The sequence below is a fragment of the Notechis scutatus genome, chromosome 5 (assembly GCF_049901735.1).
Source record: "Notechis scutatus isolate UNSWTSFEM ecotype Mainland chromosome 5, rNotScu1.2, whole genome shotgun sequence".
Taxonomy (NCBI): Eukaryota; Metazoa; Chordata; class Lepidosauria; order Squamata; family Elapidae; genus Notechis; species Notechis scutatus.
Window position 1 is genome coordinate 116388336 of NC_142013.1, and position 268818 is coordinate 116657153.

Genomic DNA, 268818 nt, shown 5'->3' on the forward strand with positions numbered 1-268818 from the left:
GTTACGCTCTTGCTCCAAGGAGAAGATACTTCATCAGTGGCCCCTGGGGCAAGGAGTCTCAGCCCCATCTCCTTTGCTGCCTCCCGGACAGTGGCCACGGTCACCATGAGGATCCACTAGGTTTCTGGGGGATTTTTATAGTTTCCTTCGTATACCCTCTCACCTGCTTCGGCTGTGACAGCCGCCTTCTGCAGCAGTTTCTAGTGATTTCAACTGCTTGGAGAGAGCAACACAGCAAAAGGGGTTGGTTTGTTCCCAACAGAAAGCCAAACCCGTTTTCCTTCCAGGGATGGGACTGTGTTCACTTCTGAGCCTCCAGGTTATACCCTAAATAATTGTAATTCCCTCCTCCTAAGTAGCTAGTGCTGTTCATTTAATAGCAGCATAACAAATACAAGATTTTGTTATATTTGAAGGGTGCAGTGACAAATATAGTGACAGAATACAGCAGTATTCTGTAAAAAAAAAAAAAAAAGTTGGGATGAAGCTGGAGCCTGAAGAACATGAACCAACATGAGTTTGAAATGCTTAAGTTGCTCCTGCTATGTAGCAGCTGTTGCTGCTAGAATTCAGGGAAGAAGCTCCTTGGCTTTCCTCCTGTTTTCCACCCGTCCTTATTTTTGCAGCCGTCAACTCCCACCACGAGCCCAAAGACAGGGATTGCATCCATCTTAGGCAGGAGGGGCGTTTCTCTAAATCTGTTTTGTTGTTCCTCAAAAAATGCCACTAGATGGAGATGTTTCTCACTTGAAGACAAAAGGATTCCTGGGGAAAGCCGGAAGGGCTGCTGGAGGATTGGATTTCTGCTTCCCAGAGCCGCTAATCAGATTCCCTTTCTTGCCACAAGGGTGCCTAGTTGTGAGCTTAGCCTCGGTCAGCCACCAGCTGGCTCTCCATGAGGCCCTAGCTGGGGTCTTGAGGCCCACCAGTCCCCATTCAGCCAACCTCTTTCCAGCTTAGAATGCTCTGTGAACTATAAATCCTGGAGTCCAGTTAACCACAGTTTGCTCAATCACAGTTTAGCAGGTTGTGCAAACAACCCTCATGGGGAGGGCAGTCCTTGTTCTGCCCCCTTGGCCTTACCGACTTCCTTTGAAAAGGAGGCCATCTCCTCCTCGGTGAAGTTCACAGACCGCGTCCTGTTCCTGGGCAGGACCCTTCTCTTGTGGTTTGGCAGCACAGCTTCCTCAGCTCCCATCCTGCTCTCCTCAAAGGTGCTTCTGGCCCAGACGCCACCCTGCTCTCCCTACCCCCACCCCCAGCCAGGTTGGATTTGAACTCGGCCACACAGCCTGTTGCAATAAGGACCAGAAGCTGATCCTTCTCCTTTTGCTAGAAACCCAGCAACGGCTTCTGCAGATCCAGGCCCTCTGGAGTCTGTTGCTGAGAAAGCCTGTGAGGGGGAGGGGGGCATTTGGGCCAAAGGAAGCCAGTGCTTCTCTGCAGAAAGGGCTCGGCTGCCTTTCTCTTCCTCTCCGGAAGGGAGGTGCTGGATGCCATCCTCTGCTCCCAGGCGGCAGTGCTGGGCGATCTGCTACGCCGGCTGGCTTTGCTTCCTCTTTGCTGGGCAAGGAGAACGAGGACCCCACAGGGATGGTCTCTGAGTTAGGAAAGGTCTGCAACCAAGGTCTGCAAAAGACTCCATAGTCTTCATACCATGTGCTTAACTATGTCGGGGCTGGGGCAGCATGTATGAACTGTGCCAATACGGGAGCGGATTTCACCCAAACTGCTATCAGGAAAATGGTAGGTCCACCTCATGTAAACTACATAACCTCAGTAAACTGCAGGGCAGCGTCTTGCTCCCCCCCGCACACGTAGACACTCGCCCTGGACTATTGCTCCCAGGAGAAAAGATGGCAGTGTAGCGCTCCTCCTGCTGCCTGCCCCCATCCCAGCCTTACTAGCCCTGTCCTTGTGGGATGCGGGGCAGGGCTGGAGTAAGAGGCAGAGACTGGTATTCTACCCCAATGACACCCCCACCCCCCCCCCAAAAAAAATCTGGCTAGGCAGGCTGATGCACCTGTGTTTGAGACCTGGAGAAACCCTCCGGGAACCCATAGGGTGGCTGCTGCCTGGGATCTTCCCTTACATACCCTGATCTAACACTATGCCAAGGCAACATGGAGCGATGCCCAAGGATTGTCCTCCAAGCATAATAGACTGCAGCAAGACATTCAACAAAGTAGACACAACCTACTTCTTGGTAAGCTATAAAAAAGTGGGATAGATAGCACCACCACCAGGTGGATTTGTAACTGGCTGACAAACTACTCAACGAGTAGTCCTTAATGGTACTATACGGAGGCAAGTAAGCAATGGGGTACCACAAGGTCCAGTATTCTTCAATATCTTCATAAATGACTAAGATGATGAAATAAAAGGGGAACATCACATTTGCGGATGATATTAAGCTGGCAGGAATAGCTAACTCCCTAGATGATAAGCTCAAGATCCAGATGGATCTTGACAGATTTGAACACTGGGCCCTATCTACAAAAAATAAAATTCAACGTAGAGAAAAGTAAAGACACTTAAGCAAGAAAAAAAAAGTACGCATATAGACTGGGTGAAACCAGTCTTAACTATGAGAGGGATCTTGGAGCCTTTTAGAATTCATTCTTTATAGGCCGTATGATTGGATACACAAGGAATTTGTCTTGGTGCAAATGCTTTCAGTGTAGATAAAAGATATATTCATCAAGAATCACCAGGTACAACACTTAATAATATTAATATATATAATATGTCTTAGTGGACAATCAGCTAAATATGAGCCAGCAGAGTGCAGGGGCAGCCAAAAAAGCCAATGCAACCCTAAGCTGCATTAACAGAGGGGTACCATCAAGTTTAAGTGTGGTATAATACCACCCTATAAAGCCCTAGTAAGACCACACCTAGAATATTGCATCCAGTTTTGGTCACCACACTATTAAAAAGATGTTGAAACTCTAGAAAGAGTGCAGAGAAGAGCAACCAGGATGATTAAGGGAACTGGAGACTAAAACAATGGTTACAGGAGCTGGGCCTGTCTAGTCCAAGGAAGTAAAGGACCAGGGGAGACATCATAGCAGTGATCCAAAATTTGAGAGGCTGCCACATAGAGGAGGGGAGTCGAGCTATTTTCCAAGGCACCCGAAGGCCAGACAAAGAATAATGGATGGAAATTGATTAAGGAGAGATTCAACCTACAAGTAAGGAGAAATTTTCTGACAGAATAATCAACCAATGGAACACCTTGGCTTTGGAAGGTGTGGGAGCTTCATCACTGGAGGCTTTCAAGAGGAGATTGGACTGCCATTTGTCAGCAATGGTGTAGGGTCTTCTGCTTGGGCAGGGTGTTGGACTAGATGTCCTACACAGGCTCTTCCAACTCTGTTAAGCAGTCTATAGATCCCAGGCCCTGTTGGCCTGGGAAGGGACCAGGCGATGCATGCATGCCATGGTATCAATTTCTTGGAGGGAGATAGTGGTGTGCCTGCTCCTTAAGAGGCCATTGCTGGGCCCCTTCATCCTGGATAACTATTAGCTGGTTTCCAACCTTCCCTTTTGGGGAAAAAGTGTGGAGCAGGTGGTTGAACGGCAGTTGCAGGGGATCTTGGAGGAAACAGGATATCTCGACTCGCTTCAGTCAGGCACCAGACTGGAGACCGGTATGGAGATAAAGTTGATCATACCTGTGGATGCCCTGGACAGAGCTGGGACAAGGCCGGTGCACCCATCCTTGTGCTCCTTGATCTCTCACAGTTTTTTATACCTTTGACCACAGTATTCTGCTATGGGGTTGGGAGAGTGAGGTGGTCAGATCCTTACTCGGTGGTCTGTCTCAGTCAGTGTGGACAGGAGGGGAAGAGATCATGCCTGTGGACCCTTACTTGTGGCACCCCTCAGAGTTCAATGCTGTCTCCCCTTCTGTCTACATGAATTCGCTGGATGGGCTCATCAGTTTGAGGTTTGGCTTCATACTTTTTATTCCCCAACTGTCTTGTAGGCAAGCTTAACCACTGAGTCCTGCCTGGTGCAGCCAGTGAATGAAAAGGCCTTCCTGAGCTGCAGAGGTGCCATTGCTACTGATGCCTGCAGTGCCTCATTTGCCATGCTGGAGGCATTGGTGCTCCTGGCTGTTGCTGTCTTGCAAAAGGGAGTCATTGCTTTCAGAAGGACATGTAACGACCAAGAAGTTGACATACCAGTTTGGTATTAGATGAAGGTGAACTGCAGGATCTCCAATTATTTTTACATTGCACATCTTATCTATTTATACCATGATTGCTAATGGAGATATTGGTTTGGCTTGACATCTGTTTTGTGTAGAGTCATCTATTTTAGGTTTTTCAGCATCTGCTTTCATTTGGAATCCATGACGCAAACTAAAACTCTCTTCAGAGCTGCTATGAGTGTCACGAACTTCTCTGAAACCCTGACACCCCTTTTCCTCTTTCCGAAAGCGCTGTGTTGCTGCAAAAAAGCAGATGTTATGCTTGGTAAAAGGCTTTGGTCCAGATACTATGAAGGTGAGGAAGGGGAGGCCCGCAATCTCCCCCAAAGAGAATTAGACAATGGAGGGGGAGCTGGCCAAAACCTACCCCTAAATTCTTCCCTGCAAATCGCATCCCTCTGGATTCCCTCTTCTGCCTCTCTCACCTGCTCAGCTGACTTTCTGCTTTAAAACCTGATACTGTAGCCATTATATTTATCTCCCACCTTTATTATTTTTATGAATAACTCATGGCAGCAGATATCTCCAACACACATCCCTCCTATTTCCCCCCAACAATAACAAACCTGTGAGGAGACTTGAAGGCCAATCTCACTGTACACATGTTGTATTCTGACAATAAAGGTAATAATAACTTTCAACGGCTGAGAGAGCGACTGACCCCAGTCAGTCACCCATCTGGCTTTCATGGCTAAGATGGGACTAGAACTCATCGTCTCCCAATCTTTAGCCTGTGTCTTAACCACTAGACCAAAGTGATTCTCATGAGGAGAAAAATGGTAATTTTAAAACAAAAGCTTGTTGCTTCCCTTCTATCCCTTTCTCCAATTTTGTCAATTTGAATGCACTTTAGAAAAATAATTTGCAGAAAGAATTACCAAGAAGTTAACTCTGCCCTAGAATTCCATGAATTGGAAAGGGCTGCGAGCAGCCAGTGCCACGAGGCCGCCAGCGCTGCCCTTGCAGGAGACTCTTCTCAACACTGCCAAGCTGCTTAAAGGCAGCAGCGGCCTTCAGTTGCAACTGAGTACACAGCCTTCTATGTGATACAATTTGGGGGGTGGGGAGGGAAGGCCCAACTCTCTGTCGGGGGGGTGGGGGCAGCCAGTGGTGGGATTCAAATAATTTAACAACCGGTTCTCTGCCCTAATGATTTCTTCCAACAACCAGTTCACCAAACTGCTCAGAAAGTTAACAACTGGTTCTCCCAAAGTGGTGCGAACTGGCTTAATCCCACCACTGGGGGCAGCCCTAGCGACTAAATTAATGAATGGATGAAAGGGTTGGGCTTTTGAGTGGGACAGGGGGGACCGACCATAACACTCCCTTTCAGAGACTAAGCGTTTTCTACTTTATGAAATAACTGTTTGAAAAACTCTTGTTTATTAGATGCAATATAATAAACGTGCAACAGTTATTTATTTACTTATTACATTCATATAGTTGCCCATCTCACAAAATAGTACTTCTAGACGGTGTATAAAAATCATTGAAACAGCAAAAATACAAAAAAATGATCACTATAAAATCATTATTAAAAATAAATCATAAATATAAAATTATTAAAGTAATTAAATATTACCATATTATTAAATATTTACATTACACAAACCACAATGCATAGAGAGATTGAATGTATCAACCATTGTGGAGCAATCTGATTTCTCAGAACTTTCCACCCATCCAGCCCTCCCTCAAAGCCTGGAGATGTCACTGGGCTTGGGGATTTCTGAAATACAGTATTAATAGGGATGGTGGAGCCAACCTGACTGGGGGAGGAAGGAGACATTCCATTGGGCGGGTGTCATGGCAGAGAGGACCCACTTCCTGGGGCCCATCAAATGCAGGTTCCTGGCAGTCGGAACCCACATTGCGCCTCCTCTACCAGCTCTAAAAGGAAGACAAGGGCATGTGCAGTTGCCAAGCACAAAGGTTGCAGACAGTGTTGCAGGAGGCTGGAGCACTTCCAGCAGATTTACGTGTAAGAGGCGCCAATCTGAACAGCCCGTTTGGTAATGCCTCACCCCCACTGCCCCTCTCCTCTGCCTCTGGTCCCCTGGATGGCATCCCTTCCCTTCTCAATGCAGCAGCCACCTTCATCCTCAACCAGTATCCACTGGCACTGCTGTTGGAAATGAAGGCCTTGATTCATTTTGCTGGTTCTGTAGGGCAGCAAAATCTTAAGGTGGAAAGCAGAAATAATCATAAACTGAATTGAAGCCATGGGCAGGCGGCCTCCCCCCACCCTCTCCCTAGCAGTTGCCTTGGCCCATTTGGGATCAACATTCAAGCCAACTGAGGCACGGTTCAGGGTCTCCTAAGGAGGGAGGTGATCCAAAAAGCTCTCCCTTTCCATCCAACTGAAGGAGGGTTTGCATTTTAAAACTAAAGATACATACTAGGAACCAATCTTGTTCCACCCCCATCCCCCAAACAGCCTCCACATTCATTGCCTGGCATCCCAGAGAGAATAAGGGTTTTCATGGAATAATTGAGAAAGAGGGAAGACATACTTTTTTCAAACTGTAACCGGAAGCCAACACAGGTGTGTTAAAACCAGATCATGCCAAACAAATCTTATTAAATTTTTTGAGAAAGTGACTAGATTAGTGGACCAGCAAAATGCAGGGGACAAAATAATACTTGGATTTCAATATGACATTTGTCAAAATAGACCACAGCCTTCTTCTTGGTAAGCTAAAAAAAAAAAAAAAGTGAGATTGATAGCGTCACCATCTGATGGATTTGTAACTGGCTAACAAATGGAGCTACATCTACATGGAAGAAAGTAAGCCGTCGGGTAGCAGCTTCCGTCTTAGGCCCAGTATTCTTCAACATCTTCATACACAATTCAGATGTGTATAGGAATAAAAGGGAAAGTCATCTGATTTGCAGATGACCCGAACCTGGCAGAAATAGCCAATACTCCAGAAAATAGGCTCAAGATACAGCTGGATCTCGACAGACTTGAACACTGGACTCTATCTAACAAAATGAAATTCAGTGTAGAGAAAAATAAGGCTTTACACTTAGACAAGAAAAATCAAATATACATGTGCAGATTAGGTGAAACCTGGCTTAATACAGATAGCAGTAATTCTGAGAGGGATCTTGGATAATCAGTTAAATAGGAGCCAGCAGGGTGCAGCAGCAACCAAAAAAGCCAACATAATAGAACAGAATTCTTTATTGGCAAAGTATGATTGGACACACGAGGAATTTGTCTTCGGTGCATAATCTCTCAATGTACATAAAAGATAGAACTGATGAATCATGATCATAGTCACATATCCAGAGGTGGTATTCAGCAGGTTCTGACCAGTTCTGGAGAAACGGTAGCAGAAATTTTGAGTAGTTTGGAGAACTGGCAAATACCGCTGCTGACTGGAGATTTTACAGTATCCTTCCCCTGCCATGCCCACAGAACCAGAAGTGAAAAAATTTGAATCCCACCACTGCATATATCATAAATACATTCATCATGAATCATAAGATACAATACTTCTTGATAGTCATAGGATATTAAATAAGCAATCAAAATCATACTAGGAAACTAAATAAAACAATATAAATCATAAGATACAAGCAACAAGGTTATAGTCATAAGTAGAAAAGGAGATAGGTGATAGGAAGAATGAGAAGAAGAATAGTAATACAGTCTTAGTAAATAGTTTGAGAGTGTTGTGGGAATTAGTTGTTTAGCAGAGTGATGGCATGCAGGAAAGAACTGTCCTTGTGTCTACCGTGTTTCTCAAAAAATAAGGCCAGGACTTTTTTTTTTTTTGACCCCCGAAAAATGGCTAGGCTGTCTTTTCGGGGGTGACTTAATTCCCCCCCTTGCATTCTCGGGTGGGCAGGCGGCGATGGCTTGGATGTTGACCTCGGCAATGGTGGGGCACTTCGTATCGGGAGACCTTCCACCACCATTGCTTTCCCTTCCCCCCAGGCTGCCGTGGTGTTTAGAGCAACGCCGCGGCTTTTGGTGCAGCCACGCGCAGCCAGCCAGGGCTCCTCCCTGCAAACGGAGCCCCGCGGGGACATTCAGCTTCAGGCGCTCCTGTCATCGCCTTCCCTTCGCCTTTGAAGACAAAGCCAATTCCTTTAAAAGCGATTCCCTACTACCGGTACGACAAAGCCTTCCCTGCCCGAGAGGGCAGCCCAATCCCACATGGGGAGGCAAATCTCCCGGGGCCGCAGCGCAGGATTGGCCCACCCCGGGAGAAGCGGCCAGCCGCCATCCCTGCCTGGCGCCGGGCAGAGCACGAAGAGCTTCGCCTGGGGCGCCCAGTGTAGCTGACAGGAGGGCCCTCCTGCCTGGCCGGGCCCTGCGCAAATCCCGCTAGGGCCACGCCAGAGCTGTGCAGGCTGGGCAGAGCCGGGAAACTGACCCATGGGTGCGCGCCCGCCTGCCAAGCAAAAGAGCCAGGCTGACCTGAGCTTGGCTTCCTTCCCAAGTCCCTCCAGCCTAAACCAGAAGGGGCCACCAGGAGAGGCTGCCTGAGGCAGTGATAGCACCCAGCCGTCCGCGGACAGGGAGGTGAGGCGACGGCAGTGCTGCTTCCCTGGCCGGTGGGTCCGGCGGAGAGAGGCCGAAGCCGTCCATCCTTTCCACCCTTCGCCCAGCCTGTCCCCATCCCCACGCATCTCCAAATGCACCGGCAGCTCCAAATGCTGCAGCAGCATGGGCATCGGGCAGAGGCGCTGACTCGGCAGGGCTCAGCTCGGAGGAGGACATGGCGCAGGCCGTTGCCTTTCCTCCCTGTCCATGGATAGGTGGGCGCTATCACTGCCTTGGGCAGCCTCTTCCGGTGGCCCCTTCGGGTTCGGGATGGAGGGACTTTGGAAGGAAGCCAAGCTCAGGTCGGCCCGGCTCTTTTGCTTGACAGGCGGGCACGCACCTGCGGCTCACTTTCCTGGCTCTGCCCAGCCCGCACGGCTCTAGCGCGGCCCTGGCAGGATGACCGGAGGGCCTGGTGGGGAGACGCTCACTGCCTAGTGAGATCTCTGCCACCGGGCAGGAGGGCCCGCCTGTCAGCTGCGCTGGGCGCCCCAGGTGAAGCTCTTCGTGTTCTGCCCAGCACCAAGCAGGAATGGTGGCTGGGTGCTTCTCCCAGGGTGGGCCGATCCTGTGCTGCGGTCCTGGGAGATTCGCCTCCCCACGTGGGGTTGGGCTGCCCTCTCGGGCAGGCAGGCTTTGTCATACTGGTACTAGGGCGTCGTTTTTAAAAGAATTGGCTTTGCCTTCGAAGGCGAAGGGAAGGCGGCAACAGGAGCGCCTGAAGCCGAGTGTCTCCACTGGGCTCCGGTTGCAGGGAGGAGCCCTGGCTGGCCGCGCGTGGCTGCGCCAAATGCCACAGTGTTGCTCTAAATGCCACGGCAGCATGAGGGGAAGGGAAAGCAATGGTGGTGGAAGGTCTCCTGATATGAAGTGCCCCACCAATGCCGAGGTCAATGCAGGCAGCACCATATCCGGGTATGCAAAAAAAGTACTTCCTAACGGCCAGCCCACCACCACCATTCCCCCCCATTTTGCATGTTTAATATAGGCCTTAATTTGGGGGGGAGGGGCTTAATTTGATTTTATGCCCATAAACCATGCTGGGACTTCCTATTGGGGGAGGCCGTATTGTTGGAGAAACACGGTAGTTGTACTGGTGTGCAATTCTCTATAATGTTTTGAGGGTAGAAGTTGAAACAATTTATGCCCAGGATGTGAGGAGTCTGTAGATATTTTCACAGCCTTTTGTTTTTACTCATGCAGTTTACAGGTCCTCAGTGGAAGGCAGGTTGGTAGCAATTGTTTTTTCTGCAGTTCTAATCAGGTGAAGTCTGTGTCTGTTTGGTTTGGTTGCAGAGCCAAACCAGACAGTTATAGAGGTGCAGATGACAGACTCAATGATTCCTCTGTAGAACTGGATCAGCAGCTCCTTGGACAGTCTGAGCTTTCTGAGCTGACACAGAAAGAACATTATTTGTTGTGCTTTTTTGATGATGTTTTTGATGTTAGGTGTCCATTTTAGGTCTTGAGATATGATAGAACCTAGAAACTTGAAGGTCTCTACTGTTGATACTGTGTTGTCTAGTATTGTAAGAGGTGGTAGTATGGGAGGGTTTCTCCTAAAATCTACCATCATAGAATAAAATTCTTTATTGACCAAGTGTGATTGGACACACAAGGAATTTGTCTTGGTGCAAATGTTCTCAGTGTACATAAAAGAAAAGATACATTCATCAAGAATCATAAGGCACAACACTTAATAATAGTCATAGAGTACAATAAGCAATCTAAACATACTAGGAAACAGTCCATATAAATCATAAGGATACAAGCCACAAAGTTACAGTCCTACAGTCACAAGTGGGAGGGGATGGGTGATAAGGAGTGATGAGAAGATTAATAGTAATAGTATAGTGTAGACTTTGTAAATAGTTTGGACAGTGTTGAGGGAATTATTTGTTTAGCAGAGTGATGGCATTCAGGAAAAAACTCTCCTTGTGTCTAGTTATGATATGCAGTGCTCTATAGCACCGTTTTGAGGGTAGGAATTTAAACAGTTTATGTCTGGGATGTGAGGGGTCTGTAAATATTTTCACAGCCCTCTTTTTGACTTGTGCAGTATACAGGTCCTCCATGGAAGGCAGGTTGGTAGCAATTGTTTTTTCTGCAGTCCTAATTACTCTCTGAAGTCTGTGTCTGTCCTGTTGGGTTGCAGAGCCAAACCAGATAGTTATAGAGGTGCAGATGATAGACTCAATAATTCCTCTGTAGAACTGTATCAGCAGCTCTTTGGGCAGTTTGAGCTTTCTGAGTTGGCGCAGAAAGAACATTCTTTGTTGTGCTTTTTTATGACGTTTTTATGTTAGGTGTCTGTTAGGGATATACACCCTAGCACTGGTTATGGGCCCAGGTGCACAGTCAGACTAACCAGGATATAACAGGCTTATATAAAGTGAGAGTTTGTGTAGTTACACAATACTGTAAACAGACAGCTGTGTTTTATTAATTATAGTTTAATATCCAGAAAAAGATGGCACAAGTCAATTTACAAAGTTTGTCTCTAATATCCAAACTGGATGGAACAAACTATGTTTCATGGTCTATGAAATGCAGCCTACTTCTACGAAGAGAAGGTTTGTGGAGTATAATTCAAAACCCACCAGAAGTAGATGCATGGGATCCGGAGGATGAGGATGATGCCCAGAAAATACAAGAATATCAACTGAAGAATGAGCAAGCTCTCTGTATAATAGGACTGACACTTTCTGACCAACAGCTTGTCCATATTCGTGGAGAAGAAACAGCTGCGAAATGTTGGGAGAATTTAAAGAAGATTTATGTTCGAGACAGTGTAGGAGCACATATAAATCTTACACGAAAGCTGTTTAGAACACATCTTCAAAAGAATGGAGACATGCTGAATCATATTAACTCAATGAAGAGAATTTTTCAAGAACTGCATGAAAAAGAACTTATCTTCACTGAATTACATCAAGTTTATATAATTTTGTCTTCTTTGGATGAGAGCTACGATGACTACGTAACTTCACTTGAAGTTCTGCCAAAAGATAACCTTACATTAACTGACATTACTGGCAGATTAATTGAAGAAGCCAGGAGAAGGCTTGAAAGGGATCAACTCAGAAGGGAAAAACAACAACCACCAGAAGAAGATAAAGAATCTACGACAGCCTATACAATTAGAAAATGTTTTAATTGTGGAGGAAAAGGACATTTGGCTAGATTCTGCAAGAAAGCAAAAAGCCAAAAAGCCAGCCAGAATGCTAAAATGCATCAAAAGGATAAGGAATGCATAGAGTTAGCCATGTATAGCAACGAAACTGTGAATAGTAATTTATGGGTGGTAGATAGTGGAGCATCACATTGCATAACAAAAGATAAGAAAAGATTTGTTAAGATGTCCACGAGTTCACAGCAGATATCGTTAGCTAATGGCTGGAAACTTAAGGCTAAAGGTGAAGGTATAGCATATTGTTCTTGCATAAAAGAAAATGTAAAAATGTTATATGTACCACAGCTTAAGTTTAATTTGCTTTTGGTTAGAGTTTTGGTTAAACTAGGTTATGTAATTACCTTTAGGGGAGACAATTGCATAATTGAAAAAGAAGGTAAAAAAGTGACTGCAACTTTAAAAGGTGAATTGTATGTGTTAAATGATAATTCATTAGAGGTAGCTAACACAGTTTATAATAATGTTAAACCTCATGATGAGTGCATACATTTGTTACACAGACGTTTAGGGCATATAAATTTTAAAATGCTTAAACAAACGGTAGAACTATCTAAGGGTATAAAACTGAAACCTTGCAGTAAGTATTTGCACTGCAATTCTTGTAGTCAAGAAAAAAGCAAGGTAATGCCAGCAAATAGACTTAATGGATTTAAAACAAAAGAGCCTCTAGAGGTAGTATTTGTTGATATTATAGGTCCTAAGAAACCAAGTGTGGGAGGTGCTCGTTACATACTAAATATAATGGACCATTATTCCAGATATGGTTTCTGTTATCTAATGAAAAGCAAAATGGAAACATATCAAAATTTCTTTAATTGGATTAAATTCGCTGAAAGAAAAACTAAAAGGAAATTAGTAACTCTTATCACTGATAATGGTACGGAATTTATAAACAATAAATTCCAAAATAAACTGAAGATGGCAGGTGTTGAACATAAAAAGTCTGCACCATATAGGCCACAACATAATGCCTTTATAGAAAGATGAGGCCAAACATTACAAGCAATGGCTCGTACTATGCTGTCAGATTCAGGATTACCTGAAACTTTGTGGGGAGAAGCAATAATGTGTGGTAATCATATATTGAATAATGTTGTTAACTCAACAACTGGTGAATTACCATTCACACGGTGGCATGGCAGAAAACCTGACCAAAGCTACATGCACACATTTGGAGCACCAGCATGGGTGCATATACCTACACAACTGAGAAAGAAAGGGCAACATAGGGCTAAAAGGTTATTTTTTGTAGGTTATGAATCTAATCACAAATCATACAGATCCTGGGAAAAAGGTACATCTAGAGTTTACTGTAGTGCTAGTGCACAATTCCTAGAACATGTAGGATGGGAAAAACTGGAGCAAGATTCAAGTAAGGAAGTAATTATAGAACCCTACAAAAGACAAAAAGAAAAAATCAGTAATAAGAAGAGTACAATTAAAGAGAAAGTTCAGGAAGAGCACATAGGACCAGAACAGGAAGAAATACCAGAACAGGAAGAAATAGATAATCAGGAACAGGTAGAACATGAAAGTCCACCTGTAAGCCCTGTAATACCTAGATGTTCTACACGTGTAACCAGACCACCTGATAGGTATCAAGCAAGTATAGTTTGCCAAGTTAGTAAAGTTCCAACTACTGTTGAAGAACTTAGAATGTATCCTGCAAAGGATCAGGAAAATTGGCATAAGGCAATGGAAAAGGAGTTAAATTCATTAAAGGAAATGAAAGTTTATGAAGATGCCAAATTACCTCCAGGTGAAAAGTCCATTGGTTGCAAATGGATATTTAAGTTAAAAACTGGTAAAAATGGGACTGTTACTCATAAGGCTAGGTTGGTAGCTCAAGGATTTAATCAAACTGCATGTGATTATGATGAAGTATTTGCACCAAATTTAAAGGCAATAACCTTGAGAGCAGCTTTAGTGTGGGCAGCTAAGAAAAACTATATCATAAATCATTTAGATATCTGCATGCACCATTGCAGCACACTATATATTTAAGAAAACCAGTAGGTATTAAAGATGATAAAAATAATAATGACTGTTGGAAACTGAAAAAGAGTCTCTATGGATTGAAACAATCTGGTTATGAATGGAACCAATATATTGTTAAGGAGTTAAACAATATAGGATTTAAAGCAGGTTTAGCTGATCCATGTTTATTCAAAAGAGAGACAAATGGAATAGTATCATTATTATTGTTGTTTACAGATGATATTGCTTTAATAACGAAGACTAATAATGAAGCTACTGAGATAATATCATTATTAAGTAAGAGGATAAAATTAAAGCATTTAGGAGAAATAAGACAGTATTTAGGATTGACAATAAACAAAACCAATAGTGGCTTTAAGATATCACAAGAAGATAAAATATACCAATTGCTAAAAATGTATAAAATGGAACTTTGTAAACCGGCAAAAACTCCAATGAGTCAGGAATTTTGTCGTACTGATGCTCAAAGTTCAAAATTCGATAAGACTATTTATCAGTCATTAATAGGTAGTTTATCATATATAAGTAATTGGTCAAGGCCAGATATTGCTTATGGCATTAATCAATTGGCGAGATTTAATGCTGAACCAAATGAACGTCACTGGCAAGCGCTAAAGCGTATATTAAGGTATCTTAAAAGGACAGTGCACTATGCATTGTATTTAGAGCCAAAAGATGATTTGATTTTAAGTGCATATGCTGATGCAAGTTTTGCAACAGACATAAATACTAGAAAATCAACTTCAGGTATGGCTATACTATTAGGTAAAACACTGATTGATTGGAGGTCAATTAGACAGCAACATATAAGTATGTCCACAATGGAAGCAGAATTTTCATGTTTATCATTATTATGTACTGATTTAATTCTGTATAAACAGTTGTTGTTAGATATGGGAGTAACTGTTAAAGATGCCATTGTAGTGTATGAGGACAATCAAGCAGCCATACGGTTGGCTACAGATATTGCTGCAAAAACTAGATCTAAGCACACTGACCTTAGATATTTGAATGTTAGACAATCTGTGAAAAATGGTCTGATAAGATTGGTCTATTGCATGACTGAAGAAAATTTTGCAGATGGATTTACAAAAGCCCAAGGTGCAGTAAAGCACAAAGAAAATTGTGAAAACTATGGGTTGAAATTGTAAATAGATATATATATTATTATATTACCCAAAAGGGGAGAATGTTAGGGATAACATTGGTTACCTAACTTAGTTTGGGTAAAATAATATATATAAACTATGTTAGTGAGTTTAAGTGTATGTATCACTTTAAATTGTAAACCAAGTATTTTGGGTGCGGTTGTAAAATCACCATAAGAAGGAGCAAGAGAGCTCACTGTTTGCCGGCTTTTACTGGATAGCTGACAATGATGGATTGATGGTGATAACTGCGTGTTTGCTGAGAGAAGAAAAGGGGTTTGATTTTTCTTCATATCTCTGACTGCAAAAGAGATATATCATTGGACTGATTGATTGTAAGTTTAATGAACTCTTTTTCGACACTGGACTTTGCAAACTGAATAACTCCCGGACTGACTGAACTTAGTGTATGACATATGGACTGTTTGACTATGCTATAACTCTTGCTGGAATAAAAACTATTTAACTTGCACAGTGTATCTGTCTTACTGAGTGTAAGCTACTACAACGTTTTGTCTCACATATCTGCCTGCCTGCTAGACTGCTAGTCCATTTTAGGTCTTGTGATATGATAGAACTTAGAAACTTGAAGGTCTCTACTGTTGATACTGTGTTGTCTAGTATTGTAAGAGGTGGTAGTATGGGAGGGTTTCTCCTAAAAGTCTACCGCCATTTCTATGGTTTTGAGTGTGTTTAGTTCAAGATTGTTCTGGTTGCACCACAAGGCTAGTTGTTCAACCTCCCGTCTGTATGCGGATTCATTGTTGTCTCAAATGAGACCAATCACTGTTGTACCATCTGCAAACTTCAGTACTTTAACAGAGGGTTCTTTTGAGATGCAGTCATTGATACATAGAGAGAAGAGGAGAGAGCACACAGCCTGGGAGTGGGGGGTGGGCTGTGCTAATTGTACAGATATCTGATGTGGTTTTGTCTACCTTTACCTGCTGCTTCCTGTCTGTTAGGAAACTTATGATCTACATACAAGTGCAGTCAGGAACAGCTAACTGATTTAGTTTAGTTAAAAGAATATCTGGAATGATGATACTGAATTCTGAGTTGAAGTCTACAAAGAAGACCCCTGCATGGGTCTTTGTAATCCTAGGTTGCAAACCATAATCCTAGGTTGCATTAACAAAGGGTTAGAATCAAGTTCACATGAAGTGTTAACACTGCTTTATAAGGCCTTAGTAAAACCAAACTTGGACTATTGCATCCATTTTTGGTTACCATATTATAAAAAAGATGTAGAGACTCTGAAAAGAGTGCAGAAAAGACCAACAAAGATGATTAGATGGCTGGAGTCTAAAACATAAGAAGAACAGTTGCAGGAATTGGGTTTGTCTAGCCTAGTGAAAAGAAAGACTTGGGGTGATATGATAGCAGTCTTCCAATATCTGAGGGGCTGCCGGAAGAGGGGAGTCAAGCTATTTTCCAAAGCACCAGAAGGCAAGACAAGAAACAACAGATGGAAATGAATCAAGGAGAGAACCAGCCTAGAACTAAGGAGAAATTTCCTAACAGTGAGAACAATTGCCCCCACAAGTTGTGGATCCTCCATCACTGGAGGCTTTTAAGAAGAGACTGGACAGCCACTTGTCTAGAATGATATAGGATCCCTTGCTTGTCCAAGAGGGTTGGACTAAAAGACCTCCAAGGACCCGTCCAACTCTGTTATTCTGTACTGGTTCCTGCCAAGCAATGCATTCTGTTTTAAATGATCACAAGCCTATTATGTAATAATCTGTTCTATGGTTTGTGTTATATTAACATCAAACTGATTGGTCTACAATTACACAGATCTTCTAATTTAATAGTTTTTCTTGTGTAATTCGGTGTCATTATATCTATCCTTTATGACTTCTCAACAATGATATTTACAATTTCTTTCCAGATTCTCAGGTTAATTTTTCTGGAGGCTTAATCTCATCATGGTAGCCATGTGCTTCCTAAGAACCAATATTGTGAACATAACATGCTTGAACAAAGAAGTATGCAAAATAGTTAGTTTTGAATGATCAGCTGGGTTCAAGTGCATCCACAACCCTCGGTGGGCCTGTTTTGAGTTGTCGTAGCTGAAGGAGGCACCGCAAAGGCTTTCTATGTGAGGCTGGTCCAGAATGCAGTGGCCCAAGCAGTGATGGGCACAGGTTGCCTGTGCTGTCCAGACAGTTTAGAGTTAATGGAATTTGGGATAGTTAGTTAGGAATTGAGAGCTGTCCCCTTAAGGGAATGCATAATGGTAAATGTAGTTAAGGTATCCTGGGAAATGTAGTTCATGTCATGTGGCCACATCTGTAACCCTGATTGGTCACTGAATTGACCCTTGATGGGTTGGGGGAGGTTTCTTCACTCTTGCCTGAACACAGCCTCATGGTAGCATCTCTACCCCACTGCTTCTACAATATGGGATGAAAGGGATAAGAGATAATCATCTTTTTACCCAGAAAGACAGATATGCAAAGGATTGGACATTAAGAAGAATCTCATCATAACTCTGAGTTATTGAGGATGCCTAGTGAACCAATAAAAAATACTTTGTATGGATGCTTTGTGGAGTTTATCTATCTTTGTACAGGACAGAATATTGCCAGTTTTTTTTCTAGGTGGGATTCAGGATGCTGGTCACCATTTATCAAACCCTACACAGTGCAAGGCCTGGTTCTTCAAGGGACACTCTCTCCCGCAGTATCTGCCCAGCTGGTTTGATCTGGCAGGGTGTCAGATGTGATCCGGGCTTTGTGGAAAGAAGGAGCCTGGAAGTGCACTTTCTTTGGCGCCTGCCCCCTGTTACGAGCACCCCCCCAGGCTCACATGACTCCCACTGGCTGGTATTTTCAAGGGCCCTGAAGACCTGACTCTTCACTCAGGCCCCTGGCAAGCGTGACTGATGGCTCTTTATTCCTTTTCCTTCCTCTCTTCCTTTGCCATTGTTGTCCCCTTGTCTTGTGCTGCTTTTGTGTTTTAGTTTTGTTCTTTGTTTTTAAACATTTTTAACAATTATAAACCATCCAGAGTCATTGGAGTCAGGTGGCCTATAAATGTATTAAGTCCATACCCTGGGCTTTCGATCCTTTGGCTAATTGTGCCCCTTTCTGGAACAATGGAAGACACCTTTGCCTTGAGTCTTCTATCACCCCTCCCCCCACCTTCCTTCTATCCCAGGGGTTCCTCCAAGGCTCATCCGATGATATAATCTACTCCTCCTGCCCATCACAGAAGACCTTGATCCCATCTCCCCAAAAGGCTTGCTACAGCCATGCCCCAGTTGCATCCTGCAAGTGCTGCACCGGCCCCTGAAACAGAGCGGCCCCCCAGCCGCTAAGGGATGCCCGGTGGCACAAAGGTCAGCCTGGGGCAGAGGAGGTGCCACTAAGAACAAACAGGCATGGTGGGCCCAGATGGGTGCACCAAAAGCATCAAAGGAGATCCCTCAAATGAGGCCAAGGGGCCTTCAGGGAAGAGTGGGGAGCCCCCCCCCCCCAGTCAGCTGGGAACTGTCACTGAAGTGGAGGCAGCTCCCTCTCAGTGCTGACATCATGTATCAGCACAATGTTTTAATTAAAATATTAGCATGAGGATATCTCCGTCAAGCACACTATCTGGCAGCCGCCCAGCCGTCAGGGTGAGCCAGTCGGTGATTCCCAGTGAACAGCAAGCTTGTAAAAGGCTTTTGTGCAGAATGTCAAGGAGATAAACTGTGTGTGTGAACCTTTTTAATGAAACCAGGCAGCTTTGTTTTAGTGTGCGGGGCTGCCGCTGTCAGTCGCCATAGCTACAGGGTCAGCCTGGAAAACCAGCAAGAGGGCACTTGGGAGACGAGGCCCCCTCCCCAAACTTGGCCGCTGTGCTGGCCATCTCTTAGAACTTCCTGGGCCTCCATTTCTTGCAACCATGCCAGCCACAAATTATAGCCTGCTTCTCTTTGCCCTTCTGAATGTAAAAGAAGAAGCCATGCTGGGGTCCTTGAGCTGCATTCAGAAGTTGCAGACATTCCAGAGTGAGCAGTGGAGGGTGCTTTGGGCTCCGGTAGCGCTGCTGCCCTGCAAGTTGCACTGGCTCCCAGGGGGCATTAAGAAGGTGCTAGTTCCCCCCCGCCTTTGTTTATTAATTTTGGTTACTTCAAGTCAGCCTGGACTAATTTTCTTGGTAAGATTTTGGGAGAGGTTTCCCATTGCCTTTTCTTTCTAGGGCTGAGGGAGCGGGGCGAAAGTCAACTGGCTGGCTTCTTGCCCAAGGCGGAAGTCGAACTCGCTGTCTCCCGGTTTCTAACCCAGGATGTTATCCCCTGTAGGGTTAGGCTATTCATAGAAAAATCAGTCTCTACTCACCCCGCCAGCTCTGGCAAGGAGACCCTACTCTGAGTTCCCCTTCATTAAGCAATTCCATTTTGCCAGATTCGGGAGTTGCAACTTCTCCATTGCAGCACCTGCCCTGTACTCCCCCGCCCCCAAAAAAATTAAATAGCCCCACCAGCTAGTCTTCCTTAAGGGGCTGAAGACACGGTAGCTCCCCCAGGCTTTCAGGCTGGGATGTTAATAAGCTCCGCCTTTTATTTTGTAGTAAATTGGGATTGTTTGCTGACCCTGGACTTTGATTTATGTGGATGATTAGTTGATTAGTTTATTGTTCTTTGGATTTAACCTTTTATATGCCACCAGAATAATTGCTGTGGGATGGTGGCCATTTAAATTGTTTAAATAAATATATGTTGAAAACATGCCACCTGTCAGGTCATCAGATACTGTTTTTGAAACATTGAACTTGGGCCATTCCCTGTGGCCTCTTCCCTTGCCTCAGTGTATAAATCCTCTTCCCAGGAACTCTGCCTTGGGCTGGTGCAAATGGATACAGCAGAGGACAACAACAGTGGAAGAACTTGCCAATCAAATGAGTTCTGAAGGAGTGAAATAAACTGAAAATGAATTAAAGTATGTCCTGGCAGTTCCTCTTTAAAGGAGACATTTAAAGGCTTAAGGTAGGAAAGAACCGGATTACGTCTGAAAATACAAGCCTGAAGTAGTAACTCTTGACAGAGGATCAGACTGCTTAGAGACCTTTGATCCTGGGTTTTGTTTTCTCCACTTTTTCTATAGTTTCTGAAAATAAGTGTGATTTGTCTCTTTTTGCTACATGAGTAGCATCACATTTTTGCTATTGTTTTCTCTGTAGGGTGCCAATGCCACGGTGCACACTGGGCCTGTGGTCAAGGCATGGACATCTCTGTCACCTCTTTCAGGGGTCTTCTGGATCTCAGCAATGGCTAATCTTGCTCCCCTCGCTTGTCTTCCTCCTACAACTTCAGCCCAGGAGAGAGACTCTATGGGGAGCCATGCTTGGGTGTAATGCTTAGTCATGGATGATAGGAGAGAGAGAGAGAGAGAGAGAGAGAGAGAGAGAGAGAGAGAGAGAGAGAGAGAGATGTCATCAGGAGGAGCAAAACAACTCAAACATTTCTGCCCAATGCTGTGCTGTGCTGAGAAGGAGAAGAGAATAGTTCTGCTTGTTAGAAAACACAGCTCGCAGGAGACAGAGAGCAGCAGCAAGGGAGGACATCTTCTGATCAGGGAGGGTTTGGCCAAGTCAGGGACTTGCTGGCTGGCAACCCCTGTGGCTGTAGAGGCTGTCAGAACTCTGCCATAGTGAGAGTAAGGTTGGCTGGTTAAACCAGAAATGGACTGACTGGCTCATCCTAGTTAGGGTTTACAGCATGCTGAATGAGACTCTGAATTGTCTGAGGACATACCCTGGAAGGAGGGAAAGAAGAGAGCCAGCTGGATCTAGTGGTTCAGGTACTGGTCTAGAAATCAGGAAGTGATGAGTTTTAGTCCTGCCTTAGCCATGATAGCCGTCTGGGTGACTTTGGGCCAATCCCTCTCACTCAGCCCAGCCTGTTTTTGTGGGGAAAATAGGAGGCAGGAGAATTAGGTATGTATGCCACCTTGAGTTACTTATAAATAATAAAGCTGGGAAGGGAAGAAGTATAGCCAGATGATCCTGATTGGGATTGAAGATAATGGAAAAGAAAGAGCACAAAGATTTCCTGGCCAGAAAACAAACTGCTGTTAAGCTATTGTGTCTTCAGGAGCCTATGCTAACTAATTAAATAAGCCCTTTCCTTGGACCTGGCAACTATTGTGGGTTGCATCATATGTGCATATCTGTTTGGAAAACACCTATGTTAAATATAGGTCCCATTTGGTTAAAGTTGGCTTCTTTGGAAATACTTTTGAGAACAAACACAGGTCTAGAGAAAAAGAAAAAATGCTTGTCTGGTCCTTTTATTTTAGACTGGGTCAAGTAATTATTTGACAACTGCGAAACTTTTTATAATGAATGTGATTGGTAAAACTGAGGCTGAAAAATTAAAGTTTACACTCTGATATTGATGGATTGATTGGTTATATGGCATCTAGTTGTTGTTGATCCATAGCAACCACAGATAAAGTCCTTGTTTAGTGACCACAATAGGGACTGACAACCAAGTCGTTAAGCAAAGAGATTGCGAAGTGAAACCACAACTGTGTTTACAATCTTATTTAGCTTTCCTTTTTTTTACAGTTCTGTGAAAATTGTAAACATGAGGATTGATTGTAAAGTTACTTTGTCATCACTATCATAACTTCAAACAATTTCTTAGCAAGGCAGTTGTTAAATGAAAATGACCTGTAGATAGATTTTCTCCATGGTGATCTGTCCCTAACCATATTCCTCAGGTCTTCCATGGTGACCCCATGGCTGCTGTAACTGAGTGCAAGCTCCAACCCCTGCTCCCCGCTACTGGCCATCATCCTCTTCTCTCTCTTTCCTTCCTTCCTTCCACTCCCTTCCCTTCCCTCCACCTTACCCAGCATCAGTGCCTTCTCAGCTGGGACTTCATGTCCTGTGTCCAAAGTTACGTAATTTCTGAGCTTGGCCATTGGTGCCCAGAGTGAGAATTCTGTGCCCATTTGTTTGTTGTGCTCCCGTCTGTCCAGGGGGGACGAGCGGTCTGCCACCTCCAAGTGGTGTCCCCTGGATGCGCGAAGCCATTAAACGCTGACCGTAACTGAGAGCAGACCCTCCGACGACAGGCCCACGCGACAGGCCAGCTGGAGTACTCAAATGCCGCATCAACATGGTGGAAACGTCCACTACTGAACACACGCCCAATGCTACCGCGTTCGGGGGAACCGACGGGCACAGGAGACCATTGGCCTGCGTCAAAAATCAACGAAATGGTCCACGCGGAAAGCACAGCGCACTTGCACCGTGTGAGAAAGCTATGACGGCCGCGTCCGGGTCTGACGCGCACGGAGACTACCCGATCCGTGTGAGAAATCGCAAGCGGGAACAGAGGATTGCCAGACGCTCAAGGTGGCCACCTGAACGTGGATTCGCTGACTGGATGCTCGACCGAGATCGTCAGGGCCATGCGGGACAGGAAGCTGGACATCTGCTGCCTCCAGGAAACTCGCTGGAAGGGCAACAAGGCTACGACTATAGACGGCTATAAGATCATATACACCAGCTGTAAGGAAAACCGCGGCGGTGTAGCTGTGGTTGTCAGTCCCAGCTGGCAAAGCTCCGTTGCAGAAGTTAAGCGCCTCACAGAACGACTGATGATAATCGTCGTAGCGACCGAGAGGCAGCGCCTACACATCTTGTCCGCCACGCCCCTCAGACCGGATGTCACGAGGAGGAGAAGGATACCTTCTGGGAACTGCTCGACATCCAACTCAGGCAGATCCCATATGAAGACGACATCATCATCTCTGGCGACCTGAATGGTCATGTAGGGCGGGACAAAAACGGACACCAGTGCCACGGTGGGCACGGCACAGGCGATATGAACGAGAATGGCCAGAGGATCCTGGACTTTGCCGACTCCCATGATATGACCATCACGAACACCTGCTTCATTAGGCAAGAACCCCAACTCCTCACCTACCATAGCAGAAATGGGAACCACCACACACAGATCGACTACATCATCGCATCGACGAAGAGCCGCTAAAAACGTGCTCAACGCCAAGGTGTACCCGTGCGAATCGAGCAGTCAGCACAGGCCGCTGATGGCGAAGATCAGGATCAGCAAGCCCAAGACCAAGATTGACAAAAAGAATGCAGACCAGCCACGAATCAAGTGGTGGAACCAGAAGAAGATGGCGGGACCCCTCATCAAACCGGAGCAGTTCCTGCGGATGGTCGACGGGCCACAGGAAGCGTGGTCCATGCTGAAGAGCACTGTTCACACTGCCGGCTGCCAACAGCTTGGTTGTACCAAGCCAGGACGGAGACGCATCGAACGAGATACATGGCTCTGGACACCGGAAGTACAAGATGCCGTGCACCTGAAGAAACGGCTCTACAAGGCCTTTCTTCAGGACAAGACCAGTGAGAAGCTCTGCGAGTACAAGGCGGCCAAAAAGGCAGCCAAGAAAGCAGTAGCGACAGCCAGAAGCTCCCATTACGACGACATCTACGAGAAGCTGAACACGCGAGAAGGCGAGAATGAGATCTACCGCCTAGCCAAAAGCAGACACAGGAAGACCCTGGACATTGACCAGTTTCATGGGATCAACGACGAAAGGGGAAATTTGATTGTCAACCCCAGAGACGCTGCCGAGAGGTGGCGGCAATACTTCGAGAAGATCTCCACCGAGGAGTTCCCACACCCACGAACCCCGCGAGGTGACCCCGTCGAAGGCCCAGTCTCAGGCATTCACGCCAGCGAGGTCACCGACGCCATCAAGGCCATGAAAAACGGTAAGGCAACAGGACCAGACGACATCCCTGCCGACTTCTGGAAAAAGGCACTACCGGGCTCGGCATTGTGGCTGTGCGAGCTGTTCAACAACATCGTCTCCACGGGAATAGTGCCACACGACTGGTACCGCAGCACCACTGTTCCGATCTGGAAGGGAAAGGGCAGCCCAGCGGACTGCTCCAACTACAGACCGGTCAGGTTACTGTCACACACTATGAAGATCTTCGAACGCGTCCTCGATAAGCGCATTCGGGACATCGTCGACATCAGCGTCAACCAGGCCGGATTCATCAAGAACTGCGGCACCACCGATGCCATCTTCGGTGTGCGGATGCTGATGGAGGCTCACAGAGAGAAGAAAATCCCACTCCACACCGCCTTCTTGGACTTGGAAAAGGCCTTCGACCGAGTCCCGCACGATCTCATCTGGTACGCACTGCGAGATCACGGCGTGCCCGAGCTACTCGTACAATGGGTCCAACTCCTATACAGATGTCACAAAAGCCGTGTAAAAGAGGCAGCTGGGATATCAGAGGAGTTCAATATCACCGTCGGCGTACACCAGGGCTCTGCTCTCTCACCACTGCTGTTCATTCTGGTGATGGACACAATTACACACGACCTGCACACGCCCGCCCCATGGACGCTGCTCTACGCCGATGATGTGTTCCTGGCCAACCTGCGCAAGGCTGAACTCGAGCACCTAGTCCAACAGTGGCACGACCGCCTCGAACAGTTCGGGCCCGGTTGAACCTAAAGAAGTCCGAATACCTGACCACTGACAATGAAACGACAGGCTCCATCCACGTGAACGGGCAGGAGCTACCGCGCGCCTCCACCTTCAAGTACCTGGGAACTACTCTTGGGGAAGAAGGCCTACTACAAACTGAGGTGGCAGCCAGGATCAACGCAGCGTGGGGCAAATGGAAGTCCGTCACGGGCGTCCTCTGTGACAAGAAGATGCCGATGCGCCTGAAGGCGAAAATCTATAACTCTGTGGTGTGCCCCGTGGCCATATACGGCGCAGAGTGCTGGCCGACGACCAAAGAAGTCGAAAGCAGACTCCAGACAATGGAGATGCGAATGTCCGATGGTCGGTAGGCCTCACCCTACTCGATCGCGGCCAGGAATGAAGAAGTGCGCAGACGGTTCAACGTCGTGCCCATCCCCACGGTCATGAGGCAGTCCCGGCTACGATGGTTCGGCCATGTGAGTCGCGCCAAGGAAGAATCCATCATCAAATCTGCGATGAAGGTGATTGTCGGAGGAGCGAGACCGCGTGGTAGACCTAAGCAACGCTGGATGGACACGATCAAGGCCGATCTAGAGATCGCGAAGGCAGACCCGACATACGTGGCAGACAGAGAGGCGTGGAAGCAGTACTCAAGGACATTAGCGGACCTCGCCAGAGCGTGAGACAAACGCTGAAGAAAAAGAAGAAGAAGAAGAAGCTCCCGTCTGTCCAGATCCTTCTCAGAGGTCTTCCCCAACAGCAACACTCAAGAGTCAATATGCTTCCTGTCCTGCTTCTTCAACGTCTGACTTTCGCTTCCATAGAGGATTGCAGGGAATGTCTGGTCAAGAGACACAGCCGGGCACCTCTTCCAAGCCCTTCATGGCTACTCTACCAAGCATCAAGTATCTTGAGCCCTGGTTCCTGGACTGTTGATGGCTGATCCTCAAAGGCAAAGCCTCTCCATTTTTTCAGTATCTCCACTGTCAGTTCTAAGGCTGGTTGTGGTAGTTGCTGTTGTTAGTTTGGTCTTATTTATCTTTAATTGTAATCCCATTTTTTCCACTGTGCTTCTTGCCATTACAAGATCTCTTGCATTTTTGGTTATCAGAGTAGTAGCCTTAGCCTAATGCAGGTTGATGTTTTTTCTTCTGATTTTGAAATCACACCCATCTTCTTTTAGTCCAGCTCCCCTTAAGCAAGGCCCCCCAACTTCTGGGACGTGGCCCTGAGGGATTTGCAACCAGGCCGCGGAAACAGCCGGTGAGTGCACACGTGCATCTTCACTTGTGCGAGCAATGAGCGAGCGTGCACACATACCACTTGTGAGCAGCAAGCATGCGTGCATGTTGCTCACGCAAATGGAGCTGCGCACGCACACTTGCCTGCCACTTGCATGGAACCATCCCCTCTTTAACACCCCCCCCTCCGCTGATCTGCAAAGCCTGAAAGGTTGGGGAGCTCTGCCTTAAGGTATGTCCCCCATATAGGTTGACTAAATAAAGGGGAAAGTATGCAGCCTTGTCTCACTCCTTTGTCGGTGTTGCCATGTTCTGTTCCTATTGCAACTTCCTGACAGGCAATGAAGCTTTTGGGACTCCCAATTTCCCAAAGCGTATTTTCTAGCTTGACAGGTCAGCCCGATGGAAGGTTTTGTGTTTCTATATTCAATGAAGGTCATATTGACTCCTTTTTGGTCTTGTTTTTCTCCCTTATCCAGTGTATCAGAAATAATGTGTTCCTTGGTCTTTTAAAGCCAGTTTCATTTGGCATCTCCTTTTTTATATTGGGCTGTAATCCTCATTAACAGAATAGCAGAGTTGGAAGTCCTCCAACAGGAGACCTTCCATCATTCTGGACAAATGGCTACCTGGCAATTTCTTCTTGAAAGCCACCAGGGTTGGACCATGCACAACTTGAGTGGGGTTAGTCAGCCAGTTATAAATGCCATCTTACCAAGAAGTAGGTTGTGGTCTTCTTTGTCAAATGCTTTAGACTAGAGAAATACTACAGGGAGTCCTCAACTTACAAAAGTTCATTTAGTTACAATGGCATTGAAAAAAGTGACTTATGACCATTTTTCACACCCATGACCACTGCAGCATCTCCATGGTAATGTGATCAAAATTCAGGCACTTGGCCACTAACTCATATTTATGACGGTTGCAGTGTCCTGTGTCATGTGGCTCTGTTTTGTGAACCTTCTAACAAGTAAAGTCAATGGGGAAGCCAGATTCATTTAACAACCAGGTTACTAACTTAACAACTATAGTGATTCATCTAACAGCTAGGACAAGAAAGTAAAATTTGGGCAAAATCTCGATGAAGATTCTCAGCCATCCAGGTCATGCATCAGTCAATGCAGCGTGCCAGGTGCCGAATGGCTTTGGGAAACAAAGCAACCAGTTCTTAAACGCATGGCATAACATAGAAGACAAGACAAGATTCAGCACAAGATTCAGCAATCCATTTGCATTTAAAAGACAAAGGCCGCTCCTTTGAAGACAGCCAGGTTGCACATGGAGATCATATGCCAGTGGGGGTGCTCTAATGGTTGTTGGTGTGAACCAGTTGCCAAGCACCCAGATTGTGATCACACGATTGTGGGGACGGTGCAATGGCTGGAACTCTGAGGACCAGTCATAAGTACCGCTCAGCCAGCAGCATCGTGATTTCAAATGATTGTTGAAGAAATAGTGAGTACAATTCATATTTGTACTGCACGGATCATCACTACAACTGACCCCAATCAGTTTTCTATTGTACTTTTCTATTCAGATAAAAGCCCATGTAGTATGTAATACTTGGATTCTGCCCACACATAAAATATGTTGTAGGAATGAATGGATCCCAATGGGCCATTTGATTAATGTGTGGTTCAAACTATTGATCTCCCTCTTTTCTATAGTTGGCATTCAAGAAATAGAAATGCTGTCATCTCCCTCCCTCTCCCCCTTTCCCTCAAATACAGGAATACTCAGTGAGGATTCTCCTTTCTGAATAATCCCAGGTTGGCATTCCAGTCCCCATACATAAATAGCATGTCTTGTTCACAGGTTTTCTCGGTTTCAGATTGAACCTAACCATAAAACCCATCAATCTCTTATTCCGCATCACTGGCCAAAGCATACACTTGGATAATTGTCATGTTGAAGGGTTCCTTACAAAAAATAATACTCCCAATCTTCCCCACAACCAACCCCACCCACTCCCACCCTGAGAGGTGTGCTGGACTGGGAGGGATTGGGGAAAGGTCACTCAGCCGGTTCTCTGGGGGACCCATGAGGCTCAAGAACTGGCGGTCAGGCCTTACGCAAGCATCACAAGTATGCACCAGGAAGCACCTCCCGCACAGGCCTGGGGGGGGGGGGCAGAGAATAAAACGGGGGGGGGGTCTTAAATCCAGCTTATTTCCTGGTGAGGCATGGGCACCAGCTCCCCTCTCTGCCCCCTGGAGATGCCTTAGCCCATTTAACCCCTGCCCCCAACCTAGGAGTTCCTGGTTGTCTCCTTGCTAAGCACCAATCAAGGTTGCGGGTTTCCCTGAGCCGTTGGACAGAGTGCCAACACTCTGCCGGTGGACAAGAAGTGGAGAAGGGCAAGCGGCAACCCATCCCTTGAGAGGCTGCCCAAGCGGTGGGACTGGAAGGGCAGAAGAGCCTTCAGAGCGCTGCAGGAGAGGGCAGCAGTAGGGAGCCTCTGAGGGGCGCCAGGGTCAAAGGACGGCCCTGGCAGAAGTGACCCAGAAGGGCTGGCAGCAGCAGCCAGACTCGCAGGAAGCCTCCTGGCAAGCTAAGCTTTGCTGCAGGGGAAGCTCTGTAGGGAGGCTGCTCCTTGTTCTTCCGGAGCTAGGAGAGAGCAGGACATCTCCCCACCACCAGTCCTCCCTGAGGAGAAAGGGCCAGGCTTTCTGAGGCTCAGCGAGGGGGCTGACTAGCAGCCTCCAACTCTGTGTCTCTCCCCCCCCCCCCCCCCATGCTTTGAATTCTGGGCTGAAGCACAAGATGTGGTTGTGTGATGGCTGGGGAGAGGGCGGGAGGGACGGAATGGGTGTTGGGGTTTGTTGTTCGAACTGATGGGTGGCTGCAAACATCCAGCGCCATGAAAAAGAAGGAAATAAGTAACATCTGGAGGCGAAATCGTCCCCTTTAAACAGGCAGGAGGAATTGCCAGTACTCGAGACCCACAACTACACACTACTGGCAAAAACGCGGCCCGGGCGGCCTCGAGTCTCCTTCCCCCACCGGACATTCGGCTGCCCAACCTCCTTTCCAACAACCAGCGGGCAACTTCTCCATTCAAACGCCGCCAACCGAAGCGAGGCGAGGAGTCACCGGACGGAAGGAGATGTCCGAACATGTGATGATGTGTGGCTTTTTCACCCCCCACCCCGCACCTCCGAGGGGAGCAGGCGGCGGTGGACACGAGTTTCGGGCTCGAGATGGGCCCCATAGCAGCTCTCTGGCTCCGAGGACGCAGACCTCCCGCCCGCTCCGCCTCGATTCTCCGCCGAGGAGTTGAGGGGTGGGAACTGGCTGGCGGAGGGGGGATGAAGAGGAGGGGGCGCGGCGCCACGGCGAAAGAAGGGCCGGGCAGGAGCGGGGCGGGCGAGGCAGCGCGGCTCGAGTTTCACTGGAGCCCCGCTCGTTCGTTCTCTCGCCGCTGGCTCCACGGTTCTCCCACCCAGTCCGACTTCAGCTTCTGCCCAGCCGAGCAGGCATCAGGCGGCGGCAGCCTCTCCTCGCCGCGGGACTGCGTCGCCGACTAGAGGAGCGCAAGGCGGATGGCCAGCAAAGACGATGGACGTAGGTGACCGGGATGCCCGGACGCGTCCCCAGCAATCCGCCGCTCACTCGCTCGCTGCAGCCGGGCGGGGAAGGGAAGCAGCGGCTGCGCCCTCCTGGGGACGGGCGGCGGAGGGGTCGCGAGAGGAACAGTATCACCCTTGGGCTCAGCGCTCTTCTTCCCGCCCCGGGTGCCGCTTCGGCTCCTTCGGCCTCGGCCGTCCCGGCAGCCTACTTCTTCCCTGCCGTCGGGTCCTGTCATCGGAAGAGCAGCGCTACTCGCAGGGGCTCCGGCAGGGATGGACGGGCGGGGGCTCACGTTTCACAGGCCCGCCTGGAACCGCCTCCCCCCACCCCGCGATCGGCGCTGGGCAAATTGGAAGCAGCTGTGGCGCTGGGCACCTCCACGCCTGCTGTAGCTGAGGTCACGCCTGACCTCTCCCTCGGGCCGGCGGCGGCAGCAGGGAGGGCGGCGGGGCTCCCGGGCGCAGAGACCAGCCCGGGGTTGCGGAGTCGAAGCCGCCATTTGCCCACCCGACGGAGAGGAGAAGCGCGCGCCGACGCCCGGTCGGGTACCAAAGCTGTGGCCAGAGCTTCTTCACCCTGAAGGGAGGCGGCGCTCTTTGCGTCCCGCCGGATGTTCTCCTCGGTTGCCACGGGTCTGGCCAAGGAGGATTCGGGGTTCCGCGGGCGGCGGCTTCGCGGGTCTCCCTGAGCAAGAAGGACTCTCTGCTCCGGCTGGACAGGGACGAGTGCGGGCGCGCGAAGGCTCGCGGCCGGGGAGGGGAGTGAGGACCGAGACGCGCCTCCCTATCTGGCCTGGGTGCCCGCCGGCGACAGGCACGAGCTCCCGGCGAGACTGCCGCCGGGCGCCGGCTCATCTCTTGCTTGCGGCGGCCGCGCGTGCCTGCTCTGCCGTGCGCCCTTCCCAGCCGGGCCGCCAAGCCAGGAGGGGCGCGCCTCCATCGGGCCGGAGCCTCCGCCTGCCCGGGCAGGCGGGGGCGCTTTCAAGCCCGGCCAAGTATGAGCTCAGGCGCGCGGCTGTCGGCGCGCAGACCGCTAAGCCAGCTTTGCCCGGACTGCGAGCCGCGGCGGGGCCTCCGCGAGGGAGGGGGCGGGGGCAGCTCCTGCTCCTGGGGCCGCAGCCAGCTCCGCTCCTTCGCCCCCCCTCGCAGCCCTGCAGTGAGAGGGAGCGACGGCAGGGGGAGCGAGCGGTGGGCCGGAGCCAGGGAGCCGCAGACAAAGGGAGAGAGGGCGCGCGCGCGCGCGAGCGCAAAGGAAGCCGAAACAAAGGGGATCGTGGCCAGGGCTCCCCCGCCCGCCCACCGAGTGGCTTTGCGCGGTCGCCGGAGTCCGAGCTGCCGACGGGGGCCGGTGGGCGTTCGCAGCTGCGAGAACTCCTGCTCTGTGGCTTCTCGCAGCGTGGCAGGCGGCAGCTCGGGGACGACTGGGTCTCCCTCTTCACGTTCGCTGGCCGGGACGAGCCGCCCCAAGGACCCGCTGTCCTGCGGCTGGAGCGCAAGGCGGGCGGTGTAGCTGGAGTACAGGCAGTCCGTCCCCAATGCTCAGCGCCCACCTTTGGGACATCCGGAAGGGGAGGGGAACCGTGTGCTACCTGAAACACGGCCTGGCTCTACCTGACGCAACAAGGCTCTTCGGGGTAATTAACTCCCTGCCAAGCAGCCCCTCCCCCAGATCTTCCCTAAATAGGTGCCAGTCCTTGAAGATTAGTTGCCTCGATCAGAGTGGAGCTATCAAGAAGGGATTTGGGGAGACAGGAGTGATGAATGGGGAGGATGCTTCCCCCATGTCCCAGTAGCCCATCAGCCCTTGGCTCATTTGCTGTGCCCCTCCAAGTCCCATCAATCTCTTGGTTCGCGTTGCCCCCCCCCCCCAACTCTGGTCCTGACCAGCTTTCTTTGCATCCCCTGCAGGATTAAGGTGCCTGCCCTGCCAAGTGGGACCTGCAGTTCTTCCCAGGCACCCTCCAAAGGAGCTACAGGGGGCAGCTGAGGATGGGGCCCCTTGCCCTTGTTTTGCTGCTGCTGCTGCTGCCACTGCTTGGGGGCCGTTGCACGACAGTGCCAGGCACTCTGGACCTGCAGGTTGATGAGGAGATGCCTGCAGGCACCATCATCGGAGACATAAGTGCAGGCCTGCCCGCAGGCACCACCAGCTATATGTACTTCATTTCTGCCCAGGAGGGCAGCGGTGTTGCCACAGATCTTGAGATTGATGAGAACACAGGCATCATCAAGACAGCAGGGGTGCTGGACCACGAAAGCCGCGACCACTACAGTTTTATTGCTGTCACCCCAGATGGTGCCACAGTGGAAGTCAACATCCAGGTCAATGACATCAATGACCACGCCCCCACCTTTCCTAAGCAGCGGGCTGCCCTCTTCATCCCGGAACACACGCACCCTGGCAGCCACTTCCCTCTGGATCCTGCCTTTGATGCAGACAGCAACCTGCTCACTACCCAGGGCTATGCAATCAAGGCGGGAAACGTGGGCCAGGCTTTCCAGCTGGAGACGCGCCGCGGACCCAACGGAGTGTTGCACCCAGAACTGGTAGTGAGCAGCATTCTAGACCGAGAGGCTCGGTCTGCCTTCACCTTGCTTCTTGAGGCCTATGATGGCGGATCCCCCCCAAGGAGCTCCCAAATGACTTTGGAAGTGTCTGTCCAAGACATTAATGACAATGCGCCAGCCTTCAACCAGAGCCGCTACCATACGCTGATCCCGGAAAACTTGCTCCCTGGCAGCAGCATCCTCCAGGTCTTTGCCTGGGACGCTGATGAGGGAGATAATGGTGCAGTGGTGTACGAGATTAACCGCCGGCAGAGTGACCCGGAGCAGTTTTTCACCATCGATGCATCCACAGGAGTAATCAAGCTCAACAAGGGGCTGGACTACGAACTCCGGAAAGTGCATGAGCTGGTCGTGCAGGCCCGGGACAAGGCCATCCACCCAGAAGTTTCCACCGCCTTTGTTACAATCCAGGTCCGGGATTACAATGACAACCAGCCCACCATGACAATTATCTTCCTCAGTGAGGATGGCTCCCCACGTATCTCTGAAGGGGCTCAGCCCGGCCAGTTTGTGGCCCGCATTTCTGTCTCTGATCCTGACTATGGAGAATACGCCAATGTCAACGTCTCCTTGGAGGGGGGCGAGGGGAAATTTGCTCTCACAACCAAAGACAATATCATCTACTTGATCTGTGTGGATCAAATGCTGGACCGCGAGGAACGGGATTCTTACGAGCTGCGAGTCACAGCCACGGATGCTGGAACTCCCCCTCTGCGGGCTGAGTCGGCTTTTGTGTTGCAGGTGACGGATATCAATGACAATCCTCCTCTCTTCGATGCCCAGGAGTACGAGCAGAGCGTCCCTGAGGTGGTTTACCCAGGCAGCTTTGTCCTGCAAGTGACCGCCCGTGACAAAGACCAAGGCCCCAATGGGGAGATCCACTACAGCATCCTGCACAGCCACCAGTCCCACTCCCACTGGTTTGCCATTGACCCAGCCACTGGCATTGTCACCACTGCTTCCGCCTTGGATTATGAGACCGACCCACACCCTCGGCTGACTGTGCTGGCCACTGACCGTGGCAAGCCCCCCCTCTCCTCTACCACAGTGGTCCTTGTCACCCTGCAGGACGTCAACGATAACGAGCCTGTCTTTGAAAGTAACTTCTACAATATTTCCTTGAAGGAGAACGTGTCCCCTGGCACCTGCTTCCTCCAGGTGAGCAAAGATCGGGATGCAGTTAGGAGCGATCCTGGGGTCTTGGGGAAAAGCATGGCTTCCTCGGGGCAGGAGGGATGTTCTTGGGTAGTAAAGGCAGCTTCTCACCATGTGGCTCCTGCCTTTGCTGGCACGTGCGGAGGTGAACTCTGGATGCTGTTTCTGAAATTCATTCTCATGCAGCCTCTGCTCAGAACCGCTGGATTGCTTTGGGCTGCTGGTTCTCATTGGTGGAGATTCCCTGGCCATTCCTCAACTTCCTAGGAGCCACCGCTTGCAAACGTTGGCTGTATAAACCTTGCTTTAGGCCATAGAAAAATACTGTGCTTTGGGAGCAGTGGAAAAGTTGCAATATTAAATTTATTGCCAGCAGATGTGGCCACCACATGGTTGGTACACAACGGAGGCCAGACCCAGTGGGAGTGAGGGCTTGTAGCATTGAGGCAGCAGATGTAAAGGCTGCGGGTGGGGACATGACAGTGGAGAAAGATTCCCTGCCCTCTGCCTCTGGGCCCATCAGGTCAGCCCAAGGAGCCCAGACAGTCCTTGCTGGTGGAACGGGCCACAGTAAGGAAACCATGCTCTTGCAGAGTCTGCAGCCCATCAATGTGGTATCCTCCAGCCTTTGGGGCACTGTTGATGCATGCGTAGTCATTACTTCATCTTGGATCACAATTATTTCAGGAGTTTTTGAGATTCGGTTGGCTGCTTGGCCATAGAATTTAATTTTAACCTTCTTTGGACTTCCTCCATTTTTATCTTTGTGTTTTTCCAATGGCAGAGTGTACCATGTGCTTCTTTTGATTCCTTTGCTTTGTACCCAAGAAGAATGTAAGCCTGGCCCCAATCCTGCACTTTTCACAGTCAAATCTCTCGAACAGCTCTCTTCTCTTCCTCCCTCTTCCTCTTCTCCTCTATCCTCCTCTCTCTTTCCCCTACTCTCCTCTCCTCTTCCCTTCCCTTCCCCTCCCCTCTCTCCTCTCCTCTCCCAGTCTGCAGCACTCCCTCTCTCTCTCTTATACTCACTCCTGCTTCTTGAGGGATTCCTTCTGCCTCTGGAGCATAGTTTGTGTTACAGGAAGGAACTTTTGGCTTTCCTGTGAAAATCCCTCTCCACTCTCTTGTTAGACAGAGACCCAACTGCAACTAATGTGGAACTACAAGTGGTATGGCATAAACACCAGACATGAGTGTTGTTGAGCCCGTTTATCTTGGCTTAAATACCACAGTGGGGTATTTGCTACTCCCAGTGCAGAGCCTGCACTGATCTTTCCCAGCCAACTTTCCTGCAGTGAGCACCCTGGTGGGGGGGGGGGGCATCTTTGCCCCTTTGCAGTGCTTAGAAGTATCAAAACCAAGATGGGGCTATAAAAGGAATTTAGATTTCTCAAAATTGCAGTAGGAAGTAGCCACATTTGCCAATTCTCCCTAAAAAAGTTTACAGACTCCCAGTAAGTCAAACTGTGCCATGCTATGGATGCTCAAGCTGTAAGAGTGGCGTGCACATTGCGCCTGCCTGCTTCTGCTTAAGGAAGTAGCCATACCTCCTCAGAAAACACACCCTTGTGTCAAAGAGGCACCATAACAGCATGCCTGTGCCCACTCTGAAGCCCCTTGCCAGGCCCTCCTGGTGCCTCCTGAATGGAAGTGCAATGGCACGACTCCTGGGCCAGGCCACTGGGCCAGGCCAAGGAAGGGCCAGCCTTTCTTGAAGGAAGCATGAGCAGTAGGCCCCGGAGCGGCCCCGGGGACCCATAAAATCCCCGAAACCAGCCAGACAACCAAACGCAGGACTACAAAAGAGGACAGTCCAAAGAGCATCCAAAATTCTCGTACCCTCCACCCCCTGTTCCCATATTTGAACCATTTCTTTGTGCTCCCTGATTTGGTCTCTTTATCCATTTATATTTATTTAGTTATCCCATTTATATAGCCAGCCTTCACAGTGAGTGACTCTGGGTGGCCCACAGAATTAAAATAGAGTAAAAACAATAACGAACTTTATACAACTTAAACACAGGCAGCTGAAACACAACCCAAAAATCTGTCCCAAAGGTGCTTTTTCAAGAGGCAGCTGGACTTTCTGGTTTTTCTTTGAAGACGTTTCACTTCTCATCCAAGTGGTCACCAGTGGTCACCAGCTGCCTGCAAGGAGTATCAATCGTTCCCTTCCCCACCATCCAGTCAGAGCTGAAGAAGCTCCTTGGATGAGAAGCACAACGTTCAAAAGAAAAACCAGAAAGTCCAGATGCCCCTTGAAAAAGCCCCTTTGGGACAACCAGGACCTGGAGGACGGAGACTCTCCACAGACAATCCAAATAACTAACACAACCAGGAAGCACTTTAGAAAAAGGGAAGAAGACCCCAATTGATCTCCCTGCGGTGGCTTCTGGTTGCTTTGATGAGAGTGCTGTTGCTGTGGTGCCAAGGTACAGGGGTCATGGTGCCAGGGTACGGGGGTCGTGGTACCTGGATAGGAGAGGGATGCTGTGCCAGGGTACAGGGTTTGTGGCCAGCCCAGGAGGGGGTTGCATTAAGAGTTGTTGCTGCTAAGCCATCCTCTCTTTGCTGAATGAAATGGGCTCCCCTGCGGAGAGTTTGGAGCCGGTCAGATCAGGGCCTCCTCCTCTTCCTTCTTATCCTGCCTCTTTAGTGTTGCTTCTGCTCTGGAGGCCTTCAGGCGCAGGGCTGGTTGCTGCAAGGGAGGTGCAGCCCCAACTCCGCTGCTGCTGCTGCTGCTGCTGCTGCTGCTGCTGCTTTCATTTCTCTCGGGGCAGCTTCCTTTCCTGACCCAGCCATGCTGGCCATCCGCTTCCTGGCTGACCTCAGAGGCCAACAGTCTGAAGCTGGAAGCCAGCCCTTCCTGAAATAGCCCAGCTGTTTTTAGCCACTCGGCATCTCTGCCAGGCCCAGGGAGGGCAGCTGAGCAGGGAGAGGCTGAGCAGGGAGCCTGCGTGGGTTTGCTGACCACACTGGCGCCAGTGCTCCCACCGCTCTCGAGCCTGAACCAAAGCCAGATGTGGAGCTGTGGCTTTTGCACATCTGTAGATGGGGCCTCTTGGGCAGCCTGCCACTTGGTGCCTCGGAGATGGGGTGGGCCAGGCCAGCAGGCAAGGTAGGAATCCCTGCTGGAGTAAAAGCTGCACCAACTCTTGGTGAAAGGAGTCCGTCTTGGGCTGGTTATGGCAGAAAGTAGTTGGGGGCCTGTTGCTCTTGTCCAACTGGGAGAAGTGGCAGGAAATCCGGGGAGGGGATGTGCTGAGCTTGGAAAGGAAGGGCTCCCCTCAGAGCAATCCATTCAAATGGCTTCCGTAGGTTTTACGGCCATTAAAACATGGAAAGACCCAGCAGCTTCTTCCGACAGAGGCTGCCTTAGAAGCTGAAAAACATCCTGTTGCCCTCCTGCCCCCCACCAGGACCACAAAAGTTGATGGGATGGGAACTATTTACCAGCATGCAGAAAAATTTGGGGAGTTGTAAAATTTATGTGCCCCATGAAAATGGAAAAAGAAAAATAATGTTTGGCTCGGCTCTTCCAGTCACACAGGCCCATTAGGTCAACTTTTATCTGGCTCCCAAGTCTCTCTTTGCAGGGAACATAACTGCCCTCCCCTCCCTGTGCAGGACAGCCTTGGGGTGGGGGTGGGGGGGTTGTTCTAATGCAAGGGCAGCTCCAAGTCCTTCCAGTCGGAGGGAGCGCCCTAAGAGCTGAAGCTGAAGTCACCCTGGAGGCCACCCTTCCTGGGGTCTCTGGCATAAGGGGCCCAGCCTGGGACCAGAGGGTGACCAAGGCGATGGGCTGCCCTGGAAGCCCTCCTCTTGGCTAGGGCAGCTCTGCAGGAGAACGGGGAGGCCCTGGGCAATGTGGCCCTATCCTGATGAAGTCAGGTGAGCAGGGCCCAGAGGGGCTGGCCCAGCTTTCTTGCTCCTTTCCTCCCTTCTCCCCCTGCCCCAAGCAGCTCCCCTTACCCTCTTCGGCCTAGCAGTTGTGAGTGGACTTTTCCCCTCCAATCAGGCCTTGAAAACCTAGAAAGGCCCCTTTTCCCAAGAGAGCCCTAACCAGTGGCCCTTGGGGGGGGGGCATTACCGAGAGGGATGGGGAGTCCAGTCTGGGCCCTCCAAGGCGTATGAACAAAACATCGTGTGGCAAAAGTGGGGTGAGCTCGGGTTCCACAGACAGGAGGGCCTCCATCCCAAACCTCCCGCCGTGTGTGTGTGTGTGTGTGTGTGTGTGTGTGTGTGTGTGTCTGTCCTCCAGCCCCTTTCTTTTACCAAACAGGTCTGTCCTGCTTTGCCCTCAGAAGGAGCCCCATTGCAACTCCCTCTCCCCCCTCCTGCCCCCCCGAGCAGAGCCCCGTGCTTCTACAGGCTGCGTGCTTCCTCCTTTTAAGCAGACAGGAATTGCCTTTTTGGGGAGGGGATCTCTTCTTGGGGATCAACTTCTCTAGGGTTCTTCGGTGGTCTCCCATTCCAGAACTAGCCGCATCCGGTCCATCTTCCTTCTTTAGGACAAAAGTCAGCAGGGGGGGCTGTCCCCTGCAAACTCCCCATCCCATTTGTGTCTGGTACCCCTTCCCGTAGCCTCCTTCCTGTCCGCTGGCCACAGCTTGGGGCTCTCCTCCTCTTCCTGATGGGCAGAAACCCCCTCCCAGCCCGCCCAGTGGAACCAATGTGGGTAGAAGATGAGGGGAAGGCTGGAGTGCGGGGGGATGAGGGGCCAGAGCAGGATCAGCAGCCTCCGCCCGGAGTGTGTGAGCAGACTGGTTGAGCCCCTCCCTCCTCGGATGCTGGATGCCTCCCAGAGTTCCTGGCACCCGGTCGCTTCCAGATGATCTGAACCCTGTGGGGAAGGGTGTGCGTGTGTCCCTGTTAGCAAAGTCCCTTGCAATCCTCTGCCTGGCTGAAGAAGCCCTTCCTCTTCCAGTTGTCTCAACATTGGAGCTGAGAGGGAAACTCCCCCACCCGCCCCCATGCCCCCACCCCATTGCAAGGGTGTGTCTGTGTGTTTGTCTGTGTGTGTGTACGGAGGCTGACCTGGCTTGGGAGAAATCCTCCAGCCCTCTGATTGTTGTCCCAGCAGAACCCAGGGAGCGGGTGGGCGGGGGCTAGCAAGGGTCGCTGAGCAAGGTGGAGCTGACTCTTGGCACCCTAGCATCTTCCCATCCGGTGGGTCAGCATGGTACTTCTGCGTTTGCCACAGATCACAGCCACCGATGCAGACAGTGGTTCCTTCGGAAGCATCTCTTATACCCTGGGCACGGGGCTCAGCAGCCTGGTTCCTTCTGCATTCCTTCTTGGGGAAGAGACCGGTCAGCTATGCACTGCACAAGGCCTGGACCGGGATGAGGGGCCTTCTGCCTACGACTTCACAGTCACAGCCGTTGATGGGGTGAGCAGCCACAAGGACTCGAGCAGCCTCAGAAAGGCATCTTGGACTCAGAGGAGACCCTCCCAGCAAAAGGCTTTGCTGGGTGTTGGAAGCGGGGTGTACAGTGGGTCCCTCAGAAGCCCCCAAAGCTGCCAGCCCCTTCAGCCCTTTCTCAGAGCCAAGGCAGAGGCATGAGCCTGGGCCCCATCAGAGCCTCTGGAGAACGGCTGCTCCTTGGGTGGGCAGCCACTAGTGCGGCCAAGAGCGTTGCTTCCCTTGGCAGCTCTTCCAGAGGGTCTTTCCTTTCTCCCAGGGGGGTCTCAGCTCCACAGCCTACGTGAAAGTCTTTTTGGAAGACATCAATGACAACGCACCGGCATTCTACCCGCTTGAGTATGCTGCCAGCATCAGTACCCAAAGCCAGCTGGGTTCTGCCGTTCTGCGAGTCACTGCCCATGATAAGGACGAGGGCCTGCATGGGCGAGTGACCTACCGCATTGCCAATGGCAACATGCTGACTGTTTTTGCCATCAACCCTGATACTGGTACTGCATGGCAGGGAGGGGGACCTCTTGCTGGCGCACTGGCACGAGGACTGCAAATCCTTCTCGCCAGGGACATGTCTCTGGTCCCCTCCTTACGGCTTGTCTTCCTCCATTGCAGGTGTCATTTCGTTGCGGAGGCCGCTCACTGGCAAGGTCAACCTGTTGGTGCAGCTGGAGGTAGAGGCTGAAGACGGAGGAGGGCTGGCAGCCCAGCCGACTGCTCATGTCAACATCAGCATCGTGGCAGGCACTGTCTCCCCCCCGAGCTTTGAGCGGGTCCAGTATTATTTTACAGTCCCAGAGGATACCCGGCCAGGCAGCAGTGTGGGATCTATCCATGCATACAATGCCCAAGGTACCACTTCCACACCTTGTTTAGTGACCCTGTGTATGTCGCCCCCTCTTTCCCAGTATGGGGGGGGTCCATTGAGGAATTGGGAAGCCCCCATTCCATTTACTAAATCTCCTAGTAGTGCGATGCACCTGGCAGACAGGGGCTCCTGGCTGCTGCTCCCTTGCCCTGCTTCCAGGCTCATAAGAGCCATGTCCGACCTATGGGAAGCATCTCTCTCTGTGCCAGAGTCCTGCCTGGCCCAGGCTTCCAAAGGCAAGTGCACCTGAGCTGCTCCTTGTGTTTAATGTATGCGCTCAGTGCCATGTCTGTTCAGATGCGGTCCAGGTCAGCTCCCAAAGTCACCCCAAAGGAGAGGAAGAAGCACTGTGAACTGTGAGACCTCTCAGGGATGGAGGGATGGAGGAAGGGAGATCAAGAATCGGATGCAGAGAGTTTGGGCACTGCAACCTTAGTCCAGTGGTGACCCTGTTTCATCTCTCCAGGCCAAACGGACAGTGTGTTTTACTCCATTTCTGCGGGGGACCCACACGGCCACTTCTCCATTGATCCCAGCTCAGGACAGCTGCACACCAACCTGGCCCTGGACCATGAAGCACAGTCCATTCTGACCCTGGAGGTCCAGGCCCGCAGCGGTTCCCCACCTGCGTACAGCAGTGCCCGGGTGCAGATCACTGTCTCTGACGTCAATGACAATCCGCCCCGCTTCCCCTCATCCTCTGACTCCGTCTCGCTGCCAGAGGGGGCGGCTCTGGGCACCATTGTCTACACTGTGCAGGCCGAAGACCCTGACAGTGGAGCCAATGGGCAAGTGCACTTTGAGCTGGCCTCCCGCGGAATGACTGCCTTTGGCGTGGAACGTCTGTCGGGGAAGGTGCGATTGATGGGAGCCCTTCATCAGGAGAGTCTCAGCCCTTACAAGCTGCTCGTTCTGGCACAGGATGGAGGGACCCCGCGGCTCAGTGCCACATTCACCCTCCTAGTCCATGTGCAGGCTGAAGACCAGCTGGGACCCCTTTTTGATACTCTCACCTACCGAGTGGAAGTGCGGGAGGGAGTGCCAGTGGGAACCCATTTTTTGCAAGTGAGGGCCCTGGCCCGGGAGCACAATGCCTTCCTTGCCTACCATCTGCATGCAGATGGCGATGCCACCAGCTTTGGGATCGCGCCTGATACAGGGTGGCTGCATGTGCGCCGGACTCTTGACCGGGAAGTGCAGGAACTGTATGTGCTGACTGTCTTGGCTGTAGCTGGAGAGGGCGAAGGGCGCCAGACAGGGACCAGCACAGTCCGGGTCACCATCACAGATGAGAATGACAACAGTCCTCGTCTGAGCGAGGAGCGTTACTTCTTCACGGTGCTGGAGAACCGGCCCGCTGGCAGCAGTGTGGGCCGTGTGATAGCCACTGACTGGGATGCCGGGTCCAACAGCCGCCTGACCTTCCGCCTGGTGCCACATGAGGGCCATTTCCTCATCCACACCCAGACTGGTGAGAGGAGGTTTTTTTGGGGTGGGGGTGGGGAGCAAGGCCTGCATGTTCCCACTGAGGAGCATCTTTGTGTGCAAGTGAGGCTTTCCTGCACAAGCATCACCAGCCTGAAGAATTCTGTCCGCCTGCTTTGTTTGCAGGTGAGTTGAGCATCCGGAAGAGTCTTGACCGGGAGCAACAAAGCAGCTATCAACTGCAAGTCCTGGTACAAGATGGGGGGACGCCACCCCGTAGCACCACAGGCACAATCTACGTCAGTGTGCTGGATGAGAATGACAATGCGCCGGCCTTTCTGCATGTGGCCGAGGGGCGTGAGCTTCTTCTTCAGGTCAGAGGGCTGAATGGGTCATTCTGAGCAGGGGGCCCAGGCTCTCTCGGGGATAGAGAGGGAGCCCTGGCAGTCGGTCTGGGTGCAGGTGAGCTTCCTTGCACACCAGATCTCTGAGCACGCAGAGCTGGAAAGCTGCCTTAGTGGGCAGGAGGGCAAGAAGAGGAGTCAGCGGTCCGTTCCAGCTCCCCACTTCCTGGTTTTGTGTCCATCAGGTTCTGGAAGATAAGCCAGTTGGGCTGCTGGTGGCCGTATTGCAGGCCAAGGACCCAGATAAGGGTGAGAATGGAACCGTCTTCTACACGCTGTCAGGTAAGGAGCCCCAGTGAGCCTCCCATCTCAAGCAGTCTTCCCAGCCACTGCCAGCCCCCAGGCATTGGGCTGGCCTCTGGGTGATGGAACCAATTCCTGCTCCCTTCTCTTGGCCTCTTCTGCTTCGCCCTTGGTGAAGATGGCCGCTTGGGTGGGCGAGAAGCAAGGGGACCAATCTCAATCTGCAAGTGGGGATGAGGGAAGGCCTGCAGATGGCCCTGGGGGTGGAAAGCTGCCCATTGGCTGCCTGGAGAGTTGGTCCAAGTGATGGGCAGGGAGGGTGAGATGAGATATGGCCTCTTCTTCCAGGGCCAGGAGGCGAGCTGCCCCCAGCCAGTCCCCTCACTCCCTTCCCTTCAGTCCCCTTCTCAGAAAGATTGGCGGGGCGGAGTTTTGGAATTGCAGCTTTAGCAATTGAGAAGCCAACAGACCTGATCCTGGTGGTCAGGAGTGAAGGCGCTGGGCATCGTGGAAGAGGCTTTTAATGAAAGGTCCCCTTTTAAAATCAAGTTTAAATCAAAGCTCCCCAAATAAAATGTATCTGATCAGAAGGGAAATACAGGAAAACGAGGAGGACAGCAACTGCACACCCGAAAGGCAGCCAGCATGTCTCTCTGCTCTCATTGCTTCCTCACTTCTTGGCCTGATCCTGAGTGGGGGGAACCTGTGGAGGACCAGGCAGAAACCCCTCTGGCTCTTGCTTTGCCCACCAGGCCAATTGGCTGGCTGGATCCAGGGCTCAGAGGCCACTTTGTGCCCTCGTACCCAAAGATACAGGTAGGGGTGGGGTGAGCAGGGGGATACAAAAGGCACATCCCTCCTGTTCAAACCCCACTCTCCATGTGGTCCCAGTTCCTACAGGGTGCTTGGCTGAGCTCTCCTGTTCCCCCCTTCCTCCAAGGATGGAACTGGTTCCTCAGAACTGGGTGTGGTGTGTGCAGTCCACAGGCGAAAAGGTGTGTGAGGCCCTTTCACAGGGCAGGCCATGCTGACCACCAGGTGAGGTCAGTTGGAGCTCTTGCTGCAAACGTTGTATGGAAGAGGGAGAGCTGTAAGAGGAAAGTATGGTGAGCTAAAGCTTAGGACTGAAGCCCTGTAAAATACTATAAAATCCCCGTTGCCTCTATTGCAACCTCAGGAACAAGCCCTTCATAAGACAGCAGGGCTGGCCCCAGTCTCTTCCTCTCCTCAGAGGAGCTCTTCCTGAGTAGGCATCCCAGGAAAAATGGCCCTTCCATGTCCTGCCCCTAAAAGGCACAGAGGGCACATTGGCAGCCAGCATGCAAGGTGGCCTTGTAGTTGAACTGCTCTTTTGGCTCTTCCGGAGCCTCCATGAAATGCAGGTGATGACCACCTTTGCCCTGGCCAGGAGCCTGGGCCAGAAAAGGGAAAGACTTTCATCCTTTCAGACGGAAGCGGCCCTTCTTGTGGGTCGGCATGGAGCTGGGTCTCGCCCTCCTGAGGGAGAGGCCAGGGCCAGCCCCTTCTTCCCCTGCTTGGCTTCTCCAGGTGGCCACATTTCCTTCCTTCCCTGGCAGGTGCCTGGGCAGAACACTTCTCCCTGCATGTGTCTACGGGGGAGCTGCGCACGGCCAGCCCCTTGCGGCAAGCTGACCAGGGAGAATATCTGTTCACTGTCACTGCAAGTGACCGAGGTGTCATTCGCAGGAGTACGGCTGCCACGCTGCGCATTCAGGTACATGCAGAGCTTCTGGGGAACCTGCTAGCCCTCAACCCCTTGCTTGGAAGCTTCTCCCCCTCCTCCCCTAATGCTCTTCCTCCCCCTCCCTCCCTCCGTAGGTGGTATCTTCTAGCCATGCTCTCCCCCGTCCCGAAACAACCGTGCTGACTTTCTATGCCATGGAGGGCCTGCCACCGGGCTCCAGCATTGGCTCGGTGGCTCCCTTGGAACCACACCCCCGTGGGCAAGTAACTTACATGCTGGTGGGGGGCAGCAATGGAGATGGTTTCTTTGTCGTGGATGCCAGCACGGGGGAGATCTACTTGGCACAAGAGCTGGACTATGAAGTGGAGAGGCGGCATACTCTGCATGTGAGCGTGGAGGACTCATGGCATGGTTACCCCAGCCAGCACCTGCTCCTGGTCGAGATCCACGTCCAGGACAGCAATGACCACAGCCCCACCTGGCCCCAGGACCCCATCACTGTGGTGGTGTCGGAGAGTGCTACGCTGGGTCTTGCCCTCTTCACTTTCCAGGCTCTGGATGGCGACGGTCCCGGTCCCAACAGCCAGCTGCACTATAGCCTCCTGCGGCAGGACATCCTGCACCCTGTCTTTCAGCTGGATGCCCTCACGGGGGAGCTGAGTCTTCAGGCCCCTCTGGACCGGGAGAGCCAGTCTGCCTTCCTGCTGGCAGTCATGGCCACAGACCAAGCCCACAATGTCAGCCAGCGCCACTCGGCTGCCGTGACCGTTCACATCTTCATCGTGGACGAGAATGACAACGCGCCCGAGTTCCTATCTCCACCAAGAGTCCGTGTTCCTGAGGATCAGCCCACAGGCTTTCTGGTGCTGCAGGTGGTGGCCAGAGACCGGGATATGGGCGAGAATGGGCGAGTCAGTTACTTGTTGCGAGCAGGGAACCCTGACGGCCAATTCCACCTCAATCCCAGCACAGGTAGGCAGCAGAAGTGGGCAGAGAAGGTGGAGTGCGTATTCCCCAGGGCCAGTCTCAGGGAGCAGCCTTTAGGCAAATGGAGTTCTCACCTTTGAGGACAGCCTGCCAGCTGTGAGAGCTCTTGGGAAACCAACTTCTCCAAGGTTACCTCAGTGCACCCAGAATATAATGATGCCCTCACCCGGTGAAGCGTCCTTCCCCATCAGGCTGGCCAGTTCTGTGCTTACAGTCTGAGCTCATTGCCAGGTGCTGGCAAGGGCTACCAAGGGATATGCCAGCCGAGGCCCTTTCTGCTGCCAGTCCCCCTCCACCTGCCTGCCTCCTGGGGCACAACTTTGCCCAGATGTGCAGAACAAGCTGCCCTGCTTTGTTCCCTCTTGCTCTTTCCCTAGGGGCATTGTCCATTGTACGGGCTCTGGACCGGGAAGAAGTATCTCAGCATAACTTGACCGTGGTGGCCACAGACCACGGATCCCCACGGCACACCACCACACAGCTCCTGTTAGTGCAGGTGCTGGATGTGAATGATGAAACGCCAACCTTTGAGAAGAGCGTCTATGAAGGCCAGGTGGCTGAAAACCTTCCTGCTGGCGTTCCAGTGCTGCAACTCCATGCCACTGACCAGGACCTTGGTAAGAGTCCCATCTGCCCCAGGGGACGGGAAAGACTCAAAGACCGTGGCCAGGCAGCAGAGCCACCTTCCTTGCCCAGCTGGGCCCTTCCTTGGCCCTGAACCCCCGATATGCCCCTGGGGGAAGCTGCAGGGACACCTGCTCCCAGGGGATGTTCTTCGGCCGGATAGCCACAACATCCAAAGCAAAATGTCGGGTTTGGTCTTGAGCCCGTCAGCATCTGCAGCAGGGTCTCCTTTGCTTCCCCCATGGGGAGACCAAGCAATTCGGCAAGGAGATCCGCCCTCCAGTGACTGGTGAGGCTTTCCTGCTCCCTCCCCACCGGACTTCCTGCGAGGCCTAGGTCCAGCTGCAGAGAGACAGAGGGACAGAAGTCTCCTTTCGGCCCTACGGTCTTGAATGGTCTCGGCTTAAATGGGAAATACAAAAGGCCAAGCCATGAATCTTGGCAAAGCCCCTTCCCTTCTGAAGAGGGTTGGTGGTCCTCCTGGCCTTGCAGTCTACTGATCCGTGTAGTGGTGGATTGCTGTGATTAGGAGGGTTCCCACAAGCCTGGAAAAAGGAGACCCTGTCCCCTTTCCTGCACAGGGTCCAATGGCCAGGTGACTTACGGCGGCATCACTGGGGATGACTTCACGATTGACCCCCACACAGGCCTGATCAGCACTCTGGGCCCCTTGGATCACGAGGAGCGAGCTGAGCACCTCCTGACAGGTAACGGACCCCTGGAAGGAAGGCCTGCAGGGAGCTGGGCGGAGGAGTTAGGTATCCTCTTCCCTGGGCCCTCCTTCATTAGCAGGCTGCCCCCTCTCTTGGCAACGTCATTCTTGACTGTGAAAGTCAGAGCAAGCCAGACTCTGCCCTTTTGTTATTAATAGGTGACTGCGGAGGGTCACACCTGGCTCTGGGTGTCCTTGTGCACAAAGCCTCAACTTTAAACTCCCCAGGGCTAGAGGGGAAACTAGCAGTTCCTCAGCAACTGCTCCAGTCGGCATTTTCAGTGCTGCTTTTCCCCAGCGCAGGACTCGCTTTCCACCATGTGCGTCTCCTTTGCATATAAGCAGATGCCCAGAGTGCATCATCCACGAAGGGGTAACTCGATGCAGTGCCTGAGCGGACATAAACCATTCTCCTCCCTCCTGGTGGCTGCCAGTTGCAGGGCTCAGCAGGACACCAAAGTAATGCCTAAAATGACCTTTTCCGTGTTATTTTGGAGTCTTGGGTGCTCTCTGAGCTTGGTGGTTTGCTTGCAAACATACAGTGTCATTAGCTGACTGGACCACTCCTTCAGTCCAAAGGAGTACCGGGGGCGGGGTTGGTTTCCCACTTGTACACTGCAGGGTTTTTTAAAAATTTTAATTTTATTTTATACAAACTACAAATCTTCCATTTAAACAATGTGTCACCTGGGTATAAATATCTTGTGCAATAGCATTTACAGTTTATGCATATTCATTGTTTAGTTTTAATACTAACCTACATCATATATCTAGTTCTTATAACATTCTCCATCTTAACATTTTTAATTCTTTCTATGTATTTACTATTTTGCGGTAGTCTTTAATTTCTAACCGATATTTATTCTCCAGCCATAGATATCATGTAATAATCCGTTTGATTGCTAGTGTTAGCCTATTCATTTCTGCACATTCTAATATTTTCCTTATCACCTTCTCTTCAGTCGGAATCTCTTCACTTTTCCAATTTTGTGCAAATACAATTCTAGCTGCAATTAATATATGAATAATTAAATATATAATCTCTTTATTATAATTTTCAGGTATAATCCCCAACAGAAATATTTCAGGTTTTAAATCAATATGTTGCTGTATCATCTTTTCCAACCACATATGTATTTTTGTCCGATATCTTTTGGCTTCTACACATGTCCACCACATATGACAGTATGTTCCAGGTGTCTGGTGACATTTCCAGCATTTAGCTGATTTATCTTTAAACATCCTTGCCAGTCTTGGCACAAGATGCCATCTGTAAAACATCTTATACAAGTTTTCTTTATATGCAGTTGGCATTGTTAATTTATAGTTTCTACCCACAGTTTCTGCCATTTATCTAATTCTATAGTATAATCAAAAATTTTGCCCATGCTATCATTGTTTCCTTCACTTGTTCTTCTTCCAATTTAACACCCAATAGGTAGCTGTACAGGTTTTTTAGATCAATTTTTCTTCTATTCCTGTTAGAATTTTATCCAATTCTGTTGGTTCTTTATAGAAACCATTCAATTTAACATCTTTTTCATATCTAGACTGTATTTGCATTTATGAGTACCAAACCATGTCGATCCCTTGTTCATTTAATTATTGCTTAGTTTTGAGCTCACCCTTTTCATTCAAGATATCTTTGTATCTAACAATATTTCCCATATTAATAATATTTGGGTAATAAGTGCTTCCATAGCCGAAAGCCAAACTGGAATCTTGAAATAGTGCTGTTCTTTGATTTTCTCCCATATTAACCATAAAGCATTTGTTATATAATGCATTTGAAAGTAACCATCACTTGTACACTGCAGCTTGCCCTGCCAGTGTTGCTGGGTTGCAGTTTTCTGATGGGTAGTTCCTAGAGGGGACACTGTTTTCAGCTTGATAGATTGATTGGTGTTAGTCCTTGTTTAACTGGGTGTTGGTTGCTGCAGTGATGAGTTCTGCTTTGTTTGTTTTCTTCATAGCAGTATGTGAATGTGGCTTATTTGTCTATAGATGGCTGATTTGTCTGAATGCCAGCCTTCTAGAAATTCCCTAGCATTTTGGGATTTGGCTGGGTCGAGGCTGGTCAGAGTGTCCCAGTTGAAACTCTGGTTGAGTCTGTCTCTGTGTTGTGAGATTAAGGAGTATTCACTGTGTCTTCTGACTGGGGAATTTCTGGAAACCTAACTAATGGTGTTGTTACCTAGTTTGGTTAACGAAAGAACTGCAAGGAAACCACCAAGCTCAGAGCACACCAAGGACTCCACAGCTCAACACTGAGCTTCAGATATTCTCTCCTTTTGGAGATTCTTCTTCTTCTTCTTCTTCTTCTTCTTCTTCTTCTTCTTCTTCTTCTTCTTCTTCTTCTTCTTCTTCTTCTTCTTCTTCTTCTTCTTCTTCTTCTTCTTCTTCTTTCTTCTTTCTTCTTTCTTCTTTCTTCTTTCTTCTTTCTTCTTTCTTCTTCTTTCTTCTTCTTCTTCTTCTTCTTCTTCTTCTTTTTTTTGGAAAAAGTAAGCTTCTAGGCCTCAGCACAGCAGAGGTATGCTTAGAAATACTTGGGATTCTGGGGACTGAATGCTCTTTCCCAGGGCTGATAGAATCATTAGAAAGGCCTATTTGCACATATTAACTATTGTGCCCAATAGGTTAATGGATGCAACTGGGCCTTATTTGCATAATTTTTAGAGGGTTGCAGAAACGAACATCTTTTGATGCAGCATCAGAGTTACTCAGCATAGAATTCTGGGGAAGAGAAAGTTGGGGCCAATACGCACCATGCTGAGCCCTTCTGTTTCTTCCTGCAGTGTATGCCCAGGATGGGGGCCTGCCCCCCCGCCAGGCCAAGGCCACTGTGCATGTCCTCGTGGTGGATGAGAATGACCATGCTCCCGTCTTCCAGAATGATGCTTATTCTCTGGCTGTGCCAGAGAACCAGAGTCACCAGCAGCTGCTCACCCTGCGTGCCACAGACCACGATGCAGGAGACAATGGACGCATCTCTTACTCACTGGAAGGTAAGTGATGGATGGGAGCTCCATGGCAGGCAGCATCCCACAAGAAACCCCAGGGGCCTTTGGACTGGAAGTTACGACATTCTCACTATTCTTAGTTTTGTTGATGGTTTTATTTGGACGTCATTCTCAAGGTGGTGCAATATACAGATACCCTAAAATAAGTAAATAATAGATTTTTGGAAACTGGACCTTCATGCTTGCCTTGCAATTGAGTCATGTTTTGGGAAGGTGGCCCTTAAAGGCCTTAGTTTGGCCCAGGAAGAGCTCTAATTACCCCCATCCTTCTCCCTGCAGCTGGGGACCCTGAAGAGGACTTTGCTCTAGACCCCTTAACCGGCCAGCTGTCCACTGTGCAAGGGCTGGACCGGGAACGCAAAGCCACCTACGTGCTAACCACCCAAGCATGCGACAACGGCTCTCCTGCCCGGTGTGCCAGCACAGCAATTGAAGTGCAGGTGCTGGATCTGAACGACAACACTCCCCGCTTCGTGCAAGAGGCCTACAGCGCAGAGGTGCCTGAGGACCTGCCTGTGGGAACTCCTGTGCTGCAACTCAAGGCACGAGATCCGGACGAAGGCAACAATGGACGGATTTCCTATTTTCTGGCAAACGAGTCGCTGGGAGCCTTCCAGGTGGAGCCTCAAACAGGCCACCTGTATAGCACCCAGCCGCTTGACCGGGAACGCCGGGCCACCTACCGCTTCCAGGGCTTGGCCGTCGATTCTTCTCCTTCAGCCCCCAGGAGCGCCTCCGCAGCCATCACGGTCACTGTCCAGGACGTGAACGACCATGTCCCGTCCTTCCCCCTCAGCCCGCTCACCGTCACCCTGCCCCGCCACACCCCGCCCAAGAGAGTGGTGGCCACTTTGCGTGCAGAGGACCATGATGCTGGGGCCAACGCCTCCATCCTGTATCGCTTCGCTGTACCTGCCCCGGCCTTCGCCATCAATACGTACACTGGGGGCATCCAGCTACTGCAGCCCCTGGGGAGCCTCAGTCAGCGCCAGCGGACCCTGTTTGTGCTGGCCAGCGACCTGGGGCAGCCCCCTCTCTCCTCCATTGGCGTGGTGGTCATTCATCTGCAGGACGAGGGCCACCGGGGAGTGCACTTCCCACGCAGCACCAGCGACGTGGTACTTCCTGAGAATGCTGCCCCAGGTACTGCCGAGGCCTGCACAGGCCTTGTCTGTGAGTGGGGGGCTTCAGGGACACATGTCCCAAGGGGCAGACCGAGACAGAAGCCCAGCACCAAACTCAGCTGGGATCTGGCCCGGCAGAATGGCTGCTGCCTCCCGTATGTCTTGAGGCCTCTGCCCTGATGCGGAAGGGAGAGCAAATGTGCATGCTGTGGAGTGGGGAGAAGGATGGAAGGGGGGGCTGGTCCTCCTCACCCCAAGAGTCTCTATAGAGGCATTCCTGCAAGATAGGTACAGTGTGGAAAGGAAAGAAGTGGGGAAGAAACCCCAAGTTAAAATCCCAAAAGGCGGTGGGTGATTCTTGACTTATTACCGTTTGTTCAGGGAAAGTTTGAAATTATGGCAGTGCTGAATGAAGGGACTTACCCCCCCACACACACACCCAAAGATACTGCTGCTGCAGCCTCTCCCCCCCTCCAATGTCATCTGACCAAAATTCAGTGGCTTGGCAATCCCTTCGCTTTTAGGACCAACCCCAGGAATGCTGCATCACCACCACCCCCGACCTGTCTTCATCCCCACCCACCCCACTGGACCCCGCAGTCCTTGGCCCTCCTTAGCACCCCACTTGGTCCCATACACTCCTCCACACCCCCGCCACAGCTTGGTCACTGACCTTTTCTGTAGCTCTCTGTCGGGAATCAGCCGGCCCTCCAGGCAGCCTTTCCACACAAAGATTGTGTGGTACCATCCCAGAAGTGGGTTCCCTTTGGGAAGTGGCCACAATTCAATTTTCCTGATTTACTTTTGGTGGTTGCTTCTTAGACAGGTTCAGATGGCGGTTGGGACTTTTAGATCCACAGATGTTACTACTGATTGATTGATTGATTGATTGATTGTTTGGATGCCTCTCCCCTCTGCCCCTAAGGCGGCAGGAGCCGCAGCTCCCTTCTCAAATCTCCTAGGCTGAGGGAGTGTAGAATCTGAGTCTGCCCCTGGCAGTCCAGCCCCTTCCCCTCCATGCCCCCTGCTCTTGGGGGAGGGGGGATCTGGCCCGAAGCTCCTGTAGCGGGGGAGGGGCTTGAACTGGGATGCCCCACCCCACTCATAGCTCAGCTCCTCCCCCATCACTTCGAGTGGGGAGGGGGTCCTGGATCTCTGCCCACTTTCCCACTGCCAACTCCATAGGGGGAGAGCTCTGGAGCAAACCTCTCTTGCTGCGCGTTCATTTCACCTTGCTGAACCAAGGAACCGATGGAGGGCTTCTCTTTCCTGGGCGATGGGAGCCAACGCAGGTGATAGCGGCATCCTTTCAGCAAGCTGTATGGCCCGTATGGCCCTTTTTTCTGGCTTAAGCCTTTTCTTCTGCCCCCTGGAGTCCAGGTCACTATCCCCCCACCGGTGGGGCTTTTTGCACCCCCATCCCACCCTGTTCCTGACTGTGATGCTGACTGTCCTTCCAGGCACACTGGTGCTGAGCATCCCGGCCAGGCACTCCACAGGATCATCCAGCCAGATCGCCTACAGCATCGTGAGTGGCAACGAGAATGGCGCCTTCCGGATCCAGCCTGACTCGGGTACTGACAGGGCTGGGCTGGGCTGGGCTGGGCTGGGGGGGAGAGTGCTGACAAAGAATTGCTCGCTCCAGAGAGTAAGGGCGGGGGAGTCCTCCCCCCAGGTCCTTTTCCCAACCAGGCAACACTGAGGTCCCAGCTGAGAAGGAGCCACGCTGCCCACTAGGGGCCCTTATAGGCTCTGGGCCCCAAACAGGGCAAGCCTCCGACCTGCCTCCCCAGAGGTTTATGCCTCCAATGACACGCTACGAAAACCGTTGCCGGCAGGACTTACCCATTTATCCCTGCATCCATTGAGACATCAGGAGGCCTTCGCATATCCTTGTCCTGTGCTCTCTCTCTGCTCACAGGTTCACCATTCACTAAGAACGTTCATTATTACTCCAATATTTTCACAAGGGTTTTACTTCGGTCTTATGCTACTCTGGTCACGTTCAGCAACAAATGTTCAGCTCCATATTAAATCAGCATGCATAGAAGTTGTCCTCTACTTACGACCACACGGTTGTTAAGCGAATCTGGCTTCCCCCATTGACATATCCCCAGAAGTGCTTCAGTAAGAAAGGAAGCCTTCAGGCTCATCTTGCTCGCCCCAGCAAGGACAAGTCACCCTCGGGGAAGGTGGGGGGGTGGGGTGCTGGAGCAGCTAACATTGTCCCCGGCCAAGGAGGCTCTGGGGAAGGCAGCCACCAGGAGCTGCCCAAGTGGCGTCTTTTCCTACACAAAAGCTCCCCCGTCGGCTGGCTGGCCAGCACTCGGGCGAGCTGATGGCCAGGCCCCGCTCTCTGCCCTGGCATCCATTGTGAAAGGAGGGCTGCACTGCCATGCCATGTTTTACTGAGAGCAGAGCCGCCAAATGCCAGCTTCCTCCCTTGCTCCGCCTTCACCCAGGGAAATTAGGAGCTGGCAGAATCAGGGCAGAGAAAAAGAAATAAGGTGTTGCATGATGCTTAATTCAGCTTTGGAATTCTTTAGTACAAGATCTGGTGCTCAAAGTAGCTTGATGGGCTTCTAAAAACTGTTTTTGATCAATTCATGGACATGATGGGGATCAGAAACTGTCTGCCTGGATGTCCATGAAGGGCCCCTGCCGGGAGGGCAGTGAGCTTCCTTGGGCAGTCAGAGGGTCACTGGAGAAGAAGCTTCTGCTGGCCGGGATGGGCCAGGGGTCTCATCCAGTGGGGCCCGGCTTCTAGGTCGTCTTCTTCCCAGTCTCCCCTTCTAGCTAGCTCAGGTGAGAAGCAGAAACACAAAATAGTCCCCTTTTCCGCAGTTCTCCAAAGATTAGAGTGGGAAGTGGTTGGTGCCAGCTTTCCTGGCATGGCGGGGATGGAGGTAAGAAGCAGGAGGAGGCACGACTGAGGCCAAAATGGAGGACGCCCTTGGAATTCAGAAACGGGTTTCCTTTCCACCCTGGGATCCCAGCAGCTGAAGGTGGAAAAGCTCTTCAGTCCCATGCTGTCCCTCCAGATGTTTTGCAAGAACCCATCAGGTCGGTTTCACCCCAAGCGAGTGTGGGGCCTGGCTGTGTGCAGCAGAGGTGGGATTCAGCCGGTTCGGACCAGTTCTGGAGAACCGGTAGTGGAAATTTTGAGTAGTTCAAAGAACCGGCAAATCCCACCTCTGGCTGGAGATTTTACAGTATCCTTCCCCTGCCACACCCACCAAGCCACGCCCACAGAACCGGTAGTACATTTTTTTCAATCCCACCACTGGTGTGCAGGCCGGGATTCTTGACCAAGGCTCCTTTGCCGGGCAGCCTGAGCCCCTGGCCTCTGTTTGGGACACGTTGCCCACGCAGCTGCCTCTTGGCGTAAACACTCTGGACGCGGCATGGAGAAGATGGGGGCTGAATGAATTCATGGCTTCCTTGTGATCTTCCTGGACTGCTTGGCTGACGAGAGCAGGAGCAGCTCCCTCCAGCCCTTCTTTCCCCCCAGAGTTACGGTCTCTTTTTCTGCTTCTTCTCTGCTGGAACTACATCAGAAGGGGCTTCATGCGACCCAAGAGAAAAGGCTGAGAAGACAGTTCTCTTCTGTGCCTTGTGTGTGTGTGTGCGTGTGTGTGTGCGTGCACGCGCACCCATGTGTGCTAGTGACCATGAATGGTTATGTGTCTGACTGTGTAATCAGAAAACGGGCTTAGCTGTGGGAATACTTAGCCCACTAAGTGGCCGGCAACTGAAGTTCCTCTCAGACTGTGCAAGCCACAGAATTGGCAAGTGCTGGAAAAGCCTTGAAATTGTGTCATTCAATTTTGAGGCAAGTTTATTTGCTGCCTCTGCACCTTCCGAGAGTCCAAGGGATGCCCTTCCAAGTGCCCCCCACCCCCGGACTGGCGGACTTGCCCCCCCAAGTTGCTAGAGAGAGACCTGGCGGGGCAGTGGGCCTTTGAGGCCACAGAGAGAGAGAGAGAGAGACCCAGCGGAGTCCCACCCTGGCCTGGAATTCTACCCAGGGCCCCTCCCTTTGAACCCTGGACCAACTGTTTTATTTGGCGTTTGTTGCTCTTGATGCAAGACAGACAGGAGTTTCCTGGTTAGATGAACCGCATTGTTTTCACTGGTCCCCTGGTGTTTTTCTAAACTCAGCAACCTCAGGGTCACCCCTCTACTGTGCTGCTTCAAGAACCATCCCCTGTGGTGAGGGAGGGGATTCTTCCCTGGGCACACGTGGGTGCAAATGAGCCTGAGAGCCAGAGAAGAGGCAGTCAAAGAGAGAGGAAGAGGGCAGAGGAGACCTGAAGCCTAAGAGGCAGCAGCTTTGAGGGCCATGAACCCCTTTGGATCGTGCTGTTAAATGTGTGGGTGCCCCTTTACCCCCCTCCTGCGTCCACACATGCCTCTTAAGCTGCTCGGCCTGTCCAGAGGCAGAGGGAGTCTGGTGAGTGCCAGGCTCAGGAGCAGGCAGGGCCTTTGCTTCAACTCCCCTCCCTCCCCACTGGGAAGCCCTTTCCCCAACTCCCCTTGGCCCCACTTCTGTGCAGTTACGGTCAGTTGTCCTGTTTGCCCAGACGGCTGCCAACCCCACTCGGCTCCTGGAAGGGTTGGGTGTGCATGATCAGGGCTGCCCAGCCGCCCATCGGGAGCTTCAGCCAGGGCGGCCTTTTTGCTGGTCCCCCAAGCAGGCCAGCAGCTTTCGCCTTGCCTCCCTCCAGGAGCAATTTCCGTCTCCAACGCTGAAGGGCTGGACTTTGAGCTGCAGCCCCGCTTGCGCCTGGTGCTGCAGGCGGAGACCCCCGCCTCCTTTGGCTTCATGGCCGTCACCATCAACCTGCAGGACGTGAATGACAACCAGCCACGCTTCCAGCTGCAGAACTACGTGGCCTTCGTCGGGGAGGCCCAGGGCTACGACTTGCCGGTCATCCAGGTACTCTGGAAAAGGCAGGCACCTGTCCTGGGGGCTTGGGGCTGGAGGAGGGGCAGGAGGGGGAGGGGTGTGGAAATCCTTTCAGGGTCAGCGGTGCTTATGCTTCTCTGGCTGCAGGTTGTGGCCAACGATTTGGATCAGGGCCCCAATGGCCAGGTGGTTTACAGGATCAACCAGACGCAGCCAATGGACGGGCTCTACCAAATCAACGCCCAGACAGGAACCATCACCACAGCAGCCATTCTGGACAGGGAGATCTGGGCCCAAACCCGGTGAGTCAGCCGCCTGTTTCCAGCCAGCCCAGCAATTCTGCAGAAGATCAGTGGGGTCTTCTGCCTGGGAGCCAGTGGGTAAGGCTTGAGATAGAGGGCAGCTGAACCTTGTGCAGTCCACTAACGTAGTTAGTATTTGGGTCAGGGAGGGTCTGGGGTGAGTCACCCTCCGCTCAAACAAGCTGTGCTGCAAGCATAGGTCCAGGCAACTAAGCACTGCTGGGGTTCAGACCCCCAGCCCGCCTCCATGAAAAGGAGCCGGGGATGTAAAAGATGCTCCATTGCAAAAGTCTTTGTCATGTTCAGGTTGCCTGGCATATGCTAACGAAGTACATGTTTCTCACAACCTTTGCTGCCTGCAGCCCACTGGGGAAGGGACTTCACGCAACCTTGGAAGCACTCTGCTGGCACAAAGCTTGTAGCGTGCTAGCCAGGGCTGGAGGGCATGGCAGAGAGTCAGTCTGTTTCCAAGTAGCAGCTCTAGTGGCCCAGATCCCAGAGAAATTGAGTTGGTACCCAACTTGATCAATGCTGCAGGTGAACACAACATTGGACACCTAATTGAAAGAACCGTGGAGGTGGTGGTGCCACACAAGCTCTGGAATGGTCTCCCAGGGCAGATCTGAACTGGGCCTCCCAGCCCACAAAACCTCTGAGAGAGCCCTGTTCCCCACAGGCTGGTGCTGACTGCAACGGACAGAGGACACCCTCCCCTTGTGGGCTCAGCCACACTCACGGTGGTGGTGATGGATCTCAATGACAATAGTCCCACCATCCCTGCACCCTGGGAGGTGCGGGTAGCAGAGAGTAAGTGGGGAAGGGAAGAGGGCCTTTCAAGGGCCCCTCTGTGGTGATTGGACGTGTCCCGTTCCACTGGAAACTCACTGCAAACCCCGGGCTTCCTTTTGGGCCCACTTTGGGCTTACTGAGTCCCCTGGCAAAGCCTAAGTCCCTCCGTTGAATTCCTCCATTGCTCCTGCAGATACCTTGCTAGGCACCAAGATCACCATGGTGACTGGGAACGATGTGGACTGTGGACCGCAGCTCGTCTATGCACTCTTCCTAGACAGCGACAACAGCAGGACCTTCAGCATCCTACCCTACGGGGGCCACATTGTGCTAACGGAGCCCCTGGACTACGAGCAGCGCAGCCATTACACCCTCACGGTGCGTGCTTCTGATTCCCAGCATGAGACGGAGGCCAACCTCACGGTGCTGGTGGAGGACATGAACGACAATGCTCCCGCCTTTGGCCAGGCGCTCTACCAGGTACCTGCCTTCCCATCCCTCTAGGTTCAGGCTTCTCTTGTCCAGGATGTCTCTGGACAGGCAGTGGCCTGCTGTCCCTCCAGCAGAGGCCCTTTCTGGAGTGGCCCTCCTCCCCTCCAAAGAGGGGAATGACTAGAAGAAAGAGAGGAAAAGAGCGGCAGATAATCTCCTCTCCTCCCAAAGTGAGAGCAGGAATGGAAATGGTTCTCCTCTCCTTGGGGTGGAAGAAAGTTTTCCTGTACTCTCTAAGGCTTCTTGCTCCACTAATGGAAGCCTTAAAAGCAAAGTAGCCCAGGCGATAGAAGAAATGGTGGACAAATAGGGTTAATAAGAGAAATGGGGTGGGGGCTTTGCAGTGTCCAGCTTGGTCTTGGGAGCATGCTACCCTGCCCAAGGTGCCTCAGATCTCTTTCTGCCCCCATTTTACAAGGAGAGCCATAGAGAGCCCTGGGTGGGGAAGGGGTGCCCCGGCTGTTCCAGGAGCCACGCCTGATGCCCAGGAAATGCCAGGAAGTGGCAGCCATGTTTTGCACTGGCCCTTGCAGGTGCTTGTCCCAGAACAAACCCCTGCTGGCACTCCCATCCTGACTCTCAGCGCCACGGACCTGGACTCGGGCACCAACGGGGAAGTCACCTATCAGCTACTCACAGCAAGCGATCTTGTGGCCATCCATGCAAGCAATGGTATGTGCTCAGGGAGTCCCCGTGCTGGTTTGGGAGTAAGGAACTGGTTTTCTACCAGGGAGGACAGTCCTAGCTTCCCTCGTGTTCTACTAGGTTATCCCTGGGTTGGGTGCACACAGCTGCATGCCTCCTTAGCAGCCTTTGACCCCAGCCCCTTCTTGCACCAAGGTCTTCTCTCCAAATCCCGACTGTTCCTTCTGCTGCCTCACAGGAACCTTGTTCACCACCCAACGTCTGATGCTGGAGCGGGAACATCCCACGCTGGATTTAGTGGTGGAAGCTTGTGATAAGGGTCTCCCCAGCCTCTCGGCCTGGGCCTCTGTGCAGATTCAGGTCCTGGATGTGAATGACCACAGGCCTCAGTTCTTGAAGCCTCAGTACAATGCCTCTGTGACAGAGGACCTGCGCCCGGGAACGATCCTGCTGACCCTGGAAGCCACAGATGCGGACGTGACTCGGGACAATGCTGCTCTGGATTACACTATTGTGAGTGGGAACAGAGGCCATGCTTTCCAGCTGGAAGGCCACGTGGGTGAAGCCAGTGCCTTGGTCCTGATCGAACCCCTTGACTTTGAGGGTGTGGCCCTCTACAACCTCACTGTGGCAGTGGCTGATCGAGGAGTGCCACAGCACAGTGCCCTAGTGCCTGTGGTTCTCACCGTGTTGGACGTCAATGACAACCCACCTGTCTTTGGGCGGTCTGCTTATCATATGGTGGTGAGTGAGAGCACCATGCCTGGCACAGAGCTGCTGCGGGTGGCAGCCCACGACCCTGACTTGGGCCCACATGGGCAAGTGCACTACAGCATCAGCTCCGGTGACCCCAGTGGACTCTTCCAGCTGCATCCATCCTCTGGAGCACTTCGCCTGGTCAAGGCTCTGGACTGTGAGAAACGGACCCAGCACAGCCTGGTGATTCAGGCCTCAGACGGAGCAGGTGGGCATTTTGCCCTGGCATCCGTGGCTGTGGAAGTGAAGGACGTGAATGATAACCTTCCCTACTTTCCAATAAACATGCTGAGCACCAGCCTCAGGGAAAACCTACCTCCGGGAAGCCTGGTTACCACTGTCCGTGCAGTGGACCCTGATGTTGGGATCTTTGGGGAGCTGCATTATGCCCTCCTGCAGGCAGAGGACTGGGGTGCCTTTGACATCAACAGCAGCTCTGGGGAGCTACATTCACGCCTGCCCTTCGACTACGAGCGCAGCAAGGCTTTCCAGCTGCTTGTCCAGGCCACGGATCCCGGCAATGGCTCTGCAACAGTCACGGTGCGTGTCTTGGTCACTGGGGAAGATGAGTATGACCCCGTCTTCCTCAGTTCAAGCTTCCACTTTGATGTCCCAGAGGGGGCGCGTCGGGGCCAAAGTATAGGGCATGTGACTGCCACGGACGAGGATGAGGGCCCGGATGGAGTAGTCCTCTATGCTCTGACCAAGCCATCCCCATTCTTTGAGATCAACAAAACGAGCGGGATCCTGTATCTGCGAATGGACAGCCAGGCACCCTCAGGGGGCCCCACCAGGCCAGAACCACGGCAAATGGTCCTGGAGGTACAAGCCCACAGCCCCCTGCGTGCCTCTCGGTCAGCCTCCACTCAGGTCACCATCGATGTGACACACACAGCCTTTGGTCTGATGCCCGATCTCAACTTGCTGCTGGTGATAGCGGTGGCTGCCTCGCTTAGCGTGGTGGTGGTGCTGGCCGCCGTGGCCATTGTGCTCGCTCTCCTCCGTTCACAGCAGGGCTGTGGCCGTAAGGAGGCTGATTTGGCACATATGCAGAGTGGTTCCCTGCAGAAATTGGGCCACGCAGACCCAGCCCTGCCTGGGGGGGACTGTTTGTACCATGAGGCACTGCCTGGCTATAGCACAGATTCGGGGGGGGGCTACACCACAAGAGGGGGATCACTGGATCCATCCCATTCGAGTGGGCGAGGGTCAGCCGAAGCTGCCGAAGATGACGAGATCCGTATGATCAATGAATGCCCCCGCATGTCCAGCATCACCTCTTCACTGCAGGAGCATCTGGTGGCACGCGGGCCTGATTCTGGCATTCAGACAGATGCTGACCGGCTTTCTGACATCTCCTGTGAGCCGGCCACGCTCGATGCCACCCACTGGTTCAAGAACAGGAAGGGACCAAGCCTGCTGCTTCCTGGGCAGCCCCCACAGCTCTATCGGGACGAAGGTGGCAGCAGCAGCGGGGCCTACCTGGGCTCTGGCTGTGGCCTCAGCGTCCCCTCTGCCAAGGACTACTCTTTTCCTGAGGATGGGAAGCCCTGCGTGGATGGCTCCCTGACTGCCATTGTGGCGAGTGACGAGGAGCTGCGTGGCAGTTACAACTGGGACTATCTCCTGAATTGGTGTCCTCAGTTCCAGCCGCTGGCCAGCGTGTTCACGGAGATCGCCCGCCTCAAGGATGAGAGCTCCCTTCGCAAGCCCTTTCCTGCCAAGCCCAAGCCCCGCATCGACCCTCCTCCCCTCATCACTTCCGTGGCTCACCCCGGTGCCAAGTCGGTGCCCCCCAAGCCAGCAGTCGGCCGGGCTTTCCCCCACCTGTCCTCCCTCCGACGGTCCCCCATCAGTCACGAGGGCTCCCTCTCCTCGGCAGCCATGTCTCCCAGCTTCTCCCCCTCCCTCTCCCCTCTGGCCGCCCGATCTCCCATGGTGTCCCCCTTTGGGATCTCCCAGGGGCCCACCGCCTCCTCTACCCTAAGCATCGAGCAATCCTTGGAGGCCCCCGAAGAGGCGGAACTTCGCATCTAGGGCTAGCCCAGGAGTTGCCCTTGGCAACAGCCGGGCACAGGGGCCTGAGCAGCAGCCACATTGCGGGATGCCAGCCCTGCCCTGCGTGGGGTCCCGCTGCTCCCTGGCCTCGAGGGAGGGGAGACTTTTTGCGTGGGGCGTGCCTGTCAGTGGGGTCTGCTTGCAAGAGCACACGTAGACTAGATGGCACACTCTCCCCATGGCACATGGGCTGGGCTGGCTCTGCCGGATGTCCAGCAGAGGGAAGGCCAGTCACGCCAACCCTGCACTTTGGGATTTTGGGCCTCCCCCTTGCAGGCAGCAGAGGCAGAAAGATACGGCCCCCTCTCATGGCTGCCCTGACTCTCCCTTCCTATCCAGGAAGTTTGTATGGTGCTGTGGAGGGCAACACAATGCCCTGCCTCTCTAGCCCTGCCAGCAGCATGCAATAACTCTTTCCCAAACTGGGTGGGGGAGATGGTACTGATCGACCTACAGCAATAATAAGGCCCTCCGGCTCTCTGCCCCCTCCCCCGATAGCAGTGGGAGTGGGTGCAGGGTTCCTGGGAAGGCAGAAGCCGCTTCAGATGTAGACCCAGGACGTCCCTGGCCTCACAGAGAACGGGATTCCTTTGGGTCCCCCCCCCCAGGCTCTTCTCTGGGCTCCTGCTGGCCTCCCCACGCCTGGGGGCTCCAGGGTGGGAGAGCCAAGGGGATGGGATGGGAGTGCTGAGTCCTTCCGGTCCCCTCCCTGCTGCCTCCAGAGGGCGCTCCACACTGAGCTCTTCCTTCAGGGGATGGGGGTGGAGTGGGATGGGAAATCCCAGAAGGGCTGATGGGGAGGGGGCAAACGCTGTCGCCTTTCAACCCAAAGGACCCTTTTTCTGCACCTTCGCTCCTGTCACACAGGCACAACCTGAACTTTGCAAGCTCATTTCAGCTTGCCACTCCGGTGGGGGGAGGGGAGGCCCCCCCCTCTTATTTATTGTCCTGTTTTCTCTCTGTATCCTTTTGCGTGTGGCTGGACAGCCCAAGTGGTGGGCACTGCCCATCCTGGTCCTCCTGTTGGTGGGCCAGAACCCAAGTGCCAAGTTCTTGACATAATTAATGCCTTAATAATAAACCACACCGTGTAACCAGACCTCTCTTGTCTGCTGTGCCCGAGCAGAGAAGCGGCTGGAGAGGCAGTCCAGCCGGGCTCCCATGTCCTCGGGTGCCAGGCGGGCCCACTTGCCCTGGGGAAGAGGGCGCCAAGAGGCAGAAGGACAACCTGGGTGGCGCTGCTGCTGCTGTGGGCCCTCTTCCACCAGGAGCTCCCCTGCCCCACACTTCTCACAGCAGCAGGCACAGCTAGAAACCAACTTATTTCGAGGGGGGGGGGGCATCTGGAACAGTTTATTTTAAAAAAAGAAGACATCGGGCCGGGGCTGGAAAGCCAATGCATATTGAATAAGGGGAGTTAAAAAGAAATCAATTTGTTGAACACATGCAACCTTAGCAATTTTCCACATAGTCATTTGGTGAAGGTAAAATATCAATTTAGTGGTAACAGCTGGTCAAGAGGCGACTTGGAAATCTGGGTGCTGCAAGAGAGATCTGAATCAGGATGTTCTGACCACCAAGGGGAGTCAAATTTTAGGGGACTCATATTTTAGGGGTCTCAAAATTGAAAAGGCTGAAAACAATAAAAAAGCAGTAATGGCACACTCTGGGAGTTTGTGCTCACTTGAGAGCTAATATAATTTTGCAGAATTTTTGCAATATAGCAACAATGGGTGCTGCTGCTACTTACCATGTAAATATTTAATTTATATGCCTCATTCTGCAAAGTAATTTAGCTGAGAAACGGAAAAAATGTCCATCGCTGAAAATACAACCATAAAGCTCAAAAATCCTGGAACAGAAAATGAAGCCAGAGTACCTTTTTGAAATTCCTAATAAAAATGGAGATGCCAGAATATGATTGCCCAGACAGGACATCAAATGGTCTAGAGAGCCAGCCAAACTGACCCCCCCCCCCCACAGGTGCCAATCAATGCGGCTGCACAACACCCCCTTCTTGTGAGAGCTGCAAGAGTCACTATTTGGCTTCAGAGTTAGTAGCGGTTCCTCTATGAGTCCCTGTGAGGAACATGCTAAACCTCTGACGCCACGGTTGTCTGGGAGGGCTTCTGACAGCTATCAGTTTGGCCACCTCAGTGATAGATACACGCCCCTCCTGACAGGAACTGGGTATAGCTAGTCTTCACTAGACCAGGGGAGACAGGAGAGCAGCCTTCCAATATTTGGGGGGCTACCCAAGAGAGGAGGAGGGGGTTAAAGGCACCCGAAGGCCAGACAAGGAATAATGGATGGAAACTGACCAAGGAGAGATTCAACCTGGAAATAAGGAGGAGAAATTTCCTGACAGGGAGAACAATCAACCCGTGGAACAGAAGTTGCCTTCGGAAGTTGTGGGAGCGTCATCTCTGGAGGCTTCCAAGAAGAGGTTGGACTCCCACCTGTCAGGAAGGGTGTAGGGCCGTGATGGTGAACCTATATGCAGGAAGTGGCATGCAGAGCCATCTCTGCCAGCACTTGAGCTGTAGCCCCAGCTCAGTTCCACTGTGCAGGTCTGCGCACCTTCCGCCAGCCGGTTGATTTTGGGGTATCTGCTGTGCACGTGCAGGGGGTGGGGTGCATGCAGGAGACGTGCATGCAGAGGGGGCGGGGTTCGTGCGTGCATTGCATTATGGGTGCAGGCATGCATGCGCATGCATGCACGCACTTTCAGCACATGACAAAAAGGTTAGCCGTCACATGTACGGTCTCTCTCGGGTGGGGTTGGACTAGATGACCTACAAGGTCCCTTCCAACTGATGGATCTGTTAAATCTGACAGGTCAAAGCTGCCTAGGAAAGTGGGGGGGAGAATGTGCTCTTCCATGAGGGAGGGGATGGTCCTGACAAGTATTCTTTTTTTTAATAAAGTTTTATTTGGGTTTTCACACACACAAAATACAAGTAAAACATCTTTTTTGAAAATAGCATGGTCCCGGGTTGAACTTCTTTATACAGACACAAACTTAATTTCATGCTCATTTTTGTGTTCTATTCCATATCTTTTTTCCCCTCTTTTAATTTTCTCAATTTTATTTTGATTATCTCATCTCAATTCAAATCATTATATTTATACTTTTGTCTGTTCTGTTTCAATTTCATATTATCTTTTCTCATTAAACAAATTTTCTCCTGTAGTAACTAATTGGAGTATGACACCTTTATATCTTTTAATTACATCCATTCAACTCTTATTTAAACTTCAATATATACCTTAAGGTTATGACCCTCAATATAATACATAATACATAACTTCCAATTGAATTCTGCTTGGTACATTCTTATAATACACACTATATTCTTTTTTTAAAAAAGGATTATCAATATATGTAATTATAAACCCTCATTCCATTCCAATTCCGTTCTATCATTAATAATCAATAATCAAAGATGTCTTAACATCTTTAACATTTCTTTTCAATTAAATATCATACTTCCTTAAAGACACATATAATCTCCATAATTAATTTTTCCCTTATTTCTCTTCACGTTTTGTAAATCATTAAATATTCATCTTGTTACATTTATTTATTGACAAGCATTCCACTAAGTTATGATAACTATTTTATCAAACATTTTAATCATACATTGTTTCATATTTTCTGAAATTATTTCTATTTCTAACAATACTATCTTATGTACCTTTGCAGAATCCCTTTTTCCATTAGATTTTCACCCATTATCTCTAAATAGGCCATTTCTCTATATTTTGTTTCTGTCCTTTATAACTTCTTTTCCTTTCTTTCTTCCCTCTCTTCTTCTCCCTCCCCTTTTTACCCCCTTGTCTCTCTACTTCTAATTCTCTCTTCTGCATTTCCCTTTTCTGTTGCTTTCTGATTTTATACTTATTTTTCACTCTATTCTTTTTTTGGGTTGTTTTTCCCAATCTTAAAATTTCCATTCTCTTTCCCCCCTTTCCTTTCCCCCCCCCCACCTAAGATTACTTGTTCATTAAAGATGGCTCCTTCTTTGTTCCAATCTTCTTGTTCTGCAGGCATTTCTTCTTGTTTCTCATAGTTCCAAATCTCCATTTCTAAGAACTGAAATACGAAGCCAAAAGAACCTCTCTCTTCTTGTGCATCTTCTTTCTACTTTTTAAGTTCCGTTTTCAGTTCTTCTAAAAGTGGAGCCATTTTAAACAGTTTTAAACAACCACCCGATTGATTTTAGTCATTCAAATGCAATAACCAAGAATCCAGAGATCACCAAGTAATCCAAATAGTCCCACGCTGTTTCTTCTTATTTCTTTTTTCACTTTCTCTTCCTGGAGTTTTACCAAAACTTTCTCTTATCTTCCTCCTGCACATTCTTTTCCAGTCGAGTTCTTCTTAGTGGTGGCCATTTCTGACCGCTACAACCGCCTTCAGGAAAGGGAGTAATGGCCAGCTGGGGAGGAGAGATGCGGCTCTCCTCAACCCTACAGGCAGTCTCCCCCTTCTTCACCACCTCTACGGGGTGGCTTAGCCCCGAAAGCAGCTGGCTCGGGGCGCTCCAGCGGCGAGCACGGATCGAAACCAAGCAGAGACGCAGTTTCGGTCTGTCACCGAAGAAGCTCAAACCGGAGTCTGGTCCGGTGCCAAGTATTAAGGAGGCAGCCCACTTCTCCAGGGGCCATCACTTGATCCAGCCCACTGGACAGTTGTTATCCAGTCTTCCAGGGCTGGAAAAACTGGTGGCTTCGGGGGACTCTGGATGAAGCGTGTCAGTGCATTTACGGCATGACTACCATTATGCGACAACCCAGGAGCAAAACACAGCACATAGAGCCGTAGACATTTAACAGTAGTTTATACACAAGTTATATACAGACATATATGTGGTAGGCAAAATACCTTACAAGCAATCTTTCCTCTTCTCTACATGAACTCTGCAATGAATACCGGACACAAGGAGAGAGGACATGCCCTCTAATGGCTGCCTTTGTATAAAACCCATAGAACCCATCCCCCGTCTTAAAGGGAAATACCCATGCTATGCTGATTCGTTCTTATTGCATCATCCCATATTGCATCGGCTTCACTGCTGGTCGGCTCTTAAATCCCAAGACCTTAACAAAGCGGATTATCTGGACTCAAACGAAGGCAGGAGACCAAGATGGCGTTGAATGTACTCTCGGATAGCCTCTGCTAGGAGTGAGAAGGGCTAGTACTTGCATATTTGCTCTTGACCACTGAGCGGCCTTAGGTACTAGCAACCATGGCCTTTTTTCTGGACTGATTTGGCAGTGGGAAGCACTGTGTTGTGCTGGCTCACGTTCCTCTGGGGCTGGTTCTAGTCTCTGTTGATAAGAGGAGAAAGGCCCAGCCCCCAGTCCCTCTTTTGTGGGGTCACAGGGCCCCCCTCCTAATTAAGATCCGTATGAGGCGCTGGGGGAGCTGCTCTGATGGTTTGGGATAAAATTTCGCTAAGTATGTGGAGGATTCCCGGTTCTACGTGACTTGAAATCGCGGCCTGCCGCTTTCTAACCTGGTGCCTCTTTGGGGAGACCAAAGGGTTTCTCCCTTTTTATCATAGGTTCTCACTGGTATCAATGGCGTCCTCCGTCAGGGCCAAAAAAGGGCCAGGTGGAAGAGGGCCAAGGCCACCCCCCACCCTACCCCTGGCCACCTCTTCAGGGAAAGAGGCCCCCACAGATCCAGTCCACTAGAGGGGGACAGCTGGGGGCCCCCTCCTGACAGGGTTCAAGGAGGTGGGCCAGAGCCAGCTCCTCCCTGCTTCTAGCCCCATTGCATGAGAATTTGTCCTCTGCCCAAAAGCACAAAGAATTGAGGAGGAATTTCCTGTGAGTGAGAACAATTAACCAGTGGAACTTCTTGTCTCCAGAAGTTGAGGGTTGTTGCTCCAACACTGGAGGTTTCCTAGAAGAGATTTGTCCAGAATGGTAGAGGATCTCCTGCTTGAGCAGGGGGGGTTGGACTAGATGACCTCCAAGGGGTTCTGTATTTTGCAGCTGGGCTGCGGATGGAAGTGAAGCCTGCCTGGGAATAAATGAAACGCCTGCTTTGTGGAGAAGCTCAAGGCGTGCGAGGTCCAGTTGCTCTCAAGCATGGGGCCCGCCCGAGTCCTCCGGCGAGCCAGGCCGCCCCACCATCCCAGCCCTACGCGGGAGCCGCCGAGGGAGGCACCGATCCTCCCAGGACGACCCTACCCACCTTCTCCAGCCCCCGCGGCTCCCGGAGCGCTGCAGCGGAGCTTCGGGCTCGCGCTTCCCTAGAATGGATGTGCACCCCAGGCCCTCCCGCCGGCCAGCAGTGTGAGGTAACGAAGGGGGCGCGGGGGCCCCGTCGCCGCTGCTGGGCGAAGCGGGGGGGCGCAACTGCGGAAGGAGAAGGGCTGCTCCGTGCAGCGAGGCGGAGGGAGCCTCCCCGACGGCTCTCCAAAGACACGCGCCTCCCCGCAAGCTCCGGTCGACGGGAGGAGTCGGAGCCTCGGCGCGGCCTCCGAGCACGCGCAAAGGGCCTCCTCTCTCCGCCCCCTCCGTCACGTGACAGCTGGCGCCTGACTCCGGGCAGCGCTGGTGGGGATGGCGCTGCTGGAGCTCCGGCGCGAGGCGAGGGGCCGTCCTGTCGTCCTCGCCCGCGGCGCCTGCCTGAATCCCCCTCCGCCGCATCGTCCCGGCCCGACCGGGCGCTTCCGCTTGCCGCCGCCGCCGCTGCTGCTGCTGCTTTCGGCAGCCTTCCTCCGCTCCGGCGCAGCAGCCGCCCGGGCTCCGGAGCCGGACCAGCCCTTCCGGTGAGCGAGAAGCTCAGGGGTGAAGCCGGTGGGGCTGCGGGCGTCAGGAGACTCGGCCGGGCCGGTCGCACCGGGGTTGGATCCTTTCCGCCCCTGCAGAGGTGCCGGGGCTCTCGGGCCGTGACCCTCTCCGTCTCCTCCCAGGATCCCCGACGGGTGGACCTCTCTGGGCCGCGTGGCCCCCGCCGAGCAGCTGAGCCTGACTTTTGCGCTTCGGCAGCGGAACGTAGAGCGGCTGAGCGAGCTGGTGCGCCGCGTCTCCTCGCCCGACTCGCCCGACTACGGTATCGGCTGGGGACCCCCGGCCCCCGGTGGGAGAGGCTTTAGGGGCCCAGTTCCGACTTCCAGCCTGGTAGCCGGGGACCCTAGAAGCGGGAGGGGCGTCTAGTTGAGGCGGCTCGACCACCCATCCGCCGTCTACGTCTGAGGAGGCCGGCCTCTACCCGCAACTTTCTCCCAAGGAGGGCAACCCAGGATTTCGCTCGTCCAGCGGGCAGCCGCCTCTTTCCTGGGGATATGGGGTCGTTTCTGCAGGGGGTGGGAGGGACGGTGGTTCCAGGAAGCTTTGCCTCCAAGGGTGGGAATTTCAGAGGCCAGACCAGCCTTGGATGGGGGCATTGCTGCCCTATACCCTTCCACAAAGGGCATTGCTGCCCTACACTGACTGGTGCCCTGGAAGAGCCCTGGAGGGGGGGGGGGATGAGGAACAGAGGAGCGCAGCACAACCAGCCCCCTCCCAAACCTCCTGTGGGGACGTGGGCCAGGAGGACCACCCCCTGAAGACGTGTCTCTTCTCCCGACCCCTTGCCCAGGGCACTTCCTCTCCCTGGCCGAAGTGCGCTCCTTCATCTCCCCCTCTCCTCTGACGCTGGGCAGCGTGGACAAGTGGCTGGCCGCTCATGGGGTCCGCGACTGCCAGAGGGTCAGCACCCTGGACTTCCTGCAGTGCTCGGTGCCAGCCGGGTGAGTTGGGCCATGTTTAGGAGGCCAACTGGCCAGCCGGCAAAAAGGTGGGGGGAAAGGGGGCTTTGGCTGAGCTCTGGATTTCTGTCTGCAGCACTGCTGAGCGCCTGCTCCCGGGAGCTCAGTTCCACCGCTATGGTAAGGATGCTCGCAGGGTCGTAAGGTCCCCTCTGCCTTACCTGCTTCATCAGGACCTAGTGGACCACGTGGACTTTGGTAGGGGGGCTTTGGTGAGGAGGGGCTGGGTGGGCCTCGTCTGCCGTACGTGACAATGACCTCCCTTTTCTTTCTCCCCCCTTCTAAGTGGGGGGGCTGCACCGTTTCCCAGCCGAACGGAAGGTGGTGAGCCAGGCCTGGGCTGTGGAAAAGCCACCACTGGGAGAGGACAGGCGGTCCAGTTTCCATCTGGGTGTGACACCGTCTGTGCTCCGCCAGCGATACAACCTGACCCACTTGGATGTGGGCAGTTTCTCGCGCAACAGCCAGGCCTGTGCCCAGGTAGGGTCCCAGCCTTTCCGCTCGGCATTTGGAGGGCAGGGGGCTGGCAGGCTTGGCTGTCTCCATGCCCGGTGTGCAACTCTCTGGGCTCTGCTGGAGGGCAGCCTCTCAGCCCTACGGCTTCTTCCCTGCCAGTTCCTAGAGCAGTACTTCCACCAGGCCGACCTGGCTGAATTTATGCAGCTCTTTGGCAGCACGTTCCCCCACCGCTCCCGGGTTGACCAAGTCATTGGGCCCCAGGGCTCTGGCTTGGCTGGCTTGGAGGCCAGTCTGGACGTGGAGTACCTCATGAGCACAGGTGCCAACATTTCCACCTGGGTCTTCAGCAATGCAGGTATTCTCCTCAGCCAGGCCCAGCTGGGAACACCGGTGAGCACAGGCCAGCTGAGGTTGGCCATGTCTCCTGACCTCTGCCATTGCTGCTGGGGCACCGCTGGAGCAGTGGGGCTCTGGCCTGTTTGGGCTCACCTGTGCAGCGGCCCAGGAGGGGCCAGAGGCTGTGTGGGAGGGGCTTTGTGGAGGTGGGGAGGGTTGACTGGCCGAAGGGCTCCTCCTCCTCCTCCTAGGTCGCCACGAGAGCCAGGAGCCCTTCCTACAGTGGTTGCTCCTGCTCAGCAACACCAGTGGGCTGCCGTGGGTCCACTCAGTCAGCTACGGGGACGATGAGGACAGCCTCTCTCAGGCCTACATGAAGCGGGTAAACACAGAGTTCATGAAGGCTGCTGCCCGCGGCATCAGCATCCTCTTTGCCTCAGGTGCGTGCAGCCCCCCTCCCCCCAGGCTGGGAGCAAAGGGTGGCTACCCCATGCCTAGATGCCACTGCAGGGCAGCAAGCAGGGCAGCCTTGCCAAGGCGAGCAGTGGGTGGCAAGCCCTGACCCGAGGAGAGCTTCTGGCAGGGCCTCTTCTCCCCCACTTCCTTGATCCTGGTTTGTCCTCCCTAAAAAGCCATCATTCAATCCCACCTGCCTGGACAACCTTCGCCCAGTCCCCCATCTTTCTGAGGAAGGTGGTGGAAAAGTGGCTTCTCGGCAGCCACTCCGGGGGTCCTGGAGGAAAGAGATGCCCTGGAGCCCTTTCAGCCGGGGTTCAGGCCCAGCGGTGGGACGGAGACCGCCTTGGTGGGGGTGGGATCGGGCCGTGACCTTGACATCTCAGTGGCCTTCGGTACCGTTGACCATGGTAGCTTTTTCCATGGTATCTTTTTGGGCCAGCTATGTGGGATGGGGCTGGCCTCAGAGTTTTGCGCTGGTTCAGCTGCTTCATCCAGGGTCAATCCCAAGGGGTGTTGATAGGAAGAGCGAGGCCCAGCCCTCTGACCATGCACTTGCAGTGTCCCGGGGGCCCTGAAACTCTCTCCTGTCCCACTCAACATCTGTATGAGGCTGTTGGGAGAGTCCCTCCGTCACCCGGGGTGACCCCGCTCCACACCTCTGAACATTGGGGACCCGTGGGATGTGGATTCTGCCCTCTCACAATGCCTGGAGTCCGTGTGAACCTGCCTGGAAGGCAACAGACTTCAACACAACCCTGGCAAAACGGAGTGGTTTGGGGTCTCAGGATCTGTTCGTCATCCTTAACCATGGACAGGGTTGCACTAACCCATCCAGACCCGGTTGGCAACTCGGGGTTCTCCTGGATTTGCGTCTCCTGCTTGAAGAGCAAGCGGTGGTCATGACCAGGAGAGCTTTTGCACGGCTCTGGTTTGGGCCTTAGCTGCGGCCTTTTCTGGATCAGGACTTCTCGAGCTCTGGATTTCTACAATGCGCTATTCACGGGGCTACCCTTGAAATCCATTTGCAAGCTTCAGCTGGCACAAAGTGCACCAGTGAGAACAATCTTTGGGGCTCCTAGGACGGCCCGTGTGACCCACTCTCTGCTCCCCGAACTGCACTGGCTCCCAGTCTGCTTCTTGAGTGCACTGCAAGGTGTTGCTTATGACCTTTGAACCCCTCAGTGGCACATCGGTACCCGATGAACCGCCTCGTCCTGCTAGGCAAGCCCTCCTACTCATGCCAGCAGAGAAGGGCTACTTCAGATCCCATTGGTCAAAGAACTCCTAAATATGGGGACCCAGAAGAAGAGCCTTCTGCCCTTTGGCACGGCCTGCCCTCCTGGGTGAGGTCTACCCCAACCTCCTTTCCTTCTGTAAGAGCCTGAAGAACTGGCCCTGCCACTTGGCCTGTGGTCCAGACCGGGGAGGGGGAGGGGGCTTCCACACTGGCGGGGGCTGTTGGATTGATGGCAGATTCCACTCCCCCACCCCCTTTGCTTTCCACCTGCCCATTGTTTTGGTAATCATATCTAGAGGGATAAGATAACTTTTATTGCCATTTTTTTTACTGCGAGCACACTGGGACACATTAAAAATGAAATTCTGTTGCTTGCTCTCAAAAGAAAGTGTATATCTGCCCGTACCTATACATACACACATACGCATGCTATATACACACATATTGTGTTCTTTTTCATTCTTTATTTTACTGTCCTGTTATTTCAGTTTACACTCTTGTTGTTGTTTTCCTTTGTATTGTTGTAAGCCACCTAGAGTAGTTCCACAGTAAGGAGGCAAATAAACTTAACAATCAAATAAAACATTAAGTGGCTGGAAATGGAGGAGGAAAGTGACCAGTCTTACTTTGACCCCCTCCCTTAGGTGACTCTGGGGCCGGCTGCCGGGCGATCTCGGGGGGCAAGCATGTCTTCCGCCCCAGCTTCCCAGCCTCCAGGTGAGGAGAAGGGCCCTGGGGTTCTTTGGGCACCCAGCCCGTTTCCTCTGAAGCGACGGGGTGGGCAGAATGCGAAGGGGTTGGGGGTTGCAGCCAAGACCAGCAGAATTTGATCTGCCTGGCTCCCAGGACCCTCAAGCACCTATCGTGCAGGCACCCACCTCTGGGTGGGCGTCTGTCCCCTGCCTGCCTCAGGTGAGGTGGGTAGCTGGAGGCCACCCAATGGTTCTCCTGCTTTGCAGCCCTTACGTGACAACTGTTGGAGGCACGGCCTTCCAGCAGCCCTTCCTGGTAGGCGCTGAGGTGGCGGACTACATCAGTGGAGGCGGGTTCAGCAACGTCTTCCCCATGCCCGACTACCAGGTGAGCCAAGGGGCTGTGCCACTCCCCACCCTGAGGGCCCTTTGGTGGCAAAGCATAATGGCTGTGGGGGGAAGTGGCCCACAGAGAGGATGGGGCCGGTGTGATTGTGCTTGCGGGGCAGGAGGGTGGCAGCGTGCTGGAGCAGCAGTGGACAGACCGCCCCCTTTCCTGCCCACAGGTAACGGCTGTGAAGCGTTTCCTGAGCACGTCGCGTCGGCTGCCCCCCGCCAGCTACTACAACAGCACAGGCAGAGCTTATCCGGATTTGGCAGCCCTCTCGGACAACTACTGGGTGGTGACCAACCACCTCCCCATGCCCTGGGTCTCGGGCACCTCTGTGCGTATGCAGCCCTCGCTCCCTGCTGGCCTTCTCCCGGAGCCTCGGTTGCCTTTTGGCTGGGCTGAGGAGCCCGCCGGCCCCCGGTGACCTTCCTGCTTCCTCCCCCATTGCAGGCCTCCACTCCCGTGGTGGGGGGCATCATTGCCCTGATCAATGACCGGCGCCTCCAGAGAGGGCTGCCTGCCTTGGGGTTCCTCAACCCTGCCCTGTACCGGCTCCAGGAAGGAGGGAACAGCACTGCCCTCTATGACGTGAGTGCCGGGAAAGGGGGAGGGCAGCTTGGGAGGCCGATCCCTGGCGGGAGGGGCAGCCTGTGAACTTGAGGTCAGGCACGGCAACTACAAAGAGGGGCGGGCTTGGCTGAGCGGGATCCTGGATATTGGGCATGTGGTCAAAGCCCCCCTTCCTCTGCCTCCCCCTAGGTGATCCATGGATGCCATCTGTCCTGTCTGGATGCTGCTGTGCAAGGCCAGGGCTTCTGTGCTGCCCCTGCCTGGGACCCTGTCACAGGCTGGGGGACCCCCAACTTCCCTCTGCTGCTGCGTGGCCTCCTGGGCTAGCCTGCCACAGCGTGGGCCTTGCTGGTGGCTGGTTTTGCAATCAGGATGAGGGAGGGAACAGACAGGGTGGGTGGGTGGGTGTGACTGGGAGGCTTGCGACAGAGCCCCACCCTCTTTCTGAGCACAAGTGTTCCCGTTACCAGCTTCCCACTGGCGCTGCCAGGTCACTGCCGACAGTCTCTGGCCCATCTAGAAGCCTCGGCACTGAGTAGTATGGACGCTTCAGCAATATTTGGCGCAAGGGTTAGGGTCCACCATAGAGAAATTGTCCCAAATCCCAGGCCAGGTGGGGCTGTGGCAGGAATTCGGATACCAGCCTCAGACTCTGCTTGACCACATCAATCCCCCCCACAGGCCCCCCGAAAGCAAGTTCCAATGTCCAGTCATCTGCCTGGAATAAAAAGGACATCCTGAAACTCTGAAGTGCCTGGAAGAGGGTGATCGGGGGGTCTCTTCTCTCCTGCTGACTCTCTTCAGGCTAAACCTTTCCACAGGCGAAGACACTCCCGCCAGCACTGACAGGGCAAGCCGCTAGTATATAACATGAGAGCAACCCCCCCCCCTTCCTTCCAGTACTGATGCGATTACCTACTTTGATCAGGAAATGTCTGCAAGGAAACCACCAAGCTCGGAGCACCAAGCCCCTCTCATTTCCACTCTCTAGTCTGTCTGGGTTCCCAGGCCCTTATCTGTGATGACCCAGGGTGGGATACAAAATAAACACAGTCACAAAAACAGGTGAAGACCCTTTTATTCCTTCACTTTGCTTCAAAGCTCCAAATATCCTTGACTGGAGACAAAAAAACCTCCCCCACAAGCAGTTACCAGAGGAAATGCCTATAAATTATAAAGAGTAAAAACAACACAAACCCCATTGAAGCAGTTAAGGGAACCAGGCAAGATAAGGGCTTGAAGATGTCCAGAGATATCGGAACACACACTGGGAAGGACGCCAAACTCAGAGGAACGACAGACGAGATATTTCCATGCTTTGTTTCCAGCACGGGCCCATACTCATGTCCATCCTTTTAACCAGTTCTCCCAGCTGCAGCCCATGAAGATGACCAAGGCCCTTTCCTCCCCCGTAGACCATGCCATTCACATCTCTCCCTTATCCTCCTCCCTGCATGCCCTAGGATGGAGAGGGGATGGGCCTGGGTCTTCCTCTGACTGCCCAGCCGGCCTCTGCCCTTCCCCAGCTTCCTCCACAACCTTCAGAGCCACACTTCACTCCTTGTCTGCTGTTCCTCCTCTCCCTCAGAGTCAGTCTCCAACAGGGGCATGACACTTATCCTTTATCTTTCCAAGTTCTCTGAATCCTAAAATGTATTATCCAGAGCTAAGTGCATTACACAAAAGAGAAGAAACTGAAGTTCCCAACCCCAAGTCTTGAGAAGCTGCAGATTGTAGAAACTGCACCGATTCACCCTAAAATTGCATTTTTACCTCTTCACACAGCTGCCTCCGGTTCCAAAGGTAAAAAGACTGAGTCGAAGGTGGGTGTTAGTTATCCCACCCAATTTTGTATTATGTATAGATTTGAATTGTATTTTCTCCATCAACACAATAATCAAGATCTATTTAGTGGATGGCAGACGGGCCGGAGCAGGGGATGAGGGTCCCAAATGGGAGACCCGGCAGAAGAGACGTTGCAAGCCTGAGACGGGATGGGGGAAGGTTCAAACTGACAGGTTTTTCTTTGGCGAGATTCTGCTCATCGGGCCGGCAAAGAAAGGCTGGGACTCTCTGGACCTCGATTGTCCCGTCTCTGGCCTTGAGAGAACCAGCCACGTAAGACTCGTTTCTGGCCCGGCAAACCTGCCTTGAAGAAATGGCTGCAATTATTGTTTCGGGACACTTCGAGGTGCGGCTTGGGTCAGAGCGCCAGTCCGGCTGAAGCACCGGCCTGGCCCTAAAGGGGGAGCTCCGCATGGCCGACTTTGTCTTCAAAGATGAAGGGCCGTTTCCAGGCGCATCTCGCCAGGCGACTCCCCGGGAGCGAAGGGGGCCCGGGAGACCCTCCCTCCCGTCCGCCCGCCGGATCTCCGGCCCTCCCGTGGAGGTCGCCGCAGGAACCAGCCCCGCCCCTTGAGCGGCGCGCCGGAGGGGAGGAGCCGCGTCCGCCCTGCTTCCGGGGGAGGGAGACAGGCGCGCCTGCGCAGAAGCCGCCGCCGGAGCTTGCCGCATCCATGAGCGCCAGCGGGGCGGGCGGTAACAGTAGCAGCGGCGGCGCCGGCACGGGAGGGGGCGTCGCGGAGCCCGACCCCAGCCCCGCGGCGCCCGCGGCGCTCCCCCGCCGCCGCCTCTCGCCGCCTCCGCCGGGGACGCGGGCGCCAAGGGCAGCCCGGGCGGGGCGGGGGCCGCCAGCGGGGCGGCCGGTGAGTGGCGGGGCGGGCCGGGGCGAGGTCCCCCGACGCCGTCCGGCCGCTCTCACGCGTCCCCCGCAGGGCTCGCCGCCGCCGCCTCCCTGGCGCAGCCCATCGAGGGCCGCCGCCGCCGCTGCCCAACGGAGTCTTCGCGCCGCCCGCGGGCGCCGCCAACGGGGACGCCAAGGCCGCCGCCGCCGCCCCTCCGCCCGGCTCGGCTTCGTCCGGAGCGCCGCTGGTAGACTTCCTGCTGCAGCTGGAGGACTACACGCCCACGGTGGGTGCCGGGCGAGCGGGGCGGGCGGGGCGGCTGCGGGCGGCGGCCCGTGCGCGCCTGACTTTAGCCCCGCTCTTGCAGATCCCGGACGCCGTGACCGGCTACTACCTGAACCGTGCCGGCTTCGAGGCGTCGGACCCGCGCATGTGAGTGTGGCGGGGCTCCCGGGGCTCCCGGGCGAGCCCGGCTGAACCGAGCCAACCCTCCCTCCCTCCCTCCCCGCAGCATCCGGCTTGTCTCGCTGGCGGCCCAGAAGTTCATCTCGGACGTGGCCAACGACGCCCTGCAGCACTGCAAGATGAAGGGCACGGCCTCCTGCAGCTCGCGCAACAAGAGCAAGGTGGGTGGGGAGGGGGCAGCGGGCGCTTTGGGGAGGGGGCGCTGACCCCTCGACTGCTGCTGCCTCTCCTCCTCGCAGGACAAGAAGCACACACTGACCATGGAGGACCTGGCCCCTGCGCTGGCCGAGTACGGCATCAACGTTAAGAAGCCCCACTATTTCACCTAAGAACCCCTCCCTCCCCCACCCCGTTCCTCATTAAAGTCCCTTCCTCGCTCCCCCTCTTTTGCTCTGGTTACTGGCAGGACCTCCTGCTGCCCTGCGAGGAGGCTCTGGCGTTGGAGGCTCTGCTGCTGGTGGGCAGAGGATGCCTACCGAATGGGAGGGGGGGGGCACACCTGGCTGGAGCTTTCGCTCAGCACCAGCCCATTCCCTCCCTCCCTGGGCTTTGCACCTGCCTGCCTCCTTCCTTACAAAGCCCAAAGCCCCCACCGCACTGTTGCTCTGTCCTCCCACCTCAGGCAGTGACAACCCTCCCTTCCCCTCCCCCAACTCAGCCTTTTGTTCTGGCCCAGAGGGCAGGAGGTGCCTCTTCCCAGCTACCTATTGGTGGGGGGAAGGTGCACCTCTCTGTGGCAAAAGGATTTCTTGCAAATGCGGTTCCCATCTCAGCTCAAATGCGGTTCCCAGAGGCTGCTGAGACCCCCCCCCCCCCCATTCCCTCCCCATGGAAGCAGCACAAAAGGCTCTCCTCCTTCAGTGACAGCGGTTTATTTGGGCCACAGGGGGCTTTGTCCTGGGCCTGTGTAGAAAAGATAAAAACTGTAGCACAGCCAGGTGGGAGTGCAGGGTGGTCTTGGCACGAGAGGTGGCCAGAGATACAGGGTGGGGGCGTGAACGTAGCAGGGAGAGTGCAAGGCCGAGCAGTCCCCTTCTGGAGCTCGCCCTCCCAATCCGTACCATGTGCAGGGAGTCCTCGCTCCAGCCCTTGGCTCTTCCTGAAGGCACTTGGGGCCGGCTAGTGGCTGTCGGAGGGGCCCCCTCACTTCTCCTGCATCTTTTCAAGAATAGGGACAATCATGTCAAATTTGGGGCGCTTGGCAGGGTCTTCGTTCATGCAGATCTTCATCAGCTTGCAAATATGAGGGGAGATGCCGGGCGGGATGGTGGGTCGCAGCCCCTCCAGAGCGACCTACAAAGAGACACCAGAACCTCACTGGCACCTGCCGGACAGCCGAGCAGAACCCTTTCGTCCTCCCGCCAAAGCTCACCTTCATGCCAATCTCCATGTTGGAGAGGTCAGCGAACGGCACTTCCCGGGTCACCAGTTCCCACAGGAGCACTGCAAAACTCCACATGTCTGCCGAACGCCGGTTAATCTCCTCGGCCTTCTTCTGTAGAGCTGTGAGGAGGAAGAGGGAGGAGCTGCCTGGCAGAAGCTGCAGATGTGCTTGGCAGGGGAAGCAGAGAATCACTTGCCGCCCCCCCCTCACCTTCTGGTGCCACCCAAGCTGGGGCGTACATCCTGCCTGGGCACTGGAAGGAAAACTTCACATCCGCCATGCCAATCCTCGCCGTCATGTCCTCGTCTATCTGTTCCGGGGAAGAGACCGGGTGAGGTTGTGCCTTGGGGGTCCACTCTGCCCAGCGCGCCAACCTCCCTGCCTGCCCCCAACTGACCATGATGCCACGGCTGTTGAGATAGTGACGCGGGAGGAGCGGTTCCAAGGTGTGCAGGAAGGCCATTCCCGAGATACGTCCAGGGCAAATTTCACTGCCTGCATTTGGTCCACCACGAAGTCTGGAGAAACGAGGTGGGGGGGGGCAGGGAACACCAGGGACGGAGGGGCAGTCAGTTTCAGCTAACCGGAGATTATGAGATGGAACTTGGGAGGTGCCTTTGGGGCCATCCTGCCCCAGCCCCAGGGCGTTAAGCCACTCTTCACCACACCACGTTTCTTCTAAGGCTTTATCAGAATCCGCCTCCTGCCTCTAATTCAGTGAGTCCGTGGCCTGCTCTGGGTGGAAAGAGAACAGGCGTGCCCAAGCCCCTCTCCCGCACTGGCACAAAACCCCACAGGCAGATCCATGGGGCCTGCGTCCCACAGAAAGGCAGAGGGACTGGGGAAAAGAGCCTCAAGGGGAACGGATGACCCAAAGCCCACTCGGGGCAAGACTTGGAGCCAGCTCAGAGCCTTGGAGCAGCCCAACCGCCTGGATGCCCACTTCGGCTGCCAGGCACTCCTCTCACACCATGTTCCCAGACGGCTCTTGGGAAGATCTTGGACCTCTCCTTGGACAGTGAGTGAAGCCCACCCTTATGGGTGGAGAGGAGCCCTTCCTCCCAGTTGCTCAGCCCCTGCAGCAGGCATCTGGGATGGCAACTCCCTCCACCAAAGGCACCTCCAGCCCTTGGGTCCTCTAACCCAGAGAAAGTGGCTTGGTTGAAGGGCACAAAGCCATGCCCAAAATTAGAAGGAAAAGCAGGCCCTGTGGGCAAGAGGTGGTGTCCGTTCAGGTCTTGGCAGAGATGCCCTGGCTGTTCAGGTGATTAGTGATTTGTTCTGAACTTTCCCTCCCTCCCTCCCTCCTTTTTTTCCACTTTCTATAGAGAAGTTGAGCCAGTTGCTCTCCCACAGCTCCTCTCTCGAAGGAATTCCAGCCAAAAGAGGCATAAAAAAATTCACACTTTTTACTGGCAGGGGTGGAAATGCTTTCTAGTAAGGCAGCAAGGCCACTGCACCCAGAGAGGTCGGGGCTCCCAGTGCAGTGGGGTTATACCCCAGGACTGCAGAGGAGGAAGGAAAAAGGCTGCAAGGGACCCGGGCCCACATCCAGCCTCCAGGGGAAGCAGGCAGGGATGTTGCAGCCCCACAGAAGGGCTGCCTACAGGCCCTCCGAAGACCAGTGCCTCACCAAAGACCTGCAGGGGATGACCAAGCAGAGTCCGAGGGCCGGGTCACCCAGCCTGTCACTTTGGATGATGAGGCGCTAGACTCTCAAAAGGAACCCAAATGGCTGCCCCTCCCCCCCCCCAGTGAATGGACTTTTATCTGGTGCCAGTTTGCCTTGGCCATCAGGAGACCAGACTCTTGGGCAAAGATAGCGTGGAGTAAACTCTTCCGGGTTATTTCCACCTGACATACTGCAAGGGAGGTGCTGGATTTCTCCTCTTCCCCCCCAATGGATGTGGTCCAACGGATACTTTAGGTTGCCCTGGGGCAAGTGATTTTAATCTGGGGGAGGTTGCATGGCGTATTTTCACCTGGCCAGGCCTCAGTTTCCATAAAATATGGCTCAGTGTCAACTCTGGGCTGCTTCTGTTGTGGGAACAGCCTGGTGCAAAGTGGCCAGAGTGGTGGTTCCATGCAGCCAGTCAGTGACTGGGGTCCTTGCTGACCCCCATCCCCCCCCTTGCTGGGCTGTAAGGAGCCCCCACCCCAGCTAGGGGCAAGACTCACTGGTGCCTTCGTGCAGCACGTTGTAAAGGGAGCCGTAGGGCATCCAGTGGGTGATGATGATGGGGTGCGGAGCAGGGGGGGACTGGCAGGCACCCAGCACTGGCAGCACGTTGGGGTGGGAGAAAATCCTGTGGGGAAGAGGTGGCTCAGGTCAGCTTCAGCACTTCCAAAGGCAGGCCCGGGCGCTGCTCAAGGGGCAGAGCAAAGCCTGCCCCCCCCCTCCCCCGCCACTGCCCCGGAGTTCACCTGAGCTTGGGGTACTCCTCGTTGAAGTCCCGGCTCTTCCGGGTTGTCCAGTCGCGGATCTTAAGGACCTTGATGACAATGTCGTTCCCCTGCCAGCGCCCCTTCCAGAGCTGCAGGGAAGCGGAGGGGTCAGGGCACCTGGCAGAGCCAGGAATGGGGAGCCCCCTCCCCACCTGTGCCAGGGCAGGGCAGGGGAGCTGGGAGCAGCACCTCTCCAGACTGGTTCTCATTGAGTTTGTGGCCCAGGCTCAGCTGCCGGAAGTCAATCCCCACCAGCTTGTTCAGGGTGCCGTTGCCTAGGAAAGGAGAAAGGCCCGAGGAGAGGGTTGGGGCCCCCACCTCCGCTCTGGCCCAGGAGCCCCCCTGCCTCCCCATCTCTTACGTGGCCGAGTCCGTGTGGTGCCTTTCCAAAACGTGTCCTTGTAGGGGAGGCGCGTCAGGCTTTGGCCGGACTTCTCTGCACGCTCTGGAGGGAGAGCAGAGGGAATGGTCAGGGAGGCTGGAGAGCAGCGTCCCAGGAAAGGAGGCTTGACCGCCATTCCTTCCCCCAGTCACCCCTCCCCAAATTTACCCAAGGAAACTGGCGGGAGGAGGGAGGGGAGCCAACGCATAGATGGACTGAAAAAGCTCTGGAGTTTTTGGGGAACCCAGTTTTTGCCTTGGGGCCTCGTGGAATGAATGTGGAAGACAGACTGCTAGGGCCGGAAGAGACCTCAGAAGTCTCCCAGTCCAACCCCCTGGTCAAGGCAGGAGACCTTATACAATCCTGGTCGAACCTCCAGCGATGGAGCACCCACAGTCCTGGGAGGGAAGCTGTTCCATTGAACCATTGAATTTTCCCAGCCAGAAAATCTGTCTCTTTCACAAGCGTCTCTACGTGTCGCTTCTTGTCCTGCCTTCAGGTGCTTTGGAGCAGCGTTCGCCAGCCGTGAAAATTTTTTGGTGGGCCGCAGAGAAATCTCAACTCCAGAGCACCCCCAAAGCAATCCAGGCTGCGCAGGAACACAAGGCTGCACCACCCACATGCCCCCCACCCGCCCACTCACTCCTTACCCAGCAAACTTGCTTGCTAAATTGCTATTTTTCCTTTTTCCGACCATCATCTGTTCTGATGTGCCGGGAGATTTAGATTAGCTAGGAAGCAAGAAATGGTTGGATTTCTTGCTTTCTAGCTAACCTTTAGAACTTCAGCTCTGCTTTTAAATACAGCTGAACCTCCCTTAGGACTGAAGGTTTACTTGCAAGCAAATTTTATGTGACACTGAGCTAGCCGATGGCAGATAGATCGATCTCTGAATGGTGATTCTTTGAGCAACTCAATCTGCCTGCCTGCTTTGCCTGATTTTGGGTAAAAGTTGATCTTTTTTTATAAAAAGTTCGATATTTATATAAATATTTGTAATAGTTACATACGAGCCAAGCACAGCCAGTCACATGACCAAGTCACACCCACAAATTAGGCCACGCCCACAGAACCAGTTAGTAGTCCCTGGGATCTAAAATTATGAGTTTGGTGGTCACTGAACTCCAAAAGGTTGGTGACCCCTGCTTTGGAGAACAAGTCAGTCTCCTCCTCTCTGGGGTGGCCCCTCAAGTCCTGGAAGAGAGTCATCCTGTCCCCCCTAATCCTTCTCTTCAGTAGGCCAGGCACAACCAGTTTCCTTTGTCATTCGTTTCCTTATTTTCTATGTCGCCCGTCTCCCCTACAACGTTCTTCATACCTCCAGACTCCTCATTGCTGCTATTCTGTGCATGTTTTTTAGGCCACAGGATTTTTTGGTATTGGGAAGACCAGAACTAGACATAGCATTCCTCGCTAGTGCAGTATAAAGCGGTACTAGCATTTCTCTTGACATTATCCCAGGATTGTGTTGGCTATTTTGGCAGCTACAACACATTGCTGGCTCAGTGATGGTCCACTAGGACAGTGATCCCCAACCTTTTTGACGCCGCGGCCCGGTGCCGGCATCAGCTGGGCGCTGCGGCCCTGTACCGGCATCAGCTGGGCGCCGCCATCTTTTTTTGATGAAAACGTGCTTCCGGTGAGCTTTCTACCCGGAAAAGCTCACCGGAAGCACTTTTTCATGAAAAAAAGATGGCGGCGCCCAGCAAGCCGCGGCCCGGTAGTTGTTCCGCGGACCGGTACCGGTCCGCGGACCGGTGGTTGGGGACCCCTGCACTAGGACACCAAGATCTCTGTTACTCCTCCTTAATAAATGATTATTTAGCACAAATTACTTGTCTATGGAAATTCTTTGTCATGCACGTCATGTCTGTCCTGAAGGTGCTTTTTCAAGAGGCACCAGGATTTTCTGTTTTTTTCTTTGAAGATGTTTTACTTCTCAGTCAAGAAGCTTCTTCGCTTCTGAAGCTCTTAAAGAACTGCAGAAGCTTCTTGGATGAGAAGTGAAACGTCTTGAAAGAAAAGCCAGAAAGTCCAGCTGCCTCTTGGAAAAGCTCCTTGGCGACAGCCACAACCTGGATGGTTGAGAATCTCCCTGGAGTAGACGTTTCCTGGGCTTGCCTAAGCTCTGCTCTCGGTGCCCTTGGATCGAGGGGGGGGGGAGGCAGCTGTTCCTCCTCAGAGGGGCTATGCTGCGTATCAGCACCACTGCCTGCCAGCAGCTGATCCTCCCCTGTGCCTGTGAGGGCAGGCAGCTCCCTGTCCTCTCCCCCAATGCACGAGGGGCCTGAGATGGCATCGTCCTCAGCCCTGGCCTCTCCAGACATGCCAAGGGAGACGTGCCATCCCCGCCAGAAGGTCCTGGTTCTAACTCCAAGCTCCATACCGAATTTGGGTTGCCTGAGTTTCGAGGCGACAGCCTGGTGACTTGCTTCACACAAGGAAAAGAATCACTCATGGCACCAGCCTGCGGGGTTAATGGAGAGGCAGGTCCTTGGGCTAACTCTGCCCCTCCCACCAAAGAGCAGCAGAAGGAAGAGGTCAGAGGTCAACTAGAAGAGGGGCGCACCTCTCAGTGTATCCCGCAGGGGCTCTTTTGCCTTGTCCAGGGGCGTCTCTCCGTACTTGTTGCAGATGCTAACCAGCGCCCCACTGGCCACCAGGTCCTGGCAGCAACAGGGAGGGAAGGTGAGGCAGGGAGACAGCCCTTACTCATAGCCCAACCGACCCGATCACTGCAGCCCCCCTGGAAGCCCCCACACACCTCGGCCACCTGCTCTTGGGCCCAGAAGCAGGCGTAATGGAGAGGGGTGTTGCCATGCTCGTTGGCAGCATTGATGTCTGCCTTGAACTGGATCAGCTGCACCGCGAGAGAAGGGAGAGTCAGGGCATCAGAACCGCAGCAACCCCCCACCCCCACCCCACCCGCCCCTGCCCCGCCCCCCACCTTCTGCACGATGTCCCGGTGCCCGTGGCTGGCAGCCAGGTGCAAGGGGGTGTCGTCTCCCCGGTTCATGACGTTGATGCGGGCGCCTCGCATGACCAACATGTCCACCACGCTGGAGCGCCCTTCGCGGCAAGCCCAGTGCAGGGGGCTGAAGCCATGGTCGTCCCTGCCAGGAAAGGAGGAAGCGAGGGAGGGAAGCGGTGGCGGGAGGCAGCGCCCAGCCTCTCCCTCCTCCGCCGCCTGGGCGGGCAGCGCCAGCGGGCGGCCCTTAAAAGGAGATCGGAGTGGGACGGGGAGGCGCTCCGGTCGGCCACGGCTTCCGCTGGGACGGGGGTCGCGCGGGCAGCCCTCGGGGCCAGTGCCCACCGACCAGAGGCCCGGCCCGGCGCAGGGGCCAAGCTCCCAACGAACGGCCGGAGTTGCTCCGCCGCCGACCAGCTCCCCCCTACCCAGGCCCGCCGGCCGCTCAGCAACGGCGCTCCCGGAAAAACCGCGAGCGGGGAAAGGCCGCCGGCCCCGGCTCCTTCCTGAGCTGCCCCCGCCCGCCGCTCACCCCTGGTTGAGGTCGTTCTCGGTGTTGTCCAGCCAGAGGCGCACGGCCACCGCGTTGCCCTCGCGGCACTGCGTGAAGATATCGTCCATCGCCCCGCGCCCTCCGCCGCCGCCGTCTTCCCCGCGCGCTCCGGGTGTGGCCGCTCCGCGCCGTTCGCCCCGCCCACCCCGCCCCGCCCGTCCAGGCCAGCTGGAGACAGCGGCCGACCGGGCGCGGCGCCGCCCTCCCGCCGCCAGGGGAGCTCGCGCGGGCCTCTCCGCGGCGCTAGGCGTTGCGCATGTTCCGGCGCGCGGTTTCCGGCGGCCGCGGAGACGATGCCGGCGCGGAGGAGCCTGGCCGCGGGATTATTCGCGGGGCGGGCATGGCTCCTTTCCCGGCAGCGCCTCCGGGCCGCCCTGCGCCGGCGACCACGGCCTGAGGGAACGCGCGGCCTTGCGGGCTCGGAGGCGGACAAGAGAGTTCCGGGCGGCCGGCTGCGCGGAGACGAGGCGGCCGAGAGCGCGGGCGGGCACCGTTGTGCCACGGCGGCCGGTGAGAAGCGGGGAGGCCGGCGGGCGCCAGGTACCGAGGGAGTGGATCGCCTCCTCCCAGCGCGCTGCCTACGGCCCGAGGGAGAGCCGAGCCGCCTCGACCACCTGCGAGAATAGGTCTGCCGTCCGGAATCGCGCGGCTATCGGAGGAGCCTCTTCGGGGACTGGGCGCCGTGATCCGCTCGGAGGAGCCAGGCTGCGTGGCCGGGGATCCGGCGGTAACAAGCGAGCGGGCTGAGAGGGCACGAGGCCGCTCTGCTCTTTCGTCTCACCCCCGCCTGGATGCGAAGAGCGTTCGCTCCCGCCACTTAAAACGAATCAATGGGCGGAGATCTCGGCTGCGTGGCCTGGCAGGGGTGGCTGTCGTAGACCAGCCTCTCGGGCCTGATGCGAAGGAGGACAGCCCGGCGTCCAGCACGGGAGACGGCAATGCTGGCCGAGCAGCCCAGGAACTGAGGCAGCAGCTGACCAGGAAACAGTGGAGAAACCGGCAGAAGAACAAGCGGCGGCAGAAGAACAAATTCAAGGCCTCCGATGGCCGGGCGTCTTCTGGGGCAGATGACCCTCTTGATGAACAGGGAGGCCCGACCCCAGATAGCGAGGTGCCTGGCAGGCAGACATCGTCCCTGCGGCACCGCCTAGAGAGCCGCCTAGAGGCCGCTCGTTTCCGCTACATCAACCAGCTGCTCTACACACGCTCCAGCCAAGAGGCAGCCCAGCTTTTCCAGGAGGACCCTGAGGCATTAGGTGTCTACCACCGAGGTTTTGCCCTGCAGGCAGCCCACTGGCCCGAGCGACCCGTGGAGCGCTTTGTGCACTATCTTCACCGTAGGTCAGAGTGAGCTCAGTCCAGTGGGGTGGATTGGGGTGGGGGCTCCCTGGACTGCGGGAGAGGCCTGTCTGAGGATCTGAGGTTGTGGCTGTTGCGATCTATGAGCTCTGAGCCCTGCTGTGGCTTGAGATGTGGGCTTTGGCCCAGTTCTCATCTTCCAAAAGGGCCCCCCCCCCCCCCCCCCCCCCCCCCACGGCCCAAAAAAAAACCCTCCCCCCCCCCCCCCCCGGCCCTCCTCCCCCCCCCACCCCTGTTTTATTATCCCCCCCACCATCTCCCCCCCAAAACCCCCCCCCCCCTCATCCTCCCCCCCCCCCCCCCCCCCCCCCCACCCACCCTTCCCCCCCCCCCCCCCCCCCCCCCCTCCCCCCCCCCCCCCCCCCCCCCCCCCCCCCCCCCCCCCCCCCCCCCCCCCCCCCCCCCCCCCCCCCCCCCCCCCCCCCCCCCTCCGTTGGGACTCTACAAGCTTCTTTTCTGGTTGAATTTGCGGCCACAATCTTTTCTGTATGACTGCTCTGTCCTGCTGTTTTTGCAAATGCTACAAAAATGCCTTTGTCCCTTGGCATGCCTGCTGGAAGGGCTTCCCTGGGGCAGGGAATGAACAAAGAATATAAAGGAGCCAGTAGGACAAGCAGATTTATTTGGATACAGAAAAGTAATTTTGAGTTCATTGGAGGAACTGCCCTTACTCCAAGCTTTGAAAAAAAAAGTAAGCCTCCTATTGCCCCTCCTCCCTCCATGTGGCAGGCTTTCTTCTGGTGGGGGCTTTTTTGCCTACCGCCTCCCCAGACTCAAAACTCCTGGCCAGGCTGTATATCGGGCGCTGGGAGGCTGTTCCGCCTGTGCTAACTTGCCGTCTCCACCCTGCAGACCAGCCTCCCTGGTTGTGGCCGACTTTGGCTGCGGGGATTGCACCCTGGCTCGCAGCCTGCCCAATCGGGTACACTGCTTCGACCTGGCGGCCCTGGACCCGCGGGTGACCGTCTGCGACATGGCCCAGGTAGGCCAGCTGGACCGCCTCCCTCCCCGTCCCCAGGCCCCGCCTGTTCGCCCCGCCGGACAGGGTTTCTTGCCGCCCCCAGGTGCCGCTGGAGGACGCCTCCGTGGACGTGGCCGTCTTCTGTCTGGCGCTGATGGGGACCAACCTGCGCGAGATCCTGCAAGAGGCGCACCGCGTCCTGCGAGCCGGGTAAGGGAAGGGGCGCGGGAGCGGCCGCTGGGCGGATTCCCGAGGCAGGCCGGCCGAACACTCGCGCTCTTTCTCTGCGCCGCAGGGGGACGCTGCTGGTGGCCGAGGTGGCGAGCCGCTTCGCGGACCTGCGGGCCTTCCTAGGAGCGCTGGCCCGGCTGGGCTTCCGGCTGACCTCCAAGGTAGGTGGGCGGGCGGGCGGGCGGGGCCTGGCTGCCCCGGACCCCTCCGACGGCCTCTCCCTCCGCAGGACGTCTCGGGCAGCCACTTCTACACCTTCGAGCTGCGCAAGACCGACCTGGCGGAGGCGGCGAAAGCGGCCGAGCTGCGCGGACTGGTGCTACGGCCCTGCCTGTACAAGCGCCGGTGACGTCGGGGTTCCCGACCAATAAAGGCCCGTCTTGCTGGCGAGTGGCGGTTCCTGTGTGGCTCTCTGGGAAATGTAGGCGGGGCGGGTGTCGTGCGCAGGCGCGCGGCAGCGGGCCGAGCGCGGCGGCGGCGATGTCGGGGTCCGGGTCCGGGGGCGGCAGGATAGATGTCAACCGGGCCGGCGCGGCGGAGCTTGAGCGGGCGCTGGTCGGGATCGGGCACCGCCGAGCGCGGGGGATCGTGCGCAAGAGGGAGGTGAGCGGCGGCTCGGGAGGCGGTGGTGGCCGTGGCTGATCCGGGCGGGGGTCTCCGAGGGCGCCCGCCTGACCGTCTCCCGGCCCGCGCAGGAGCTGAGGGGCTTCGCCCGCCTGGAGGACCTGCTGCGCGTCAAGGGCATCACCGCCCGGATCCTGGAGCTGAACCGCCAGCGCGTGACCTGCTCGCACCGGCCGGAGACGCCCGACCGCCCCCCGCGACGGCGCCCCGGCCTCGCCGCCCAGGGCTCTCCCCGCCCCGGCAGGGAGGCCGCGGAGCCACGCAGCCTCGCCCGCCCTTCCTCTTCACAGGATGGCGGCGGCGGAGCGGGAGGACCGCGCGGGGAAGTTGCCGCTGTCCGTAGCCCCGGAGGGCCGGTGCGCAGTCCTGAGCGCGGCGGCCGGCCCGGTTCTCCGCGGGGCAGCGGCGACTCGGAGGAGAGCAGCGACGGCGACGAGGCGGGCGGGGACGGCTACTTCTACTACACGGTGGACGAGCGCTGGATCGACTATGTGGAGCGGACGGAGGGCGGGGGGCTCCTCCAGCACTCCCGGCCCAAGGTAGGGAAGGCGGGGCTGGGGCTGGGGCTGCGAGAAGCCCGCCGGGCAGGCTTCGCCCTCCGCAGCCGGCTTCGGGGTTTTGCAACTTGGCAGACTCGGCAGGAGCTTGATTTGAGGGGCGGCAGGGCGGGGCCGCGGAGCCGGCTTGCTTCGGGAGGGATCCGGCCGGCCGCCTCCTCCCTTTACCCCAGCTGGCTGGGGCTGCTGATGTCCTTGTCTCTCCCTGCTGCAGATGAAGCGCAAGTCAGAGGGCGGGGGCCCCGAGGGCAGAGCCCAGTCCCCGGGGAAGAAGCTCTGCAAAAGTTCCGAGCGGGGCAGGTGGGTGTCTGTGTGTGAGTGAGCGATGCGGGGCAGGAGTTGGGGCGCTTGCTAGGGAAAAAAACCCTTTGATCTGTCCTCAGGATGCTGGGTCCCTGCATCGCTCGGCCTGCAGCCACTTTTGGGGATCTTCGGAATGCCAAGGCCGGCCAGGCACGATGCCGGCACGTCCCCCCCGTGGCTCCGCCCCCTGAGCTGCAGGACTGGTTACGCACTTTCCAGGTGAGCAGATGGCAGGTTTAGGACTTCTAGCAAGGAGGCCCATCTGGGGGTTTGGAAGGATTGGCTTTGTGGGTTGCGGCACTGGTCTTGTTTTTTTTCTATGGGACGTTTGCAGAACCATGGCTGTAGATGCAACAAGCTTAAAACATTTTTAGTTGTTGCTACTGTTTGTAGCAGGATCAAAAGAACAAACTTTTTCTTCTTTGTCCTTTTTCTACTCTGTGTACCCTGCTTTGGCTTCCTGTCAGCGCTGGAGTGGCCCAGAGAAGCTGCTAGCCCTAGATGAGCTCATTGACAGCTGTGAGCCTCCCCAGATTAAGCACATGATGCAAGTGATTGAGCCCCAGTTCCAGCGTGACTTCATCTCGCTTCTGCCGAAGGAGGTGCGTGCTCTGTTTGGAAGGAGGCCTCGCATAGTGCCGGGTGTGACGTAGTTGAGCGGAGATTGTTTGGCACAAGAAGAGTCTTTTTACAGAAGTGTAAGCATGAATGACATTGTTAGAGAGTTTCAGGCAGTCCCACTGAAAGGGGAGCAGGAACATAACTGGAGAAAGAGTATAAAGTTCGAGGGGAGACAAAAGGAGAGAACAATGGCACAAGGAAATCGGAAAGGGTCAGGGAGCCTGGGACGTCTGCCTTCTGGGATGGTAGCAAAGAGGGCTTGAACTTGGTAAAAACTGAATGACCCCAAAGAAGGCCAAAGGGAGAAGCAAGTGGGGCAAGCCCAGGTAGGGAGGCTGGGCTCTTCCTGGCTAGGTCCTGGGGCACGCAGCAGACCTTCAGAGGGCATGGATGAGTCAGTCCAGCTTTTCAGAGCCACCTGGAAAGGTCTCCAGAGGAGAAGTGGGAGGGGGGGGGGCTGCTACATGTCATTGCCCTTGAGCAGTTGCAGTTACTGGCACAGCATCTAGCCAGACGGGTCCTGTCCAAAGGAGGCAAGCTCCGGTGGGCTCCGGGTGGCTCGCGCCCCGAGTGCATCATCTGGGCTTTGAACACCCTCCAAGTCGCAGCTCTCCCTTCCCTTCCAGCTGGCTCTCTACGTCCTCTCCTTCCTGGAGCCTCGGGACCTGCTTCGAGCTGCGCAGACGTGTCGCTACTGGCGCATCCTGGCCGAAGACAACCTGCTCTGGCGGGAGAAGTGCCGCAATGGAGGTGAGCTCCAGCTTCCCCCTTGCCTTGTCCGGTTGTTGCAGGGCAGGCTGTCCTGACTGTCCTTGCCCTGATGCCCCCGGGCCCCTCTGTGCAGGTATCGAGGAGCCACTGAGCCTGCGTAAGCAACGGCTGCCAAGCCCGGGCTTCATGTACAGCCCTTGGAAGCTGGCCTTTCTGCGGCAGCATCGCATTGATATGAACTGGCGCAATGGAGATGCCCGGCCACCCAAGGTATGCAGAGCGTCCCCCTCCCTCCACTCCATGGTCGCTTTCATCCAATAGCCTCCATTTTTATCTTGCTCGCCCTGAATCTACCCTAGGGAATGTGAAGGTTGGGAGTGGGGCAGATTGCGAGGCCTGTCTCCGCAGCAACCAGGGCAGGAATGTGGTCTCCAAACTGGCCTCAATGCCCTTCACGTGCTCAGGAAGAGGCGCTGCCAGTGAGGAGGATCCAGAAGTGGGGCAGCCAAAGATCACATACGGATCCCATTTGTCCACATTTAAAGATCGGAAACCTGGCTGGGGGCTCTGTGCTCCTCAGGGCCATTGATCCGGGGGGGGGGGTTGTTTTGTGCCTGGAGCAGGTCCTCAAAGGTCACGATGACCACGTCATCACCTGTCTCCAGTTCTGCGGCAACCGCATCGTCAGTGGCTCAGATGACAACACGCTCAAGGTTTGGTCTGCCGTCACTGGTGAGGTGAGCCCCAGTTCAGCTTCTCTTGCGGGGGAGGCCTTCCTTACCCCGCCTGGCCCTTCTGAACTTCCGCTTCTCCTGCAGTGTGTGCAGACTCTGGTGGGACACACCGGTGGCGTTTGGTCCTCCCAGATGAGGGACAATATCATCATCAGTGGCTCTACGGACCGGACCTTGAAAGTGTGGAACGCAGACACGGGCGAATGCGTGCACACTCTCTATGGTCACACCTCGACTGTGCGCTGCATGCATCTCCATGACGCTAGGTAGAGGAGCCTGGGGCAGGAGAGGGCTGTCCGGAAAGCCGGCTGGGGCTCCCTGTGATGTCAAATGCGAGGCTGAGGCTGCTTCCTTTCCCTTGGCAGGGTGGTGAGTGGCTCCCGGGATGCCACTCTCCGTCTTTGGGATATAGAGACCGGGCAGTGCCTACATGTGCTAATGGGGCATGTGGCTGCTGTGCGTTGCGTCCAGTACGATGGGCATAAGGTGGTGAGTGGTGCCTACGACTACACGGTAAAAGTCTGGGATCCGGAGACCGAGAGCTGCACCCACACGTTGCAAGGCCACACCAACCGGGTCTATTCTCTGCAGGTGAGGGTCTCCCCACTGGAGAGGACTCGGGGTAGGGGGTCTCCAGAGCTGCTTATTTGCATCCTTGTCTCTTACCACTGGGCAGTTTGATGGCACCCACATTGTGAGCGGCTCCCTGGACACCTCAATCCGCGTATGGGATGCCGAGAGCGGCAACTGCTTGCACACCCTGATGGGGCACCAGTCCCTCACCAGTGGCATGGAGTTGCGGGACAACATCCTCGTCTCTGGCAATGCTGACTCCACCGTGAAAATTTGGGATATCAAAACGGGGCAGTGCTTGCAGACCCTCCAAGGTGAGTGTGTCGGGGGCGAGGGTCTCCTGAAGGGTCTCTGCCGTTTGTGGCCCCCAAGGGGTCATCCCTGGATGTAGGAAGCTGGCTCCCACGTGCTGGCAGTGGCCTCTCTGCCAGGCTGCTTTGGGGGAAGTGCCAAGGCCATGTCGGGCTGCATCAGTGGCTGCTCTTGCCAAGGGAGGGCTGCATGCCATGCCTGGAAGGAGCTCCGGCAGCTGGGCGTGGGGGAGTTGGGGCCACGCAGAAGGGCGGCTTCATGTGGAAGGGCGGCAGGTGCACAGTCCCACCTTCCCCCTCCTTGCAGGGCCCAGTAAGCACCAGAGCGCAGTCACCTGCCTCCAGTTCAGTTCCAAGTTTGTCGTGACCAGCTCAGACGACGGCACAGTCAAGCTGTGGGATCTCAAGACGGGAGAATTTGTGCGCAACCTGGTTGCCCTGGAAAGTGGGGGCAGCGGGGGAGTCGTCTGGCGTATCCGGGCCTCCAACACCAAGCTCGTGTGTGCTGTGGGCAGCCGCAACGGCACTGAAGAAACCAAGCTGCTGGTGCTGGACTTTGATGTGGACCTGAAATGAGGGACTGTACTGTTTGGGGAGCCTGCAGGCCAGGTGGCCCCACTGGGGGACGGGGGGGGACGGGGCATGTCCGAGGTCACCTTATTTATAATTGATGCAGCAGGACCTCCGTGGCTGGCAAACCGGGAGAGCACCGGGGGACTGTTTTGTACACACTCATAATATATGGTTTTATTTCTGTAGTTACAGTGGTAATCTCTCTGCCTACAAGGGGGAAGGGTTGCGGCAGCTTGACCCCAGGGCTTCTCCCGTAGTTTGGCCCTTGCGGTGGCCTCTCACCGCAGAATGCTGATGGCATGAACCCGCAGCTGGGTGCACAGCTCAGGAGGCACCTTGGAAGGGAGAGCCAGATGCATGACGACCCGCTGACTGCGGAGATCCAGGGCTGCCTGGGGGGTCCCCAAGTACACAGGGCATTGGTACTTGGAGGAGACAGAGGCCTCCGCCCAGGGCTCCTGGCTGGCTTTCACCCAAACTGCAGGCAGCTGGCAGGCTTGTGCCGAGAGGGTCTCCTGGAGGTGGCCACTGTGGGCGTTCCAGGCAGCGTGATGGACCTCCAGGCCACCCAGGTAGAGGCCCTTCTCGGGGGCAGTGCTGGGGGACAGCAGGCTGGGCAGCACCTGCAAATCAAAGGGAGGGGATCACAGCCAAGGGCCTGGGCTCGCCTCGCCTCGCCTCTGCCCCTGGCCCTAGAGGCTGCCCTCACCTGCTGGTCCAGGCGGAAGCTCCCCAGCTCTTGCTTCTCGGCCCGGGCCGTCTCTTGGAGCAGGGCCAGGAAGAGGCGCTGTGGGTGCTGGAAGGCTGCCAGCTGGTAGCAGACCACCGGCTCCCCCAATGGAGCGCAGGTAGCGGCACAGGAGCTCGCCCGCCGCTGGAGCGTCCCCAGCCAGTCCTGCAAGGGCTCGGGCCCGGTGGGCATGTAGGCTAGCCAGTGGCGGGGCAGCTGCCCCCGCTGCAGGGCCTGGAGGAGGGCTCTGCAGCGGGCTGAAGAGCAGGGCAGCCCCGCAGGGCGCAGGCCAGGTCCCTGCCCACTTGTTCCAGAAGAGCCAGGAAGGCGCCCGCCTCCTCCTGTAGGAAGCGCTGCAGGGGCGGGGCTTGGGGCGGGGCTGCCCGTGGGGGGGGCGCCCTCGGGCTCCCACCTCCCGGCCACATTGCTCCAGCTGCTCCTGCAGCTCCTGCACCACCTCCAGGCCTCGCTTGGCCAGCTGCTCCAGCGCTGTCGGGGGCTGGCAGGTCCAGCGAGGCCAAAGGCCCTGGGACGCCTTCAGGGCCGAGAGCAGGGCGTGGCTGCGGTCGGCCAGCATTTGGGCCTGCAGGCTGCCACACAGGCCTACCCAGGCAGGATCCATGGGGCTGGGCAGCTGCTGCATCCGCCCCTGGGTGGCTGCCGAGGCCTCATCTTCGAAGAGCCCTTGGGGGGGGAGACAGGCCAGATCAGGGCCGAGCCATCCTGCCTTCTGCCGGCGAGGCTCTGCACGGCCACCTCTTACCTGGGCTTGCGTGGCCGATGACCGCAGCAAGGAGCATCTGAAGGCCAGAGCCGGGCAGTGCGTGGGAAGCGGGAGCCAAGCACTGCTGGCACAAGCTCTCCACTGCCTGCGCATCCCCCTCATCCAGAACGTGGCCTCCATAGAGGATGGTCCCTGTGGGGAAAGAGAGGGAGGGAAGGTGCAGCCCCCCTCCCCACTTCGTGTGGTCCCCAAGGGGCTGGTGGTCCCCAAAGGGGGCTTCTTCCTACCTGCCAGCTGCAGCTGCGCTTCCTCAGAGGGGTCAGCCATCCAGCTCAGCTTCTCGAGAGCCCTGAGGCCTGCCAAGATCTCCCCGTGACTCCTGGCCGGACAGAACAGCAGGGAGGCCAGCAATGCTAGGAGGAAGAGGAGCCAGCAGCACCGAAGGCACCCCGGGGGAGGGGGGGGGAAGGAGAGTGGGAAGAGGCCTTGGGAAGTGGGAGGTCCCTGTCAGGCCTTACTCCTCTTGTGAAGTGGCCTCGGGGCTCTTGGGAGGCAGGGAGGGAGGCCCTGATTTGCACACAGGATTAGAGACGGTGGCGGGTGTTCGAAAAACGTGGAAACGCCAAGAAGATGGCGTGGGGGACGAGGTTTTGGCATGGTGGCTGATCTAGATCCAGTCCCAGTTGCTCCAGCGCCTCTTCCTCTTCCACCCGGGGCCAGCACTGCTTTGCACCCCAAAGCGCCCACTCCCTCCTCCTCCTCAGCCTCATTGGGCACTTCAGGGGGGCTCGTTTCTGTGGGGCTACTTCATGCCCTGGTGCTGCTGGGGAGTCAGAAGAGCGAGCTCCCCTCCCCTCCCCCTCAGCTGCTCCAGGTGGGCTGTGGAAGTTCCTCCGCTTGTATGCCAGAGGCAAACGAGGTGAAGGGGTTTGGGCAGGATTGAACAGTTGGTTGAAACAAATAATTTAAAGGGATTCTGAAGGATGTCAGCAGCCACGACTGGCACCCATCATTAAGTGAAGCGGTGGCTAAGTGAAACCACGACTGCCCTTTGTTGACCTTATTTCAACCTTCCTTTGTTTTACAGGCCTGCAAAGGTCAAAAGTGTGAGAACTGCTTGTAAAGTTTTATTTGTAAGTGAACGATCACTAAACGAGGCAGTCACTAAATGAGCACTACGTGCAGTACAGCTGAAAAGGAGCTGGATGCCCTGGCGCGGTTTCCGTCTGTGATCTGCAGAGGCCAGCAGTTCTGTGAGGGTTTGAGGGGAGAGACTGAGGCGCGAGGGGAGGGCAGCCTTTTTGGGGGGGACACTGCGGGAAAGACAGAGCGGGCCAGGAGCCCTGCTCTTCTCGGGGAGGTGGGGGGCTCTGAGAGGCGGGCAGGGGGACGTGCAGGGACCTTCCCTTAGCCAGCAGCAGCAGCTTCCTTGGCCTCGGCTGCGGAGGCTCACGGGGTGACGAGGTCCGGACCCCCGCCTGACCTGGCTTCCCTGGGGCCCTTCTGAAGAGGAGCTGCTTCTGGGCAGCCCAGCCAAGCAAGGGCACTGCCAGACCAGGGGAATGGCGAACGGGCCCTCTGAGCAGTGGGATAGGCTTAGCCGGAAAGAAAGGCAGACCGAGGGCCACGTGTGTGAAAATCCCTCCTCAAACCTCTTTAACACAGAGAGAAGGCAGAAGGGGCTTATTCTCCGTGGCCTGCAAAGGCAGAACCTGAACCCAGAGCTCAGAAACGAGGGAAGGGGGGATTCAGGAGGTTCCAGAGGGTGAGATGGTCCTGCACATAGCAGCAGGTTGGCTTAGAGGCCGCCTGAGCTTCCCTTCGACTCCCACCGTTTAAAATCAGGGGTGGCGATTGCGCCGCCAGGTGTACAGATTAAGGGCTGTTTTTAGAAGTCTTGTTCTGGGTACAGCCTTGGACCGAGTGGGCCTGCAAGAGGACAAGTCTTTCTGGGGTGCTACCAGCCTCCTTGGCCTGCCTTGAAGGATGGGGGGGGGGGATGCTGCCCGCCTGGCTCTCCTGCCCCGCTGCCCTTCAGAGGCCAGCAAAGCCTAGAGAGCAGAGGAGCCAGCCGCCCCCGTCCCCCGCCCAGCCGCCAGAGGGGTGCAGGGGCTTGAGCCGCTCTGAGCGCCACAGCTGTGGCCTTCCTGCCACGGGGCAGGCGGGATCTCCCTCCCTGTTCCTATTTCGAAGGACCTCTGGGCAGCCCCCTGACTCACCAGAGGTAGGATGCGGCCTGGGTCCATGGGGCGTAGTTCTGCCGGTACAGCAGGACCCCATGGAGGACAAGCAGTGAGAGTCGCCTCTCCGTGTCCAGGTTCTGGACCTGTCCCTGAAGCCACTGGTGAGTGCGGGCCAGGATGCCTTTCAGCTCCAGGGGCATCTCGCAGAAGAAGGTGGTGGCACAGCGGTGCACGGGCCCTGGGTACACGGGGGAGCAGAGGGGATCAGCTGGTCCACATCCTTTGCCCTTTCATCTCTGGGGGAGACCCTCTTGCCCTGGCCCCTTCACCCTCCTGGCTGTACCTGGCACGGAGTCAGGGGCATCGAGCGACGTGATGAGCCAGAGCCGGAACTTGGGGTGGATCTGCAGGGGGGCCCCTTTGCTCAGTCCTGCACCGGAAAAGTTAAGAGTAAGGAAGGGTCCTCCCTCCTGTACTTGCTGGAAACCAACTTCCGCAGCCCCTCCGGCCTCTGACCTGCTGGGGTGGTCAATATCAGGTCCAGCTGCTGCAGAAGCTCAGGATCCCAGCAGCTCAGTAGCTGGCAGTTGTCCAGGACTAGCCACTTCCCCTTCTTGGTGCAAATGGGCAACGTTCGCTGGACACGCCGGGACGCATCTGGGGTACCAAAGGAGATGACGACCACTCTTCCCTGCAGGGCAGAGCTGCCAGTGAGGGACATGGAGACCCCTTCGGGTCTGCCCACCTCTTCCCTCTCTTTCCTGCCAGGCCCCACTCACCTTCCGTCCCCGCTGGGCTGCCATCTGCTGGATCCAGAGCAAAGGATGCGTAAAGGAGACCTGTGATCCGGCCGGGACCGTGACCAAGATGACTGGCTTGTTGGTGCGGCTATAGGAGTAGGGACTGACGGCTGCCATTTTTTCAGTGAAAGACCAACCAAGCAAGCAGGTGGTAAGATCGGAAACCATCTGGCACATGGCCCTGGGGCACAGAATGCGCCAAAGGATGGCACGCTGGAAAGGGGTGAGGTGCGCATGGCTGGGGCACAGAGCCGGCCCCACCACCGTGGAGGGCAGGGAGAAGTACTCCTGCCACTGCACTGCTTTCTCGGCCAGAGAGGCCAGCAGCCCATGGAAGCCAGGAAGGTTCTCCAGCAAGGCGCACTCCTCCCAGGCCTCCGCACTCACCCAGCTGGGGCAGGCCGGGCTGGGTGCCGGGGGCAGGAGGAGGGCCTTGGCGGCCGGGTCTCGCAGGCCCTGGGCAAAGGCCAGCCACTCCAGGGGGCTGATGTCCCCCAGCACTTGCAGCATGGTCACGGCTCCCAGGAAGAAGCAGAGCGGACGGTGTGCCTCCCGCAGGCAGGGCAGGGCCTGGGTGAGCAGGTGCCAGAGCACCATCCTGCTGAGCTCCATCAACCGGGCCTCCAGGGAATCCTGCTTGCTGGCCTCCTGGCGCTTGGCTGAGATCAGGGCTTGCCGCACGCGGCTGACGCAGAAGTCAGTGGGGAAGCGGTAGAGCGGGTGCAGGCGGCCCACCTGCTGGAGCGCCTCGTGCAGCCCCACCGCCAGGCAGGCCACTGGCCGATACCTGCCGCACAGCACCTCCTGGTCCTGGTGCTGGGAGACCATGTGCCTGTGCGTGGCATGCAGCGCTTGGATCTGGGTCTGGAGGAGCCGCACGATCGGCATGAAGTTCTCCTCCTCCAAGAGCGACCGCTGCGGCTGCGAAATCAGGTCCATCAGCTCCTCCTGCAGGGAAGGCAGGCGGGAGAAGGGCATTGTGAGGTGAGCCCAAAGGACTGGCTAGGCTGGGGCCGGCCCCTTCTTTGCCCGAGGGCAGGATTAGGAAGCGTCCCTGCTCCATGCTGCCTGCCCCCTTGGATGCCCCCACTCAGCCTTCCAGAGGGCTGCCATCAGGACTGTTCTTCAACACTCTCCCCCAGGGGCTGGACAGGAATGGTGCATTCTGGCTGGCGGGGGGCGGGGGCGGAGAGGTTGACTGAGGTGCTGGCTTTTTAGTTTTTGTTTGGTGGCCTGGTGGTTTTATGGCTGTGCTGCGCCACACCCGGCCAGCGCTGTGCTTGAGGAAGGGCAGCCACCCAAGCCTTTCAGGTAGGTCCATCCAGGGAATCACCTCCGTGGCCTCCAGCTTGCCTTCCAGCTGCAGGATCCCGAGATACAAGATCTGCTGGTTCTTCAGGATCTCCGGGCGCTCCACGTGCAGCACCTCGCCCAGCAGCCGGTCCTCCAGGGCCCCCGGCTGAGGCTGAGGTCGATGAGGTTCAGCCTCTTCAGGAGCGAATGGTCGGCCTCTGCCAAGAGCAAGAGGGGTTGCCCACTGGCACTGTCGGCCTCGGGTGTGTGTGTGTGTGTGTCTTCTTCACCTCTTCCTTCAGAATTTCCATTCGTGGAAGAAGATCCCGACCTCCTCCCCCACTACCACCCCCCAGTTTCTGGCTCCCCTCAGTCCGCCCTGCTGGAATATGGGGAATCCCAGGGGCCGCTTTTCTTCAGGGACCCTTCCCCGCTTTCCCTCCCTCCCCCTCCCAGGAAGGGCAAAGGGCTGGTCTCGGGCTTCCCGATCCACCCCTGGAAAAGCAAGCAGTCCGCTGACCCTCTGGGTCTCCCACTTGCTGCAGAGTTGGGTTCACAGCTGATGTTCAGAGAGCTGGAATCCCCTCTCACCCCTTGGTTTCTTGCGAGATATTTGCCCAAATGCCTCAACGGGTCAACCTTCTTTCTTTTTCCTCTAATGTTCACCCAAATGCTCCTGAGACGAGCTCTTCACAAAATTCCTTACCGGGCAGGTGATCCTTCTGGACCGATCATCCTAAATATCGTATCATTCTTGGTATAACGCGAGTGTCATTTCAAGAATGATCCCTTTTGGGGCCGGGGCGGGGCCTGGTCTTTCTTAAATAAATTATTTCTTTCCAGCAGTACATTTCCACACCTCTGCAGTGGAAGGGAAGACTCCCTGCAGCCCCTCTTCCCCCCCGCCCCCCCACAGCTCCTCCTCCTCCTGGGGGGCTGAACCTCCATCTAGTTATTTGTGTCATTCGCCTCTTTTATGTAGTGGCTGAACTCACGAACGTGAGTCTGGACGGGGTACAATTAAAACAAGCTATTAGAAACATTAAAAATTATTCCACAATAAAACCAAGCAGCTGTCCGCCTTCTCACCCACACCCGTGACAGCCATTTGGGTGGTCTTGGTCGATTTCCTTCTCACCTGCAGCCAAAGACTTAACAGGCAGCTCGGTGCACAGGTACAAGGAAAAGGAAGGCGTGACGGGCAGGTGCTCAGCTTCCCCTCCGTCTTCTTCGGAGGCAGGGAAGAAAATGTTGCCCTCTGAGCAGCCCCAAAAGGGTCCCTTCTCCATCAACTGCTGGAGGGCCGAACACCAGGGAACATCCTTTTCAATGTCGGTCAGCAGCACAGGGTTGCCTGGAGGAGGAAGATGACAAAGGCGCTCAGGGCCGGCCTCGGTGCCTCTGCCCAACTTGCCCCAGGCACTGCCACGAACCTTGTCCCAGGTCTCACTCACCGAACTTGATGGCGTCCTTGAGGCTCTGCTCGAGGCCAGGGCTGGTCAGGGACAAGATCTCCAGGTTGTCCTCGGGGACCTCATCACTGCCTCCTTGCTCCACCATGTCCGGCACCAGGTCAGAGAGGGCCTGGGCCTGGGACTCCTCTGCAAAGGAGGGGCTGATGAGCACTGAGCCCTGGAAGGCAGTGCCTGGGGGCCGCTCCCCTCCTTTGCCTCACCCTCTTCCAAAGAGGAAGTCATCAGCAGCCAGGTCTGGGCCTGCTTGTCCGGGTCGACCAAGAGAGGCCACCGGTGGGCCCGCAGGCGGACGCTGGAATGGACGATCATGGCGGTAAGGCGACTCTCGGCATCCTTCGGCTTGTGCAGCCGATCCCAGAGGCGCTGCTGCTGAGCGGAACTGAGCAAAGAAGCCACCTTCAGTGGCTTCCGCAGTGAGAGCAGCGGTGGGCCGGAGGACGCCTGGCCCGGGCAGGGCAATTCCTTCTGCAGGAGCCAGCTGACATCACAGGGGCCCAGGGGAACCCGGGACCCTTCGCACATGGCCTGCCACTTCTCCAGCAGCTCCTTCCGCCGCAGTGGGGAGAAAGGACCCAGGTAGGAGACAATTGCAGAAGAGAGAAGGGCATCGCCGTGCACCGTGCTCTGCTGGAACTCCAGGTCCTGGGAGGGAAGAGGAGAGGTTAGAAGGCAGCCACCCTTCCCAGGAGAAGGCACCAGGGCCTCTGGCCTCAGCCATTCCTTACCTTGGCCATGGTCGTCCAGCTGGCCAGGTGCTCAGCCACGGAGCTCTCCACTGTGCTGGCCTCCTCTTTGGCCTGCAAGGACTGCGTGAGCTGCTGAAGCAGCTTCTCCTGGTGCTCCTGCTTCTGCCTCAGCTCCCGGATGCGGGCCTGGGTGGTGTCCCGCAGGTACTCTGAGTGAAGGCGCCGGTCGCCCAGGCTGACTTTCTCTGCGTTGATCTGGTCCTCGCAGGACTGCAGCTGCAGCATGGCCGGCTGCCACTCACGTAGCGCCCGGTGGTACCAGTAGACGGAGCAGATCCATTGATAAAGAGCTGCAGCTGCTTGGCTGGCATTCTGGATGGCAGCCACAGACAAACCCTTTTGGTCGACCACTTGGCCCAGAGCCTGGAAGAGCTGCGTGCCGAGAGTCTCCTTGGGGTAGAAGACCAGATCCTGGAAGGGAGAGAAGGTCTGGGAAAACAAGTCGGGACGGAGAGGGCCTGACCCTTCCCAGCGTGAGTGGCCTCAGGGCCCCTATGGCCCTGCCTGGCTTGGAGGCACGTCGGAGGAGGCCACCGCACACCTGGGGCTGGATCTCTGGGCCCGAGGGCAGGCAGTGAGCTCATGTCAGTGGCACAAAGGCTTAAATTGCCCAGACAGCAACTTTTCCAGTGCCTGCAGGAAGGGCGGCTGTCGTACATGTGCTTAGTGACCCATGTCCTTGGGCCAGATATTGACATAGATGATAAAATGAGAGAGAGAGAGAGAGAGAGAATGGTAGATTGTAGATAATTAGATGGCAGATGGGGCAATAGAGTTTCAGTCGCCATCCAACCTGAGCAGTAAAAAAAGGAACGCTCTCTTAAGATAAAAACAGCCGTCTATAGTCACCCATCCTGGGCAGCCTGGTTCACATCTGTACCCTCTTCCAGGGCCTTTTAGAACAGCATCAGAATAACCAGGTAGATCTAGCCGGCTTCCCACTGTCCCCATAGTTGCCGTGGATCGCACACCCTCCCTTTCCTTTGGGTCTCCTTGGGCAAAAGGGAAAACCCCCTCTAGAGAACCGTCACGGCGTATCTGGTGTTGACCACGAGAAAGGCCATACAAACTTGCTTTAGGGCACAGGTTTATCCAGCTCAGAAGGGTTCTAAATGCTTTTGGATGAGCAATACATTGAGACCATTTCCAATTGTCCAGTTTCCAGTTCAAATTTAGATTCCTCCTGGCGTCTTGCATCTGGTTCTGGGTACCACAGTTCAAAAAGGATGCCGACAAAGAGGAGAGGATTCCGAGCAGGGCTCCCAAGGCAATGAAGGGCCCGGAAGCACGGCCCTATGGGGAAGAGTTATAGGGTCTGGTTTTGTGTAGGAGCCGGCCGCTGGGCCGGCTGGCAGAGAAGACATCCAAGGGAGATGTGATAAGAGCGGGCCTCCCTCACGTAATGGACGGGTTGTGGGCGTATTCCCCGCTGCCCCAGCAGGCAGCGCCAGAGCCAGCGGGAGAAAGGAAGGAGAGAGGCTAGACAGAAGGAACACAGAGTTAGCCAGGGGAAGAGAGGAGGAGGGTGGATGCTGTAGTGCAGAGAGGGGCAGGAAGCCGTTGTAGCTGAAAATGGGGCTTGGGAGCCCATGTTCGCTGGCCGAGTACTCGGGCCACCACAGGCTCCCCTGACATGAGTGATGTCGCTCTCGCCACGCCCCCTGGCCACGCACCCCCAAGGTCAAACACAACTCTGATGCGGCCCTAAAAAAAACAACAGAATTTGATACCCCTGCTAGAGTGGGTCTGCCTTGGGCAGAGAGTGGGAATCACTCCACCCTTCTGATGTATGTGCTGCTCTGTAATGGTGGCAGGAGGAAGTCAGCCCCTGCCTGGTGGTTAAAGGGCCAGAAGCCGCAGGGAGACTGTCCCGGGCACCTTTCTGGGTGCTTGCCCCCAGCCCCCACCTTCCTCCTTTTCTTTCAGCCCAGCCCACCTCACTGGGTTGCTGTGGATATAAAATAAAGGGAGCAGATCTAACAAGTAATCAAAACAAATGAATTCTGGATTGATACCACTGAAATTTGCTTTCTCTGCAGAAGGTAAAGTTCTTGTGACAATATTTTTCCAAGCATCGGCCACCTCTGGACCACACACTTTGGAGACTCGGAAAGGACCAAGAAGGGCAAAGCTGCACAAACCCTCAGTCAGGAAGGAAGCGGGGGGGGGGTGTTAGGGTTGGCTGCATGTCTTTCTGGGCCATTTACAGCATCAGCCAGGATGGGAGGGAAGGAGGGGTTCTCACCTGGTAGAAATCCTCCTTGTTGAGCAAAAGCTTGGCGCTCTCCCACCCGGGCTCCACCTGGAACATCAGGCAGAGGGGGTCGGTCACCTGGACCACCAAAGCGGGGGGTTGCCGATAACTTCGCAGCTCCTCGATGTCCTGCACTCGGAGGGCAGCCAGGGCAGCCTTGTAGTCCTGGCTCACCTGAAAAGAAGGGGGTGGCTGGGCAGACCCTCGCTCTGTCCCGGGGCCTTCTTTGGGGCCAGCCCCCCATCCCAACCCCCGGGGGAGAGAGCTTGGGTTAGGTGATCGCCAAAGGGCAAGCGCTCTTCCCCGAGTGCTGCCAGAGGGAACTCTGTCACAGACGGAACCCACAACCTGCCTTGCCCCACCGCCAGCCCTGATAGGAGAGCTGGATGCAGTGGGGGGAGGGGGGCCCTCTGGCGCCTGACGGGTCATTCCCAGCACTTTGAACTGAACCCAGGAGCAGTGACAGCTAATGCAGCTGGCAGAGCCCATGTGTAAAGTGCCCGGATTGAAGAGTGCCCAGAATGGTCTGCATTCTGTACCAGCTGCAACTTCCAGAGGCTCTTCAAGGGCAGCCCCAGGAAGAGGTTTATGGCTTTGCTTAGTTGGCCTGGGGCAGAAATGCCAACTGGGGATCAAGAGCGTAATCCAAGGCAACCCCACAGAAAGCAGTTGGCCCCTGCTCCATCGGGAACACCGGATCCAAAGGTTGAGACCCCTGTCCCGAAGGAGGCTCGGGATGATCTGGCCCTGGCCCTGGCCGTCATGGGAGCCGGGACCATCTCAAACCCCTCCCTCCCAGTGAAAGCAGTCTGTCGTCTTGGAACCCGAGGCAGGGAGGCTGCTGTGGTCCGGGAGTAGCAGTCCCAACCGATCCCTGGAGGCCACCAAAGCAAAGAGAGCCTCCCTTCCAGGGTGACAGAAGGCACCCTGACGGATGCACCCTCATTCTATAGCCACAGGCCAGCTGAGCCACTGGTTTCAGGGAGATGTGAATCAGGAGTGGAGGGCGCGCTAAACCCCACAGGGCCCAGGGCTTGGACCTCTCGCTCCCAACCAACGCTTGCTGGAACCAACCTCAGAGGAAGAGGAAGCAGCAGCCCAAGGCAGCGCTGCTCAGCCCAACTCCCGGACCTGGTCCACGACGCCATAGCCCATGGTTCCCAAAGCCTCCGAGGGATTGGGAAGGACCAGGATGAATGCTCCTGCCCATCTCTCTCCCACCAGAGGTCACCCAAAACGGCAACCAATGCCGTTTTGGTCCCATGCGTTAGCTGGAGACTTGATGAAAGAAGCCCAAACGGGCTGCTTGCATCCCGGATCCTCTGAAGCTATGGGACGACCACCTGCTCTAAAAAGAGAGAAGCTGGGTGAAAATTGTCCTGTATGGCTGGATTTAGCAATGGCTTTGTGAGAAAGGGGCAAATGAGGAGGACAGGCCCCTCCCTCTCCAGGAATAATGAAAACACCGCTAGAACCGGGCCCTGCGTCACCGCCTGGGAGGCTTTCTGCAGCCGGGGGGGGTATTGTTGCCAGCTCAACAAGGATCCTTTGCCTTGTAGTGATCCTCATATTTTTAAACTAAGACTGACTCTTCCCATCAGCTTGACAGCACAAATTCAGCCCTCTTCTCCAGATAATACATTTTAAAAATGATGTGTCATCAAGTTGTTTTCAACTCCTAGTGCCCCCCCCCCCGCCCCCCAATGGGTGGGTTTCCCCATGAGCCTGTGCCTCCAATCCGCCCTTCCCAGTCTCCCACTCGCAGCCACTGGGGCCGAGGGGCTCCCCCTTGCTGCCAGCCTTTGCTTTCACTGCCCCCCAGCATGGGCAGGCCTTCTCCCGAGCAGCAGCGCTGCTTTTGGGGTCCAGAGGAGGATGGTGTGAGCCCGGGAGAACTCTGGGTTGATCCATTCCACGAGGGGTTTGGACCCTCCAAAGCCCAAAGGCTCCTCTCCTCTCGCTTCTTTGACGCCCTGCATCCATTTCCATAGAGGGTCACAGGGAAGAGTCTGGCCCTCGAGAGCACAGAGCCATCGTCACATTGGAGCATCTTCTCCAGGCGGCTGCTCATCTGGCCCTTAGTTTCTGACTGCTTGTCATTTGCGGCTGACCATTAACCCTCAAAGGCAGAAGCTCCCCATCACTTTGCCACCTTCCTTGTCGATTCTGAGGCCAGTTGTTCTGTCTGCTGTCCTTACTTTGGTCTCCTACGTAGTCAGCTTTGGTCCCGTGTTTTCACGATGCTCGTGACTCTTAGTGCAAGGGCGTGCAAGGATCCCGGGCCTTTTCAGCTGCCAGGATAGCATCGCCAGCAGAGCAGAGTTTACGGGCGCTTCTTCCTCCACTTGACTCACCTTCCAATCCAGGCTCCCTAACGCATATCCCACACACACACACACACACACACAGGATGAAGAAAGAAGGGGAGGAGGGTGTGGGGCCCTGGCCCCATCCTTTGCCAACTGGGAGCCGGTCTGCTTTTCCAGGTGTTCTTTTCACCTGACCAGAGGTTTCTCGTGGATTCCATTTTTTCTGAGCCCTTTCCGTTCAATCAAAGCTAAACTGAAACCATGAAGAAATGTAGACACAGACTTCCCAGTCGGTGTGACGATGAAAGCCCCCAAAGGTTGCTCTACTGAGAGACCCGAGATACTGGCTTGAGGCTTCCCGTTTCTTAGCTCTGAAGAGAGGGCATGGGGAGGGGAACGCCAGGAGCCCAGCCCTTCCCCCATGGAGAGCAAACGCCCCGCCAACACCCGGGGAGGGAGGAGCCCTTGCCCTCTTGAGGCAAATGAACGCAAGTGCAAACACAAGCATCACCCCACCCAGGCTCACAAACCCCCGGAGCGAGACGGCTGCAGAGCAGCAGCCCCACCACTGGTACCTTCTTCATGGCCGTCTCCTTCTTCTTCTCCAAAGCGTCTCTTTTCTTGGTCAGGACATCGATGCGAGCCTCAAACTTCCGGCACTCCACCTCCTGCTGCTTCAGCACCTCTTGTTCCCGTTCCACCTCCTTCTGGCTCTGGGCCATTTGCTGAATAGAACAGAATCCTTTATTGGCCGGTCATCCTCAGGGCAGAACAAGGAGCTGAGAAATGTAGGGCCACCATACCCACCTCTCCCTTTTTTTCATTTAAACACATCCACATGATTTCCCAGCATCCCTTGGGGGCTCCCTCCTATCTGCACGTCCCAAGTGAGCAGTGATTCTGTGCAGGGCTGGAGAGCTGGAGAGGGCGGCAGCTCAGCCCCAGGGGCAGCAGCCCTTTGCCCTAGAGCAGACCAGGAGGCAGACTTCAATGAAGGTGATCATGGCCGTGTCTTCCCTCCCTTCCCTCTCAAATCCCAGGTCATCTCCTGGCTCTGCGCCCCTCATGCTGCACTCTAATGAACCCTCTCTTTAAAAAAAAAAAAAAAAAAGAGCTGTGACATATTGCCATTGAAGTGCAACAGAGTTAATAAGTCAGTAAAAAAAACCTATGAATACCAATTTACAGCACAAATTAAGAAGAAGTTAGCAAATTAGAAAGAGTAATCTCATTCTTTCCTTTTTTAACTTATATTGATTGCATATTTTACACAAGGTAAAAGATAAATCTAAAGACAACTCAAACAGGGTGTCTTTTCTGGGTGCAAATCTTATGAAATCAAACCATATCTAATATATAAAATATAAAGTGGCAATCATGAAAACATGCACTCGGCTGGGATCAGGAGCCAGGGACAAAAAGGCACATCGACTCTCCAACATCAGCAAGGTGGGCGACTTTCCTGGCCGAGGATCCGGAGGGTTCTAGGAGGAGAGGCAGGGGAAGAAGCCCTGCCTGGATGCTCCCGAGGCAGGCAGAAGGTAAGCCCTTGACCCCCAGCCAATCTGCGTCCAACCCTCTGCAGATGCCCAAGGGGGCAAGGATTCCATGGGATCATTTGCTTCCTTGCAGCGGAGGGCTTGAGATGTGGCAGAGGACGAGGAGTGCCAAGGAGTGCCCACCTGCCAGCCTCGGTTCTCTAACCACGAGCCACCTCAACTGCTGCACTCACCCTGACCCTCACCCCCCCGAGGGCTGCTTCTCAACTGGGGGGAGCTATATTTCTCTGCGGGTGAAGAGCGCGCGGACAATACAACTCCTGAGCCCTTCTTAGTCCGTCCTGCTTGCCTCTTGGGAGCAGAATCTGCCAGGTTTCTGCAGCCACTTGGGTGCCTTCCTCAGTTCCGCTCGGCTCCCCCACCCACCCAAGGTAGGCCTCCGTTGCGTGTCTTGGGGTGCCACACTAAAAACGTAGACCAAGGCCCCTCCTCTGGTTCTCTGCAGGGATCTCCTGTCTCCCACGTGCCTCCATTTCCTGGGGCTGGAGTCTGAGGAAGCCATTGGAAAGAGGGGACTGTAAAACCACTTTCCTTTTATTTCCTCGACTCTTCTAGTTGCCCATCAACTAATATGCAACATTGGAACAGCCTCCCGAATTCCTGGTGTGCTTTGTCCTCCCAGTTCATCTTGAGTTCATCAGCAAGTCCTTCCCGAAACTGGCCAATCGGAGCAAGATCATCCCCCTCCGCTTCTTTGCCACATGATTATCCACTATCAGTTCGTGGCTTTGGAGGCTTCAGTGTTTCAGTTGGAAAATCTCTTGATTTATTGTGCCTAGGCTTTCTAAATCTTCCAAAGCAGCTCTACGTCTTCATCCCACAAGCGATGACTGCCATTAGTAGCCGCTTCTTACAGATCATCAAGAATAAGGTCAGCCTTGGGGCAATTCTATGAAATCCTGCTGGCCGACCTACCATAAACAATCCACACTGACCCCTCCTGCAAAAAAAGCCCCTCTCTTTGGCAGGCTTTCTACCAGAGTGAAGCAACAGGGGTTGGGCCAAAGGCTGTGGACTGGAACCCCCTCCCCTCTCTTTGGGCCCTGCCCTGACCTAACCATACAGCAACGTGCCCGCTCCCGTGTACTCCGCATTGAACTCAAAAACCGTCTAGACAATGGAGAGAAGGACCTGTACATTGACTACCATGCTGACTGTATCAAAAGTAAGCCACGCAACCCAATACTCAGCTTTTACCCTCAACCACAACCCTACCTCAACCGATCCACCATCACCCAAGACTAGGCACGCACGCCCCCAACTACCTCAATTCCAACTACTGCCGGTCTTAAATGCAAACTACTCAATGCAAGAAGCCTCGTGAATAAAATACCTGAATTTCTCATCCTCCTAAATATGGCTAACTTTGACATTATATTTGTCTGTGAAACATGGCTCAATGCATCTCTCCCCGACTCCATTACCACAGTAAGAGACTATCATGTTTACCGATCAGATCGTGAAAATCGTCGAGGTGGTGGTGTTGCTATCTTCTATAAAAAATCCTTACATCTAAAAAATATCCAAGTTACCCAGGAGCTTGCTCTTCCTGAGACCATCATCTGTGAACTATCCTTAAATATCACAATTCGATTCTTACTATGTTACAGAGCACCTGATTATGACATCGAACATGTAAACAAGCTAAATACATTACTAACATGGACTGCATCCTGCCCATACCCTTTTATCTTTCTTGGTGATTTCAATCTACCTCATATTGACTGGACCCTAAATGATTGTACAACTGAAATCATACACACAACCTTCTACAATGCTACTACAAATCTGGGACTGGAACAACTAGTAACCAACAACACTAGACTAAACAACTGCCTCGATCTCATCTTCTGCAATAGTTTGAATTTAATTTACGGAATACAAACTAAAGAACCCTTTTCCAGTAGCGACCACAATATGATTGACTTTTGTCTCAACATACGTCCACACAAAAATCACCACAATGATGTAATTCCCAATTGTAACTTCAAAAAGGCAACTATGATCTTATACACAACGATCTCTCATCCCTTGATTGGCAATCTCTATTCACTGGATGCAATACTGTTGAAGACCATTACAACATATTTTTACTTGAAGTCAAAAGAGTCATCAAACTATATGTACCAACAACAACTCCCAAAACAAAACAAAAAGCAGATTACCCATATCAATAAGGAAACTTCAATCCAAAAGAGATCACTCTGGCGGAAAAACAAATCTGATCACGTTGCCAATTTCAAAAACCGATACAAAAATTTATGCCACCAGATAAAGACCGAATGCACCAATTATCACATTAAACAAGAGGAAAACCTTCTAAGCACCAATTCCACCCGTGCTTTTTACAATTTTGTAAACAACAAACTAAAAGACTCAAGGTCCATCCCTCCCTTGATAGGACCTGATGGTAAAGACTGCAACGACGACACCATTAAAGCCAACATCTTTAACACATTCTTCGGCTCAGTATTTGTAAACAGCAATGGATCATGCCCAGTATTTCCTAGCCGTACCACAGATAACAACAATGATCTAATACATATCGATTTCACAGAAGACAATGTTGAAAAAGCACTACGCAACCTAAAACCATCTCTATCTATTGGACCGGATGGAATATGTGCCTACTTCTTAAGAAAGCTATCCACTGCCATAGCCAAACCTCTAAGCATAATCTTTGAAAAATCTTTCAGAACCAGCTCCTTGCCTAACCTATGGTCACAAGCCACAGTCATCCTCATCTTCAAAAAGGGAGACCCAAGCCTAGTTGAAAATTACAGGCCAATCTCCTTATGCTGCGTCACCTGTAAAGTCATGGAATCAATTATTAACCAATCCATCATCCTTCACTTAGAGACAAATAACCTACTCTCCAATAAACAATTTGGTTTCAGAAAAAACTATCCTGTAATCTGCAACTCTTACACTGCAAAAACATATGGACGACACAACTCGACCAGGGCAAAGCAAAAGACGCAATCTACATAGACTTCTGTAAAGCCTTTGATTCAGTGGTACACGACAAACTACTCCTAAAAATAAAATCCTATGGTATCTCTGGACAACTGAATAACTGGATAGAAGCATTCCTGTCAAACAGACAACAAATGGTCAAAATCGGGAGCGTACTATCAAATCCAGTACCTGTCAATAGTGGTGTTCCCCAAGGCAGTGTTCTAGGACCAACTCTCTTCATACTCTACATAAACGACCTCTGTGATCATATTAAGAGCAATTGCGTTCTCTTCGCTGATGATGTAAAGCTGTTCAATACCACAGACAATACTGCTACCCTACAAAAAGATCTTGACTATGTATCAGAGTGGTCAAACAAATGGCAACTTCAAATCTCAACAAATAAATGCTCTGTCTTACATATTGGCAAAAAAATCAGAAAATAAAATACAAGCTGAATAGTCAAGATCTTGTTGATGACTCAAGCTCTGTAAAGGACCTTGGAATACTCACCTCTAATGATCTAAGTGCTAGAGCCCACTGCAACTATATAGCCAAAAAGGCATTAAGAGTTGTTAACCTAATCCTACGTAGCTTTTTCTCTGGTAATATCACACTACTAACCAGAGCATACAAAACATTTGCTAGACCAATACTCGAATACAGTTCATCAGTCTGGAACCCACACTACGTATCTGATATTAGCACAATTGAGAAAGTCCAGAAATATTTCACAAGAAGAGTTCTCCACTCCTCTACTCGTTGTAGAATACCTTATGCCACCAGACTTGAAATTCTAGAACTTGAAAACCTTGAATTACGCCGTCTTCGGTCTGACTTAAGCATGGTATATAAAATCATACATTGCAATGTCCTACCTGTCAATGAATACTTCAGCTTCAACCATAACAACACAAGAGCACACAATAGATACAAATTCAAAGTAAACTGCACCAAACTTGATTGCAGGAAATACGACTTCAGCAATAGAGTGGTCAATGTCTGGAATACTCTACCCGACTCTGTAGTTTCTTCCCCAAACCCCAAAAACTTTAACCTTAGACTGTCTACTATTGACCTCACCCCTTTCCTAAGAGGTCTGTAGGGGGCGTGCATAAGCGCACCAACGTGCCTACCGTCCCTGTCCTATTGTTTCTCCTATTCTTTTATTTTTCTTATATGTACCCATTTCATGTATTCACAACTATGTATACATTTATACTTATTATCTTGTAAACAATTGGCAAATCAAATAAATAAATAAATAAATAAATAAATAAATAAATAAATAAATAAATAAAAGGGGTGGGTCGCAGCTCCCTCCCCGAGGGGCTTCTCGGCCAGTGCACAGCCTCCTGGGCATCCCACCGCCGAGCTTGCTTGCTGCAGAAGGAAGAGCCTTAAGCCAAGACAGCCCGACTCTCTTCTGGGATCCTAAGGCCCCACCTGAATGGGCCAGAAACTGCTCAACACTCGGGGGCTTTTCTTCCACCAAGGGTCCAACGTCTCAAAACCCAGCTGGTGGCTCTGGTTCCTGCTGGGAAAGCCCTGCTTTGGCCGCCAGAAATCCCTCGAGATAACAGAGGTGGATGATATTGGAGGCTGAAGGTCTGGAAGAGGGAGAAGCTCTGCCTTCTTCTGGAATTGACCCCTTCCTATTGGCCCCTTCTTTGGTAACCGAGAAGTGCCTTAAAAGGGTTAAATCATTGAGTGGGAAATTGGACCGAAGAAATGAAGGCACGGTTGGTGACACGCATCTTGTCCCTTTCTGTGGTTTGTGTGCTCACTGAGGACTAGATCCTAGGTGATCTAGCATTGTATATGTATACATTTCATTGCTCCCTTTCCACCCAGGTGCAGAACAAAACTCTTGCCCCCCTCCCGCCCCCGGAGGTGCTTAATTTAGTTGCGTTTGTTCTCTCCCAGCTTTCTCCATTGTATTCGTTGGATATTGGATACCATCCCATGAAGACCATCCCAGTGAAGGGAGTCTCCTATCGAAGGAAACACTTTGGAGAAATCATCTGGTCAAGAAATCAATTACCAGACAGAAAAGCCTTCCCTGCCGGAGCCCCTCTAGGACCTGCCTGGAGTCTCATCTGTGCTCTGAATTTTAAGCTATTTCTTAGCAAGTTATCACATCAAAACTCACCTGTTTAATCTTGATCAGTTTCTGCTGCAGGACCCGGACATCCCGCGTATGTTCTTGCTGCTTCTTGCTCACTTCTCCCATCTTCTGCAATGCCAGCTTCATCCTGCAGGGACAAAGCCTTTCGCTCCACCCCAGTACACCCCAGCCCCCTCAGGCATCCAACTGTACTCCAGGGAGCTGATGGGAGGAGGGGGGTTGGTTTACTGACAAGCTGCAGAAAAACAGCCACCCTCAAAACACGCACAGAGCGGGTTGCAAGGGCCAGCTGACTCTGCGCCTGGGGAACGACCTGGGCAGGTTTGGGCGCCTCCCTCCCTTTTGGGTACTGCAGGCCCAGAATATGTTCCTGTTGGTTACTGTGGGCGGTTTGCTAGGCCGTTGTCCAACAAAACTCTTCATTTTGCTCCGAGTTGGAGGCCAAGCAAGTGGGACATCGGTGGAGACAATGGACAGGACCTGCTGATTTCCCCTGGGACCCCCTGAGCTTGAGGCCCACATGATAAGGGCCTGAATCATTGCATTGTATGGCACAGCACGGAGCCTGGCTCTGAAAAATGAATATATCAAATGCCACATCAACTTTGGTTTGATAGAGGAAAAGCAGATAAATGTTTAAAGTTATGTATAAACGAGGAAAAGAGTAAGTTGATGAACTGGCATGCTTTGAGAGTATAGCACTTAGACCAGGGACTTTCGGACTTCAGGGACCACTCCATTCATAATTTTAAATCCCGCAGACCACTAATATGAATCCAGCATGTCTCTCACCTCTCTTTCTCTCTCATCTCTCTCTCTCTCTCTCCCATCTCTATTTCTTTCTGTCTCTCTGTATCTCTGTATCTCTCCTCTCTCTCTCATCTTTCTCCTCTCTCACATCTCCTTTCTCTCTCTCTTCTCTCTCTCTCCTCTCCTCTCCTCTCCTCATCCGGGCCAGCCAGTGTTTTGGAGCGGAGAGGAAGTCGTGCGTCTCCCAGGCACGCAGCATCAACGAGGGCCGGCCGGAAGAAACGCCCACAAGACCCAGCAAGAGATGAAGCTTCGCTCCCGCTTTGAAATATGGAGCAAATCTCCATCCCCCGCCCTTCCCTTTTCAGGCCAGGCCAGGCCAGGAGTGAGTGGGAGGGGTGGGCGAAGAACGGGGCCAGCCAGTGGTGGGTTCAACCGACAGGAAGCCACAGCAGGGGGAAGAAAGAGCTGGGCGTTGCTGCCTCTCGTTGCTTCGGCCCGTCTGCACCGCCATCCCCACCCGCTCTTGCCGCAACAGCACCGCTACCTTTTCCGGCCAGCGAGGGCTGTGCTACTCCTTGCACCTCCTGCAAAGTGGCAAGTTGCATGTTCCTCCCTCTACGGTGGAGATTTCCAGCCCCACCAAGCTGCCTGGCTAGTCCCATAATCCAGAGCTCTAGTCACAGGACTGGCCCATTGGTCATCCTAAAGCAGCTCCTCCACCGAAATTTTCTCGCGTTGGGGACCTCTGACTTAGACTTATATACTGCTTCAAAGTGCTTTTACAGCCCTCTCTAAGCAGTTGACTGAGTCACCTCTTGCCCCTAACAGTCTGGGTCCTTATTGTATCCACCTCGGAAGGATGGAAGGCTGAGTCAACCTTGAACCTGGTACAATTCGATCTGCCAAATTGCAGGCAGCCGGCAGTCAGCAGAAGTAGCCTGCAGTACTGCACTCTAACCACTGTGCCATTGCGGCTCATATGTCTGCTAAAGGTGGAGAAATCGATGAAGGAATTTTATAGCAGGCGAATACTAAGAGATTGGAAGCTTGTGATCCGATATGACAATGAATGTGTCAGGTTTGCTTGGCGCCTTGCTGGCACCCTGCCATCGAAGGCCAGGCGGGAGGAGGGGGACACCGGAGTGGGGAGGAAGGAACAAATGGGCAATAAACATGTATGAGGATGTGATGGGAAATAGGGAGGATGGGGAAAGGCAACTGGGTGAAGAGCAGGAGAGTTCGGAACCGGTTTGTGCCGGCACCCAAGGCCACGGACCCTGAGAAAGAATGTGGGTTACCCCAAACATCTCAGCGTTCTCAAAGCACCCAGGTGGACTCTTATTGGCTGAAGACGGACTGGTCATGCGCTGGGGTGAAAGGGGAAACCTCTTGTATCTTTTGAGTGTGGGAAATTCACTTCTAGCCTGACTCTACTGCAACCAGCATCTTTTAGTAAAAGAACCTACCACTTCATCTGACCCCCTGGAGTCGAGGGTCTTTCTTTCCTAAGAGATCGGACGGGAGCAGGTCTGACACCATGTTTGCTAAAAGATGTGGAAGTGAAACCTATATAAGGATGTCAGCTTTATTCCATTTTGCCAGAAAAACATAAAAGTTGAAAAGGGATGACAGGAATTGGTCAGGAATAGAAAAGAAAAAAACGAATTCAACGTCTCTTTCTTTCCTCTCTCGCCTCCAATTTCCTGCTTTGCACTCCTTTTCTGCACTTCAGGCATTCCAAGACTTACTCTGACTGGCAGCAGGTAGGCACGGATGGACATGTTTTAAAAATGGAGCAGCACAACCTCAACTCCTACACTTGTTTTAGACAATCTCGTGACAGGGTTCGGGAAAGCACTGCGGTTGAGAGAAGGCACAGGGCGCGTCTTGGCTCCCGAGGAGGCAGACTCACCGTTCGGCTCTCCTGGTGACCTGCTCCTGCAGGCTGTCAAACAGGTAGATGTAGGAATCCAGGAAGTCCAGGAAGCTCTTGGGGCTGACGAGGGGTAGGCTGTTGTCCAGGGAGGAGGCGTAGTCAGCTGCCGAGGAGTGGATCTGGGATGCAGCCACAGCCGTGTTGTGCAGCAGGTCCTTCTGGGCATGCAAGGACAGGGGCTCTGGCAGGCAACACGGGAGAACACCTGTTCAGGGAGACTGCAAGCACGGCGAGAAGAGGGGGAGGACCTCCTCCACACCCGATGCCTCTCCCCCTGCTGAAAGTAAAAGAGCACCTCTGGGACTTAATGGAGGGGGAGAGCAGCCCTGGGTGTAAACAGACTACTGTGAACTTCCTTTCCGGCCAGTATCTGGTAGGCCGGGTTGGGCTTCCAGCTGTAGCGTTTGTGGTCCCAGTGTTTTGCCGGCAGCTGAGGCTGCCCTTCACAGACAATGAGGTCAGCTCAGGTGGAAGCAGAGCACCCGTCTGTGGAGAGGAAAATCAAGGCTTCTGCTCTTTGGAGCACGATCCCTAAACCCTGAATCTGGGCGCTGCTCAGCACCTGGGCGGTTTGCTTGGGGAAAGAACTCCGAGGGCGAAGGAAGGAAATAAGAGGAGAAAGAGCAGCGTTCTGAGCATATGCCCTGAAGCCAGAGGGTGGGGCTAAAGGCAAAGGGAGTGAGGCCCCTTCTTTGGCTGGCACCAACCTCGGGTAAACCGTGTGGCACTCTTGAAGTGGCCCTTCAAGCGCTTGGAGGCCACCTGCAGCAAGGACTCCTGGCTCCAGTTCTGGTAGATCTCCAAGCTGCAGAGCGACTGAGCCAATGCTGTGGCTGTCAGGGGTGGGAGCGCCAAGGACCCAGGAGCCCCCAAGAGCAGGAACACGTGCAAGTTGGAACGCACCAACTGGAAGAACCTGCAAGGCCAAGAGAGCAGGGCGCTCTGAAGGAGCTCCGGCCCAGAGACGCTTCCCCTCTCCTCCCCCTTCCTTACTTCTGCAGCACGAGGTCCTCCCGCATGTTGCGCTTGATGCTCTGGTTCTCCTGCAGCATGGCCTGGATGATGGCCATGGAATCGTCCGAGCTGGAGAGTCCAGGGCAGGTGCCTTCGGTCATCAGCGCCAGGACCTGATGCAAGAGGGCCACACTCACTCCCGAGTGCACCAGCAGCATCACTCGCCTCCCCGTAATCCCAGCCTGCCAGCTTGCCGACCTCAGTAGTGCCAGTGCCTCTGCCTCACTAGCGCTTGCTGGCAGGTTAACGAGTTGGGTGTCTGTGGCATGAGCAACCAGAGCCACCAGGGACTGCCGGCCTGTGCCCCGGACAAAAGACACCAGGGCCCCGTGCCTGTCTGGTCCCCAGAGCAGGCGGGCCAGCCGTACCACATGCCTCAGTACGTCTGAGCACAACAAGAAGTCAGGGGGCAGGCAAGAGCGCAGCTGCGTCTCTAGGGTTTTCCAGAGCTTCTCCTGGTAGGGATTGTGCGCATTGGGGCCAGAGAAGTCAGGGCCCAGGTCCTTGCTGAAGACAATGTCTGCTGGGGACTCGCTCTGCAGGAGCAGGAGGTGAAGCGGCAGCAGTGGGCCAGAGCTGTCCTTCCTGCCTGAGCTGCGGCGCTTGACTCGCATGAGGAAAGACCGGTGGGGTGTGGCGTGAGCCTCGGACACTCTCATTTGGTTGGGCTTCCCACTGCTTGGCTTCTTCCCCACATCCACTTCTTCGGGCTCTGTTTCGGGGGTCTCGTTTTCTGGTTCTCCCAGGGCAACTTCTTCCCAGGGAGAGGGATCTGGTGGGTCAAGCGCCAGGGCTGGGGCCTGCTCCACAGGATCCCAGGAGTTTGGATAGCCACCGCTGTACGGGAACTCAGGCTCAGCTTGCAGAGTCAACAGGAGATGCTCCTCTCTGGGGTCCTCCTCCCCTACAGAGGCCGTGGCCAGACAGGTGTTGGACGTGCTGGGAAATTGAGTAGCGGTGTGTGTGTGAACAGAAGGAAGGGAGGGAACCACCCGCAGGACGCAATGCTTGGCGCAGAAGAGAGAGGTGGCGATTTCCAACAGTATTTGCTCACAGAGTTCCCGCTGCTGCTTTCCTCGCAGAGGGTCACAGAAGGTGCGTAGGCTCTCGTGCATCCAAAGCCGGATGACCAACCGGGTACTGAGTACTGCGGTGTACCCTGTGCCCACAGCCGGCCTCCCCATAACAGACATGCGCCTGGGGCTCGCCACCTTGGAACCGTGGTCTTCCGGGTGGGTGCTCAGATGAACCCCTGGGCGGGGCCGCAGCAGAAGCATCCCCTTGATCACCTTCGCAACATCGTGCAAAGAGAACTGGAAGAGGCAGCAGGCAGGGGAGGGGTGGAACCTTCTACTCACTGCTTCATAAGTGTCCAGGGTGGCCTTGACCACCGTGGAGGCCAACTCATGATGCCGGGTCAGCAGAGGAAATTTCTCCAGCCAGCTTAAAACCGTGCCAGTGTGCATGGTGAGCAAAGACTCCCTGCTCATGTCCGGGAGCACGACCGTGCTGAAAAGCCTGCCAAAACGAGGGCACAGCGGCAGGCTGCCGGTGATTGGGATGGAAAGCGTACCAAAGCAGTTGAAACCTGTGGCTGGCCACTGCTGCAGCTCCAGAGTCTCGGCGTGGTAGAACTGCTGGAGGGTGAGGGTCTGGCGCAGAGACTCAATCACAGGGCTGGTGCCTCGGACTGGATCTGGAAAGGAGGCGGAAGACCATATGGGACCTGGGCAGCGTTGTCTTAGGGAAGGGAGGGTGGAGGGGAGGGGAGCTCACCGACAAAAGCCAGGTGCAAATCCTCCATCAAGAAGAGGAAGTGTGCTTTGCTCACGGTGCCCCGAGTGGGCTTGCCAGTGGGGAAGAGGCCTTTCTCCCGCAGGGGGCTCTGAGACCTCCTGTGCAGCAGTTGGCGCAGGTGCCCTGTGCTGAACGCAGGCGTGAGGCACACCCGGTGATACAAGTAGTTGGGCTGCAGAAGCATCTCGGCAAAGGTAGATTTTCCACAGCCCGGCTCCCCGACCAGGAGGATGGGCTGGTCTGCGCCCAGCAACATGTTCAGTACAAAAAGCACCCGCTCGTTCTGCAGAGGAGGAAAACAAGGAGGCCATGGAGACACAGGTTTGTGCAGCACATCAGAAAGGGGGAATGGGAACCTCCGGATTCCACTGTACCTGCGGCAACACTGAGAAGCCCGCAGGAAGGGCCTTGATGTAACTGTGCAGATAACGGCCGTTGAAAGGCCTCAGAGTGCCGTCCTCGGCCAGAGGATAGAGATCAAAAGCGGAAACCGCTGCAGGGAGTTGGATGGACAAGCTGCTGTTACGGAGGGCCCTGCGGACAAAGCGGTCAAAGAGAGGCCAGTACCTATGCAAAGAGAGAGAGAGGAGGTTGGGCAGCCCAGAGTAAACCACGGTCCCCAAAAGGCTCCTTTCCCCTCCCTCCGTCTGCCCCCTGCCTCAAGGGCCTGGGTTTCCCACTTCCTGAACAGCACCCAGCACCCAGCAGGGCCATCTTCTGGGTCTCCTTCAGGCAAAGGACCTCATGTGTCTCTTCTGGACCAAAGAGTTTCAACCGCATGTCCTTCGTTCTGGGCCCCTGTGCGCTGACCCTTTCTTCAAACACCAACAAAAAAAGGGAGCCCATTTTGACAAAGGACAAACTGGCTAAACAACCGCTGCCGTTGCCACCAGCACCAGCACCGTCCAGGTAGCCACAGGGCCCCCCAGCTTTGCCTGTGCACTGATCAGACCTGGTCAAGCAAGCGGATGTGTTTTTAGGCTCTCCTGCAAACGGAAAGGAGAAGAACCAGTGAGGAGTCCGCCCAAGGATCAGCCAGAAAGGCTGCTGAGCAGCAGTGCTGGGCAGATGCCAGAGGCTCTATCAGCTCTCTCCTGGATGAAGCCAGGATCTACAGGGAGAGTTGGGAAACCTAGAACTAAGACTGGAATGACCGCACGGGGCAGTCCCTTCACCGTCAAGACTGCTGGGTGGCTTGGGAGTTCTTTTGGATTCTCAGCGAGGGTCTACGACTTTTCGGCTCCCACCCTTGGCCGTGCCCGCTTCTCTGCCAGCATTCCGCCTCTTTTCTCCTCGGCTGGCCCTCCCCTAGCTGTTCACCCACAGACCCTCTGTCCCAGGCCCTTCGGCACAGCCCATTCGTCCCGGGCTTTTGGCTGCCCGGGACAGTTAGCAGTCAGCCAGCAACCCGCAGAGCCCCCTCCAATATACACTACCTAAACTGAAGACCTAGTTTTAGCTCCAGTCTGGCCTTGGTGTGCTTGTGGATCCCAGATTGGATTTTACTGATTATTGTTATTGTTTTAGCACAGGCTGCCTGTGAACTGCACGTTTGTGTTGGCTTGTATTGTTTTTTAGTTGTAGTTGTAAGCCACTACCAGCTATGGAAGCGGATGGCTATAATAACTTTTAAATAATAATAAGATCAAGATATCCTATGGAAATAGTATCAAGAGTCTGAATGAAGACAATCACTGCCCGGACCCAAGAGTCCTTCAAACTGACCACCACATCAACCACACTGAAGAAACAGACCAAACTAGCCTACAAGAAACCAGATGAAGAATAGAGACAAGGCAAGGCAAAGTATTACACAACCACAGTGTATAAAAAGACAAAAGGCAAAGCAGATAACAAAACCTGGCAATGGCCAAGAGCAGAAAAACTGAAGAAAGAGACCGTGGAGCTAATTCTGGCTACACAAGACCGAGCCTCAGGAAAAAAGCCAGGACAGAGAAGACTGCGACAGACAGCAAATTCCATCAGTACAAAGAATCATAGATTCCAAGGGCTAGAAGGGAACTAGGACTTCTAGTCCAACCTGCTTTCCAAGGCAAAGAGTCCCTACAGCAACCCAGACAAATGCACGTTGAATCTTTTCTTAAAAGCCTCCAGCAATGAAGCACCCACAACTCCAGGAGGCAACTTCTGTTCCACCTACTAATTGTTCTTACGGTCCGGAAATTCCTCATTTCCAGGTTGAATCTCCTTCTGATCAGCTTCCCTCTGTTGCTTCTTGCCCTGCCCTCAGGTGCTTTGGAGAATAAATGGATGCCCTCTTCCCTGTGGCAGCCCTTCAAGTATTGGAAGGCTGCTCTCCGCCTCCCCTGAACATTTCTCTTCACTAGGCTAAGCAAACCTACGGTAATTCCCTTAGCTGTTCATTGTATGAGTTCTTCCCCCAGACCCCTTATCGTCTTCGTTGCGCTTCTCTGTGGTTTTTCTAGGGCCTCAGCATCTCTTTTGAATCATGGTGACCAGAAGTAGATGCAATATTCCAAGTGTGGTTTCATCAGTGCAGTATAAATCAGTACTGTGATTTCCCATGGTCTTCATGGTATCACTTATGGATGCAGTCTAGGACTGCGTTGGCTTTTTTTGGTGGCTACTACAGCACACAGTGGACTTATATGTAAGCAGAGAGTGAGACCTACATCCCTCTCAGTTACTATTGTTGAGCCAAATACCTCCTACTCTATACCTACGCATTTGGATTCAAGGCATAGGACCTTATTTTTCTCACCAATGAAAGGCATCTTGTTGGGCAGGGCCTAGTGCTCAGGCCTGTCAAAATCCTTCTGAATCTTGAGTGTATTTTCCAAGCCCATATCTATTCCCTAACCCTGGGGTACTTGAACGTATCCAAAGCAAGTAGTGTTCTTATCAATTCCTTGCCTATTTTGACCTGCATTGTGATTCTGTTTCTCACTGTGCTGGCTTTGATATGTTAGGCTATTTTTTTTCCCTTTTGTGTAAAGACAAAAGAAGGAATTAAGTAGTTCTGGTCTCTCCCTGCTGCCCACCACCTTCTTGCCTTCTTCTTCTATTGGTGGACCGATTATTTCTTTGTCATTCTTGTTGCTCCTTACATGTTGAATGAAATCTTGTTACTTTTGGCATTTGTTGGAAGTTTTAGCCTTCCTGACTCCATTTTTTCATTTTTCGGCCATTTGCTGGTATTCTGCTCTAGTTATATGCCCCTCTTTCCAATTTTTATACTTGTACTTTTTGTTCCTCAGTTTGTCAGAGCTCTTTATGCAACCATGCGGGTCTGATTTGGAGTCTCGGTTTTTCTTTCTCTGCAGTTTTATCTTTGTTTGGATCTTCATTATCTCTTTTTCTTGATTTTTCAGAGTATCCCAAACATTCTGTATTGTTTTCCCCTCTTAACATTTTTATCTAGGGAATCCTTCCTAATCTCTCTGTTAGCTTGCTGAAGTTGGCTCTCTTAAAGTCTGAGTTCAGTTTCTTCAGTTATCTCTGCCTGCATTATGATGAATTCTAGTATAACATGGTACTCTCCCCCCAAATTCCTACCACTTCCTCTCCCTCAACAATTTCATCTTTATTATTAAGAATTCAGATTGGTGTAGCTGACCCTCTAGTTCCTTTCTCCACCTTTTGGGAGATAAGACAGTCAACTAGACAGCCAGAAACTGGTTCAATCTCCCACTCCCTGAAGAGTTTATTTCTCAGCTGATGTCAGGGTAGTTAATGTCCCTCATTACCACAGTAGTAGGTTTCCTGTACACTTCAGTTAACTGATTTGCGAAAAATCCACCTATTTCCTCTGCTTGCTTAGATGGCCTTTAGTACACACCTATAGCAATGTCATTTCTTTTCTCCCTAATATTCACCCAAATACTTTCAAGATGGCTTTCATCCTTGGAATTGTGTATTTCTGTAGAGATATGGTAGTTCTTTACATGCATTGCAACTCCTGCCTCTCTTTGGTTGGGCCTGTTTCTTCTGAACTATTTATAACCTTCTAGCACTATGTCCAGTCATAGGTTCCATCTCATCAAGTTTCAGTAATAGCTACAATATTGTACTTGCTCTCGTGCACCAGGACCCCCAGAATTCTCCCTCCTCTTTGTTCCCTGTGCAAACAGCAGGTGAGTCTCCGGTCACCACCCACACGCCCTTTTTCACTCAGTGGACATGTCCTCTTTGTGACAGCCAAGCTATTTTTCTTCCTGTCACTAGAATGCTTGGTGAAGACCCCACTCCAGATGCCTGCGGGTTTTCTCCCGGGGAAGTGGGGGGGGATATGACATTGACTGTTCAACTCTACTGGCAGGGGTGCTCTTCTTGGGTATTTTTTGTCTTCTTCCTCTGGAGTTTAATTTTTCCTTGTAGTTGCTTGCTGCATTTAGTTTGAATACAAGCTTCTGCCTCTCTGAGTTATTCCTCAGTTTCATGCCTAAGACTCAGAGCAGCTAGACATGCTTCTAAACCTTCCACTTTCGGTGTTAGCAATCTAATCAGTTTGCACTTGGTGCGGATATAATTTAAGTCCTCCATGGGCAGGAGTGCAAGCATAGTGCACATCTTGCGGGTCACATCCAGCCTCTTTCTCCATGACACTGTTACTCTTCAGGATTTGTGCAGATGCAAATAGATATTCTCTTGTAGACTTCCTGCTTTAGAATTTTAATTGTAAGATTCCACTTAATTCACTGCATAAAGTTCTAGTTCTTTGCAGTTTCCAATGAATTCCTCTTTACTCTCCTATAACCCTTCAGTGTTATGCAGATGCTCCCAGTGACTTCCTTAGAAGTTGAGCAAGCAGGGGACCATCTGCAGAGACTGACTACAAGCAACAGCAAGACAAAGTAGCAACAATGGTGTATTGGAAGATTGCAAGAAGTATAATTTGCCTGCAAGCAAAAACTGTGGGACCACAAAATAGACAAAGTAATAGAAAATGAAGAAGTTGAATTGTTCTGGGACTTTAGAATTCAAAGAGCCAAGCATCTCCCACACAACACCCCAGACATTGGCCACCCCAGGTGGACAATGCCAAATCTAGTCTAAACATCGCACTACATGTGAGGATGCCACAGCGGCTGGTCCTCCTCCCTGCTTTGTAAAACAGCCACATAAGTTGTTGGGAGGCATCGTTTGGCAACTCAGGATTCCATATCCATGGGAGGCCGTTGGCACTCAGAGTTACAGAGAGGTTTGGGGGCCTGAAGTATGGAGGCAGGGCACCTCTGGGGCAGCACCCACACTCTGGAAGGCCAGCTGGCCTGTTGGTTCCTTTCTCAGAAGTTCCTCAAAACTGAGCTGTTTCAGAGGCCCTTCTCCCGATTCGGCTTGGCCATCCCCCTCCACTTTTCTCATTTAAAAAAAAAATTGTGTGTGTCTTTCATTGTTATTGTTTTTACTTGTGTTTGGCAGGTTTTTGGACTGGGCTGCAGATGGTTTAACTGTACTATTTCTTCTAAGTAGCCAAGTCTTTTTGGAATTACAGTGGGATAGAAGCGTATGTAATAGATGAGCATGTTATGATCTAGGTGGTCAAGGCAAAGCAGGCCTCCAGAGAGTCCTTTATTGCTTGAAGTAAATGTTCCAACCATGGCCCTCCAAGGACCAGTCAGGCTCCACTCCATGCTACCCCGGAGGCAGCCACCCTCGGTCCCCTAAACAACAAAGTGCACAGAACAGGAGCACGCTCAGAAGGCAAGGTCCAATCTACCAGGCGGGACAAGTCCACGAGGCAAACTGTAATCCACGAGGCAAAGGCAAAGGCACAAGACAGTCCGAAGTTCCAAGGCAAAAAGTAGAAGGCAGTTCTCAAAACTAGGCCAGGCAAAATATAAAAGGTGTGGCTCAAAGCCGGGGTCACCTGAGTAGTGCAAATGGGTGTGGAGCTTACAGCACAACCCTTTCAACCGTTCCAAGAAGGCTCCACACCCATTTGTGCCACTTAGGTGACCCTGAGGACAAACCTCCAAGAGGCCTCAATGACTCTCTAAAAGGATGCAAATGACCACCTGTCTGCAAGGAATCTCAATCCTTCTGTCAAACCCGACTTGAATCCACAGTTGCACCTTGCTGTTGCTTTCAGTTTGCCAAACAGCAAGGGGGGGGGGAGGCACATTCCTAAGGAGGGAGGGAGGGAGGCTCCGGAATGCAAGAGACGGCCGCCGTTGAGACATCGAAGTCAAGTTATGAAATGTTCGAGAAGCACAGACAGTCTCTTCCCAAAACAAAAGAACTGAACCCAATTGGTGAATGATGAACTGTGGGTGGCCCAGAGGTGGGGAAAGGGATTCTACCTATGTGGGGTTTTGTGGCAAAATCCCAGAACTGACTTTGCTTCTGCTGTACCTAGATGGGTCTTTCAATGAAGCTCTACTCTTGGTGATCTAAAAGAGCTGAGAGTTTCTTTGGTTGAATGTGCCAAATGGGACAGTTGACACCTTCCATTCCCCACCATCCAGTCAGGACTGCAGAAGCTTCTTGGATGAGAAGTGAAACGTCTTGGAAGAAAAGCCAGAAAGTCCAGCTGCCTCTTGGAAAAGCTCCTTGGCGACAGCCACGACCTGGATGGTTGAGAATCTCCCTGGAGTAGACGTTTCCTGGGCTTGCCTAAGCTCTGCTCTCGGTGCCCTTGGATCGAGTGTGTGTGTGTGGGGGGAGGCAGCTGTTCCTCCTCAGAGGGGCTGCGCCGCCTATCAGCACCACTGCCTGCCAGCAGCTGATCCTCCCCTGTGCCTGTGAGGGCAGGCAGCTCCCCGTCCTCTCCCCCAATGCACGAGGGGCCTGAGACGGCATCGTCCTCAGCCCTGGCCTCTCCAGACGCGCCAAGGGAGACGTGCCATCCCTGTCAGACGTGGCCCCAACTCCTCCCCCTCCGAACCAGGCTCCGATGGGACCACGACAGAGCACGTAAGCTGTGGGCACAGAACCTTGGTACTTTCCTGCCTCATTTGTGGCTTTCCAAGGAGGGTGTGTGTGTGTGTGTGTGTGTTGGCAGCTGAATTTCAAAGCTGAATTTCCGGATGCTTGACATGTGTGTGTGCACGTGTCACCTTGGAAAAGCTCAGCCGAGCCGCTCAGGGCAGGAGACAAGCAGCCAGGAGCGTGTCCCATTCAGATGGCTTACCCTCCCTTTGGCTGCACCGGACAAAAACAGCTCCTCCAAGAGACCCAGAGGGTAGTTTCCAAATGAACATGGCTCCTGAGCTGCCCCTTCACTCCTTGATATAGAAACATACTTTAAATGGGTCCTCCTTTAGGAAACTAAGACTGGAAATGAACTTATTTTTAGCTGCTCTGAATTTATCTTAACAGTGTGCAAAGCAGCTCAGGAACACTTGTGTTGTTTCCATAAAAGGAAAATGATAAAATAAAAATAAAGAGCTGCCGTATCAGCTCAAGTTACCCCAACCAGCTCATCCTCAACCCCGTTTGTCCGTAGCACCAAATGGCCCATGAGGGGACGGATGCCCATGGATGGTCTTGGGGCAGGGCGGGGGGGTGTTGTCAATGCCACCAAGGGGAGAGCCTGGGTGTGTGTGGGGGGGGCTGAGCCTGAGAAAATAGCTCTGGCCTGGTGCTAGCAAGGCCCTTTCCCCTTCTCCCAGCCTCCCTCCATCTTCTCTGCCTGGGCTCCCCACCCCCGGAACTCTCCTTCCTGGGAAAAAGGCGGCAAGTGGCAGAAGAGACCCTACCTGGTCTGCAGGTGGCTCCCAAAGCCCCAAACGTAGGCGAAGACAAAGATACTCTGGGCCAGCAGGGGGGGCTGGGCGGGGTCCTCATCCAGACTGTGAGCCTTCAAGCTGGTGGGTGGCCAGGAGCCGATTTCTAGAGGGGAGGAGGTGGGGGGTCACCCTTGGGGAGGGGCAGCACCCTAGCCGCCGCTTTCTTCCCACCTACGAGTCCCGCTCCACCGCAGGCCATCCTCACCTGTGGCCCCCTTGACAGCCGGCCGGGGCTTGAGCTGGTCGTGGCGCATGTAGTGCTTGAGCAGCGCCTGGAAGATCCTGGCAAAGGCCGTGGTCTCCTGGACCCCTTGGGCCAGCGGGTGCTGGGGGTGGGCGTGGGGCAGCAGGGCCGGGCAGCAGTGCTGCTCCAGGAAGGCCACGGTGGCCGGGAAGAGCTCCTTGGCCAGGCCGTGAAGCGTGGCCAGGGTCTCCAGGGAGAGGCTGTACTTGTGCTGCGCGGGGGCAAAGGCCGAGGAGAGCAGCACCTGCCACAGCCGGGAGCCCTCCAGGTGCAGCAGGGCGCAGTGGGTGCAGACCGAGGGGGGCACCTCTGAGGCGTCCAGCATCTCAAAGAGGAAGCGGAGGTTCTTGGGGGCCCGCAGCCTCTGCCCATTGGGCAGGCTGAAGAACGGTCGGGCGCTGAAGAGCAAGGAGATGGGCTCCAGCCACTCTTGGCAAGCAGCCCCATCCAGCACCAGCCACTGCTGGGAGCTGCCCTCGCCGGTCCCACAAGCGGCAGCTGAGGTGGCTGCCTGTTGCAGGATCCGGGAGAAGACCCCGTCCTGCCAGAGGCTGCCCTCCAGGCTGCCCAGAAACTCGGAGACACTCAGGGCGTTGGGCCACAAGCAGACAGTGCTTACAGGCCGGAAGGCCCCCTTCTCACGGGCACTCGAACCCTGCATGCCTGGCGTGGCATCGCTGGCCGCCAGCCTACTCTGGGCCTTGGACAAGGTTCGCCAGGCGGTGGTCTTGCCGCTTCCGGAGGGCCCCAGGAGGAGGATGCCAGTGGCCCCCTGCATTGCCTGGGAGAGCTGGCTGGCAGCCAGGAGGAGGTCCGGGTCCGGCTGCAGCTTGTCCTCCTGCAACTGAGCCACCAGGGCGCTCTGCAGCCGAGGGGGCAGCTGCTCGGAAGGGGGCAGGGCGGCGCTGGGGAAGACTTCGTGGAGCAGCTCACGCACGTTGTGCAGCCGAGGGCCCTCGGGGCCAGTGAGCAAAGGCGAGCGGCGCAGAGCCTTCACCACAGCGGGCTCTTCCTCAAGGCCCAGGAAGAAGGCTGTCCGAGGAGAGGGCTTGGCTCTGGAAGCCAAAGGCTCTTGCCGTGGAGTGGGAGCAAACAGGATGTCGATGGCCATCCCAATCACCTTTCGGATGAGGGTGGGGCTGACCAAGTGGGGCCCGGACTGGAGCATCCTCTCCAACTCCAGGAAAGCACACAGTTTCTCCGCCAGGCGTGTGGCCTCTCGGAAGCCAGCCGCAAGCAGCATGACTTCCGCAAGTCTCGTGAGATCAGGGGGCCGCACGGCCAAGGGGCGCAGGGCCAGGCGCAGCTGCTCCGGAAGGGACTCCAGGGTGACCACGCAGCCGTAGGTCTCCCGCACACGAAGCAGCCTCCCCCCGAAAAGGATGTTTCCCAGCACCCGTGGCTGGTAGGGCTCAGCCTCATCGGTGCCCAGCTCTGGCAAACCAACGGGCTGCTCCTCGCCCTCCTCCGAGCTCTCCGAGCTCTCCGAACCTGGGCTGCCAGCGGGGAAGACGGCCGAGGGCTGGGCAGAGGGGGTCGCCCTGCCCCCCTCCTGCAAGTTCAGGCACATCCTCTGCAGGTCCACCAGGCGATGGCTGAAGGCAGAGAGCACGGCTGGCTCCAAGCGCTCGACCGTCTCCAGCAGCAGCAGGGCCCCGAATGCACAGCCCCACAGAGGTGCCGGGAGAGGCAGCTGATGGACATTTGCCTAGTGCAGTGCAGCGTGACCAGGTGGCGGCCCAGCAACTGAGCCAAGCCCTGCACGGTGTGAGACTTGCCCACGTCCGGCCGGCCCAGCAGGCCCCCACAGCAGAACTCCTCCAAGGCTTGCAGGAGCCCCAGGAAGGTCCTGTCCAGCGAGGGGCTGCCCAGCAGCTGCGAGCTGGTGCCCAGAAACTCATAGTCGTAAGGGAAGCGTCTGTCCAGGACTTCGGCCCAGCAGCCGGGAGGGCTGCCCACCCAGGAGCAACTCGGAGGGAGCCCCGCTGCCCGGGCTTTCTCAGGCAGCAGGTGGACGCTGTACTTGAGGTGCCGGGCCCACTCGAAGTGGTGGGCAGAGACCTCCTTGCGCTTGAGCAGCTGGGAGGTGAGGTCACGTTGCTGAATGGTGATGATGATCAGGGCCCCCAGCAACATGCCCAGGGGGTCCTGCTCTGGGTTCCAGGTGTGGACACTGCGGTAGTTGCGGATGTAGTGCACCACGGCCTCCAGCTTCAGGCTGAGCCTGAGCTCCAGCCCCTTCCGCAGCCGCCGGTTCAAGAAGGCTTCTTCCACTGCCACCCGCCACAGCGCCTCCTCGGCCACTAGCACGCATTGGGTCGGGAAGGTGTTGCCTAGCCCCGCCCAGCGCTCGGCCACCAAGTGCAGGGGCAGTTCCGTGGGGCCAGGGCGCCGCTCAAAGGCCAAATCCAGCTGCGGGCTGAGAGCCAGGCGCTGGGCCACGCACTCCTGCAGTTGGTTGAAGACGGACTCCTTCATGTGGTGCTCCAGGATGCAGAGCCACTGGGTGACTTTCCGGCCGAGGGGGACTGAGCTACACAGCTTCAGCTTCTCGCCATGGCTGCCTATCAGGCCGACCACCTGCACCATGGGCAGCTCAGCAGAGATGGCGTCGGCGTTTTGCGAAGTTGGGGGCAGGAGCAGGTCCAGTTGGCACACTCCAGGGAAGCAACGTTGGGACCAAGCCGAGGCGTCCGCAGTTTCATTGGCGGTAGACAGCATGGCCACCAGTTCTTCGTTGCTGAGGAAGAAGAGGCGGGGGAAGCCCATCCGGGTGGCCTCCAGAACGTAGTCCAGGGCCCGGATGAGACCCTGCAGGTCGGCACAGCCCTCCAGGAAAGCTGCCTGCAGTGCGGCCCCAATGAAGCGGCTGTCCCGGCTGGAGCCTGGCCCCAACTGGACGCTGGACAGCACCAGGGGATCGTTGCACGTCAGCCGCATGACCTCCCGGAAATGGGCATCCAGTCGCTGGAACCGAGAATCCTGCCGGGGGGGGCATGGAAAAGGAGGGGGGAACCAGTGAGGAAATGGGCCCAGAGAGGAGCGGGGTAATCCTTCCAGGGCCAAGCCTGACTTACCAGCTCTGCACTGGGCAGGGAGATATTCATCTCGTAGAGAACCATGTTCAGGAAGACCCACTTCTGTTGGAAACTCACCCAGGAATAAAGAAGGGATTCTGGATAAAAGAGAAAGACGAGGAGGAGGAGGAGGAAAAGGGAAGGGGATCAACTCGTCACGCAACACCCGGGGCCTTTTAACCCTGATCCCTGGATGTGCAACTGGCCAGGTTCTCACCGCACACGGCATCTGAAACCAGGTCCAAAGAGGCCTCCCCTTTCATCACTCGGCAACTTCTGAGTCAGGCCAGCATGGTTCCCTACACCCACCCCACCCCCCAAAGAGGAAGGGATTCGGGGTGGTGGGTGCCCCATGGTCACCTTCGACCTGTGAGTCAAAGCGTGCCCCTCTCTTCTTCCTCCTCACCAAAAGTGCGCAGTGTGGACACCCAGCTCTTGGCCTCTTCCAGGATGTCGGAGGAGAAGGGAGACAGGATCATGTTCTGGAGGATCAAGATGTTGTGCTCCACGGCAGCCTTCAATTCAGTGGTATCTGCAGCCCAAGTCCCAAACTAAGCACAATGTTCCCCTTCCCCCACTTTGTGTGAGGGGTATGGGTGAGAAAGGTTCCCACCAGAAAAAAAAGGAGCTGACGGTGGACCTCGAGGCCACTTCCCGTTCCCAGAAAGGAGGGAGACAAGCGGAAGGACATGAAGGGCCCTGGTAAATAGGTACGGGCCCGCTCCTCCTCCCTGGGTCCACGCTCAGCCCAAACACACCGGCATCATTCAGGGTCTCACCTGACAGCACAAAGGTGCCACTATCCTTGGAGATGTATTCAAGCTTGGCTGCGCGCTGGCGGCCACTAGTTGGTCGCCGGAAGCGTTCCGGCTGCGGTTCCTGGTAGGGCACGTTGAGGATGAAATTGACGAGGCGGAACTGCTTCTCCGCCCAGGCCCTCTGGAGACGCAGGAGTGTGTCTCTGGCGTAATGACGGCTTTTCTCATGGGCATAGACCTGGTGGCCAAGGGAGAGGGCGGCTTTATCCCAGACCTGCCCAGCAGGAGCAAGCGGCTTCCCCTGGCCAGTCACGTGTCAAGCCACTCACCCTGAAGATGGCATCGCTATATTCCAGCAATGGGTAGGAAAGGAGCTGGCCCAGGGTGAACTGCATATTCATTGGGCACTTGGCACCCATGACTGGAAAAAAAACAGAGGACAGCCAAAATCAGCCGTCTGCCCTCTCCGGCCTGGCATCTTCCCCGCCAACCCCCCTAATTCAGCCACCCGCCCAGAGCCATCCTGCAGGGTGCAGTTGAGCTCCTCCGAGCGCCGCTTCGGTCCCTTCCCAGCACTCCAAGGCCGGCCCCGCCGGCCCCTCACCAGCGAAGATCTCCTTCCAGCAGCTGAGCTTAAGGAAGTGGCTGCCGAGCTTCAGGAGCAAAGGCAGGTACTTCTGGAAGTTGGCAATGGCTGAGAGGCAAGCCTGCATGACACGGTGGTGGCTGGGCAGGGAGCCCTCCAGCCTGGCCCCCTCCTTCTGCCACTCCTCCGTCTTCTCCAGGGCCAGAGGGGTGCTGAACTGCAAGCAGGGAAATTGGAGGGGAGGGGGAGGGGGCAAGTCCATCAGGCTGAGATGCCAAAGCTGATTTCCTGGCTCTTCTCGGCCTGGCCAAGTTCCCTGAGGCGACTGGATGGGCAGGTGATTAACACAGTTTGTCCAAATAAAATGATCTCTTGCCTGGAATGGCATCCCCGGCTCTAAAGGACCCCCAGATGTCACTGCCAGAGGGGAGTTGGCACTGGGGATGTCAAAGGGTGGGTGGGTGAGGAGCCATGCTGAGAAGGGGCCTAACGGACTCTGGCCAGCTGCATCTCCGCCTCCACCTTCACCTTGATGAAGGCCAAGCACTTCCACTCCGTGATCTGCTCAGAGACGATGCGGAACAGCTGCCAGACGCGGATGTGAATCTCAATGACCTCCTGCTGCCTGGTGAGGAGAGAGAGGTCCGTGCGCCCCCCTGCAAAAGGCATCAGAAGACCCCTGACTCACCTGTGACATGCAGGTGAACCCCCTCCTCCCCCCACACCCTGGCAGGACTGGGACGGCAGCTCCCCCACCTGTCAGAATCCGCTGCGAGTGGCAGAGGTCCGTGACACGTCCCACCAAAGCCTGGAAGCGCTGCAGGAGCCGGATCAGCTCGTCCTCCATGACACGAGGGTTCTGGGCCGGGTCCTGGAAGCGGCCTAAAGTAACTGTGGTCAGCAGCTCCTGGAGCTCCCGAGTCGCGTCCTGGAGGGAGCTGCTGAGCTCCTCAATGATGGTCAGGCGGCGTGAAACAATGAAGTCAGAGACCTCCCGCTGCTGGTACACGAAGGCATCCCAGGTGTCCAGGAGCTAGGACGGAGAGAAGGCTCAGGCCCTAAAGGGCTCAAGGAGCAACGAAGAGGAGGGGACAGCAGCTGTCACCCCCCCAAGAAGGACGGAGCCCACAGGGGAGGCTGAAGAGTCTTGCCCCTTGCTGCAAGAGAAGACGCAGAGCCCCTCCCCTCCCGGAGAAGGAGCCAAGCAAGAATAGGCCGCTTCTGGCTCTCTCTCTGCCCCCCCGCCCCCACACATGTTCTGCCCTGAAGGGGAAGACCAAGGAGCCAGGGAGAGTTCAGGGTGTGTGTGTGAAGAAGGGCCAGTGAGCCTCCACTCTGCCCTCTTCGTCTTTAGCTGACCCCTGGGAGCCAGAGAGCCCCTCTTGAAAAACACGACTTCCCTTTGTTCCAGCAAGCTCTTCCCTTGCCGGTTGCCCAAAGGGATGGTCCTACTAGGGTTTAGGAGGAGACCTTACCATGTTTTCCAGACTTTCTTCACTGGGGCTCAGAGGGCGATAGCACTGCTGGATGACGTCGTTGAGGGCGCGCACGTAGTCCACGTATTCCTGCAGCTCAGCCATCTGGCCTTGGTAGTGCTCCAGCTGCGGAGGAATAAACCAAAGCCACAACTCGCAACTACTCCCAGAGTTAGGCCAAGAGTTTGACATTCCGATTCCACAAATTTAAGCCATTTACAGAATCTGCCCCTCTTTTGCTGCAGCCCTCGCGGATCTACCTTGGGTTGGACATTCATCCCAGTCCCCAATTCCACCCCAAATCTTACGATGAATTTCCCGATCTGATTTCATGATGGCCTACGGGGCCTGCGACAGAGAGTTTAGCAGAGAAAAACCAGGAGAAGAGGCATAAGGCAAAATCGCCCCAGGTGTGGAGAGCAATGCAGGATCTGAGCCACCTGCCCCTGGGACTTCCCTAAAAGATCCCTCAGCCCCCCAAGCCTCAAGGGGATTTTCCCATCGGTGTACATCAGGAGGAATCTCTCAAGGTTACCAGCGGCTTAGCCTGGGGGCTTGAGAAGTGAGCAAGAACGAAGCGGACCACAGAGTCCAAGGGAAGACCGTCCCACCCCAGCCCAGGGCCAGAATCCCCTGCAGATGGACCTGTAGCTTCTTGGGGGCACCTGGCTTGAGAGACTCCATCCCTCCCGAGGCAGCCCATTCCATTCTGGAGTCATTCATAACATCAGAAAGTTAGTTCTGGGTTTGCTTCCTTCTACTCTGAACTCATTGCTCCTTGCTCACAATCTACCCTGTTGTCCAGGTTCCCTTAAGGTATGTTATCGGGTCTCCTCTACTTCAGATTACCCAGACCTGACTGACGTTGGTAGAGATTCTCAGCCATCCATTTTCAGGACAACTGGACTTTCTTGTTTTTTTCCTTCGAAGAAGCTTCTTCAGCTCTGACAGGATGGTGGGGAATGGAAGGATTCATATTCCTTGCAGAGAGGGTCCTTGAAGCACTTGGAGGTTTACCTGTGCCCTTGGGGTCACCTGAATGGCACTCCTGGTTAACCCCGAGGACACAGGTAAACCTCCAAGTGGAGGATTCCTCAAGTGGGAGAGCTCTGAAGCAGTGCAACCGTCTGCCTCCCCCCCCCAACCCCCATATCAGGGCAGCACCGACTCAAAGCGAAAAGGGGCTTTTGCAGCCAAGGGGGAGCCCTTTCCCTGGCCCCGGGGATTCCACCCCAGACAGGAGGGCCCCCAAGGTCTCTTCCAGCCCAGGAAGGCCTCCCGGATTCTGCTCCATCGCCTGAGTGGGATCTGAGGTTACGCGTGTCGAAAGAATGAGTTCTTCACAGATGCTGGATACTAATTTGTTTATTTTTTTGTAAACTGAAGATGGCAAACATATCTATTTTTTATTTATTTATTTATTCAATTATTTATATCTCTGTATTATTTTTAGAAGTAACTCAAGGTGGTGAACACATCCAACATACTCTCCTCTTTTTATGTTCTCCACAACAACCACCCTGTGAGGTGGGTTGGGCTGAGGGAGGGGCTGGCCCAAGGTCACCCAGTTGGCTTTCATGGCTAAAGTGAACTCGCCACCTCCTCCTTTCTAGCCTGGGGCTTTCAGCACCAGACCAAAGTGCTTGTCCCTGCTGCTAATGGAGACCTACCAAGAAATAATGGCATCCCTCCTATGCATTTTGTATAAAACTCTATACACACACGTGTGGGTGTGGATGGGTGCGCACATATGCACACACTTTGTAAAATAAATCAGTAAAAATGTAACAGGTAGCAAGGATTCTTCAAGAATTCTCTCCTAGGCTAATTTTATTTATACACACATACACAGACACAGAGTTCAGACCCAGCCAAGGCCCTCCACCAGCATCCCACCCAGACAACCTCAACTCACCCTCACATTCAAATCGGCACCTCTCCAGAGCCCAAGATCACAAACACAACCCACCCAACTCTCCACTGTGTCTTAGCTTGGTTGGTACAATGCCCTTAATTCCTCAGGCTAGCAAGACCATTCTAGGGAAGGCCCTGTGTGCACGAGAGCCCCGTGTGGGAAGGGAAGATCTCTGCCACGCCTGCTCAGAAAACAGGCCTCCGCTGCCGGAAGAGGCGCCTACCTTCTGCGAGCACTTGGCAACGGTGAAGATGTCGGTGCCAACGTTCATGTACAGCTGCAGGACAGAGGCCAACTCGGCAATGAACTGCTCGCTGCGCTTGGTGGTCTCGCTCAGCAGGAGGGTCAGGATGTCTTTGTCGATGGAGGCCAGGGGGGGCACTGGGGAGAGAGCAGGGCAGGCTTCAGGGGCGCCAGCAGCACCAGAGGCCCTTTCCCTCTCCTCGCCCCAGGAAACACCTACGGATGTCCTGAAGAATGCCACCGCAGTCCACCAGGAAGAAGCGATTGAAGGTGATGACCACTTGGGGCACCTTCTGCACCTGGACCGCCCAGGTGCGCAACTTGAGGATCTGATTCACGTACTCTTCTGCCGGCAGGCCCCTCATGCTCTCCAGCTGGCTGTCGCTCCAGCTGTGCACGTACTGGTAGATCTGGCCCAGCCAAGAGTACTCTCGGCAGAGCAGCTGCGTCTCTGCCAGCCCAGCCTGTGGGAAGACGGAGCACTCGGCCACAGGCTCTTCAGGTGACAGAGGCTCTCCTGGCGGAAGGAGGCCTGGGGGGGTGGTTCAGTGGGGAAGGAAGGAAGGCGCCCTGGCATGCCAAAGCCGGAGCCAGGCGTGTCCCTCAGTTCCTGGGCTAAATTCTTTTGGGGAGGGTTTTTTTTTTTTTTGAACAATATCCTGAATCAAACTAACCTAGCAGGCTGGGTGCACAGAACATAGTCAGCGATACAAAAACAAACCAAGTTAAAACTATCTGGGCCAATTCTGTCACCAAGCTTATATTAATCCGGTTAAGCCTGTGGTGTGAATATACTATACGTACTCAAATTCTACACATAAAACAAACATGTAAAAACAGTTCATAAACCTATACAGAAACGTAAACCTGCAAATGTAAAGGTAAGCATCTAACTTAAAACTAACATCTATCACCCACTTCTGCCCAAGGTGTCCCCACTGATATTGTTTTTATCACCTTCATCCTAGACCCCTGGATTAAAAGCAGCTGCCACAAGCCTCATGCCCCGAGGAAGACCCCTGGACCGGCTCGACAAAGGAAGGACTCCTGCCGGGGCTCCAAAGAGGAGGAAGTGGGGACTGCAGATACCTGGAGACTCCCTACTGAGAAGGCCTCCAGTTGGCTGCCTAGTCGACCGTGGGAAACTCTTAGGTAACTGTTACTTGGTACCTGGACACACGCTACCCACGTGGCCATTGGTACACAGAGCTAGTAGTCCTGGTTGTGCCTCCCTCGTGAAGGGATACCTCTTCCTCCTCCTTTACTTCCTCTTTGATTGCTTTGGGTGTCGAGGAGCAGGGCCAGCGCTCTCTTCAAACTCTACAATTCTTAGCCCCAGAAGGCAAATGTTTCTCCCACTGACACAATCAGCAGAGCCCATTTTTCACACACAGGGCCTTTCCAGTCTGCGTCCCTGGGCCGCCAGAACGAAGGAGGGGCGCCTGAGCCAAACTTGTAGTAACTGCCAGGAGGCCTGCTGTGTTCTGGGCAGCCAGTCCTCCTCGTGAGCCAGTGGGCCAGTATCTGATGCTCCACAGCAGGGGTACCCCCTCGTTCTCTTTGGGACACATCTGCCCCTCCTCCGCCCTTCAGAACCAACCACCCTGCTGGGTCCCATCCTTTCACTTTCACTTCTCTTGTGGGCTCAGAACCTGACGAAGCGCCCAATGCAGCTGCTTCTGAATTGGCACAGCCTCTTCTGCGTCTCACAGCTCTCCTAATCTCCAGGCCTTCCCTTTATAGGGGGCTGGCTGTTTTAGGCTGCCTTCCCTGTCGGAGGCGGCTGGGAAGTGGAACCACTCAACAGTCCTATCCCTTCAACTTGTTAAGCTCCCAAGTTTCTCAGGTGGTTGTAGGGAAACACTGCCAAATTAGGCGAAGGGAGTAGGGGAGGCCCTTGGACTAGACTCACCATGAAGAGGTCCCGCAATTTAGCCATGGCCTTCTGGATGATGCTGTCTGAGTGCAGGTCGGTCTCCAGCTGCTCACGAGACAGCAAAGGGTACTCGGCCCGCAGCCGGTGGCCCACCACCTGCAGCCCAATGCAGGCCTTCAGGTCCAAACGATGGAGCAGCTGAGCTTTATCACTGCACAGCACCGTCACAGACATCTGCTGCAGCTGCTCACGCAACTTGGAGATCTGGTCATGCCCGCTGGCTGGGCCGGCCACGGGGTCTCCAGCTTTGAGGAGAGAAAGGAAGGGCCAAAGTGCTATTGGTTAAAAAGGCACATTTTGTGCAAGGCAGCTAAGAGGAAACCTTAAAACTATGGTGGATTGACACAGAGGCACAGGAGGACCAAGCCAACCCAGGACAGGAAGCGCCCTCATCTCCGCCAAGCTGAAAAGGACGCAGCCCCTTTTGTGCCACCAAGCAAAAGGCCTCCCTCCCTGCCCCCAAGCCATCTTCCCACAGGCTCTTTGGCTCCCCACCTGCTTGGGAGGCTGGGTGCTCTGCTTCAGGCGTCCCGGTTCTGGGGCCTGCTTGAGCTTCTGCCTTCTCGCTTTTAACCCGTGTGGTCTGTAGGGCACAGAAAGCCAGGGAAGTTGTGAGCGGCAGCCCGTTCACATCAGAATCCTCAGCCCCACCCCAGAAACCCCTCATGGGCCACCCCCACTTGGTGACCGGGGACACATGTGGGAGATGCTGAGCCAGAAAGACCAAGGACCGCTCTAGCCCACCTCCAGGACTGTCTCCACCATGGTTCGCAGAGCCCCCAGCAGGCAGTCTTCCAGCTCCCCACTGGAGGGAAAGACCACGAGCTGATTGTCCGCACTGAACACCAGCTGCACCCGGAGGACGGCTTTCCGGGTGGAGCCATCGGCCTGCAAGGGAAGAGGTCAAAAGGCAGGAGAGAATGCAGATGCTCTTCAGTCCTGGAAGCCAAAGAGTGGAGCTTCCTGGAGGTTTCACTCCATCTCTCCCCCCACCCCACCCCCGCACAGCCCAAACGGGGGCCTTGTCACCAATCCCTCTCCCTTCAGTGTCCCCTTCCTTGAGGCAGACCTGCATGGTACAATTGATGAAGGTGGAGCTTTCCTCGTGCATCACCGAGATGAGGGTCTGGCAAACGAGGAAGTTCACCAGCACGGCCAGGACACCCAGCTTCTGCAGCCAGGACTCTGCCTCTCGCAAGCGGCATTGCAGCCTCTCGAACTGCAGCCGCTGCTGGTACGGGGACTCTTTGGTGATGTACAACTTGTAGCCCTGCACTTCCATCTGCAGCCCATGGACCATCTTGTAGGTGTCATCCCGCACCTGCCAGCATTACACCCAAAACAGCAGAACCCGCTGAGAATCCTGGGTACAGGAATACTAGGTCAGGGGTTGTTCATTACCGCCGTAGATCCGGTCTGAAACTCTTCCAATGTTGCAGACCGAGTCTGCCGGGGTGAAGATAAACCCGCATTTACACACCATTCAAAAGAGACAGTTAAAAAGCTAGGAAGGAGACAAAAAGGACACACCCTTCTCCAGCAGCCTATCCCAGAAGAAGCAGGGTTCTAAACACACCAGACAAACAGTCAAGCAGAAAGCAACCTTTCATCACGGCACTACCAGGAGAAACCCATATGCCCTCCAACACTGGCTGGGCAAACGGTGAACAGGGAGTAAAACCCACCCTCGCTATTGTGATTATGTGATTTATTCGGGTAATGAAACGTCTGCAGGCAAACAAGAAGCTCAGAGAGCAGCAAGGATACCTGCCGTAGTTAAACGTAGGAGCCTGTCGGTATCATTAATCAACCGCTGAATGGCCACTTTCTTCCAAGGCTTCTCTCACCTTCAGAAACCCCAACGGGTGGAAGAAAAATTGGGCAGAATAGAACACTGCCTGCTCCACAATGGACCTCTACAAAAATGACTTTGCCAAGACGATCTGATTTAAGATGGAAGCTTGCAAACATGTTGGGAGGTAAACCTCTCACTTGTAGAAGCCGCTGGTTCCACTTTAACCTCTGATCAATAGTTTGGCAATACAGGAAAGAAAAAGTTGTGCGTGGGACAGGGCTTAAGAACAAATAAACCTAGGGAGCCGCATAAGGTGCGCTGTCTTGTCATTTAGCGGGGACTGCTTTTCCACTCTTATTTTCCTGGAGTCGTACAGCGTGAGTGATCATTACAAACCTAATCAAGTAAATACATTAAATTGCCTCGCTGAAATATGTTCCCCACATCAGCTCACAACCACTGACAGGCTGCATCTCCAATGTGACATATGACAAGAGTTAAAATGATTTATTTCCTTGGTTCTTGCAAATTTCTCACCCCTGCCCTGCAAACACTCCCTCCTCCCCCTTGCAAGAGCTCCCGTCCCGCTCAGGCCGAGGCTCACCAGCTCCAAGATGGAGGTGCAGAGGCAGAGGAACCTGTGAAGGAACCAGTCCGCGTTGCTGTTTATCTGGGCCAGGGACCGCTTGAGTTCCACAAAGTTGTAACACCTGCTGGTGCCCGTTGGCAGCCAGTGAACGGCTTCCAGTTCCTGCAAGAGCCTAGACAGGAAAGAGGGAAACCTCATGGGCAGAGGAAGAACCCCTGCGGTGGGACCCCCACACCGCCTTCTCAGCACCCCAACCTGGATATGTGAAGAAGCGCTGCTCCAAAATGGGGCACTGCTTGAAGCAACTGGAGGCTCAGCTTCTCCCGGAGCTTCAAGTATTGCAAATGTTTGACGTTAAAGTACCACCTGGGGGTGGGGGGGGGGGAGAGAAGTACCAGCTGAGGGAAGGCTGAGCTACATTCCTCCAAGCAACTCCCCACAGGGCAGCAGACAGGGCAGGAGGGGCACCTCCTCCTCCACCCCCAGGCCGCCTACCGAGTGAAGGCTTTGCGGACCAAGAAAAGGCGGAAGAAGGGAATGTACTGCATCAGCTGCCACAGCCTGGCCTCCCGATGCCAGGCGCCCAAGGAAAGTGCCTCGGAGCTCTCATCGGGATGCACGCACAGCACCCCGAAGGGTGAGAATACGTAGTGCTGGGGCTTGATCAGGTACCCTGGAACGGTCACTAGGTCGTAAGGCCTGGAGGGAGGAAGAACGCTATAGAAGAAACCGGGGCCCTTCCCGGCCCCGGCAGGAAAAAGGCTGCAGCCCAAGAGGCTCCTGCCCGGCATGAAGGGCTCGCCCAGCCCGCCGCCTACACGAGCCCATCACGCCCGTCCCCAGCATCTCAGCCGGGAGCGCAACCGGCGGCTCTATTGCAAGGTGCCCTGCGCCTGGGGAGCTGAGGCAGCCGCGCAAGGAGCAGGAGCCCGGCGAGCGCGGGCTGCCAGAGCTCCTCCCGCCCGCAGGACGCACAAGAGGCGGGGGAGCCTCGGGCGCCACGCGGTACCTGAAATGGCGGTTCGGGGCCGTGTTCAGGTAGAAGAACCGGATCTCCCCGCGTGGTACCTCCCGGAGAGGGCTTCGGCTACCTGGAGCCCGCTCATCGGGGCCTGCCTGTCCGCCGCGGCTGGTTGGGCGAGGGCCGGTGCGCGGCTGGAGACCGCGGGGGACTCCAGAGAGGGGCTGTGACAGGAGTGGGAGCCGGGTCAGCGGCCCAGGCGGCCCTCCTCCTCTCCCTCCCTCCCTCCCTCCCGCGGGGCTCACCAGGCGGCGCAGGCGAAGTCCACGGGCAGGGCGGCGGCCAGGGCCAGGGGCAGCATGCCCAGCCCTCCCTCCCAGGGGGCTTCCCGGAGGGCCAGCCGGCCGCCCACCGGCCCCACGCAGCGCTGCAGCTCCGGCAGGGAGACGGGGCGCGGGCGCGGCAGACCGGCGGCCCGGCCGCCCCAGTCAGCGCGGAATGGGCAGGGCAGCGCGGCGAAGGCCGGCTCCGGGGCGGCGGCCAGGCGGCGGACCTCGGCGGCCAGGGCCAGGGCCCAGGGGCCCTCGGGAACGTCCCCATCGCCGCGCACTCGCGGGGAAGGCCCTCCGCAGCGCTCCCAACAGGCCCAGGTCGGCCAGCAGCGCGCGGCTCCCGCAGGCCTGGTAGCGCAGGGCGCGCAGGTAGTCGGGTAGCGGGGCGCGCCCGGAGAGAAGCCCGCGGAACGGCGCGCAGAGCTGTAGAGCCTGCAGCAGCCGCCGCCAGGCGCGCCGCCCGCCGCCCCGCAGGACCGCCCGGCACAGGGCCAGCAGCTCGGCCAGCAGCGCCTCCACTTCCCGCGGCTCCGCGTGGCCCGCCTCCCGCAGCTGCGTGGCCAGGCGCCGCCGGAGGGAGCGCGCCCAGGCCGGGTCCGGCTGCCTCGGGAAGGCTCCGCCGGGCTCCGAGGGCCGCGCGTCGGGGAGCCCCGGGACAGGCGGCTGGGCACCGGGCGGCTCCATGGCGGCTGGGTCCGCGTTGCTAGGGGCGCGCGCGGCGTCGCTAGGAGCCCCAACGGCCCGTCCTCCGCTCCCGCGCGCCCCCTGCAGGCAGGACGGGCCTTTTGGGCCTCCAGCCGGGCCCGAGGGGACGGACGTCCCCAGGATGGGGGACTTTTTGAGTTTTCTGGGTTTTTCTTTTTTAATATAGTTGTTTGGCTATTACTTGTATCCTACCCACATGAGATGAGAGCAGTGTATAAATCTGATAAATTCATTCCATTTTCCCTGTCAAACATCCCATCCAGAAAAATACATGTGTATCTCTAACAGGATATCACAAATATGGGGAACAGCCTATTGTTCTTGCAGAATTCTAGGACGACATTGTGTTTCTAATCTCATGAGCAAGGCTGAAGCTTGAGAATTACACGTTACTCCAGAGCAGAGGTGTCAAACTCAAGGCTCGTGGGCCACTTCTGGCCCATGGGGCTGCCCTGGAAACAGTGAAGGACCTGGAGCCTGTGGTGCCTCTGCCAGTGAAAATGGAGCTCTGTTTCCACTGGCAGAGAGCTTGGGCCGCCACTGGTCCCCCCCCCCACACACACACAAATGACATTGAGTTCCCCATGCCCCTCCTCCCCCGTCAAACACATTGGGACCATAAAAGGAAATTCACAAGTAAGGGCAGGGGGGATTGAATTAGAGTAGTGGGACATGTAATCAGGGCCAGAGATAATGTGTTCATTTTACACATGTTGGATAAGTAGTGATAGGATTACTAAGCCAATAAGGAAAAGATGGGAGGTAAATTTGTAACAGCAATAGACTGAGGCAACGTATTGATTTTTTAGTGTGTCTGCTGTACCTCTGTGTGTGTGTGTGTGTGTGTGTGTGTGTCCACCCTCTTTTGAAAGTGAAGAATAAAATTGCCATTGTTTTCTCTTGGAAGTTTTGGCTGGCGATTATTTCAAAACTAGACAATGGACGCCAGAATTCACATTCCAAGTTTCCGTACATAGATCAAAACACTGAGTGGACCTCACCCCACCTTGCCTCACCTGGGGATTCTTGCTGCATTTAGCAACCCACCTTCAACTCCATATTCATGCAATGTTCCGCAGTAGAAGCATGTTCACATTGTTTTGTCTAAACTGGCAAAAGTACAATAAAGTTTGTCTTGCATGGTTCCCCCATGACCTGTAGAAGAGTAAAACTTTGGAGTGTGCATCCCAGATACCCCACAGGTGGATCCCCCTAGCCATCTATAAAGGTGTAACCAAGACGTGTTGCCGTTCTGTATAAGCCTGGTGCTGATCTCAAGGGATAAATCCCACAACTGGTCAATGTTTATACACAAAGCATGAAGTTCTTGCCAAATCAGATGAATTACTAGGCTCAGAAGCTGTATCGTTTCTCTTTCATTATATAATACAATCCAAAAAACAAGACCATGTAATTGTTGTAGAATTCCAAGTACGATGTATACCCTGAAAACAATGTAATTGTTACTGAATTTAACATGTAATAAAAAATTCCAATCCAACCAATTGTGTCTTGTTAACCCAGGCCTTGCCATTAGAACAGACCAGAAAAACGCAATGGCAAGCCACTTTTGCACAGTTGCCCCAGAAATTATATGGTTACTGGAGGCCACGAAGTTACTTTCCTTTGAACAGCTCAACACATAGTCCAAACAGAGAGTTCCCAGAGGTTGAACACAATTACATTAATGGGTCTCCTTCCCTAGATCTTTTCAGGCTACCTGCTACGAAAGCCTCTGCTTTAACAGATCTAAGAGAAGGGAGCCCCTCACCTCTCTGGATCCCCAGGGCCACCGTGGAGCTCTTTGGCCTGGAAGAGGGGGGGGGGAACCTGATGCTGTGGCTGAAGGCAGGGCAGGCCTGCTTAATGGTCATTTAAGCATAACCAATTAAGCTTAATGCTCAGCTGTGCAATGGAGCAGCAACACAGGCTCAGGTAACAACCACCGGAACTTCCACAGGCCATTTTGAAGAAGCAAGGCCACCCGAGGCACCCTTTAGGACAACCGGCACCAATTCTAGATTGTCGGAGTCCTCCTTCAAGCATCCTGTGCATGGCCAGGCATGGTCCTTGACCAGGATCCTTCAGGTAGGAGCGTTTTAGGCTCTTCGCTCCACCTCGGCTTGGGAAAGTGAGAAGCCGCCTCTGGTAAACAGCGGTGGGGGCTAGCAGAGAGCTTCGAAGGCTGGGTCTCAAGGGCATCGGCCCCGGGGGCCAGGATGTTTCTCGGCCGTGGAAAGCTCCTCCTGACCCCGCCTCGGGAAACGCACATTCTTCCGAAGGGAAGGAGCCCGTCTCAGCCCCCAAGTGTCCCCCCGCAGCCGCTACCGCTTCTCCTCCGCAGGCGAGGCCGTCGCTCGAAGGAGACCTGCGCCCGCGGGGCTCCCCAGCGCTCCTCCCAGAGCAGGCATCGCGGAGGCGGCGCAGGCGGGTCAAGAGGAGGCGGGCGGCGGGAGAGCGGCGGGAGGCGCGGGAGAGCTCCCGGCGGCCTCGTAGTCGGCGATCCGGCGCTGGACCAGGGAAGGCATCAGCTGCACGTAGGCGGCCATCAGGCGGTGGTTGGAGCGCACCAGCTTCCCGGCGCAGCCGTCCAGGCAGGCCTCCTGCGGGCAGAAGAGAGAGGGAGAGACGGGCGGGAGGGGCTCGCTCTCTCTCGCCCCACCCCCGAACCGGACCCCTCCCGCCCCCAGCCCCACCCCGGCCTCACCTCCTGGCGGGTCAGGGCGCGGTAGTTGAGGTCGGCCACGCACCGCTGGAAGCAGAGCTCCGTCATCCGGTTGTAGACCAGCAGGAAGTCCCGCAGCTGCAAAGAGAGCGAGGCCTCAGCCGCCCGCCCGCAGGGGAGGCAGGAGGCGGGGGCGGGCAGGGGGCGGGCAGGGGAATCGCTCACACTGCGTAGCTGCTGCGTCTCCGGCGTGGGGTCCTCCATGCGGGCTGGGTGCGCTCACCTGTGCTCCCCGTGACGCCACTTCCGCCGCGCCGACGTCGCTTCCGGTGTGCCTGCGCTGGGGCCGACGCGCGCCCGACCGACGCCGGAGCCTCCGGGGCCGGCCCGCAACGGGTGAGCGGCTCCCTCGGCTCCTCCCTGGCCCGGCCCCGGGTGGCGGGCGGGGCGGTGCCCGCGGCGCGGCCTCCTGGGGCGGAAGGGACGGCGGTCGTGGCTCCGGGCGGCCCGGATCCTGGCCCCAAAGGCGGCCTTTTCCGGCGCCGCTCTTCCCCGGCCGGCCGGTGCTGCGGGCGCCCGGCGGGGCCGCTCCTTGCCGGGGACCGAGGTCCTCTCGCGGGGCGCCCACGGGTGTCGTGGGGGGAGGGCGGCGAGAGACCCTCCGTCGCCAGCCTTACCCCGGCCGGCGTGCCGGTGCGTGCGGTATGGAGGCGCCCTGGGCCGCCGGTCCCTCCCCCGGGGCTCCCCAGGAGGCCGCAGCACCGCCCCTGCCCCGGGCTGAGCCCCCTGGAGCCGTCGCGGTGTTGTCCGCGGGAGGGGGCGGGCGAGCAGCTGAGACACCCCTTCCCCCAGGCACCAAGCATGAGCGAAGGGTCCATGAGCAAGGCAGCCACCATGGAGATCCCCATCCACGGCAACGGAGACTCCAGGCGCATGGCCGATGACGACGGCTTGGAGCAGGTGAGGAGGGAGGGGAGGGGAGGAGGATGGTTGGCAGAGCAGATCCGGGATCCTTTTCCCTCTGGCCGAGACTCCGAGAAAAAGCGGCCTTGGTGGAAGGGAGGCAGGCAAAAAGCAGGGAACCCACCTGGCAGAGGTCCCTGCCCGGCAGGCGTTTGGAGCCCTGGGCAGTCCAAAAAGGTGGGTGCAAGTGGGCGGAAGTTTGGGAAGGCCCCTGAGAGGGCAAAGGGTTCCAGGCCCAGCCCTCCAGTTTGCTCATGTTTAGCCCCCTCTGATGGAAGCAGCCTTCCACTGCCTGAAGGCCTGCCAAGCAGAAGAGGGTTGGGGGGGGAGGGGGGACCGGAGGGGCCCCGGAGGGGCTGGCCAGGAGCAATTCAAGGAAGGTGCCCAGGCTGTGGGCCTCTCGCCTTTCCTGGAGGCTCCCAAACAATGTAGAGCACACAGAGTAGCAGAATTGGAAGGGACCTTGGAGGTCTAGCCCCCTGCTCGATGCCCTCTCAGCTCCGTTCCAGCTCTGACTGCATGAAAACTCTAGGTGGGTCAGCCTCCTCTGCCGGGCGCCCTCCCACCCTATAGCTTTGGCCCCTGAGAATCCTTGCTGGCTGTCCGGGGGCAGAGTCCAAGGCCTGGGAAAAGGCCAGCTGGGCTGCACTCTGGAGCCGAGAGGCCTGAGGGCAAGCGGCTGAAGGAAGGGGGCCCTTCCTAAAGCTTGGCAGTTGTGCAGCGAGGGGCGAGATTTCAGCAGCCACAAAGATGCCACTTTGTGTCACCTGGGGTCCTTTACAGCTGGCAGCTTGATTCTTCCTCCCCTCCTTAGGACTTGCAGCAAGTGATGGTGTCGGGGCCCAACTTGAACGAGACCAGCATTGTCTCTGGAGGTTATGGGGGATCGGCCGAGGGCATTGTCCCCACCGGTATCATCAAAGGTCAGCATTTGCAGGGAGTGATGAGGCTGCCCGGGGGAGGGGGGAGGGGGGTGGGGGGGACCCTGCCTGGCCATTGCCTAGCTTTCTCAGCCTGGGAAGCGCTTGGAAGCCCTCACCCCTGTGTAGGCAGCCGTGTCCATCCCCCCCAGAGCTCCACTTGAGGCAAGAGGGAGGCGGGCGGCTTGGGGGTCTCATTGCTCTTTCAGAATGCCACCTGCCATCTCGCCGCCGCCTCTCCTCGCCCCCGTGTCACGCTCATCACTTCCCCCCCTTGTGTTCTCTCGCCCCCTCTGGTGCGGCTCCCCTCCCCTCCCCTCCATTTCAGGCTCCCTTGTTCCATCTCATCCTCCCCGAGGGCCACTCATCTCCCCCAGCCCTTCAGCTGCCAGCCGCATAGCCAGCCCGGCTCCCATGGCCACAGGTATTGTCCTGCATGGGGCCGGCAGGGGGAATGGGGGCTTTGTGGCCCTTTCAGTGGGGAACGTGCGGGGTGGGGGTGAAGGGGGCCGCTGTCTTTCTGGTGTGCATCTCTCCTTGCCAACTGCAGGCTCCAACTTGCACCAGCCCCACCCCAACCCAGCCATGACGGGGGAGGAGGCGGCAGCGGCAGCTGCTGCCACGCGGGGAGTGGCCGTGGAGAAGTTTGACATTGTCAGGAAATGGGGCATCAACACCTACAAAGTAAGTCTCCTTTGGGGCAGGGGGGGCGTCCCAGATCAGAGTCCCGGGCATTGCTGGGCTCCCACTGGCTCTTGTAGCCCCCTCCCCCGGGTCCCTTCGAGGGCCCTGGGGATGATCACCCGGGTGAGGCTGATGAGGCGGCCTGTGTCAGCTGGTGGGGAGGGGGGCTTCCCTGGCTGCTTGTGGGGACTTTGGGTGGAGGGCTTCTCCCAGGCAGCTGCCCTGCGTTAGCACAGGGCCGTTGGGTCGCTCTCCTGGCCAGTGTGTGTCAGCTTGGCTGCACCCACCAAGCCCCTTCAGGGCCAGGTCATGGCCACCTTTACTCCTGCTGGGTGTGGATTTCGGCGGATTCAGGGCAGGCTCTCCTCGGAGGCCCCAGGCAGACGAGGGCAAGAGGCCCAAAAGCCAACCTCTCTTCTCTGCTCAGTGTACCAAGCAGCTGCTGTCGGAGCGCTTCGGACGCGGCTCACGGACTGTCGACCTGGAGCTGGAGACCCAAATCGAGCTGCTGCGCGACACCAAACGCAAGTACGAGTCCCTACTGGGCCTGGCACGGGCCCTCACCAGCCACTTCTACAGCCTCGTCCAGACGCAGCACGCCCTGGCGGACGCCTTCTCGGACCTCAGCCAGAAGTCCCCCGAGCTCCAGGTGAGCGCCCCTCTCCCTCCCTCCCTCTCCCCCGGGCAGGCTTCCTTGACCTCGACCTGGGGCCTTTGAGAAGGCTGGCTCGCCCCGTTGGGATGGGCAGGGGGCAATGGAGGGAGGGGGGGCTCTGGGCCATCACTCGGGTGGGGACGGCTGCAGGGAGGAGAGGGGGGGAGGCAGCCAGAGGGCTCTTCCGCCCCCAACCCACCCACCGGGGCGGAGCCAGGCTTCCAGCTTCCGGGGAAGGGCACGGCTGGGGTGGGTGGGCGAGGCGGGAGGGCTGAAAGAGGGCCCTGGGCTTCCTCTCCTCCAAAGCACCCAGAGCCCCCCTCAAACCAGCTGCCCTTCCGTGGCCTCTCTGTGTGTGTGTGGGGGGGCTTCCTCACCTCCTCTGGCCGCCTTCTCGCAGGAGGAGTTCGGATACAACGCCGAGACTCAGAAGCTGCTGTGCAAGAACGGAGAGACCCTGCTGGGGGCCGTCAACTTCTTTGTCTCCAGCATCAACACCCTCGTCAACAAAACCATGGAGGACACCCTCATGACCGTCAAGCAGTACGAGACGGCCAGGTGGGCCCTCCCTGGGGGCTCCAGGGGAAGGGGGTGGTCGGGGGTGGGCAGGGCTACCGTGGCTCCGCCCCTGACCCTCCGCCAACCCCCCTCCCTCCCTGGCGCAGACTGGAGTACGATGCTTACCGCACAGACCTGGAGGAGCTCAGCCTGGGGCCCCGGGATGCCGGCACCCTCTGCCGCCTGGATGCCGCCCAGGCCAACTTCCAGGCCCACCGCGCCAAGTATGAGAAGCTGCGGGCGGACGTGGCTGTCAAGCTGAAGTTCCTGGAAGAGAACAAGGTGAGCTTGGCCAGCTGGGAGGGAGGGAGGGGGAGGGAGGGAGGGGGCGGCTCTGGGCAAGGGCCGGGGTGCCAGGTGGAGGCTGATCTGCACCCCCCACCCCCAGGTGAAGGTGATGCACAAGCAGCTCCTGCTCTTCCACAACGCCATCTCGGCTTACTTCGCTGGGAACCAGCAGCAGCTGGAGCAGACCTTGAAGCAGTTCAACATCAAGCTGAAGAGCCCCGGGGCCGACAAGCCCTCCTGGCTGGAGGAGCAGTGAGCAGCCCCCACCCCCGCCGTGCTCCTCCCGCCCTTCACGGACTCGGGTGGGGGGGGAGGGGCCCTGCCATGGGTCCCCTCTCTCGTGCCCTTTGGGGGGCTGGGTTAAGCCCCTTCCCATTTCGGGGGAGAGCTGGAGCAGCTGAGCCCCCCATCTCTCCACAATGCCAGGAAGCAACAAGCACTTTCTTACTCTGAGGGTGGGGAGGAGGGAGCCCCTGCCTGCCCCCAATCAAGGGTCTCCGCTGGGGGTCCGGTCCCAGCCACTCTCCATCTCCTGGCTGGCCATCCCCGGCCTTGGGCCTCAACCCAACGGCCTTGTTTCTCCCTGGGGCCTGCCCCCCTTCAAGGAAGGCAGCTATGGGTTGGTGGCGTTGGACCTACGAGGGGGGGCTGCTCTGGGGGTGAAGAGCCCAAGACGAGATGGGCCCCCTCTTTTGGGGGCCAGGGACCAAACACTTCCTGGCTCAGCCTCTGGGGAGGGTGTGTGCGTGTGTGTGCGTGTGTGGTATGTGCATTCATCATGGCCAGTGTCCCATATTGTGTTCCCGGTGGGGGCTGCGGGCAGGAAATTCCGGCCTTCCACCCAGCCGGCCCCGACTGACACTCCGCCAGACCTCTGTAAAGATTCCCCAATAAACGGTACCAAATGGCTGCAGAAGTCTCTTTACGGGCACCGGGGGCAACCCAGCACAGGGTGGGCGGCTCTGCCATCTGGTGCCACCCTGGCTAGCAGAAGAGGGGCAGAGCTCCCTCCCAGTCCTGCCTGATGGTGGGGCCCCGCCCCTTGGCTAGGCCCTTCCCCCTGCTGCTGCTGCTGTCCAAGCCAACTCCCACCCGGAGGGACAGCGGCTGCCAGGGAGGAGGAGGAGCAGGTGGGAATTGCCGGTCACGGATGTGTATGTGAATGTGTGTGCGTGTGCTGCGGCTGCCACCGGAGCCAAGCCCGCCCTGGGCTGCCTCGGCAGGCTGAGGTCGTGGGGCAGTCCTGCTCTGCTGCAAGGGGGGCAGGTCAGGCCAGTCCCATTCAGAGGGGCTGCTGGAGCTTGGTCGCTTCAGGCTGAGGAAGGGAGAGGGGGCCCGGGGTGGGGGGGAGCATTTGGGACGACAGCAGCCAGCAGGAATTGCCATGCGTGGATCATGACCCAGGCTGCAGCTGGCCCATCTAGGGCAGGGGCCCCGTCGCTCCTCCGCATCCCTTGGACCAACTGCTCTCACAGACGGGGGTCTAGCATCAATAACTAAAGACTCAAATCTCCCAGGCCAGATCCAGGGCTGTGTGTGTGTGTGTGTGTAAGCACAACAGTCACTTCATGTCTGGTCCCCCCTTTGCAGCCTCGCCCACTAGGCGCAGCCAACCACCCCTCGTAGCTCCTCATTCTCCAGGATCAGGACGGAGCCTCCCCCTGTCTCCTCTGAGCTCCTCTGGGCTTCTCTTTCCTAAAGGAAAAAATTTACTTCTAAAGCAATTCTACTCTGGCATACTTGGCCCACGACTGTCCCCGTTGAAGGTGTTTCTTAATTTGCTCTGATCGCGACTAAGAACAACTTTGTAGGTTGCCCATGTCCTTCTCAGAGGATTGATTTATTCGACAAGACAAGACAGGACAAGAAGCAACAGATGGAAACTAGTCAAGGAGACTAGAATTAAGGAGAAATTTCTGTCAGGGTGAGCAGTCAGTGGAACTGCTCCCCTGAAGAAGTTGTGGATGCTCCAACCCTGAAGGTTTTAAAGAAGAGACTGGACAACCACCCGGAATGGTACTGGGGGGGGGGGAGGGGAGTCCTGTTTGAGCAGGGCGCTGGACTAGATGACCTCCAAGGTGCCTTCCAGCCCTAGGAGTCTTATGTTCTGTTCTCTGGTGCCGCCAAGGCTTCCTCAGTCCTCCCAGAGTGTGTGTTTTGGTATTTAATCCTCATTCACTCTTGTCCAGAAGTGAGTCGCTTCGACCTCGACGCCCGTCCATCCCCTCCCTGAGCAGCACAGACATGTTAGCAGCCCCATTTTCTTTACCATTATCTTCAGATCCAAATTCCTGTTTGTATCAGGAATTTAACCTCTACTGCATAGCAGATACTTAGCCAAAACAGGGCATTGCCCATGTAGAAATGCCCGTCTACAACTGACGCACCTCTATGGTCACCACAAGCCACCTGTGCACTTCTCCATCATGACCACCACACCTTTTCCTGGGTGCGATTCCTGAATCCCTTCAGTCTCCCCCTATGATTCCACGCACCGTACTGAGCAGTCAACCTGCCCACAAAGCCTTCCTGCATCAATGCAGTTCATTTATTAACAGCGTGAGAATCGGGCATCCTACAGAAATCTAACAGCACCAACAGAATAAAATGGAACATCCCCCCCCCCCCATGGTGAAATTAAAGTATTAATGGAAGTTGGAGGAGGCAGGGACAATGCAGCCGAGCACGGCTAAATGCCCCTGGCGGTTGTCATCCAGGTTGGTTGCTGTTCCAGAGCTTCTTGGAAAACAAGCAGAACCAGCCCGGCCAACATTCAGGTCCCAAAACTCTTGGAGCAAGAAGGGGCTGGGCCCACCCAGAGAAGGCCACTGCAATTCCCAACTGGGCAGGCCCCAATTAGGCCCTTGAGGCACCTGACCTTGGAGGCGGGTCCCTGGAAGGGAGCCATAAAGAGACATTCACCCCACCCCCCCGCGAGAGCTGTTCTTTGGTAGAAGGGTGTTAGGTCTGCTCACAGCTTGGGCACCCAATCTGGCTCAATGCTAGCTTCCAAGGTTGCTTCTTGTGGGGGACTTGCTGTAATCAAGCTGAGTGGCAAGGAGGCCCAGGTCACTGTCTAGGGCTCCTGGGTCATAGTGAGAACCGCCGCCACCTGCTCCTCTAAATTGAGGGCCAGGAAGCTTTTCCTGTTACAGGCACATCTCTTCGCCTTCATGGGTGTGGCTGGGCTGGCAGGTCTCCAAGCCAAGCAATATGATGGCCGTTGGGGGAGGCTGCCCATAGGCTGCCACTGCCCCAAGGCCTAGCAATCTGCTACCCATCATTCTGTTCTTAGCTTGCAGAGATACAAAAACAGGCGGTGGGCTGAATTGTGCCTGCAGGTTGCAAGTTGCCGACCTCTAAACGAATAGAAGTACAAAGAGTTTTCATACCACTTACTAAAGAGCAAAAATCCAGTCATGATCGCTGTCTTCCAGTACTGCTGAAGGGCTGTCGGGGCCTGGATTTATTCTTCATAGCACCCGAGGGAAGGTGGAAGCTGATGAGAGTGAGATTCAGCCTGGAAATGAGGAATTTCCTGACAGAACAATTAGTGGAACTACTTTCCTCAGGAAGATGTGGGTGCTCCATCACGGGAGGTTTTCAAGAAAAGATTGGGCAACCATTAGTCTGGGATGATATAAGGACCCCACCTTGGGCTAGAAGACTCCAAGGTCCCCTCCAGGCCTAAAATTCTATAATTCCATGGTCTGCAGACTACCAGCCTGGCATATGAAGTTGTCACTGCCTAAGTGAATCACTCCCATGTTTTAACATTTCAGTAGTTACAGCATCCTCAGCCTTATAGTTTTTCAGCATTTTAAAAGCATTTACAACTTTCTTTCCATGCATTTTTTTCTTGAGAGACTAACATTTTGATTCCATTCTCTGAGGATGCATCTCATGCCTTCCATTCTCAGCCCAGATCACTGTTATTCTTTCCTGGACAGCCCACGACCCCTCCCACCCACGGCCAGCCTTTCAGAGGGTTTCCTTCGCAGACTCCTCAGGCCCTTCAGCAGGACAGGAGAAAAGGCTCAGAGATGCCGCTGCTGCCTTGAAAGTCGCCCGCGTTGAATTGCAGTCAAGCACCAGGAATTCACCACAGGAAATGTTTTATGACATTTCGCACTGTTCATAAAATGTTTTATAACATTTGGCAAATTTCAGTTCCATGGCTTCCAAATTTTGGATGCATTCGGTGAAGTTAGCCCATTTGAGGCTAACCATTGTTCAAAAATGTTGCCGGAGGTCGCACCATCCTACAGCCTGGTTAAATCGCAGACAGAAAGGGGAGTTTTACAGCATTCAGGTTCCATTCCGTTCTGTTGGAGAAACCTGGTTGATCTTTCCTGGGCCATTTTTTTATCTTTCAATGCTTCTCTGCATTTCTCCTTCAATCTTTGGACCCTCGTTCTCCTCTCCTGCCCTCTGACCCCACAATCTTCGTCTGGAGAAGCATCTGCTCTTCTCATCCGGGGCCGTTTCCCTCCCTCGTCCAAGGCAAGCGAGAGACGCCACGAAAGCGGCCTAGCCGGGCAGCCGAGCTCCCACACAGCCCACCGGAGGGCCCGCTCCTCCAACAGCCTCTCCGGGGGGGCTCGACGGCTCTCCTATGTAACCGGGGCCGCTGCCGGGCTTAGGGAGTCTTGGCCGTTGCTCGCCGGCCAAGCCCTCCCCGGGAAGCCGCTCGCGGCAACCCAACGCGAGCTTCCCCTCTGGGGAAGGGGAGGGCAGCAGCCAGGCAAGGCAGGACCCGGCCGGAAGTTGACCCCCCCCACGGCCGAGACCAGAAAGGAGCCGCCTCGCTGCAGCTGGCCGCGGACGGCGGATTTGGTGTCGGGCAGGCCAGCGACGCAGGCAGGGCGGGCGGGGCGCGGCCGGCGGGCAGATCGCCCTAGAACTGGCCCAGCGAGGGAGGGAAGGAGATGCCGGCCTGCAATCGACGACGCCCCGAGAGAAGCTCGAGCCTTGCCTGCCGCTTCCGCCGGACGTCCCCTCGAAGAAAGGTCGGGCGCGGCCCTCCCCGGGAACCGCCCCGCCTCGTTTCGCCTCCCTGGGCAGGGGCTCGCGCTTCCCGAAGGCGGCTCCGGGTCCTCTCTGCGCTTAAGGTTAGGATAGGCTGCCCTGGACGGGAGCGGAAGCACCTCTTCCGCCTCAGCCCTTCGCCTGAGCGCCACGCCCGCCCTCCGCTGCCCCCGACTGGACGTCCCAAGGTGCGCCGGGCCCTCCTGCCCCTCGCGCGCCCCTGCCTGCCATGGTGACTCTCGAGGGCGCATCCGCCGCGGCCTTGCCTGAAGACCGGACGGAGCCGGGACCGTTGAGCCCGTTCGCCCCGGGCGCCGCCGCCGCCTCTTCTGCCCGCACTTCCCCCGCGGGTCCTTCACCGCCGCCGCCGCCGCCTCCCCCGCCGCCCGTGAGCCTGCTCGACGCCGCGCCCTGCGAGGGGGCAGTCGAGGAGCCCTCCACGCGGCGCCCGGTCCGGCTACGGAACTTCAACTGGGAGGCCATTCCGGCGGAGCGCATCCATGGGCGCTCCAACCTCTGGACGGCGGCGCGACAGCGCGGCGACTGGACGCCCGACTGGCATCTGCTGGAGGAGCTCTTCGGACAGCGGCCGGAACCGGCCGGCAGCGGCCTCTGGACTGCCCCCGCGACCGAGCAGGTGAGGCCGGGCGGAGGCCAATCGCGGGCTCTGCTGGGCAGGTCGCGCCGTCGCACTGCTCTCTCTTCCGACGGCCGCTTCCTGCCCGCCTCGTCGAGTGTCCGCCACGCAGAGCGGCGCAGGGCCGAGCCAGCCCAGAAAGGGGCGGGCCGGGTTTGCACATCCACTTCACCCCCCTCCGCCCCCACTGCCCCGAAAGAAACAGGAACGGCTCAAGGCAAAGAAATCTTTGAAAGGCGCTCGGAAATCCCCTCCCCCTCAATTCAGCCTCTTGCGAGAAGAGCCGCGTTGCCCCCGAGGGACTCGCGGCCAGATTCCCGTTGCGCAGCCTTGCCAGGCCGGTCTCCGCTTCTCTCCCGTCTGGCCTTTAATTGCGGCCCTTCTTTAGGCAGCTCGATAGTTTGGGGGGCGGGGCGCTCTCTTTTGTCCTCAGAGTTTTGACAGGTAGCGCACCCAGAGCCCTGGAAGCTCCTCCAAATCTTTGGGAGCTTAGGGAAATCGGAGTCTAGTGTGGACTGCTAATTGAGGTTCAACTCCCTGGAGTAAGGCTCAAGAGCCACCCAGGCTTCGATCCGGAAGGGCTGATGGGGGGGAGGGGAATCATTGGTCACCCAGCCTTGGGAAGACCTTCCCGGTAGCTGGACGCACGTGACCTGATCGACCTGGTTGTCCATAGTCTTTGTGGCCACATTCACACAACACGCTTAGTGCTGGTCTGGGAGGGGAGAGTGCAGTGCCCCCCAACTGAGCACAGTGTGAAAAAACAGCGCATAGTTTTTTTCTTGTGAGTTTCTTGTTTCCAAGGAAGGTGAAAGTAAGGCCCAGAGGTGGCATTCAGCAGGTTCTGACCAGTTCTGGAGAACTGGTAGCAGAAAATTTAAGTAGTTTGGAGAACCAGCAAATACCACCTCTGACTGGCCCTGCCCCCATCTATTCTCTGCCTCCCATTGAGTCCCAGCTGATCGTCTGGGTCTTCTTTTGTTGCCTTGCACAGGAGAACAGAGCTGGAAAGCAGGTTAGTGGGGTGAGGAGGGAATGGGGATTTTACAGTAACCTTTCCCTGCCACGGCCACCAAGCCATGCCCACCAAGCCACATCCACCAAGCCACACCCACAGAACTGGTAGTAAAATTGTTTGAATCCCACCACTGGTAAAGGCCTAATAGTTCCTTGCTGTGTGTTTGTGGCTGAAGACAGCTAACGGCCTCACAGGGAGTTGGAGAGCAGAACTGAGGGTCCCTTAGGGGTCTGTCTGGGGTAGGTGGTATTCATAGGTTTTTAATTGACTGACCTGAATTTTGATGCACCGTTGGGAGCAACATCTGAGGACAAAATGAGTTAGTTCTACATTAATCTGACCAAACTGGAAGATTCGGCAGAGGGACACACACACACACACACACACACACACCACAATGTGAAGGAGGGCCAAAAGAGCCCACCTGAGCTGGGTAATACACGAGGGGGGCAGTGGCAGGGATGGGCATGGAATAGCACTCTTTCAGTTGAGGGGTGTCTTCAACAAGGGCAGGATGAATGCCTCTTGGCACAGAATGTATGCACATATGTATGCATATGTTTAAAACATGTATATAGGGCCACTCATCTTTCAACCAACTCTGGGTGTCTCCCAGTTCAAAGTATTGGAAAGAAGACGCTGGCAGTTTTCCCTGGGGGGTGGGGGAAGGATCGGGACAGGGCCGCTTGGGGGTTTCCAGTGTGCATCAAGCCACCCAGTTGCTGTAGTTGGGCAGCCTGGGAACGAATGGCCAACCGGTTTGGAGGTGAGCTAAGCAAGGGGGGACGAGGCAGGTGCCTGTGCAGGGCGGCCAGGGACCCGAGAAGCAGGAGCAAGGGCCAACTCTCTGGAGGCTGGGCTTGGATTCTGGGGGGAAGGCTGCCAGGGCCCCCCAAGATGGAACCTGAGCAGGGTCCAGAGTCCTCTTGCCTACCGCCAGGGGGTCTGCAGGGCAGTGGGAGAAATGGGGAGTCACTGCCAGGTGGTGGCACTCGGGAGGGGCTGCCAAACTCTTTCCAAGATGGCAAAATTCCTTCTGGGGGAGCCCCAATTCCTTCCCCTCCTCTAACCTCAGTGGTGGGTCTCTCCCTCATTTTAGGCCTCCCTTTTGGATGCCAAGAAAATCCTGAATCTGGGAATTTTTCTCAAGCAGTTCAAGAGGTGAGGGGGGGGGGCGGAGGGACACCAGGCTTTCAGGTGGGACAAGCCACGAGGAAGCTCTCCCTCCCCCAGGCCAGTTCAAGACATTGTGACCGATATCTACCATGGCACAGGAGTCCCTTACGGGCCGGAGAAGCTGCTGGAGCTCTTTAAGATGCTTCCTGACGGGAAGGAGGTGACTGGGGGGCTCGGGGGGGGGGCGGAGGGGCCCTTGCCCCCCTTGCCAGATTCATGAGTGCTGTTTCTCCTGGGAAGGTGGAGAAGCTGGAGTCTTTCCGGGGGGACCGGAGCCGCCTCTCTGAGGCCGAGGTCTTTGCACTGCTTCTTGTCCAAGTGCCCAGGTGAGGGGCCAGGCCGGGCATGGTGGGTTCCATTCCGAGGGCACTGCTGGACAGCCCGCCCATCCTCCTCTTGTCTCCCAGCTATGCCCGTCGCCTGGAGCTCCTCGTGCTGAAGCTGCAGCTGCTTCCCCAGCTCAACGCCCTCCAGTCGGCCATCCAGACCCTGACCAGGGCATCCTTGGGTGCGTGGAGCCTGGCTCTCTCCTCCCTACCCCCCTTGACCAGGAGGGGCCACCATCCTCCGGGTGGGAGCCAAGCTGGGGCCCATCGTCTGTGCAGGGGAGGGGGCCCGGCAGGGTTCTCCACAGAGGGGCAGGGAGGGGCTGGTCCTGCAGGGGCAGAGGCTGTTGCCCCCCATGCTCAGCTCACCTCCTCCCTTCCCACAGAGCTGCTGGGGTGTGAAGAGCTGCATGACCTCATTCGGCTGGTGCTGAAGATGGGAAACTACCTGAACCAGGTGCCTTCTTGGGGCTCTTCTTGGAAGGGGGGGGGGCATGATTCTCGGGGACTCGGTTGCCCGGTCACCCAAAGAAGCGGCTCGCTGGTCCCCTTCCTGGGGGAGAGATCTGGGCAGCCTCCGGCCAGCCAGCCATGCCAGGCCTCTTGAGGGTGGGCGGTCCAGGCGCATGACTCCCTTTGCCCGCTCCCTCCCCCTGCAGGGAGGCTATGCTGGCTCTGCCTGCGGCTTTCACGTGTCGTCCCTCCTGAGGTTGCCAGACACGAGGGGCAACCAACCGGGCATGGACCTCCTGCATTTCGTAGCCTTGGTGAGGATTTGGGCCTGCGGGGAGGGAGGGGAGAAAGCTCCGCTGGGGCTGCCTTGAGAAGCTGTCCCAGGAGGTTCCTGCCGAACTTCAGGGCTGGCTGGCTGGCCGGGGGAGAGCCCACATTGACCTGCCTTTGCTGGGGAGGGTGACCCTGGTCTGCAGGGCAGCTTTCCTGGGTCCTGGTCATAGAGACAGGGGCCTCCTTCCCTGCCTTGGCCTGGCACTTTCTCAGGCTCTTTGGGAAACCTGCTGGGGTGTCCGGGCAGATCCAATGGGGGGTGTGGTGGTGGTAGATGGGGAATCCCCCAAAGGCCTCCTCCAGCCGGGTCTCCTTTTGAAGGCTCCTGGGAAAGGGAGGCCCGTTCAGGCCCCGTTCTCCTAGGGACAGGCTCCACGGGGGGGCTGAACCCTTTCCAAACGCCTGCCCAGGAGAAGATTAGAGAAAATCCTTCCGGGCCAAAGAAGGGGCTGCAGTGGGGGGGGGGCGGAGCATGCACCCCACCCCCAAGCCTTTAGACCAGCCTTGTCTCCTGTCCAGGAGGCCGAGAGGAAGGAGCCCAGCCTTCTGCATTTTCCCCATAAGCTCCGGCATGCGGCCCCTGCCTCACGGTAAGGCCCTGGGGGGGCCCAGGGGGGAGGCCGGATCAGCGCCACCTTGCAGGGCAGAGGACCTGGGCAAGGCCACTCTGGCCACTCTGCTGCTGCCCCTCTGACCGTGTCCCCGCGGCTGCAGGATCGATGACCAGGAGTTGGCAGCAGAATTGCAGAGCCTGGAGCAGCATCTCCTGGGAGCCCAGCAGGACCTGGAGGGCCTGGGTTTGGAGGGCCAGATGGGGCCCTTCCTGCATGGGGCAGAGCTGGAACTGAGGGCCGTGAAAGCCGCCTGGCAAGACCTCCAGCGGGCCACAGCCAGTCTCTCCGACTTCCTCTGCGAAGACCCCGAGGCCTTCAGCTTGCCCGAGTGTTGCGGCATCTTCCACGCCTTTGGGGAGCGCTTCCTCGGGGCCATCGAGGTGAGTCCCCCCCCCCCCCAGCCCTGGTGTGGCTGTCTCCTCACTGCCAAGGGAGCGTGGTTCACAGAGGGGGGGGGGGCAGAAATCGCTCACCTCTTTCTCAGGCTCCCCCACCACCACTGCAGGAGAACCAGGCCCGGGAGGCCGCCATGCGCCGAGAGCAGCAGCGGAGGCTGCGGGAGCAGGCAAAGCAGAAGAGGCGCTCCATTGCCACCTGCTCCTCCCGAGACCCCGGCCTGCAGGACGTGGAGCTGGACCTGCTTGCCTCCTGGGCTCCTCCTTCCTCTGGCCGCCGCAGCCGCCCCGCGAGCCCTCGCCCTTCTGCAGGGGAGCCCCCAGGGTCGGGAGAGGCCCCTGCACCTCAACCGGCGGCACACACTCACCATGCTGGCCCCTTGCCCTGAACCCCTGGAGGCTGCCCCGAGCCCCCTCCCCCAGCCCCCGCAAGCCATAGCAAGAAGGCCAAGAGCTTTAGCCAGAGCCTCAAGGCCTTGCTCAGCACCCCTCCAGCCATGCCTGCCTCCCCGCCTGCGCCCAGGGCCCCCGCTCCCCCAGCCCCTTCTGCCTACCTGCCTTCTTCCAGGCGAGGGGGCCGGAGAACCCCTCTTCCCCCGCCTCCAAGGAGGTCTGTAGCCTGGTGGGATTCCTGCGTCGCCTGAGTGTAGGGGAGAAGCCCCGCAGCCCCTCCTAGCCCAAGGCTGTGTCCCTGGTCTAGCAAAGGGAGCTGTCACTGCCCCCTGTGCCCCCCCAAGTCCCTCCTGCTCCCTCCGTGTGGGGGTCAGACAAGGGGGGCTGTTTTAACCTCCTCTCGTTTCCCTGCCTTGACTGGTGTTGACCACTTTGTTTATGCTCAATAAACCTTTTTCAGCTCCTCTGCCTTGTCCCTTGTCTGAGCTGAGCCCCACTTGCCTGCCCTGGCGTGGTACCCCTGAACCTCCCACAGGAGCTCCCCTCGCCAGGCCGGAGGGGTCCTCTGACCCGGTGCTGCACTGGGGCAGTGAAGGTGAATCCTTGGGGCTCTGAGGTGTATAGAAATGCATAATTTTTAATTGTAAATACTTCTTGAAATGGTATCCTAAGCAGCTCCTGATGGCCTGAGGCCTGGAATCTTTGGAGGATGTTCTTGTGGGTTCTTGCGGCCTCTCAAATGGGGGGGAGGAGGGGGACGTCCCGTTCTCCTCTGCTGAGGCCAGAGGAGAGCAGCACCCCGGGCGTGGCTGCCAGGGGCCTGGTGTGTGACCACAAGTGAAATGTCACCTGTGATAGGTGTGTCATAGGTTGGCCTTCATTGCTCTAGTCTAGGTCCAACCTTCCTGCTCTGCCTGGAGCTGCTCCTTGGTGGAACATATTTCTGCTCCCGAGCCCCCCCCCCCCCAAGCTTGGGGAAGGGCCTTGGGAATGCCAGGAGACACCCCAGCAACCTGGCAGGGCCGGTGGGTGGGTGTCTCCTAAAGTAGCAGCCCTTCGCCTAACGGAACCGCGCTGGGATGCCTGAGAAGCTCCCACATCTCGGGCGGGGATGCTGCCTGCCCTCCGCTTCTCCGTCGGCGCCCGGGACCCCCTCGGTCAGGTACGGAGCGGCAGGGCCCCCTGGCCCCAGGAAGCGCATCTCGACCGCCGACTCGAAGGAGGGAGGAGGGCGCCGGACCACCAGGAGAGGAGAAGCTCAGCGCGGGGCAGCCGGGCGTCCTCCCGTCGGTCCTCCCGCTGGGCCGGAGGGAGCGCCCGCCTCTGCTCCGGGGGAGGGCTCGTCCGCGAGGGAGCCGGCGGCAGGGCCGGCCTTGGTAGGGCGGCGTCTTCCGGACTGGCATCCCGAGGCCTGGAAGCGGGGAGGCGGCGCCGGCACTGCTCGCTACCTGTAGCCTCTCGCGGCGGGGGCCTCTGCAGGTGAGTCGGCGCGAAGCGCGGCTATCGGTCCTGCTCGTGAGGCTGGAGGCGGCCCGGGCCCTCCCACCGGATTGCTCGTGAGCCGCAGGGGAGGACGGCCGCCAGGCTCCTCGGGAGAGGTCGGGCAGGTGGAAACCCCCGACCCTGCGCGCGCCCTCCTCCTCGCTCGGGCTGCCGCTGCCCACGGACGCCCCCTTGCCCGGAGTAGCAGGGCCGGGCGTGGAGGCGTCGGCCCTTGGGGCAGGTGCGCGGGTGGAGAAGCCAGGCGGGCCAGCGGCGCCAGTCGAGCCACATTCCCGCCCGAGGCCGGGCCGCCTGCAGGAGGAGAGCGGCCCGGGGCGCGCCCGCTTCTCTCGTCCCCTGCGGCCCGAAAGCTTCTCCATAGGCCGGCGTGGCAGCTTCGGAAGGGGTCCTGTGCCCGCCCTCGCCTCCGGCACCCAGCTCTGCGCCTCCCGCGAAACTGAGTCTCAGCTTTGCGTCGGGATTCGGAAGGAGGCTCCGCCCCAGCTGTTCGAGCGCTGGTTGGACTTCCCTCCCGCTTCCCCAGACGGGGCGCCCGGCAGTCGGAAAGGCGGCGGGTGGGCGAGGAAGTTGCTCGAGGCCGGCGCCGAGTCTTGTCCCAGCTGAGTCTTGATGTGGTTGATCAGTGGCCTCCGAGTCGTTTCTTCACGACCGGTGAGATTTCTCTCCATGGCGATCTGTCCCTATTCTCTCCCCCCACCTTGTTGGTCTCTGCCCTCCTTAACCCTCCTCCCTCCCTTCCTTGCCAGCCTCAGTGTCTTCTCCAGAGACCTCCTGGGTCTTCATGAACAGAATCCAAAATGTCCTGATTGTTCTCCTGGCTGTTGGTTCCCAGGGGGCCCTTTGACTTGTCCAGGGACCCATTGGTGTTTTTCTCTTGGTATTTGTCTGGTGATCCAGAGCATTCTCGGGACTCTCTTCCAGGATCAAAGGTCAAAGGTGTCAATCCTCTTCCTAACTTCCTTCTTCAGACTCCAAACTTTTGCTTCCTTAGAGGGTCACAGGAAGGATCACAGCTTGCAGGATTCTGGCCTGTGCAGACCCAGAGCCCATATGCCACCTGGATCTCTTTTCTCCGGACCTCCATGGCCGCTCCATCAAGTGCTGGTTCCTTTCTGTTAAAGGCAGAAGCTCTCACTCCCTTCTTGCAGCTGTTGGGCTGAGCGAGCGCCTCTCCCTCTTCCCTTCCTGTTCTGGGCCCCGGCCTCCCCAACTTCCCACAAGGGGGAGAGTTTCCTTACGGTATTTGAGCAGACGGGGGGTTGCTGCATCAGGGTTCTTGGCTGTAAGGGTAACGAAAAATGCGACCCCCAGTCCTGAAGGAGAAAGGAAGGGGTTTGCTTTGGGAGTTTTTGTGGGCTCTGTCCAGCCCATAATGGGGGAGCTTCCCCTCTAGAGCACAGGCAAGAGAGCAGAGCCCGCTCCTTTGCCTCTGTGTCCAAGTACTTTGCCTTCTGGCCAGCCATCCTCGAGCTCCCTGCCGTCTCAGGGACAGGAGCATAGAGAGAATGGCCTTTCCTTGTTTTGTCACCTCCCCAGCCCGACTGTTATCTACAAGCAGGTGAAATCAGGACCTGATACATTTCCTGGCTCATTCAGAGGGCTGGACTTGAACCCACAGCCTCTGCTCCCTCTGGGGAGAGGGGCTTAGGGGAGGGCCCAGTGACCTGAGGCCCACATCTTCCAGCCTCTGCCTAGCCCCCTGATCCTGTGGTGTGGAAGCGGTTCTTTCCCAGGAGCACCTCTTTATGGAGAAACAGGCTGGATGTCCACGGTGATTCTCCGTCACCCAAGGCCATGGTCCTCCCAAAGGTGCTTTTCTCCAAGGGCAACTGGACTTTCTGGTTTTTCTTTTCAGAACTTAGCTCTAGAGTAACGAAGAACGGTGGGTAAATCCCTCAGCCACCCCGAATGGTAGAAAACGTGACTGGGCAGAACAAATGTGAGGGAAGTTGCAAGGCCGGTTCCTGCTATGCTACCAGCGAGGCCCAGGCTCAGGGGTGCCACTTGGGAGCCCCAAGAGAGTCCCTGCCTGCACGATTAGTTGAGGCTGCTCTGGCAAGATGGCAAAGGAGGAGCAGGGGGCCTCTCGAGTCCACGGGTGCCCGGTTGGCAAAGGAGCCAGCCGGGCTTCCCTCTTGGAACATGCTGAGCACCTCTTAGTCTCCATCAGTCTCAGTGCTCCCTAGTGGCTATGGGATGCTAACAGAACCTTTGAATGTGACCATTATGATGTGTTTATTTATATCCCGCCTTTATTGTCTTTATAAAGACAGACAGACAGGCCCAAAGTCAGCCAGCTGGCTTTCATGCCACCTTCTTCCAGAGGAGAAATGGGGAGGGGGAAGTATTATATGCCAGCCGTTGAAGTCTGCCTGCCCACGCCACACCCATGACAAACAGATAGAGCTTCATTGCCCCACCAGGGCTGCCATCTTGACTTTCCTGAGGGCTCCTTGCAGACGCCCTTCTTGCCTGCCTGCCTGCCTGCCTGCCTGGCCCCCTCCTCCCTGGGGGCTTCCCAGAAGGCAGTCCAGAGGACTGTCCCAGGGAGCCTTTGGGGAGAAGGGCCTTAACTGGTTTGGGGTTCCTTATTTCATACGATGTCTCTGCCAGATTCGGATGGCTTCGGCTTTTGACCGCCAGAGTGATCCAGGCACTCCAGATGGGTTGCCTGAGGAGGGGCAGCTGCTCTGCTGCCTCTGCCCTCCTGCCTGTTTCCCAGCTTGGTCTCTCGGGGCCTCCCAGGAGGGCTGTGCCAGGGACTGGGATACAGCTGTGGCCCTACTCACCTGGGCTTTCAATTCCTGCCCGACAGCAAGCGGCCCTCTCCGTAGCAACTGCTGCAAACGTTGCACCTTCTCCGACAGCCTGGAAGCTGCTCCTGAGCCAGGAGTGCAAAATCTGGGTCTTTCTGTGCACCCCAGGTTGAGGGCAGCTCGACTCTTGTGCAACCCTATTTTATGTGGGTGACTTTGGCGCTGGCGAAAGAGCTGCTGCTCTCTGCAGACTCACACCGGGAGCAAAGTGGCCGTTCCGTGTTTCAAGCCCCACCTTCAAGAATCACTTCAGACCACAGAGTGGAGCGCAATTCCAGATTTTATGCTGGAAAGTCGCTTATTTCAGCATCGAAGGCAGAGGAGGAGCCTAAAACGAGTGGCTAAAGACTCAGGCTAGGCCGCTTACCATGAGCATGGAAAAAGGGGAGCAAAGGGTGCGTTGCTTTATGACAATATTTTTTTTAACCTGGCTACTTGGTGTAAATGAGTCCCATATTATATTTATCCATTCAAGGCTGAAATACCTTTGTGGAATTTTCTATGTTTTTCAGTTAGACTTTACACAGAATGTGATTAGTATCTATTTCTGTTAGCACTAAACCTATCCTTGATTCTCTCCCCCATTAAATGACACTCTTTGAGGAGTTCCAGTGGCTGGGGAATTCTGGAAGTTGGTCCACAAGATTTAAAGTTGGCCTAAAGTTTGGGAAAAATAAAATCAGCCATGAAAAACTCCCAGAGTTGTCTAGGATGGTCCTTTCAGTTTCATGGAGGAATTTAATAGCACTTCTCCATATTTGGACAGGCTTCCTCCTGCAGACTTTCTCCCAAATCTAGGATGGCATTGAAAGCAAGTTCCAGGTTAGCAAATACTTTACTGTAGTGCTCATTTGATTGACGAAACTCCCAGCTCAGGGGTAGCAAGCGGAGGAATGCATGAAATTCTGAGGGAAGGAGGGAGGGGCTGGGATGTGGCTCTCTTCTTTAGGCAATTCCCCCCCCCCAATTCCCCATTGCAGACCAGGAAAACTTTGAGGTACAGCAAATCCCCTTCCTCCTGGGGAGAAGCTTTATCGGCTTCATTCCAACAAACATAAATGACCCGGTGCTTTCATTCCCACATCACATCATCAGTGTGGTGCTTCTGGCCAGGATAGCATTTCCAAGAATGGAAGACCTTAAGCAATAGCAAATTTTGACTAAGCACTGTGCTCTGTTTGACAACTGCTTATAGAATAGAATAGAACAGAATTCTTTTATTGGCCAAGTGTGATTGGACACATGAGGAATTTGTCTTGGTGTAAATGCTCTCAGTGTACATAAAAGAAGAGATACATTCGACAAGAGTCAAGAATCATCAGATGCAACAACAATAGTCATAGGGTGCAATAAGCAATCAAATCATACTAGGAAACAGTCAATTAAAACCATAACAATACAAGGGACAAAGTTACAGTCATACAGTCACAAGTGGGAAGGGATGGGTGATAGGAATGATGAGAAGGTTAATAGTAATAGTGCAGACTTTGTAAATGGTTGGAGAGTGTTGAGGGAATTGTTTGTTTAGCAGTGATGGCGTTCAGGAAAAAACTCTCCTTGTGTCTAGTTGTTTTGGTGTGCAGTGCTCTATAGCGTCGTTTTGAGGGAAGGAGTTGAAACAGTTTATGTCCGGGATGTGAGGGGTCTGTAAATATTTTCACAGCCCTCTTTTTGACTTGTGCAGGATACAGGTCCTCGATTGAAGGCAGGTTGGTAGCCATTGTTTTTTCTGCAGTCCTAATTCCTCTCTGGAGTCTGTGCTTGTCCTGTTGGGTTGCAGAACCAAACCAGACAGTTCTAGGGGTGCAGATGATAGACTCAGCCATTCCTCTGTAGAACTGGATCAGCAGCGCCTTGAGCAGTTTGAGCTTTCTATCAGGCTGTCCGTCCGAGTCGGGGCCGGGATGCCTGTGGGATCTCCGCAAAGTGCGCCATTTAATGGGGAGAGAATCTGGGATCGGTTTGGTGCATAACCTTTGGGAGTCCCTGATCTCCGGGGTCCGTTGCCTCCTAGCCAGATGTTGAGCACTGCAGTCACTTTGAAGATGGGGCTTGTCTGTAGTTCATCCCTCAGCTCTGTCACACTGAGTGAACAAACCCGAGCAGGAAATGGGAGACTGGCACCTGCTGTTCCTATCCTCTCAGAGTTGGATTGCCACTGATTTTTGAATGGAATAATGACAGGCACCCACCCAATTGACCCATCACCGTGCAAGTCGTTCTAAGCAGCAGGTTTTATTCCCAGACTTAACTCTCCCCGCCGCAAATGGCCAAAATAGGTGAAAAGCACCAGCCATTTAATACCAGCAAATCGTAAAGAGCAGAGCGGGCACAGCGCTGAATGGGGCTTCCAAGGCTCTACAGCAGGGCTCTTCAAACTTGACAGCTTTAAGATTTGCGGGCTTCAACTCCCAGAATTCCTCCTCCAGTCATGTTAGCTCTTAAACTTGCCAAGTTTGAAGACCCTTGCTCTACAGTCAGTCAAAACAGCTGCTTGCTCCAGGGCTAGAGAAGCGGGGGAGGGCCACCTTAAGTCAAAGGAGGGTGGTGAAGGAAGGGCCGCATCCAGGCAGTTCAGCCCCGCTCTTCAGTGCCCACCCGCTATGGCTCCAAGCAGCCCTTCCTTTCCGTTCTTGGATTGGGCCCTTCTGCCTCCTTTCAGGGATGCCCACGGCTGTGGGGTGAGTGGAATGTGACCCTCCCTTTGGCAGCAGCAGATCCTCCCATCCTCCATCCCGCTGGGCCAGTGGCCAAGGGGTCCCGGTCTCAGCCAGGGGGTGCATCTCAGAAAGAGAGGGAGGGGCTTCCAGTTAGGGATGCTTCCAATTCCCAGGAGAAAACGTGGAGGCCCTTCCTTGGGCCGGGGCCTGCGGAGGACTCGGCCCACAGAGGTTGGAAGTTCTGGCTTGGCTCTACCATTCAGTGTAGGGGGCTCTGGGGAGGGGGCAATACGGGACAGGCAAATTGCAACAGGATGCCTGCAAAGGATCCAGGTTACCCGGCTAGAGAGTCGAGTAGCTGCATCACAGTCCATTGAGAGAGATGTGCTCCATCTACAAACAACAAGCTGCTGTCCACCCTGAAAAACACAGACCACAACCAACAACAAAGCTCTGTGCACAGCCCAGAGGGTGGCGGGGGGGGGGGGAAGGGGGGTCCCAGGGCCACAAATACAGAGGCAGGCACAACCCTGCGCTGTTTGGCAAAGGGAAGAATAGCGTGACCCACCCTTTCCAGGGTTCCTGGCCGTCCTCCACGTTAATGGCCGAGGGGCTGCTGGGCATTTGTTGGGTGTTGCCGGATCTCTGGCAACTGCCACCCGCCTGGCCTGACTCCAAAGCAGGGCTCCTTCGTGGAGAAGGTCTCCCAAGGACAGGGGGCTTCAGGCAGGGAGACTTTGGCCTATTGGGACTCTTGGCACAGCTGCCACTGGCTCAGCCTTCCGGTTTCACTGGCAGCTTTGTAATCACGTGTGGCACAAACGGCGGCTGTTTTAGGGAGCAACCGAGGAGCTTGAAGCAAAGCACAAACAAGGGGGGGGGATTCCAAAGGCTACCAGAAGACTGACAACACCCCCCTCCCTGTGACAAGAATCTGTGGAAATACGGTGCAGGATGTCGTGGCGTCCACCACTGTCCACCGCCACCCAGTGCAACACACGTTTGGCAGCCAGAACAGAGAATATTTCAGGCAGAAAAGGAAAAATATCCCCATGCAGCATATTGAGAATACAGTCAATACGCAGCACATAATTTTCCACTTAGATAGTGAGAACCACGGGAGAAAAGCGTTAAACAGGAGTTACAGGCTGGGAGTGCTGGTAAATCAGGCCAAGGAATTAGCCCAAACCTTAGTGCAATGTCAGGGCAGAGGTGGCCTGGGCGGGGGGCCGGCAGAAGAGAAACTGGCACTGAAGGGCATTCCCTGGAAACCGGTTACTGCCTCAGCACTGAGTGAAACCCTCGGGAGAGGGATGAGGAGCGACCTACATCCAGACTCTGGGCCGCTGCCAGCTGCAAACAGAAGCAGGGCAGATGTCCTTGGCAAGTGGACCCAGCACCACCAGGGGATCCACTTCTGACTTAGGCTGGGTCCATCCAATGGAAGCCTTGCCCTGTTTGCAAATCCCTGCTTTTCATGGCAATGCCGGGCGAAATACTTTCTGGAATGAACTGTGGTGCTGGCGCTCGGAGGGAGGAATGACCGGAGGGTGGGCAGCATCAGCCAACTTCTTGCATTGGCCCCGACCAGAGGACCTGACTGAGGCGTTCTCTTCCCTTTGCCCCCCCAGGGCTCTTCCTCCTGCAGGTCCCGGGGCTGCAACCTCCATGGCAGAGGCCCAAGGGCACTCCGGCACTTCAGGGGGAGGCTGGCGAGGGGGCAGGGCCGGGGTAACTGTCTGCTCTGCAGCCCCTGAAGCCCCCTCCCCTGCCCATCGTTTATTGTGCCTGTCCCTCAGGTAGCTCACAGGGAGGCGGCAGGAGGTGGGGAGGGGATGCGGGATGGACGTTTTCCACTGGTGTCGCTCCAGGAGTTCACCCCCTCTGCCCGGACAGAGACCTGCTGGCTTGTTAGAGGGAGAGAGATGGGTGTGTTGTGTCACTAATCTTTGAGTGAGGGGGATTGTTTTCGTCCACCCCCTCCTCAGGAATTCATTGCTGGATCATTTTTGTCCAGTATCTCACCTCTTTTCGGAGAAGGTGGTTGAGAAGGGCTGCATAACAGCTTGAGAAGACCTTGGGTGGATCCCTTTCAGTCGGGATTCAGAGGAAGAGCAGCACTGGTTGTGGTTTAGGCGATCTCTGCTGCAGTCTTGACGGGATCCATCCATCTTTGCCCTACTTGACCTCTTTGGGGCTTTCTTGACCATCGACCACGGTATCCTTCTGGGCAGCCATGCCTGGTGCCGGCTCATCTCCTTTCTCCGGGGCCAGTTCCAGCTGGTGCTGCCTGTTGGGGGCAGAGATCCTGTCCTCTGCCCCTGCTGGGACGGGTGACCGAACACTCAATGGCTTCGCCTCTCCTTTCCAACACCCACACGGACCTCTGGGTGAGCTCATCCGTCACCAGAGGATGCCCCCATTGCGCATCCCTGCCCAGGTGAACTCAAACTATATTCGGGCACCTTATTTTGTCGTCTGCAGGGGGTGGGCTGGTTGGGGGAGAGCAGGCTCCGGCTGGCAAGGCTGGGTGGCTCTGGGATTGTGGACCCTCTGGTGACCTTCCCGATGCCATTCAGATACCCACCCCATGGGTGTGGGGAGAGGGCTTGATCCCGCAGGGAGGAGGCGATCGTGGCCATGCCTGGTGAGTGGAAAGTAGGGTCCCTGGTACGGTCTGCTTCCGATTGCGGAGGCTCTTCATGGGGGGGTGTCACTAGAAGGACCTCTGCTCAGAACAAGGGAAGCAGCCCTGGCCTCAGCCTGGCCAGCTTGCACAGCGGAGCGTTTCCTCAGCCGGGATCTGTCTCTGCGGAAGGGCTGGCCAGGCCGCTCTGGCTGACTTCCTTTCCCCTGAAGGCTCTGAGAGTGGGGCCAGGGGTGCACAGCCAGCACTCGCAGCCTCTCCCCATTGGCTGGAACCGGAGCGGGGAACCCATGGGGCTCGGATCCTGAGAATGAGCGGTGAGGCCTTGTGGGAGCACCTGGCAGTGCCTGTCCCGTAGGATTCCCACTCTGGATTGCCAGGCCAGGGGGATACCCGCTGCCTGGGAGGCTGAAGGGGCCTGCAAGAATGCTGCTGGCCACCTGGCCAGGGCCTCCAGGAAAGGAGGAGGGCACCTGGAGGGCACGGCTGTGACTGAGGGGGGTGCCCTACCCGACTCAGCCAGAGTGCCGAGGATGGCCCCGACTAGACGGGGCCGGAGCCCCACCAGACCGAGGAGGACGCCCCCAGAAGCGCCGCGGCTCCTGCCCCGCCCCCTCCTGCTCTGGTACCCTCTGCCGAGATGCAGTTCCTATGGCAACCACCCTCCCTCGACTCCCGCTGCAGCTGGGGGCCGCCAAGGCCTTTCCCCACGCGGGCTAGGCCGCCTCCCAGGCGGGAGCGGGTCCACCCCTCGCCGCGATACCCACTCGCTTCTCCCCGCTCGGGCACTGCGGAGAAGCCGCAGCTGCTGCAGCTCCGAAGCGGGCTCGGCGGGCGCGACCATTCCACGGCGGCGGCGGGGGAGCGAGGCGGGGCACAGCCACCGTCCCGCCTCCTCGGCGGCCGAGCTACCCTCGGGCTCGGCGAGAAGAACGGGCGCCGGGCGCGAGTCCGCCTCTCGACACCCCCGCCGCCAGCAGTGGTACGCTCCGGCCCCACCAGCAGAGGGGATGCGGTGAGAAGCCCAGCCCGCTCGCAGCGCCGCCGCCACCGGGAGCGGCATCGCGGCCGCAAAGGGAGATGCGGGCTCCGCGCTCCGGACGCCGCCCGCGCTGACGCCTCCTGGCCGGGCAGCCCTTGCGGTGAGCGGCGGGCGGGCGGGCGCGCGCGCGGCCCCCGACTTGCAGGGCGGGAGCGCAGGCACCGTGCCCGCCCAGCCGAGCGAGCGAGCGAGCGGGCGGGCGGAGGAGCCATTAGGCCGGCCGTCGCCGTCTCCGCAGAAGGGCGTGGCGGCCGCCCTGCCTCGGAGAGCGTCCCGGGCCCGCCCGCCCGCCTCCCCGCCGCTGCCCGCCTCCCTCCAGGGAAGGGGAGGAGCCGCCCGCAGCTGCAGCCTCCGCGTCGAAAGGCCGGAAGCCCCCGGGCGCGGCCGGTGAGAGGCCTCCTCTTGTTCGCGGCGGGCGGAGCGGCGTTGTTGCGGGGGCGCGGGGGGGGCCGGGGGCCGAGGCGAGTGGCGCGGCGCATGCTCCGGGGAGGGGGATGCGGCTCCGCGCCCTGCCACCTCCCGTGAGGGGAAGCCCGGCGGGGCGCGGCCGCCCTCGTCCTTGCCGTCCAGCGGGGCTGAGGGCCGGAGGGCCGCTTGTCTCTTCCCGGCCAGAGCAGCAGCCTCCAGCCGGCCCTCGCCATGGCCAAGCGCGAGTCCAGCTCCAGCCCGGTGGTGCGGCAGATCGACAAGCAGTTCCTGGTGTGCAGCATCTGCCTGGACCGCTACCACAACCCGAAGGTGCTGCCCTGTCTTCACACCTTCTGCGAGAGGTGAGAGCCGCGGCCCGCTCCCCCCGCCCGGCTCCGAGTTGGCGTCCGGCCAAGAGGCTCGCTGAGCAGATCCGGATTGGCGCGAGGGCGCTGCTTGGAGCAGCTCTTCCCTTCAACCCCCCTCCGCAGCCTGGGCCCCCTCCCTGCGAGGGCTGCCCGAGCGGCTGCGGTGACCGGGTGCTGCGCTTGGGCCGTGGATTATGCGTGGAGGGGGACCCACCCAAGTAGCATTGATGGAGCCAGTGGGCGTCTTTGCTAGCTGGGATCCCTGGCTAGGGGTCCTTACAGGCACCTGTGAAAAGCGTCCACAATATTGGAAGGCCGGAAGTTCCCCAGCCAGGGCCACACATCAGTTTGAACGCAGCCTTTTGCTGCGGAGGACATAAGAACCACTCCAGCACACAGTATGCAGACCCTTTGCCCTGCCAGGGGAGCCAGCCCAGAATACAGCCGGGAGTCCTCTCTCTCTCTCTCTCTTGTAAAGGGCCAACAGAGTCTCTCGCCCAAAAGACCCGGGTGGGGGGTGGGAGTGTCCCCTTCTGAAAGGTTTCCCTTCTTCTGCTGGGTTTTGTGGCTGTGCCTCCTACCTGCCAAGGTCACTCAGACAACCACAGCATAGGCAGGCTGCCAGGTCCCCAAAGGTCCTTAATGGAGCCAATGCTGCTCTTGAGAGTGAGGCCCCTTGGGTGACCCGGCTCTTTGACCATTGCTGACCGTTGGGCAGCCCCCTCCCCACCCCCCACCTTCCACTGTCAAGGAGACCCTTTAAACTTTGCTCAGAAGCAGAGGTGATTTGGCCTCCCATAGGTGGACAGTGCTGGTGATGTTGTCTCTGACCCCCTTCCGGGTTTGTCTGGGGCAGAATTTGCTAGCAGCTGGGCTGGTCCCTGAAGTCCCCCCCGAGCCAAAACGGGCCCCTTTGGTCCTGCCTTGGACAACCTCTCCACGGAGCCCTGAGTCCTGGCCAGGGCGGGCCAGCCACCCAAGAGGCTTGGCCAAACCCCCTCCCCCCCAGGGCTCAGCCCTGCACCTTGCCTGCACTTGGCTTTGAAGGCAGGTCCTGCAGAGCAGACGGGAGGGTGGCGGCTGAGGTGTTTCCGTGTGACCCGAGGCCAGTCCAGCGGATTGTCTGGCCATAAACGGAGAGGGAAGGTTTGTGGAGAGGGGAGGGAGGGGGAGAGGGGGAGGGGGAGAGAGAGAGGGAGGGAGGGAGAGACCTGGAGCAGCTGGGCTCACTCTCCTCCAGCACCACATGGAGGGCTGGAAACTTGAGCATGCAAGAATTGGTGCGCTGATCCTCTGCCGGGCGTGTTGTGACCTTGTGGACGGACACCATCCTGCACACCGAAGCTGCAGCCGCCTTGGGGGTAGCTGCAAGGGAGAGGAGCCCACACAAGGGCTGGGCTGGAAGTCTCGAGGCAGTGGGCAGACCATGGCTGTCCATCCAAAAACTGGTTGGGGGAGCAGGCAGGCTGAAAGAGCAGGAGCCCCGAGCATGGGGACCGGCATGGGGACCACGGCTGGCTCCTTGGGGCACCCAGTGCCTGTCCTCTCCCCCCCCCCCTGCCTGGCCAGCCTCTGCCTTCTGCCATGGGCTGGTGCCCAGCTTGACTCGCCTCTTGCCCCCTTGACCAGGTGTCTGCAGAACTACATCCCTCCCCAGAGCCTGACCCTGTCCTGCCCCGTCTGCCGCCAGACCTCCATCCTTCCCGAGAAGGGGGTGGCCGCCCTGCAGAACAACTTCTTCATCACCAACCTCATGGAAGTACTCCAGCGCCAGCCAGACAGTGCCGGCCATGAGGATGCCATCGCCATGCTGGACTCTGCCAGCGCAGTGCCGGGCAAGCCGCTCTCCTGCCCCAATCACGAGGGGAAGGTATATGTGGGGCTCCCACTCGTGGGGAGGATCAGTGGGGTGGACTTCGGCAGCCCCTCTTTCTGCCCCTTGGCCCAGGAGCTCCCTGGCCGGCGGGAGGGTGGGTGAGGCGTCCACACCTCTGCCTTCTTTTCCAAAACCAGAGGGTGCTTCCTGGGGGCGGCCATGCTGGCTGGGGATTGGGTCTTCTGTTCCAGGGCTTACCAACTCCCCCGTCTGCCCCCAGACCATGGAGTACTACTGCGAGGCCTGTGAGACGGCCATGTGTCATGAATGCACAGTGGGGGAGCACCGGGAACACGTGACTGTGCCTCTGCGGGATGTGGTGGAGCAGCACAAGGCCTCGCTGCGCCAGCAGTTGGACGCCATCAAGAGCCGGTATTGCCCGGGTGGGCTGCCCGCAGCTGCAGGTCCAGCTCAAGGGTTGGGGGGCTGTTACTCTGTTGCACAGCCCACACTCCTAACAAGGGCTCCTCGTCTCCCAGACTGCCACAGCTGGCTGCAGCCGTGGAACTCGTGTCTGGGATCAGTCAGCAGCTGGCGGAGCGCAAGAACGATGCCGTGGCAGAGATCGGGAGCACTTTTACGGAGCTGGAGAAGGCGCTGGGGCAGCGTAAGGGGCTGCTGGTCCGAGATCTGGAGGCCCTCTGTGGGGCCAAACAAAAGGTAAACCCAGGGAATTTGGGGGGGTTCCTCTTCTGGGATGCTGGCAGCCCCCCCTTGCTTCTTCCCCCAGCTTCAGAAGACACACGGTTGACAGCCTTGGCTCCATGGGCAGAGCCTCCCAGGCCAGGAGGGGGCTCTCGCCCTGGCCGGCACTCCACTGCTCCTGCGCAGCTAAAGGGTGGCCGTTCCCCCATCCGGCTCCTGGGGGGTCTTGGCTGGGCAGGGCTGAGCCTCTTCTTCCCTGGCTCAGGTGCTGCAGGCCCAGCTGGAAGTCCTGCACCAGGGCCAGGAGAACATCCTCAGCAGTTGCAGCTTCACCGAGCAGGCCCTAGACCACGGCTCGGAGATGGAGGTGCTGCTGGTGAAGAAGCAAATGACCGAGCAGCTGAGTGAGCTGGCCAGTCGAGAGTTCCCTGAGCAGCCCCACGAGAACGCCCAGGTGGACTACGTGGTGGAGACGGAGGGCGTGCGCAAGTCCATCCTGAATCTGGGTGTGCTGCTCACCACCAGCGCCATTGCCCACAAGACGGTGGCGACAGGTGAAGGCCTCCGCCATGCGGTGGTGGGACAGGCCGCCTCGCTGACCATCACCACCAAGGACAAGGATGGGGAGCTGGTACGCAATGGCAGTGCCTGCCTGCGGGCTGAGGTGGCAGCACCTGACAACTGCGCCCTGGAGCATGAGGTGCAGGACAACAAGAATGGCACTTACGAACTGCTCTACACGCCACGCCAAGAAGGCGACCACATCCTTTCCATATGCCTCTATGGGCAGCCCATCCGCGGCAGTCCCTTCCGGGTCAAGGCTGTCAAGGCCTCTGATGTGCCCCCCTCCCCAGATGATGTCAAGCGCCGTGTGAAGAGTCCCAGCAGTGGCCATATCCGCCAGAAGGCAGTCCGCCGCCCCTCCAGCATGTACAGCAGTGGCAAGAAGAAGGAGAACCCCATTGAAGATGAGCTGATCTTCCGTGTCGGTCAGTGCCCGGGTGGGACAGAGGGCATGAATGCCGCTGTAGCTCCTGGCTGGCTTGGTGGCCCCTCCTGGTCTCACTTGGTGCCCCTCTCTTGGCAGGAAGCCGGGGCCGGGAAAAGGGTGAATTCACCAACCTGCAGGGAATCTCCACGTCCAGCAGCGGGCGCATCGTGGTGGCAGACAGCAACAACCAGTGCGTGCAGGTAGGAGCAGCTCCTCCACAGGCCCCAGGGGTGGCTGCCCAGGACCCCTTCACAGGTGCTCTCTCCCCTCCCCCGCCCACCAGGTCTTCTCCAATGAGGGCCAGTTCAGGCTGCGCTTTGGTGTACGGGGACGTTCTCCCGGACAGCTGCAGCGCCCTACGGGGGTCACAGTGGACCTTAATGGTGACATCATCATCGCAGATTATGACAATCGCTGGGTCAGCATCTTCTCTCCTGAGGGCAAATTCAAGGTGAGCATCTGGGGAGGCAGATCTGATTTGCAGGTTGGGGTCTCTGGTGGTTTTGGTGGTCCCCATCAGTTCACGGACTGGAAGCCTGCCATCTGCCTTTGCCCAATGTTGGGCCAATCCTCTGGCTGATTCTCTTCAGATACGTTGGGTTTCCGTTCTCGTTGCCTGGAACGGAGTGGGCGGTGGGACTTGTGCTGCAACCCATGTTGGTTGGGGAGTGTTGGTCTGGTTTTTGGCTGCAGTGGGGACTGGGGAAGGCTGCACAGCCCTTGTGCCTGATCCTGTAAAGGGAGGAGGCTGCCAGATGATCAGGGCAAGGGGTGAGGAGGACCTGCTTCCAGCGCTGACATCCATGTGGTGATGCCTTGGAGTTGGCACATGCCCTTATGCCTTCCTCCCCAGACCAAGATTGGAGCCGGGCGGCTGATGGGCCCCAAGGGTGTGGCGGTGGACCGCAACGGGCACATAATTGTGGTGGACAACAAGGCATGCTGCGTCTTCATCTTCCAATCCAATGGGAAGCTAGTAGCCAAGTTTGGGAGCCGTGGCACGTCGGAGCGCCAGTTTGCAGGTGCCCCAAGTTTTTCTCCTTTGCCTCAGGCCCAGTTGGGAAGTCACCCTCTCAGGGCCACCTTCGCCCTGCCCGTGAGAGAGTGGCATCGGAGGAGGGGACTTTCCCCTGACCCCTCTGTGGGCGCTTGCCTTCTATTGCCACCTGCAGGCAGGTGGGTCCTTCCAGATGCTACAACCCTTCTTTGGGTTCCCCGGCAGATGGGTGGTGAAGACGACTCCCTCTTGGCAGCTTTGGGAGCAGTGGGCATGCCGGGGCAGGCAGGGGTGGCTTATGCCCCCAACCAGCCCATCCCCAAACTGGAGCAAGGGCCAGCAGGTGGCCTGCTCTGCCAGCATTTCTGCTGGGTCTTTGTGGAGGCAGCGCCTGTGGCTGCAGCCGCTCTCCCTGGCCACATCTCTCTGGCTCTGGACACTCAGCCTGGCTGGGCTCCTCCTGGGCTGCCTTTGGCCCAACGCTCCCTGTTGCTGACCTGGAGCCTCAGCTTGTTGTAAGCCTTCGGAGATTTGGGCGGCTTTCTCAGCCAAATAAGACTTTTTTGGGGGTGGGTGTGTTTGGGGTGGAGAAGCTGGAACTTTGTCTCTTGTTATCTTCAGGATCGGCAACAGCGCCTGGTCTCCCTGGCCTCCGATGATTTCAGGTCCTTCCCAGGGGCTCATTCCTCCTTGCAGCAGCTCCTCCTCGCTGTGGGGCACTTCTCACTTCTTTCCTCCCATTTACTTTGCTCAGGACCACACTTTGTGGCTGTCAACAACAAGAGTGAAATTGTGGTGACCGACTTCCATAACCACTCTGTGAAGGTGAGAGGGGTCCCCAAAGGGGATCGATGAGATCTGCCGCTGTGAGAAAGGCTTGGTTGGGGCCCTCAGCTGCTGCTGTGACTTATGGGCCCCAGCTCCCCTCCCCCCAGCACTTCCCCTGCCTTGAGGAGAAACGGTCCGGCGCTGAAGCCGGGGTGGGGTGGGGAGGGGATTCTTGGGCCCCACTCGCTATGGGGAGGCTCCATGTTTGCTGGGGAGGGGGAAGCTCTTCTCCCAAAGCCGGGCCCTGCGCCTCTGGTTCCTTTGCAAGCCCCTCTCCCACGTCACCCAGTAGGCAGCTGGAGGCAGGGGCTGGGCCACGCTGGGCCTGGGAAGCTCCACCAAGCCCTCTTCCTCCCTGTCCTCAGGTCTACAGTGCGGATGGAGAGTTTCTCTTCAAGTTTGGCTCCCACGGCGAGGGGAACGGGCAGTTTAACGCTCCGACGGGCGTGGCTGTGGATTCCAACGGGAACATCATTGTGGCCGACTGGGGGAACAGCCGGATCCAGGTGATTGGTGGGAGCTGGGCAGTTCGGCCTCTTCCTCCTCAGCAGCCAGCCTGGGGGTGAAGGCCAAGGGCACCTGATGTGTTTGGGGGCGCAGAAGTGGTTCCAGGGCCAGCTGGCGCTACCTCTTGAGTTGCCGCTTAAATCAGGGCTGAGCCCGTTCATCCAAGCAGAGGCCGCGTGCCTCTTTTGGGGTCCTTCATGGGCCCCCAGGCAGGGGGTTCTAATGATCCAGCAACCTCTTCCCAGGGTCCCTTGAGCTACGGGGGATGAAGGCAGTGACTTCCTTGGCTCTCACTCCTGAGGGTGGTGCTCTTGCTGTGTGGTCCTTCGTGCCTGGATGCAGCCACTACGTGGCATGGGGCTTCCCTTCTGCCACTGCTCAGCGATACCCCACTCCTGCAAAATGGGCTTGAGCACCTTGCTCCCGGGTGGTGGGAGTGGAGTGGGACTCCTGACTGGGGAGGGGCTCCAGCCCCTAATTATTCTTGTCACCCTTTCCTGCCCCTCCTGAACGAGGCACGTGGCTTTGAGAGGTAGGGAGCGGAACTGGCCACTGGAGTCCATGGGCAGGGAGTGCCCCTCCTCTGCCGGCCGGGGTGGCAGCGCCGCCTCCGAGAGAGCTCAGGGCCCCCTCCTCTCTTCCAGGTCTTCGACAGTTCGGGCTCCTTCCTGTCCTACATCAACACCACAGCGGATCCCCTCTATGGGCCACAGGGCTTGGCGCTCACCTCGGACGGACACGTGGTGGTGGCCGACTCGGGCAACCACTGTTTCAAGGCTTACCGCTACCTGCAGTAACCCTGGTGGGGCAGGCTGGAGGGGGGGGCTCTCAGAGTCCCTTCTGGCCCGCCTGCTGGACTATGCGCTTGGGGGCAGGCTGGCCCTCCACACCAGGTTGGGGGCTCTGGCAGCTGTGTGTGAAGGTGCCAACAGCCACAATGGCAGCTACGCAGCACCGGGATGGCTGCCAGGGGGTGGGGGTGGCCCCACAGTCTCCCCAAAAGCTGACCTTTTCCACAGCGAGGGGGGAGACCCTCCCTACGGGCACCATGCAGCTCTTGCTTTTATGGCTCTGGGGTCTTGCCCAAGCCCCCCAAGTAGGAATCCCCTGGAGTCTCCTGGCTCCACCCCCGATCGTCCTTTCCGTTTTTTTCTGCACTTTATCATTGCCCAGAAAGGGGCCAAAGCAGTCCCCCTCCTCTTAATAGAAGGCCGGCCAGTCACCCAGCTGCAGGGACGGGTGGGTGGGTGGGTAACCCCTCGCCCAGCTCCAGAGACTGTTTCTGGATGACTTCCTAGCAATTGGGGCTCCACAAGAAGGCTAGGCCCCACCCCCTTGGCCATGGGGGGGTCCTCTTTACCCCCCCCCTCTCCATTTTCCCTTCTGGTTGAATTTCGGGTCTAGCCAGCGATTTTTCTGGGGAAAAAGCCCTTGGGGGGCCGGGGGAGCAGCCAGAGGCTGGGAAAGAGCTGTTATTTTTTTTTGGGGGGGGGATGCAGTTTTCCCAACCCCTTGGAAGTGCCCCTCCCCCACAGCCTGGCTGACGGTGCCGACCCAGCTCAGCAAGTCCCCAAAGAGCGCCAGCTGTGCCCTCCTGTCCCTGGCTTTCCACAGGCCCCGCCCCTTCGGCTGAGCAGAGGCAGCCACGCGCTCGTGGAATTATGTACAAACAAATAAAGTATTCTGAAAATAAACCTCCTCTCTGTCGGGAGGGGGAGGGGGAGGCCGCAGCTGCTCCTCGCCCCGCTGCAAGAACGGGGGGCTGGAACCAGCTTTGCCCTACAGAGCCGCCCCCCGGCAAAACCTGAACTGCTGAGGCCCTAGAAAGATGCGCTCCCTTCCCCCGCTTGGGGCCTCCTCGGTCCGGGGCTGGGGCTCGCCTTCTGCCGCCTCTGAGCCCGAGGCCGCCCCTGTGCTCCGCTTAGCCTGCCAGTGAACCAGCCCCCCACCCCCATCGGCTGCGGCTGCTGGAGCTCCTCCGGGGCCTCCGCCTTGTCTGGACCGCCGAGCAACCTTGCCCCGCAGGCGGCTTCTTCCTGCCCTGCGAGCCGCCCCCGCACAGCGGCTCCTCCGTCGGCAACTTTGCCCAGCAGGTACGGCAGCCCCGCATTCTGGGCCGCCTCCCGCGCTGAGAGCGGCCACTGCGGAGCCCTGCAGAGACGCTGCCTCGGGCTGCCTAACCACCGGGGCTCCGGATACAGGCCGAGACCCGGCCTCCAGCCAGCGTCGCAGCCCCGCCCCTCGCGCCCGGAGGGGCGGCTCACGGGAGGGCCCCGCCTGGGTCCTCCTGGCCTCGGCAACAGCAGCTCGATTGGCCGCCGCCGCCGCCTGACGCCAGGGGAGCGTCCCAAGGCGGGCGCGCTGGTCTCCTCCCGCAGGGCGCCTGCGCGGCGGGAGGCTCTCGGGGCGTGGCCAGCGTTTCCGGACTGTGGCTCAAAGGAGGCGCCTCGAATCCGCCACGTGGTTTGGCCTCCAGGGGGCGCTCTTTCCCCCCGTTGCCCCGAGTGGCCAAAGGGAGCGTAGCGGGTCCCCTGGCTGCCCTTCCCCCGGAGCGCAGTGCTGGAGAAGGGCGGCGGGGGCGGGGGCGGCGCACCGAGTCCGGCCTTTCTGGCGGGGAGCTGGTTTCACTCGAGCCGCGCAGCCTCCACGCTGTTCCCGCAGCCCGCCGCGCCCTGGAAAGGCCCCCGTCCCTCCTCTCCCTGCCCTCTGAGCCTCTTGCCCCCGCCCCTTTCAGCCCAGGGGCTCCTCTCCGCCTGACCCCCACCCAAAGCAGCGCCGGGTAACCAGCCGAGAAGCCCCCTCCCCCTTCGCACGCGCCCCTCTGCCTCCCGGGGAGCCTGACTTGGAGAGCTCGGGGGACGGACGCTCACAGAGGCGCCCCGGCCTCCCTGGGGCCGCGGGAGGGGCTGGCAGATCTCCGGGGGCGCGCGGTGCGCGGGGCCGCCGTCTTGCACGGCCCTTTCCCACTAACCCAGCTGGCGCGGGCGGGCTGCGCGAGCTGCGGTCTCAAATGGGTTGGTCAGAAGTCGAGGCTGCCTGCGGGGGTTTCCCTCTGGGGAGCTGGCGCCTCGTTCCCTGGGGAGCGGGGAGGGCTTGACCATTGACCGTTATTGACCGGCCGGCCAGAGGAAAGCAAACATTGTCCCCAATAGCGGGGGAGGGGGGCATCTGGGGCAGCTTCAGCCCGGCTCTGGGACTGGCAGGGCTCCTGAGGGTGCCGCGGGGCGGGTGGAGCGGCAGCCTTTCCTTAAACGCTGGAGGAGTCTCTAAAAGGGCCTGAGAAACGGGGCGTTGGCCCTGCTGAGCCCCTGCGGGACCCTGCCTTGAATTGTCACCCGAAATGGCACAGGGTAGCAAAGGGGCTTTGGAGTTCTTTGGCACTTCCAGCAGACGTGGGGATGCGTTTGTGGGGGTGGGGGTGAGAGAGCAGGGAGACCCTTCAGCCCCCTCCCCGCGGGAATGATCCAGAGTACCCCCAAATCAGCCTGGCACAGCTGGGGCTCCAGAGAAGGAAACACAAGCAGGCAGACTCCCTTCCTTGGGAACCTTAAAGGGGCAGAGTGGGCAGTGGTGGGAAGGGGGGATCCTCTTTCCTTCCCTCCCTCCCTCTTTTCCCCCTGGGCCCCTCCTGACTGAGGACCAGGGAGGGGCACTGAGAGCCTTGCACAACCTGGGATAGTCCTGGATATTTATTTCCTCATAGGTGGAGGAGGCCTGACATCCCCCCCCAGCGGTGTCCTTCTTCTGCTTGGCAGCTTCCCTCTGCGGGGGGGTGGGGTGGGGGTGGGGGCGTTGGAACACCATGTGCTGCTTCCTCGTGTCCCAGAGCTTCTGGGAACCAGAACGTATTTTGCCTTCCAGCGTTAGCCTGGTCTGTGGACGTTTGCAGAAACCGGATTAAGAAACCCACCGGACCTTCATTCCCTTCTACATCTGCCGCTTTGGGGGGGCAGCGTCTCCAGCGTTTGGGGGGGGGGGGGGCTCTTTGCCCTTTTTTCTAAACACAACGAATGTTTGTTTCCCTGCAATTGGGGGGGGGGGGAAATCCTAATTCACGCAGGGGAAGGAGGCCCCTGGATGTAGCCCCCATTCCCCTGCCCTGCCTTGGGAAAGTTGCTACAGAGACGTTATAAGCGCCCAAGAACATCACAGAGCAGCACACTCAAATTACAGGTAGTTCTCGACTGACAACGGTTCATTTAATGACCGGCCAAAATTAGAGTGGCATTGAAAAAAGCAACTGGTGGCATGTTTCACGTTTATGGCTGATGCAGCATCCCCCCCACCTGGTCCGAATCTGAAGGCTTGGAAACTGACTCATCTTTATGACGGTCACAGTGTCATGTGATCCCCTTTTGCGACCTGACCAGAAAAGTCAATGGGAAAGCCGGATTTACTTAACAACTGCAGTGATTCACTTAACAACGGTGGCAGAATCCGGTTTAGTGGATGCCGCACCAAACTGCCTTCCATTATTATTGAGCCTGAGATGCCCCCTGGAGCTCTGGCCTGGCCTTCCTTCTTCCGGCCGACGCCCCCCCTTCTCTGCCGGATTCCTGCACCTTCTTCCTTCTAATGAGGCTGGAAGCCCAGGACTGATCCTCGTGCGAGCTGCTCCGTGCCTGGATAGGCCAATAGAGTCAGCTAGCCTACTAAAGGCATCACCTCCAGGGGCTCGGGGGGCGGGGGTGTTTGTAATTTTGGAGGTCGTCGTCTTGCCTATAAGTAAGCCCCCCCCCTCCTTAAATCCGGTAAGCTTTCACCCAGCACTCCTTGTCTTGTTCTCCAAAGCACTTGAGGGTGGGACAAGGAGTAACAAGTGGAAGGTCCTTCAAGAGAGACCCAACCTAGCACAAAGGAGGAAAGAATTAACCAGTGGAACTGCCGGCCTCCTGATGGTGTGGCTGTTCCATCCCTGGAGGTTTTTAAGAAGAGACTGGAGAGCTCTTTGTCCAGAAGGGTGTAGGGGTTGGGCTAGAAGACCTCCGGGGGCCCTTCTAACTCTAATTCTTCTGTCCGTGAGGTTTGTGGGAAAACTTGCAAGGTTTTGGCCCTAGGGCTGTTTTGCAATCCCCCTCCAGGCAGGGTTTGCCACCCAGAGAGTCTGCGGGGGGGGCATTTCCTGGAAACCTTCAGGTTGTCAGTCAGCTGGATAGAGGGGGGCGCAGGGGGCATTCCTGAGCCTGGCCTCTTGTCAGCTGAGTACACAGAGCAGATACACAGAGCCTGTCCGTCCAGCTCTTGCCCGGGCCAGCTGGGCCGCTTGTGGAAGGGAGCAGGCGGGATGTTCCCCCCTTCAGACCTCCCACTCAATGGGCCTGTTGAGCCCAAGGAAGCCCCCCACAGCTGCCCCCAAGGTCCTGCACCCGCTCCTGCAGGAGCACTGGGGTGTCTCTGGGGGTGGGGAGGGGGTGGGGAGGGGGGCTCAACTTCACCCAGGCCATTGAGGGATTCCCAGCAGCCAGGTTGGTCTTTTTCTGGGAAGGGGGGGGGGGGACTGACTCCTGCGGGGTGGCATTGATTTTACCAGCAGAAGATCCAACTCGGCTGTTTAGCCTGCAGTGGGGGGAGGTTGTGTGTGTGTGTGTGTGTGTGTGTGTGTGTGTGTGTGTGTAGAGGCTGTACCCACCCTCTAAGGAGGAGCAGCCGTGATGGGGTACAAGGGTTAAAGTGGGTGGCCGGCTTAAGCAATGCACTGGGTGTTTTCCCCAGTTGGGAAATGTCCGGCTGCCCTGGTATAAGAGGCCAGGCACCAGGGCTGGCCTGGCAGTGCAGCAGCATGGGTGGCCTCTCTGCAGCGCTCTGCCTCAGCTGGGCCCTGGCGCTGGTGGGCGCCCACCCCTTGTGAGTGGCTGTGGATCAGGAGGGCATGGGGGGAGGGAGAAGCCCCGTGCTCGGGTGAGGTCGGAGGCTGGGCCCTCTGCCTTGCTGCTCAGGGGGCCGTCCGCTTTCTCTGAAAGGCGGGACTTGTAGTGGGGGCCTTGGGCCAGGGCCTGATGGGGCCCCTTTTGGCTCTTGGGTTGGCCCTAACGGGAGGGGGATGTCTCTGGCAGGGGACACGGCGGCCATGGCAACAAGACGGTCGGCCCCTGGCATCACCTGGGCTCGGAGCCTCCAGCCAACAGCACTGGTGGGTAGGCTGCCCTCTGGGCAGAAGCAGGTCCCACCTGGGAAAGCCTGCTCGCCCCACATCTCCCCCTCCTTCCCTGGGGGGGCCCACTGCACCCCACCCTGAAGTCTGGGCCCACTACAGCTAGGGGAGCACTAAGGGAGGGCCAGAGGGACTGGGGCTGGGAGGGGGCAGCTTCAGTCCTCCGCCAGGGGAGCCTCCCGGATCTGCAGCCGAGGCCCCTGCTGTGGAAATGAGCTACCTCTGCAGGACAGGCTGGGAGGGGGTCCTGCTGAGGGGACCATCGCTGCAGGGTGGGGGTGTCGCTGACTGCCCCCTGCACGCTTCCGCCCAGAGTTAATGCAGCGCTGTGCAGACGAGGAGGGCTTTGACGCCGTCACGCTAGACGAGGCAGGCACCATGGTCTTCTTCAAAGGCTCTTTGGTCTGGAAGGGCTTCACAGGCGCTGCGGAGCCCATCAAGGACTCCTGGCCTGAGATCCAAGGCCCTGTCGATGCAGCCCTGCGGATCCACTACCACGACCACCCAGAGGGCCTTCACGACAACGTTTTGCTCTTCCAGGTACTGCTGACTCGCAGGCGAGGGAGGGAAGGCTGTGGCAGGGAGGGGCTGGCTGGCTCGGGCAGAGGGGCGTCCAGGGGCAGTGGGGGAGGCTGTGTGAAATGGCGGCCTTGCATCCCCTCGCAGGGCAAGAGGGTCTGGGCGTACCACGAAGGGAGGCTGAGACTCGGCTACCCCAAGCTGATCCAGGAGGAGTTCCCGGGCATCCCAGCCGACCTGGACGCAGCTGTGGAATGCCATCCGAAGGAATGCCCGTCTGAGACAATCGTGTTCTTCCAGGGTGAGAAAGGCTCCCTCACTTGAGGGTCCCAGGACAGGTCTCTGTGCCCTGCCCGGTCTCTGGAGGGAGCCATTTGCTCCTTCGCTCTGGCGGCTGCTACAGCCCCCTCCTCCTGCACTGACCCACCCACCGTTTCCCTGCAGGGTCCAGGGCGTTCACCTATGACCTGCGGACGAAGGCGATGAAGCAGCGTGCCTGGCCAGCCATCTCCAACTGCACCGCGGCCGTGCGCTGGCTGGAGCGCTACTATTGCTTCCAAGGCATCCGCTTCCTGCGATTCAATCCGCTGCGGGGCGATGTGCCACCCCGCTACCCGCTGGATGCCCGGGACTACTTCATGCACTGCCCTGGCAGAGGTAGGTCCCCTCCAGGCTGCTGGGAAGTACGCAGCTGAGCCCGGGGCAGGCGCCTGGCCTGCAAGAGAGGGAAGCGGGAGGACTTTGGCCCCCGGTGCCGGGCAAGGCGTAGTCCTGGGGCTCAGCTCTGGTCCCTGAAGGAGGCGGGGGGAGGGTGTTGCTCTTCCTGGCTAGGAGCCAAGCGGTGGCCTCTGCCTCACTGCCTGGCCCTGCACCCCGACAGGCCACGGGAGGGAGTCCCAGAAGAACGCCACGCTCTGGGGCATCCTTGATGCCTGCAGTGGGCGCCCTTTTCCGGCCTTCTCCTCAGACGACCCTGGGCGAATCTACGCCTTTCGCGGTAAGCAAGCAGGCCGGGGGGAGGGGGTGGCAGGCAGGGGAAATGTTGTGTGCTGCCAAGGGCAGCTCAGTGGACCCTCCCAGTCGAAGGCTGCCTCACGTGATGAGGCCCGGCCCCGAGTCAGATCTAAGCTAAGTGGGCTGGGAGTCAAGGGCACTCCCCTGGTCCAGCAGCCGTGCGGCCCGGCCAGAGCATGAGGCAGCCTGTCTCCGCTTCCAGGGGAGGGTTGGGCTGGGGTTCCTCGTCCTAGGTCGCCTCAGGGCAGGACTGGTGGGGCCTCCAACTGCTGCCGACCTTCCTCCTGCACCCAGGCGGCCACTACTTCCGGGTGGACTCCGTGCGAGACGGGCTGCATGCTTGGCTCTTGAACCACACCTGGTCAGGGCTGGAGGGGGAGGTGGACGCCGCCTTCAACTGGGCAGACAAACTCTACTTCATCCAGGTGAGCTGCCCAGGGAGGCTGGGCTTCGGCAGACTTCAAAAGACCTGGAGCTCTGCCCCATTGCAGGCTGCCCCCTTAGGGGTGGGCAAGCCAGTGAGCCACCGCCACTGCTCCTGACCTCGGCTGGCCCTGGGAACAGCCCCTCCCTCACAATTCAGGCTGGCCCTGGAGGGACTCTTCTTGCAAGGGAACTGCCCGAGGCGCCCCCACACCTCTGCAGACGAGATGGCCTCCTATGAGATTGTCCTGCGAGGGCCCCCCTGCTGGCTCAGATGTGCTTGGCAGCCGCAAAGAGAGAGGCGCCAGGCTGGTGCTTTGGCTGCCGTCTTCCCCCTCCCATTGCCCCCCGAAGCTCCCTTTAGGTGCACCTGGGCCCTTGACTGCGCGTCTTCCCCCCTAGCTGGGCCAGGCTGGAGGGCAGGGCAGCCCGGGAGCCAGAAGGGTGCCCGGCAGAGCTGCGGATCCTTTAGAGACCCCCAGAACAGAACCAAAACATGGGGCAGCAACCAGAACGTCCTGGGGGCACCAGCCTCGCTGGTCATTTGGGGTGGAAGAAGCGCCTGAGGCTCAGTGGCTGACCTTCCTCTTCCCACTCCCTGCAGGGCTCTCAGGTTACCATCTACAGGTCTGAGCACGGCTACAGCCGGGTGGAGGGCTATCCGCGGCCCCTGGTAGAGGAGCTGGGCGTGTCCCAAGCAGACGCTGCCTTCACTTGCCCCCACTCCTCGGTGCTGCACGTCATCCAAGGTGCGAAACCAAAGAGGGTGGGGTGGTCCCTTGTCTTGGTAAGGGGGCTCAGAGGGCAACCCCTCCCAAGGACCCCCCTTCTTGGTCTCACTGGCCCTGCTGGCCCCACTTGGAGATCTGTGTTGCAAGCGGCTTAGACCTCTGATGGGCTGGAAGGGGAACACAAAGCACAAACACAACCTTAACTCTAGTCCTAACCCAAAAGGCAGGTGAAGAGCTCAGCTGCCCTTCTAGGGAGCCCCCCCCCCCGGCCAGGGATTGTCCTGAAGCCATGCCCTTCCCCCGGGAAACACTTGGCGGCAAAGAACAAGTGCAACCCTAGAACCCCTTCTTGGGGCTGAGCCAGATCCATGTTTTAGATGCGGAGGGTGTGTGTGCCATGAAGGTGTGCAGAAAGGAAGCAGATGAGTGAAGGGGGGCTTTGGAGACATGGAAGGGGGGGGCATGAAAGTCAAGGGAAGACAAGAGGCCCGTTTCTGCTTGTGGCGAGCCCCACCCAGCCTGGCAACCCAGATCAAGGCCCTTCTGACCACCTACCCCTCCTTCTCTCCCAGGAAGTCAACTCCAGTCGATTGATCTGCATCAGAGTCCTCGTCGCCCGGGGCCACCACAGCTCCTCCCCCATCCCCACGTGGACAGCGCCATCTGCACCACCAAGGGGGTCTTCCTCTTCGTGGGGGCTGACTTCCACCAGTACCAGGACGTGGCCCAGCTCAGCGCCGCTACCGTCTCGGCACCAGCCCAGAACACTGCGGCCGTCTTTTTCCGCTGCTCTCCCTCCGGGGCTCCCCACCCTCCTCCCGGGAGGGCACCACCCCGAGACCACCCTCAATAAACCTCTTATCTCAGCCATGGGGCGTTGCTTTGTGTGCGTGTGAGTGACTGAGGCGGCCCTTGGGCAGGGAGCACTGCAGACCCGCAAGGGGGGTGGGCTTGACCAAGGCGGCGCTGAAGCCCCCCCCATGCAGCGGTCATTGGCTCAGAGGGGAGGGAAGGGGAGGGGTGTGCAGGAAGGGCAAAATGAGTCGGGTTTGATAGAAGAGGCGTTTATTGCGGGCCGCTTAACTTGGCCATAGCCAGCAGGAGCCTGTTGGCTTCGTGGACTTAGCCGAAAATGCAGACAGTGCCCGAGGCCAGACGGTGGTGGTATTCGTGCAGGAGGCTGGTGGCCAGCGGGAAGCTGCTCTTCATTTCCAGCTTCCCCGGCACCACCAGCAGGGTGACTCCGGGCCCCAGTCCTTCAGCCAGCTTCTGCAGCATGCGGCGGGCCAGGTAGCCGCGGGCGCGGGCCGGCTCGGCCTCCAGGCTGGCGTAGACCTCGGGCGGCGGGTTGGGCAGCTTCCACTCCAGCTCGCCGATCAGCTGGTTGGTGCGAGCCCTGTCCAGGGCCAAAGGGCTCTCCTGGTAGCAGGCCACCAGGTGGAGCCCCGCGGCAGTGCGAGCCGACACGAAACTGCCCTGGGCCAGCACCTCCCCGCTGCCCGCCTCACCCTCCACCTCGCCCTCTTCCCACCAGGCCATGACGGCCCAGCAGAGCCAGTCGTAGTTCTGCTCCAGCTGGCGCAGGAGCGAGGTGGCTAGCTCGGCCGGGTCGGGGGGCACCGCCTGCTCCAGGGCGCGCTCCACATCCTCCTGGGCTTGCTGGTGGAAGTAGCCCTTGCACTGGCCCAGCGCCTCCTTCATGCGCTTGTGCAGCGCAGCCACGCGTGGGTCCCACACGCCCATCAGCAGCGCCGAGTCGCGCTTGGCCAGCCCCGCCTGGCAGAGCAGGCACAACAGCCCAGCACCCAGCACGGCATTCAGCTTCTGGCAGAAGAGCGCCATCTGCGGGCGGCGTGGGCGGTGGCGCTGCACGGCCTGCTCCAGCAGGGGGCGCTGCAGGCTAAGCACTGCGTTGCCCTGCAGGCGACGCCACAGGACCAGCAGGCGGCGCTCCAGCTTGTCCCGCACGCAGCCCTGCGCGAAAGCTCGGTCTCCAGCGGTGCGGCAGGGGGAGCCGCCCGCACCGCCATGCACAGTTGTCCGAAGGCAGCGGCCACGCAGTCCTCGCAGGCATCCAGCCCGCCGTCCTCCAGCAGCCCGGGCCCGCTGCCAGCTCACGCTCCAGCAGCTCCACTTCCTTGCGCACAAAAGCCAGCTCCTCGGCGGTGGCCGAGCCCTGCAGGTGGGACACGACCCCCAGAGCCAGCGGCGCAGAGACTGCAGGAAGCCCAGCGGCTCCAGGCACTGGGAGAAGAGCGCCATGCCACGTCCTGCAAGGAGAGACAGGAGGGGCTCAGGGGCTTGCCCACCACGAGACGAGGGAACGGACCCCGAGACCCCCAGCGTCTGCCCGAGCCCCGCCGTCTGCTGACCCTCCAGCCGGGCAATCAGCACTGCGGGTCTCGCTCCTTGCTCCAGAGCTGAGCTCCCTGACTGAACGCCACTTCCGGCTGGCCTCGGACTGGCCCCGTGGGCGTGGCCTGTCCACTGGAAGCCCAATTTTCCTGGCTTTTTGGGTGGACGTGGAAGGCCTGGGCCAAGGGGCTTGGGAGGAGTCCGTGGTGGCAGAGTGACCCCAGACCGTCCCCTGGTCAGAAAGGCACAGACCAGGCTGTCGCTGAGGCTCGGAGGAGAAGTTCTGGGAGGCTGCGAAAGACCCCCGTTAAGAACACAGTGGCCAGTTCTTGGAAGTTTGGCCCCTGGGTCCCATGGGGGATAAGGTGGGGTGGGGGTGGGGTGGAAAAGAGGCCCCTCCCTCCTTGCCTCCCTGGTGGCGACACATCTCCCAATAATGTTCCATTTCCTGCATTCCTCCTGAAGGGAAGCAGCCAGCAGCCTCCCCAGGCCTCCATGGAGACAGGTGGCTAGTTATGACTTCTTAATTGATGAGCCCCCCCACCCCTCCAAGGGCACAAGCCACAGGCCAGCCTAGCTGAGCTGAGCTCATTCTCGGGGTGGCCCAGTCTGGTGAGCCCCACAGCAGCTCTGCCTTCTCCAGGGCCAGAGCAGAGGGCAGAAGGGCCCAGCTGCCCAGGAGGCTGGGCAGGAGGACTCCTCCTCCTCCTCCTCCTCCTCCAGGCTCTCTGCCCTTGTGCTGCCCTCCAGGGGAGGCGGGCAGGCAGCTGCAAGAGGAGGAGGAGGAGGAGGAGGAGGAGGAGGAGGAGGAGGAGGAGGAGGAGTGGGCCGCCCTCCCGGTCTGTGCTGTGAGATCGCCAAGGGCATCGAGGGCCTGGCTCACCTCCTGAATCCTTGGCCAGAGGGGCAGGGCAGCCTATGCCCAGGGAAGGGAGTGGGGTTTTCTCCTTGGTCAGCGTGCACCTTCCCTGCCCAGGCATGCAGTCCCACAGGTACCTAGTCTGGCCAGGTGGGCCAGCCCCTTTGGGTGGGGTGGGGGCAAGGAACAGCTTTCTCATAACCCTAGCCCCCTCCTCCAGGACAAGGGCAGTCCAAGAAGCCAAGGGCTGACCCCCTGGGGCAGGGAGCCTCCCCTTTCCGACCTTCCCTGTCTCAGGCCCTTCCCTGGGATTCAGAGGTGCCAGCGCTCCTGCCTCAGCTGGGGGCTGGGCTGGGGAGAGGTCTGGCTGAGCCTTACCTGTTGGCCTGGCTCTTGCAAGCTTCCACCTGGACTGGGTACCTGCTGGAACCTGTTGCATCCCTGATAAATCCCCAACTTATCTTGGCCCCGCCTGCCTGAGCCACATGCTCAGAGGTTTTGCCTTGGGCCTCGTCCAACTGGACCCACTCCAGATTCTCTGTGGGGGCGGGTGGATAGGTGTCCTTCCCTGCGGAGGTGACTTTCATGCCTTCTCTTAGGGGTGGCTTTGCTTGAACCCCTAACAACCAGGCAGCCTCTGTTCAATGGGCCTCTGTCCCCTCTCTTCCTGGGTGGAGGGTGTCCTATTTATTTGGCTCTGTCTTGTCCCTTTTTAAGCCCCCCACTACCACCACTGAGAAAGGGAGGGGGCTGCATGCCTGTTTTCAAAGCTCTGAAGGCTCCAGAGTTTGCCCTGCTTGGTGCCAAACGGCTCTGGTCTATCTGGCCCCGTTGAAAGGAGATGCCTGTCCTGCCTTGCGGTCTTGACCTGGCCTGAGCAGAGCCCCAGAGGCAGCCCCCTCTCTTCCTCAGTGGTGGTGGGGGCTTAAAAGGGACTCCCATGCCCCCCTCCTTGGAACCTTCAGGGCAGCCCCTGCTTTTCTTTCACTGGACCAGGAGATGCCCAGCCAGAAGGGTGAGGGTTAAGTATGTGGGGGGGGGGGGCTGTTTATTGGACATGGACTCCAAGGATGCTGGAGGAGATTGGCAGCTGTGCAAGACCCGAGCTCCTTTGCTGGTACTGGGGAAAGAGGGTACAGGTGCAGCTTTAACCTGGGGGGGGGGCAACCTTATCTCCCTCCTAGTGCTCTCTTGCACATGGCATCCTACTTGCACAATCTTGGGGAGAGGAGCAGAAAATGGATGTTGCAAAGTGGCAGAAGGTGGGGGCTGTTGCACTACTTCTCTTGCTGGTGCCCTGTCCCTGCCCGGCTGTTGTGCCGCTTCCTCGCTGCACTTGGCACCCAGGGCGCTTTGATGCTCGCCCACTTAGTCCCTCAGAGCTTCAGAGCATCAGGGTAGTCGTGGCTTGAGTGGCACCCAGGGCCAACCAGCCGATTGCCCAGCCTGGCATGCAGACCTCCAAGATGCGCAATGCCCAAGCCCTCCTGCCTGGGCCACAGCCTGGCATCTGAGGCAGAACCCCCCCTACCCTGCTGCTTCGCTTCTGCTTTCCCTCACAGGACTAAACGAAGGACCAACTCAGGGCTTTCTATGGGTGTTTAATTCAAACATGGTTTTATTCTAAGTATATCCAACATTACCAGTGCTAATAATTTTATTGTTTTATAATTTGCAATATTTCCTCAGCAACTGAACTCCTGCCTTTCTCTGTTGCCCACATTTCTTCTCTCCTGCCAAATGCCCATTTTAAGCCCAAGGTGGGCATTTTCAGACATTTCGTTGTGTGCTCCATCCTAGCTGCTGTAGGCAGCCCCCCTCCCCTTCACCAGGAGTGCTCCTTGATTGGCATGTGGCCCAAGTGGAGCCTCCTGTCCTTGTGCAGGAGGCCTCTGGGGACCCTGGGTGGGCTTGCTGCCCATTGTGTGCAGCGGCAGCTAGAGTGGCGCAAACCAGGGACCCTCATTGCCTGCAGAAAGGAGGACCACTCCTCTGGCCCTTGCCCCAGGGCCACCAGGAACATAACTTGCTTTCTCAATCCTGGGGTGGGGGGGGCGGGGCAGGGGGGGTGGGGGTGGCGACCTGAAGCCTTGAATGCATCTAATGCATCGGGGTGGACATTAGAGGAAAAAGAAATGGCTTTGCTATAGGTGTATGGAGCACAAGCCACCCATCCAGGCACACAAAATGGATGGACCTTTTGCTATATAGAGTTAAGTCAGGTGCTGCAGGAAACCTGCCACTGCAGCAGTGGGGGGCTTTGCCCGGACATCAGCAGCGAGTGGGAGATCACAGCGTCTCCTGGCATGCCTGGCTGGCAGCTCTTGTTACCCAAAAGGTAGAGAACGGTGCCAGAGAGGGTCAGCTACCCTAAATTCTTACTAACAGGGATGAAATGACGGAAGGGGTGGGAGTTACAAGACTTCCTTGGGGCAGAGTGACCCTGTCATCATACTAGAATCACCATAAACTGGCAAAGGTCACTGAACCATGTCAGGCTTCAGTCGTTAAGAGAGCTGACTTCAACAAACTAAGAGGGGGGGGGGAGAAGAAGGATTCAATCGAGGGAGAAACAACTCAAGATGCTTGAGAAACTCTGAAAAATGAGAAAGGAAGGTCCAAGAAGAAACAGGGAAAGAAAAACAAAAGACACCAGACAAGACCAGAATGGTTGCTTAAAGAGCAACCATTGACAAAATGAGGGATAAAAAGGACTAGTGTAAAAAATGGAATGAGGTGAGAACAAAATATCAGCAAATAGTCTGAATCTGCAAGGAGGGTTTCAGGAAAGGTAAGACACAGAATGAACTAAAACTTGCAACAAATGTCCAAAATAACAGTTTCTTTCAATATGTAAAGAATAAAAAGAAAATAAAGGAAATGGTTGGTCTGCTAATGGAAGCAGATGGCAAGATGGTGGCTGGCAGCAGGGAGACAGCAGAAGTGTTTTAATTCCTTCTTTGCACCTGTTTTTACACAAAAGGAAAAAAATAGCCCAACCTACCAAAAACAGTATTGTTGGAGACAAAACCGGAAAGCAGGTCAAAATAGGTAAAACATTAGTACGAAAACACCTTTGCACTTTAGATGAGTTCCAATCACTAAGACCAGATAGTTTACATCCCAGGATTATAATTGGGGTTTGTTAGCACTGGAAGATAGACTCAAGATTCACAAGGCTCTTGATGGACTCGAGCATTGGGCCCTAACCAGCAAGAGGCAGCTCAGTTGTGGGGAAAGCAACTGGTTCTGCCACTTGGGCAAAAAGCAAGCAAAGCACAGCAAACCTCAGGCCCAGAACATGCAGGAGGGCCTGGCTCAACAGCAGTAACCGCGAGAGAGGTCAAGGAGTCCTATCACACCGCCACTTAAGTACGAGCCAGCCGTGTGCTGCAGCAGCCACAAAGCCAACCCAGTCCTGGGCTGCATCAACCGGGGGTGGGGGGGTGGGGGTGGGGTGGGGGGTCAGCATCAAATTCATGTGAAGTAACAGTGCTGCTTTGTTCCTGTACTGGTGAGGTCACACTTGGAATTCTGGTCACGACGATAGAAAAAAGATCCTAGAAAGTGTGCAGAGAAGAGCAACCAAGACGATGAAGGGTTTGGAGGCTAAAACATACGATGAACGACTGAAGGTACTGGGTGTGTCTAGCGGCCAGCCTAACAGAAGGATTTCCATGGTCTCAGAACTCTTCTGCAGAGGTTAGTCTCTGCCTCCAGAGAAAAAGAAAAGACTGGGCCAGCAAGGAAGAGTTTAGCATGTGGCTAATTAAAACGTTCCGAATTTAATGTTGGAGGCCAGCTATGTACTACTACAGCTTCATTTGCTGCAGGACAATAGGCGATATATTTTGGTGCCAAATAAATTCTAAAAACTAATATTTGAGGCATTTCTATTCATTATGAAATACATATTTGGACACAGTTTATATATTTACGCCAAATACCTTTTGCATTATAGGAGTTTATTAGATACAATATATTTTGCATATCCCTTGCTATATCCATTATCCATTATATCCATTATTTAAAACAATCTTTTTATCCTGCAGTTTTACTTACTTTATTTATATCAAATGCTATTCTTATAGAGTGACATGATAACAGGATTCCAATATTTGAGGGGCTGTCACAGAGATTCAACCTAGCAATAAGGAGAAATGTTCTGACCTTGAAAACAATAAACCAGTGGAACAGCTTGCCACCAGAAGTTGGTGCTCCATCCCTGGAGGCTTTCAAGAAGAGACTGGACAGCCCCCTATCACAAATGGCACAGGGTCTCCTGCTTGGGCGGCGGGGTGTTGGTGTTGGTGTTGGACTAGATGGCCTACAGGGTCCCTTCCAACTCTGTCATTCTGAACGCTCGCTCCCCTTCGCTGCTCCCGTGACCAGCACCTCCTTCCCTCGCGCTCCCCCAGAGCTGCTTTCCCGAGTTTGGCATCCAGGGCGCACCCCGCCAAAGCAGCGCCCAGCCGCCCGGGGCTCTGCAGGGCTGAAGGGCAGCCCTGCCTGCCTCGCCGAGAACCGGAGGCGCCCCGCGGCGACTGGCAGCTTGGGCTTTGCTTATGCAGGCAAATAAAGCGGCGGCCCTTCAACGCCTCGGCCTCCGGGCCACAGCAGGCGCGCACTCCGGCCAGAGACCGGCTTCGGCCGGCCTCAGCGCCCGGCCCGGGTTGGACACTCGCCTTCGCCCGCCCGCCCGGCCGGCTGCTGCTGCTCCGCAGCCCCCGCCCTGGCCGGCTTCTTGCTCGGCACCCGGCCCCCCGCCCTCCCGCCGCCCCGGGACGGACGCCAGGCGGCGACGGCGGATCCCGCGGAAGGTGCTGAGGACAGCGACGCCTCCCCGCCCGGGGCCGCGTCCGGCGCTCCGGTTGCCGCTACCGCTCCGGTTGCCGCTACCGCTCCGCCGCCGGGCCAGCCACCCCTCGCCCGTCCCGGGAGGGGCTGCTCGGTCTCGGAAGCGGAAACGACGCCTCCCCGCCGCCCCTCCCGCCGCCATCTCCATCCTCCCGAAAGCGTCGCTGCAGCTGCAGGTACCCAGCGCGGGCGGGCCGGGAGGCGGGAGCCGCGGAGCCTTCGGAGCCGAGGCCGAGCCGGACCCGCCGGGACTGAGGCTCGAGCGCCGGCAACGTCCTCCCCGCCGGACCAGGCGAGCCGCGGCCGAAGTCTCCTCGGAACCGCCCGGCCCCCCGGCCCTCCGCCGCGGAGGGGCCTGGCCGAGAGGACGCGATGCTCGCGGCCGGCTTGGGCTAGGAAGGCGGCTGCGCTCTTGGCGACGCTGTCCCGGGGCGGGCGGAGGGCTGGGGGCTTCGGGTGCCCCTTCAAGGCCGGCACGTGGGGTGAGGATGGGAGGCCTGGGGGGACCGGCTAGGTGGGACCGGCAAGCGCCCCAGGCCTGACCAGGTGGGCCCCGGGCCCGATGGAGCAAAGGAGCCGTCCCTCCGGGAGAGCAGGCCAGAGTTCCGGGAGGCCCGCGAAGCCCTTTGCGGGGAGGGGCTTCAGGCCCTCCCGGGGTTCAAGGAAGTGGCAGCCCCACTTGCTGGTCCCAGGGCCAGTGGGGGGGTTGAGGTGGCTCGGTTGGCACATGGAGACAAGGTTGCAAGGGAGCTGGAGGAAGCCAAGGCAGCCCAAATAATCCCAGGGGAATCAGCTCCATCCAAGTGGCCACGGGACAATTGAACAATATAATTATTTAAAATAAATTTAAACAGATATTTTATTTTTTGCCATTCACATTTCATTTTCCCACCCTTGATATCATTTCTTTCAGGATTCTATTCCACCATTTCTTTGACATTCCTTTAAGTCTCGTCCCACAGCAAGTCAGCCGTGGCAAATTGTCCTAGGCCCCCATGGGGCAGAGACTGCCAAGGGGGGTCTGTCTCAAAGGCTCCATGTTGCCTCTGGGTCGGAAAGGAAGCCAGGCTGAGGGGGTCCCTGGCAGCATCTCCTGGCCCCCAAAAGGTTCGGCTTGGCCCCTGGGCGCAGGCCAGGTCTGGGATGATGGGCCAGCAGGCTGTTGGTAGGATGCCGCCACATCCACTGACCTGACCTGCTCGCCAGGGGAAGCAGATCGGCCCAGGGACGCCTCCCAGTCCCAGCTGAAGGGGAGAAGGGCAAGAGAACCAGAGCAGCCTTCTGGTTCTGCTGGAAAGCCACCCCCCCCCCCCAGCCTCCTGTGGGCCACGGCAAGAGGCAAACCGGGTCTCATCCTCACCCAGCGGGGGAGGGGGGCGTCCTTAAGGGGTGGGGATGTGGAAGGCCTGGAGTCAGATGGGGTCCATCTAGGGAGCACCACCCACTGATGGCCGAAGCTCCCAAACAGCTTCTCTCCCAATGCCAGGGGAGGGGAACAAACAAGCCCCCAGCCCTATCTGACTGCCCAGAGGAGACTCTGGAGACCAGACCAGCCGAGCCCCTCCAGCCAGTCCCCTGCCCTGGGGCTGCCAGGGTGGACTGACCTCCTGCCTCTCCCTGTTGCCCCCAGAAGCTGAATGTTGCCTGGCCTTCTTTGGACTGCGCCCCCCGGGTTCCCTGAGGGATGTAGCTGTGGATCTCTCCCTCCGGCCCAGGATCGGTAAGCACCCAGGGAAGCCTTGCAGGAGTCAGGTCTTGACTGGGGGGCAGGGATGGTGGGGGGCTGTGAAGAGCAGTCCAGTTCAGCAGGCCAGGCTTACCAATCGAGGCCAAGCCTAACCAGGGCCCTGCAGGCCTCGGGGCACTGCTTCCCCCCAAGGAGGGTGCTGAGTGCAGAGGAGACGGGCAGGGGGGTCGGGGCGCACTGGGGTTCTTCCCTCAGAGTTGTGACCGGCCGCTTCCTCTCCCTGCCACCAGTCTTCCCCAGTGCCCAGCACCATGTCCAGCTCGCTGAGGAAGCGGAACAGCCTGGCTAACGACAACGGCTGCCTGGGCCTGAGCCTGGCCTTGGGGGCCCCGCCAGGGGGGCCGGTCCTGCCGCACAAGGGGCGGTGCGCCTACAGCTGCGGGGAGCTGCAGAGCATCTTGGGGCTGCCCCCCTCCACGGAGGAGCCCTCCAACAGCAAGTGGATGAAGGAGGGACAGAACCAGCTGCGACAGGCGGCCGAGCGTGGCCGGGACCAGAACCGCAACGAACTGAGCCTTCCCAGCAAGGAGTTGAGCAGGCTGCTGGTCCCGCTGACAGGGCAGGAGGGCCGAGCAGAGGACCCAGAGGCCGAGGAGGAGGAGGAGGAGGAGGAAGAAGACGAAGAGGAGGAGGAGGAGGAAGAGGAGGAGGAGGAGGAGGAGGAAGGCTCCACCCCGGTCCAGAGTGAGCCTGTGACTGAGTCGGAGCAGAGCTCGGAGCGGGCATTGCCTCGGGGGGAGCAAGGCCGCAGCGCCAGCCTCCTCTTTGCCACCCGCAACAGCACTGCCAGCGACGAAGATTCCAGCTGGGCCACGCTCAGCCAGGGCAGTCCGACCGGCAGCTCCCCGGACGAGGCTGGTAGGTCACTGGGGGTGGGAGGGATGGCTTGCTGGAGGGGCACCCAAAGGCTGAGGGACACGCTGAGGCTGCCACAACCCTCTGCCAAGCAGAACCAGGTGCCTTGGACAAGTCACACGGGAAGAGGGGACACAATTGGGAGGATCACCCCTGGGCCCCTCTTCCCTGCATGTTGAAACGGATCTTTGGGAAGTCCCGGGTTGGGGGGCTGTGCTAGGCAGCTTGGGGCCGCTTTCTGATATGCCCCCGGTCAATTGGCAGTATTGCTCCTGCGCTCTCTTAGCCAGGCTCCGAAGGCCCCTGGGGGAGCCGTGATGTCAGCAGGTGCCTGGCACAGCCCCCGCCCCCAGGGACTGCCCAGCGCCCAGCAACCAGCCCTGGGATGCTCCACTCTGGTCCTGCCCCCTGCAGCTGTGGCTGTCTGCAGCAGCCTCTCGGCCCCTGTGGGGAGCCCCGTTGCTGCTGCTGCTCGCCTGGCAAGATGCAGGTCGCCTTGAAGACGAAGGGGGCTTTCAGGGTGGACGGGGAGCGGGCTGAGCAACGCTGCGGACTGGCAAGAAGCTGGTGGGCCCTGGGGCTGCCGGGGGGGCGGGGAGGGACAGCTATTTAAGTTATCCTGGGCTTTGGTCTGCGAAACATTTATGTCAGCCTGCAAGAACAGCTCCTGTCCGTTGGCAAGGATTGTCAGCTGTGCTGCAGCTGGCCTTATTCTGGGGAGGGGGGGGGCGCTGAGTAGTGGGTGGGGTGTGGGGGCTAGGTGGAGCTGGGGAGGCCAGTGGAGGGAAGCAGGGAGCATGGGCTTGGGGGGTAAAGGCAACCTTAAGGACGACTTAAGGCAATGATTGCACTTTTACTTCCTCTTCCTGTCTCATCCGGGTGCAGAGAGCTGGAGGAGGCAGGGGCTGCGAGGGGAGGGGGGCGCTTAGGGGGCAAACTCCCTCCCTCCCTTGCTTGTGACACTGCTGCAACCCAGACCCTCCTCTTCCCTTGGCCTTGCTCCTCCCCCAGGGAAACATGGCTGTCGGGTTTCCTTTGCCTTTGGCGGGGGAGGGGATCATGGCTTTCTCTCTCTCTCTCTCTGTGTGTGTGTGTGTGTGTGTGTGTGTGACTAAGGGGGCTGGGGGCTCTGGTCTGCCTGCCCCACTGGCTGAGTCAGGGAGACCGACAGGTTCTCGGCCCCCATGGGGGGTCAGTACGGAGGGCTAGGCTTGGTGGGGAGATCTGGCCGGGTCCCTCTGCTGCCTGTGGGGCTGGGCCAGGACTGGCGGGGGGAGTTGATAGCCGCCCTCTGCCTGGTTCCCTCCCAGCTGCTCTGTCTGATGGACAGTGGGGTCCTTCAGGCTGGGGGGGGCGTCGGGGCAACAAGGCCAATGAGTCCACGATCCTGGCCCTGCCTGGGGCAGCAGCGCTTGGAGCACCATCTGGCCATGCTGGCACCAGGCTGCCTTGGCACACTTGAGCCCGGGCCTTTGAGACGGGCACGCATGCGTCCGCACCAGGGGGTGGCTGCTTGCCCAGGCCAGGAGCAGGAACCGGTCCAGTGCCAGGACGGCTCTTTCGGTTTCAGGGCTCAAGGCAGAATCTCCGGCCTCCTTGAGCCTCAACGCCCCTTTCGGGGTGCCTGGAAACGTTTCTTGCCAGGCTGGGCTGAGCTGAGCGGCCAGGAGGCTCCCCTCCCTCCCTCTCTCCCTCTGGCCTCCCCCCAGCCCCCCACCCCGTCCTCCCTGAGGTGGTTGCCCTGCCCGCCCGGGAGATGCCCAGGCCCTCAAGGGAGCCCACCTGCCCTGGCTGACCTGGCTCCTTCTTTTGGCAGACTCCTTCTGGCTGTGTAACTCCCTGGAGACTGACTCGGACCTCCCAGCAGGATGGATGCGGGTTCAAGACACGTCCGGCACCTACTACTGGCACATTCCGACGGGCACCACCCAATGGGAGCCCCCTGTGCAACGGGAGGGGCGACTCGCAGGAAACACCCCCACCCGGGAGACCCAGGTGGAAGGCTGGGGGGGTGTTGTCCCCTTTCTGCCCCAAGGCTCCCTCCTCCAATCCCGGCTGGCCGATGGGTTGGGCCAAAAGTCCCAGGGGACAGGGGTGGGTGGGTGGGTGTGGGGGTGGACTTCCAAGGAACCAAGGACATACTTGTGGTTTAGCTTCTATGTCTACCCAGGCTGTGTTATTATCGACTGTCAGTAACTCAAGGCAGCCACCAGACCTGATGCTCCTTCCTCCTCTTGTCCCCCCGCCCCCGGGAGGCGCATTGGGAGAGACTGACTGGCCCAGTCGCCCAGCTGGCTCCCGTGCCCGAGGCGGGACTAGAACTCCCCGTCTCCCGGTGTCTAGCCCGGAGCCTTAGCGACTAGACCTAACGAGGGCTCTGGGTCACAGCTGGAAGGCTACCCCAGGACGGGTGCTGAGGGCTGGGCAGGGCCAGGACTGGGCACCTGGGGCAGGGGGCAGGCGCTGTCTGCCCTGGGGAAGGGGAGGGGCTCCTCCAGCAAGCAGGGCTCCTGTCTCGCTCAGGGCGGGGAGGGGCCCCTGTGTGAACCCAGCCAGCCAGGCTGCGATGGGAGCCTGTGTTTCCACTCCAAGGGGGGCATTTGCTGGTCCCCCTGCACAGGGGAGCACCTGAGAAGCTTTCTACTCTGAGCAGCTTTGCTCCGCCAGGCTCCCCCCCCACCCTGGAAGCCTGTCAGGGTCTCCGGCAGCCCCCCCTCCACCCCGGGCAAGCAGGGGTCGGCCATTGGAGGGAGGGCCTGCCTGAAAACCTCCTTCCTGCAGAGTCGCTGTGGCTCCTGGGGGCCTTGAAGGTGGGAGGTGCTCTTCCCACTCCTGGGGGGCTGGGTGGGGGCGCAGCCCCTGTGCTCGTCCACTGCGCCTGGGGAGGCCTGGGCTGGGCATAAGAGGGGCCCCCTCCTGTGGCAGCAACTGTCCACACAGCTCTGCCAGGCATGTTCCTTCTGGCAGGGGACGATGGGTCCAGTTGCCCTGAGGCCAAGGGGAGAGTCTCGGGGGCAGCAGCTGGAGGGGCCGCCTCTCTCCTCTCCTCTCCTCTCCTGGCCGGCCCCAGGGAAGCCCCCACTTCCTCTCTCACTGCACTGAGTCCCATGACCCTGCCTTAGGCCAGTCCCCTTCACTCAGCCCGGCCCACCTCGCAGGGTGGTGCTTGGAGGGAAAATAGGAGGAGGGGGCTGCCAGCATGGCTTTCCTACAAGCGGGGGGGGCTGTTCCTCCCTCAGGACAGAGGTGGGGAGCCAGCCAGGGCGGTTGGGGAAGGAAGGGGGCTCGGGAGCTACCAGGCAGGGTGGGGATGTCATGGAGGGGAGTGGGGAGGGGTCTCTGGGGGCGAGGGTTCTCTCTTCACCCCCTCCTTCCCTGCAGCTCACCTGGATGGACTTTGGGCAGACGGAGCCAACCCCCAATCCAGACCTCTGGAAGGTGAGTGGCTGCCTGGGCCGGGGGTGCAGGGGCATGGGGGGCCTCTGCTGCTCCTCATGGCTTTCCTCCCCCAGGAGGTTCTGCCGGAGGGGCGACCCCCAAGTCTCAGTCGGATGAGGGCCAGCAGCCCTGCTCGGCCTTAGGATGCCCCGGCCTACGGTGAGTCTGTGCCTGCCGTCCTTCCCTCCGTGGGCCTGAGGGGCCTGGGCTGCGGGGGCAGCCCAGGGGTGGGGGGAGGGGACAGATACCCACCTGATAGCCCCCTGGGCCGCTTGTCTTCCAGGTCTTCCCTGGCAGCAGGAGGGGAGGAAGCAGCCGGGCTGCTGGGCCTTTCCCCGGGATCGAAGGTAAGGCTGCCCAGGGCCAGGAGTTCCGCAGGCTCTGTGGGGCCGCAGGCAGGCTGGCTTCTGGCCCCTCGAGGCAGGAGCCCCCTCAGCCAGAGCAGGGACGGGGCCAGCTGCCTGGCAGACAGGGGGTCCTGAGGAGGCTCCAGGAGGCCCGGCGTGGGCTGCCCCCGGGGTTCCCCCACTGCCACTTTCGCTGGGCGGGGCAGATTCTCTCTCTGGGGGCGCTTCAGCCCCGCATCCCTGGACACGCCTGTCTCTCTGCCGCTTCCCGCAGTGCTTCTCTGTCCACTCGCTGGGCTGGGTGGAGATGGCCGAGGAGGAGCTGGCGCCGGGCAGGAGCACGCTGGCCGTCCACAACTGCATCCGGCAGCTGGCCAGGCGGGAGCCGGCCTGGGGGCTCCTGGGTGGAGGTGAGCGGCTGGGGTGGGGGAGGCTGGGGACTCTGGGCCAGCTGGGGGGCCGAGTGGCAGCTGTGCCCCTCCCCCTGCAGGGCAAGGCCATGCTACTGGTGCTGGAGAAGGAGCAGCTGAAGCTGCTGGAGCCCCACAAGTGGACAGAGCTACACTGCCTGCCCATTGCGGCCATCCGGGTGTGGGGCGTTGGGCAGGACAGCGGAAGGTAGGCAGCCGTGGTGACGGGGGTGCTGGGTGGGGGCTTCCCTGGCGGATCCTTTGCCCAGGCCTGCTGAGCTCCCTGCTGGCCCCGCTCCGGTGGAGGCCGCTCCCCTGGAGGCCGGCTGAGCCCCCTAGGAAAGTGCGGGCTTTGCACAGGAAAAACATCCCCCTTGGTGGGCGCCTGGGGAAGCTGTGCCCAGGGTGGCTAGCCAGGCCTCTATGGCCTCTCAGGCTGGCCCAGCAGTGAGGCTGGGGTCTCTTCTCAGAGTCTGGGGGCTGTGCAGATCTGCAGTCCGAACCAGCCTGGACTTTTGGCAACCACCTCTGTGGGAGAGCCCCCCGTGTAGTTTTGGGTGGGTTGGAGCCTCCCCTGGACAGCCTGGGGCCCTTCCAGAGACACCCGACTCGACTGGGGCGGGGTCAGGTCTTCCCAAAGGGTCTTGCAGCAGCTCTGATCGCCGGACCTTCTTCGGATGGGCCAGTCCAGGTCCGGGGTGGGGGTGGCAGGGGGAGTAGCTGGCCTCTGCTTGGGGCCTTGCTGCTGGCTGCCCCCTCCCCCGGGCCAGAGGGAGGGAGAGCTGAGTGACTGAGGGGTGCCTTCCTTGGGGCTTCTGGCAGCATGCATGGGGGGTGTCTGTGGGCTCTATTTGAGAAGGGGGGACCAGTGGCCTGGGGAGTGGAGGGAGCAAGGCTTTCCTGCCCCCCCACTAATCCTCTGGGGCCCAGGGAAGCCCTCCGCCCCCAGCCCCAGCCCCTCCATTCAGCTAGAGCTTCCCCTGCTGGGAGGAACATTGGAATGGCCGCCCTCCCCGTGCCTGCTTGGCAGCCTCCCACGGAGGTGCTGTGCCCAGCACAGCTCTGACCTGCCCCCCGTGCCCTGGACCCGACCCTCTGCCCCCTGCAGGGAGTTTGCCCACGTGGCCCAAGACCAGCTGGCTCAGATGCTGAAGTGCCACGTCTTCCGCTGCGACGCTCCGGCCAAGGACATTGCCACCGGCCTCCATGAAATCTGCTCCAAGGTCAGGTCCCACCCCCCCCCCACTGCCTCGGCTCTTCCTTGGGGTCCCTCCCTCCCTCTCTCCCTCCCGTCTCTGCCGGGGTCCCAGGCAGCACCTGGATAGGTGGGCACAAGAGATGGGCTCCTCCTGGGCTCAGGCACCCTCCTCCCCCCACCCTAAGGCCAAGGGGCAAAACTTGCCAGATTGGGGGCAGCCTGATGACCACTGGGGTGACCTGCTCTCTCCTCTAGATTGTGACAGAGCCACACAGCACCCAAAGCTCGCTCCGGGGCTCTCCCTGGACCCCTCCAAGATGGTGGAAATCCCCTTCCAAGGTAGCCAGGAAGGAGGGGGAGGCCTTGGGGGGGTCTCATAATTCTGAACAGTTACTAAGCAACCTGGTGTCAGTCGAGGATCCTACGGACTGCTCCTTGCCCCCCCCTTTCTTTTCTCCAGTTGAGTTTCCGGCACCCAAAAGTGAATCGGTCCAGAAATTCCAGGTTTACTACCTGGGGAGCGTTTCCGTGGCCAAGCCCGTGGGTAAGCAGGAGAGGCGGAATCCCAGGGGACCGGCTGGGGGAAGCAGGAAGGGCAACCTTGACCGGGGGGGGGGGAGCATCCTGGCCGCCTGCTCATGCGGGCCCCAATGCAGCAGCTCCCAACCTTCCTGGCCCCTGAGGGGGGGGCGTTTCCGCTTGGCATGCTTGCCCGGCCCAGTTCCCCACAGGCCCCCAAACGGTACCAGGTCTGGGGACACCTGCCCTCGAGGGCCCCTCCTTTCTGCTGCAGTGGTCCTGCTAGCTAGGGTGACCAAGGAAGCCTTCCCAGCCCCCTCCCCTCCTGGGTCGCCTGTCCCTCCCTAGACACATCCACCTCGTGAGGGGCGCTCTTTCGGCTGAATTGCCAGCCCCCCCAACCTCCTCCAGCCGTTGGCTTCCCCAAAAACATGACTCTGCAAGGGGGGGGCTTCCCCCTTGTTGGGGGCTCAAGGCCAGATGAGATCTTCATTCTCCCTTTGAGGCTGGAAGTCGTCCATGTGCAGGAACTGGATGGGCGTTACGCAGTTAGCTGAGACCCCGTGTGGGGAACCTCCTACCCACCCCCCCAGATCGGAGGCCGTGCCCACAGGGGGCTCAGGCCCCCTTCTGCCTGGGTAGGGGTGACCCCAGCAGATCCCAGGTCTGGAACGGTCCTCCTGGCTTAGCTGCTGTTGAGGCCCCGGTTCCTGCTCTTCCCACTGGGCGTAATCCCAAACTTTGGCCCTCGCCTGACCTCCCTGGTGAGGTTGTCCCTGCCTTTGCTTTTCCAGGCATGGAGGTCATCAACAGCGCCCTGGAGGCGGCCCTGGCGTCTGGCAGCAAGGAGCAGTGGGCGCCCGCTCAGTTCAGCGTGGCACCAGCCACCCTCACCCTCGCCCACCAGCAGGTAATGGCGTGCTTGGCGGGAGCAGCCGGGGAGGAGCTCGAGAGTTGGGACAGGGGAGCCCTAGGAGGGGCCAGACCCCACCCCACCCGCCCTCGGAGGGCCTGTCCCAACTGCCGCCTTCCCCGTAGACTGACACTGTGCTGTGCGAGTGCCGCGTGCGCTTCCTCTCCTTCATGGGCATCGGGAAGGACGTCCGCTCCTTCGCCTTCATCATGGCGGCGGCCGGCAGCTTCTCCTGCCACATGATTTGGTGTGAGCCCAACGCTGCGGGGCTGAGCGAAGCCGTCCAGGCCGCTTGCATGGTGAGTTTAAGATGCTCCCATACCCCGATCCCCCGGCTTGGCAGAGGCTCTGCCATGTTGCCAAAAGGGCAGCAGGGCTCCTGCCTTCGCCAGCTCTGTGGCGTCTGCTGGGGGCCCTGGCTGGCTATTCCTGCAACCCCCCGCCCAGCCTAACCCACGCTCCGTCCATGCCCTGCTGTAGACGGCCGGACCGCAGGGCATGGCTGGGAGGACCCTGTGCCCCAGATGCCCATATCGCCACCGATGCCCCCTCACCCACCTCCTCCCTCCTTTTTCAGCTTCGCTACCAGAAATGCTTGGATGCGCGACCCCAGTCCACCGGCAGCTCCTGCCTCCCAGCCCCTCCTGCTGACTCCGTGGCTCGCCGCGTGGGCTCCACGGTTAGGAAGGGCATCCAGGCCCTGCTGGGGACCCTCCAACCCAAGCACCAGGGGTCCCAGACGCTGTGAGCTCCAGGCAGGAGAGAGGGGGATCCGCCTGCCCACCTGGCCCCTGCCATCAGCCTCGCAGCGCTTGGCCTGCCCCGGTGCGCGGTGGGTGGGTGGAAGTTCTGCATGAGTGCAAGATGTCTGTTTATGAGGGAAGCGTGGATCTCCACAGAGGTGTGACCTTCATGCCAGTGGGGGGGGGGGGGCTTCTCTTTGGGCAGCCCCGCCACGGCTGCCAGACCTTTCCCCCACCGGCCTCTCCCCCTCCCCGCCAGTACGGTAGACCCTGGAATTAGCCGCAGACGCTGCAGAGGACCTGGCTGGCACCTGGCCACACACTGGGGAGGGGTCAGGGTCCCACAACTTCCCCATTTGCCCAGGAGCAGAGGGGCTGGGGCTGGGGGGGGGGAGCCCCTGCTGTTTGTCTTGTACTAACCCACAAATAAACTCTGTTCCAACAACCCCGACTATCTCTGGCCTGGTGTTGTGATGGGAGGGAGGAGCTGCCAACGTCCCTCTCCCCACCCCAGAAGCTGGGGAAGATGGGTGCCTGGCAGGGCTCGGGAGCACACTGGGGTCCTGATGGGTAAGGGGCACCCCCCACCCTCCCAGGGTATGGCACAGGAGAGGCAGAGCTTGGCTTCCCTCCACGAGGGGGGGCAGGGTGAACCCCACTTCCTCCTCCCTCCTGCCAAGGGGAAGATGTGTTCCTGGGCGCTGCGCCCCCTGCCAGGTTGGGCCCGTCTCTCCCTGCCCTCTGGCCTTGGGGGCAGCCAGCTGGTCACGCATGGGAGAGAGAGCCAAGGGGACCCAGGCGAGCGGCTGAACCGGGCGAAAGAGGAACCTTCTGCCAGTGGAGGAGACACAGAGGCCATTTATTGTTGGGAGGGGGGAACAAAAGAGAAGGGGGGTGCCCTCCCCTGCAGAGGAATCCCCTGCTGGCAGAGGCTGGGCTGAAGAGCCTGCCGGCTTTTGCCTGGTGCCAGAGCAGCGTCCTGGCAGCAGAGCCATTCGGGCCTCGGCTCCTCCTTTGCGGATGGCACTCAAGCATGCGGGCAGCAGTATGGGCACGTCGTGCAGGCCTGCTTCCCACGCCCGCACAAAGGGGCTGGAGCAGGGGTGGAAGAGGAGGAGCTGCCCAGCCATGGAGGGGAGCTGCAGAGGCAGCCGGGGCTTCCTACCCTCTCGTGAGAGTCCTGGGCCCTCTCCGCACCTTGGGGGCCAATTTGGAGGGTGGTGGGGCTTGCCTGGAACTTGAGCCCCACGGAGTGCCCGAGAGAAGGGACGCTGTGTTGTGCCCACCTGCACAGAGCCCGCTGGAGGGCAGGGCCCCTGGGCCCTTGTCTTGGGCCCGGCTAGCAAAACCGCTGTTGCCGCCACCAGGCCTGGATTTCCGGGAAGGGCAGCTGGAGGCTCTGGCAGAGTTTGGGATCAGCTGCCCGGCCGGTGCGGAGCGCGCAGAGCGTGGCCTTCCGGCAGGTGTCCCCACATGGCTCAGCGGGCGGGTGGCCCTTGAACCTCAGGTACCAGAAGTGCTGGAAGAGCCGCTCGTCGGCCTGGAGGTGGTCCAGGAGCCGGTTCCAGTCCTCCGGGAAGGCCACGGGCAGCCCGTAAGTCTCCTGGGCCCCGTAGAGGCGCTGCCACCGAGCCACGGCACCGGGCTGGTTCGCCTGCGTCAGGTTCAAGATGAACGTCTCATGGTCCAGGACCATGTAGGAGGAGCTGGAGCGGATCCCATCCACGTGGTAGACCCGGTACCCTGGAAGGCAGGCAGGCAGGCAGGCAGGGGTTACTGGCTCGGCTCAGGGGGGGGGGGGGCGGCTGGCAGCAGCAGACACCCTGGGAGGGAGGGCAGCACCTCACCTGGGTTGAGTTTGATGTAGGTGGTAACGCTGGGCGCCAGGAAGGCAATGCCCAATGGCCGGGTAAGGGTCTCCTCGTCGTAAAAAATCTCAAACCCGTCCAGGTGGGTGTGGCCAAAGAACTGCCCGGCGACCGTGCCCTCAAACCTGCAGGGAGAGACGGGCCTAAGCAGGGGCTCCCCAGAGGCCTTTTGCCCCGGCTGGGCAGCTCGAACGGGCTGAGCAGGGATCCAGCCCTGCGTCGGGGCCCTGAAGATTGGGGGCGGGGAGAAGAGGCACCCCAGGAACCCCAGCTTGGCGCCGAGACCACGAGGCTGGCAAGGAAGCAGCCCAACCTCAGCACAGGCCCTGAAGGAGATGCCCCAAGGTCAGCAGGGACCCCCCCACATGGGAGACCCTTCCCCACTTGAGGATGTGACGGGCTTGAGCCGAAGCCCTTCCTTAGCGTCCGTCTTCGGAGAGGTGGCGTGCCAGGGTGCAAGACTGCCGGTGCCCAGGGGGCCCATCAAGGGTGGGATGCGAAAGGGGGCTGGACAGAGCTGGCCTGGCCCAACCTCGGAAGGCAGAGCAGAGCCGGAGCTGCTGACGACCAGACAGGAGAACGGCCAGAATTGAACTGGAGAAGTGGAAGGAGGAAGCAGCCACCTGAGTTCCCGGGCAGCATAAGGCTCCTCCTGCCTTGAGCAGGGAGTTGGACTAGATGACCTTCCAGTCTATGTTTTATCTCTTCAGGAAGCCCCCCAGGGACGGTCTGGGCCTGGGAAGCGCCCCCCTCCCCGGCAGGCCCTTCTGAGAGTTATTCAGCTCCCTCCCCCAGGAAGAGGGTCTGCAGAAGGCCCGGAGCCGAGAGACCTCCAACCATGGCTGGCCCTCAGGAACCCTTTCTTGGGCAAGGGAGCGGCTCGGCCTTTACCTGACCTGTGACCTGGGTGGTGGGGAAACACTTCCTCGTTGGCTTTGGGAATGGAAGGCCCCTCACCCCCGACTGCTGCCCCCTTCAGGAGTCACCCCGGAAACCTTCTGGGGATGGGATGGCTGCTTGGCCACCAAACCAGGGCAGCAGCAACTGGGACCCACGGCTGAGCCTGGAGCAGAGTCAGTGATGTTGGGGGGAGGAAGGAGCCAGGCAGGCCTTCGGTGTCCCCCCGCGGAGCCTCCCAGGGTGGGTGGCCATCCTTGGTGGGAAGACGCACACCCAGGCTGGGGCGGGCAGGGGCACCGCCCTCTGCGGGAGCCTGTGCACCAACCCTGGCACCAGCACTTGGCTGGGTGCCAGGCGCCTCGTACCTGTTGATGATGCGGTAGTAATTCCAGCCCCAGCTCCGCAGGCAGTGGGAGGGCGGGATGTGGCCGATGATGTGGACCTGCAGCGGAGGGGTCAGTGGGGGCAGCCGCAGCCGCCAGGGCCCCCTTGCCTGAGCTTCCCCGCTGGCCCGCTTCCGAGGAGCCCCCCACCAATGCTCTGGCAATGAGCTGGCCTGCCCCACCTCAGTTCCTGCCCGCCCCAGCTGACCTTCTCTCCGCTCTCCTCCGCCCTCTGCAGGACGCCCACCAGCCACTGGAGCTGCCCGGCCGGGTCGGTGGCGTTGATCAGGAGCCAGAAGTTGGCCTCGGAGCAGAAGTTCATATTGAGGGAAACCAGGCGGAGGCCCCGCCAGAGGGGGAGGGTGTAGAAGCCCCCCAGCCTGCCGGGGGGGAAAGGCAGGAGAGTCTCAGGGAGGAGACCCTCAGGCCCCCTCCCCTCCCCTGGGGGAGCTCCCTTGGGGTGGGGGGTCTCCTCCGTCCCCTCGCCATCAGCCAGACCCCGAGGCCTTCAGCGACGGGGCCCCCAGGCCTCCAGGGCAGGCATAGGCACCAGAGCCACTTTATGACGGGGGACGTCTCCAACCCCCAGAATCCCTGAGCCAGCAGAGCAAAGCACGGGACTCTGGGAGTGGCACTCCCCAGTTCGTAAAGGTGCCACAGTCACCCCGCTCTGTCTGTGCCCGGGGCAGAGGCGGCCCGACTGGTGCCACGGGGCTTCACCACCCGCCCACGCCGAAATCCTTGTTAAGCAAGCAGAGGAGGAGGAGGAGGCTGGGCTCCCCTCCCACAAGCCACTTCCACCCTGGGGGGCAGGAGCGGCTTCCTTCTCCCGTGAACCCCTGGCAGAATTGAGGGGCTCTTTGGGGCTCCTCCTAGCCCCCTCCCCAAGCTGAGCCTCCCCCGAGGAGCTTGCCTGGTTGGGTCATGAAACACCTGCAAGGAAACAGCCCAGCTCGGGGGGCACCGGTGGGCACGGCTTCCCAAGGCGGCTGGGCAGGAATGCTTGGAGTAACGCCACTAGAATGGCCCCACAACAGCCCAGGCCCCCCGTGGGGGACATGGCTAGCAGGTGCGATCGCTGCCTTGGGCGGTTTATGGAGAGGACAGGGAGAGGTGGGCTATCAGGAGAACAGGAGCCGTTCGTGGGCAGCACTGCCAGGCCAGTGGGGAGGGGAGGAAAGCATTGCACACACCACCGCCCCAAAGACGACCCTGGTTTCCAATCGGAAGTTCCCACGGCATCCCAGGGGGCTCTAAAGCCGGTGGGGCCACTTTTAAGACTTCAACCCCCAGCTGGGTCTTCAAAGTGGCCGAGGCCGGGCAGCCTTGTGTAGGAACCACAGCTGTGAGGCTCCACCTGGGGCACCCGGCAGCCCCAGTTCCCACGGCTGGCAAGGCCCCCAGGGGTTTTGCTGGGCACAAAGGAAGGCAACTGCCGCCGGAGCGGCCGGCTGCTCTGCCAAGAACATCCAGCCCAGGAAGAACCAGGAGAGCAGGTTGCACCCAGCCCAGTCGCCAGGAATGCAGCGGAGGCAAAACCTTCCGGCTGGGAAAACCAACCCAGTCCTATTATGGCTTCCATGGCCACCCAGCTCAGCCAAGCGGCTTGGGGGGGATGGGGGAGGGGCTTCCAATCCCAACACCCAGAATCCTGCCGTTTGGCTCCACCAGCTGGCGGCCTTCCTCCCAGCCGGCTCTGCTTAGGGGCAGCCGGGAGGCAGGACAGAAGGAAGAGAAATAAGCATCAGAGCTGCGGGCGGGGGAGGCGGCCACTGGAGTCCGGGCGGGGTGGGGGGGCAGTGAATTTTATTGATGGTTATTGTTACTGGGTGTTGGTGACACCCAGGGCAGGTCCCTGCCAAGGCCACCTGGAGAATGGGGAGTGAGGACCTGGTCCAGGCCTGGGATTCCAATTATTTTACCATCTATTTGGTGGCCATAGCGTAGCTTGGTGGGCATGGCAGGGAAGGATACTGCAAACTCCCCCTTCCCTCCCCACCCCACTAACCTGCTTTCCAGCTCCATTCTCCTCTGCAGGGCAACCAAAGGAGACCCAGCCAATCAGCTACCGGTTCTCCAGGGTCCGAACCGGCTGAATCCCACCTCTGATCTGGTCCCCAGGAAAGGCAGGGGAGAGCCCAGCCTGCACCTCCACCCCCAGCCAGGACTGTCTGCAGGGCTTCAGAGGCCAAAGCAGGCCAAGGCTGCTCTGCCCCTCTGCAGGGGGGGGGGGGTGTCCCTCAGGGAGCCTCCGGTCCCTCCCTCCCTCCCTCCTACCTCAGGGTCCGCAGGGCTTCGGGGGGCAGCCACTGCTGCCAGGCATCGGCCATGGCATCGTACAGCCAGGCGGAGGACTGGTTCCCAGGCACGTAGGGCGGGGGGAAGGCATTGACGGGCACAGACTCGTGGTTGCCCACTGCCGGGTAGACGGGCAGCGGCCCCAGGTACTTCCGGATGAGGCCGGTGATGGTGGAGAGGGCGTGCAGCTGGTCCTGGCGCGTCTGCTGCCAGATGTTGTGAGCTGGGATGTCGCCCGTCCAGTAGGCAGCCTGGAAGGGCCCGGCAGATGCCAAGTGCTGCAGCAGGTTCTCCAGAGTGTGGAGGGGCAGGTCGCATTTGCTGTAGGAGCCCCAGTAGCCGGCCCCGGGGCCCTGCGGCTGGCCCCCCCGGCAGCAGAGGGGGTCCCTGCAGTCGGGGTCGCTGCCCGGGGTGTACTGCAAGTCCCAGTGCAGGTCCGTCAGGAAGAGCAGGCGGGCCGTGGGGGCACCGGGTGGGGGGGCACCGGAGGCCTCACGGGGGCTTGGGGGTTTCAGGCAGGGTGACGTTCCAGCTGGAGTAGATGTCCCAGTGGCCACACCGGGCGCCCACCAGCAGGCCGCAGATCTCAGCCGGGCGCAGGACGGAGCGGACCCAGGCGGTGACCATGTCTTGCCCAAAGAGGCGGGTGGCCTCCCGGCACACCTCGGGGGGCGCCAGCTTCAGCGTCACGCAGACCTTGGCCGCCAGCTGCTGCAGGTGCTCCACGCTGGTCTCCAGCTGCAAAGCAGAGGGCTGGCATGAGCATTGGGAGCAGCCCTGGAAATGTCCAGGCGGAAAAGGGGGCTGGAAGAATCTCCCCGCCTGAGGCCTCAGCCAGGCCCTCCCTCGTCCCCTACGTCCCTGCCAGGGTCCAATGGCACCGAGTCCCTTGGGGCAGCGGGATAGGCTCTGGTGTGGGGAGACCCCCCCCCGTCCACAGCCACCGAGGAGTGCAGGAGCAGCCGCCTTGCGTGGGAAGAAAGGCCTCCGACAGGCCAGGCTTCCCCCGTGGGCCCTCTCAGCAGGCCGTATTCGCCCCCCCCCCCGAACAACCGCCCCTAACCCCAGCCCTGGCCCTGAGGCTCGCGTGGGTCCCAAAGAGCCAGTTGTGCACAGCTGTTTGGAAGGGAGCTCGGGAGGGGGCCCAAAGCCTGCCTACCAGGTGGGGGGAGGAGGGAAGGTGCCACCCGGCCTGCTGTGCAATCAGGCTGGTGCTTTGTGCCACGGCCGCTGCCCCTGCAAGGACTGCAGGCAAGGGGCACCCGACAGCAGAGAGGAGCCCAGCAGGTCCTGTGGGTCTCCTTTCCCTGAAGCAAGGGGAGGGGGAACCAGCTGCATAAGGCCTGAAGCAGCCTCTCTGCTCCCTCTCCCCATGTGGGGCTGTGAAAACATGGCATATCAGGGTTGGCAATTATTTATTTATTTGCATCCCACCCATATTATTTTTTCAAATAACTTAAGTGGCGAACATCTCCACATACCTTCCCGCTCCTATTTCCCCCATAGCAACAACCCTGTGAGGTGGGTTGAGCCAAGAGACTGAAACCGGCCCAAAATCACCCAGCCAGTTTTCAGGACTAAGTGGCACCAGGCCATCTGAGTCTTGAACCACCACCTCTCTTGGATTTCTATCTCCCCTTCCCACCAAAGGAGCCCTTCCCCAGCAGAGCCTCTGCCAAGGGTCCCACTAGACCCCCAAAGCCAGAGCGTTTGGCTTCTGGGATGCGAAGGGGCCAAAAGGAGCGCCCCCTCCCCCCTTGAGGCGAGGCCTGCCAGGCCCCCGTTCGGCCCTCCTCTCTCTCTCTCTCTCTCTCTCTCTCTCTCTCTCTCTCTCTGTGTCTCTGGGCTCTCTCTCTCTCTTTTTCACGCACACAAACACAGAGACACACACAGACAGACAGATGGCTGATGAGGAAACCTCTGAGCTGTGTAGACCCAGGAGCCTCCTGGCTCTGCCCCCCTTGCCCGCCTCCAGCTGTTTTCCGCAGAGCTCGTGACCTGCTGGAGGTTGGGAATTAGGCCGTCAACAAAACGAGGGGTGTGGCCCCAAGGGCAGCCCCCCCCCAGCAGCTGTCTCACTGACTGCAGGGAAGAGGAGAAAAGTTGGGGGGGCTATAAGACCCCACAGGGGGCTCCCTTGGCACAGTTGGCACTGGCAGCACTGGGGGGGGGCGAGGGACTCTCCTTAGGACAGAAAGGCCTCATCGTTTGTCTCCTGACCCCTTCCAGAAGATGGGGGGCGGGAGGAAAAGGCTGTGCTGGGACCGGCCAACCTTCTCTGGACATCCTGGGGGGGGGAGGGCGGCGGGGGTGTCGGTCCAAGGGCTGCAGGCTTTTCTTCAGGATCCGGACACTTCTAACTCCGGGAGGGGGAGGCATCTCTCCAGCCTCTCGGAGGGGTCCCTCGCCCTCTGGGGGCCCCGGGGGTCCAGGGAAGGCGGCTCTAAGCTCCCGAAGGGGGGCGGGCAAGGGCACCCAGCGGGCTCTGCCAATCTTCCTCGGCAAGGAGCTTCCCTCCTTCCGGAGAACTTCCGCAAACGGCCCCGGGACCTTCTCCAACCCAGCCCGGGGGCCCCGCCAGGAAGCCGCCCGGCCGCAAGCGGCGGGAAGGGCACAAGCCGGCCCGCTCTGCCGAGCGGAAGCGCGGCGCCGGCCTCCCGGGGGCCGGAAGGGTGCCGGGCCCGGGCCGCCTGGGCCGGAGAGAGCGGGGCGCCCACCTGCATGCCGGCGTCCAGCGCGCTGAAGAGGAGCCTGCAGGCGGGGCAGCTGAAGTTCGTCCAGCCGAAGCGCGCTCCGGCCGCGGGCAGCAGCCGCTCCAGGGCCGGCCGGCTCTCCCGGGCCCCGGCTAGCCCCGCCGCCACCGCCGCCGCCGCCGCCAGCGCCCCGGCCAGCACCAGGCACCCCGCCGCCGCCCGCATCGCCCGGCCCTTGCTCAGTACGCAGAACGGGACGCGCTCCGCCCGGCCTCGCCTCGGCACTGCCGGCCGCCCGGCTGCCCGTCCGGCAAGGAAGGCGCCTCGGCGGGCGGAGCGAGGCCGGAACCGGGCGGAGCGCCGTCAGCCCCCGCCCCGCAAGATGGCCTCCCGCTCCTCCCCGCTGCAGCGCAGACGGAGGGCCGCTTCGGCCCCGAGGGGGAAAGCCGCGCGAGGCCGCCCGGCCCGGCCCCTCCTGGCCCAGCGCTACCCGGGCCTTGCGAGGGAAGGAGGCCGGCAGCCCCCTTCCCTCCCTCCTTCCCCCGGGCAGAGGGCCCAGTCCCGCACCCCGGTCCCCGCGGCCCTCCCTCTGCCCGGCAGCCCCTGTCTCCGTCGACGGGACTCCTGCACGGGGCCCAGCCTCGGAGAGTGTCCCCGCTCCGGGCCCCGGCCGCTCCCGGAGCTCGCCGGTCCCTTGCAGCGGCCTCGTTAGCGGGCTAGCCGAGCCGGCTGCTCGCGGGGTGGAGGCGGGGTGGTGGTGGCGCCCTGCTTATTGCCTGCAGTGGCCCGACGGGGTGTGTGTGTGTGTGCGTGTTTCCTCTTTGGAAGTCCCTGGCTCGGGCTGTTGCTGGCCTGGTGCAACAATGGCTGCTGCTGGCCTTGCCTCTCCCCGAGGCTTTTTTTCACTTCCTCCTTCGAGAGGCTCCTCGCTTCGTCTCCGGGTGACGGTCTTGGAAGGGCCGATCGATGGAGGGGACTGGGCCGCTTCCGGGAAGCCCCCGCCGGTTGTGGCCTGGCCTTGGCCAAGGATGCCCGCAGCGCCCCAGCGGAGAGTCTGCCAGGCCTTGGGAGGTGAAGGCGCCTCCCTCTCTCCCTCTCTCGGTTCTCCTGGCGTTCGTGGATGCTCCCTGCTAGCCTGGGGGGTTTCCATGCAAGGGCGGCGTTGGCAGTGGCGGCCGTTGTTTCCCTTTGCGTAGCTTGTGTGGGTTGTGCTGTGTGTGGCAAGTTGAGTGGCGGGGTGCCTTCTGATAAAAGTTGTGTGGGTTTCTCTTTTCTTGCACCGTGTTGTGCAGGCAGTCTGTTTTTATATAAATTTTATTAAAACAATTAAAAACATTGAATATGGTGAGGTCGTTTTGATGTGATTTTGGGTCAATATCGTGTATGCATATATTCCTATAAACAGTTATTCAACTATATACATATATACCTTTGTTTGTTCATATAATACATTTCTAACTTCATTCGTCATCTTTTCATCTCATCCCAATCACTTACCCCTTCAACCACTCCTTTCCCAACTTAAGACCTTCCTCTCTGCTCCCACCAATGATAGAATTTATCCCAAATTGCATAGTAGGCCGATTCATCTTCGTTTTTCATTTCTAGAGTTAACTTGTCCATTTCAGCGCATAGTAAGATTTTGTGTATTACTTCTTCTTCACTTGGTATAACTGTCTCGTTCCAGTTCCGGGCAAGCGTTATCCTTGCTGCAGTACTAATGTGTATAATCAAATAAAGCTCATCTTTCTTTTTTGGTGTTGTGGGTTGCTACTGCAGTGTGTTTGTGTTCATCAGAATAGCAGTTTGTGGGCAGCTGAGTTAATTCCTTTGGCGACAGAGCGCCTGGTTAGTGTGGGTGGCTTTCCAGTCTTAATGTGTTCCCTCTGCTGACGAGGCTATCAGGAAGGGTTGTGTGTTGTTGTTGTTTCCTTCTTCCCTTGTGAATATTCTTCCTTTGAAGAGGCTCTGGATTGCTCCATGTCTCTCCTCCTTTGGTGGTTCTTTTCCATTAGGACAAAGGAGCTGTCTGTGCACACCTGTGCATTTCTGTTTCCATGCCTGGGAGAGTCCTGGTTTGTAGGTGCTGAGAGTGGGTGTTTGTTGGCACCTGGGCCCATCAGTCTGAAGGCGGGCAGGTAGGAGGCAGAGGCTGGTCAGGTCCATGTTTCCGGGTGTTTCGATCTCGGGGTATTCCACTAGGTCAGGCGTGCCGTGTAGCCCTGTGGTCCTACGGAGGGCAAGAGGCCCAGCACATCAAGTGGCCCATCATCTCAACTGCTTCTCTTGTTAGGCCTTTTCTGTCCTGGATGCCCTGTGGGCCGAATATCCGCTCTTCTCTAGGAGGGGTCCAAGGCTGTGGCCAGTTCTCTGGCTGTGTAGGTGTCGCTGGTCCCCCCACACCCTTGGATGAAAACCTGGGTCAGCGTGGGAAGACAGTCCAGGGCGTTTCCTCCCTTGGTGAGGCTTCTCTCGGCCAGCATGTTCACTTTCTCTGCTGGGTTGGCCTCCACCGGGAGGAGGGATTCTTTGGCCTTTCGCAGGCCTTGTGTCCCCTTCCCCCTGTTGGCCCTGCTTTGGTTTGCTGGGAGGGTGGAGGTGGCTGGCTCCTTCCCGAGGCCCTTGGGGGCTCCCCTGCCCTCTGCTTCGAGTGGCTTCCGCCCCCGTCTCTCTGCCTCGGGTTTTCTGGGCTGCTGCTGAGGCTGCAAGGAATTCCAGTCAGACACCTTCCGCTTGGGTTCAGGTGCCTCTTTGCTTGGGGCCATTTGAGCCATTTGGCTTGGAGGTTTGTTTTTCTTTTGATGGGCTTATCTTAGAGACAGCCTTGATGGTCCTTTGTCAGCATGTTTGTGTGCTCTGAGGCCGCCCTTCGTTCCAGCTGCTCCCCGGGGTTGTCTGTGCTGCGTGTGGGATTTGTTTCGCCTGAGCATCCACAGTCCTTAGCCATGGACCATTTTGCAGCCGCTTCCTTGAGCTATTTTCCATCCAGCTGTGCAGTTCAGGGCAGGTTTGTGTCTGAGCCTGATGGGCAGGCCAGGTTGCCGTAGGCCTTTGGGCAGAAAGGCTGGGGATCCCTTGGGGGAGCTCGGCCTACGGGCGGATCCCTTCCCCTGTTGGGGCTTCTGGGGCATTGGACGCCCATGTGGGCTCCCACAGGGGAGAGAATCTAGGCAGCTGGCGATTGGACTGGGGGTCCTTCGTGTCTCTGAGCCAGGAGGTTTCCTTGCAGGCATCATTTCCCCCCAGTGTGAGGAATGTGGGGTTTGCTCCCCAATTCTGTACTGTGGCTTTCCCTGCAGGGTTGGTGGGTTGTGGGTTTCTCCTGGGTGGTTCTTGGATTAGGGCCTTGTCTTTCTATCCTGTGCCCACCCAGTACGGAGCCCCCACCCACCCCTCCCAGTGAAGGAAGGCTTTCTCTCTCTCACCTGAGAAACCTGGCCCTGGGGACAGCTGCCTCCCAGGGACCAGAGGAGAAAGGCGCTTCCTTTCCTTTCCCCCTCAGCACTTTGCCTTCCTTGAGGTACAGACTGGACTCTCGCCTGTTTCCTGCTGCCCCACCAAGAATTCTTTGTCCCTCTCTAAGGAAAAGGTTGACAGCCATGATTACCGGCCGTCGGGTCGAGATCAACTATTGGGGGCCACAGAGACGGGTTTTCCCCAGGAGGACAATCTGTCTTCAACCTGGTCCCGTCTCTGCCGTGACTGAGTCCACCCATCTTTTGGAAAGATTTTTTAAAATCCTGCCTTTATTATTTTTATAAATAACTCAAAGCAGCGAATAAAATTAATACTCCTTCCTACAAGGTCCCTCCCAACTCGGATACTCTGTGTTCCTCCTCCTCTTTTTCCCACCCTAACTGCCCCGTGAGGTAGGTTGGGTTGGGAGTGTTTGGGCAAAGCCACCCAGCCAGCTTTGGTGTCTCTCGGGATCAACCGGATCTGAATGATTTACAGTGTTGTGCAGAAGCGTCAGGCGGTTGGGCAAAAATGCCATAAATCAAGAAATGCTTTCAGAAATAGAAGCGGCCATAGTTTGTAAGAACCGATGACAGAAGGATCTCCTGTAGATCCACAGAGGATGTTTGGAACCAGCTTGAGTGTCTTCGGAAACGGTGTGCAAGCGCATCCCGAAGGATGGAGGCTGTTTTGAAGGCAAAGGGCGGGCACACCCGATCCTGACTTGATTTGGAGTCCCCTCCTGTCTATTTACTTTCCATTTTGTCAACTGATACAATAATCCATTATCCCTTCTATTTCTAAAATAATTCTTAATTTACATCACTTTTGCACAACGGCCTAAATCTTTTGCCCAATACTGTATGTCTGGCCTGGCCTTTCCCAGTATCCAAGCCTTCTCCAAGGAGCTGAGTCTTCACATCAAGTGTCCAAAGGAAGTGAATCTGAGCCTGGTGTCCTTTGTGCCTTGAAGGAGAAGGAAAGGGAGGCGGGGGGTCGACGGAGGCATCCCCACAAACCCCAGTTTTGGCCTGGAACGAGGCTTTATTGCCTTGACAGCCAATCTCCCTTCGGCCCCTCAGGCCCCTGCATGGCAAGCTCTCGCCTGAGCTGCATTGCCTGGATCCTTTCCTGCGCTAAAAAGGAGAAGTTCTCCACTGCTTCAGGCTGGCTGCTGTTCCTGTTGCCACTCCGTATATTCAGTCAGAGTCCCATTTTTTCCACTGTGTTCCTTTCGCATCCTTTGCAAGGGGCTTCCCCAACCTTTCTGGCCCAGTGGAGACAGGGGGAGGGATGTTTTGTGCATGCTGCACGTGCCACTTCCCCAAGTGCAGCTGCGCAGGTGAGCAAGCGCTTGCCCGCCACCTCCACGGCCTGGTTCTGAACGGACTGCGGTCCAGCAGATGGCTGTGGACCAGGCCTTGGGGCCCCCTGCTTTGCAATCATTGTCCACTGTGGCATTCGGGCCCACTTGAGGCTCCCAGGTGGTCTTCCAGGACAGCCCTCCCGTGGAGCGCATTGCAGGGTTCAAACCATGAGGTGACCAAGGCTGGAGTGAGTGGCTGAACCTCTTCCCCCCTCAATAAATTCAGCACACAGATGGAATGAAAAGGGAGCGACTGAGCTGCCTTCTCTTGCTCCTGGGCCCCCTTCCGCCCACAGAGTGACTTCTTCACCCATTAGTAGGTTTTGCACGTGGATCGTGAGATGCTCCGGGATTCCTGTTTCCCTGAGCACTTTCTCTCCACAGCTTGGCATGATTTAGGCAACTGAAGGCCTCTCTGTAATCCTGGAGCCCCAAGTGGACCTGGATTTCAAATTCTTCTTCTTAGTAACTCAAAAACAACTTGGCAGTTTGTGAAAGTGCTTCACATGTTATGGGTTTGTCAGAATTTTGATAAATGGGCTGGGCAGCCTGGCAATTGAGGGGATGTGTTTGCGGACACAAAAATATCCTTGAATGTGGCTTAATGATGGTTCCCGAGCAGGCCGTTATCTGCCCCCCCCCCCGTGATTCAGAACTGCCGCCTCTCACCTGCCGATTCTCTACTCTGATCCCCAGATGTGCTTTCCCATGGCCAAACCACCTCTTTCTCTTGGAGGGGGGGGGACGGATGCAGAGCCCCCAGCTGGCTGTCACTGGCCAGCTCCCCACAGCCATTTTCCTCCAGCCATGGGTTGCCCTGGCCATCAGCACCCGAGGCCCTAAGTCCTGATTTCATTCCGCCCCCCGCCCGCCCCTTTCTCTGGGCTTCCAGTAGGGGAGGGAATGGAAAGAGGCCTCTGACTGGGGAAGGAAAAGATGCTGCCCTCCTAGCAGGACCTGCCTCCCGCTCTTCCCCCAGGGCTTTCCTGGCCTTCTTGGAGGTTTTGTCTCTCCCATCACCTGGGGGATGCCACGCACTGGCAGGTGGAGCCTCCCCAAGAAGCCGAGGCAGAGGCGCTCCCTGGGCCAGGGATGGTGGCCTGGGGGTGGGTGTTTCCTCCCTTGGCTGGGATGTCCTCTCTTGGTTGGAGGCCTGGAGACGCCCTGTGGATGATGCAGGCCTTCTCCAGCGGAAGCCCACAAGAAAGTCCCCTGGAGTTGCAGCCGCTGTCTGGCGGCCCTCCTGGCCCAGGCCGAGGCTGTGGTGGCGGCGGCAGCAGTAGCAGAAGCAGAAGGCCCCGCACAAGAAAGCAGGCCTTCTCCAGCCAGGAGCTCAAATGGGCAGGAGCCCCTTCCCTCCTCGCTTCTGAGAGCCCTGGGCGAAGGGAAGAGGAGGGAAGCCACGTAGCCAGTGGAAACCACTGCGATTCTGGGATCTTGTGAGATGAGAGATGCGCCGAGTGTCCTGAGGATGGGAGGACCATCTGGGAGGGGACCGGGTCAGCCTGATCCAGGAGACGGTCCAATCCCAGCCAGAGAATGGGCACCTGAGTACAGGAAATGGGTTGGGTGCCAAGGCCTCCCTGCGGGCGCCACAGTAATGGAGAACAAACCAGAAGGACCAGAGGTTTCAATGCAGGGAGTCCAATAAGGTTACATGATCCTGAACTTGGCAGCTGCAGCACATGGCTGGTTCCTACTGAAGTGATTGTCCACTAGGATTCCAAGATCCTTCTCACGGTTACTCCTGTTGAGCAAGGTATCGCATTGCATATGCATATACCTGTGCATTTTGTTTTTCTTACCTAGATGTAGAAGCTTAATTTTTTCACCGTTGAATTTCATTTTGTTAGATAGAGCCCAATGTTCAAGTCTCTCAAGATCCTTCTGTATCTTAAGCCTTTATCTTCTGGGTATTCCTGCTAGCTTGGTGCGGTCTGCAAATTTGATGAGCTCCCCATCTGTCCCCTCATCCAAATCATTGATGAAGATGTTGAGGAGTATTGGGCCTAAAAGAGAGCCTTGGGCAACCCACTGCATCCTTCTCTCGTTGCAGATGCAGTTCCATTGAGGACCACATGTTGAGTGCGGTTGGTCAGCTAGTTACGAATCCATCTGGTGGTGGATGCTGCCTAACCCACATTTTTCTATTTTATCAACTAGTAGGTTCTGGTCTACTTAGTCAAATGCCTTACTGAAGTCCAAGTAAATCATATCGACGACATTCCTCTGGTCCACTAATTTTGTCACTTTGTCAAAGAATCTAATAAGATTTGTCTGGCATGATCTGCCTTTGACAAACCCATGTTGGCTTTTGGTTATTACTTTGTTTGCTTCTAGGTGTTCGCTGGTTCGTTGCTTGATTATCTTTTCCAGAATCTTCCCTGGTATTGAGGTCAGGCTAATAGATCAGTAATTTCCTGGAACTATTCCCCCCCCTTTTTTTGAAGATGTGAACCACATCAGGTCTTTTCCAGTCCTCTGGCAGTGCCCCGGTGCTCCAGGATCTTTGAAAGACCTAGTTCAGCGGTTCTGATATCTTGTCTGCCGGTTCCTTCAGAACGTTGGGGTGTAATCCATCTGGTCCTGGCGATTTGAACTCATCTAGGGTGGACAGATACTCACTTACTGTTTTCTTCCCTATTTTGACTTGTGTTCCCAATCTGTTTTTTGTGGCGCTGTTTTTGATAGGTTGGACTCCCTTGGTGTAAAGACGGATGCAAAAAATGAGTAAAGTAGTTCTGCTTTCTCCCTGTTGCTTGTCACCTTCTTGCCACTTCCTCCCACCAATGGACCAATTGTTTCCTTGACGGTTTTCTTGTTTTTAACATGTTGAAAGAAGCTTTTTTTTTTTGGTTATTTTTTACTTTTGTTGCAAGCTTTTGTTTGTTGTTAGCCTTAGCTTTCCTCACTTCATCTTCGCAGGGTTGGGCTCTTTGCTGATATTCTGCCTTATTTTATGTGCCCCTCTTTCCACTGTTTATACTTGTCCCTTTTGTTTTTCAGTTCTTCAGACAGTTCTTTATGCAGCCATGCTGGTTTCTTTTGAGAGCTGTTATTTTTCTTGTTCATTGATATTGTGCTAGACTGGGCTTTTATAATCTCACTTTTCAAAATTTCCCAAGCTTCTTGAGTTGTTTTCCACTTGAGGATTCTCATCCATGAAATCCTTCCCAAGCTCTCTCTGAGTTTATTGAAACTAGCTCTCTTAAAGTCCAAGGTCTAGTTTGACTTTGTTCTTGCATGATGTTGAATTCCAGTATTGTAGGATCACTCACTCCCGAGGTTCCTGTAGTTTCAACATCTTCTATCATTTCATCTCTGTTAGTGAGAATTGAGTCCAATATGGCTGATCCCCTTGTTCCCTTCTCTACTTTTGGGGAAACAAAAGTTGTCTGCTAGGTTTGTCCGGAACCTGTTTGATCTTCCACTTTGTGCAGAGTTTGTCTCCCAGTTGATGTCAGGTAGTTAAAATCCCCCATTACTACTGTGATGGGCTTCCCATATACCTTAGTTAACTGACTAGCAAAACGTTTATTTACTTCCTTCCTTTTGGTTGGGTGGCCTATATAGTGTACAAAAAGTGTATAGTATACAGAAAGAGAGACCCTTGCTTGAGTTGTGACTGCCCCTCCCCCAGCACCCTCAGCCAGCCAGCCAGCCAGCCAGAGAACAGCCAGCGAAGGCCTCCTCCTCCTCCTGCTGCTGCTCTGGTTCTCTGTTGTCCCGGGAACAGGAAAAGGGCTCAGGAGGCGAGTCACAGGGCTGAGGTGGACAGTCCCGATCAGGGCTTGGCGTTTCTGTCTCCTGCGAAGGGCGGAAGGGCGGAGGCTTTATACCGTCCGTCCCCGTCCCCCCCCGGTTTGCTGTGCCTTCCTCCCAAGAGAGACCCCCCCCCTTCTCCCAGGGAAGAGGAGATGGTGCTGGAGAGGTGCAGAGCAGCTGCTCCAAGAAGGGTTCAGGACTGGCAGCTGTTGCCCCTGGCGTTCCTGCTCCATGACCTTGTCTGTGGGGTAGGCTGAATTCACACAACGCACGGACTCTGTGCCCATATTGTGTAAGCAACAGCAGCGTCTTCACAGCTTTGCCCTTGAGCAGAAAACACCAGTCCTGCAATACCTGGCATCTCCACGAGTGGGCAGGGCAGGACCAGATCCTGCTGCTTTGGGAGGCTGGGCCCTCTCTTCCCTTTGGCTCTGGCTTCCCTGTACACCCCCCCGTGTGTGTGCACGTGTGTAGTGTTTGCACATAGATAGGGCGACGTGTATCGCTTGTGGTCCTTTGGAAGAGCTGGGCTCTCGTCCAGGCCCTTTGAGAGAGAGAGCGAGAGAGCTGCTTCATTCCTTTGGCTCCGTCCATCTTGGCTCATTTTTACTGGTTTCCTGGCAGCTCCCTTGTATTGACTGGCCACCCAGATTCATGGGGAGTTGGACAGCAACCGGTTATTATTAATCACAGCTGCCCACGATTCTTTAGCTGGCCTTCATTTGCATCAAGTTCCTTCCAAAAACAGGGGATGTCTCAGTGGATTGGTGAAGTCTGTGTGGATCCAAGCAGGCAGGGGCCCTTTTGCAATTGACAGATGGAAATTTTGTCAATGCCCAGATTTTCTAAGTGCTGTCCAAGAGTTTTTGGTATGGGGCTCAATATGCTGATGACCACAGGACCATCAAGCGGTGCTTGATGCCACAAACGCTCCACTTTGACTTCCCCTCCTGCTCCACTTCCATGGTCCCCTGAGGTTGCCACATCAATTATCCACACTTTCCGGTTTTTCAATCACAGTAATCCTGGGGTGTTAGGAGCCAGTCAGTTTGTGTTCGGAAATCCCACAATATTTTAATCTGCTAATTTTGGACTGGTTTTTCAACTCTACGTTCCCACCAATTTTTATTACTGGCACATGACATTGTAAATATTCCAGTGAGTCATTTTGGTGACTTGTGTTACGTCATTCTTTATAATCAGTTTGTGCGATCATTTTGCACCAGCAGAAATTACAACCTACAGTTTTTTCTGCTGCTTTGCATGACGTGCGCTTTGAATCATTGGATGATTTTTCAGTTCTGACCTTAATTAGATTGGTTTGAATCACTTGCAGCCAAAATCAAGCCTTTATTTTTTTAGTGTTCCAGTTGTGAACCATTTCCAGATTCTATCTTTATCAATTTCCCTCCAACCTTTTGTTGAAATTGATCATGTAATGCTTTTACTTGCTAGTATTCTGTTCAAGTTTTGATGACATTATTTTGATATTCAAGTTTCCTGCACATTCAGTAAGTTCCAACTTTTAACTTACATCAGTGCTTAAAGTACTTGGCTGTCTTTTGCACAGTTATCCAACACACATTTTTTTCCTCCTCCTCCTCCTCCTCCTCCTCCTCCTCCTCCTCCTCCTCCTCCTCCTCCTCCTCCTCCTCCTCCTCCTCCTCCTCCTCCTCCTCCTCCTCCTCCTCTCGTTTGTTTGATGTGAAAGGCACTTCTGTCTCTGTTTCTGTGGGGCTGGTATAATCTAGCCCTATCACTCTCTGGGATGTAATGCATAGTGAATGGTCATCGTGTTTTTTGTTTTGGTTTAGGTTCTGTCCAGTGAATAACCCCAGCAGTGTCTCATATCTCAGATGTGGCCCTAATGTGTTTCCACTGTTCATGTCCACTGTTCTTGAGCACTTTTCTCAGTCTTCAGATGTATTCTTTACCAGTCACGGTTTTATGTTGTCCATGCTTCGCCCAACTCCAAAACGCCCAGATGCTTGTAGTTTCATCCTGATGATGGCATTATTAGAAACAGTAAGAGACCAGGTGGAAGGCTCCCATCTTGTTAGTCACCCGTGCTGGTTTTCCCTTTGACAATCATTGTCAAGAATCAAAATATTGGGGGAGGGCGGGGCTTGAGCGGCAGTGAAAAGATGGTTTTTTGGGGGGGCTCCGAGAGAGCTGGCGATACCCCCGCAGCTAGACAATCCCAGTGGACCCGGACCATCCTGGTGAGATGGTAAGTGGAAGGAGCGCATCCTGTCGATCCCAGGGACATCGGAAAGTCCCTGGTAGATCCAGGAAGCTCTACAGTCCAGCAGCAGTGGGGAGCGGTCATTCATCATGAGCCACTAAGAAGCTGTGCCAGCCTTGGAACAGAAGAGGAAAAGAAAGAAAGAAAGAAAGAAAGATGGTGTGTCGGTTTGGGTGAGAAATTTTTAGTTTAAAAAATAAATAATAAAGGAGTACACCAAATAAAAAAAAAAAAGACAGAAGACAGAAAAGTTAAAGATAGCGGCGAACAGCAAGGAACTGTTAAATTTGTTTGGATTTTTATTCTTTGGGGGGGAAGGATTACTTTGTCTTGCTTCTTTGTTTAAATAACTGGACTGGATTGAATTTAAAAATAAGAAGAAATTAAACCTTTTTTGCTTTTTTAATTTAAATATTTGAAGTACTTTTTTCTCAATTCTTTTTTTTTAACTTTCACTGCTTAGAGTATAGAGATACAGTGTAACTAAGGAACAACTGTAAGGAAAGCTAAGCAATACTGCCATCTGGAGGTCACAGGGAAAATCTTTTTCTTAAAAACAAAAGACTAAAGTTATTTTGACTACAGAGAAGTGGAGAAAGATATTAAGTCAGCACTGAAAACAGGTGTTGTCTCTAAATAGCTGGCATACAATTGGAAAGTTGAATAAGATTAAGAGAAAGAAAGAACACTGTGACTTTGAACAAGATATATGCTTTTGACTCTAGCTTTCTGGACTGACTATGTTACACTGAGATTTTGCTTTACTTAGTGACATGGATTTATAAATTACAGCTGGTACCTTTCTTTTTTTGGTCTTTGTTTTGTTTTTTTATTCTATTTTTGCTGGAGTATATATTGGATTTATTTTTTTCTCTCCTTTTTGCTGGGCTTCTTTTATTTTTTTGGTCCAGTTCCTCAATATGGATTAATTTTGGATTGGTTTCTATATATTTTTTTCTCTTTTATTTTTCTTTTTCACTTCATTGATAGTTTGATTAGTAAGTGGACTAGCAAGTGGATATAATTGGGTATTTTTGGACTTGTTGCTGCTTTTTTCTCTTGGCATTCCCTTTTTCTCTCTTATGTAGAAATGGATGGATTTGTATTGTTATTTCCTTTTTTCCTCTTATCTTTTTGGGAAATTTCTCCTTTGGTCTCTTTCTTGAGTTTTTTGAATTTTATATATTTTTACTCCATCTTTTTTATTGGATCTATAGTTTCCTTTTTTGCTATTGGATTCCATCGACTCCAACGTTGTTTTTTCTTCTTCCTTTCTTCTTCTTCTTTTTGTTCCTCTTTTTTATTTGATAAAATTGGATTGGTAGAGAAGAACCTGAAGATTGCTTTTTATTTCCCTTTGGGCTTTTGCGAATGGATTATAATTTGATCTGATACGAGTAAGAGAATACCTACTGGATCATCAATTCCTACTTCCTCATCCCTGAGCCCAGCTGGTCAATGATCTATTACAACGATGTTGTGGCAGGAGAAAGATAAAGAAAAGGAAACCTCTATGCAAGAAATTGTCAATGTTTCAAGTAATACAAGATCAAGGGAAGCGTACAGAGGATAGAATGGAAAAGTTGGAGGAAAGGATGGAGAAGATGGCAGGAGATATACAACAGGTATTAACGATATATGGAGAAAAATACAGAAGATGGAAGAAAGAGGTGACAAAACAGATAAGAAAGTAGGAAAAATAGATAATAGATTGACAAGGGTCAAAAGCGAGAAAGGGAAAGATTCAATATTTTGGGAGATGGAAAAAGCCGATTTTTACTTAAGATTTCAAACTATCGAGGAAGAAAAGGGAGAAAACCTTAAAAAAATTATGACAGAAATATTAGCGGAACCCTTGGAGATGACTAAAGAAAAAGTGAGGGATGGAATGGATGAAATAAATCAAGTATTTACTAGATATGCGATGAGAAGCAAACTACCCAGAGAAGTACATGTGAGATTTACCAAGAAAACAATAAGAACAGAAATACTGCAGAAGGCAAGAGACGATTTATTGAAGTACAAAGGAAAAAACATTATAGCCTTGAAATAAATACCAAGAATAGTGAAATATTTAAGAAGAGAATATCAATTTCTGACAAAGATGTTAATCAAAAAATAAATTAACTATAGATGGTTGATCCCGGAAGGTTTGACATTTATTTGGCGAGAACAAAGACACAGAATTGACTCGGTGCAGAGTGCAGAATTATTCTACAATGAATACTTTGGAGGAACAGAAGATGAGAGAGCAAGAGAAGAGGAATTCAAAACACGAGCAGAAATGGCAATGGAAATGGAGAAGGAACAAAGGGAGGAGAGGAGACAGGAGGAGGGAGCAGTAGGTGGCCAAATGATAATTACAGAACCAAGAGAACAGAGAACAACAAGAGCAATAAATCCCAACTATAAAGTATATACAATGGAAGAGGAAAAGAAATTGATTTCTATAAACATAAATGAATTAAATTCGGCTATTAAAAGGAAAAAGATATTTCATAAATTAGGAAAATTATATATGGATATAATCTCCCTACAAGAAGTGCATATCAAAAGACAACATGCACATTTGTTGAATTGTCCTAGAATTGGGACTATATTTACATTACTGGCACAACAAAATAAAAGAGGAGTTGCCTTATATATTAGAAATACAATTAAAGCTAAACAAATTTATGCAGATGAAGAGGGAAGAATATTGATGGTTGAAATAATAGACAATAACTCAAAAGTACTTTTAACTGCAATTTATGCTCCCAATAACCAGCAAGACCAATTTTATAAGAATGTACATAATAAAATAATTGAACTGGATTATGATAAGATATACATCCTTGGAGATTTTAATGCAATCGTAAACGCAGAACTGAACTATAAAACACAGAAAACAAATAAGAAAAATAGGAAAATATTACCCAAATCTTTCTTCAAGATGGTGAAGGAGCTGAGTATCAAAGATATATGGAGATAATTGAATAGCAAAAATAGACAATTTACATTCTACTCAAATATACATTCATCATAGTCAAGAATAGACATGATTTGGATGTCAACAGATTTAATACCTAATGTTCAAGAAGCAAATATTGATACAAACATTTAGGTTGACCACAACCCAATAAGGATTAAATGGAAGGGACAGAAGAAAAGATCAAGATGGACTTTGAATAATCCAATTTTGAAAGAAAAAGAATGTATTAAATACCTGGAAAAAGAGTTGGCTTTCTTCCTTAAAGAAAACAAAGCAGGAGAAACCTCATTACAGAATGTATGGGATACTATGAAAGCATATACCAGAGGGGTGATTATAACTTATATAAGAAGAAGGAATATTAAAAAGAGGCAAATACAACCTAATCCTACGTAGCTTTTTCTCTGGTAATATGACACTACTAACCAGAGCATACAAAACATTTGCTAGACCAATACTCGAATACAGTTCATCAGTCTGGAACCCACATTACGTATCTGATATTAGCACAATTGAGAAAGTCCAGAAATATTTCACAAGAAGAGTTCTCCACTCCTCTACTCATTGTAGAATACCTTATGCCACCAGACTTGAAATTCTAGAACTAGAAAACCTTGAATTACGCCGTCTTCGGTCTGACTTAAGCATGGTATATAAAATCATACATTGCAATGTCCTACCTGTCAGTGAATACTTCAGCTTCAACCATAACAACACAAGAGCACACAATAGATACAAACTCAAAGTAAACCGCACCAAACTTGATTGCAGGAAATACGACTTCAGCAATAGAGTGGTCAATGTCTGGAATACTCTACCCGACTCTGTAGTTTCTTCCCCAAACCCCAAAAACTTTAACCTTAGACTGTCTACTATTGACCTCACCCCTTTCCTAAGAGGTCTGTAGGGGGCGTGCATAAGCGCACCAACGTGCCTACCGTCCCTGTCCTATTGTTTCTCCTATTCTTTTATTTTTCTTATATGTACCCATTTCATGTATTCACAACTATGTACACACTTATACTTATTATCTTGTAAACAATTGGCAAATCAAATAAATAAATAAACAATCCCTAGAACAAGAGCATAAAAAATTGGAGAAGGATCTACAAAGATATCCACAGCATAAAAATACTAAAAATCAAATGGATATAATTAAACACAAAATTGGACTAATGGAAAAAGAAGAACTGGCACAAATGATTAGAGGAACTAAACAGAACTATTTTGAAAATGCAAATAAACCAGGGAGATGTCTAGCATATAAATTAAAGAAAGAAAAAGAATAAAAAAGAATACCACAATTAATGGATGAAAATGGCACATTATGTTATGAAAATGAAGAGAAGAAAAAAATAGTACAGAAATTTTATGAGAAACTATATGATCAAGAGGGAATATTAGAAAACAAAGTACAGCAATATTTACAAGAAGCAGAATTACCGAAAATACCTGATGAAGTAACGATCATGTTAGATGAGAAAATAACAGTGATGGAACTGACAGAAGCAGTAAACAGACAAAATACTGGAAAAGCCCCTTGTCCGGATGGGCAACCAGCTGAATTTTATGAAACAATTCAGGAAATAATCTCTACTACAATGTTGGAAGTATTGAATGAGGTTCTGACAAAAAATAAAGTACCCAATTCATGGACAGAGGCATATGTTACACTTATACCAAAAGAAGATACTGACCCACAACAAATAAAAAATTATAGACCAATATCCCTGCTAAATGCTGATTATAAAATATTTGCTTTAATAATGGCAGAAAGACTAAAAAGATATTTAAACTATTTTATACACTCAAATCAAAATGGATTTCTGCCCAAGAGAGAAATAATAAATAACATGAGGATAATATTGAATACTTTGGAATATTATGAAACCCACTCAGAAAAACAAATGGCATTAGTGTTTTTAGATGCACAGAAAGCGTTTGACAATGTGAATTGGCAGTTTATGTTGATGCAATTGGAGGATATGGGTTTTGGAGACAGGTATACGAAAGTATTAAAAGCGATATACAATAAACAAACAGCAAGAGTAATGATAAATGGAGAATTGACAGAAAACTTCAACACCCTAAAAGGAACTAGACAAGGCTGTCCATTATCCCCATTATTATTTATATTGATGTTGGAAGTTTTGAATAGAAATATTAGAAAAAATGGAGAAATAAAGGGAACGAAAATAACAAACAAAGAGTATAAACTGCAAGCTTTCACAGATGATTTGGTTTTTATATTGGAAGAACCATTGGAAACAGGCTCAAAGTTGATTAGAGAAATAGAGGAGTTTGGCGAAGTAGCAGGACTGAAAATAAACAAAGAAAAAACAAAAATCTTGGTGAAAAATATGACAAAAACAAAATAAAAGATTAATGGACAAACTATTCAAATTACAAAAAAAGTAAAATATGTAGGGATACAAATGACAGCTAGATGTGGAACACTTAAAGAAAATAACTATGACAGATTACTACAACAGATTGCGATAGATCTAGAAAAATGGAAAAATCTACAACTATTTCTATTTATCCCCAATGAGAATTGCTAAGATGTTTGAAGATAAGTCGGCGAAGTGCTGGAAATGTCAGAAGCTACCAGGATCATACTATCACATGTGGTGGACATGCACAGAGGCTAAAAAGTATTGGACTAGAATACACATGTAGCTGGAGAAGATGATAAAACAACCGATAGACTTAAAACCAGAGACATATTTATTGGGAATTTTGCCTGAGGGTTATAACAAAGAGTTAACGTATTTGATTATCAATATATTAACAGCAGCTAGGATTGTATATGCACAAAATTGGAGAAATGAAAAAATTCCGACAGAGGAGGAAATAATTAAGAAAATAACGGAATGTGTAGAAATGAGTAGATTGACAATGGTGATTAGAGAACAAGAAGAAAAAGACTACTATAAAATTTGGAATTTATTTTATGAATGGCTGGATAGAAGAGTAAAGAATTGAATTATATTAGTATAGTATAATATATTGTTATTGATAAATGGATGAATTAGAGTAAGAAAATGAATTTGAAATACACTGCTCAAAAAAATAAAGGGAACACAAAAATAAGACATCCTCGATCTGAATGAATGAAATATTCTTATTACTTTGTTCATTACATAGTTGAATGTGCTGACAACAAAATCACACAAAAATTATCAATGGAAATCAAATTTAGCAACCCATGGAGGTCTGGATTTGAGTTACACTCAAAATTAAAGTGGAAAAAAACACTACAGGCTGACCCAACTTTGATGTAATGTCCTTAAAACAAGTCAAAATGAGGCTCAGTAGTGTGTGTGGCCTCCATGTGCCTGTATGACTTCCCTACAATGCCTGGGCATGCTCCTGATGAGGTGGCGGATGGTGTCCTGAGGGATCTCCTCCCACACCTGGACTAAAGCATCCCCCAACTCCTGGACAGTCTGTGGTGCAACGTGGCATTGGTGGATGGAGCGAGACATGATGTCCCAGATGTGCTCAATTGGATTCAAGTCTGGGGGAACAGGCGGGCCAGTCCATAGCATCAATGCCTTCATCTTGCAGGAACTGCTGACACACTCCAGCCACATGAGGTCTAGCATTGTCTTGCATTAGGAGGAACCCAGGGCCAACCGCACCAGCATATGGTCTCACAAGGGGTCTGAGGATCTCATCTCAGTACCTAATGGCAGTCAGGCTACCTCTGGAGAGCACATGGAGGGCTGTGCGGCCCCCTAAAGAAATGCCACCCCACACCATTACTGACCCACTGCCAAACCAGTCATGCTGGAGGATGTTGCAGGCAGCAGAACGTTCTCCATGGCATCTCCAGACCCTGTCACATCTGTCACATGTGCTTAGTGTGAACCTGCTTTCATCTGTGAAGAGCACAGGTCGCCAGTGGCGAATTTGCCAATCTTGGTGTTCTCTGGCAAATGCCAAACGTCCTGCACAGTTTTGAGCTGTAAGCACAACCTCCACCTGTGGATGTCAGGCCCTCATACCACCCTCATGGAGTCTGTTTCTGACCGTTTGAGCAGCCACATGCACATTTGTGGCCCGCTGGAGGTCATTTTGCAGGGCTCTGGCAGTGCTCCTCCTGTCCCTCCTTGCACAAAGGCGGAGGTAGCGGTCCTGAGGCTGGGTTGTTGCCCTCCTACGCCCTCCTCCACATCTCCTGATGTACTGGCCTGTCTCCTGGTAGCACCTCCATGCTCTGGACACTACGCTGACAGACACAGCAAACCTTCCTGCCACAGCTCGCATTGATGTGCCATCCTGGATGAGCTGCACTACCTGAGCCACTTGTGTGGGCTGTAGACTCCGTCTCATGCTACCACTAGAGTGAAAGCACCGCCAGCATTCAAAAGTGACCAAACCACCAGCCAGAAAGCATAGGAACTGAGAAGTGGTCTGTGGTCACCACCTGCAGAACCACTTCTTTATTGGGGAAGTCTTGCTAACTGCCTATGCTTTCCACCTGTTGTCTATTCCATTTGCACAACAGCATGTGAAATTGATTGTCATTCAGTGTTGCTACTTAAGTGGACAGTTTGATTTCATAGAAGTGTGATTGACTTGGAGTTACATTGTGTTGTTTAAGTGTTCCCTTTATTTTTTTGAGCAGTGTATATTATTGAAAGTCAACAATTATAAAGCTAAGGATAATAGAATAAGTGATATATGCTATATAAAATATTGATTAGAATGATTATAACATATGCAAGTTAAATATGGATGATAACATTATTTTATGCATGAAAAAATATGTACCCAACTGACACACTGTGGAACAGCAAGGTTTTATATATTTGTTTGTTGTTGTTATAAAAATAAAAAAAACTTTAATAAAAAAATAATCAAAATATTGGAATATTGGAAAATTTGGGGAGGATCAAATGAAACACAACAACAAAATGATGCTTCCATGGCGGAAGTTCTGCCAAGGAGGCCAGGTGAGGCAGGGTGGACCAAGAAGGACCATGGAAGTGCTGGGCAAGTTCTTCCCAAATGCCAGGGAAGTGAGGAGGGGCCTCCTGCTCCTCTCCACTTCAGCAGGAATTGCAGGCAGCCCGCAGCCCCTAGAAGGCTCTTCCGGAAATGGCTGGAGGTGGCCAGAATAGCTCCGTCCCAGACAGGAACCCTGGAGATCAGGCAAAGGAGCCACAGCACCACGTTCCTCCTCTTCCTCCTCCTCCTCCAGAGGTTCTTTCGTGGGTGGGAGCAGCAGATGGGCCTGCATTTGACCTGCGTATTGGGAGAATGCAGAAATGGCAGAGGACGACTCTGTTCCCGTGAAAGAAATGTCCTGGCCAGAGAGAGAACAGCACAGCCGGAGCCTCCCTACTGGCCAGAATAGGGGACCGGGGGCCCCATCTCCCCATTCAGTCCTCGGTGCAGGTGAGTGGGTGGCAGCTGGCAGGTGGGTTTGGGTTCCCGAGGGGGGGGGAGAACCTCTCCTCCTCCTCCTCAGCCAGGATGTAGAGCTTATTCAGACCACAAGGTCAGTGCATGGAGGCACCATGGATACCATTCTGGCACTATGGCAACTGGTGACCACATAAAGACAACCTTGGGAGCGAGGGAGGAAGGCAGGCATGTGTCCAGCAGGGAGCACAGTGGTGATCACCTCCTACTCCAATTGAGTTCCAGGCCTAGGAAATATGCTTGGGGGGTGCAACTCTGTGGCTCGCTCTCAGTGGGAGGGGGTTGCATGAGACGGTAGCTGGAGCTGACCAGCGGGGGGTCTTTTTCGGTGTCCCACTTCTACTCCAGGCCCAGTAGCGGAGCTGGCTTTAGGGACCTTTTGCTTGGCCCTGGCTCTGCTAGGGTGTGGTCTTCTCCAGGGCCCATAGGTCAGGGGGCCTGGGGTGCAACCAGGGTGTTAATGATACCATCAGAGTCAGGTGAGGTCCTGCAGGTATTGGATGGCTCGGCTGCATGAGGACCAGTGTATTGAAGCTCGGGGCGGGGGAGGATCAGCCGGCTGTGCCAGCTCTAACAGCTCGGGCTCTTCCTGGGCAGAAGCGGCCAATCAAAGTACAGGCACCTCCCTGACAAAGCAGGTCCCACCTTTGGCACATTAACGGCCAGCCCTCCTGATGGGTCAGGCCAGGAATCCTCTGATTATGCTGGACCTCTTCTTCCTCCCCCTCCTCCATCAGTGAATCATCCAGGTTACAGGAAATTACAGACTAACAGCACTGAAAGGGACCTTATAGATCATCTAGTCCACCTGAGCAGGGGACCCTACACCATTTCTGACAGGTGGCAGTCCAGTCTCTTCTTGGAAGCTTCCAGGGATGAAGCTCCCACCACTTCTGGTGGCCAGGTGCTTGTCTGAGCTGTGTCCCAAGGTAACCTGATGTTCTGGACTTCCAAAACAGCCGCTGCCCAACTTGGTCAAGGCGTTGATGGTCGAATGTTGTTCTCCCTCACCCAGCAAAAGGAAAGTAAGAAACGGGTTCTTTCTATGCAGGTATTAATAGTCACCCATGTAACCCAAGCAACAAGCAAGGAATGCAGAATGTTTTTTGACCCTGTTCACTCAACCCAGTGACCGTGAGACACGCAGGGAACATAAGATGCGAAACTCGATCTGCAAAGCCAGGGGAAGCCCGGAGGAGCTGCCCAGCCGCCTGGGAGTGAAGGGCAGATCAGGGAAAGAGAAAACCCACCAGCCAGCCTCGCTCTTAGGGCTCACTTATTTGCCCCACTGAGCAACACCCAGGCTGGGGTTATGCACTATAGCAGAGAGCGCATTTTCTCTGTCTCTACCAAAGCGCCACGGAGCCCAGCTTTGATTGGGCCCCCAAGAACCTGAATCAGGAAAGTCACACTCGGATCTCCCTTGGGTCAATTCTCACTTCAGCGGAGTGGCCTTTCTCCATAACTTCACTCTCTACCTTGGCTTTTGTCAACTTTAAAATATGTGGACTTTTAAATGTGCGCACACTGGCTGCAGAAGTTGAAAGCCACACCTCTTAAAATGGCCAAGGATGGGAGACAGTATTCTACATTTTTATTTATTTATATTTCATGTCTTTAGACCACTGATCACCTTCAAGGAGAATACATGATCCAGAGAGCAGGATTCTTACTGATTTAGAGAAGACTGGAGTATGGGAAGGAAACAGATGAAGTTATACACGTAGAAACTGGGAAACGGAGAACTTTGTTCTTGTTTTGCAATACTTTGGGAAATGCGTTTTCCTTCTCAGGCTCACAGAATGGATCTGTTTAAGCAGTTTATGTAACCAACCCTCTCGTGAGAGGTTGGAGCACAGAGGATCAAAGCCACCAGAATGGAATTTAAAATATTAGAAACCTAAATTAGGGATAACACACAATTCCATCGCAAAAGCTTTTGGAGAAGAGAGCTCTAGGTTCTGCTGCCCAGGAATGCCCAGGGTCCTCCTCCCTCTGGGGGTCACAGGCAGGGGTGGGATGCTACCGGCATAACTTCCTGGAGGAGCCTTTTTGGGGAGAGGTGGCCCTCCTGTTGCCCCACCTGCTCTTTCAGGTTCTCTGGAAACGGAAGAGGGAAATGGCTGGTCTGACCTACCCTTGTGTTTCTCTCCATCCACAACTTGAAGGGGTCTGTGGGGGATGCGTTGTGGGAGTTACTTTCTCTTGGGATCGGCACTCTCGACGCTTGCTTTGTCCCATGTACAACTGAAGCACCCATTTGTCCTTTCCCCTCCCCCTCCCCCTCCCCCTCCCCCTCACACACACACACACACACACACCCCTTTCGCATACACAGCCTCCTTCCTGCTCCTTTCCTCATGTGGTTCTCAGCTTCCACACAACGGCTCTGCCCTTTTATCCCCCAGGACGGTGCAGTCAGTGGGCAGAGGGGGAAACGTCTCCCACCTTGTGTCCACGTCCCGCCTGCCCACTCTGGACAGGGTCGCCAGGGATGCGCCGCTGTCCACGGTGCTGAATTTGGGGCGGGGGAGGCAAAAGATCCCCGTCCGTGGTGCTGAATGCTGGAGCATCAATTTCCCTTTTTTCCTCTGCTTCGTTCCATTGACGGAACAAACAGGAGGCGATTGTGTAGCAGGACGCTCTAGCACCGTCCTCTGATAAGTGGTCTTTTTTCCCTTCCCTTCCTTCCTTCCTTCCTTCCTTCCTTCCTTCCTTCCTTCCTTCCTTCCTTCCTTCCTTCCTTCCTTCCTTCCTTCCTTCCTTCCTTCCTTCCTTCCTTCCTTCCTTCCTTCCTTCCCTCTTTATAATACTTAGTCAACCATCTTATAGCAAACTCTGAGCAGCTGCCCATTTACCACCCACCTACCATCGCTTATTTTGGCAAACAGTGTTGTTTTCCCCGCCCCCCCCCGCCCCCCTCCACCATATGTGGCAATTGGTTTTTGCAGTGACAACAGGGTCCAAACTAGAAGGGTGGGGGGGAGCAGGAGGTTCACTGCACCAGCTAGGGGCTCAAGAGGCTTTTCAGCAGGCCATCTCATTAAAGCCAGCTCTGGCTCTTTTCCACTCTGGTGCAGATCTTGGAAATTATGTGTTTTTTTTAAACGGAAGGTGGTAAATCAACCAGACTTGATCAGTGTTTTTTTATCTGTCCACTCTCCCTCCCACTCCTCCCTTCCTTCTTCCTCTTCCTTCCTCTTTATTTCTTCTTTCCTTCCTCATTTCTTTTTCGTTCTTTCTTTCCTTCTTCTTCCTCGTTCTTTCCCTCTCTCTTTCCTCTCTTTCTTCTCCACCCATCTCAAATACATGATGGGTGGGGCAATTTTGCTGCAAAACATAGCCTTAAATAAAAATGGATAATGACAAATGTTGATGCTTTAATGGCAGCAGCTGCAACCACCGGAGCCTTCCCTGGAAATGAAGAACAGCCCCGTCCCAGACAACCCAATCCTCTTTGCGGTGGGTGCAAAGGTTGATTTCATTTCATTCTTTCATTACTTATTTAAAAGGTTTGTTTCTTAGAGGGCAACTCTGGGCGGTTCGGACTAGTTCGAAATTACTCAGCAAGACAAGCCTCTGTCCTGGAAAGCCGCCTTCGGAACCGGACTCTTTGCGGGGTCTCGGAGCTGCCGGGAGGCCAGTCAGGCATCCAATTGGAGGAAGAGTCCAGGCCGCTGGGAAGCCGACCCTCCCCTCCCAGATCAGCGGATGCGGCCTTGGTGCCTCCAGGGGGGAGACGAGGGACCTGCCAACCCCCACGAGCAGAATTGTCCCCCTCCTGGAGGGTCCCGTGGTAACCCAGAGGGTGCGAAGGGAAAAGTTTTGTCATCTCCCGGGTCTGTTTCAGCTCTTCACAGCAACTGGTGGCTCCCCTGCGCCAGCCGCGTCTTCCCGCTACAAGCCCTTGCAGCCTCTGGGCCAGTCCTCCCACCAGGCGCCCCTCCCCCGGGGCCTCCTTTGCTCTGGTGACCCAAGGAGGAATTCCCCCGGGAGAGGGAGGGGGAGCCTAGGGCAGCCTCTCCAGAGGGACACGCCTGCGTTCCCCGACAGCCAGTGGTACTCTTGGACCCATGAGGCTTGGGAGCTGCTGCATGGGAATGGAGTGGGCTCTTGTGGGCTCTTGGGATCCTCCGGCGGTCATGCAAGAACAGCTCTGCCTGCCGTTGGGGGAGGAAGAGCCCATTTTCTGAAGCTGCTGCTTCAGGGCCTCGTGCAACCCAGAGCTGCCTTGGGTGGGGGACACCGAGGAGGCCGGTCACTGGAGACAGAAGGTGGCCTGAAGCGCTTCTTGGGGGTCACATGGATGACTGGGCTGTGTGTGTGTGTGAGGGGGGGGGGTGTTATTGAATGCACATGCCCAGAATGTTTTGTCTCAGGTCCAGGGGGCTGGGTTGAGACCCCAGAGGAACTACGTTAAGCATTTCTCAAGTTCTGGGGCCCAAAAGGTTCCCTGAGAAGAATGGAGAGGTTGGCGATGTGTTCGCTTCTGGGCTCCTCCCTTGGAAGCAGCATCTTTCTCCCCGTTTTGTTTCAGGTCGATGCTTCATCAACCACGTTTCTACCTTCCTTCTCCACCTAGGTTACTTTGCCCATCCGTTTCATGTATTCCTACTCACGTTTATACTTATACCTGTTATCTAATACATGCCTGACAAATAAATAAATAAATAAAATACAGGTGTGTGCTGCAGAAGCAACCTTCACACCACGGCTGTTTGGCAGGACTTGGGCTGGGGGGCTGGCTGAGCGGAAGAGACCCAATTTCCGGGCAGCTTAATTCCAGGCTGCTCTGATGGAAGGCTCTCTCTGTCCGCCACTGCAGGTGGAAACGGGACCCGGGAAGGAGCCTTTCCATCCTCTGGCCGGTGGGGCAGAGGCAGGAAGCCCCCTCCTCCGCTTCCACCTACACTGACGGACAGAGAAGCAGCCTGGAATGAAGGCAGAAGGACCAAGCCAAGAAAGAAGGAAAGCAAGATTACATTCAGGATTACAAAAACCAGCAGGGACATAAGGAAGTGGATTCCAATTTTGCAGGAGACCCAGAAAACTCTTCTAACTTTCCTGGCGAGGTATCACCTTCCCGATATATACGAGTGATTTTACCGCGGAGAAGGGAGCCCTGAATGTCCACATCTACCAAAACCACCACTTTATTATTTCAAAATATCATTTCAAGAGATGAGGGGAGGCCCCCCAACCCCTGGCACTGCCAAAGGCTCAAACTCTTCTCTGCCCGGCTGGAAGTAAAAACTGCTCCTGGATCCCCAAACTCCTGCAGGAGGAGGAGGAGGAGGAGGAGGAGGAGGACTGAGGCCCTCTCAACTTGGTTCTTACAGACATTTCATTACCCAACTAGGGAACATCATCAATGCTGGTGAGTGTGGAGAAGATGTGCTGGTTTTCTGGCAAGAAACAAGAATGTCTTCTTCTTAGCGTGTCTGGATTTAGCATCACCTAGGATGCTCGGTTTCCCAGCTGAAACTCTGGTTGGCTCTGTCTGTCAGTTGTGAGATTAAGGATGATTAAACTCCTTCATCTTATAACACATGGACAGAAATGATTTGGAATTTCTGGAGGCTCAGAACTCAGACACATCAGCCATTAATACACAAACCCATATTTACACCCCATTCAAGAGTCAGTAAAAAAGCTATAAGGAAAAAAAAATACTAACATCTCCAACCAACAACCAGATAAGCCAGGATTAACTCCAGACAAACAATCAAGCAGAAAACCATGTTCTAGTCAAGGAACTGCCAAGGGGAAGACCACACCCCACCCACACTGGCAGGGCAAGGTATGGGGTATAAACAGGGAGCAAGCCCAGACTCTCACCGCTTACGTTGCCTCATTTCTGAGTAAGTTCTGGCCTCTAACCCTTGTGCTTCAGGAAACCTAAATTCTGTTTGCCTCTCAGCACTGACCTTTCTCTTTTGTTTCCCGTCCTGCGCACTTGGGTAGAGTTGGGCACCCTTGGGACCTGCACGGTTCTCGTCCTGCACCTGCATGCCCGTCTCTGGGCGCCTCCCTCCCTCTGCTTAAAGCCTTTCGCTTAAAGCCTTCCCGGTGCCCGCCAAGCACAACCCTTCCTTGCCAGGTGCTGCCGATCAGCTGGGACTCAATGGAAGGCAGAGAAGAGGTGGGATTGGTCGGTTCTCCGAACTACGCAAAATTTCAGCTACCGGTTCTCCAGAACTGGTCAGAACCGGTTGAATCCCACCTCTGTTATGCACCACAGGTAGTCCTTGACTTACAGTTGAAGTTACTATGGCACTGAAAAGTGACATGAGCTGCCATGGAGAGGAAGGCCAGCCATGCCCCCTGGTTACCATCAGGCATCTGGGGCCTTGCCAACCAGTGGTGAAGAGGGCGCAAAGGGGGATTCTCCTCCATAACCTTCTCATCCCTCCTTATCACCCCTCCCCTCCCACTTATGACTGTATGACTAACTTTGTCGCTTGTATCCTTATGATTTATATGGACTGTTTCCTAGCATGATTTGATGGCTTATTGTACCCCATGACTATCATTAAGTGTTGTACCTTATAATTCTTGACTCTTGACGAATGTCTCTTTTATGCACGGTGAGAGCATTTGCACCAAGACAAATTCCTTGTGTGTCCAATCACACTTGGCCAATAAAAGAATTCTATTCTGTATTTCTGTTCTGTTCTGTTCTGTCTTCCTATTCCTATTCCATTCCATCAGGTCCCCAAAGCCCCAGGCAACGGGACCTTCACAAGCGTCCCCCTTGCCCAGGGAAGAACCAGCGGCAGATGCCCAGGGACTCTGCTACCAGCCCAGTGAGGCCAATTCAAGGAACCCACTAGGAGGGGAGAGGCTGGGGGAGGGGGGCTGGGCTCCAGCGCCGCTCTGGCTGAGCCGGCCGCACCTCCTGCCCTGGCGTCTCTCTTCCGAAGGTGTGGCAGCCACCTTGATCTGCCCTTCTTGGCCTTGGGGGTTTCAGGCGGGCAGCCTTGTGGCCGAGGGCTGCCCCTCCACAGGGCCTTGGCACTGCCTGGGAGAAGCGGCTCTGGCTTCCAGGCTTGGAGGGAGGGGCCTGTGGGGCATGCAGGGTTTCCCTTGCAACAGGGCAGACTTGCGACACTGGCAGTGGGCGTCTGCAAGCAACGGTGCGGGGGGGGGAGGACAGAAGGCAACCCCCCTCCCTGGCTCGGTCTGCGCCAGACACCCAGATCAGCCGGTTTCATCTGCTTTGGCAGCGGTGCCATTTCAAGAGTTTTATTGCACAGAAAGCTACAGAAAAGGCCCCCATTTCACCACCACCCCGGCCCAAACTGACAGGAGGGGCTCCTCGTCTGCTGAATGGAGGGGCCCACAAAACCCCCAGCCAGACTCCTCCGTTGGGGGGTGGGGGTGGGCTAGAGGCAAAGGCACACAGCTATAGGAAGCAGGTGTGAGGGGCTGCCCAGGAAGGAGGGCTGGGGCCGGGTGGAGATCCTGGAGCCAAAGGCATCGTTGCTCCTTCTCTGGCTGATGACAACAGCCCTGTGAGGCAGGCCAGGGGTTATGGGGCCTTCATTCCCCCGACCTGTGGAACTCATGGCTGAGTCAGCTTCGCCACTTGCCTCAGGCAGCACCCAGGTCCTGCTGGACTGCACCCGATGGGACCCCTCCCCAATGTTACACCCCTCAGTCGAGCAATGGGGGCGGAGATGCAGCACAGCCATGGAGACCTTCAGAGCAGGGGTGGTCCCAGGGAAGAGGAGGGAGGGGGCCGGGAGGGGGCAGGCCAGGAGACCCCTTTCTCCTCCACCCATTAAGCCCCCTTCAACAGAGCTGCTCCCTCCCTCCCTCCCAGGGGTCTGGGCCCCCAAAACCTCCTCCTCAGCTTGGGGGCTGCAAGGGGCAGGCAGGGGAGGGAGGAAAGGCCGTGGGGCTCCTGGATGGGGGAGCCTCAGTGCTCGGGGGGGGCCATGCTGCTGACCGTGGTGTAGCTGAACTTGGAGAAGGAGGCCCCAGTGGCGCTGGCCTCCCCCTCCTCCTCCTCCTCCTCCTCGGGGGCACGACGTCGCCGGGGCCGGCAGGGCATGGTGCAGCAGGCGAAGGTGGAGGCGAAGGCCTGGCGGAAACGCTTGTTCATGAAGCAGTAGACGAAGGGGTTGGTGCAGGTGGAACAGTAGGCGAGCAGGTGGATGAAAGAGATGGGGGCCCCCGAGAGGGCGCAATGGGCGGCCCGGGGGTCGAAGGCCCGCCAGGTGTTGGCCACGTAGAGGGGCAGCCAGCAGCCAAAGAAGAGCACCACGATCACCAGCAGCATCCGCACCACCCGTTTCTTGGCCAGCAGCTTGGCCTCCGAGCTGTTGACGCGTGCCCGCTCCCGCTGGGTGCCGTCCTCCGGGTTCAAGGCCGGCAGCTCCATCGGGCTCTCGGTGGGCCGGGGCAGCTGGGCGTAGCAGCCATCACCCTCGTCGCAAGCGGCCAGGAGCTCTGCGGTGGCCCCGTTCTGCTGAGCTGAGGGAGGCGGAGACAGAGAGGCACCTTGTGGAGGATGCCCGGCCCCTCGGAGGGTGCGGGGGTGGGGTTGGCCCAGGGTGCCCGTTGGAAGGGCGGCAGAGCACCGGGGTTCCTGACGTATCAGTGCCCGCCACCATCTTTCCCTGCTGGCAGTGCCCGTGATCCTGCCTGGGGCTGCTCTAGAAAAGGGGGCCAAGGGGGATTGCTGAGGAGGGAGTGGAGGGGCAGAGCAGGGAGGCCCAGCTGGCTGTCCCGGGACAAGGGGCAGCCCGGGGGTGTGTGTGTGTTTCCAGGGCGCACCCCAACGGAGCAGCAGCTCTACCACCCCCCACCTGCCTTATGGACTGTGACGCCCCCGTCTGTCCCCTTGTCCGAAGCTGTGTCTGCGCATCCGCTCTGCCTCCGTGCCTGGAGGCCCCCCGAGCCCTTTGCCAGCCTCCAGGCAGAGCCACGGCTTCCCCTTCTCCCCCCGCAACCCCCGTCCTTCAGGGGCTGCTCTGAATGCTGCTCTCCGCCACTGAGAGGCCACTTGCAACCCACTGAGAGTCATTTTCACATCGCTGCCAAAACAAGGCTGGATTTTTATTTTATTTTTCATTTTCTGGGTTGAAGCCTAAATGCAAACATTTGCTTTTTGTGTCCTGAATTTAACCTCCTTGGTTTTGGTCCAGCATTCAGACCTGCCAAGACTGGCTGAAATATCGAGTCCTCTTTTTATAAGGACTTGGTCCCACTGCAGCCTCGGGCTGGATGGGCATCACTCTGTGGGGTTAGCTGTGGGGTTTCTAAACGGGCGCAGCAATGCCGGCCCTGGGCAACTGTCATGGATGGCCCTCTCTCCCCCTTTCCTTGGACCCGGCCCTGGTTTCTGCTTGCCTACAAGACAGAGGAGCTGGGCGGAGAGCTGTGTTGAAGCAAAGGTAGGCCGCACCTACTACTACAGCCCCAGGACCAGCTATGCTAGCCCCTCTCCCCAGCCGAGGGGCACAATTCCTGCTCTTTGCCCAATAAAATGCCCCAGCTTGCCAAACCAAACCGAACCAGAACCACAGAATTGGAAGAGACCGGGGGTCTTCCGGTCCAGACCCCTGCTCAAGCAGGCCACTCTGCCATTTGAGACGGGGGGGGGTCTCTCTTCTTGAAAGCCTCCAGTGACGGAGCCCCCACAGCGTCTGGAGGGAAGCCCCGCCCACCGGTTGAGTCCCCTCCCTGTCCGGAAGTTTCTTCTGAGTTCTGGGCTGCTTCCCTTCTTGTGGAGTTTCCGTCTGTTGCTTCTTGTCGGCCTTTGGTTAACGGGCATTTATTTTTGAATTTCAGCAAAACTGCTCCCACAGGGAAGGCCCCGACTCACTTCATCATCCCTGCGGCCCTTTCGGACCCCACCGGCTGCCACATTCGCTTACACCCGGGAAAAAAGCCACCCAGTTGGCCCCAGGATGGCTGTGACGGGCAGGTCCCACGGCAGCCCTGAGCCCCTTTCAGGAGGAAGGCCCCCTCGCCCAGGCCCCCTCGCTTTCTCACGGCACCCAGAGCTCTCCCCCCAGAGGGGACCCGTTTCCCCCGATACCCACCTTTGGCCTCACGGAAGAGATCCATCTCAAACCGGATCCCTCTGCAGAGCTCGGAGGAGATCAGTCCGTAAGCCACGATCATGACCAGGCCCGGCACAAGGAAGAGGGTGACGAGCAGCAGCATGCACCTAGCAGGGAAGGGAGGGGGGAGCCACAGCAGCCCCTTAAGCCAGCGTGGCGGCACACGCAGCCCCAAAGCAGCGGAGCTGGTGGCCTGCAGAGGGTGTTAGACAAGCCCTCAGCCTGGATTGAAACCTCCGGGCTCAGCAAGCGGTGCCACAGGAACTGCTGGGCCTGGCCTACCACTTGCGCAGGGTCTTCCCCAGGCTGCCCCCAAAGTCGGGTGGGTGGGAGGGCCAAGCCCCCTCCCCGCTTTCTTCCTGCCCTTGAGGTCCCTCCGTCTCCCTCTCTTGCCGGCCCTCCCAGGCAAGGACCAGCTGGCTGGCTGCCCGAGGAGCCCTTCCCCAGGGCTGGAAGGGGTGGAGATGGAGCCCAGCCCAGCGAGACCGTCTCCGGTGAGCCCAGCCTGCCAAAGAGCCCGCGGGCTTGTTGGAGAGGAAGGTTCCAGTCCTGCTGCTGAGGCTGTTGGCCTCGGTCCGTTTGGGGCTCCGCTGCCTGCAAGTGCCCCTCGTCAGCCAGGAGGACGGGTGGAAGGGCCTTCAAAGCTGAAGCCCCCAAAGGGCCTTGTGCCCAGAGGACAGCCAGGCCACGCCCAGCCCTGCCACCAGCCGCTTCCCTCTCCTCCTCTGAGAGAGCCACGCAAAGAGGCCGAAAGGACCGCATCTTGCACGGGAAGCCCTCCTTGCCAGGGGGCCCATAGCAGTTGACCTTCCTAGCCCCCAGCCCCATTTCCCAGGGAATGCCTTGAGACCCTCAGGGTAGGGGCCCAGATCCTGCCCCCCGACCCCCCCTCTGGCCCCTGGGCTGTGCAGAGCTAAGGGGGCTCCCTGAGACCAACCCCCTCCCACCCGGGGCGATCTCATCTGGGCTCCCAGGTGTGTGTGGGCGGTGTTTCCCCATCTGCCAACAGGTGCCAGCCACGGCAGGGTCGGTGCAGGCCCATCAGCCGCCGAGGGCAGACCAAACGGCGGCAGAGGCAACCCAGCCCAAAGCAGAGGGGCTCCTTTATCTTCCCTGCACCAGGAGGAAGACATGCAGCTCATGGCACCTGCCAACCTGTCTCGATCTGCATCATAAGCGACGCCTTGACTGAAGCGCTTCAGCCCCAACCATGGAGGGCAGCTGCCAGGGGCTGCCATGGCCCTCGCTGGCCCTAAACGGGGCTTGGCCAGAGAGGAGAGCCTGGCAAAGGCCGGGCCACCCCGGCAGTTCTCCTCTGCGCCTGCCTGCTCGGCTGGTGCCCCAATGCCAAGGTGGCCCCATGTGACGAGGCCCCCAGCAGCTGCCTCCAAATGGCAGCTGGGGCTCTGTGGGCCCCAGGGGGGCGGAGGGGCCCTGGGAGGAGCACGTGGAGCCCCCACTTACCAGGCCTGTCGGATGTGGTGCCCAGGCCAGTTGTGGCTGCACTCGGTGCGGTGGGGCTGCAGGGTCTGGGTGGTGCTGTAGACTGGGTAGGGCAGCATCAGCAGCGCCGAGAGCACCCAGGTGGCGGCGATGACCCGGTAGGCATGGGAGCGGGTCTGCCACACGCGGGACTGCAAGGGCCTGCAGATGGCGCTGTAGCGCTCGATGGCGATGGCCACCAGGCTGAAGGTGGAGACGCTCACCGACACCCCTGGGGGAGAGGGATGGGGAGAGGCAGGCAGGTCAGGGGGCTCCGGCTGGGGCACCGGCTGCTCTTCCCCAGGGGAGGGGAGGGGACCCAGAGACCCCCTCCCCCGCCCAGGCCGAGCCCCTCACCCATCAGGTAGGCCACTGCCTTGCAGACGGCCCTGCCGAAGACGAAGGTCTGCATCAGGTTGGGGATGAAGGTGAAGGGCAGGCAGAATAGCGCCACCATCAGGTCACTCAGCGCCAGTGAGAGCAGGAAGGAGTTGGTGATGGTCCGGAGGCGCTTGTTGCCTGCCAGCACCGCGATGACCAGGGCGTTCCCACACAGGCCCAGCAGGAAGATGGCCGAGTAGAGCAGCACCCGCACCGCCAGGTCCAGCTCTGGGGGGCAGAGCAGGGTCAGAGGGCCGGGCCAGGGGCCCCACCGCCCACTGGGGGCAGAGGCAGGCCCAGTGGGAAGCCCCCCTCCCGCCCTGGCAGAGCCTGGGCCAGGACCTCCCCCGCCCCCAGCTAGGAAGCCTGGCCTTGGGCCCTTCCTTGCCCTCGTGCCCACCTGCTGCCCCCAGGCCCTGCCCCGGGCATGCTAGGAGGCAGCTGGGAGCCTGGAGGGCAGGAGAGAGGCAGGCACGGCCCGGCTGAAACCCCGCAGTCCGGGCAAGGTTTCCCTGCCTGTTCGCTCCGAGACCGGAGAGAGGCCGGTCTCGGGCTCTGGCTGGCAGCAGCCGGGCTTCCTCTGGGCCGGGCATCCCTCTTCGGGTTCGGGGCCCGTCAGAACCCCCAAAGGTCTCGGCTCAGCCGCAGCGCCAGGCAGGAGCTCAGCGAGTCCGGGCTGCCCCTCTCGCCGCCCCCTTCCCCGGCGCCAGAGGGCCCAGCCGCCCCGGCCGACGGGCCCGGGATTCCCGGGGAAGGAGGGGAGGCGGCGCTCTTCCTATGCGCAGAGACCCTTCGAGGCCTGGGGAGAGCAGAACGGGGGGGGCGGAGGCCTTGCGGGAGTCTCGGGGCCTCTCGGGGACGGGCGGCGGGACGCCCAGCGCTCCCTCCAGGGCTGCCGGCAGGAGGCGGGCTCGCCGGCGGGGACCGCGCAGGGCATCGTGCCGAGGCGGCCGCCAGGGCGCGGAGCGGCCCGGGGCTGCGGGAGCCTCACCTCCGGGCCCGCGGGAAGCTTCGCCGCCGGTGCCGTTCCCGGAGCTGTGGGACGAGCCGTTCGCGGTCCGGCAGAGCAGCGACGCGTTGAGCAGCCGCGGCTCGTCCATCGCGGCGGGCTCCGTCTGGCCGTCCGTGCCCGACCCTCAGCTCCCTCCACGCCGGGCGTCCATCGCGACCGCCGCTCGGCTTCCTGGGGCCGCTACGGGAGCCTCGGCGCCGCAGCGGCTTCTCAGTGCCGGCCGAGCGCCCCTGACGGCGGCCAGGGGGTTCCGCCACGCCCGGGAGGGGCCCCGACGGCGCGCGACCGGCGGGCGGGCGGGCGCGGGGCTTTGGGGGCGGGCCAGGGGCAGGGCGCTTGCGGGCGGTGGGGAAAGCTGGAGGCGGCAAGCGGCAGGCTTGGCGGGATCTCGGGGCGAGCCGGCCCATCCCATCCCCGCTTCCTTCCTTCTTTTGGGGTGGGGGGCTAAGAGCAGCCCGCAGCTGCCGGGGCCTCCCGTCTGGCAGGCGGGTTTCCCAGCAGCGGCCGCCCTGGCAGGCATGTCCTGTTTGCTCGGGACAGCGGAAGCGCGCCGCCGGTGTTGACACAGGTGCTGTTTACCTGGCCAAGGCGGGAGCTGCGGAGCTGCGCGAATTCCGGCTGACCCGCGCCCCATCCTGAACAGGAGCTCTGCGCCTGCCGCCCCCCCGGCCTTCTCTTAGGCATCGTAGCCTTGTAAGCCTCTTTGGAGGCACCCGGTGACCCCCACAGCCCCTTGGCAGGAGGGCTTGGCGCACCGGCGTTGCCCCTCCGGGAAGTCTTAGTGAAGTTGCCTCCCCAACGTGGTGGACTGTTTGGTGGATCCCTTCCTTGGGTGGGGCTGCCCCTGTGTGGGATCCTCCAGACCAAGAAGGCCACCCAGCCTGCTCGAGGGATGCACCTTCCCAGGCTATTGAAGGACCGGGTAGCTGCTCTCCAGTGCGGACATTAGGCCGGGTGCATGTAGCCCTGGCATGTGGGATGGGTTGACTTTCACCTTAGCCTCTCCCCACCTGGGGTCTCTGGCTGGGGTCTCTCACTGAGGGGGCTGAGCAGCTTCCCTTCTGCCTCGAAAGGGGCAGTGAAGGGACAAGAGGGACTCCTTAGAGCAGCCCTTGCCCCCTTTCACCCCCTCCCCAAAGTGGCCCCCCAGGGGGGCAGCAGAAGTGGCGCACTCTGTCCATGGCTTAGCTAGAAGACGGCCTGCCTCCTTGGCTGCTTGCTCCTTTCCGGGGGTGGGTCTAAAAGGCCAGAGCTCCCCACCTCCTCAATTTTGTTCATGGTGGGTTCTAGCTTTCTCTCATTCGTTGGGACCTCTTTAAATTTACCTTTAGTTCCAATTTTTTCACTACCGCACTCTTCGACTTCTCTGACTGCGGCTTGCAGATCCTTCACATTTTCACCCATCAGAGTAACAGGACTAGCTGAGCTTCTTCCTCCAGTTGGCACACTCAACTTCCTCTGATCCGGCTTCCCTTGATGTATTCAGTGTATCGCTTGAATAAATAACTCTCTCTTTCGCCCTGTCCCACCTGGAGGGAAGCTGGAAAATAGCCTCAGAGCTGCTTTAAGCCACCTGAAAGTTAAGCAAACCAAATAGGGCGGCAGCGGCGGAGGGGGGCAGAAATAAATGAGCAGATGGTGAAGCCCTTCAGAATGGCCGACTCTCAAAGGAGAGAGAGGAGGGGGTGGAGAGACGGAGACAGGCAGGTGTTAATTTTTTATTTATTCCTTCGGTTTCTATAGCTGCCCGGTGCAGCAAAGTGACAATTCTAAAATCATAAAACAGAAAACATTCGAACAACAAATGCATCCAAACCATGAATGAGGGGAAAGAGCAGCCATGAAGCTCAACCAGCTAACTGTGAAGCCAAGACGGGGGCCCTTCACACACGCCGAGGGCCCCACCTGGCTTCTGAGGCCCTGTGAGAAGCCAACGGGGAGGGCGGGGGCCGCTCCAACCTCCCCAGGGGAGAACATTCCACAGAGCAGTGGCAGAACCCCCCCCCCGCCTTCTTTTATTTATTTTATTTATTTAATTTATTTGTTATTCTTTCATTTATTCAATGTATTTGCCCCCCCTCCCCCCATAGCTTCTTTGGAAGCCACCCTGAGCAGCTGAGCTCCCGTGTTCTTGCCAACCGGCTCTCTCTGGCTGACGGGATCTGCCGCAGGCCAGAACAGCTGGATCGAGTCGGAGAAACTCCTGGGAAACCTGATTGCCCCCGAAACAGGGCTTGAAGAGCTGCCCAAAGCTGAGGGGGAGCGGGCGCAGGCCATTCGGATGTCCCTTCCCGAGTCCTGGGAGCCCACCTGGGCCTCTCCTGCTCCCTGCTGGGTCTTGGCCATCCGACGGGATGACCAGCTGGCCCAGAGGAGCCCAAAACTCCCCCAATGTGCAGCTAGCAAGCCTCCTGATCCAGGCTGAAGGTCCACCAGCCCAAAGGGAGGCCAGGAAGCCGCACCTGAGGCCACTCTCAGCCTCGGGGTGGAGTCTCTCTGTGTGTGTGTGTGTGTGTGTGCGTGCGTGCTGGGGGCTTTATTCAGCACCTTCTTCTGTGCCCCCCCAACAGCCCCCAGGAGGTCCTGACCCAAAGCCTTTCAGAACGTGGGCAAGGCTCCCCTTGGGCAGTTGCCCCTCCCTTCTCTGTGCCCATGCCTGCCTGCCCCCCACCCGGCTTTGGATGCCAGGGCTCCTCTGGCAAGCCTCCCACCCCACCTGCTGCCCCAGCCGGGTTCTCTTCAGCCTCCGTCTCCAGAGCCGCTGTGGAGGATCAGGTGTCTCCTTCTGACCCGGGTGTGCGGCATTCCCACTCAGCACTGGGGCGGCTGGGCATTTCAAGGCCTGGCCTATCAGGCCCCCCCGCCCCGCCCGGCCCTTCCTTGCCAGAGGAGAGTTCTGCGTGCCGCCTGCGTGTGGTGGGTTGTGCTTTGACACGGAGCGATGTGCGTACCAGAAGGCAGGGAGAGAGAAGGGCGCCCAGTTGGGGCCCTCACCTGCTGTGGTTCTTGCTGGGAGCTCCAGTGTCCTCGGGCTGGAGGCTTCAGAGGGATGGGCCACAAGGACACTCCCTCTGCACATGCACAGAAGCACCGGCCCTCTCCTCTTGAAGATGTCTCTGCCAGCTCCGCCACCTTCAGCTTGGCACCTTGCTGGCATCCTGGCTGGGTGGGAAGTCAATACACATGTACGGGCATGTGATGAGAAATGGGGGGGAATGACAGTTTGACGAAAAACAGAGAGGCTCAGAACTGGCCTGTGCCGGCACCCAAGGCCACGCACCGGGAGAAGGAATGTGGATTACCCCACACACCTCAGCGTTTCTCAAAACACCCGGGGGTCTCTTCATTGGCTGCGAGGAGGGGTAATGTGTGTCCCCTTTCGCAGGGGAAATGTAGTTCTAGCGGCCGAAGAGCCCCTCCCTTCGCCCCAAGGGAGCCGAGGGTCTCTGGGCCGCTCTGAGAGACACGCAGAAGCCCCTTGCTGGCCACCCCATCTGGCCTGAGGCGCCCAACCCTCCCAATGGCTGGCTGCGTCTGGAGACATTTCACCCCCGGGGGCAGCCGGGAAAAGGGAGAACGGCCTGCTTCCCTGCGGGGCGGCAAAGAAACGTTGGATGAGCAGGGCCTGGGCACCAATGGGACGCCACCTTCTTCCCTGCCACCTCCTGTGCCCTTCGGCTGGCTTCTTTTCTTGGTTCACCCTTCAAGCAGCGAGGAAGATGCGGCCTCCCCCCTTGCCAGGGCAGGTGGGTCCATTCCAAGAATGCCACGGGCCCCCTCCCCTCCTGCCTCTGAGTCCCCGAGGGCCCCCTGCTGGTCAATAGGGCTGGCCCCCTCCTCACCCGTGGAGGGAAAGGCCCACCTCCCTCTGCATCAAGCCAGCGCCGGTTCCAACTCTTTCTGCTTCAAAGCGAGGTCTCCGTGGACAACGAGGGAGAGTCCGGGGGTCCTCGGGAGGGAGGGGGGCTCCAGGGCCAGTAGCTCTCGTGAAGGCAGGATATGGAAACTGCCCGTCTTACATGCCATCTTCATAAAAGGGGGAGGGGAGGAGCTTCGCCTGGCACCTTGCAGCAAATTCTTTGGTCCCGGGTGGGGAGCCTTTCTCTGGCCATCCCTGTGGATTGACAGATTCAGGTTGGCATAATGCCCATCTCTCTGCTGCCTCCCGCCTCGCCCTCACAACGAAGCATCTCCGAGGCAGAGGAGGGCGAGGCCCCCCGGGTCGCTTGCCCTCTTATTCCTTTGGCGAGAGGCCCCGTTGCCCCCACTGGGCGATGCCCACCTGGCCTGTTCACGGTGGGTGCCAGCTTTGTTAGCACTTGTGTTTGGACCGGGGCTGCCGAGGGGGCAGGAACCGAGGCTGAGTGGGGCCCCCATGCGAGCGCTGCGAGGCCGGGCAGCACAGAGCCCGCCAGAGGGGCCCAGCAAAGGAAGGGCCTCTGGCTGAAAAACCAAAGGGGTGTGTGTGTGTGTGTGTGTGTGTGTGTGTGGATTGTGGGTTCTTCCCTGACTGCCACTGCTTAAGGCTGACTGGCTGGCATGGGGGGCTCTTCTCGAAGGGACGGGGGTGGGTGGGGAGCAGGCCTTGTGTGTCCCTGTTTCATTGTATGGGGAAATAAGCCTCTGGTCTCCCCAATGTCCGGCTGCCCCTCAGCACAAGCTATGCCCACCTGACCCCTCTCCTGGCGTGGACACCTGCAGGGCTCCTCAGAGTGGCCGGAGCCCGTCTCCCCTTGGCCCCGTGGGGGGGCACCCTGAAACTCCCCGCTCCTCAAGGCAGAGATCCAGAGAAAGCTGAGGGCTACTTTGGCGGCAAGGACCGAATTTGGGAAATGACACGTTGGGCTGCCCCCCCCCCCCGCTGCCCTTCCTCTTTCAAGGCCAGTGAGTTACGGGGGTGGGGGGTGGGGTGCCCACCAGAGCCACCTCTGAATGTTGCCTGCATGTTCCAGACATTGAGAAATGTTTTCCCCTGGTTGCCTTGGCAACGGTGCTGGCCTGTCGTCATGCAGGTCATGGTCTGGCTCTCCAAACCAACCGAGGATGGGTGGGGGGAGAGGCCGAGGGGCTTCGTCTCGTCTGCGGAAGCCCCTCGACTTCCAGAAGCCGCCAGGAAGGAGCGTTGGCCTGGCCAAACCCAGGATCTACGTTTGGGCTCGTCTGTACAACTCAGAGGCCGCCTGGCTCCAGAGGACGAGGGCGCACGAAGTGCCCTCAGGGAAAGCGAGGGACGGGGGCGCAGCAGAGGAAACAAGCCAGGGGCCTCCGGATGGAAAACCGTCCCTATCCAGCAAGGGGCATGCGGGGGGCTCCTGCCTCTCGTCTCCCTCAGGTCATTGGAGGCACCTGACATTCCGGGAGCTCACAAACAAGGGTGGGGGGGTGTTGCTACCCCTCAGAGGCCACGAATCGGAAGCTGCCCTTCCCAGGCGTCTCCTCCAAGCCGGAGCCCGCCATGCGGTCGGTCTTTGCAGCCGCCCAGGCGCTTGCCGAATGCAGAGTGGAAGCCGGGGAGCAACCCAGGAGAGCCCACCGAAGGGGGTGGCTTTCCTCCCTGGGGCTGGACTGAGACAGGGGCTGGCCTGGGTAGCCCAAAGTGGCTCAATTTATGGGGTCCCAGTTAAAATACCGGGACCGAAGAGGGGGGTCCACCTCTCCTCCAAAGACGGACAAGAAGCAACGGAGGGAAACCCACCAAGGAGAGAAGCAACCTGGAGCTCAGGAGGAACTTCCTCACGGTGTCTAGGGTCTCCTCAAGCGGGGGGTTGGACTAGAAGACCTCTAAGGTCCCTTCCAACTCTATGATTCTGCGTTCTATGACTCGGAGACCATTTAATTCATGATTTATTTGGAACCGTCCGAGAGAAAAAGAATTCCCTTTTACAAGAGAGAGAACCTGGAACATAGATTGCGTTTCCTTTTTATAGTTTGGGCAACAAAGAAACTTCAAGGTAAAAGTTGATTGGATTAGAAATATTATGAAAAATTAGACACCTAATAATGCGAAAGCATGAGAACTGAAAAGAACATCGTATTCTGGATAAAAATAAAAGAACCATTTGCAAAGGCGGAAGCGCCAGGAGAGGCCATTGGTAAAGGTGCGTTGAAGGTGGGGGACAACAGAAAGCAGGAGGACCAACCACGTCTGCCAAAGGAAAGGCCTCCTGCCTTCTTCCTGGACGTTCAGGGTTATGGCAGCCACTAGCAAAACACACGGAGGGGAAAGAGGAACCAGGCCAAGGAAAGCGCCCCGTCACCCAGGCCCGCTCCTCCCACCCTCACCTGCCAGGTGCAGGCATGCAGGGGCCTCTCTGGACCTCCGGCCTCCCTCTCGCTCTGGGAGCAGGGAAAGGGACCAGGGACCAGAAAGGTTGGACACGGGGGGCAGGGGGTGAGTATTTGAGGGCTGTCCTAGAACGAATGGGAGGAATTCTTGGCAGTTGGTCCAGAAGGCAGGCAGGCGATGGCAGCCAGGACGGTGGAGGAGGCTGGGCCTGGGGCTGGTGGACTCTCCTTTGAAGAGAGGCCGCCTATCGGGAACGTCACCATCTAGCTGACCTCCAAGGCCCCTTGTGAGCCTTATGATTCCACAAAGGCCCTGAGGCTGCAGGCACGGCCTCTTCATCGGCTGCCCAAGACCCCATACGGGAGCCTGGGGGCGACTCTGTGCCCTCTCTCTGCCACCCCCACCCCCACTCAGGAAAGCATGGAGGGAGGGAGGAGGGATGTGGTTGTTGGGTTGGGACTCCCCCCCCCCCAGTTGCTTTCCGGCCAGCCTCCCTTCCTGCCCCCTGCATCTGAAGTGGGAGGCTCATCCCCCGGCAGAAGCTGCAGCCCCAAGGCCAGCCGGTGGAGGGGCGCAGGGGGACAGCTAAGTCTCGGCCCCCTCCTCCGCCCCCTCCCCCCACACCAGCACCTGCCACTCCAGGTGCTCGAGGCGCAGGGCTATCTTGAAGGCGCTGGACTCCAGCCCGGCCAGGACGCGGGCCAGCTTCGTCTGCAGGGCGTCCAGCCCGTCCTCCAGGGCTGCCATCCGCCGCTCCTCCTCCTCCTGCTGGGCGACCTCGGCCGCCTCGGCGTTGACGTCCAGCTTGTTCATCTTGAGCAGGATCTCCCGGCCCTTGGCCTCCATCAACACCTTGGCGCTGGGGAACTCGGCCAGCACCTCCTTGAGGTCCTCCTTGGAGAGGCAGAAGAGGTCTGAGTAGCCGATGCTTTTGATATTTGCCGTACGGCGGTTGCCAGACTGGTTCCCTGGGGGGGGCAGGAAGAGTGGGGAGAGGCTTCTGCATACGCTAAGACTGCGGCTGATTGTCCTGCACAGACCTGAGCAACCTGGTCTATGCAGCACAATGAAGTGAGCCGTGTGCAGACATGCAGATCGGGCAAACAAAACCGCCACTTCGCAAACGCCTGGCGCAACGTAGGAGAACAAACCCTGATCAGGACAAGAGTCAGCCGCCTCCACCTGCATTGAAAAGACCAAGGCCGCTCTGGGGAAGACGGCAAAGTCCATCTTTTGCACAGAGAGGACCACGGGCTTGACCGAAGGGTCAGAGAGGCCACCTGGGTCCAAACTGAACAGCCCTCTCTCGACAGAGGGCGAGGGATACAACGTCCTCTATCTCGACACAGGCAAACCTCCAGGTGGCCTCAATGACCCCCTCAAAGGATGCAAACAACCAGCTGTCGATCCTTTCCTTCCCATCCAGTCCGAGCTGAAGAAGCTTCTTGGAGGAGAAGCAAAATGTCTTCAAAGAAAAAACAACAGAAAGTCCATTTTTTGGGGGGGAAAACACCTTTGGGACAACCAGGACCCGGATGACTGAGAACCTCCACAGACCTGGGAAGAGCAGACTTCGAGAGAGGCAGTGAGGATTGAACCTTGCAGGCCTCTCTGTGCTTTACCTCCCCTCCCCTCTTAGACCTGTGAAGGACCCCAGTAACGTAGGAGGGTTTCCAGGCAGGAGGGGTGCATTTCAGGGAAGGCGGGGGGCGAGGCAAGAGACAGCACAGTCTGGAGCTGGATGTGTGAAGAGGAAGAGGTTTAGGGCAGCCGAGGATCTCCCAAGGTAAGAAACCGTTAAGAGTGAGAGTAGCCAGCGTGGAGTCTGGCAAGATTCTGTCTACACAGTGCATGAAAATCGCGAACTGAACTTGGCTGGAGTGTTTTGCATCCTTCTTGGGCTACGCCTGACAATAGCCAGTCGATCAGGGAGGGGTCTTTCTGAGCCACCCCCAAATGTTCCCCAAGACTTAAGGGAAGTTTCAGCCCCCTTTACTTATGGGGTGGCTCTTTCAAACTTCCCTCCAGGCTATCTCCCTGATTCTCAACCGTCATATCCTCCGAAGATGCCTCCCCATCCAGTCAGTGAAAAGCAGCACCTGGGACCCCTGCACTGATGGAGAACCCCAACAACCGCCAAAGGAAGGAACCCTCGAAGGAGTTCTCCACTGGGGGGGTGTCTCTCCTGGGGGTCCCTCCCCTCCCCCTCCCCTCACCTTTGATGCTGATGATGCTGATCTCTCCAAAGTACAGCCCCTCCCCCAGCACCGCATACTGGGTCACACCGTCATCCGCCACCACGGCCAGCTGCCCTTCGCGGATGAAGTACATCTCCCGGCCGATGTCCCCCTTCCGGCACACGTACTCCCCGGGGCTGTAGACCTGCGGCTTCAGCTTGAGCACCAGCTCCTCCAGCAGGCTCTGCTCGCAGCTCTGGAAGATCTGGACCTTGCGGAGGGTGGGCAGGTGGACACTGATGGCCACCTCGGCTCGCAGGCGCTCCGGCAGATGCTGGAGGATCTGCACCTCGTTGGTCATCTTCTTGTTCATCTGCAGGTGCTGTTGCAAGTCAACCACACGGTGCTGCAGCTGCTGGCTGATCTGCTGAGAGTGCAGGTAGTCCTTCACCAGGTCGTAGTTGGGGTAGAAGGCCTTGTCGGCGTGGTTCATGTTGGAGATGACGGATGTCATGCTCCCCATGATGGTGGCAAAGCCCATGACGGCCAGGAGGAAGTCGATGGCCATGAAGAGGAACTCCTCCTCCCGCTGGGGCATGGGGGTGTCGCCCACCGTGGTCAGGATGAGGGTGGAGAAGTAGAAGCTGTAGAGGTACTGGCGAAGGAGCCGGTCGAAGCCGGGCAGGGTGCTGTTGGGGTAGACCCACTCATCCGTGCCAAAGCCAATGTAGTCGGAGAGCGCAAAGTAGATGCAGCTGTTCCAGTGGATGGTGACGAAGATGTAGAGCATCAGCTTGGAGATGCGGAAGGAGTTGGGGTGCGCCGTGCGGGTCTCGATGCGGTCAAAGGCCTCAAACAAGCGGTGGCTCCGCAGGAAGCGGTTGGCTCGGACCGCCGGGCTCCCCAGCCCCACATACAGGTAGAGGAGGTCAGTGGGTAGCACGGAGAGGGAGTCCCACAGGAAGGCCAAGGAGCAGCGGTACCTTCGGGAAATCTGGGCGCGGTCTAGAATCAGGGAGCCTTGCTGCAGGAAGCCTGGCAGAGAAGGGGGGCGGATGGGAGAGGCGCTTGGCAAAGGGCCGGAGGAGCCACTCTGCTGCCCCATCTGAGGTCCCCACTGAAGCGGCTCCCCTTCCCAGTCACGGCTGCTGTGGGGTCCGCTACCCATGAGCGGCTCCCTCAGAAGGAAGTCCCCCCCCAGCCACCGGTCCTGCGAGCAGCCTCTGGCACAACTGCCAGGAGAAGCCAAGGAGTTGCCCAGGGAAGCGCCCCAGCTGGCCCCTCTGGGCCTCCGTGGGTGTCCAGGTAGGGAAGTGACCAACCTTCCGAGGAAGGGAGTCACTGCCTGCCTTGATCCAGGGGGACTGGAGGACCCTCCCCAACCCCTGACCTCTTCTTTGGGGTGGAGGAGGGGAGAAGGCGGGGGGGCTTCAGCTGGAGCTCGAGTGAAGCCACGGGACAGGAGCTGCCTTGGTCCCCAGCACGTTGGGGAGGCTTCCCTCCTGGCCCCTGGTAGGAGGTAGAACCACGTGAGCAGGATGGCCTCCATCCTCAGCCCAGGCGGGATGGCGTTCTGCTCCCTCCATAGTGGGCAGTGCCAGTCTGGACGCTCCCTCCACCTGTGGTCCTCTTGGTCTCCTCAGCTGCGACCCAGAAGCTGGGCCTTGGCTGGTAGGGCAGCTGTGGGCTTCGGGGGACCAGGGTGCCCTGGGGAAGGGCTCTGAGGGCAGCCCCCAGCACCTCCCTCTGGCTCCCCGTGCAGGGCTTGGGGGTCAGCCCTGGAGCCCTCTTCGAGTGGAGGGGAAAGGGAGGGGGAGTAGAGGGACGGGGGGTGGTATGTAGCCAGAACAACACTCTTTCCTCTGTGAACCAAGGACGCCGTTCCCACCAGGGGAGAAGGGGCATGGGATGCCCGGTGGTGGGATTCCATTTTTTTAATGATAGGGTCTGTGGGCGTGGTTTGGTGGGCGTGGCAGGGGAAGGTTACTGCAAAATCCCCCTTCCCTCCCCACCCCGCTAACCTGCTTTCCAGCTCCGTTCTCCTGCGCAGGGCAACCAAAGGAGACCCAGCCGATCAGCTGGGACTCAATGGGAGGCAGAGAAGAGGTGGGGTTGGCCTGTTCTCCAAACGACTCAATATTTCTGCTACCGGCTCTCCAGAACCGGTCCAAACCGGCTGAATCCACACCTCTGGTGATGCTTGTGTGTCATGGGGGAAGAACTCTGGACCTGGGATTGGGTGGGGTCTCCAGAGTCCGGGTTTCGCCCGATGTGCCAGAATGAATAGGCCTAATCCATCTCTACTTTGGCCTTGGGAGTTCTGGTTTCCCACGGGCTGCTCCCTGGAGCACCTGGAGCACCTGGCTGGGAGGAGAGTTTAGCAGAGCTACGCTCGAGTCTCCTCACTGGTCACCAGCTGGGATCTGGGCCCAATTCAGCCTGGCCCCTTTGGGCCTCCTGTCAGACCCAGGAAGGGCACCTCCTCTGTTGCGGCTCCTGTCCTTGGGGACCTCGCCCACCATCTCCCACTCTGGAAGACCTGGGGGGCGTGTGTGTGAGAGAGAGGGGGGGGGGAGGGGGAGGGAGGGAGAGAGAAAGAGCTGAATACTTTTGTAACTTCTGAGTGTGTGTTTAATATTCCTTTTGGATGCAAATCTCCCAGAATCTCGTGAACTGTCAGCCTGGGCAGCCAAAAGGGCTCGGTGCTCCTGGGCAGGACAGAGAGGCTGTAATGCATCCCCCCAGGCAGGAATTTGGAGCCTGTCCAGACTTTGGAGGGGTCCTTGGTGCTCTCTGAGCTGGGGGGGGGCGGTTTCCTTGCAGGTGTTTCGTTACCCAAACTAGGTAACAGGATCAGCACCACTGATGCTGTCGCCTCCTCTGGCTAATGAAACACCTGCAAGGAAAGCCCCCAGCCCAGAGAGCACCAAGGACCCCCCCTCATTTCAACCCCAAGCTGCAAATGTTCTCCTGCTTCCAGACTCTGCACCCCACTCGTCCTCTTGGGAGCTTCTGGGCAGCGTTGGACTCCGGGGGTGTCTTTCTGCCCCACTAACCAGTATGGAAATGCACCACGATGTCCATCAGGTAGAGCAGGTCGCAGAGGTAGTCCAAGGCCAGCCAGAGCAGCAGGTACCTCTGCTGCAGTCCAGGGAAGCAGAACCTGGGAAGGACAGGAGGAGACAGGTGGAGACCCCACCTCCCCCCAGCTCTGCCCCAACTCAAGGCAGGGAACTGGGCAGTGGCCATTCCCCCGCCCTGGCTGAACCGCCTCTCCATTCTGCAGCCATCCTCTCCCCCAGACCCCACAAAGGCCTGTCCCCTGCTGTGCCTTCTTGGGGCACCCCGCCTGCTCCAGGCCGGCGGCCCCTTCCCTCCCTCCCCCGCATGGAAGGGCCTTCACACCTCTAATTTTCCTGGCTGCTCCTGGCTTGACTGATAAAATGTCCCCCTTCCAAGTGGAGGAGTTGACTTGGGAGTTTCTTGCCCTCTGCCGATTTTGGAGGCAGTCCAGGAGCTCCTGTGCGCAGACCCCCTGCCCCCCCCGCCCCCCAGTGCTCTACCTGCAGATGAGGATGACCCAGTTGTAAAGGATGGGCGGCCCCATCAGGATCAGCCAGCAGTAATATTTGTCTCCCGAGGGGTCCAGGATGCGAGTCCCACCGCCTGCGCCCTTCCTGGGGGGGAGACAGGGAGGCTCTTTTGAGGCGCCATTCCAGGTGCAGTTCGTGATCCCCTTGAAAGCCCTTCGTGCCGGGGTCCGTCTCACCTCCCTGGGATTGGCCTGACCCTCTCGGGCCGGCAGAGGTGGCATCACTGCGGCTCCCGTCAGCCAGATTATTCCAGCTGGGGGGTGCAGGAGGAGGGAGGGCTGCTCTCTGGAACATCTTGCCCCCTCCATGTGAGGCTGGCCCCAACCCTCCTGTCTTTTTGGTGGGGCCTGAAGATGCGGCTGTGCCCGTTGGCTGGGGCCCCACTGTCCCGAGGGCCCCTTTGGTTGTCCCCAAGGGAGCCCTGCTCTTTGCAGACGGGCTCCCTCCCTCTGCCCGGGGGCCTTCCTCGGGGGCTGGAGCCACCTGGACTGCAGCAGGCCACCCTGGAGAAGCGCGGGGAGGGGGAGACGCAGGGGTGGATTAAGGCTCACTGGTGCCCTAAGCACTGACAAACCTTGGTGCCCCCTTTACACACAAGATACTTTAGAAATCTTCACTGGTTTTGTTTCTCTTTCTTTCTCAACTTTGTGGTGCCTCCTTTGGGCCTGGTGCCCTAAGCACCTGCTTAGTCTGCTTAATGGTTAATACACCAACTGGGGGGAGAAGATGAGAGCCCCCCCCCCAAGCGAGGGACAACCCTTTGGCCCTGCCAGCTGCTTCTTCTCCCTCCCCTTTCAAGGCCAAACAATTGCCATGGGTGGGGGGTGTCTGGCCAGCCACGTCCACTCAGAGCCCCTGCTCTGCTTGTGAGGCTTTCCTGGGGGTGTTGGGTGGGCCAGTAGGAAACAAGGCTGGGGAAGCCCCCATTCCCCCCCAACACGCGCTGTCAATTGGGTGAGCAGCTGGCCCTGGGGCCGAGGGAGGCCTTGCCACAGGGCGGCAGTTCTGACCCGAGTGGGTCCTTTTCTGCCTGTGGACAGCTGAGCCCCCCCAAGGCCACCCCCCCAGGCCACCCCTCGGCTTCTTTGATGCTGTGGGGGGGGGGCTTGGCCAGTGCCAGGGGGGAGTAAACAGCCCCCCAAAACTTTTGGGGATGACACATTTTGAGGGGGGAGCCCGTGGCACTGCCCTGTGTGCCAAGCTGCCCAGGGGTGTTGCAGGGGAAGGTCAGGCCTTGCCATCTTCCCCAGAGGACTGGCAGGATCTCTGTTCCTCTTCCCAGGGAGTAACAGGTGCCAGTCTGCGTGCCACCCGCACCCCAAAACCACCCAGGCTGCCTATTCTGCAGGTCAGGCGATCGGCATAAGCCACCTAATGGCTAACCACCAATCCGAAGCAAAACCAGGAGGAGAGCAGGCAAAACGCTCGGCCTCGCCCTGACCGGCTGCCACAGGCGTGGCAGGAAAGCGCCGGGCTCCCTCCGGGGGCGGGCCGCTCGAGGCCCGCAGGCGGAAGGGTCGCAGGTGCGTGGCCGCATTGCGTGGGCGCGCCCTTTCCTGGGGAAGCCCCCGGGGCCCCCGAGACCCCCCGCGTTCCGCTCTGCGGAGGCTCCCGAGGGCTTTCCCCGCTCGCCCCCAGCCCCCTCCGCGCGCTCTGGTCCCAGGCGCGCTGGCAAAGCCCCCGCCCCCGTTTACCGCGGGGCCTTGGGGGCGCCGGTCTCGGGGGCGCGGCCTTAGCCCCTCCCGGGCTCCTGGAGCCACTCCGTTCATGGCGCGATGCGGGCGGCTTGTGCGCCAGGCAGCCCGTGGCAACGCGGCTCCCCGGGACCCCGCCGGCAGGTGCGACTCTAAACGGCCCAATCAGGGACGTGGCGGCGCCGGGCCAGGGCGGCGGGATCCGGGGGGACCGGGAGCGCGCAGGCCGGAGCACGAGATCGAAGGGGCGGCCTTCCGCGGGGAGTCCGTGTCCCCCGCCGTCACCGCCGACCGAAACTCTGCCGGGCTGTCGGGACCCAGCCCTGCCCGCGCCCCGCAGTCCGAGCCGGGATCCGCTCAGCAACCCCTCGAGTTCAGTCGGGTTTGCGCTTCGCACGTGGGGACGCCCAATCGGGCAAACAAAACCCGCTTGTGTGTCCTCAGCACGATCGGGGGCAGCTTCGGCTGCTGCTACTCACGGAGCGAGACGAGAAAGTAGGTGCATAAATGCAACAATACACATAATGTACGCATACATAATACACCCATGTCTGCAAAGGGAGTCGGGCCCCCGGACTTGCTCCTGATCCTCTCAGCTGGGATCCAGGGGGAGTCCCGGAACCAAGAGGTGGGGGTGGGGCCCCGGGGGGCTCTTCCTGCCTGCAGGGCATGTCCTGGGAGGGGCTCAGGGATGCCCCCAGGAGACACGCAGTGAAGCGGCCCCCTCCAGCCAACCACCAGGCGCGTGAGGGGGGTTTCCTGCCACGCTGTTCTAGTCTGCAAAATGCCCCCTCCGCCCCCCAGTATCAATTTAGCAGAAGAGGAGCCGCGAATCCTCTTCTGGATCTGTTGGAGGGACAGAGAGGCTGCCCTGCATTTATGGTACACCCCCCACCTCACGCCAGCCCCGCTTTCAGCCCCGCCTTGGCCTGGCAGGAGGTCAAGGAGCACTTCGGACCTTTGGTGGCCAGGGCGGCTGCTGCTCCTTGGCTGCTCAGGATCAGAGTCCCTTCTCTTCGGCCAGCCCCCCCTTTGAAGAGCCCCTGGGCCGCAAACCTTTCCCTGCGTCCAATCCGCCTGCCGCCTCCAGGGAGCAGCCCCAGCTCCTCGCCTCCCTCCTCCAGCAGAGCCTTCAGACCCAGGTGCGGATCCCCCTGGGGCCACCCACCTTTCCTGGGCGATGGCTGGGGACAGCCTGGCCACACAGGTGGGGGCTTCTGCCCTTGGACGTTTGCTTAGAGGTGCCCCCTGCCCTCCCCTGCATCAGGGCTGGAGGTTGGGGAGGGGGCTCTTTTTATCTCTCTCCAGGGGATGGCAGATGCCCCCTGTGTGGCAGCTGCCTTGGGGGGGGGACCTTCCATGGGGCTATAACAAGAAATGGAAACAAGGAAGACTCAAGGGTGCAAGAAGGAAGCCCCCCCCTCCCCCAGCAAAGTGGAAGTCAACAGGTGGAGCAGCAAAGGCTGCATCTGTTTTTTGGGGGGAGGGGGCTTCTTTTTGCCTGAGCAGAGCAGCTCCCAGGTGCCAGTAGCAAGCGCCCCCCACGTTGACCATGGATGTCCTTGGCCCAGGCTTTGGGGGGCTTGCATCAGAAAGGCCTGGGGCTGCTGCCTTTCTCCAGCCTCCTGGGGGAGGGAAGTTGGTGTGATGCAGTCTCGAGGGCTGCTTCCTTAGACCACAGGACATGGGGGGCCTGCTTCCCCAGCCCAGCCTCAGGAGGGCCCAGGCCGAGAAGGGCAGCTGCTCCAGGCAACACTTGGGTTGGCAAAGTGCCAGGCGAACCGCTGCCTGTTGAGCCCTGGATAAGAACGACCCCCCTTTAAGGCGTGGTGTGGATCCAGCCACCTTGCCGCGCTTAAGAAAGCGGGGTTCTCTTGCGGGTCTTGTCCACTGGGCCTCCGCCACTCTCCAGGGCCACGGACCGCAGGAACAGCTGGAGCCCCCCCGGACTCCAACGGAGCCGCACAATCCACGCGACACCCAAAGGCGGCCACCGAAACAGGAGCAGCCGAGGGAGGAGCCCAAGCAAGAGGCTGGGACCCGGGAGGCCCACCGGGCAGCGAGTCGGGCCTGCTCGAAGGAGACCCCAAGCGTCGTCTTCGGGCCCCGCACAGCCTGGGCGGCTGAGTCGCGGAGCCCGCGGGACGGTCCCAGGGCGCGTGCCGAGAGCCTCCGCCGCGGCGGGGCGGGGCATGCAGGTGGGGGCGGACCGAGGCGGAGACTGCGGCGGGAGGACTCCTCCCGCCGGGCGGGGCTTGCGCGGGCGGCGGCGCGGGGAAAATGGCGGCGGCGGCGGCGGCGGCGGCACCCAGGTAAGGCCGCCTCCTGCGGCCGGGGAGGGGCTTCGGGATCCCCGGCCGCCCCCCCCCCCCCTTCCCCGACCGGGCCTGCCAGCAGCGCCCGGCCGGCCTCCGCGCGGGCGAGGGGGCTGCAAGCGGGACGCCGCCCAGCCGACCGCGCGACTGACCGGCCTCTCCCCTCCTTGGCGCCCCCCAGTTGCAGCGCTTGCGGGACAGGAGCTCCGCCGGCCGCCCCCGACGGGTAAGCGGGCGCTGGGTCGGGGGCGCTGCTGCTGCTGGGGAGCCCGCCGAGGGTCCCGGGGGCGGCGGGGCTGCAAACCGGGCTGGCACTGCTTCTCACCCCCCGTCGGGCTGGGCTGGAGGGGCCCGCCGGGCGCAACCGGGCGCCCGCGGGCGGCGGCGGTCTCTTCCCTGCCGGGGCTCCGGGCTGGCGGCGGCGATGGCAGCTCCCTCCGCTCTCCCGCCCGTCCTACCGCAAAGAGGCAGCCTGGTCCTTTGGGGATCGCCTGCGGCCTGCTCGCGCCCGATCGCGGCGGGACAGGGAGGCCGAGGGGAGCCGGGACGCCGAGGCTGCCTGCGCCCGAGTGGGGGGCGTCCGCGTTGGGGCCGGAGCTGCAAAGAAGGCGGCTGCAGAGAGGGCCCCGGGGGAAGGGAGCCTCCGTGCCTCTCGGCCAGGCTTTGGGGTGCGGGGGCTTCCGCGACGGGCCCGCCTGGGGTGGGTTTCTTGCCCCCGCGGGCCTCCGCGGCTCTCGCTCCGGAGGCTCCATCAGTTCCATCTGGGAGGCCTGGCGCCGGTGCGGGGGAGAGCCGAGGGGCTGTGGCGGCCTCGGGAGCTCGGCAGGGCGGCATCTCTGCCAACGGGCTCCCGAGGGGCTGCCGGCTCCGTTGGCGCGGCAGCTGCGCTCCTCAGGCTGCGCTCAGGCGCCCGCTGCCAGGCAACCGCCGCTGCCCGGGTATTGCCCCTCTTGGCCTCGCCTTCTGGCCGCAGAGCCCTCCGCAGTCGGCCCGGGCATCGTCTGGGCGGGCAGCCGGCCGTCCTCCTGGCCGCAGAGGGAGCTTTCCGCCTAGGGAGGCCTCTGGGCGGCTGCCCTCCTTCTGCAACGGCGGGGGGGTCTGGCCAGCGCTTGGACATGCCCTGGCTGGCCTCTCAGATGAGGGGGAGGTCTCCCTATCTCCCCCCATGGGTGGCTATGCTGGGGAGGGGCAGAGAACATGATCTGGGGAGTTATGGCTTGGGCTCTTTGGGAGGGGGAAGCTGGAGAAAGGGGGGTCTCCTCCTGGAGGCCAGAGAAACAGGATGGGGGCTGCTCTGGGGAGGCAGTGTGGAGGTGGGGGTGGGCTGAAGTCGCAGTGGAAACCCCCAAAGTGTAGGCCACCATCCCTGAGGCTTCCTTTGGAGCACTGCTCTCTCCCCCTCTTTTTCTGGGGGGATTCCCTGCTCCTCTCCCCTCCCAGCACTACCCATGCCTCCCCCCCTCCCACTGTTGCTTCTCCCAAGGTCGCCGGCCCCTCTGGCAAGCGCCTTGCAGAAGCAGCTAAATTTAGCCCAGAGGCTGCGAAAATGTGGCTTCTCCTTGGCTCAGCCGGTGGGTGGATCCAGGCGGGGCGCTGCTGCTGTGCCCCCCCATAGGAGGCAGCTGGAGGTCAAGTTGCCCCTCGTGGGCCCCTCCAGGCCGTGTGGAGGGGCAGGCAGGGCCCTGCTGAGGAGCCGAAGGGCGGCTGTCCCCCGCAAGCCCTCCTGAGACCTGTGGCTGCCCCTCTGCTCTGCCCGTCTGCACAGCTGGTGCAAAGGAAGCCCAGGAGAGGAAAGGGGGGAGCTGGAAGCCCAGGAGCAGCTGGGGGGGGGCCTGCCCCAGAAGCCCCTGGCTGCAGAGTCTGGCAAAGGCCTGGCTTCTCTTGTGGGGCTCCTCTTGCTTGGAGTCCTTGGTCACTTGCCCTTTGACCCCTCTGCTGCCCTCCCCTCCAAGTCTGTTCCTGGCCGAGGAGAAGGTTGCAGGTTCTGACTTCACCTTGGGCTGTGGGCAGGAGCAGCTCCACTCCTGGGGACGCCTACAGGTTTGGCTCCGCTCGTGGGGCTGCCCCTAAATAGGGGAAGCTGTGGCACCTCTGCCGGTGCCTTCGGGGGCTGCATGCTGCAGTGGGGGCTAGGCTGCTCCTGCAACCCCCACACACAGATGGGGACTGGCAGCTTCTGCCTGGGGGGCTTTCTGCTGGGAGGGGGAGAGCAGTGGTTGCTGTTGGGGCACACTGGCCTCTTCCTCTTCCTGCCCCACAAGCCTCAGATTCTGCCTGGGGGGACCTGAGGGGACTTGCACCCAAGGGGAGCCCAGCAATTTTGGGAGAAGAGCTGAGCTGCCCAACGAGGCAGGAAGTGTCCCACAGGCGCAGCTGGGAGTGGGAACCCTGGCGATGCCATCGTGTGTGTGTGTGTGTGTGTGTGTGTGGCTGCAGCCTCCAGGTGGGCCTGCCAGTCAGTCAGGGGGCCCCAGTGGGCATCACCTCCTGGCAGAAGCCTTGGGTGAAATGGGCTCCGGGGGCCTCTCGCTCTGCCCGGGGGCCTCCAGTTGGCCTCCCCCGTCTCCCGCCGTGGCCCTTAAGGTCCCGCTGCCTCCTTGAGGGACCTCGGATTGCCGGAGGGGCTCCCCGCAGCACAGGCGGGGCCCCCAGACGATGCTGGGCAGCAGCAGCAGCAGCAGCAGGAGGAGGAGGGAGAGAGGAGCGAGGCTGCCCTGGGTGCGTTGCCCGGGTGGCTTTGTTTGCAGCCGCCTCAGCCCCTTGGCTTAGCTCAGCCGGGGAGGCTCCAGAAGGCCCAAGTCCTTCCCAGAGGAGCGGCTGCTGGCCCGGCCTCCCTGCCCACCTCCCCCCCACAAGCCTCCTCGGTGGAGAGCTGCCCGTCCTTCGGCTTCTTTCAGGCGGGCCTTTTCCCCTGGGCAGCCTTTCCTCTCCCGCCCCCGGCACCGCAGCCCTGAAGAGCAGACTGGGCCGGAGGAGGGGGCGGGACACGACCGGATCGGCCTGGTCACCCTGAACTTTTCTGCTGGAGGAACCCAGCCCCCCCCCCGACTGCCGGGCCCTGCTGCCTTAGCCAGGCCAAGGGAGGAGAAGCCCCGACTGGCTTGGCTTCATCCCTGTGGGGTCCTTCTTTGGCCACCCCCTCCCGCTTTGCTCTGATGCCTGGGATCGGGGGAGCCCCAGTGGGGTCTGGCCTCTCCAGGCATCATCCTCGTGCCCCCCCATCCATGGGAAGAACTGCAGCCCCCAGCCCCACCGGTGGTGGTGCAGAGTCAGTTGTGGGGTTTCCTTGCTGCCTTGAAGTGCTCAGGTGGGGGAGGGGACCAAAGGGCACCAGCCGGAAGGGTAGAGAAAGTGGGGAGGGGGCTGGCTGGGTCACCTGCTGGGGGTCCTGCTTCCTGCTGATCTCACCTGGTCTCTGGAGCAGCTCCAAAGGAGGCGGGGGCCGTGGTGGGCTTTAGGCTTCCCTGCCATCCCAGACGGCTGGCCCAGACGGAGGGTCTCCTGGGAATCGCTTGGCATGGGCGGGGGTGGGGAAGGTGCCTGCCAAGGCCACGAATGAGGCCTCCGAGGCTCAGAGGTGCCCGTCGAGGGATGGGCGGCCTTTGGGTGCCAGGGAACCTCAGCCTTGGCACTGGTTAACGTTCACCTTGCGTGCAGGTGGACATCCCTAACTGCCTTCCTAGAAAGTATAACCCAGGCAGCAGGTGATGGGGCCAAGCGAAAGGGAGCGGGCACCACCAGGTGGGCTTTCCCAGCCATCGGCTCCGGTTGAAAGCCCCTTCCTGGCTGGGGGCCGATGCTGGGCAGGGCTGCCCTCCCTCCTCTGTCCCAGTGCCTGGGTGGGGCCACCCCCTGCCTGCCCTTGGCAAGAGCCCCCTGCCCGGCTGGTTTGGACCGGGCCCGTGTGGGAAGGCTCTGGACATGGCTGGGGTGGGGTGGGGCCCCAGGGAAGAGTTAGGGTCCTAGCTTCTGTGCCCGAGCACGGTGGCCGGCTGAGCTGCGGTTTGCTGCAGCCTCCCTGCAAGGCCGGAAAGCAGGTGCCCCCCGCTGCCCTCTGGCTCCTGGGTCAGGGCTCTCCACACCTTCATGTCCAGTCGGGGGGCACTTTCCTGCCTCGGACTGCACCTGCCTCCTCGGGGCTCCTGGCAGTGCCCGCCCGGCTCTCGGAAGGGGCAAAGTCCAGAGAGACGGCCAAGCCGCTGCTTCCGCCTCCTTGTCTCGGCAGCGGGTGAGTGTGCTGGGGACGCCTGCCCCGTGTTGGGGGTGGGGAGGTGGTCTCAGTGGGGGCTCCAGCCAGCCCTTCTGCAAGCCCCTGCTGGGGAGGGACGGGGTCTGACCCGGGGAGGGAAAGCCAGGGAAGGAGGTGGGGGGCAGGTCCGGGAGGAGGGCTGGGCCCCCTAAGGAGGAGCCCGGCTGTTGGGTGCTGGGAACCTCCTATGGGCCGGCATCCCTGGGGGCCCGCGGCTGCCCCCACCCAGCACCCTTGGGCCAGCCCCTCTTTCTCGTGGCCTGGGAAATCCAGGGATGGGCCTGTCCCTCGGCTCACCCCCAGAGGGCTTCTCCTGGCTCCCCGGGTGGCTGCTGTGGGTGAGCTCTGGGCCGGGCATCGCAGCCCTTCCTGGACCGGTCTGCTTATCCTGCTGGCTGTGAGCAACCTCCACCCCCCCCTTCAGTCCTCTGTTTACATCCAGATTGCAGGAGAAACTGACTTTGCTGTTAATGTCGGGGAAGGCTTGTAAATCCAGAGGCCTCACCAGTTCTCCCTGCCTCCCTGCCTCCCGTTGTGGTGGGGTGGGGTTTGGATGTGGCTCTTTGGAATAATGGGTGTGTGTGTGTGTGTGTGTTTCAAAACAAGGGATCCTTTTAAGGGATTGGGGGGTCTTTGGTGTTGTTCTCAGCTCGAGCTTAGTTGAACCTGGCATTTGTGGCCGTTTGGGTGCATGAGAGAAGCTCCTGTGATCCAGCGACTTGAGGCCCAGGGCCCCTTTCAGCCTCCTCGGGGGGGTCTTCTGCATGGAGGGGGCTCTGCTCAAGGATGAGATGCTGGAAGGAGACCCCCAGGAGCAGCATTTGCACCCAGCCTCCGCCTCGAGCTTGTGTTTCTACAGGGGTGTAAAAATATATCAGTGCGCCTTTGAAAGTTAGGCCCCCGATGAGGCCCTCCAGGAGTTCTGCTTTGCAACGGGGCCTTTCTAAAGCCACCCTCCTGGGTCAGCAGCCGCCATGCAGCTTCCTGGTCTTGCCCGGAGCCGGGAGAGGCAGCCGGTTGGTCTCCACTCCAAGGGCATCTCGTGCCAACTGGTCCCCTCGCCCGATTGCTGGAGCCGGGACCCTGGGCTGCTCCCGGGGCCTGGGCAGGCCAGAGGTGTAAAGGGGATCAGGGCCTGCAAGACGGGGGCCATGGGTCCCAGCCTACCCCCCACCCCCCGCTTTGAAGCCCAGGGAAGAGCCGCCTCTCCTCTTTGGGCCCCCTTGAGGGCAGCCCTGCCCCAGCTGGAGGGTCTAAGTAACATCGTCGGTTGGGGGAAACGCACGGCTGACTAGAAGCAAGTGAAACGCTCAGGAGTGCGAAGCCAGAACTGAAATTCACGCGCCAAAACCCCAAGTGAAAGCTCCCCCCTGCGTAGCCTCTCCCCATCGCTGCTCCCCCTCCCTCCAATCAATGTAGAAGAAGCTGCTTGGAAATGGCGGCTCTGGTGGTTTGCATCCACATTCCTCTCCTCCCGGATTGACCGGGTGGGGCAGGCAGCTCCACTTTCTAAACTCCCCCCAAAGTGCTCCCCCTCCGCCCGGGGTTCTTGGGAGACTGGTGCGAGACAGGGCAGAGCGCAGGAGATCTGCAACCAGGTGCTGCGCTTTTGCCATCCTTCCTGTCCCTTGGCCTAGGCTGGCCTCTTACGGCGCCCTCTCGGTGGCACTGCTCTGAAGGCTGCCGGGAAGCCGGTCCTGGTTTTTGCTGGTGGCAGAGCCCAGCAGCTCCTCTTGCACCCATGGCGCCTGCCTGTCCTGGGATGCACAGCCAGGCCTTCAGTCCCCAGGCCCTCTGGCTGCGCACGGCCTTGTGGGGGAGAAGAGGTGACCCAGAGTCACAGCCAGCCTGCTCGCTTCCCTGCTGCAGCCGCTCAGGACGCACGATGGGGCCCAGCTCCCCTTTCCTTGCGGATGGGCCATGCTTGCCTGTGAAAGGAGCCGGGACTGTCCTCCTGGCGGTGGGGGAAGCAGCCGAGGCCTCGGTCAGAGCCGCCAGGGAGTTGCTGCTGGCTGGCAGGTTGTCAGGCGGTCCTTTCAGCCGCCCCTGAGCTTGGAGGCTGCCCGGCTCCTGGACACGGGCACATCGGCTCCCGGGCCTCTTTGTGTACGGCCCCCATGTCAGATTTGGGGAGGAAATCCCTCCTGCTTCCCTGGGGTGGTTTTGTGGGCACCGAGGGCATCTGCCTTGGCAGGAGGGACCCACCTGGGGTGTGCCCTGAGCGAGGGAAGCCGGAAGCCCTTCCAGCTGGGCCAAGAGGCCATTTCAAAGCTTGGCATTAACTGTCAGCCCACTCTGGCGCTGCCCGTTGGCAGAGCGACGTTCAGGAAGTGGTTTCTGAGCCTGAGTCGAGCCTGTGATGACAGAACGCGAGGAAGCCTTGAAGGGCCTCCTCCTCTTCTCCTTGGCACCCGAGGAGACCCCTGGCCTCCCCTGGGTTTTGGGCCCCAGCAGTTGCTTGCTGGCAGTTGGCAAGGGAATTCCCTGGCACGGACCCAGCGTCTCCTCTTTGCTTATTCATGGGGAACTTAGCAGCCGCGGTTCCTCTTCCGGGGCTGGGAAGCCGGATGCCCCTCAGAGCAGGCAGCCTCGGGTGGCCCAAACGGCTTGGGGGGCTGAGCGTCTTGTGGGAGAGAAACTGGGCTTCCCCCAGGGAGGAGAGTCCTAGCTTAGGAAGGCTGGGCTGGGACCGTCTGCCCCCCGCTCCCCCCGCGAGCACACCCACACCCACTGGAGGGCCTCTCCTCTCCGGGGGGGCTTTGTGGGGTCAGCATAAGGCTTTGTGGGGCCTCCTTCCCCTCGGGGTCGGGAGCAGCTGGGGCCACTGGCCAAGGCGCCCGAATCGCTTGCCTGCCAGCTGCACCTGCCCCCTTCCTTCAGAGGTGGGTCTGCTGTCCGGAGTTCTGGCTCCAGCCCTGGAGGGTGCTCCTTCTGCAGGGCAGCCGGGGGTCCCCTTCCGCCCCCTCACAGCCCCCTTTCCGTCTCTCGTGTCTGCAGCTTGGCACGGCCTCTGTAGCAAGATGGGTGCCCCAGCCGGGCGACTGGCGGCTTGTCCTCCGCTGCTCTGCCTCACGGGAGGCCGCCTTTGACCTGCCTGCAGCCCCTCCCCTCCCCATGGAGAAGATGAGCTGGCTGAGCAAACTGAACCCCCGAGCGGCAGCTGGGCCGAGGGCGAACAGGGGCGCCAGCCTGCAGGGCCCGGTGACGGCGGACCCTGAAACCTGCCTGATGGTCTTCAAGAACCACTGGGCTCAGGTGAGTGACCCAGGTGAGTGGCCCAGGTGAGCGGCTTTGGGCAGCCGGCAGGAGGGGGCATCGGAGCACACACGGGAGCCCAGCCAGCGGGCGCAAGAGACCTCCCCCCACCCCCAGTCGGGGGACCCAGCCCGACATGTTTCCTCTCCTGGCAGGTGCTGAGGATCCTGGAGAAGCGCGGCCCCCATGTGGCTCCGGGGGCGGCGGATGACCTGAGTGCCGTACGCAACAACACCTACCAGATGGTGACCCTGCTGGCGGAGGAGCGCCCGCATGCCGAGCTGGCCATGGGGCCCATCCTGGAGTTTGCGGTCTCGGAGGGCGTGCTGGAGCACCTGCTGGGCTGGCACCTGCAGCGGGAGGTGCCTGAGGAGCGCAAGGTGGAGCTGCTGAAGCTGTTCGAGACGCTGATCAGCCAGGCCCACCAGCCGCTGCTGCTGCACCAGAAGGCCGTGCTGGCCCCCCTGCTGCGGCTGCTGGCCCTGTGCGCCGAGCCGGCCTCGCCCCTGCTGGAGAGCAACCTGGTGCTGCTGCTGAACCAGCTCTGCGTCTCCGTGGCCCGGGACCCCCCGCTGCTGGAGCTCTTCTTCCACAGCCCCTCTGGGCGGGGCCCCCCCCCACCTGCTGCTCTTCTCCCTCCTCATCCCCTTCATCCACCACGAAGGGGTCGTGGGCCAGCAGGCGCGGGATGCGCTGCTCCTCCTCATGGCCGTCTCCTCCGGCAGCCGGACCGTCGCATGCTACATCACCGAACACTCCTACTTCTGCCCGGTGAGTCCGCTGGAATCGCCTGCCGGGGGTTTTGGCCCTGCCGGCCCAGGGGAGGGGCCATGGCCCTGTTGCTCTGGTTGGCACTGGCTGCCTTTGGGAGCCTCTCTTGGCTCTTGCAAAGGAGGCTGGCAGGTTCCGTTCCAAATTCAGCGCCTGCCTTGTGGCATGGTTTGAATTCTTATTTTTGTCCCAAAGGGGTTGCGTTAATCCCACTCTTTTTTCAGGCTTCTGCATTATTTTGAGCCGAGGTTTCGGTTGCGTTTGCTCCCCCAGAGCTGTTGCCATAGAGTGGTGAACCTGTGCTAGAAAGGAATGTGGGCACCGGAACGGCAGGCTGTGCAGGGAGGAGGAGAGACTAAGAATGCTAGGCCAGAAATAGCACAGAGGCTGCTCCTTGTCTGGGCGGCGCTTCCTCCGTGGGGCTCTTGGGCAGAGCGGCAGGGCCGGCTGGCCGAGTGGCCGTGCTGGCTCTGCGCTTGCTTGGTTGTGCCCAACTGTCAGAGGCTGCTTGGACCACTCAGCTGCGGAGGTGCTTCCTGCAAGGGGGGCGCTTGGCACACCCTGCAGGGCCTGGGCAGCTTCTTGCCCCAGGTGGGCCCTGGAGCGAGGAAGAAGAGGGACGCCCTTGGGTGCCTGGGGAAGCCCAGGCATCTTCATCGGGGGGCCGAGGGTGAGGAGCGCCTCAGGGCAAGGCAGACATCCGTGAAGCCAAAGCTGCTTCCCAGGGCCAGGGGGCAGCTGTCTGCCCTGGGGGGCCCGCCTGCCCACCCGCCAAAGGGACGCAGGCCGGCAGCTGGCCGCACCTGTCCGCCCTCATGCAGCCGTGCAGAAGCTCCCTGCGGCCGCCTTCCCTGTCCTGGGGGTGGAAGGTCCTGGTTGTGGCCCCCTCCCCATTCTGATGGCCTCCTCCATCCCCACCCAGGTCCTGGCCACGGGACTGAGCGCCCTCTACTCCTCGCTGCCCCGCAAATTGGAGGTCCGTGGGGATGACTGGCACTTCCTGCGCCGGGAGGACTGGATTGGGGTCCCGTCGCTCGTCCTCTTCATGAACTCCCTGGAGTTTTGCAATGCGGTCATCCAGGTAAGGCCGCTGTCCAGCAGGGAGAGCTGGGGGGTGGGGGGATGGGGGGGAGAAGGGCATCCAGAAACTGCCTCAAACACCCTGAACAGATCTGCCCAGAAGGTCCCGCCTGGAGAGCTGAGCGGAGCCCTGGGATCTCGTCCCTGCGGAATCTGGAAGGATGCGGGAGCGGCTCAGAGGGGGTGGGGGGTGGGGTGTCTCTCTGCTGCTGGCCATGTGCACCGGGGCCAGGCGCCCCCTCCGTTGGGCTGGCCTTTGCGCATCTGTGGGCCTCTGTGGATGCTGCTCCGCCCAGGTTTTGCACAGGGCGCTCCCCACATACCTTGCTGCTCCCCCCGTGCAGGTAGGACATTGGGCCGGTCCCCTGATGAGTCCCCTCCCCGATGTGGGAGGGGCCGCTGCCCTTCCGGGAGGCGTTTTGGCTCATTCCACCTGCTGAGCCCTGGGCTGCTGCTCCTCCACTCGAGGGCTCCGGGCTGGGCGCTCCTTCTGACTCTGCCCCTTTGCCCTGCAGGTGGCCCACCCGCTGGTGCAGAAGCAGTTGGTGGATTACATCCACAGTGGGTTCCTGGTGCCAGTTATGGGCCCGGCTCTGCACAAGGTGAGGGTGAGCTTCCTCCCCCTTTCGAAGGGCGGACGGCCTTCTGGCGGCAGGAGGGCAGGGCTGCCTTTCCCGGGCACCGGCTGCTCTGACTGCGGCTGGGATGGGGCGCCCAGGGCTCCTGCCAAAGACCAGCCATCGCAGGGCGGTGCCCGCCAGCTGCAGGCCTCGGGGGCACGGCGGGGCAGCCTTGGCTGAGGTTCCTCTGCCCGCCAGACGTCCATCGAAGAGATGATCGCCAGCACGGCCTACCTGGACCTCTTCCTGCGCAGCGTCAGCGAGGCGGCCCTGCTGAAGACCTTCCTGCGCTTCCTGCTGCTCCACCTGCACGACAGCAGCACCATCCTTGACACTCTGGTGGCACGGATCGCCAGCAATTCCCGGGTGAGGCGGCCATGGGCACCGGGGGCCCCCACACAGCTTCCCCACCAGAAAGGCCGTGAGGGGCACGGGAAGGCCGAAAACAGGACTGAGGGGCAGCAGCTCAGGGTTGCAGGAAGGCCCTCCCTGAAGGAGGGGGTGGGGGGCTTGGGGCCTTTGCCTAGTTCAGGGGGGCTGCTTCCTCTAACTCCGCCCCTTCTGCCCCCAGCTCTGCATGGTCTCCTCAGCCTCTTCCGGACGCTGATCGGCCTTCACTGCGAGGACGTCCTGCTGCAGCTGGTGCTGAGGTACTGGGGGCCTTCTTTGGGGGGGGGGAAGCGAATGGCTCCCCAGCAGTGCTGAAGCCAGAAGAGGAAGGGCTTTTGGGGAATGGGGGGAATTGCCCCCTTTAGAACAGCTGCCCAGGCAGCAGCCCTTCCTTTGCCTGGCCTCTGTGGATGAGGGCATTGCAGGTGGCGCCACAGCTCCTCACTCCCCCCCCAGGTACCTGATCCCCTGCAGCCACGTCATGCTGAGCCAGAAGAGAGCGGTCAAGGAGCTGGACCTGTATGGCAAGGCTGCTGCCAAGTTCCTCTCGCTGATCCCTCAGTGCTGCCGCCCGGAGAGCCTGCCCCCCCCGGAAGAGGAGGAGGAGGAACGGGCAGCCTGGTCCAAGGGTGAGGCTGGGCGGGTGGGAAGAGCCTCCCTGGGTGGGCTCCCCCCGGCTGGGACTCTTGGGGTCGGGCTCAGGGTCCTCCTCTTGAGGACGGGGCTTTGTGGCTGGGCTGGACCCTTCCTCCTCCTCCTCCTCCGTCTCCCCAGGCCAAGGCAGCCCCAGTTTGGACTCCTCCTCCGTGGTGACCGTCCCCAGGCCCTCCACGCCGTCTCGCATCTCCTTCTTCAGCCGCCAGTCCAGCTTCAGCACGGAGGCCCCCAGCCCCACCCCCCGCTCTCCAGGGACGCCCGCAGGCAGCCCTGGTCACCGTCCCGGCAGGTGGGAGGAGGCCTCGGACCTGGAAGGGAACTACCTGGAATACCTGCGGGATGCGCGGCTCAACATCGACCTCTGCGTGCGGGCCTGCCGCGTCTGGTCAGCCCCCTACGATGGGGAGGAGCCCAATGCCGGCAGCTTAGCTCCACCTCTGGGTGCCTCCTCGGCAGCCGACGCGCCCGTCCATCCCAAGGGGGCCCTGCCAGATCCCGCACCTGCCTCCCCCCGGACTAAAAAGCGGGGGGCGAGCCTTGAAGTGGCCCCTGCCGCTGTGCCGCCAAGCACCGCCCCACCTGCGGACACCAAAGAGAAGCAGCCTCTGCTTAACGGGGCCCACGTGGATGCTGGCATCAAGAAGGGCCGCTGGGCCCCCCCCGAGGGCCCCTCCGAGAACGGGTCAGTCCCACCTGCCAACCTTTGGGAAGGCGCCTCCTGCCTGGACTTGCTCGCGGATGAGGGGCTGAGCCAGGCCCCTCTGGAGAATGGGGGGCCGCTGACGGTGGAGGAGTTCCACCAGGAACTGTGTCAGCTGCAGGACGAGATGGCCAACGGGGGCCGAGCGGAGGAAGAGCCCCCCTCCGAGCCTGAACCGCTTTCCCGGGAGGAAGAGGAAGCCTTCCACTGCTTTGCCTCCTGCCCCGAGGGCTCTGCCCCCGCCCCGCCTGCTGACCCCCTCTCCCAGATCCTCAGCAGCCCCCTCCGGGCCTCGGGGCAGCCTTCCAGCCAGCCGTTCACCGGTGAGTCTCCTTCCCGCCTCGTGCAGGGAAGCCTTTGGGAGGGAGGGTCCTTTCTCAAGCGGCTGCCTGGTCCTTCGGCCGGGGGTGTGTGGGGGTCTCCTGGGTGGCCTTCAGTGGGCCAGTTCACGATGGCTCCAGGGCTGTGGGGGGGAGCGGAGGGGGGGCTCCTCCCATCTCAGGCTGGCTCCCCGGTCCGGTGTAGGCCAGCGAAGAGGCAGGATCGGTTAGGGCCCTCCTGTGCAGCCGCTGCCCGGGGTCTGGGGGGCATGTCTCCCCCCTGATGGCCACCCGTGTCCGCAGGCCCCTTCCTGGCTATCCTGCTGGCCAAGCTGGAGAACATGCTGCAGAACTCGCTCTACGTCAACTTCCTGCTGACGGGGTTGCTGGCTCAGCTCGCCTGCTACCCGCAGCCCCTCCTGCGCTCCTTCCTGCTCAACACCAACATGGTCTTCCAGCCCAGCGTCAAGTCCCTCCTCCAGGTAGCTCAGCGGCCGGGGGGAGGGGAAGGGCAACCCCCCAGGGAAGGTGGCTGAGGGCCTGGCTTCTCCTCCTCCCACTGGCAGGTCTTGGGCTCAGTGAAGAACAAAATCGAGGGATTCGCGGCCAGCCAGGAGGACTTCCCCTCACTGCTCTTAAAGGCCAGGAAGTACCTGATTGCCCGGGCCAGGCCGGACGCCCCCGACGCCCTCAACCCCCTGCCCCCCCTGCGCCGCCCTGAGGCCCTCGGTGAGCGACCCTGGGCACCTGGCAAGGGGGGAAAGGGCCCCTGGAGGCGGTTGGGGGGTGGCTCAGCCTTTGTCCACTGGCTGTCCTGGCTGCCGGTCTTGACCCGTGCCCTCTCTCCCGCCAGTGAAGAGCCGCAAGCCCACCATCGGGGAGCTGATCATGCGCCACACCAACAGCCCCACACGGGCCCGCCAGGCCGCCCAGCTGGCCCTGCAGCATGTGCGCGAAGGCCAGGTGCTGCAGGCACTCTCGGGCGGCTCCCTCTTCCGCGGCTCCGCCGAGAAGCAGAGCGAAGCGCTGCGGGTGAAGAACGCCGTCTACTGCGCCGTCATCTTTAGCGAGTTCCTGAAGGAGCTGGCAGCCATCGCCCAGGCCCACGCCGTCACCTCGCCCTTCCTGCTGGACCCTCCCCCAGAGTGACCCCCCCATCTCTCCTGCCCACAGGGGGGGCCCCTCCGTTTTTAAAACTCCATACCAGGAAATGGACCTTTTTAATTTATTGGGAATGAATGTTTTTTTCTGGGAAAAAATTGTTTGTTGCAATATATATATATATATATATATATATATATATATAAGAAGCTGCCTCTGCCTGCCCTCCGCAGTGTGTCTGGGGAGACCCTCCCCCGACCCTTCCAGGTGTCTCCATGGCCAGAGCTCTCTCGGCCCTCCTGCCTCTCCGCCCCCTGGACCTCTGGGAGGGGCAGCTTAAGCCAAGGCAGGGACCATCTTGCTCCTTTGGGGGAACCTTCTTTTCCTACTGGGGGCACCTCAACTCCCCAACAAGGCTTTGGGCAGCCGTGCTGTGGAAGCCCCCTCCCCCCAGTACTCAGTTGCCAAGCATCCATGACGGGAGCCGTCACAGGGCTGGGCCTCCTTGTCCTCTGCCCCCTTGAAGAAAAAGCCCTGCCTGTCTGGAGAACAGCCCCCTCTGCCCCCCCGCCAGGCCAGAGTCTGGGCATTGCTACATGCGAAAAAGGCGATTTATTGCTGGTGGGGGCGGGGGGCTGCCTGCTGCCGTCCAGGTCACCCTTCCGTGTCGCTCTCGGCGGCCGCGATGCTCTGCAGCAGGGGCAGGGACATGCAGTGCCTCTCGGGGTCAGCCAGGCTGCCGCAGGAGGACCCCAGCTTGGGCCGTCGCTGCTTGAAGGGCCACTTCCCTGTGGGGACACAGAACGAGGGGGTCGGGGCAGGAGCCCCCAGGGAGAAACCACCCCCATTCCCCCACTCC

General features: G+C 57.1%; 18 protein-coding genes and 1 pseudogene across 29 annotated transcripts in view; 11 read left to right on the plus strand and 8 right to left on the minus strand.

The window, feature by feature from the left end:
* Positions 1-415, plus strand: part of LCMT2 (leucine carboxyl methyltransferase 2) — an 18891-nt gene extending 18476 nt beyond the window's left edge. Inside the window, 1 exon segment of the mRNA XM_026688385.2 lies at positions 1-415. This exon segment is cut by the window's left edge and continues 306 nt beyond it. The gene's annotated coding sequence lies outside the window, so the exon portion shown is untranslated.
* Positions 416-27049: 26634 nt separating this feature from the next.
* On the plus strand, positions 27050-60712 carry DCHS1 (dachsous cadherin-related 1). Of its 3 annotated transcripts, none has more exons than XM_087967629.1 (21): positions 27050-31042; positions 31317-33134; positions 38335-38523; positions 38816-39047; positions 39166-39402; positions 39885-40889; positions 41030-41217; positions 41433-41529; positions 43068-43225; positions 43330-44167; positions 44560-44799; positions 45388-45513; positions 48314-48523; positions 48818-49681; positions 51123-51236; positions 54390-54601; positions 54719-54873; positions 55550-55680; positions 55856-56142; positions 56688-56826; positions 57038-60712. In XM_087967629.1, exons 2-21 carry the CDS (start codon positions 31398-31400, stop codon positions 59590-59592), a joined length of 9714 nt encoding a protein of 3237 aa, XP_087823755.1. In that variant the 5' UTR covers positions 27050-31042; positions 31317-31397; the 3' UTR covers positions 59593-60712. The 3 variants fall into 3 exon arrangements, with proteins under 3 accessions (XP_087823755.1, XP_087823757.1, XP_087823756.1); XM_087967630.1 differs by having other exon boundaries at positions 29230-29403; XM_087967631.1 differs by lacking the exon at positions 56688-56826 and having other exon boundaries at positions 57038-57204.
* A 5441-nt stretch (positions 60713-66153) lies between these two features.
* TPP1 (tripeptidyl peptidase 1) lies at positions 66154-72590 on the plus strand. Its single transcript, XM_026688393.2, has 12 exons — positions 66154-66401; positions 66546-66685; positions 67214-67364; positions 67459-67580; positions 67669-67862; positions 67998-68196; positions 68429-68617; positions 70518-70590; positions 70833-70953; positions 71132-71290; positions 71407-71544; positions 71716-72590. Exons 1-12 carry the CDS (start codon positions 66193-66195, stop codon positions 71851-71853), a joined length of 1833 nt encoding a protein of 610 aa, XP_026544178.1. The 5' UTR covers positions 66154-66192; the 3' UTR covers positions 71854-72590.
* Positions 72591-74002: 1412 nt separating this feature from the next.
* Positions 74003-75052, plus strand: TAF10 (TATA-box binding protein associated factor 10). The gene is given in 7 exon segments (XM_087967657.1): positions 74003-74136; positions 74139-74231; positions 74301-74333; positions 74336-74496; positions 74578-74642; positions 74722-74836; positions 74915-75052. Coding segments are annotated over 7 exon segments (651 nt in total). The 5' UTR covers positions 74003-74042; the 3' UTR covers positions 75005-75052.
* Positions 75053-75531: 479 nt separating this feature from the next.
* Positions 75532-82523, minus strand: ILK (integrin linked kinase). Its single transcript, XM_026688394.2, is given in 13 exon segments — positions 75532-75968; positions 76048-76178; positions 76270-76369; positions 76457-76527; positions 76530-76577; positions 78238-78365; positions 78484-78593; positions 78694-78779; positions 78866-78949; positions 81456-81552; positions 81651-81746; positions 81834-81999; positions 82387-82523. Coding segments are annotated over 13 exon segments (1356 nt in total). The 5' UTR covers positions 82476-82523; the 3' UTR covers positions 75532-75818.
* Positions 82524-82663: 140 nt separating this feature from the next.
* Positions 82664-90150, plus strand: LOC113426072 (F-box/WD repeat-containing protein 7). Of its 2 annotated transcripts, XM_087967632.1 has the most exons (15): positions 82664-83748; positions 84619-84937; positions 85023-85119; positions 85188-85561; positions 85654-86121; positions 86354-86439; positions 86523-86661; positions 86910-87044; positions 87690-87813; positions 87908-88044; positions 88398-88511; positions 88593-88774; positions 88874-89099; positions 89185-89395; positions 89700-90150. In XM_087967632.1, exons 2-15 carry the CDS (start codon positions 84740-84742, stop codon positions 89966-89968), a joined length of 2760 nt encoding a protein of 919 aa, XP_087823758.1. In that variant the 5' UTR covers positions 82664-83748; positions 84619-84739; the 3' UTR covers positions 89969-90150. The 2 variants fall into 2 exon arrangements, with proteins under 2 accessions (XP_087823758.1, XP_087823759.1); XM_087967633.1 differs by lacking the exon at positions 82664-83748 and having other exon boundaries at positions 84225-84937.
* On the minus strand, positions 90113-139363 carry DNHD1 (dynein heavy chain domain 1). The gene is given in 48 exon segments (XM_087967702.1): positions 90113-90588; positions 90675-90976; positions 90979-91053; positions 91056-91379; positions 91459-91611; positions 91707-91798; positions 93639-93840; positions 93946-94032; positions 94119-94293; positions 94382-95350; positions 95736-95863; positions 95866-95913; positions 96834-97049; positions 97150-97296; positions 97371-97812; positions 97896-98327; positions 100162-100344; positions 103055-103204; positions 109149-109251; positions 111790-111994; positions 112521-112729; positions 112807-114523; positions 114604-114907; positions 114999-115191; positions 122307-122439; positions 122542-124239; positions 124242-125562; positions 125658-125755; positions 126064-126189; positions 126437-126653; positions 126745-126836; positions 127020-127218; positions 127530-127657; positions 127758-128034; positions 128477-128602; positions 130615-130772; positions 130855-131098; positions 132547-132815; positions 133066-133153; positions 133315-133458; positions 133640-133891; positions 134970-135126; positions 135210-135320; positions 135450-135653; positions 135964-136006; positions 136009-136139; positions 136221-137012; positions 139281-139363. Coding segments are annotated over 48 exon segments (14292 nt in total). The 3' UTR covers positions 90113-90243.
* TIMM10B (translocase of inner mitochondrial membrane 10B) lies at positions 138309-139965 on the minus strand. Its single transcript, XM_026688390.2, has 3 exons — positions 139843-139965; positions 139660-139755; positions 138309-139555 (listed from the first exon to the last, which is right to left on the minus strand). Exons 1-3 carry the CDS (start codon positions 139879-139881, stop codon positions 139385-139387), a joined length of 306 nt encoding a protein of 101 aa, XP_026544175.1. The 5' UTR covers positions 139882-139965; the 3' UTR covers positions 138309-139384.
* On the plus strand, positions 139940-144594 carry ARFIP2 (ARF interacting protein 2). Of its 2 annotated transcripts, XM_087967661.1 has the most exons (9): positions 139940-140013; positions 140470-140577; positions 141395-141503; positions 141829-141924; positions 142051-142184; positions 142612-142833; positions 143240-143397; positions 143505-143679; positions 143786-144594. In XM_087967661.1, the coding sequence occupies exons 2-9, from the start codon at positions 140479-140481 to the stop codon at positions 143939-143941; spliced, it is 1149 nt and encodes a 382-aa protein (XP_087823787.1). In that variant the 5' UTR covers positions 139940-140013; positions 140470-140478; the 3' UTR covers positions 143942-144594. The 2 variants fall into 2 exon arrangements, with proteins under 2 accessions (XP_087823787.1, XP_087823788.1); XM_087967662.1 differs by lacking the exon at positions 141829-141924.
* Positions 144595-148404: 3810 nt separating this feature from the next.
* LOC113426082 (FH2 domain-containing protein 1-like) lies at positions 148405-154165 on the plus strand. Its single transcript, XM_087967663.1, has 10 exons — positions 148405-149350; positions 151468-151529; positions 151602-151704; positions 151785-151870; positions 151952-152052; positions 152257-152327; positions 152530-152637; positions 153176-153246; positions 153371-153650; positions 153776-154165. Exons 1-10 carry the CDS (start codon positions 148943-148945, stop codon positions 154052-154054), a joined length of 1569 nt encoding a protein of 522 aa, XP_087823789.1. The 5' UTR covers positions 148405-148942; the 3' UTR covers positions 154055-154165.
* Positions 154166-155394: 1229 nt separating this feature from the next.
* On the plus strand, positions 155395-173040 carry TRIM3 (tripartite motif containing 3). 6 transcript variants are annotated; one of them, XM_087967467.1, is made up of 12 exons: positions 155395-155537; positions 165344-165496; positions 167132-167372; positions 167599-167750; positions 167858-168038; positions 168289-169012; positions 169111-169214; positions 169298-169465; positions 169868-170036; positions 170766-170836; positions 171205-171345; positions 171991-173040. In XM_087967467.1, the coding sequence occupies exons 2-12, from the start codon at positions 165366-165368 to the stop codon at positions 172141-172143; spliced, it is 2235 nt and encodes a 744-aa protein (XP_087823593.1). In that variant the 5' UTR covers positions 155395-155537; positions 165344-165365; the 3' UTR covers positions 172144-173040. The 6 variants fall into 6 exon arrangements, with proteins under 6 accessions (XP_087823593.1, XP_026544191.1, XP_087823594.1 ...); XM_087967466.1 differs by lacking the exon at positions 155395-155537 and adding an exon at positions 164590-164826; XM_026688404.2 differs by lacking the exon at positions 155395-155537 and adding an exon at positions 164682-165113.
* A 4074-nt stretch (positions 173041-177114) lies between these two features.
* HPX (hemopexin) lies at positions 177115-181054 on the plus strand. 3 transcript variants are annotated; one of them, XM_026688407.2, is made up of 9 exons: positions 177115-177190; positions 177400-177476; positions 177811-178037; positions 178164-178317; positions 178461-178673; positions 178897-179013; positions 179325-179455; positions 180058-180202; positions 180757-181054. In XM_026688407.2, the coding sequence occupies exons 1-9, from the start codon at positions 177126-177128 to the stop codon at positions 181035-181037; spliced, it is 1410 nt and encodes a 469-aa protein (XP_026544192.2). In that variant the 5' UTR covers positions 177115-177125; the 3' UTR covers positions 181038-181054. The 3 variants fall into 3 exon arrangements, with proteins under 3 accessions (XP_026544192.2, XP_087823595.1, XP_087823597.1); XM_087967469.1 differs by lacking the exon at positions 180757-181054 and adding an exon at positions 180318-180430 and having other exon boundaries at positions 180058-180286; XM_087967471.1 differs by lacking the exon at positions 180757-181054 and adding an exon at positions 180312-180362 and having other exon boundaries at positions 180058-180279.
* A 189-nt stretch (positions 181055-181243) lies between these two features.
* Positions 181244-183278, minus strand: LOC113426075 (uncharacterized; annotated as a pseudogene).
* A 5014-nt stretch (positions 183279-188292) lies between these two features.
* APBB1 (amyloid beta precursor protein binding family B member 1) lies at positions 188293-198870 on the plus strand. Its single transcript, XM_087967465.1, is given in 17 exon segments — positions 188293-188431; positions 189886-189975; positions 190233-190860; positions 192674-192852; positions 194239-194299; positions 194373-194454; positions 194579-194642; positions 194917-195032; positions 195034-195052; positions 195133-195260; positions 196161-196275; positions 196506-196539; positions 196542-196589; positions 196711-196794; positions 197564-197679; positions 197808-197981; positions 198260-198870. Coding segments are annotated over 15 exon segments (1998 nt in total). The 5' UTR covers positions 188293-188431; positions 189886-189975; positions 190233-190253; the 3' UTR covers positions 198431-198870.
* A 393-nt stretch (positions 198871-199263) lies between these two features.
* SMPD1 (sphingomyelin phosphodiesterase 1) lies at positions 199264-206891 on the minus strand. Its single transcript, XM_026688401.2, is given in 7 exon segments — positions 199264-200168; positions 200273-200418; positions 201559-201635; positions 201785-201956; positions 203854-204369; positions 204371-204612; positions 206592-206891. Coding segments are annotated over 7 exon segments (1758 nt in total). The 5' UTR covers positions 206793-206891; the 3' UTR covers positions 199264-199764.
* Positions 206892-233014: 26123 nt separating this feature from the next.
* CCKBR (cholecystokinin B receptor) lies at positions 233015-238867 on the minus strand. The gene is made up of 5 exons (XM_087967472.1): positions 238731-238867; positions 237716-237967; positions 237341-237590; positions 235856-235983; positions 233015-234281 (listed from the first exon to the last, which is right to left on the minus strand). Exons 1-5 carry the CDS (start codon positions 238837-238839, stop codon positions 233725-233727), a joined length of 1296 nt encoding a protein of 431 aa, XP_087823598.1. The 5' UTR covers positions 238840-238867; the 3' UTR covers positions 233015-233724.
* A 6755-nt stretch (positions 238868-245622) lies between these two features.
* On the minus strand, positions 245623-252576 carry CNGA4 (cyclic nucleotide gated channel subunit alpha 4). The gene is made up of 5 exons (XM_087967703.1): positions 252191-252576; positions 250778-250891; positions 250271-250377; positions 247254-248249; positions 245623-246005 (listed from the first exon to the last, which is right to left on the minus strand). The coding sequence occupies exons 1-5, from the start codon at positions 252574-252576 to the stop codon at positions 245623-245625; spliced, it is 1986 nt and encodes a 661-aa protein (XP_087823829.1).
* A 9277-nt stretch (positions 252577-261853) lies between these two features.
* Positions 261854-268152, plus strand: FHIP1B (FHF complex subunit HOOK interacting protein 1B). The gene is given in 13 exon segments (XM_087967473.1): positions 261854-262320; positions 262476-262931; positions 262933-263091; positions 264014-264172; positions 264687-264773; positions 264990-265157; positions 265363-265372; positions 265375-265441; positions 265638-265810; positions 265956-266861; positions 267162-267340; positions 267425-267587; positions 267712-268152. Coding segments are annotated over 13 exon segments (2964 nt in total). The 5' UTR covers positions 261854-262179; the 3' UTR covers positions 268008-268152.
* Positions 268153-268613: 461 nt separating this feature from the next.
* C5H11orf42 (chromosome 5 C11orf42 homolog) overlaps positions 268614-268818 on the minus strand; it is a 2295-nt gene continuing 2090 nt past the window's right edge. The window contains 1 exon segment of the mRNA XM_026688408.2: positions 268614-268747. Coding sequence (XP_026544193.2) covers positions 268614-268747 — 134 coding nt within the window.

What these genes read in the sequence shown, in the direction of transcription:
- CCKBR (XM_087967472.1), bottom strand. Translation starts at nt 238,839, where the DNA reads ATGGACGAGCCGCGGCTGCTCAACGCGTCGCTGCTCTGCCGGACCGCG. An exon ending in GGCAGTGGCCTACCTGATGG is followed by an intron (nt 237,591 to 237,715) that starts GTGAGGGGCTCG and finishes CCTCTCCCCCAG; the next exon opens with GGGTGTCGGTGAGCGTCTCC. An exon ending in TCTCTTCCGTGAGGCCAAAG is followed by an intron (nt 234,282 to 235,855) that starts GTGGGTATCGGG and finishes CGCCTCCCTCAG; the next exon opens with CTCAGCAGAACGGGGCCACC.
- TRIM3 (XM_087967467.1), top strand. Translation starts at nt 165,366, where the DNA reads ATGGCCAAGCGCGAGTCCAGCTCCAGCCCGGTGGTGCGGCAGATCGAC. An exon ending in GCCCCAATCACGAGGGGAAG is followed by an intron (nt 167,373 to 167,598) that starts GTATATGTGGGG and finishes GTCTGCCCCCAG; the next exon opens with ACCATGGAGTACTACTGCGA. An exon ending in GGGGGAACAGCCGGATCCAG is followed by an intron (nt 171,346 to 171,990) that starts GTGATTGGTGGG and finishes CCTCTCTTCCAG; the next exon opens with GTCTTCGACAGTTCGGGCTC.
- ARFIP2 (XM_087967661.1), top strand. Translation starts at nt 140,479, where the DNA reads ATGAGCGAAGGGTCCATGAGCAAGGCAGCCACCATGGAGATCCCCATC. An exon ending in ATGACGACGGCTTGGAGCAG is followed by an intron (nt 140,578 to 141,394) that starts GTGAGGAGGGAG and finishes TCCCCTCCTTAG; the next exon opens with GACTTGCAGCAAGTGATGGT. An exon ending in AGTTCCTGGAAGAGAACAAG is followed by an intron (nt 143,680 to 143,785) that starts GTGAGCTTGGCC and finishes CCCCACCCCCAG; the next exon opens with GTGAAGGTGATGCACAAGCA.
- CNGA4 (XM_087967703.1), bottom strand. Translation starts at nt 252,576, where the DNA reads ATGAACGGAGTGGCTCCAGGAGCCCGGGAGGGGCTAAGGCCGCGCCCC. An exon ending in TGGGTCATCCTCATCTGCAG is followed by an intron (nt 250,378 to 250,777) that starts GTAGAGCACTGG and finishes TGTCCTTCCCAG; the next exon opens with GTTCTGCTTCCCTGGACTGC. An exon ending in CGTGGTGCATTTCCATACTG is followed by an intron (nt 248,250 to 250,270) that starts GTTAGTGGGGCA and finishes CTTCTCTGCCAG; the next exon opens with GCTTCCTGCAGCAAGGCTCC.
- TPP1 (XM_026688393.2), top strand. Translation starts at nt 66,193, where the DNA reads ATGGCGCTGCTGGAGCTCCGGCGCGAGGCGAGGGGCCGTCCTGTCGTC. An exon ending in GAGCCGGACCAGCCCTTCCG is followed by an intron (nt 66,402 to 66,545) that starts GTGAGCGAGAAG and finishes GTCTCCTCCCAG; the next exon opens with GATCCCCGACGGGTGGACCT. An exon ending in TCCCCATGCCCGACTACCAG is followed by an intron (nt 70,954 to 71,131) that starts GTGAGCCAAGGG and finishes TCCTGCCCACAG; the next exon opens with GTAACGGCTGTGAAGCGTTT.
- HPX (XM_026688407.2), top strand. Translation starts at nt 177,126, where the DNA reads ATGGGTGGCCTCTCTGCAGCGCTCTGCCTCAGCTGGGCCCTGGCGCTG. An exon ending in CTGGTGGGCGCCCACCCCTT is followed by an intron (nt 177,191 to 177,399) that starts GTGAGTGGCTGT and finishes TGTCTCTGGCAG; the next exon opens with GGGACACGGCGGCCATGGCA. An exon ending in CATGCACTGCCCTGGCAGAG is followed by an intron (nt 178,674 to 178,896) that starts GTAGGTCCCCTC and finishes GCACCCCGACAG; the next exon opens with GCCACGGGAGGGAGTCCCAG.
- TIMM10B (XM_026688390.2), bottom strand. Translation starts at nt 139,881, where the DNA reads ATGGAGGACCCCACGCCGGAGACGCAGCAGCTACGCAGT. An exon ending in AGACGCAGCAGCTACGCAGT is followed by an intron (nt 139,756 to 139,842) that starts GTGAGCGATTCC and finishes CTCTCTTTGCAG; the next exon opens with CTGCGGGACTTCCTGCTGGT. An exon ending in GCGCCCTGACCCGCCAGGAG is followed by an intron (nt 139,556 to 139,659) that starts GTGAGGCCGGGG and finishes TTCTGCCCGCAG; the next exon opens with GAGGCCTGCCTGGACGGCTG.
- LOC113426082 (XM_087967663.1), top strand. Translation starts at nt 148,943, where the DNA reads ATGGTGACTCTCGAGGGCGCATCCGCCGCGGCCTTGCCTGAAGACCGG. An exon ending in TGCTTCCTGACGGGAAGGAG is followed by an intron (nt 151,705 to 151,784) that starts GTGACTGGGGGG and finishes TCTCCTGGGAAG; the next exon opens with GTGGAGAAGCTGGAGTCTTT. An exon ending in CATGCGGCCCCTGCCTCACG is followed by an intron (nt 153,247 to 153,370) that starts GTAAGGCCCTGG and finishes CCGCGGCTGCAG; the next exon opens with GATCGATGACCAGGAGTTGG.
- LOC113426072 (XM_087967632.1), top strand. Translation starts at nt 84,740, where the DNA reads ATGGCCCAGGTAGGCCAGCTGGACCGCCTCCCTCCCCGTCCCCAGGCC. An exon ending in GGTCTGCCGTCACTGGTGAG is followed by an intron (nt 88,512 to 88,592) that starts GTGAGCCCCAGT and finishes CTTCTCCTGCAG; the next exon opens with TGTGTGCAGACTCTGGTGGG. An exon ending in GTGCTTGCAGACCCTCCAAG is followed by an intron (nt 89,396 to 89,699) that starts GTGAGTGTGTCG and finishes CCCTCCTTGCAG; the next exon opens with GGCCCAGTAAGCACCAGAGC.
- DCHS1 (XM_087967629.1), top strand. Translation starts at nt 31,398, where the DNA reads ATGGGGCCCCTTGCCCTTGTTTTGCTGCTGCTGCTGCTGCCACTGCTT. An exon ending in CTGGCACCTGCTTCCTCCAG is followed by an intron (nt 33,135 to 38,334) that starts GTGAGCAAAGAT and finishes CGTTTGCCACAG; the next exon opens with ATCACAGCCACCGATGCAGA. An exon ending in CTGCCACGCTGCGCATTCAG is followed by an intron (nt 43,226 to 43,329) that starts GTACATGCAGAG and finishes CTCCCTCCGTAG; the next exon opens with GTGGTATCTTCTAGCCATGC.